Here is a 210,651-nt window from a genome sequence, read left to right as displayed (position 1 = left end):
AATTGTCCAATTAATAGTCTCAAATAATGAGATTTCATCCTTCTTGCTTGCTTGCTGGCCCACTCTCCTCTTTCCATGTTCTTTATGCTTATGGCCTGAAGTTTGAAGAAACTGTCCTTGAGGCCCCAGCTGGAATAGGACTGTTTTGTCTTCATCACCCAGGCACAACGGAAAAGCACACCCAAACAGAACAGAAAAACTTAGAACTTAAGGCAGTCCAAGTTAAATTCGACTGTGTTTAAAACAATCATTTGGGTAATCTAGATCTCAAAGCACTGGTCAGAATAACCAAATTTTAATGCATAATCAGCAAGAGAAGAGCCCTTTCCCCATTCTCAGCTATAAGGAATTCTCAGTTGTGAATACGTGTTGCTTAGAAGTTCATTACTATCAAACCATCTGAATGTTTCAGAAAAAGCCTGTCCAAAAACAAAGATGAAAAAAGCTAGGTTTAAAGTTTAAAGACAGTACTTTATTCATAAGACAGGATAAGGTTTAGTGCTTTTTTAATATAACAAAGCACTATTTTATAGAAAATAAAATAATTAAAGAGCAACCTTGCTTACCTTTCCAATACCACCGTAACTATGTATCATTTAATGAAACAAACCTACATTTCAATCTGTATAAGTAGACCTGATTAAAATAGTCTAATTCTTTTAATATGAGTTTATATTGAAGTCACTAAGCCCACAAGATCTTGCCAGCTGATCTACAGGAACCTGGTTTTTTGTATGTGCAATGTTCTTTAACAAGTTAAGAGGTAAGAACCACTGGATTTGACACACATATCACTAGTAATGCATGTATTTACCATTAATATTCTTAATTTGTCTCAGAGGTCAGGGGAAGAAATCACTTTCTCCTCAATCAGGATCAGAGAGGGAGCCAGAATGAGAATAGCCATGATATATTGTTGAACCGACTGCTGATGGCTGTTTATTGTCAGTATTGCTGATCAGTGTCACTGGCTCACCTGAAAATACTGTAAGATTTCATAAGTGTAATATTAAATACTTCATAGCCAAGAAAACACAAACAAAATGGTATCCTTTTCTACAGCTTTTTCTTACTGAGTCATACAAGATTAATTCCTGTCTTTCATGTAAAATACATAATGTAAAAACGGGAAGAGCTTCTGAGAGGCTTAGAGGCCTAAATGTTAGCAAGGGGCAGAAGACACTTTGGTAGCAAGGCATGCATCCACATTTACTAGGATATATGTAACGTTTATTCCACAAGCACAAGGATTTTTTTGATAAAAAACATTCATAGTATCTAATTACACTTCATAAAATGTGCATTTTATCATCCAGTGTCCTGTTATCAAGATAAAAATACTCTTTTCTGCACATCATATTTCAGTCAATTCCCCCCAATTCTTGAATTTAAAACAAAACAAACAAACCCCAAAAACCCAACAAAACCAAAAACAAACAAGAAAACCCCACCTGGTTCTGTCCTTCTTAGAGAGCTGCAATCATCAGATAACTTTTAATCTTCAAAACTACAGTTGTATTTCAGAAGAATTACACTAATGCAATTTACATCCCATCTTTGGTAAGAAACAATTCAGCTAGCAATTTTTGTTTGAAAATTACTTATGTGATTTACTGTAGAGTACAGTGTAATGTATGTTGAGCTGACCTGCTTGTTTTAAGTTTTACACTGGGCAATTCAAGCTTCTGAATTTCTTTTTTTCATGGAGTCTCAAAAAACCTTTGCAGAGACAGTGCACCAAGTGAAATCCCTGGTATTCTTTCTTTTGTTTCATCCCCCAAAAGAAAGACCCCAGTAGCAAAGTATTCATTCATGTGCAAAGCCGAGATTCTGGGGCAGAGCAAGAGCAAAGGTTACCCCTGTACCCTCCCCCAAGCCTATTCAGAAAGAATCCCAATTCTCACCTCTGAAAGTCAGAAATACTATCTGGAGACAGAGAAAGAGAATGGCCCAGTGACAGCTTTTGGAGGATGAGAAACAGAAATACCCTGTGTCTAGACTTCAAATAGAAAGGACAGGCTATACCCACAGGTGATGGTTAAAAATAATACTTCAGAAGAAGTATGAGCCAATGCTAAGGGAATAAGCAACCAAGCAGTGGAGAAAATGGCTGTAAAATATATTTATACAAAGTATATTACATTTTTGTAAATTTATCAAAAGATAGTTTGGCCTTAAAATTTGTACCAGCTGTAGTGAAGATGGGTTCTTGCATGAATTTAAACCGAGTTATGCAGATCCTTAAATTATGAAAAAAATAATGCTTAATTACACCTCTCTTGCAGTCCCACTCGATCTGCTACAAAACACTAATGATATATGATACAGCATGAAACTAAACTTCCATTTCTGCACTATTCAAGCACTAGCTGGCATGAGAAGTAGGCAAACCTTAAAGACCTGCTTTTAAAGACAGCAGAAAAAAATTCACCATAGATAACTGCAGGTGGGATATCTCTGTTTGTGCTCTTTATGTGTTTACCTGAATTTTCTTATAAATACAATGTTAAGTTGGCTAAATAGTCAAAGTTTATACAGATTAGTGTGTGAAGAGTTGTGTAAAGTGTATAGTTAGATCTATGGAGAAAACTTCCATTGTTCGTGCAATAATTTATAGAGAAGTTTATTCTATTTATTGCCAGATAGCTTAATCTGTGGGTGAAATTGTGTACATGCAATTGTGAATGCAATGAGCTAAAAATAAATGTCCAAAATTTTCACCAAAGCTTGTGGATTTCTTTACTCCATTTGCTTTGAGTACTATTCCGACTGAGAAATCTCTTGATACACTATTAATTTAAAAATTTAAAAAATAATACACACAGAAGTTATTACCATTGATTGAGATTCAGGCATGGTGGGCATACAGAGAGGGGCTGGTGGTGGATTGTTTTGTGCTTTTTTGTTTTGTTTTGTATAAAAAAAACACTGAAGTGAGAAGTTAATATTCCAAGAACTCAGAAGGTAGATGCAAGAATCAGTGTGAATCCATTTCAGAGTTTTCAGTGATGACCAGATAGAAGATGAGGCCTCTTTTGATCTGGGCTTATCATGTAAGTATGTGTATATACAAACACATGCTCAAGTTGCTCTTCCTTTGCCCCCAAGCATCTGTGAATGATCCCACACTATCATCTTCATACCTCTGAATGGTTTTACAGTTATTTCATGCTAGAATGCCAAACTGATAGCATAGACAGTACAAGTCTCTTTAATCATAATATTAGGCATCTTGAAAGCTTTTGAGAAAAATTGAATCTTATCCTTTTGCAGTATAACTTGCATATTGATGTTAATAATCCGCTAATGGCTATAGCAGGAACAGAAGTATGCCAAATCCAGTTCATATTTCAATTCAGGGATTGTGCCCAGAATATAAGCCCATAGCTAAGAAAGGTAATATTCTGACTCCTTAGACTCAAAATTTTGTTTGTGATTTTAATGCACGGTTGAGTTTTCACTAAATGTGAAAAAGATACTTGTTATGTTGGAAAACTTACATTGCGAGTTTTGATCTTTTCTTTCAAGTCCTTTAGTTTTAACTTTAGACTGTAGCTGTATCCTTTTACCAAATATCAGACAAAGACATATGCAAGACTGAGTGTATTTCAAAAATATTTAGAAGAATAACAAGATATTCATAGCACTAATTATTATGAAGGTGTTAAATAAATCTCAAGCATCAGGGTATTTGCTCTTTCTCCCAAACTTCATATAAATGTCAGGGGTCTTTGAGAGGTTCATTTGACAAATAGCTGTGGTCACTACTAGAGGATCAGTAACTGTTCTTTTCTACAAATTCTTTTGGTAACTGCTCTCTCATGGGAGATCAGTGGTCTCACAGCAGAGCAGCTAAATACAAGATATGTATGCCTGAGTTGCCCCAGTGTGAAAGTCAAGGGATTCTTTTCTATATGTGTGAATGCCAGTGGATCACAGTGGGAACTAGTGGGAAGTGGTACGTGGTTTTAAGCTATTCCTCTTAGATTTGTACTGAAGGAGCTGAGGATTGCTTTTGACATATAACCAACTGCTGGGTCATACCAAAAGATTTATCTGGCCCTGGAGTTTGACTCCAAGAGCACCTACAAGGAAATACTTGAGTTAACTGGGCAAAAAATGGGACAAGAAAATATGGCAATTCTGCTTTCTGTTCACCAATCTGCAGTATCTAATAATTTCCAGGTTAGACACACAGATGAGGGTCAGAGCACTTACTACTGCACAGACTAGATTTATGCAAAACCAGCCAACCCTAAATAACTCGCAAAAGTTAAATGCTGGACTTTTTGAAGAGGCTTTAATAAACTCCTTCAAAGCAGAACACTATTTTCCATAAACACAAGATGTTAGTGATAATCCTGTAAAAAGTGACCAATGAAGTTACTTGTGAGGTAAGAGGAAAGAAACACATTTACTAACCACATTAATGTAACACCTTACAGCATTCAAAATAACATTTTGCATTTTTGAGTGATGCTGAAAAGTTAAAAGGAGAGAGGTGAATACTGGGATTTTTTCAATTCTTCCTCAAACCATTGTCTTAATAGCATGTATGAAAGATATTTCCATTTATAAACTATTGCAAGATAGTGTGATAGAAAGAATGCCAGAAAACCACCTTAGTTAGACAAAGTTGCAATCTGCATCCAAAGCAGTAATGCACAGTAAGCTCCAGAATCTTTAATAAATCTTTTCCACCTATACAGTCCAGGAATATGGAAAGTCCAGTTTTTTCCATTCAAAATAAATCTGTGCTCATTGCATGATCCAGTTTTACAATCTTTGACATTGGTGTATGTGTCCACATTTTTATATAAAGCGTAACAAGAAAAGGGGGATCACCACATGGTTCAGCAGGTACTATATGCGCAGTCTGTGATGTTCATCAGTGCTCTCCTTCAATTCAGAAACTTAACAAGTCACTCAGACACCTGAGACCAAGATGCGTAATTCTGCACTAGGAGTGTCATTCCTGGAGCTGAGTGCCAGACTGCAAAATGGTGCAGCGTTCTGCATGGTAGTTGCCAGGTCTTCCTGTGAGTTAATTCCAGATTTTTTATTCTAAAACTAAAATAACTGAATTCTTATGTATTTCCTAAGATTTTCTGCACAGCTTTTTTATGTTTCTGTGTACACTAATCTTTGAGGAATACTATTTGCCAATTTTTTTCATAGATATTTTCCACATACACATTTTCCACATATTGTATAATTTGTCTCAGCTTTGTACTCTCTAAGTCTTACAGATTGTTCAGATCTTATGAACAACTTTCTCTGGAAATAGGAAAATAGCAAAATGAGAATACACAGAAAAACTATAATACATATAGCTGGGAAATGTTTCCTTTAAACATGCCTACTGACCTAATCTTTCTGGTATCTCTCTCTTGACTTGGAAAGCTGGAAATGGACAAAGCAGGAAAAGCTCTGAAAAAACCCAACCTCTTCATCTGATTAATGTTTTTTTTTTTTTGGGTTTACTGTTGTTCTTGTGTGGAACTTTATTGGCTTTTTTTCTTTATTTTCTATGTTAATCTTAAAGAGGATAGCATCTGTTTCGTCTTATTTGCCCGCAAAATTTGATGTGATCCATTCTGCTATAAGACTTCCCTAATCAATTTGATGAGTCTTTGAGAGATTCCTCATCTCAGGTTTAATACATGCTTAATCTTACCCTTCTCACTGTACAGTGTTGTTCTCACTGCATTCATATTCTCTGATGTCTCTGCCCTGTTTCATCTGTATCCACCAGGGAGGAAACTGGCTTGGACATTACAGAGGCTGTCAAACTGACAAGAAATTTTCTCGTTTTGTTTCTAAATCTCAAACTAAAATAATCGTGTAGTCCAGGTTCACAGGGTCTTGCAGACATGAGGGGACTTGTGTGAGGATAAGCCCCACATCAGCATAACACACAGAGTTGTTTGTGGGGGTCCTGCCTTTGTAAGCTCTTCTTATTTAAATGAAGACATTCTTGGCAATATTGCATTGCTGGGCAGAAGTAGCCTCAAAGCCCTACTTGAAGCCAAATGCATCACTGTGAATTTTGTTTTAGAGGACCACCAAGAACAGCTCAATGCAAAAGGGATGCATTTTCCAACCGAAAGTACACTTTGATATGCATTCTCCCTCTGAAATGCAATGTAGCAGGCACAGTTCAACATGCATAGCCTGGGGTCATTTCTAGAGATGCTGTTAGATCGCCTCCTGCAAGGGGAGATTTGTAAGCAGTCTGAATTCAGACTATTTACACTGAAAAGTCAGTGAAAGATACTGGATCTCAATAGCACAATTGCCTTTAAGTATCCCTAGAATCTTTTATTTCAGGGGACTAAAAATGAAGCCCTTATGCACATCAAAAACTTTTCTCCTTACAAGCACAGAAAGTATAGCGCATATAAATGCAAGTTTATCATCACTACTTTTTCAACTCTATGGTCAATTGAAATGTTTTAATTATATACAGTATTCAAATTTTACAGTATTTATGGAATTCATATATTGAACCTAATTTTAATATATAATTCTTAAAAAGGTTTAGTCTCTCCACAAACACTGCTGGAATATTTCTAAAAAAGATAGGCTACAGTATTCAGATCTTCACTGATCAGGGGAAACTACATGGAAAAAAACCCCACCCAAACCAAAACAAACACATTGTCAAGCATATACATCCAAATGTTCAGGTATCAAAAAGCTCATATTACAGAAACACTGTTAACTTCTATATTCACTTCAGTAAAAAGTAAGATTTCTGGTATTAACCCCAAATACCTCCAAATACATCTCACAATTTCTAAATTCAGGTTCAATATTAATATATATTTAAACAAAAGAGAGTGCTTCCCAATCTTAAAAGCTGTCAGCTAACATACTAAAGGGCTAATGGTCAGCAAACACAAAGAAACTGGTAAGACAGAGTAATATGCTTTGTGCTCAATAAGTTTGTAATTCTGCTCAGAGCTTCTGAGACACAGTTGCCCAAACGGTTTATACATAGTACTAGAATTCAGAGTAAAACTCTAACTATTCCTTCTAGAAAGAATTCTAATTGCAGCAAAGAAATATTTATACTAAGAATCTGTGTACTACTTCCTGTACAAGTTTCTTTTCTAAAAAGTTGCAGTTTATAAAAAACGTATATACATGGATATTATTTGGGGCAAGGACATTAAAATAAGTCACCAAATGAGCTCACTATTTTCATCTGAATGACGTTCACTGAAATATTGTTTCATACAATAAAGCAAAACAGGTAAGTCAAACTGTAATAGTTGTTTTGTCAGAAATTCTAATCACAGACAGGAATTTTTAAAGATGAGCCAAAGCTTTTCCTGATAATAGACCAGTTTTGACTGGTATATATACACCAGTGGGCTTAGGCAAGAAAACGTAGTTGTCTGGAACAAGGAATAAATAACTTGTTGGTCTGAGCAAGTAGCTGAGTTTTGAGAAGTCTATATATCTTTGCTTTGCTTTGCTGGATTTAGAGCAGGGAGTTGAATCCATGCGAGGACCCTAACCAGACAGCGATAAGCTGTCTTTCTTTTTAGCTTGATGAGTATTTATTCAGCTATACACAATGGAGCAGATCCAACTACGAAGAGGCCAGTCTTTAACACCAGAATAGTCCCCAGCTCAGCCGTCAGACAGCAACGTGAACATTCCTGAGTCTGATCCAGGCAGAGTCTGATTTGAAGGCAAGTCTCCCAAATCCCCCGAGGATACCATAGCCATGAGGCAATTGGCTGTGATGTGCGTCTGTCTGTTCAAAAGGTTATTTGGTTCTGATGCTGAATATGTAAAAGGAGTCTCTTCACAGTCTGTCCTTTCAATAGGATAGACTGTCCCAGTACTCAGTATGTACTACTGAGTTCGCAGAAAAGATTGAGCGGAACCTGTCACGGTGCCTGTCCATGAAGATAGGTGATGTGACTCAGGTACACCTGGCTGCATCTGAACAGGTCGTGCTCCGTGGCTTTTCCATGCGAACATCGCATACAATGATTTGCTGCAGGAGAAGGAACTATGGGAATACTAACAAAAAATACTCTTGTCAATGTTAGAAATAGCTACTTTAATGAAGTAGACGAACCCAGACGTACCCACCAAAGCGGCAACTGCTCATGCACGTACAGGATGAAGAAGAAGAGGAGCGGAACTGTCTCGGTGCCGCCAGCATCCCTGCACACCCCGGGCGCTCCCCCCGCTCGCCGACGCAGGATGGCGCCCTCCGTATGAGCAATTAACCTGGGGGGAGCAGGTTGGACATGCATTTCCAGAATAAAGCGTTTCTTTCTGGATGACCCCTATTCCCAAGGAGCATTGATTTTATAGCTCCGGTTTTCAATGCAGTGACACGTTCCAGTACTCCCCTAACCATTGTTACATTAATTTGCCCGGTGACGGTAAAAGGATCCCTCAAGTAAGTGTTCACTGGGCTGTTTCAGAATGAGTGGTGACAAAGGCGACTAACTATCTAGGACGTTGCGCTTATTTTGTTAGAGCTGCAGTTAAAAGAAATTCCACATACTTGTATATAAAATGTAATTTAACTATAGTAGTAGTCCTTCATGTTCAAATGTAATTACGCAGAATTTATTTGAAACGATGAATGCCAGCCACGGCTCTGATTTCACTATCTCAACAGGGCACAAAGCCGGCCCCATCTGAGTCCTGCTGGCTGTTTGACTTTGCAGGCCGATCCTGCTCTTTTGATGCTCGGGGAAGTCCTGGAGTAGCCGTGCTCTTGGACCTTTCTCCACAATCATTTCACTGTCCAGCCAGATACCAGAGTCACCAGAAGGTGCAATTACACCTACTACCTCCGGCTGGGGAGGAAAACCCGCATCCGCACCATTTGGGAAACAGTTAGCAGAAGCTTGAAACATTAGAATCTAGGTTGGGATTTTTTTTTTTCTTTCTTTTTTTCGGCAATCGGAAATGAACTTGGTAGTTAGAGGGCGAGTGGGAGTTTCAGCCCGCTCCCCCCGTGTGACCCTGTCGCCGGCACCGCTGGCTTCCCGGAGCAGGGGCGATCGGCAGGCCGCCAGCTGCCCGCTCCATGAGCACCTTCCTGCCCGGCCGGGGGGGGAGGCGATGCTGCCGCCCCCGGCCCAGCCCCGACCCCCGCCTGGCTCCCCGCCGCAAATGAAACTGAAAGCGCTGAGCGGGCAGGGCCGGGACCCCCGGCATCGGCGCGATGCTGGCCCGGCTGCGCTGGCCGCGCGGGCTTCACACAACCGCCTGCCCTCCGCTGGAAACGGCGTTCAAGAGGTTTCCTTTTACTAACGCCCGTAAAGGGGCGCGGGACGAGCAGGGCGATGGCAGCGGGGGGCTGCCCCACTTCGCCGCCCACCGGAAGCACCCGTGCCCGACGCCACCGCCGGCACCCCGTGGCTGCGACCGCGGCTCCCCCGAGCGGGCCTGGCCGGGCTCCCCTCAGGCGGCTCCGGGCGAGGGTCCCACAGCCCCCCCGCCGCCCGCGCCCGCGCCCGCGCCCCCGGCTGCGCCCCTGCCCCCCCGCCGCCACGTGACGGGCGCGCATGCGCGGCGGCCCGGGGCACATCTGCAGGCTGACGTCAGCGGGCCCCGCGCCGTCCCCCGGGCGAGGCTGCCAAGGCTCCCCGCTGCCGCCGCGCTCGGCTTGGCCCGGCGCCGGCAGCCAGAGGAGGAGGTCTGGGGCTACTTCAACCAAACTTTCCTGAGTCCTTCCTGCTCTGCCTGCCTCCCCTCTGCTCCCCCTCTCTTTCCCCCCTTTCTGTCTCCCGGTCCCCCCTCCCCCCCCAACTCAGATGATATTCACATGGTATTTTGCACAGAGGAGGCTGCTCAAGAGGAGGGCACCCACCCCCACCCCAATATAAGCCTGTTTTTCCCTCCTTCCTCCTCTCCCCCCCTTTTTTTGTTGGAAAGACAAAATGTGCAGGGTGATAGCTTGGGTGAATTGATGGCATCCTTCCTCCTGCCAAGCCAACCCGTTTTCTAAAAACCCCTTTAGGAAGGCTAGAGAATTTTATTCTGTTGGAGAGTATAACCCTGATGGTTGCTTGCACAGAGGGGAAAAGCAGAGAGGAATACGGGAATCGTCCTGTGCAATCTCTATTGTTTGAAACTTACTTTATATCAGAAATTGAAGATGAAAACGGTAAGGAAGATTTCACGCTATTCAATGAAACTTTTTGCTTTTCTTGTGTCCCGAATAATGGTGCGTGTAGGGCTTTGGGGAGCGGGGGGAGATTTATATTGCATTAGGCGAGGTGCATTTGGAGTAATTTCAGAGAAACCTTGAGATGGGGGAAGGGGGTGCGAGGTTTTTCCAACCGATAAGAGAGGTGATTGATGAAGTACCATCTCGAATAGTGCACTTCTTAAAAGATTTTTTTTATACTTTGAGTACTAAGTCGTTGGTAGAAGCAGAAAAGGAAAAACAAAACCAAACCAAAACCAAACAACAGATGAAAACCAAAGCAGCCCCCAAGCCCCAGCGACAACCCAGGGCTATTCCGGATTGCTGCTGAGCTGAGGAAGCTCCGCTCTCGGCCGTGCCGTGTCCGGCGGTGTCCGCTGCCGCGGTCAGACAAGTGCACACTTTGTACCGGGGCTTGGAGGGTCGGCGCGGCCGCCGTCCCGCAGCGATGCTGGCGGGGATGTCGGGCTCTCGCTGGGCTCATCAGGAAAATGGAAGCGTGTGGTTTTGATTTGCTTCGAGCCGCTTGGGATTTGCCAGACTCTTAACCCCACGGACTCGTGTTTGTCGGTGTATGTCTGTCTCCGCAGTCGCCCAGGGTTCAAAGGGACTTTGTTTGGTGGGAGGAGGTAAGTGGGCTCTCGCTCCCTGGCGATGCGTGTGCGGATTTTGTCTTCGCTACTTTCTTTCATTGTTGTACGAGAGAGAAGGGAGAGAGAGGGAAAGAGTCAGACTCTTGTTTTTATTTGGGCTGCCGGTGCAACGCGTTTGGGCCAAATGCCAAGTGTCTGGGTCACACGCGTTTTATCCAAATAGATTCAGCGCTGCTGTCTGGAAATGGGCTGCTGAAAGTTAACTTTAGGATCAGCTCCACCACAGCAACCAGACTCTTCCCTTCAGCCTCTCTAGGGAGGACGGATTTTTTTTTTCCCTTCTGAATTTTTTTTGAGGGATGTGTGTCTGGTGACTTCCAATTTCTCCAGTACCAGTGTTTTTAACTCTCTGTATGTAGACGTGTACAGAAAATGTGCGAGTGTGTACGTGTTTAACTGTGTGTGTAGCCATGCATTTTCCTAGCCTGTTGACTTTTTCTTTCTCTGGGGGGTGGTGGGTGTTGATTTTTCGGTAGATGCAGTGACAGCTGGCTCTTCGGCACGGCTGGCGGGGGGGTTCATACGGTGGCAGCCCCATCGCACGCCGGGGCCCGCACAGCAGTAATTTCACTCCTCACGCCTCGGCTTCTGGTTAATTCCCGCGGAGGAGGGTTCGATCTTTTCCCTTTGTACGTGTCCCTATCCCCGACACTCCCGGCCCCCCTTCCTTTTCACCGAGCTCTTCCCGGCGCGGTCTGCGCGTCGCAGTTCTCGCCTGGGGAAGCTCCCGGGGGCACGGATAATCCCCGGCTTTTGAAGCCCTGCGAAGCTTTTCACGGCCAGCCGCGATACCTGTAATTGAATTTGTGTGATTGATGCCCGTCCCCCGCCCCGTCCCCTCCCGCCGCCCTCCCCATTTCCTTAGCAACCGCTCGTAGTGCCGGGCGGGCGCACGGCCGCCCCTGCCCGGCCTCCCCGCGGGCTCCCGCCGCCCTCACGCCCGGCCGTCGAGGGCGGGAAGGCAGCGGGGGCCGAGCCGCCGGCCCGGGGGCGGGGAGGACAGCCCCCTGTCCCGCCCGCCGGAGCCGCGGGTCGCTTTCGCGACCGTCGCTCTCCTCGACCCCGCCCCGAGGCATAGCAGCGGTCTGGGCGGTGTGGTGCCTGCCGTGTGTTTCCTGGCACCTCGGCTGCTAACGGGAAAGCTCGGCACTGCCGCCGCCGAGCGCTCCGAAGCCCGTCGATTCTGCGGTGGATGCCCTTGGTGTGGCGGTTATCTTGGGACGTCGGTATCGGATGCTTCCGTGTCCTAAAACTTGAGCTACCTTCAGGTTAAGCGATGCCTTAGTTACTTAAGGCACCTTTGTTTAGATGGAGGCTCCCATGGTGACTGCCCTGACTCACCTCCTCGTAGTCCACTTTATCACAGAATCATATGGGTTGAAGAGGATCTCTGATGTCTAAGGTCTTTGCCTTTGTTCCGGCTTTCCTCAAACACCTCTAGGCATCGTGGCCACCACCTTTCTCAGCATCCCATTCCAATGTCTAATCACCCTTTCTGTGGAGAAATTCTTCCAACCTAAACTACCCCTGTTCCACCTTGACGCTGTGTCTCCTGTCACTTGTTGCCTGGGAGAAGAGACCGACCTCCACCTGGTTACACTTTCAGACAGTTCTAGAGTCTCGATAAGGTCTCCCCTGAGCCACCTTTTCTCCAAGCTAAACACCCCCAGGTCCCTCAGCTGCCTCTCATAAGACTTGGGTTCCTATAACTGAGGCCTTTTTGTGTCCTTACAGAGTGTCGCTGGGTGGGAACCTCCTGACACCGGTGACAGGACTGCCACACTTGCCATTAGTGCCTTCACCGACGTGCAGCTGTTTTTTTATTGGCATCAAGAAACATCTTGCACTATTCCTCTCCTGTTTGGCAGAGCTCATACAGTTAGACGGGACTTGTGGTTTAAGGTGGTGGTTGAGGACATGGATCCACACCTATGTTTGCCAGTGGGTGAACATGTAGTTCACACATGACACACTAGAAGTTTCTTATTGTGAGCTTAGTGTTGACCAAATTTTGCATCTTAACAACAACCTACAGTGAAAATAGGCTGCTAAAGAATGTAGAAATAAAACAAAAAGGGTATAGAGTCTGTCCAGACTTTGAGGTTCCTACCAGATGCCATACTTAGAGTATTTTATCTTGAAGTTATCTGAGTGCTTTATCATTCACATCCATTACCAGTCTTTAATTGGAAACATTAATATAACTTCATATGGTCAGCTTGTATCCGTGGTCAAGCTGGCAATAAATATATTTGAAGAAGAGGTTAAAAATTCTGCTAAAACTTTGAGTAAGCTTGATATGAAAGAAGATTGGTCTTGTGTGAAGCTTGGAATGAGGGAGACCACTTCAGAGACCTCTGCAAGAACACTAGACATGAGTGATTGCTTGACATTGTTGAGCAATATATGGTTATGGTCCATCATATGGGCCATTTATAGGTAAATAATAATTAATGGTACTAAATAATGGGTGCTGTTAATTTATGTCCAGTATTCTGAGCTATCTTGCTCCTTTGGTATTGCAGCTTCAGGAGATCTTAATGTTAGGATAACTTATTATCAGCCTAGCAGGCTGAACATGAGCTCCCTGTTAGGATATTTTGGCTAAGTAGAAGCTGTAAGGCAATATTACCTCTATATATGGTGGTAACAAGCCATTACTGGACTACAGTGCCCAGTCTGGTGTCTGCAGATGAAAAGGGATGCTGATGAATTGGAAACGGTTCAGAGAAAAACTGCAGAAGTATTCAGTCATCTGGAAACTGGATTATACAGAATGAAATAAACCAAATAGTTTGAGCTGCTTATCAGGAAGTGTGCAGAGGTGCTTGTATCAGGTTATAACTATGCATACAACGAAAAGAAGCCAGCTCATTAGCAAACAGGGATAAAGCAAGATTCAGTGACAAGAATTTAAAACAATACATTCTTAGATTAGAAGTAAGGTACATTACTTACTGTAATAATGTAGCTGAAAGAGTGTGGGGTTAATTATGTATCTTCAAAACTTGCAAAATTCCAAGAACTGTATTAGCTAGGAAATGAAGGCTCTACATAGCAATGCAAACACAGTTTTCTTATTAATATCATTTGAGGCTTTGCCGCATGTGAGTGGCATCACAAAATCTTTATGCTTCTCCAGGAAAAAATACTACTAAGCACAAAGCATGTTTGCAAAGTATCTTTTAGTCACTTTACAAACCTGATTAAATCTTGGGTGCTGTCTTAAAAGATTTATAAAGGTCAGATTAACCTCATTTGCACATTAGTAATTAGATGGATTTCAAATTGGCTAAGGTGTTATTTAAATATTTATTGTAATGTTGGTAAATAGGATTTGGGTGATGTTGACTTTTTCTTCAGACTTTTATGTTACAGCTCTTTATAAAACCTTCATAAGTAATCCATTTGCTGCAGCTGTATTACCTGTCTGAATGAATGTTGTAAATCAATCCCAGAATTTTAGAAAGGCAGATTTATCTGGTGCATGTGTAAGTGACTCTGTATGCTTGTGGAAATTGGTTTTTAAACAAGCTTCCCTTTTTAGGTGTTCTGTTTCTCCATTGTCTGCTTCAACAGAGTTTGTGCACAGGTGTGCTGTGAGTGTTTAAGTGGACTGATGAGTACCAGCTGATACAACACATAGTTTGGTATCCCGTAATACTGGATTGTTAGTTGACTGCATGGATCTTCCATTTACAGTAATTTCACAACTATAACGCGCACCCTTTTGACTAAAATTTTCCCTAGAACCTGGAAGTGCGCCTTACAGTCCGGTGCACCTTATCTGATGGACAAAGTTCAAAAAATTTGCCTACCCGGAAGTGAGAGCTGCGAGCCACGGGGGGAGCCGGCAGGGGCATGGCTGCCAGGTGGAGGTGGGGCGGAGCAGTGGCGGGCACGCCCCGGCCCTGTGGAGGCGGAGCCGGCCCTCCAGAGGCACTCCCTGGCCCCGTGGAGGCGGAGCCGCCCCTACACAGGCACCCCCCGGCCCCATGCAGGCAGCATGGCCCCTACACAGGCACTCCCCGGCCCCATGGAGGCAGAGCCGCCCCTACACAGGCACCCCTGGCCCCGTGCAGGCGGAGCCGCCCCTCCAGAGGCACCCCCCGGCCGTGTGCAGGCAGGATGGCTCCTACACAGGCACGCCCTGGCCCCGTGGAGGCAACACAGAGGGGCGACGGTCATAGCCCGGCCCCGGAGAGTCAGCACGGAGGGGTGGCGGCCATAGCCCGGCCCCGGAGAGTCAGCACGGAGGGGTGGCGGCCATGCTTCGGCCCCACCGGATACAGGCGGGCCTGGGAGCCCGCGGCACCGCCCCTGCCGGGTACAGGCGGGCCCCGGGGCCAATGGCTGCCGGCTTGAGGCGGAGCCTCGGCCAGCAACCGCGCAGAGGGAGCTGGGGTCGGAGCCTCGCTGCAAAAAAAAAGTGCGCCCCATAGTCCGGTGCGCCTTATCTGATCTACAAAGTTGCAAATTTTGCCGACTCCCGGGGGGTGCGCCTTATAGTCCGGTGCGCCTTATGGTCATGAAATTACTGTAATCCCTGGCTGCACCTAGAGCTGCTTTTTACTATTGTTGCAAGTGTTCTAAGTGGAAAAAAAAAAGACAACAAATATTTGAAATATTGGAATGTATATGACTAATAGCTTTAGATACTGAAATTTGTTCTTTAGTATTCTAACATGCAGCATTCCCATTTAAGTGAATGGGAATTCTGCCTGCATAAGCAGAACCCTGGCCTGAGTAATAACAAAATACATGCTTCAGAAAGATCAGATAACTGTACCCTGGATTCCTTCCCACGTTCTTCCTTTATCTACCAATATATTGGGATGTGTTATTAACAGTTGAAATCAATGAGTGCATAGCACTGATTATAGATGGAAAGTCTGAATCAAATATTTGAGCTACAAGAAACACTAAATAGGTGTAAGAATTCACAAAAATAACGTAAAGTTGTTAAGTGCATCCTAAGTTGTATGCATCTGCTTTCCAAGGTTAACGGTAACTCTTTTCCTGTTTTCTTTCTTTTGTAACCTTGGATGTGACCATAAAACTGATACTATTATTTCAAAATATTGCCCTGTGTAGTTCACTATCATGGCTTAGTATTTTGCAGCATAGATCTGTTTAAATAGAAAGAATTTGCTTTGACTCATATTCTTCTGTTTTTCAGGAAAAGAAATGGAGCAAGTTCAGTAACTATCCAATCTAACATCTGTCTCATATCTTAAGGAATCTTACAAAAACTTGCTTTGAATTGAGAAAATGACTGCAGCTGTAGAAGAAAGTACCTGTCCAGAAAGTGGAACATCCTATAGTTAATTTGAAAGTAGTATAAAATAAATGTACCTGTTATGGTGCGATTCTGGAGTGAAGTTAACTTTATAGCACACAGGTAGCTCTCCAAGGAGAAAGAAAAAAGAACTTTCTGTTTTTTCTAAATTATGGAAATTTTTTGGAAGACGTGGACATGGATTTTGAGCCTAGTCATGGTTTCATCGGAATTTCACAGTAACAACAGGCTTTCATACAGTTCTCAAGGTAGGGATCTGATCTCTGTAGCTGGCAAGAAGCATGTATTTTTGCATTGTATTTGTTGTGTAATATTTTCTAAACCATGTTTATATAATTCATGAGCTCATCTGGGCTCTGCTCAGTGTTATCATGATTAATTATCATACAGATTATATTTCCTTGTTCTAATTTCTCTGTCTAGTTTTAACTGGAGGAAAGCCTTGCAAATTAAATCTCATAAAACATACTTGATAATATTTGAGAAACTTGCCATGATAAAATTAACATGCTTTTAGACTATGAAGTAAGAACCTTATCTTGTTTTTACAGTATAATCCTTTTCACTACTACTGTTTGTACTCTTGCAACTGGATTTTATAGTTTTTGTCTTTGAATGGTATCACTGGGAAAACTGCCCTTCTTAAGTTAGCCCAAATTATTTACATATTTTTTGCTAAATAGGAAAAGATAAGTATTAAAAAACTTCCATAATTCCAGTGATAAACAAATTAACAGGAAATCAAACATATTTTCTTGACTTACAAAGAAATAAACTAATATTTTATTTTGTTTTGTAAAATGCTGCATAGTGCATTTACCTGAAGGTGACTTTTATTCATGAGAGTGATGAAATTTACCCAAAAATGGTCTATGTTTATGCTACTACTTGTTGTTTCCTGTTATATTTTCTTCTCTTCTATGCCCACTCCCTGGACTGTCTTACCTTGTGATTGATTACAAAGAGGAATTCCTGTCTTACCTTGAACACTACCAACTAACAATACCAATAAGGGTTGATCAAAATGGAGCCTTCCTCAGCTTTACTGTGAAAAGTCCTAAACCCTCAAGAAGGAGGAGGAGCACGGACCCTTATGACCAAGAACTGGCAGCATCTAAATTATTTTTTAAACTTTCTGCCTATGGCAAGCACTTTCATTTAAACCTGACTCTCAACACAGATTTGGTGTCCAGACATTTTACAGTAGAGTACTGGGGGAAAGATGGACCGCAATGGAAGCATGATTTCTTAGACCACTGTCATTACACAGGATATTTGCAAGACCAATACAGTACAACTAAAGTGGCCTTAAGCAACTGCAATGGTCTGGTAAGTCCATATTACATGTTATACTGTAATAGTGTGCTTATTCCTTTTAAAATAGAAGAAAATTAAATTGGCATATCTTTCAGTTTTTTGAGTCCCTGTGGGAAGCGAGTAGACAGGGAAGCAAACCCCTGAGCCTGATCTAGGTCCTGGAGAAAAGTAGGTGTCAGTTTTTAAAGCTTAATATAAATACTGAGACTCAGTTCTGTAGTCTTCTAGAAGGCAACCTCTTTAGTGTTTATAGTGTCTGTGCTAGAGTTGCAGGATTAAGTCTGTGCTGAGATCTTTACAGTTATAAGATCCTTCCAAGCTCGAGGAGCAGGGAGGAGGAAACTGTGGATCCTCAAGAATACTGAATTTCTACAGAGAGATGATTGGACTGAACACCCACTGTCTTTGAATATTTGAGTTAAAAACTAAGTAAAGAAAAGAAGAGAAATTGCTTGGTATAGACATTTTCATGCTATAAATTCAAAACATGAAGAGAAAAATCTTTAGGAAGTAACAGCATCAGAAAGTAATTATATAATTTTTTAACCAGAAAATTACAAATCGTAAACTTTTGCATTTAGAAGTAGAGTTAGAAGTTCTTAGCTGATTTATTCTCATCTCTTCTCTTACTGGTGATCTTTTGATCATTTGACAGTAGTACATGCATGGAAAAAGAAATTAGAAAATGAAGACAAAGAAGTTGAAAAAACAGACTATTGAATAACAAAATACTGAAATAGAAAGACATGACTATGAAACATTAAATCAAGAACCAGTGTTTTCTCTAGTGAAAATATACATATATATTATGGTTTCTCACTCTGTTTTGTATTATGGTAGGATACTGGTCTATCTTCTTTTAGGAATAGAAAGATCTAATTGCTAAGTTTTAAAAAAGATTACACAGACTTACTTGCTAAACAAATTCTCCTTTGAATAATGCCTCTTGGGATGTTACTTTCAAAAAAAAGCTGTTTCAGAACTAGATAGGTTGCGTTACATCCACCTACTTGTGATGTGCCTGATACAGTATAGTTTAACATTTCAGAGTATTCCTGAGGAAAAATACTTAATGGGGGTTTCCAGTGCTAAGTGAACACTTTCAAAAAAAATGGGGCTAAAATGATGTTGCATTGAGTATGGTATTACAGTTTAGTTCATGTAGACTTATAGCAGATAGGTCTGAATTTAGTACAATTTTCACTTTGATTGCAGTTTTCATGTAATAGCTTTTTAATTTTTTAATTTTTAATTTTTTTTCCCCAGGCTTCAAAGCTAATACGCTCCATCTTTGCTTGAGTTCTTTTCAGCTAAAAATATGGTGGAGACAAAGTCCCTCCTTTCAGGACTCATTTCTTTAAAAGAGGCTGCGTGCTTCTCTATGCTTATTGCTGCATGCTAAATGATGCACAGATGAGTTGGTCCCCTTGGGTTCTGCTGTAAGTGCCATGGTGATCCCATTTCAGCTCCTCTTTGACCATGGCTAAGGGAGTGAGACAGGAACTCCTGCCCTTGCCCTAGCTGACTCTTGCTTTTGTTTTTTTTCACGTTAGAAGAATAAAAGTGGGATGAAGCGCAAAAAAGCTTGTATTTTCTTATTGGCTTTGCCCATCTGTTGCTACTTATGGCACTTATTTTCTTCTAAAAAGCATGGAAGATGTCATGAGGAAGCAGAATATTTTTTTTTTCTTCTGTGCCCAACACCCTGAGGTGACATTTAGCATGTTTTCCCTTTGACCTCAGGCTGTCCATTTTGCTGGAGTGAAGCTTGCTGTGGTTCTAGGTGTTAGTATGTTAGCTTTGTAAGTTAACTTTGATGTAGAGTGCTTCTTTGTTAAATCACTAGTGGCTGTGGTTGTCAGTTCTTATGTGTGCCTTTCAGGTGTTAAGGCAGCCTTTATCTAGTCTTTGGGCACACAAGACTTTCTTCATGGTCATGCCTCTTTACTCAGGACTTCACGTATCAGGTGTGCTCAGCATCTCTTAGGAAGATTTGGTCACAAGCATGTGAGGCTCCTGTGTTGCTCCAGAAACATCAGAAGGTGACACATGGCTCTGTCTCAGAGGCGTGAATCCTGCAGATGGTGCAGCAGTAGTCTTGACTTGATACCATCCTCTACTGTACAGAAACTCATCTGTCATCCAATGTTGGCAGTGCCTTTGAGAGCACAGTTGTATGGGAGTTACCACTCCACTCAGATAAATGCATCACAAAGTTATTTTCAAATGATGATTCCTACTAATGGATGTTTTGTTATACAGCTGCTGTTTACAACATGTTTAATAAAGCAATTGGCGGTGAATATTGAAGATAATATTACTTATTTTACAGTTAGCGGTAGCTAGGAATGGGTCGTACTTAAGGCAATTCGTTGTATTTGATTGCTGGTCTGTAAGTGACTGCCAGTTATATTCTAATAGTCCTTGATTAACATCTGTATTAAAACCAGTCATTTTGAGTTTAACTCTGAAATAGGCAATAATTAATATTTAAGAGTGAATATTGCTCACTAACAAAATATGTGCAGCATATGTACTCCAGTTGTCCTGTAGGTTTCACTTTAGCAAATAGTTCAAATTTCTTCCCCTTATTGAATATCTTGATTTATTCTTATTAGTTATTCAGAGTGGCTATGTGAGAACGTGATTTAAATAACACATGTTGTATGACTTTGAAGAACATTTATATTTGAGATAAATGTAAAGAGGCCTTTCTCTCAATTTCACTATAATAAAAGTGACAAGCAGTCAGTTTCTTGTTTCAGCCTTTCCCTCTATATTTCTCATTACCAAGTGCCCTAGAATTACAGGCTGCTACTTACTGAAGTTTCAGTCCAGCAGCTTCCATCTGCTGGGTCCTGATCATGCTATAAATTGTCTGAAGTTGTGAAGAAAGCTGTATAATCCATTGAGCATTCACGTGAGGAAATTGAAGGCCTTGTCTGCAGGCTTGCTGGCTTCCAAACTCATGTTTACTGTGGTGCATGCTACACTTGTGAAAGGATTGCAGGTTTGGCTGTATCATGAAAGAACCTACAATGAGCAGCGTTTTAGGACCTTTGGATGTTGGGTACAAGGCAACCAGATGGAGGCATTTTCTAAGCTATTTCATACTGAAACGAAGAAAGTAGTAAATGGTGGTAGACTAGCTGAAGAGAGAAGAAATTCACCTCAGGGTAATGGAGTTTGGCTGTCTCTGAGAGGAGCAAATATCAGAGAAATTCTGGAGCCTTCAGTAATGGAATCAAAACACAAACTTTTTGTATTCTGACTCACTTTTGTTCTCTGCTGGGTGTCAAAGCTCTTAACTGAGCACTCAAACAAGTTTTGTATGGTAGCAAATTTTGTAATTTTGGGCTGAAAAGGTCGGTAGTAGGAACTGTTTTGAGGCTACTGTGGTCCCAAGTAAATGGTTAATGTAAAACATGCAGTTTTTCCATACATGTGAAGTTCATGCATTGTGTAATGTTTGTGCTGGACAGCACAGTTATCCCATCCAAACAGAAATGATAAAGCAAGCACAGGTATGTGACTATGGCTTAGGAGCATGAGCTTGCTTTTTCTGTGGGGAATTATCTGGAAGACTTAATGTTTGCTTCATGTATTCCTAAACACATATATTTATAAATTATTAATATTTTTCTTAAGAGTTAACTCTTTTGAAAGCCAATTTTACTCCAAAGAATGCATCTACTTGTATAGATCATAATTTACATATACTGTGGTATTTTTGACTGTATGTAAAATTATTTTATATCAGTGTCTTTGGGGCTGTCATTGATGCTCATATGTTTTTGCAGTATGACATTAGTATTCAGAAAATTAAATACAAGCTGTCCCTATGCTAGTTTTAGGGTTTTAAGTTTTTATTACATTCCATGATGTGCTGTCTCAGGCCAGATCACTATTTATTTAATCTTCAACAGCACAGTCAGTTAATGCAATCTTTTTCCTCAGTCATAAAATCATGGTGAATAGCCAGCTGTTGACATACTGAACAACACTGACTCGTTTTCAGAAGTTTCCATTACTAGTACTTTATATTAAAAATGGATAAAGCATAAAGCCTAAAAAGATTCAAGGTATGGAAAAATTGTGAAACTATAGTGGTGTGTGGAAAAGGCATGTGCTTACTTGTCCCCCATAATTCAGTTTGCTTTTGCAGCTGATGGATGTCCCCCATCTGAAGGAGGTTAAGGCCCTGGCTGGACAGCCTGACAGAAAAAGATTCTTTTTCACAAATTCAGGGGAACTCCATGTGGACTCACAGATTTGTCTGAGCATGTCAAACTGCTGGAACCAGACCTTGTATATGTTAGCATGAGTTGGCAGTCTGTAGTGGGATTGGATAACACAGGACCTCAAACAATCTGTTTTAGATAATAATCTTGGGAATGTTCCTTGTAGTAACATACTTGGTGCATTCAGCTTGTTTCTTATATCCATGGTATTATAGCAAAACCTTTTCTGGTCATTCTTATGTCTTAATGATATTTCTGATGCTTTGGAGCAGAAGTTTAATTTATGAACTGTTAAAATACAATAGCAACACTTAAAAAGAAAATTAATTAATTTTAATGCTTTAAATGTGCATTATTTCAAACTCCTTGTCCAACTGAAGTTTTTTTTTCCTCAAATAGTGGATTATAAATCAAAGCTGGTGTTTAGAAATGTTGGTTTGGATATGGAGTATACTTCCCACTATGTATTAATCAGGCATTGCTGAATACATAAACAATGCAAGTATCTCTATCTGCATGGATTTTTGAAACTTAGAATATATGCTGGCCATCACCAAAGTACTTTTTAGTTGCAGAATTTAAAGTGCTTCTTAAAAATCAGGGATTTTACTGTTGAATCACTGTGATTCAACAAGATTTCTTGCATCAATTTAACACTGGAAGAGCTATTTTGTTTGCAAGCAAAAACACTGTTAGGCTTAAAATGGTATACCTATGCCAGGCTTATGGGAAGGGCATATGTATGGTCAGTGTGTTTCCAGTGCTTATTGAATCACTTGTCTGACTGCAGCAACTGACCACATGTATGTTTTCACTACCTGCTTGTAGATCTGTGTTAAAATTTATTTGCAGTTCCTTAACTAAAGATCTTATTTAATTAAAATGAATTTTCTAAACACCATAGCATTTGGGCAAATGAAATCAGATATCAGCTAGGCCTTGGAAAAAGTAGTGATGCTCTCCCTACTGTTTCACTGCTGGTACCTGAAGGAAATGTGACCATTGTTTCCAGATATTCTATAGTTTTTTGTAGGAGAAAATATGCAATTTGTATAGAGAATTAGTGCTGCAATTAAGTTTTAGGGTGCATGAGTTGACTTAGTTCCACTGAGGTAATCTCACCACTTATAATTATCAGTTTCAGCATCTGATACAATTACGTCATTCATGCTTAGACTTGCAAACATGGCTGGACTTGAGTACAGGCATGAAGGATGTATGCTCTGGAGAAATTTGAGTTAGGACCCACTCTGTCTCAGAGACAGTGCCACAGATTGGATGGTACTCTGTCTCCTCAGGCTTGGCATGAGGCAGACAGCCTGATGGTGTTGGCCAAAATCACTCTGCAGGACTTTCTTCCTGTGGGAACATAATACCAGAGCTTACAATGGCTCAGGATTCACTTGAACCCAGATGTCGGACATGCAGACTGGATGCAGTCCAAATTGTCAAGGTTCTTTCTGCACATCTGGCAAACTCAGTTACAATTGGTTTATATTTTCAATACTATTTAAGCAGCAGTATACCAGTAAATTATTTATTTTCTAGTAAAATCTTAGACTTCAAGTAACAAGAAGGCATTATAAGAGAAATTTGATATTGGCATCTTCCAGGTGAATTTAGATCCTGATATTACCTTATGAGTTAAAAATTGAGTTAGTAATGAAAAATACCACTGAAGAGGAACACTTATTTTTGCATTCACAAGTAAGGAATGAGTAATTAAAAGCTGCGGTCTGTTCATATATGTATTTTCACAATTTATAATAGAGTTCTATTTGGAAAACACTTGTTTCTGATGTATTACATAGGATCCTTTGTTTTGTAAGTTTTATATTGTTGTTTCAGAAGTGAGGAACAGTAGGCATTTTATGTACAAAACAGTAGCAGGATGACAGCTTTGATCAAGAGTACAAAGAAAGCTCTGATCTTTGGAAACAACTTTATGATTTTTAGAGCAGATATGGAGCAAGTGGTCTTATGGGTGATCATAGAGGTGTTAAAACCAGATTCATGTGTAGTATTTGTTTTACAGATAAAGATATGGTAGAAATTTGTGATTCATCAAGTCAGGATATGAATGTAGAAGTTCCCGCTTCCAGGCTTCTCTATGTAGAAAGTTTATACATTCAGAATTTTCCACATATGATATCAGAATTTTTTATTTAGCAGTCATTGGTGTAGAAGTCTGTCAGGGCTTATGCCCCCATATTTCTTTATCTGGAAGGATCCAAAACCTTGATTTTCTGCTAAAGTTCCATTTTAATTGCTGAAGGTTCAGGAAATTGCATAGTTGGCCTGAAATCTCCCCTTTCTTCCATAAACCACTTCCTGTTTGGAAGAAGCTGAGTTCACAAATGTTAAAGTTATGAGAATAGAATATCTACTATTCTGCACTGTAGTATGAGGAAAAAAATGTTAATTTGTTGTGGAGAATGAGGTCTAATGTGGAGTCTGAAATAACTTATTTGCTAGATTGGTGGCAAGAGTTTTTATGGAATAAATGCTTTGTAGACAGTGTAACAAGTTAATATAAATAATTTAATTTCTATTAAATAGCTCAGATTTAGGATTGTGTCTGGATGTAAAATAAAAAGGGTTTCTTTGAATATTTATTCTAAAATTAATCTTTCCTAGTGTTTGTCTTTGATGAAGTATTTGACTTTAAGCATCTAACAGTGTGGCATCACAGGGGGATATTGGACTTGACATTAGAGCTAGGCCATTTTGGCTTGGTGTAATTTTTAATGGATATGACTCATGTAGTTTCAGAACATCCCTGTGAAGAAATTATTTACAATATTCTGAGAATGCCTCTTGCTTTTTTAACTGCATCTACCAAGAAAAAAGTGAAAATTCCTTACAAATAGGACAATGATAGTTTTATTTTCTCTCACTGTTTTGTTTATAGGTACTTACCCTGCTCATACTAAAATCAGCAGGGGAGAGTTGGCTCATGCACTGTTTTGTGTGTTAGCTTCTAGCTGTGGATTTCTTCAGAGAGAATGTATTTTAAAGTTAAGTTTTGTGATAGTAGTTCCATATTGTCTATTGTAAGCTTTTGTTTTCTTATTTGCTTCTTTAAGCATGGAGTCATTGCTACAGAAGAGGATGAGTATTTTATTGAGCCTTTAAGAAATATAACAGAAGATTCTAGTAACTATAGTTACAAGAATGGTCATCCTCATGTTATATACAAAAAATCTACCATGCACCAGCAACACCTCTATGATCACAGTCACTGTGGAGTCTCAGGTAAACAAGAATGAGTGTCATTCCTTTTAAAAAATTATAACTTGAGATGTATTTTAAGATCTTGCTTGTTTCACATTTAAGACATAGGGGAGAAGGTAGCTATGAGAATCCTCCTTTTGGCTGATGTAATGTCTTGCTGAAAAGTAGTTTTGATTTTTCTTCTTTTTTTCAGATTCAGATTGAGAATATAGTGTATTTCAAAAACTAAGACAGCAGGAGTAAGTCTTGTTTTATGCCTATGTTGTGTACAGTGGTAGAAATGAGAACAGGCTTCCTCAAAATGTGAATAAATGTACTTCATATCCCAACAGGAAAGCATGCTTGAATGACTACATATTACAGCTCAATGTTTAGTATGTGTTCCATCTCATTTGAAGAAACTTGATATGCAATAAATGTGTCAGCATTATGATTATCAATACATTTGGAGCTGAGTCCACATCTTTCTTGTTTATGGAGGTTTACAGTGTTTTGGTACTGTTTTTTCATCCAGTTGGTTGACATTATTCCATTATAGTAAGATATGTGATTTACATGTGCCTTATGGGCAGGATTATATAGTTTTGATTGAGAGTTATTTTCTTTGTAAAGTAGTTTTAACTTCTACAGATACACATTCCAAGTACTCTGACATAACCCTTGATTAAATAGAAAACTAACTTGAAGACAGTGTGGAGTAAATCTGACAATTTCTTTTAGAGCACAAAAGTAATTTTTTAACATGCTAGAAAAATGTTCTAACCTTGTTAATTGTTTATGTTTCAGTCATAACTTATTCTTTAAAGTTTAGGCAGTTGTATTCTGTGAGATTCAGTGCATGGGGCAGACTGACAATAACTAATCTTAAAATAAAATAATATCACTGTTCATTGATGTAATTTATTTTAGCTTCTTTTGGAGTTTGTAATGTTTAGTGGCACCAGCTGTCTGAGCTTACAGTACAGATTGTCTGCAAGATCCCATTCTTGGGAGATAGCTTTTTCTTGAGTGTTTCACTTAATTGTGTTTATGGAATTACTATGAAAAAAGACTTAATGTATGTAACTTCTGTTTTAGTTTGAGAGCATTATTCAGTAGATGTGCTTCTAATATTGCAAAAGTCCCTTAAATGTTACTGCCTGCTAACTGATTGTAAAATAAGGGTACTAGTATATTTTCATTTTGCTGGGAGAGCTGTCACTTAAGCCTCTTGAAATAAGTGGAAGGTTTTGAAATGTAGGAACATGCAATTTTTACCATTGTTATATCCCTACAAAAAGAAAGCATATTGGCTTCTGTTGGATCTTGTCTTCTACAGTAATGCTTAGAAGCCATTCTCCTCCAAGCCGTGAAGCAGAGGCAGCTGCTTTTGTCAGGTTGTGTTCAGTTATCCTGGTGGTATCTGTCACATGGGTCACAGGTTGATTAGAGCTATACATCTTGCATGCATTTTTTTGTAAAATATAGTATAATATTTAGCATTTATTACTTTGTATAATTTATGGTGCCTTTGTTTTGGAAGCTCCTGTGCACTCCCTGAGCTTTCATAGCCCAAAGTTCTTAATTATTGAAGTACTAAAGCACTGCTTTTTACAAGCCTGAGATTATTATGATGCTCATTCATCTCAGTTTCTCCTTTTCCTATTGTTCTGTATACTATTTCCACTCCATTAAAATGTCTAAAAAAATTTACAGTAATTTCACAATTATAAGCCGCACCATTTTGACTAAAATTTTGGTCTGAACCCAAAGTGCGGCTTATAATCAGGTGCGGCTTATATATGGACAAAGAACGAAAAGTTGCTGTTTTAGTTTGGGGGACAGGTGTCTGTTGAGAAAGGCAGGAACTTCTCTTAGAAATGGAGAATGTAAACCCTCCAACCCTCCCTCCAAATTATTATAATTTTGAAATCAAGAGGCTTTCAGGCAAAAATATGGGAATTAGGAATAACAGTTCTTTTCTAGGGAAATTAAAATAGAAATACAGTACTACAAAGAAACAAACTCCAAACCCTGACAAAGTCAGAGTACAACCTGATACCCCGTCAGGCAGGGTGTTGGTAGCAGTCCCATTAAATGGTGGCTGCATCCTCCTGCAGTGACAGATGTGGTTCAGTTGAAGCAGTGCTCCTGCAGAAGGTGCAGTTTCCCTCTGGAGGTCCAGTGGTGATGTGGAGAAATCCAGTTTTCCTCTGGAGTCCAGTGGAGAAAGCGGCTCCCTTAGTGTCCCAAAACCTGTGTTTTTATCTTGGTAAGAAATGTTGGACTCTTCCCCCAGGCTGGAGCAACTTCCAGTGGGATGCAGTAATTTTATCAGTCACACAGTGGGACTCAATGGCCATTAGCAGAAAATGTCTTGCTGGAGGAAGGATGGGTTGTGAAAAGATAAAGAACAATGCCCCGCCTGGTTTCAATGGATGCCCCATTAACAGAATATCTGCCATTGAGATAAGGATCACTGCCCCCACCCTCGACAGATGGTGATAGAATAGATAGCTTTTAGCACACTCTGTATTGTAATGTGCGGCTTATAATCAGGTGCAGCTTATGTATGGACAAAGAATGAAAAGTTGCTGAAACCCAGAAGTGCGGCTTATGCTCAGTGCGGCTTATAATCGTGAAATTACTGTACTCTCTGCCAAGACTGCCAGGTCTTGGTTTTCCAGATGACATTCTGTTTTACCCTCATGGGTACTAAAGCCTTTTAGATTCATTTTCTGAACACTGTTGCAGCTTTATCTTAAAGGGAAATGGCATACAAAACATCCTGAAATACTTGGGGAAAAAAAAGCTAAAATATGAAGTTAAGTATTAATTTTCAGTTTTGCAGCTTTCACGCCCAAGTATTAAAGCCAGGTATTCAGTGATGTTTAGGAGATTTGACTGGTTTTGGAAGTTTTGAACGATTCAATTTTGTGTTTAAAAATGCAATTGTAACAAGGCTGTAACTACCTTTTGGTAGTATATGATTTATTTTGTCTGGAGACTGATTTTAACTTTACCTTCAGAACAGTTTTCCTAGTGTTATATGAGGGAGGAATCTGCTTGAGTAACTGTGCCACTATTCATTGTTTGTCAAGTTTCCCCTACTGTAACCTAGTTTATTTTGTACCTGTTCTCCATCAGGGAAATGGTCATTATTTTGAAGTGTTGACAGAGCCAAGGAAGGTGTAGTTTCTGACCTTTCTGAGAAAAATTACAATAATAGAATAGAAAGCAGAGTACAGAATTTGGTGAAAGTTTGATCAAAATTGACTGAAATGATTAGGTGATGGGCTACTTCATAAAGGGTAGAATTATGGTAGCTAATAGAAGAGGAGAATTGGAGAGGCATGGAGAATCAGATGAGAGCACAGGATAGATTTCACTTATTTAAATTAAATTTTAAGCATTTTAACCTAAAACATTCAAAATATAAAATGTTGAATTTGTGTTTCATGTATGTATTGTCACTAATTAATTATGTTTAATTAAATACAGCTCAAATCGCTAAGACCTTGATAAGAAATTTTCCACTGCCAAATTCCTATTACTTCAATGGGATTTGAGACCACTGGATTATCTTGCAAAATGCTATATTTGGATAGGATTGAGAAACAAAAAACCCGACATATGAAAGCTGCGGAGTGGCAGTTTATTTCTGAATATCTCTACTATTTTTTGATTTATATGTAGTGATGCCACTCTTGTCAGACTTCACAGTTGGTATATTCTAAATCAAAATAAAAGCTTGCAAGGTGCATGAAATACTGGTGCTAAAATATTTAGAAAAAATTAGCTCAATGTTTCCCTTTGTAAAAATGTCATCAGGTAACATAATAAGTTTGATATTGAATTTTGAGATATTTTTCTATTTGTACCTCTTTCTCTCTGCCTTGACCACCACCCAGTATCAATTTCACACTTTTACAATGATTATTTTGGGGTCAATTAAAGTAGTTTTCCATGTTGGTTTTTTTTTTTCTTTATTTTTCCTTTTTATTTTTGCCTTTTTTTTACTCCTTTATAACTATGTTCAATATTAATGGAATTTCATTTTTTCTTTTATAATTTATTAATATGGTGAAAGAATGATGTAAGTTACCACATAACTATTTTCATTAAATAAATTTATTTATTGATATATTTTAGCATTTAAATAATTTAGTCACCATTATTTAGTGGTTTTTTTAGGGAAAAGTAGCATAAATATTGATACATCCTGGGGCACAAGGACTTTTTGCAGCTTTGTCATTACTTTGAGATCAGCTGAAGCCTAAGCTTCTCATAAGAAAATGAGTAATGGTTGTTCTTGTGGAGTCTTCTGAGAGCTTTGTGTGAAAGACAGTATGAAACTTACTTCAAAATAATCTTTTCTCCTCTAAAAGTTTTATGCTTGAAATCACAAGTTTTTAAATGTTTAGAATAATTTGAATTTTAAGGGAATTAATGAATTAATGTGGAAGCAGTACTGCCTTTCTAGCACTCCAAGAGCATCAGAAACTATCAGCATTTGTTATTTGAAAAAGAATGAATTTTTAGAAAATTTAGTACAGTAGCTGTCAGAGAAAATTGCAGACATTCCTAAGATACTGTTAAAGTGAGATGAAAATCTTTGAACAATTCAAGCATCTTTAAATTTTGTCCTATAGAGGTGAAAAACAGGAGAAATTTTGGTAGTCATTATAGAATCCAAACCAAGCTTTGGATTATACTCTGTACAGGTTTTTTTTAGAATGGATTATACCCATTGCAGAATGAGGACAATTTTGTTACTGGTGTTTTTATAACTACCAGGTTTATTTAAATTTTTTGACTTTTCTACAATATGCGCCTTTTAGAGCCAATACTGTAGCCTCAAAAATTATGGAGCACTGCAACAGTGAGACTGTTGAAACTTTGTATTCCTGGTTTTGACCTACATACATTCTTTGTGGTGTAGTTTTTTTCTTTGAAATCAATGTGATTAGCTGACTTGCATAAAGCATTGTTTTTTTAATGGGAGCTACTCTTCTCTACATCCTTAGCTGACCTTGTTTTAGTAAAAGTAATGATGCATCCCAGAAATTTCTCACTTGAACAGTCCTGTTCAGACAGCTATACAGTATTTATTAATGTCCTTGTGCTCATCTGGAAATACCAAGAATAACTTAGATATTTTGAAATCCTGCTTAGATAAAACCAGACAAACAATATACTTTGCTAAACTTTAGCTTGAGATCTGTATTGGCTCTTGTGGAAAAGGGATATGTGATACACACTAAAAAGCCCAAAAATCGAATCCATCCTTACCTTCCTTTGTAGGGAAGGATGGATTTGATTTTGGCCTGAGGACAGGAATTAGAATTCAACATCATCTTGTAATGTTTGTTTTTCCAATAATTACAGCTCTTTGGATTCTTAATAATTTATCTCTTGTACACAAGAAATATTTTTCTATATTTTTACCTGAAAGAAAAACAAAAATCAACATATTTGAACTGAAATTTGTGTTGAAATAAGTACAGCAATTATCCTACATCAGGCCATTTTAAATGTTCTATTAAAGCTAATTCACAAGGTAGATAAAATATAATCTGATAACTTTCTGAAGAGAAAATTGATTCATTTTACACATGTTGGCGTAATTACCTGAAAATTGCAGACTTTTGCAGGAGATAAAAAACTTTTGAACATGTTTACTTCCTTCGTAAATTTTTATAACTTTTACGTTAATTTTGAATTTTTGGTTTCTAGTATTTTTTTCCCAGATGTTACAGCTGTCATATTCTTATTCTTAAAATTCTAATGTGTTCTTGTGGTTAATTGTAACTAATCTTTTCTAGTAACATAGATGTGCGCGATCAGATTTATTAAGAGAAGATTGTTGATTTATCATCCTAATGAAAATTTAAGGAGAATTGAGATTAATGGAGCCCAAAGCTGACTTTTCATTATACAAGTTATTTAAAAATAATTTAGAAAATAAATAATTTTTCTTCGCCTCAAGAAAGACCTCTTTGTTAGAAAGATGAAGATGGTGATCTCAACATAAACCACCTGCATTTGAATGAGTTTTACTGGTGACTCCCTCTCAAGTATTTAATTGTTTTGGTTCCTAGAAGACCTCACAAGAAGCGGCAAACCTTGGTGGATGAATGATGCATCTGCTTTTCCGGCTTCACTTCCAGTCAATGGCACATTAAGTAGTCATAGTCGACAGAAGAGATCTGTGAGCCTTGAACGGTTTGTGGAAACGCTGGTAGTAGCAGACAAAATGATGGTGGGATACCATGGTCGCAAAGACATTGAACACTACATTTTGAGTGTAATGAATATTGTAAGTTTCATCCTTCTCTGTGTTCATATCAATAAGTGTGTACTGAAATGATAATAGACCTGTCAAGTGCTTTTTATTGCCATGAATAATGCTTTAATATATCTACTAGCTTGCAGGAATGAGTAGTTTAAATACTGAAAATCTTAGCATTTTGGAAAAAATGCAGTACTTTTTCTGTCAAGAAGTATGCTGTGATCACTTAAATTGTGGTCTTTAAATTTGAATTCAAATGATTGCATTCAGATTAGTTATATTCTACTTATGTCGACACTCTAAATGCTCATTGTGCTGGGTAAATTATGAAACAAGGTATAAAAATTACAATTGAAAAGTGTGACTCAAAAGGGGTTTTTTTAATGAATGGTCATTTTTTTGGTCAAAAATTAACTTGTATTTAGGTGACAATGATATGGATTATTATTATTGAACTACATGAGGATTTTGGGTTAATTTTTAGCCATTTAGGAAGCAGGTAGTGTTTCTTGTCTGACTTTGTGCCTTTTCTTATTTTCTGGAGGTCAGGTTGCCAAACTTTATCGTGATTCCAGTCTAGGAAACGTTGTGAATATTATAGTGACACGTTTGATTGTCCTCACTGAAGATCAGGTAAGAGCTGTTGTGCTAAGCTTTGTACCTGTGAAATACAAATTACATTATTGTATAATATAGAGTTATTTAATTATAACTTGAAGTGGCTGCCTCTGAGTACAAAACATATAATGTAATTTTTCACTACTTTAATCAAGATGAAGCAGTTCAAAGGATTATTCCTCGCCTATCATCTCAAAGATATGTATTCTTACTTCAGGTGACTATTATTACACCTTCGGGAATGTCAGTTTTATTTTTAGATCTGTATTTTGATTTTTTTTTCTGTATTGACAAAATTATTGTTAAAGTTGGAGCAGAAAGAATAGTGGTTCAGTAATACACAGCTGAACTTGGGGTCACATTTTACAGAAATAAAATATGACAAGAAGATTTTATTCCTAGAAACCACTGCTTCTAATTATAGTCCCATTTTAGTTTTCAAAAGGCTTAACAACTGACCTTAGTAATCCTTAGTAATTTGTTTGGAACATTTCTGGTATGCATGTTGTATTGCAGCCAAACTTGGAGATAAACCACCATGCAGACAAGTCCCTCGATAGCTTCTGTAAGTGGCAGAAATCCATTCTCTCCCACCAAAGTGATGGAAACACCATTCCAGAAAATGGGATTGCCCACCATGATAATGCGGTTCTTATTACTAGGTATGGTCATTATAAGTATTGTGTTTATTTTATTTCTTGTAGCTTTCTTGTTCTTAGCATATATATGTCTAGACTAGTTGCAAAGTAATATGTTTGGTAGGCAGCCTTAAAAGGAGGAGGCTTAATAGATGGCTTGTCTTAAATATATCAAATTATTAAAGTTTGATTAAGATTAAAGATTAAGAATTTGGAAAAGTAAGATCTGCAAATCACTTGCTTCTGCTGTTATTTTCACTTCATAATTGCCAATACAAAGTATTACAGTAGAAAAGATGGATCCTATTGAACGTTTTAAACTTTAATAATTGGAAAGAATTCATAAGATTGCAGAGAACAAAACAGAATGAAAATGTTTTGTTAACCATGTAAAGTATTTTTGTAAGAATTTTAAGACAGAACTTCAACTGCTGTAGTAGTATTTCTCTAAAAACAAGTTCCTGCAGATTCCAGCAATATGAGACACTGCTTTGTAGCTGGTTTGATTTATTATGCTTAATTAAGATGAGAACTGACAATTTTAATTGGTAGTTTCAAAGCTTGCATATGTGCCCATTTGTTTGCTTCTATTTCATTGTTACTGTGATAAATTCAACATAATCTGCACTGTAATCTTGTGATCCTTGTAAAAGCATTCATGTCCATCCCTTTGTAGTTTGGGGTAGGCAGCTGTACTGAGATAAGTCTCACTGTTGTTTAAGGACACTATTTATTTATTTATTTATTTATTTATTTATTTATTTATTTATTTATGTTTATATAGTTAGTTAGTTATTAAGTAGCAGCAAGTGCAGCAGCTCTAATTTGGATTAGGATTTTTTATTATGATTTCTGCTTTCCAGGACAAATTCTGTACTGCTCTGCATGTAACCTATTTTGGAATAATTGCATTCACTGCAGAAAAATTGAAATAGTGATTAAAATAATGCATCTTTTGTTTGATTTTGCATAAAATTTTTGGAAGTTGCTTTATTTTTTTTCCCTCCAAACAGTGGTGTTTTTCCTTGGTTTTGTTTTGCATAATGAACACATCTTCCTATTTTTGAGAGGAAATAGAAGCTAGTAAATCACTTGCATGTATTTTGTATTAATATTTCAGATACAATTGTTATGTATGATCTTAACTACTACATAGTAAAAATCAGTGATAAAATGCTAGTGTGACTCAGTTTTTAGATTTCAAGAAGTGTAAAAAAAAGATTAGCTCTAATACAAATAAGTTGAATTAAATAGAAAATAAAATAGTTTCATTCTAAGGTCTTAATTTTTCACAAAATCTTTTGTTTATGATCAATTTTGAGCATATAAGTAATTCCTTCGCTAGGTTTTTTGAAGCAGAATTTGTGTTTACAGTTTTGCTACATATGAAACTAATTGGTATAGTTTAGACAAGTGAAAAAGTGTAATCCATGGGTGGTATAATTGTGTCAGTTGAAGCTCCTCAATATATATAAATTGTATTGGCTACTCTGTATTTTTACTGCTATTGCTTTGTAACCTGACACTTTGTTGGTGTTTTTCTGGCACTACAAATCACAGTTTTCTTTCGCAGCTGTGCTTTAATGTGTTGTATTACTTATATTCTCTACTGGCTTCCCTGATGTGCTTGGATGTTCCAGTGGGATGTTCCTGGTATAGTTCTGAATAGTTCTGTGTTTCCAGACAAAAGCTTAAGCCAGTGTTAACTTGCAGGCCTCTAACTGTAAAAGGAGCAAGTTTTGAGAGAACATAAGTAATACCTATTCAAAATTACATTTTTTCATCAAAAACCAATAAATACTGAGGATTATTTTTTATTCTTCATTATGGGGACTATAGTTATCTAAGTATGTAGCACCTGAATGCTGCCTTTTAAAAGGGATGTAAGAATTTGATACCTTCCTAGTTTTCTTCCAAGAAGTTTACACCTCTAAGAATATACCTGTATTTTAAATCAACAGAGTGCCTCAGTCTTGTGTCTGTAGCCTAATAATACCTACCTTTATAAAGTTGAGTTATATAAGCTTTCACAATAAAATACTTCTAGTAATTTATTTATATAATAATTGTAATTCCTTAAAAATAATCACAAGGGCTGCACTAATCAATTTGAGTGGATAAATCAAACTTTTACTGAAACTGCTAGCTATCTTGGCTGTTTATAATAAAATGAATCAGCTTATGAAGAATAGATAGGGAGATTGGGTTTTTTGGGCTGGAATGAATAAAGAGAAAATTATATTCATATAAACATGGAAATCCACTAACTTCAATAATGCTAAATGAATTACTGAAATATTGATATACTTGTTTTCCTTCTGTTTTTCTTTCATTTGATGAACCAGACATAAGGCATTATATGTGAAAGAGAAGGATATAGCTATGGTTCTTTAAACTCATAATGTGCTGGAGAGGTCTTTAATAACCATGTCTATACAAAGGAATTTGAGCCTATACTACCAAACATTTTTAGCCACTCCAATAGTATTTTGAAAGCAGTTTCCTGAATCTGTCCCACGGATGCTGCTCTGCTTTGTACGCAGTAATTACATTTTTATTGACTTTGACACTGGAATCAATTTTTGCTCATTGTTTGTACTTCTATTTTATGGAAAGTAGGAAAGTTTCAGTTCAGCATTATGAATAGTTTTGTGTTGATTAAAACCAGATTTTTCAGTAAGTAATTTGATGTATTTGAAAATATTACCAAGTCCTAGCTAAGCATTTAAGTTTGCAACTACAACAGTCTTTATCTGAAATGTGGGGAAAAAGCTTTAAGAAAACGAATCATTATCTTCAACCGTGTAAATGAAGACAGCACTTAAGCTTTTCTGTGCTATCCCTTCTATTGCTTTTAAAGATGGCATGGTCTGATCTGGGAAAAACAGTATTAAGGCTGCACGTTCTTTAGGGATGTCTGCTTGACCAATGCAGACAGATTTGTGTCCTAAACAAGCTGTATGTTAAAGCCAGGTAGCTTCGCTGGGGTGGAGGTACGTCAAACTGGTCTCTAAAGTCCCATGGAGGCGTTGCCATGCCTACTAAGCCACCAGTCTTTGGACAAGAGCCTGCCTGTGTTTGGTGTGCCTGGTCATGGTCCTGCAGCCACCCTGCAGTCTGCTGACTGGGGAGGGAATTGCAGAACGCTTCTTGTTTGCTAGTTAAAAATACACAGGCCAGAGACTGGCCTAAGTAAGACCTTATATTGTGTATCACCTACATTTTTTGTCCTGTAAGATAATATATTTAAATCTCAGACTTCAATGTTTTATCCTGAAATTGTCCAAGTTGGGTTCTTGGAAACAGGTGAATTTTAAATATTAAGCAGACAGACTTGAACTATGAGGTTGATTATTGGTGTAATGCTGTTAAGACGATGTCACCATTTTTGTGAAGATTTTAGATAAACCTAGTGAAACCTTAAAATTATTTTATACTATGAAATAATAAAAATGGAGAAAAACTTGTATGGATGTCTAATCTCAAATTCTTTGATTAAAAAAGAGCTCTTGCATTTGGTTCCTGTATTCCTGCATCATTATGTGATAACCATGCTTTTTAGCACAATGTCAGCTTTTCAGATAATTAATTTTAAAAGCCGGTGTACAGCTATTATTTTATTTTTATTTATATTTTTAAACCAAGCTCCCCTTCCGTTTCAATCAGTTGTTTCCTTCTCTTGATCTAAAATATCATGAAGTAGGCTTAAGAACATCTTTAACTGTACATTATGAACAGAACTACTCGTTTTCCTGTGCACCTGTACAGAATAGTAAGGGCCAGAAGGTTGGATTCTAGGTTACACTTTGTATGAGGATTGAGAAGGTACAAAATGTTTTAAAATGCCTTTTGTTTTTCCTTTATACTGGAAGTGTTCTCTAGTGCTACATTTCTGTATAGCTCAAGAGGGTTAGTTTGATTTGTCCAGGTACTAAATAGTTGTTTATCCAAAGGCTGAGTCTTTAAACATTGCAGCAAATAGTGTTTTGCTGTTGATATGGAAGATCACTTTGCCTCCTGGTGTTAGTAGATCAAGTAAAAAAGCATACCAGACTGGGCATAGAAAGGAAGGTTTCAGGGGGAAGTCGAGGTGCTATAAAGGGACAGAATCTGGTCTGTGAGATGCAATTGTTTTAAACTTCCCAAAAAATACACCTCAACTTTCAGGTGGCACTGATAAGAGTAAAATTGCCCTGTATTACATATGGGATTTTTTTTCCTATCTTTATGGGTCTTAAGTGGGTTTGTATATGTTAATATTGTGAGACAGTGAATGAGCTCTCTTAATAGACACTTGTATTTTTGCTGGGTACCACTATAGTTGTAACAAGTAGGTGTATTGCTAAGCAGTGTGATATGGCTGCTTTAGCATTAACACCAGTATTAGTATGCAGCATTTCTCTAGCAACACTATTGAAGCCCATATGGGAGGTGTTAGCATTGTTACATGGTGGATTTTTCGAGTCTTTGAAGGAGAACTGGTTTGTGTTTATTGTATATGCATAAAATTAATTTCACAATGCTTCAGTCAATTGCTTCCTCATTCATGTGCCCTTATGGGTAAAGGGACACTTTTATTTGAGATACATCCAATGTGCAGACCAGTGCTGTCAGTTTTTCTTAGGGCACAGAAAGTATATTTAAATAACAGCAGTTCTAGACTCCTGTAATTCTTGCGGTTCATCATCTAAGAACAGAAATGTTTCTGACATTGCTGTAGATACTCAAAAGGAACAAAACATTTCTTGTTTCATTTTGCATACCTGTGTAGAGCTGACCACAATCATGCCTTTAATTCTTTAATGACATGAAGAGTTTTTGGCTGCCAGGGATGGTTTTGTAGTTGCATTGTCCAGATAGCAGTCCTAAAAGGAAATCTGCTTAATGGATACTCTTGCCCTTTTGCATGTCAGTTGCCTATGGATTAATAATGTATTTTTATTCTGTAATAGTAGCATTCCCCCATCAGGTTCTGTAATAGTTAAGGCATTTGGTAGCAAGGTAAGGCCAACCAACCAGGACTCAGCACATTCCTTTACTCCTCCAGGTCCAAGATTGTTATGCTTCTTGTCTGAGACATTTTCAACTGTTTTTCCAGGATTCTTAAGTTGTTGCAAGATTCCTCTTTTGTACAAGGCACTCTTATCCAGCTCTGTGAGCACAATTTCCTAGCTTTGTCCAGTAAGTCTATAGATCCAAAGCATTTCTGTTCTCGTGAAGCCTTGTCTCAGATCTTCATCCTGTGGCTAGTTTCTCTGTTAGTAAGAAGAGCTCAAATTTCAAGCAGTAATTCTGTGTGTTGCTTCTTACTTACTTGACTCTGAAATCCATTGAGTGGTTTTCACCCTTGTTTTTTGTGTGGTGTTTTAGCTTGTTCTACTAGAGTTCCTTGAGATGAATTTAGGCCCCTGAGAGGAGACTGTGTTTTCTTACTTAATTTTTGTACAAAAATCATGACAGTGTCCATTGACTTAGTTTTCTTGTGACCACATGTGTAAGATTGAAGGAGAAGGATATGTGTCTGTCTCTGCAGATATATAAAATGTAAGGGGCCAGCTTTCCAAATAATAGCACTAAATTCCCACTTACCTTTGTTTTCAGGGAATCGAAGGGATCTTAGAGTTATGGTGTTTCACATATGAATGTTTATTCCAAGGTTTCTATACAGGGCGTATTCCTTACACTCCTTGTTAGAGATCTGCTTTTGACCACTTGAATCAGTCATGTTGCTAGATATGGCACCAGTGTCATAGCTTTTATATTCTTACTTCTGTGTCAAAAACATGCTGAGGGTCTTTGCTATCTCTGCTAAGTCATATTCTTTAGAATGATGACCCTAAGACTGATAAAAAAGAAATTATGACTGAGACATGTAGCACAACAACAGTGAGCCATTACAGAAATATATGATCTGTGTGTAGATGATTCACTTTAGATAAACCTGGGTCTAGAGCCATGTTCCAAGATTGCAAGTACTGTGCATTCTGTGGGAGGGGAAACCTATTCAAAGATCTCAGTGAAGAATTCTCTGTTACTCATTTTTTGTCTTTTTGAGAGGTGAGAGTCTGTAGGCTGTGACATGACAGAAATCAGTAATAAAACAGGCAATAGAAGAAAGTAGGAAGTAGTTGGAAATTAATAAAATCCCTTATGTATATTATGTAATTCCCCTTTCTGTGAGAGTTATAAACTGTGGTGGGTGGGTTTTTTTATTCCCCCACCTCATGTTAGCCGAAAAACTTTGGAAATATTGTTCAGGTGTTCACTCTTGGCTGAGAATTTTTTTGTGAGTGCTCTTTGGTTGGTTGGTTGGATTTTTTTGAGGGGTAGATTATGGTAAATTATATCTTTAAACTTTTTTGCTAGATTTTGTAGCTGAAGGGAATCAAATAGACTCTGTGGGATTTGAAAGAACTCATGTGGAGCAATAAAGTAGCTAGAATGTGAATCTGAAAAACTGCTTATTGCATGGCAAATGTCAACCAGCAGGTTATTTGCAGCTAATTAACAAGTACAAGGTGTGAGTGGAATGTTTTCTAATTAATAAAATGGCTGTTGTGTTTAATTTCTGATGCCATTAGTTGACTCAGTGTACAGCTGGTTACTTACAAGATGCATATACTAATTTAGTTTATAAAATTTTAGTCTGTGAGGGTGAAAAGATGGAAAAGGTATAAGGGGTACCCAGAGTTTTGCCTAATCCATTCCAGATGGACAAAATGTGTTCAAAATGTGCTTTATTTATTTAGCAAATCCAGAAGAGTGACCAATGTCATGGAGTTAAGCTTAGATTTTAATACCGTGACTTGAAGTCTGAAAGCTCTTTACTTTTAAACTTCTTTCTGGTCATTGTTAGATTGATTAAAAAATAAATGGTACTGAATAAAAATAATGTACTCCTATATCAACTGAAATAGGAGAGACAGAAATTTTGGGCGTAATCACACAAATTTATCTTAAGATGTGCTCACTGAGGGGAACTGGTTGCAGACCTGGCAATTTTCTGAATTAGAAAACTTGAGAATATCTACCAGCACATAGGATGAGCAATGAAACTTTTGGTAATTAAATGTATCAGAATAATATCAAAGTACATATGCTGTTGATAGTAATGGTATATGTTGATGTCTTCTGTAGTTTAGAAATAAATTCTTCCATTTGAACACTAGACTATCTACGGAAAGGAAAAAAAAAACAGCGAAAAATACTTTTTATGCTCTTTCCCCAACCCCCTTTTTTTCTCCAGGCAGTCACCTTCTGAGTTGCACAAAGGGTCATAAAACTATTCAAATTATAGTTTTTCCAGGAAATGTTTGGTGGTAATAGTTTGGAATATCTGCTAGAACACTCAGTTACTGCTTGGCCAGATATCTGACAAAGGGCTTTCTAGCAGTTTAAATTGTTTATTTTGCTTTTTTCGTTTTGTTTTTAGTAAAGTACATGCACTTCTTTGAAAATTTCTCATTTTTAAGTTTTCTTAGTAGTCTAAGTAGAATACTTACTTTCTATGTTTTTCCATTCTATTAGGAATGTTATTATTTTCATAACCTACAATGACTGGCAGAATAATGCATTTGCCAGTGAGTATTTTTTTTTCTCATTCTTACCAATCCAGAAAAACATACTAGGCCAGTTTATTCTCTGGATTTTCATCAATATCGGATTTTGTTTGTGATCTGTTGCATAAATTCTGTCTCTTGCTGCACATGAATATATATATGTACTACAACTTCATGTTTTCTTCACATTTTAAATGAGTCTGGACTATTCAGTTCAACTTTACAGCTACCTTTTACTAGATTGGTTATGTATAAGAGTACATTAAAATGTGGTTTTAATTAGGAAACTGGTTGTAAATTAATTCTTTTAGTAGCAACATCATATCTATTTAATTTTAATATTCACTATTCTCTAGTTTCGCATAATTTACACCAGTCTTTCTAATGAAGGGCATAATTCTTTGTTTTGAGGTCAGTTGCAGCATGCCCATTATTTCAGTAGGATCTAGGTAAGATTTCAATTTGAGCTTTTGGCTATTTCATTTTAATTATGCAAATAGTGGAGTAAAACCTGAACTGAGCACTATCAGTTCCATGCTGCTTAAAACTTTCTGAAAAATGCAGTGGAATAATGAAGTAATGTTCATGACTGTCTCAACCTTTCTAAAATTAGGTATGGTATTTTCTCTGAAGAGTTACACATTTCTGTATTAAATTCATGGCTTTTATAAATTTCCTAATTAATTTTGAAGTATATTCAATGTGTTAAGTGTACTTTCCAAAGTGATTAGAACTACTTTCAGTTATTTTCTTCCTCCCTGCTTGCTTGTTCTCAGTGAATTTACAGCAAAGAAGTGACACTTCAAGGGAAGTGTCTGGGAATTTTCTAGTCAAAGACCAGGTGTGAATAAGCAGAAGCAGAGGATATTGCAAAATCGTCTCAAGTAAAGAAATAAATTGTACTTAATGTCTGCAGTTTTAACTCTTCTGTTTTACTTTCATCATATATGATGAAAAATAACTTCAATAGCTATTAAAATTCCGACAGAAGTAGATGGTGGAAGTAAAGATCTACAGTTAAAATCCCATACTTCAATATTTTGTAATTGCTATGCTGGACTAACCACATATGCAGGGCTAGTTGGTACTGAAGCTAATATTTGAAATCAGATTTGCTAAACAAGAGATAAATTTTTTCTTTAAACTCATATAAAGTCAAACTCTTTTGTTTTCAACTTAAATACAAATATTTTAATAAATGAGAAATTTGATAGAGAAAATAAGAAACCACATTCATTTACATATGGTATATTCACAATTCAATTACTGCCTGTGTTGCATTCCCAATTACGGTAATTTCATGACTATAAGGCGCACCGGAGTATAAGGTGCACTTCTGGGTGTCGGAAAATTTCCAAACTTTGTCCATATATAAGGCGCACTGACCTATAAGGCGCACATCCCTCCCCCCCGCCCCCAGCAAGGATCTGCACGCAACAAAGTAACGAATTAGTAACAGAAACGCATGATTGCGGGGTTTACTGGCTTGGCCCTAGCCCTGCTCGTCACTGCTGCTGGGGAGTGGCCCCTCTCGCTGCTCCCGTTGGGGAGCAGCCCCGGCCCCACTCGGGGCTGGATGGGCCTCGGCTCGGCTTTGGGGGCTGCTGCGGGCTCTCACTTCCAGGTTGGCAAATTTCCGAACTTTGTCCATATGTAAGGCACTCTGGGATATAAGGCACACTTCTGGGTTCGGAGCAAAATTTTAGTCAAAGGGTGTGCCTTATAAGCGTGAAATTACTGTATATGTGAATATGCATTCCCAGTTACTTCCTTAACTTGCATTTCTGCTTTTCTAAAGATACATGTTTTACGGTCATTAATGTATGAAGTAGGTGTAAGACACATTATACAGTTTTTGTTATATAAAGTTAACTCTGGAAAATATGGAGATGACACAGAGAAATAACTGAAATTCTGGTCAAACCATTTATTTTGTCACAGCCTGTGAAAGACCAGTGGTCTGGCAAACTGTAAAGAATTAAATGTGCAATTGTAAACACATTTAATGTCTAGCAAGTCTTGTGTAGATTTACTCTTTCATACACTATATTGCAGTTTCTCCTACCATTACTTTTTTTCCTGTTCTCTTTTACTGTTGCCTCATTGACCTATTATGAGTAGGTGAAATCGTGGTAGTGGGAGTATTCTGAGTGGGAATATACTCCACAATTTCTAGAGGGATTTTATACTTTAATTCTTACTTATTTCTAGACTTGTAAATCTCTGAACTTCTGATTTAGCTTTTCCTAGCTATATCTTCTTATCCATTTAATACAGACCAGAAATAGCAATATTATGAACACTGTGAAGAAAAAGATCTTTTCTAATACTGCATAATCAAATGTCATTCTTACTAGTCGTTCACTAAACATCCAAACATGCACTTAATGCAAAATTCTAGATACTCCTAATTTAGACTATTAATATACACTGTATGTATATACTATATGTATATATAAAATACACTATATGTATTTCCAATCTATATTGAAGCAATCCATGACATCTCGTCTCCTGTGGACTGATGAGGTCTATGTGTCAGAGAGCATCTTCAGTCACAGACCTGCCAAGAAGAGAGCTGGTGAAGAGAGCTTTAGGTGAAAATTGCTGGAGGAAACAAAACTCAATTCATTCCACTCCTACCAGTTTGATCCCAGGGCCAGCAAGAGATGCCCAGAGCTTGGAAACAGACCAGAGGTCAGCAGGAGAACACATGAAGAACAGCACAAATGAATTCCAGCTGCTCAAACCAGTAAGCTGGCTTCATCCTTCATCAAGGACTCATTTTGAGTGCCTCTGTGCTAATGCATGTAGCATGATGAATAAACAAAATGGAAACCTGCGCATGCCTGCAGGGCTATGGTATTATCCGTGTCAAAAAGATGTTGTGGGATGACTGCTATGATTGAGTGTTGGAATGGAGAGATAGGCCATTTAAAAAAGACAGAGGAGACAAGCGGAGGGTGTTGCCTTCTATGTCAGTGACCAGTTGGAGTGCACGGAGCTCTGCCTGATGATCGAAGGAAAGCCATCTATGAGGTTACAGATTAGGATTAAAAGGAGGGCAGATGACATTTATAAAGAGGGTCTGAACAGGAAGACCAAGTGGATGAGTCCCTCTATAGACAGACAGAAGCAGCCTTATGTTCCCAAGCACTGGTCTTCATGGCAACTTCAGCCATTCAGAGAGCTGTTGAAGGGACAACACAGTGGTAGAGTACTGTGTGATAAAGACGTGCACAGGGAAGAGAGGCCCAAGAAATCTGATTAATATTCAAGGCTTATCTCCTCTAGGTCAGAAGCGATGCATCCTAGCAAAGAGGAAGTCAGGCAGAAGTGCCAGGAGGCCTTCAAAGATGAGCAAGGAGTTTCTGGACAAATTCAGACACAAAAACATAAGCCAGCTGAAGATGGAAGCACGGAAAAGTAGCCTGGGAGGAATACAGAGAGATTGTGTGAGCGGGCAGGGGTCAGATTCGGAAAGCTAAAGCTCTGATAGAATTAAGCTTGCTGAGGGCTGTCAAGGGCAACAAGAGAAATTTCTCTCAGTATGTCAATGATAAAAGGAAGACTAGGGAAAATGTGGGTCCTCTCCAGGAGGAAGCAGGAGACTTGGTTACCTGGGACTATGGAGAAGGCCAAAGTAGAAAATGACTTTTTTTCTGTCTTCACTGACAAATCCTCCAGCCACACTGCCTGAATTGCAGAAGGCAAAGGCAGGAACTGGAAGAATGTACAATCACTGGTTGTAGCTAAAGATCAGATTTGAGACCATCTAAGGAACCTGAAGTTCATGAGTCCATGGGACCTACTGGGATCTATCCAGCTGTCCTGAGGGAACTGGTGGAAGCCACTGTTCATTGTTTTTTTGAAACCAAGACAGTCCAGGGAAGTTCCCAGTGACTGAAAAGGGAAAACATAACTCCCATTTTTAAAAAAGGAAAAAAAAGCCTCTCTGGAGAACTACAGGCTAGTCAGTCTCACCTCTGGGCTCAGCAAGATCATTGATCGAATGCTCCTGGAAACTATGCTGGGGTACATTTAAAATAAGGAGGTCATTCGTGACCGCCAGCATGACTTCACCAAGGGCAAATTGTGCCAGACCAATTTGGTGGCCTTGTGTTATACTCGACTGAGTTATTGTTTTGAAGGATAAGGGAAGAGTGAGTGATGTCATCTACTTGGACTTCTGTAAAGCATTTGATATTGTCCCACATGGCATCCTCACCACTAAACTGGGGAGAGATGGATTTGATGGATGGACTACCCAGTGGATAGGGAATTGTCTGGGTGGTTGCCCTCAAAGAGATGACCAGAACAGCTCTGTAAATATGTGGAGTTCAGTGACAAGTGGCATTCCTCAGGGGTCAATACTGGGACTGGCACATTTTACCTTCTCTGTTGACAACATGGACAGTGGGATCAAGGGCACCCTCAGCAAGTTCACTGACATCAGCAGGCTGTTGGGGCAGTCAGCACACTGGAGGAAAGGGATGGGATCCAGAGGGACCTGGACAGGCTTGAGAGCTGGGCCAGTGCAAACCTCATGGGGTCAACAAAAAAAGTATAAGATCCTACACGTGGGTCAGGGGTCATCCCAAACATGGATACAGGCTGAATGGAGAATGGATTGAGAGCAGCCATGCTAAAGGGGTCTTGGGGGGATCAGCAGATGAGAAGCTGGACATAACCTGTCTATGTGCATTTGAAGCCCAGAAAGTCAATTTTTTCCTGGGCTACATCCAAAGGAGGCAAGGCAAGGATGTGATTCTCCCCCTCTATCTCATGAGACCCCACCTGCAATCCTGTGTCCAGCTCTGGGACCCCCAGCATAAGAAGGATGTGTACCATTTGGATTAGGTCCAGAGGAAGGCCACAAAGGAAATCACAGGGCTGGAGCACCATTAGGCTGAGGGATCTGGAGCTGTTTAGTTTGGAGAAGACAAGGCTCAGGGGGACCTCATGGCCTTCTACAACTTCATGAAAGGAGGTTGTAATGGGATGGGGGCCAATCTCTTCTGCCAATCACAAGTAAAAGGACAAGAGGAAGTGGTCTCAAATTGTGCCAGAGAAGGTTCAGATTAGATATTATTTTTTATTAGACAATATTTTTTTCACCATGGGTGTGGAATAAGTGTTAGGATAAGTTGCCCAGGGAGGTAGTTAGAGTCACCATTTCTGAAAGTGTTATCAGTGCAACACTTAGGGATATAGTTTAGAGGTGACAGTGGTTGAGCTGGGTTGGTGGTTGAACAGCTGATCTTGAAGATCTCTTTCAGCCTTGATTATTCTGAGATTCTCCAAACTGAAAGAGGGTAGGTACAGGAATGAGTGCCCTGGCAGCCAGCAGGGCCAGCTGTGTCCTGGGGACATCAGGCACAGCATCGCCAGCCAGGCAAGCAAGGGCGGGGGTTGTCTATCTCTGCTCTGCACTGGGGCAGCCTCACCTCGAGTACTGGGTGCACTTTCAGGTGCTACAGTATAAGAAAGGTAAGAAACTATTAGAGAGAATCTAAAGGAATGCTACAAAGATGGTGAAGGATATAGAGGAAAAGCCATATGAGAAGCAGCTGAGGTCAATTGGTCGGGAGAAGACTGAGAGGACACTCATCATGGTCTACAGCTTCCTCACAGGGCTAAAGAGAGGGGCTGATACTGATTTCTTCTCTCTAATGATTAGTGACAGGGCCTGAAAATTGGCATTAAAGAGAAGGTTTAGACTGGGTATTAGAAAAGGTTTCTTCACCCAGAGAGTGGTTGGGCACTGGAATAGGCTCCCCAGAGAAGTAGTCACAGCATCACGTCTGCCAGAGTTCAGGAAGTGCTCTTGGGCACATGGTGTGATGTGCCCAAGTCCTGTGCAGAGCCTGAAGTTGGTCTCAATGATCCTTATAGGTCCTTCAACTCATGGTATTTTATGATTCTATGATTTAGATTAGTTTTTAGAAAGAAGTTTTTCACTGTGTGGGTAGTGAGGCACTGCTACGTGTTCCTCAGCAAAGCTGTGAATGCCTTATACCTGAAAGTGTTCAAGGCTTTGAGCATCTGGTCCAGTGGAAGGTGTTCCTGGTGATAGCAGGGGTGTTGGAGCCAGGTAATTTGTAAGGTCTGAGGTTCTGTGAACACTATGGAGACAGCTCAAAGTTGTATGTGCATTGCCAAGGCTTACCACCATTGACACATGTAGTAATAATACCCCAAGCTAATACATTTAATCAACAATTTGAATTTATTATTTAAAAACATATGCACATGTATCTTCTTTAATGAATGATCACTTTATTAAGAGGCAACAGTTATATTCGAGCAATTTAGAATGGTTTCTTGAGTCAAAGTGTTTCTCAATAGTGATGGGTATTCTAGTATTTGATGGTTTGGCAGAATTGTGCATAGATACTTTGTACTGAATGTTTCATGTACTTTTGTTCTGTTGCATTTTGTAATTATTTTATATCAAGAGAGAAGTGGATTTAAGTTATAAATGCTGTTGAGCTATATTTGGAACACCGGTCACAATCAGTTTCAACTATTACAAATAGGAAATACTACTTTATATGAAAAGTTCTTTCACGCTCAAGAAGCTTTTTAGGTTTTGCATATTAAGAATAAACTTGAGGTCTTATGTAAGTGGAACAAATACTAAAAGAAGTAGGGTATGTTTTATTTTAAAACTTATTTTCATACATAGTTTGGATGGTAAATTCTAACAATGTGGTAATTAACAAAAGAAAATATTAGACCTAGTGCAGGCAACCCTTGTCAACTCAAACTGCCATGAGGGTGTTTCTTATTATTTGATTTGCCAAGTTGACCCAACAATCACTCATTTTTCAGCACATATTGCATTAGTAACTTTCTCATTCTGGTTTATGTGAGAATTGTTTCTCTTGCTCTCTGGTTTGTGGACCTAACCCTTAAACCATGATTAAAAATGATTTTGATTTTGCAAACCTGATTTGTATCTTCAGAGTAATTAGTGAAGTATGCTGTACTTGCTTTTGTATACAAGGTAAGTAATCTGCAAAGACCAGTCTTAACTAGCTAAAAATCAAAGAATTTTTTTGTCACCTTTGCCACTCTCTTTTCTCATTTACTTTCATCATAGCTGGTGAAAGTATTCTTTAATTTTAACTAGAATTCTTTCTGTACCTTATCTATTTATTCTGTTTTTCTCTATTTTTTTCTCTGTTTTGAACTAGATTATCACTGTACACCCCTTCAAACTGAAATATGCTTATCTTAATAGTTTATGGAAGCTTTTACTTGAAACTTTGTCAGGCAAGTACTGAATAGATAAAGTATTTTAGTGTGGAAGGGTGTAGTGGTGAACTTGCTTTCTTTCAGAGAGAGGAGAGATATTTATTTTCAGTATGTATTTTCTTACCTGAAGATTAAAAATTCCTTTAATAATATTTATACCACAGTATGATTTTTTTGTGGTAGCACAGTGCATTCTAGTTGGAGAAAAATCATTATTTGTTACATGCAGCAGTTTTATTGCAATAAATTTGATACATCTGTTTATCTGTAATGGATAAATTGCAATTGTTTTGACCATTAGAAGAATCAAAAATATATTAAAACATTCAACTGTTAGAGACACACAGATGCAGTATGGCTGCTTTGGCTGTAAAAGAAGATTTTAATCTTCCTCAGCCTCATCCAAAATGCCTTTCTGCCACCAGAATAATATATAATTATATAATTATAAAACATAATTCTATCATCCTTTTGACCTCTATAAATTGAACTTCTCTTTAAGGGTTTCTATTAGTGAGTTATCAGGAAGAGTATTTACTATGGCTGCAGTCCTGTGTTTTGATCTAAACTCTAATACTTGTGCCAAGTGCCTTAAATAATAACTTGGCTCTGCACAACTATATATATCTAAAAACTAACTCTATGTGATATATCATATTGAAGGATTTAGGCCGTTTAGAGGGCAGAGTACTTTCTTCTTGCTTATAGGTGATAACAACTAGATTTAGTGTAACGAAGGGAGGGGCAGGAACAAAAGAACATTTTGTGTGTGTCCATGTGTGGGGAGTGACACCAAAATCACTTTTTCCTTCCACACTTCAAAGGCAACAAAACCTCGCAGATTCCTCAGCCTGAATCACCAGAGTGTCACTCTTTAAACAAAATGTAATACTTAGGACTTCTTTTACGATGTCATAGTGTTATTTTTAAAAACACATTTGTCCCGACTTCATGGGTTTTTTCCTCTGCCATGCTGATGTTGTGACTTGAGTTCAAGTTATATGACTTCCGTCGAATGAGGAAAGAGAATAAAAATGTTAATGATATTTGATTTAAGCCTGCAAAATTATTTCTGCTGTTTCAGTGATGATATTTCACTGTGCCTTCTTTTGTTAGAGGTCATTATTACTGACCTACTTGTATCTTGCTAGTATTATACCATAAGCTCTTCCCCCATGCTAGAGATTCAGATGTATCCTTTCCTCCCTCATTGTGTGTTTAAGAGAGTCTTCTCGCATACAAATCTTAAATCACTTGTTCCCCAAGTGCCTGATGCAGCTGTATAAAAGTATTTTCTGTGAGGTAGTCTGGAGCAGTGTTTTGTGGGACTGGTGATACAGATGTATTTTAGTGTCCTGTTTCTAAAATCACCTCATCTGTAGGAGTAGAATTGCTCTATTGTTAAACAGTTGTTTGGAATCATATACCCATAGCAGTGTAAAATAAATGTGTACTCTGGAAACTTTTTTTAAGGTCTAGAGACAATAGGTACATAATAAAAACTCTCAAAACTGAAGGGTTCATCAAGGTCCTTTGGCTAAGAGTTTAGTTCCTGTGCTACTCTGTAGTCTTGTGGAAGATTTGGCAGTGAGAAGTCACGTTCAACTGGGACAAATTTTTCTGATTTAAAATTATTTTCATTTCCATAGGGTATTTCATTAAGGAATTTCAACCTTTCTGTTGTTAGATCACTGTCTTCAACTTTGGAAATCCTGGTGTCCCTTGATTCCACAGAGTTGGAAATAGGCAGTCTGTGAAGTTTGTTCAGAGCCTCAGAGGAAAAATTTTTTTATATTAAGTAAGATAATGTACAGTCCTCAGTGTTTGAACCTCCTTCATAAGAGTGCATGAATTTTGCATTTTAGAGACACTGATAAATATATTTGATTTTTGTAAATGACAAGCATATGATGGAAATTTTCAGTGTGTATTCTCAGAGACAAAACACTTGGGTAATCAGTGTAAGTGGAGCTGTTTCCCCAAGTTGTCTTTCAGCTTTACTGTTTCAGTGTGTGTAGTTTCTTCTAGCTCATGATAAAATACTTTGGTTCTGGAATTTATGTATTCTGTCGAATACTTCTGGGTAAACTGCCGTGTAAGATGCTATATTAAAAACAGAATAAAAATTAAAGAGAAGAGTATAATAAAGAAAAAATTTGTGTATGGTAACACAACATCAAAGATACATATATATATATGTGTAAATGGCAGTTTAGTGCAGTATTGTGAATAAAGGGGATTATAAAGACAAAAATGAGAAAAGGTCATGACTATCTCATACATTTGATGCAATTTCATACATTACCCCTTCTCCTATCACAACAAGCTCTTGTAAAATTCTCTCTCCAGCTTTCTTGTGAACTCCCATTATTACTGGAGGGTTGCAGTAAGGTACTCCCAAAGCCTTTTTTTCTCTCATACTGTCCTCCAGGAGAGGTGTTCCATCCCTCTGATCACCTTGGTGTCCCTCCTCTGGACTCTCCCCAGCAGGTCCATGTCATCCCTGTGCTGGGACCCCAGAGCTGGTGCAGCACTGCAGGTGGGGTCTCAGCAGAGCAGAGTAGAGGGGCAGAATCCCCTCCCTGCCCTGCTGCCCACACTGCTCTGGGTGCAGCCCAGCACACGTTTGGCTTTCTGGGCTGGGAGTGCCAAGGCTGGGTCATGTCCACAGCACCCCCAAATGCTTCTCAGGGCTACTCAATTCATTCTTCACCTAGCCTCTATTTGTGCTTGTCATTGGCCTAACCTACATGTCTAAGACCTTCCCCACTCATTAATAGCAGTCTGTCTCCTTTCCTTTTAATTGCCCTAGGTTGAGACAGGCCATTTTCTCTTCCAAAAGGGCAAACCTCCCTCCTCTTAGCTATGCATTTGTTGTAATGTCTTTTGCTTAATTGGTGTGAAAAATTTCACTTATATATGACTAAACTTACTAAAACCAAACAAATTTCTTTACTGCTACTTGCCTTTATAGCTGAAAGATCTGGAATAACAGTAATTTGGATAAAATTACCAAATGGATAGTGGTCTGCTAAAGAAGATCTTGCCGTACATTTCAGAACTTGTTCTACCATGCTTGCTGTGGTAGCTCTGCTGAAAAATATTTCCACGTCTGTCATATATCGCAAAACAAGGACTGGGGTAGCAATGTGCTTCCCACTGTAAATAAAATGCAAGTTCGTGACCAGCTGAAGAAACTGAACGTACATAAATCTATAGGACTTGATGACATGCTCCTCAGAGTCCTGAGAGAGTTGGCCAGTTGTGCCAGTCAGGTGAAGTACCTGGTGAGTAGAAAAAGGTCCCCGTTGACCAGTGTATTGCCCTTTCACAATGGAGTGACTACATGAGTGGATAAGAGCTACAGATGTAATTTATCTGGACCCTTACATAGTCCCTTACAACATCCTTCTCACTAAATTGGAGAGAGATGGATTTGAAGGGTATACTGTTCAATGGATAAGGAATTGGTTGGATGATCATATCTAGAGGGGAGTGATCAATGGCTCAGAGATACACAGTTTCTATTGCCCTGGATCCCAGAAACAGTCTCCAGAAACGAAGTGCTGAAGTCTTCTAGAGCAAAGATGATGTGTATTGACAGCATTATGAGAAGGAAGCAAAATTACTACTGGTATCTACTGTTCATCAGAATTTACGTTGATGCAACATGTTCTCCCATCCTGCTTTCTACATCCTAAGTCTTCACAACCTTGATTTGAAAATTGGGGAAAATTGTTGGAGTGTGTGGAGCATAGGAAATCATACCAAATCAGTACAAACCAGAAAGAGAATGGTTGCCTGTCAATATTAGGGCAAAAAATGAATTCAGTAGTCATACTGGTAGTAGTATTTTTATGAAAAATGTGCATTTGGATAAAGTATCTTGAAGAGCTCTGTTTGTTGGTAAGTAACATAATTTATGTAATTCCCTAAAATATCTTACACTTTTTCAACTGTCACTTTGCCCTTAATACGTCACAGCATATATCGTTGTTAGGAATTATGTCAGTTTTATATGCTGAAATCAAGCTGAGAAATTCTTGTTTTTCTGTACTATACACTCCCTGAACAGTACATGAGACATATTTTTATAGTTGCTCTCAACCCAAAATCTTGATGATCTGCTACTCCATGCATCTATTTTTTTCCAAATAGTTACCAAGCAATTTCCTGTTACATTTGGTGAGGTTAAATCCAAGAATGCCAACTCATGATTGCTTCATATTTCAAATACAGCTTTTTAAAGGAAAATTTAGAAACATGGTCAGATTTCTGAAGTTTTACTTTCCACAGATGAAATTTTTTGAATTTTTTTGGAATAGCCATCATAAAGCTGTGGTTTATTATACTTGAGTAAATTACCATCTGTATGCATTTGAATGTGTTTTCCCATTAAGATAGTAAAACACAATTGAGGCGAGCTATTTGAAAAATGAAATGAGGGAGGTGAAAAAGTGGTAGTTGAACATTATACAAGTATTGTAATAGTCTTCATGCAGATTTTAAGTTTGGCAGGGGTCCTAGTAAGACAGTTTGCTATTGTTTTACTATGCTCTGTTGGAGAACAAAATTTAAGATATACCTATGTCCTATACTTTGACAGTGCAGTTTGTGTTCCATTTCTAGTACCTTTCACTGACCAGATTTCAGGTGTGTATTGTATACTTAGCAAATACATAAAGCACAGGAGGAATTGGTTCACTAACATCCAAAACTAACCACTTGCATTACACAGTCTAAGTTAAAGAATTTGAAATCTGTACACAAACAATATTTTGCTATACTTGGCAAAGAGTGAGAAACGGAATACACTAAGAGATTATGCACTTTTCTTTGACTACTGCATATGTTTCTAGAAGTAATTAGTTTTGCTGAAAAGTATGCTTCAGGTTGATTATCAACAAGTTTATTAACCCAAGGGTCAAATAAATTAAAAATATTTTTTAAACTGGTTCTTTATGTTTTTATTTTTTATTATTTTGTCCTCCAACATATTTATACTCAACACCAGAATCTTATATGAAGGGAAAAAAAAAGGCATGAAGATCTTTTTCAGATGTCACTTTGAGTATCTTCATGTTTCTGTGTCCAAATATGTTTTTTTTTAGTGAGGCAGAATATTCAGAAAGTGAAGTCTTTACTTGGAAACTAAAGATGCTAGGCTATTTAGATATAGAGGCCTTAGAAACTATTCAGATGTATTTTAAGTATGAGTATCAATTCAGCTAAAACACTAGCCTGCTAAGAACATGGGACCACCATCATATAAATTGGGGTAATATTTCAAAAGAGAAAGCTTAGATTTTCGGTATAAGATGGAAGGCATTGCTTTTGAAACTCCTTTTCTGTTTCACAACAAAAATAGGATTTGCTGGTTGTATTATAATTAAGTTATTGCCTCAGTAGATGGCACTCTTCCCTCTGAGTCACCAAGGTGCCTAGGTCATCTGTATTTAGAGTTCTCTTTTTTTTTAGATACAGTATGGAATTGATCCTGACTTCCACTGCTTATTAGAACATGGGTGTCGATTGTCATATTCTGACAAAATTTCTGTTTAACTATTACATTCTTGCTTGTCTCAGTCTTTGCTATGGCTGCTTAAGTGAACTGCTGTATGTGTTAGTATTAAAATACTTGTTATGCTCCCCCATACATACATTACTCTACCCTTCACTACTCAGCTTGCACCTAACAGGGCCTGATTGTCGAATATTTAGTCACCTAATCTTACGATTTTGGTAGAGTTGTGTTCATGTCAAGGTGAAAATTCTCTGTGTGAAACTTGCACATATAAAGTTGTGTTGATAGACTGCACTCATTGTATCCAAACAGGATCTCTTACCAGGTTCTTATTTGCTAAAAGATCTGATTGTGCCACTACAGGCATAAATGCAAATAACCTTTAAATCCTTTTAAATATTAAGTACTTAATATTTAAATACATGCTTCTCACAAGCATGTTATCGAAATTAATTTGAAATTTGAATTTTACTGCCAGTGTGCTTGGGTCATATAAAGTTACAGTCTTATAATTTTGACTGTTAGTACCTTTGTCCATGCCATGCCACAGATTCTGTGTCCCCTGAACCGGTGGGAACAAGAGCTGGGCTTCACTATCTCTTCATTAGTCTTAGTACTTATGCCAAAGACGCTGTACTTTTATACCTTCTACACTATGTGCTTTTTCTTTTAGCCCTTTGTATAGTAGATTAGGGTAGTCTGGATTCTTCTGGTTTTGTGCAGCCTGGTCATTGAAAAACAATATCCACACATTCTTCATACTTTTTCCCTACTTTCCACAGTAAGACAATTTAGCAAGTTACAGAGGGAAATAAGAACCAGGTTTAGAAATATGGCGGTATTGCAACGCTGCTCATTCTGTTTTATGACACAGATTTGAAGGCATTTCATTTGACACGTTCAAAGACTTTTGGTTTGTGGGGTGTTTGTTTTTTTTTTTTTTTTTTTTTCTTTTTTTCCTTCCTCATTTGTCTTTCATTGTTTGTTTAGTTTGGTTTGGTTTTGGTTTAGGTTGGTTTTTTTTTTGAGGGGACAGTTAAATCAGGAAAGACAATCTTAAGCTTTTTATAGTATTCAGTGAGAGCTTCCACAAAACAGAAAAGAATGCTATATACTTATCTTTTATAATTATGCTTAAGATGCTTCTTCTGCTGTTCCTCATGGATTTAGTTTCTCTCTTTAATTAGAATATTTATTTTTTCTTTGTAATCTGGTAAACTGAAAAGATAAATCCTCTTCAGCCTCCCAAACAGAAATCACAACTGAGGTGTACTCCTCCAATGTTTTGTGATGTTTTGTTCCTGTTACGTGTGATATATTCTCAACCAGCAATCTATGGCTGGTTTAGTAAAAGCCATCTACTATCTGCCCCTGGTACTGGTTATATGGTGATAAGCACTGAGGAGTAGATTCTCCCAGAATGAAATTTCTTTTGGAGGTGACTTTGAAAGCAGAATCATTATTTGGTGGCCTTTCCTACTTTAATACTCTTTTAATGTACTATCAGTCTCAACTTGCATTTTTCTCCAGATCAGATGGTAGACTATCTTTATCTCTCTAGAATTTTAGATTAGATTTAGATTTTTAGACATGATTACATTTTTAGATTCTAGGTTTCTAGATTCCTGCCTGCCTACCCCCTGTCAAAGAAGTCTTCACTTGACCTGAAATAGTTAATTACCTGGTTTTTCTGCCCAAGACCTTCATGGGCAAAGAGATTATCCTGAATATTTCCCTCAGCTTAAGTCCACAGTAATTCTGAATCAGTACCTTCATGAGTTTTCAGTTTGACAGTTTACTGTTAGTCTGCAGTCTACACATGTGCACTTTTTTTTTTCCTTTTTTAAACTGAGCAGTCATTTTGTCTTTCATAATTTTGGAATTGAAAGGTTTTTATTATCTCAGAACATAGTTGTCATTCAGGACAATTCTCTGTTTAGATAATTATTATATTTATATGTATAATATATGTATTAATATAAATTTTTCTCGAAGTAGAAGAGGATATGTGTCTGTATTACAGAAGTTACTACAATGACTGACATTGTTTTTAGCAATCAAACTGCATGAATCTATTAAGGATCTTTGAGTCTTGTGTTAGTTTTGGAGGGATGCTGTGAAAACACTCTGGCATTACAGGTACTAAAACAGGTCTGTGGATAAATGGAGAAATGTTTTTCCCTTGTAAAATGAAGTTATTATTAGTTCTCAGAAATGAGAGATTTAACTAAAAATACTTAAATATCTGGAAACAAAAACCCATGGAAATATTGCATTGTGTCAAGTCAAATACTTAATTTTTCCCTGTTTTCTATTCTGACCCCTGCTACTGCCCCCACCCTCCCGCCAAAAAAAGTGATTTTCAAAAAAATGAGATAATTTCTGATCTTTTGTTGTTTTAAAAAATTGAAAATGTTGTCAGTAACATATCTTAGCAGTGAGGTGTAATCTTGGTAGTTTGGAATTTGTGTGATCTTACTAGTTACTCACGAATGATGAAATTTTTGGAACTCTTAGTAATGGCTTTCGATTCGGTATAAGACTAACTGGAGTGTCAAATCCTGGTCAGTCTAATGGAGTGGGAAGAATATTCAGATAATTTAACTAAAATATCTTTTCATATGTTTGTATTCTTTCTGAATTGGAGACACAGTTCCTAAATAACTTACAGTTTTACATGTTTTGGAGTTTTAAGTACATGTTGACCAACATGGCTTTTCTGGGAGATTCCTAGATCTGCACAGAGTAACACTCATGCCAGGGAAACATAAGAATCTGTGTAATAGTTAAACATATAAGCAACTTACTAGGAAGTATTAACAAGAGAATAGAAGTTAGCTTGATCCACAAAGCTGACTGTTTCACTGTCAAGAAGCTGAGAGTTAATGCAGTTATGATCTTGGAGGACAAGATGCCTTAAGGTCAGAGAAGGAAGGATAGAAACTGCCAAAATTAATTTTTTCTTTTCCGTATGTCCAGTTACAAAACCTTGTTTTAAAATTAGCTTTGTACTGAATTGCAGAAGGAATGACCATCCAATACTGCTGTTTGAATCAAATTGCTGCTACACATATTTGTAATATTATGTTAGGACATCAGGTGTAAATTATTAAAGTTAATATTTTTGTTATTGCTGAACATTTTGTTCAGGTTGTGTTATGAAAACTGTAGAACTTGTATTTTTGGGAGCTGATAATAACATTCAGCTTCCAAACGTATGGGATTCTTTTTCAGACCTTTTAAGATGCCTCTTTGGATAGCACTGAGGTTGCATTTGGATTGCCTTCACACTACTTCAGCCAGACCCATGTAAATCTCTCATTTATTACTCTCAGCAGCTTGAAAAAGGGAGTGCTAAGTGATTGGATAAATAGGCAGGAAGAGGTACAGGCAGTTCCTTAGCTTGCACATTAATTCAGCTGTAATGAAAGGTATTTGCTTATATTGTTATTTTAGGACAGTTAGTTCTGCTTAGAAATTGCAAGGTCATAAGTAATGCTGACAAATGCTCATTGTCCAGATTCTTTCAGAAGAAATTTCTACCCTATGAGCTCTTTCAACCACCTGCCAAAGCAGAGTGAAATATGTTATGCAATTCTGAACAGTGTGTTTGGAATCAGTAAAGAACAAGAAATTGTACTTCAAATGCTAGCAAAACCAAGGAATTTTTCAGATGTGTAAAATGCAATCTGTTAGGCCATGAAAGTGTTTATGAGTTTTTGACCAAGACTGGTTTTGGAGCAATTCCATTTCAGTCACATTTTGGGTATGATTGTTAATTATTTAGTGGTTAAAAAAAAGAGCATAAAACAATAGCAATAATATGAAATGCACTTGGTCAGGAGAATATTTTTGTCATGCTTTGCAACTCTATTTTTTGTTATGTCTTGAGTCAATTAAGCAGATTGTTTGACAGTCCAAAAAATGTTGTTCCTGTATGTGTCCCTTCCTAAAAGTGCCACATAATAAGTAGTATGGTGCTGTTCTAGAGGTAGTAACCTCACTGAAACACGTGGGTGTTCTTTATAGTCTGTGCACTACTGAACTTGCCATTTCTCCCTGTATTGCTGGAAGGAAACTCTTTTCCTGCACATTCTCTTAAGTAGCTCAATAACTTAAATAGATTTATGCATCTTAATTTTATAAAAATTTTTAATTAATAAAAATAACATTTTAATTCAGTTTTTATGCTTTAGGCTTTTACAAGTTAGAATCATAGAATAATAGAATCATTAAGGTTCGAAAAGACATTTAAGATTATCAAGTCCAACTGTCAACCCAGCATCACCACCAATGAACCATATTTTCAGGAGTCATATTCACATGTTTTTTGAACACTTCCAGAGATGGTGATTCCACCACTTCCCTCAGCAGCTGTTTTGGTGCTTTACAACCCTTTATGTGAAAAAATGTTTCCAAATATGTAATCCAAACCTCCCCTGGCACAATTTAAGGTCATTTCCCCTCAGCATGTCACTTGCTGCCTGGAAGAAGAGGCTGACCCTCACCTTTCTACAGCCTCCATGAGGCACTTGTAGAGAGTGCTAAGGTCACTCCTGAGCCTCCTTTTCTCCAGGACAAACACCCCCAGCTCCCTCAGCTGCTCCTCTCAGGAATGGTGCTCCAGACCCTGCCCCAGCTCCATTGCCCTTCTCTGGACTCACTCCAGCCCCTCAGTGTCTTTCTTGCACTGAGGGCCCAGAACTGGACACAGCACTCGAGGTGTGGCCTCAGCAGTGCCCAGGACAGGGGGACAATCCCTGCCCTGCTCCTGCTGGCCACACTATTGCTGATCCAGGCCAGGATGCCATTGGCCTTCTTGGCCACCTGGGCACACCCTGGCTCATGTTCAGCTGCTGTCACCAGCACCCCCAGATCCTTTACAGCCACTTTGTCCCAGCCTGTGGCCCTGCCTGGGGTTGTTGTGACCCAAGGGCAGGAACCAGCACTGGGCCTTGTTGGACCTCACACCATTGGCCTTGGGGCATGATCCAGCCTGACCAGATCCCTCTGCAGATCCTTCCTGCCCTCCAGCAGATCAATAACCCACACAGCTTGGTGTGGTCTGTGAACTTGCAAAGGTTGATACACATAAAATTGATAAAGATGTTAAACAGGATTGGCCCCAACAAGTCCTGAGGGTGCACCACATGTTTTTTCCCAGGTTCTTCCAAGCAAAAGTGGGAATTTGATTAGAGTATTTGCATTTGTAAATGACTTGTATTTATTAAATAAAGCCATACTTGAGAATAATAGAAACACTAAAATAACTTACATTGAACAAATGAAAACCAGACTAATTTATAAAACAAAAATTGCAATTACTTAATTAAAATCAAATAGTGGTAGTTCCTACATGCTATCCAACCTCTATTAAAGCATTGTTGCTTTAATAAACTTCTAAATTGATCCATCCTTTTCTATAAATTTGGTGAGTAGTTAAGTGTTCTAGTTCAATAACTTTATAAATGAAACTAATAATGAAAAATAATAATTTGTGACCTTAATACAGTGAAATTCTCCCCATTTCTTTAGCCACAATTGAAAGAAATATTTTCTTGGATGTGACTTTTGCTTGTTTGTAGATCTTATGATATTTACCTGGCATTATTTATAATGGTTTAGCTACATTAATTTCTAATTTACTGAGGGAAAAAGAAATAAAGCATGCTTATTTTTCTTTCAGCTTGAACTTCCTGGATTTCTTACAGTTAGTGTTTTAGACTGTTGTGTTGACATCACAGAAGAGAATGTGCTTTATAGAACAATGGCAGGTGTTTAAAACTTCATAGTCAACTAATTGGGTAATGAAGTTCAAGAGGTTTCATGTGTAGTTGTTAGGAAGATGTAGAATTGTTCCAACTCAGAGTGGAATGGAGAGGGAGTCTCTTTCCCCACTTTTCCGTACTGATAAAAAATTTAATACCATACCATAACTGTGGTTCTAATTATGCTTTTGTTTTGAATAATGTAATTTACATGTAATTTACTTTCCAATGAATATTCTGAAGAGTTGTATTAGAATGTAATATTTATTTTTTTCATTATTATTAGTTAAATATTTTTAGATAACACCTACTTAGAATCTGTCCGAAAGGGACTTCTGTAGATCTTCAGTCCAATGTTACCCCCTAAGCAGGGTGAGTTATGAGATCAAACTAGGTTTCACAAGACTTTACCCAGGCAAATCTTGCAATACCTTTTTGGGCAGACCACTTTACTACTTGACTGCCCTCATGGGGATAAAGGTTCTCCTTAGAGCCAGCCAAAATTTCTGTTCGGCATTTAAAATTTTATAAAACTCATGGGAATAATTATTTTAATAGTCTCATGGCAATATGCAGTATGTGGTAAAAAATAACATAGTTGTTCAGGTCAATTTTAATATGAAGGAGTATATTGTCAATTAAAGAAATTAATGGAACTTTTCTTTCATAACATCTGTAGGGGGAACCAAACTAGTTTTAGAAATATAACTAAGCATTTTCAGAACAGACAAGTAACTGAATGCTTTGTGGGCTTAATAAATTTAATGAAGAAGAATTTAGTAACTTGTTTTCCCACTTCAAGATAGGTTGGCTTTGAAAGACCAGTTTACAAAGTGAAGGCTTGAATAATGTATGGAAGGTTTAAACCCAAGGAATCACTGAGAAATTCCTTTTGACAATCATGTAGTTTAAATATGGATTTAACATATTTGGCTTAGGTTGAAGAGCTCTGACATGTGCATCCCTTTGCAAGATAGATTATGGATTCTGAAGCCCATTTTCTTTCCTAGTTAATTCTGTGATTTTTTTTTTTTTTTTTTTTTTTTTTTGTTAGCAGAAATAAAATAAATTGCGCCAGCTTCACTCTTACATTCTTCAAGGTAAGAGAAAGTAGGGATGTATGCCTACAGACAGCCTGGATAGATACAGTTGACTAATCATAACTCGTATACAGTACGAGTAATGTGGTTTATGAGGAGCCACTGCTGCAAAGTCAGTTAATGTTCTCATGGCATTCAGCCATTCATTCACAGCAGTTAGTTGCTGTTGTCATTAAAATGATTAGTAAAAAATAAGTTTGACAGAAAATTATAATAGATGCTACACAAACTTTTTTTGTCTTTGATAGAGCTAATATTTCTTCCTGGCTTATATTACATGAAAAGAAGATGAAACAAAGATTTGCATGCAATTCTGAATTGTATGTCTTTTGATTTTCACACAGACACCCTTCGAAGATCCATGTGAAGTGCATGTATTCCATTTGCCAGCCCCTTTTAAAAAACAGAAAATCAAATTAAGTTCCTTCTTGTGTTAACATGACAGGTTTATGTGCTCTAACAAATTCGGACAAGATCTCTGACATATTTTTCTTCTTGTAAACTTGTGTATTTCTTCTAAACTGATCCTCTTTGTTAGAACAGTCTTTGCTTTGCCACCATTTCACTCTATGTATTTCTTTTCCTTTCAGATCAGAAGCAGACCACAGAATATGATAGCTTCAAACTTTGTTAGCTGTATTTTGCATGTCATCTGGAAAACTACCACAGATGTCCAGCACTTGATTGGCATTGTATTGTTCTTTAAGCAATCAGATCCAATTGTTTGCTATCATTTTTTGAGGAGGAGATACCCTTTATTGTAGCTTATTGTAACACATGCTTATAGAAAAAAGCACTAAACTTGCAAAATATGTTGCTGTGAGTCTGCTCTTAAGACAAACAATTTTTTAATTCTAGTCAGGGTTAAAAATAATTTGGGAATGACTGTCTTTGGTTTTGACCTTTAGAGGAAGTCAGCAAATAAACTTCATTGCATTGACTGAAGAAGGTTCTAATTACTGCATCAAGCTACTGAAATTTATCTCTTTGTGTAAATATAACTTTATGATTCTTTAATTGAGCTCAAGCACGGAGTGTACTGTTCTTATTATTTTCAGGAAAAATATGTTGTGACAGTATATGTGTAAGAGTTTAAATCTTTTGTCAAAAATTTTGTACAAATACCAACCAGAAGTAGCAAAAAACAACCACGGTTATTCCTGTTATTGGATAATATTATTATTTTTCTGAAAACATTTGGGCTATATGTCAAGCATACATTGTTAATCCAGGAAATTAAATATATTAAAAATTATTGGGAAAAGAATAAAGGATCTTATTATGCTGTTGATTAAACTGGGCATGGTATGCCTAGGTCTTGAAAAGTTTGTATCTGACAGTCTGGCCTTCTCATCTCAAAAGGTTTTTGGAGAATTGGAGAAGAGAAGCAAGGATAACTATTACAAGGTTGTATTGAGGACACAAATGAGGAAAAAATCATTCATACCATCTTTCACCACAAGAACTTGACTCTGTCTAGAAAATATAGAAGAAGAAAGTCTCAAAACCAGGAGAAGGGAGGCAACTATTTTTAATGCAAGGTTTAGCTAATGTTGAAACTTCTTGGCAAATCACTTTATGGAAGCTGGACATATATATAGGTTGAAAGGTTGGCTAGGCATGTTCACAGAAGAAAAATCCATTGAAAGTAATAAATACACAGAAGCACATCTGTCTCAAAAATTCTGAGCCAAAAATAGTTGGGAGAGTACTAGTATAATTGACATTTTATGCCTGCAGTGGTGTTATTCTTTCTTGGGCCTTCTCTTAGTTCGTTGTGAAGGCTGGGTATTGGGATAGTGGAATCTGTGGTCTGGCCCCTGTTGCAGTTCTTATGTTCTTCTGTACCAGGTGTGGTCTGTCATCCTAATGAACTGCTATTCCTTGCAGCCAATGCTTAGCCTTCTATGCCTTATGCAGTGTGAGTAAGGGTAAATAAAGTAGACATTTTGTGTACAAAGATATGTGATCTTCCCAAAGATTATAAACTAACTGTTTACAATATTCAGAAATTTAGAAAAAAAGGCCTACCTATAGTAAAATCCTAGAAAGAAATCATAGAAAAACTTATAAATGTATGTGCAATATGTTATTGCTCTAACTTAACTAATTTATTTTTGTACAACAGAGCTAAAACTTGGTTAGTAATCATAGCTGTTAGCTGTGTTTCCCTTCTGCCAGAGGTCTAGACTAGTTGCTTCCTATTTTCTGCTGTGTGGCAGGATGCCCCCAACCACACCTCTGTAATTAGTTTTGCTAGCTTTCCTTTTCCCCAGACTTGGTTGCATTAGTACAGTCTAAAAAAAACATTGCCCCACAAGCTCCTTGAGCTGTTCAGTGTCAAACAGCTTTGAAAAAAAAGCTTTATGTGTTAGTTGCTGGACTTATCCTGAATGTACCGATAAAGAAATTATTAGCAGTGTACTTAGAGCAGATATGTAGAAATTTCTGATTTATTCTCTAGCTCAGGTTGAACTAGCTACATCTGTGTAACTCCCTCTAAATTTTGACTCAATACTGAGAATAATAAAAGTTTCAAAGACTTTTGAGTTTCAGAATACAACAAATCAAGTATTATCGACACACTGGTGATAGTGCCAGAATAAGTTGTCCCAGAATGTTATTGAAATCACTGCTGGTGCATAGGTAGGTGTCTCTACATTTCTGATGCACTTGCATAATATCTTTTGTGTGGATCAAGAGTTATCCTAAGTGTCTAAACAGCACTAATAATACTACTGATTATGATAATATTGCAACTGCTATTCTATTGTTACATTGCTGAAGTTGATGACTACAAATGACAGCTTTAATTTTTTTTTCCAGAGCTGTGTTTATTTTTACTTTTTTGACTTCATTTGCAGTTTAGAGAAAGTAGTATGGAAGTGTTTAATTTACAGTGCAATTATTTAAAAGTTTTATATAAATCAGGAGAACTAGAACTTACAGCAGGAATAGTTTTTCTGGCTGTAACTCAGAATTTATCCACTCAAGCTAAGTATCAGAACAAAGTCCAATAGAGCAGACTTTGGTTGTCTGTGGCAACATTAAAGACACAGAAAACTAATAATAGAAAAAGCTATTTCTGATGAGTGATGTGTAATATGTATGTTATTCTTTTCCTTCCTCAATTTAAATAGCTCTTTTTGGTTTGAGGTTTTTGAGGAAGGAACCAAATAAGACATGTTCTTTATTTTAGGGCAGAATGCTGTTGTGGTATACCACTTTCTGCAAGGCAAAGGATGTGCTGAAGTAAAGCTTTTAGAAAGACATCAAAAATACTGTGTAATAGAGAGTATTGCTGTTGGTAACCTATGCAAAGCTAATGAATGGCCAAATTATTATAGGCATTATTTAACTCCATTGCAATTGTCTAGTATTAGTGACATCCAGTTCAATAGCATTAGTGACATTGTCTGCATTTGCAAAATGAGCACTTTTTGAATATAGCCAAGTACATGCATAAAAAAAAAGTACAAGTACAAGCTAGTCACTGGGTTTTTCCTTTTTTTTTTGTAATTTTCCATACTTTAGAAAGAGGAGTTGGAGTCGTCAGATAGCTTGAAGCTTTTGATCAATTTAAGAGAAAACTAAGATTTCAGTCTGATCTGGCAGCAGTTCAGTTTATGGTCATAGGTGTTGGAACTAGATTAATTTAATTTTCCACAATAGGTACCTTTTTACTTGGTCTTTTACATTTATTCAAAAGTAACCTATAACATCTATGATTGGGTGCATAGATAAATCATGTTGCATAGCATGAAGAATAAAAGGTAAAAAAGCGTAACTCTAATGAACTTCTTAGGTTTATTGTTGAGCGAGGGTGTGCGAGAAAGATAATCCTTATGTAAAGAGCGAGATCTTAAAACCTATAACAATTAAAAAGTGAGTATCAAAAGGTATAATTTGCTTTAAAAGTGAAAAATAAACCCTTGCTTTCAGAGATAATGTCTGGAAATATTCCCTAAAAAATGAAATATTAATAATTTTTAGTATTTAACTTTGTTTACTCTTAGTCAGGAGAGAATCAGTTCTTAGACTTCATTTTATTTTCTGACAACCTTTTCAAACAGAGTAACTGACAAATCATCTAGTATTATATATATGAAGTATGTGTTCACCTATCTGAAACTTATAAAGAGCTTCATGTCCAGTCATACATATTTGTTGGTTTTGCCTAGCCTGAATTTTTTTTTTTTTTTAATTTTTTTAATTACATTTAAATTCCATCCATCCTGGTAGATTTTTCCTCAGGGATTTACTGTGACTGTGTTTTGGTTTCCTAAACTCTTTTCCATTAAAAAAAATAGTCCTTCAAAAGCCTTGGTTATTTATGTCAATATCTATCTTAAATATTACTCATGCTTATTGGTAGCTTTCAGAGTAATTTTGGAGTAGTTTGATGTATGTGTAAGTAAACAGCTGGTCTTTCATACTGATTTTGAACAGTTTGCTCTTCTAATAAGAGGTTTCGTGCTTTACTCACTTTACTTAAATAAAACATAGCATGGGTTATTCTTGTTGATTAATGAAATTCTTTAAAGTGTATCTAATACTAGTATTCATGTACATTTCCAATCCTGTAACAGGTATATTTCTATCTCAGTGTTAATTTGATGCAAATAGTCCCTTCTGGCACACTGGACATTTACAGTAATGTAATAATAGTTTTTTACAGAGACTCTTTTCAGTTAATGGGCCAATTTGTATAATGAGACTGGTAGAAAGGCCAATGTTATCCTTGAATTTATAAATACACATTAACTTGTAAGGAGAAAGAATTCATTTTGCCTTTGTATGTACTACTGTTAATGCCACTGTTGAATAACTTTTTAAAGTCTAATACACACATTTGAGAAATTTTAAAAAGCCTGTGAGGTTTCGAAGGGAAGGAGCTTTACTGAAAAAGTGGGACTCAACTTTGCTGATAAAAGCATAACTGTATCTCCCGAAAGACACTGAAACAATTTGGTTTCTTCAGAATAAAGAGGAATCAACAAAGGGCTGAAGACAATAAAAGAAAAATCAGTTAAATTATAGATGCAATCTCTGTCTCTGAAGCACCCTAAGCCACAGAGCTGGGGACTTCTATGGGGGAAGGTATCAGTATGAGCTGTCCTGTTTTCTTTGCAAACACTCACAAATGACTGCTGTGGAAGGAAAGGCAGATAATTGGATAACTTAGGACAGTTGTTCTCAAATTATGCTCTAAGCAATTCTTAACATGAGACTGAATAGCTTTTAAGAAGTATTTTTAAACTTCTCTAGTGTCTAGAATAATTTACTTGTAATTTTATGCTAAGGGTGGATGGAAGAACAATTGATGCTTTCTTATAATCAAATCTGTGAATTAGTATGCCTCTTTGTTATTTGTTTATATTTTTAATGTAGGAATACATTTGCTATCATAGAACTCTGTGTGAGCTACATAGTTGCACAACTGCATACACCAGGCCTGAAAATTGACAGTTTGCAGGGATCAGGAAGAATCTTCTTTCTGGGTAGTGTTCCAGGAGACAAATGGCTGTATTCCCCTAAGGTGCCTCTGGGATTGGCTATAGCTGCAGATAATTTACCTGACAAGTTTGAGCAGTGCTTACAGTATTCTCAGAGAATTTGTCTTTCTTATCTGTTTGACTTAAGTGTCCTACTCAAATAATCAGGATCTTGCCAGTCATCAGATTTGCAAAGGAAATGGATTTTTCTTCAGGTTAGAGTTACAGATAAGAGAGACTTGAAGAGATAGTCTGTAGCTTACATCTATACTAATACATTAAATAAACATGCCAGCGGCTTTTTTATTGCACTGAGTACCACTGGCACAGATCTTGTTTACACACTATTAAGCTGGCTTCTCGAAAACGGATTAGTTTTGTATGTTTTGCCTTTTAATAATCATGGCCATCTCCACAACTTTTCATGGGAGTTCTTTGAGATTAGTTCTTCTCATAGTCAAATCTATGCAAGAAGTGTTTCTTAGAAAATGTTATAGAGTTATAAAACAGCTTGATAATGCAGATAGTAGAATTTCAGTGTCTAATGTGATCCCTTTCACTTTTTAATATAGTGTGCAAGTATATTTTAGCATGATGCCTCTATATCCCACCAAAAAGGACTAGAAAATTTTCTTTTTACGGTCTCCCTGTATGGTGCAGTAACTCTTGCTGTTTGATCCACAGCATAAGAGGAGTGTTTTGCTGCTCTAATCCTTGATCATGCTGTTGAACAGACAATGGTCTGTCTGTGCAGTTTCCTTCTGGCTGTTGTGTCAGTCAGAGTTGTCAGTGACAGTTGTGCATTCATCATGCATTTCCTGTCTGCCTGCTGCAGCTCTTCAGCAGCCACACAGGAATGCCTAGCACTCCCAGACCTCCTCCCCATCTGCCTCATGAAGAGACTTCTGATTTCTTCAGGGCAGACATGGCCATGTAATCAACCATCTCCCCTCCTACCTCTTTTCCATTCTGCTTCCCCAGCATGGTCACATTTCAGGGGCATTACACCCACTTTATTAGGAATTATGTGATCTTCTTTTTTGGCTTGGGTGGGCACAGATTTTTCTTGGTTGTCTCAAAATGATCTGGCTACCATCTTATCCCAAGTTATTTACCTATGTAACTGTGTTCTTTCATTCAACTTTTGTGTGGTGTCCATCTTACACCTTCTGTCAGTGAATTGAATCAACGTTTTTGCAGTTGTCATTATTGTGGCTGTTGTCATAATCTTTGATGGTTGGTTGAGATAATTGTTGGCTTGAGAATCTCTCTTTTGGTCTCTTTAGCTCCTGAAGTATTTACTGGACTCCTGGTGATCAAACTGCACCTTAGTATTGCTTTTTTGTGTGTGGCCTTTTTGTTTTGTTTGTTTGTGGGTTGCCTTTTTTTTTTTCCCCATAGCAATTAGACCTATCTAATCTCATGGGAAGTCATGATGATTTGCATTTTCAGGAGTTTCTTGGTGGCTTAAAATTACTATCTGTCAAGTATTGCATCTCTAGTCTTCCTCATTTTGAACCCAAAATCTGAAAACTAAATGGATTCCTTGAAGGTTCAAAATAATTTAAAAGAAGTGGTGTCAAAACAAAAAAAAAGTCGAGGTAGTCTGATTTTAAATCATATAAAAAAGAAGATGATGGAAGCAAGCAGTTTGGTTCATGAGAATGCAGTGAGCTTTCAGACAAATCACAAACAGAAATCATTAATACGAAAGCAATAAAATGAAAAAGTGGAGCTGGAAGATGATGTAGATAAAGTAAGTCACTGAAATTGGATACTGAAAATTTTTTCAAAAGTTCAAAATTTTTTTTCCTGGTATACTGTAGCCTAGGATGTATATCCTTGAAGGAAACTAGTCATTGTGTATAAAATCTGAATATTTAGTGATAACATGTATAGAACATATTACTACCCAGGTATGTTCTTGCAAAATAATTGGTATATTGGAAAATAAAGTTATCTTTTCCTTAGTTTTATTATCTAATTTAGGTTTCATTATCATCATAACTAACTTGTGCGTGATGAAGAACATACACTTCCCAGCAGAAACTGAAGAATACTGTGGTTTTTGTTTTTCAAAAATATAACCTAGATAAAGAACTTAATTAAGATACAGTAATTTCACAAATACAAGCCGCACCAATTTGACTAAGATTTTGCTCCTAAACTGGAAATGCGGCTAATACTCAGGAGCGGCTAATATATGAATAATTTTCTGACATTTACTACCTCAGAAGTGCCAGCCAGAGTGCCGAGCCGAGCAGCTGCAAAGCCGGCATTTCGCAATTGTTACAAATTGTTACTCTGTTGCACCGTGGGTGGAGCCTGGCACCCTACAGGCAGCATGGGAGGCGGGGAGAGAGGAGGGAGAGCTCTCTCCTTCCCTCCTCTGCCGCAACCCGGGGGAGAGATGGAGGGGCCCTGCGCCGCCATTGCCGCGGCTCGGGGAGAGAGACGGGGTGCTCCGTCCCCGCCTGCTGCCGCTGCCGTGGGAGCGAGGGGGGCTCCGTCCCTGCCTGCCACCGCGGGGCAGCACTGGGCCGTGGTGACTGAGCCCAGTGGCAGCAGCAACTGGCCCCCAGCGGCCCCGCTGAGCGGCAGCGCCGGGTTGGTCCACCTGGCCCCATCGGCAGCCCCAAGCGGGCCGAGCCTGCACAGCCTTAGTTGAGCCAGTAAACCCCGCCCTGCCACTGTTCTGCTACTATTTGGCAATTTTTTTGCACGTGGGTCCTCGCTGCGAACGACAGAGCGGCTTATACTCAGGTGCGGCTTATTTATGGACAAAAAGCAAAATATTTGCCAACACCCAGAGATGCGGCTTATACTCAGTGCGGCTTGTATTTGTGAATTTACTGTAATTCTCTCCTGTCACAGTTCTTTGAGAAACTGAACCGTATTCTCAAACATCCATTTCATCTAAGGATGTATGTCTTTAATTATTTTTCCATATTAGCATTGGATATTAAAAAGCAGAAGACCTGTGTATTTCAGAAATATTTTTCCATTCAGTTCTCAACTACATTCTAAAGAATTTGGTCAGCGTTTTCTCACTAAGAAAGACTTAGCTGTCTGCTTTCTCTGAGGAGCAAATTGTGCTTAAACTTCAATAGGATTGGGTTCAGACACTGTCCTGAACACAGAAATAAAAAGCCTAGTTCCTTGATTATGTAAAAGGCAGGAAATGTTCAATAAAAATCCTTCTTTTCCACTGACACTGATGACACAGCTGAATCTGTGTCATCTTGAAACTTAGGGACATTTCAATGATTATATTTCAAGAGAAATAAGAATCTTTTTTTACAAGAATGTTGTCTATAAGAATGCTGATTTGGTTACCTTCCCCTCCTCCAGACAGCAAATGGGAAATCAGTGCACATTTGAACCACCTTGATGAAATTAGTGAACAAGAACATTTAAGTTCAAAATTATAGCTTAATCCCACAAACTGCTCCACACTCAGTACCCTTTAAAAATCAAAGGAATTCCATGTGGTCACAGCAGTCTGCATGCATAGAGAGTTTACTGGAATTGTTCCAAATTTTAAGCTTTGTTATTTTGTCCATGGATTTGGCTGGTAGACAGACCATAACTCTTTTAGCAGTGAAAGGTATATATCTTGTGATCAGACTCCTATGGGATAGCAGTCCTTACAGTATTTTTAACAGAAAATGTCTGGTGGCCTGAAATTAGTAACTATTTGGGTTTAAAATTAAAGCATAAAGATAGTATCTTTTCAGATTTTTTCTCACTTGCCTTTCTAAAGAGTAGAAATTATTTTGAAGCATAGTATGCTTAAGAAATCAAGGAAATCAGTACAAATCCTTGAAAATCAGTAGCATTGTGGGAGTGTCTGTTATCACTATTATATATATAATCACAATATAGGATTGCATATTCAAAATATGAAGGTATAATTAATGAATTGACTGCTGCATGACCACTGGTATTTTAAAAGCTATGCCACAGAAAATGTTTCAATTTCATCACTAGCTCCAGATATTTACGTATTAACTATACTAAAACTTACTAGTTTCTGTATTTTAAAGACTGTATCTACAACTAAAGTTTTTGTCTAAAAATTGTTTTTAGCTTTTAGCAGAAATGTTTTTCATTTTAGTTTGTTAACACATATTCTGAAGATACACTACAATTCTGGAAGGATAATGAGAAGGACATATAATGACATTTCATAAGATGTTTTTTAAAAAATGGTGTAACAATTAAGAGTTCAGTTTTAAAAATTAGAATCAAAGTCTTAAGTAGTACAACTTGCACTTAATATTGTTTAGTTGACAAGTGTGAGACCATGGGAAGCTTCCAATTATGTTGAATAAGTAAAACTTAGGGTTTGAGAATCAGTAGCAGTCTATAGCCATGCTACTGTAACTTCATAACAGAATGGTAGACTTCTTTATGGAGCTGGTGATTACAAAGATCCACTTTAACCATTTTTTTCTTGCTGGCAGGTGTCCCACTGGCCTGGGGCCAGCGGCTGTGAGTGTACTGCAGCTTGTGGTTTACACCAGAGCGCAGAAAATGCCGACACCAGCTGGCTGCACATAATTAAACTGATTGCGGTCTGTCAACTTGGACTGTGATACAGATATGTGATAAATATACAAAGTATCTTACAAAACGTGATTCACTGACATACTTTATCTACTTTTTTTTTCTTAACAGATATGATATCTGCACTTATAAAAACAAGCCTTGTGGAACACTGGGTAAGATTATAAAGAGAAATTTCAGCTCATATTTGCTGTTTCCTTGGTTTATACCTAGGTATTGGTATATTTACTGATTAGATCTTTTAAAGTTTGTACCTTCAAAATTTTGCAGTTTTATAAATATGAAAAAACAAAAATAATCTAGGTGGATTTTGGCTTTGATACATTGCTGGAAGGTTGAATTATGTGAGCTGGTGCTGTGTATTTCATCTCTGATAGCTGTAGTTCTGATAAAACCTAGCAGATGACTCAATTTTACTTCTTAAAGAAGAGAACTTGCTGTTTATTTCCATTTCCCGGTATCCATAATCTGGTTAAAAAAACAGAAGTAGAAGTCCTCAGGAAGGTTATAAACAACCCCCATAAACCTTACAAAAGAAATGTACTTTGAGGTTTACACTTCTGCTGTGTTGTACACAGTGAGTACAGCTTCATATTTTTCTTTTCACAGACTTACAAAAAAATAGCACAGTGATAGAAAATAGAATAACATTGAAACAACTTAAAACAGTGCTTTGATAATGGAGAAGTGCACATGAGAACCTTAGATTAAGGATGGAGAGCTGTTGTTCTCTTCATACCTAAATACATCACCAGAAGTTATTTACAACAATAAATAAGTATGGATGACCTATAATTATAGGTTGTTGCCTTCAATGGTGTTTTAATATATAAAGGGAACATTATTCAAAAACTAATATAACATTTACTTGGATTTTTTTTCCAGTTTGCATCCTTTCATAAGCCTCTTTCTTGCAAGTGATTAAAGACAAAATTCTAATTCAGCTAGTTCATATTATTAATACTTTCCTTGGTCAGAGTTCATGATTGTATTTGCTTTGTCTTTCCCTGTATTACTGTATGCTTGATAGCCTTAATCCATGTTAATTTTTTTCTGTAAGTCTGTCGCAAATCAGCACAATGCTTCTGGCACTGGAGTATAGTTTACATGAGGAAAAGTACCAGAATTTTGCCTGCTATAAATACAAAAAACCCCTAGAGCATGCTTTAGTAAAAGGCAAATCATGCTGATGAATTTCTAAATGTAGTTGATTTTATTTGACATTGGAGATGATGAAACTGAAGAGATAATGTCTGAGAAGTGGCTTTGCAAGTGTTAAATAAAGATTGAAAGAGAATGTATTCATGCATGAAATGCTTGATATTTTTATGTGATACTTTTAACACAGATCATTAGTGTAGTAGTTCTTTATCAGATTTCGGCATAAAGGCAAATTCTGCTTCACTTGAATCTGGTGTAACAGAGGCCATATTTGGCAAGATTTTATTAAACAAAAAGTTTAATTAAAAAAAAATTAAAAATAAGAGTCACATTTGATATCAGTTCCAACTTATTGTTATACGGGTTTTGGCAACAAAACCATGACAATTTTTCTGCAGTATAGGCATTGAATTGGAGAATAGACAAGGCTCTATAGTCCTCTTTTGCAAGGCATTTGATATGCTTAAGTCACACTGACATCCAATAACTAAAGTTAATAATATATTTAAAGAGTTTGTGAAAAAAACTCACTGAGAGGTCTCAGAAGGTCAAAAGAAACCTGAATAATTGGTATTCTAGGAAGAAACAGAAATAAAAGGTTTAATGTGGTATAAACATCTGTGTCCTATTTCAGACACCTGAAACAGGGAAACTTTCATGTAACCTCTTAGAAAAGATAGACCTCAGACATCTTTGCAGAGTCTCTGTGGCTCCAGTGAAGGACAAGTCCTTTTAAACACTGACTGAATTCTTAACTTGATCTCTGTCACTTTCTGCAAGCACGCTGTGGAGTTACATTACTCTGGTCTTCTAATTTGCTGAAGCAAGTCCTCAGTTGTAAGACCTGAAGATGGAGATGACTTTATCATTTAAATATGGTGCACTTTGCAGGGGAAAATGATAGTTTATAAATATGTATTGCCATGCTATCTTCAGAATTTCTTCAATTAGAACAGCATGGGTGAACTGTAATTATTGCATTTTTTTCAGGTTCCACACTGCAAACCCTCCAGACACATGTTGCCAGCTTTTGGCCATGTCAATTTGGCTATCAGAGTAGCCACATTTTGCTCTGTCCAAACTACATTTGTTTGGGAGAAAATGTGGAACACATACCCTCCAAATGGTCCATATGTGCTTACAGGAGACCTGAGATCTCTCATGGGGTGTGTTCTCATTAAACCCCTGCAGTATTTTTTTCTCTTCAGGAAGCTTTGAGCCACGTGTGTAGTGATGTTCAGTCTACAGTATTCAAGTAGTCCAGAATGGCCAAACCAGCACACAAAGATATGTGGAGAGTTTCAACATCAGTGCTTCATTGCGCTGATCCACTCCTATGGCTTCAAATTAATTGCTAATGTGGACACAGCAGGAAGCACTTATCATGTTTTGACTTCCTTGCTGTTAGCCGAAACAGAATAATTTGAGGTCCTTGCTCATATAAATTTTTTGTAAAAAGTTTGCTTTCTCTCTTTCCCACTCCCTGTTCCATTCCCCTCATCTCTCAACCAAAGTTAAACTTTTTCAAATTTTTTTTTGTTTTGTTATTTTTGGGGTTGTTTGGATTTTTTTTTTTTTTGTTGTCATTTTTCTGGGTTTTTTTTGTAATGTAGTTATCTGAGCAGGTAACTTCCTTAAAGAAAGGAAGTTCTAGGGGAGAAATATGTTAAATAAACCTGATGTTCAAAGCTTTCTCTAATGGCACTAAATTTTGACTTCAGTATGTTCTGTAATAATCTATTGCTGAAAAAGATACAGAAGAGCCATAGTCGGTAAATGCCAGTGGTGTTCTCTCTCTGAAGAAAGTTTTTAAAAGCCATTGTAACACAATAAGTTTTTAATGCCAGAAGATGATGGGTGATAAATGGAAAAGACTTCCATGGTTAAATGTGTGCTTGTTATTATCGTCTCCTCTCTCTTCACTGATGCATTCAGTTTTGTTTTTTTAATTTTTTAAACATACCATGTGAGGTTTTTCATAGCTAAAAAAGTTGCTTGTATGTTTTTATGAACCCACTAAACTTAAACAGATTTCTTTAGAAAAATAATGTGGATACATTTTGCTTTCTTCAGGCACAAGAATGTTAAAATAGAAATGCTTTCTTGAATTCCCTCTCCTGGCTCAAGTTACTAGGTGGTCCCAAGTTACCAGAAGTAAAATTTATAAATCTAACCCCTAGTCTAGACATTTTCCAGCACTGACTGCAGTTCAAAAAATATTAATGTCTAGCCGGCAAAGTGAAATTTCCCCCAGTGATTTTGCAAATGACTAGAAAGTTAACCTTTTGCCAACTGCTCCTTCTGTGCATAGAACTTATTAAAAAGAATCCAGGCATTTATAACTAGGGCTTTTAAGACTGAAACACCTTGGCATGACCCTTTGTGTCTCCTTCTGTTTATTCAGGCTTGGCCTCTGTGGCTGGAATGTGTGAGCCTGAAAGGAGCTGCAGCATTAATGAAGACATTGGCCTAGGTTCAGCTTTTACCATTGCACATGAGATTGGTCACAAGTGAGTGAGTTTAAAATAAGAATATGTTTTAATTTATCACCTTTTTAATATTAGTTAATAATCTATATAATTTTTTTTTCCTGCATTATCTCTATTCTGGTGTTTCATGTTTCTGTATATGGTATTCATGAGTGGCATTACATTTTATTTAGTATATATTACCAGGGGGTTTAAATTTAGAACTGAAGACTCATTGTATACCCTTTGATTTCAGATTCCAGTTAAATCTGTCCTTCTGAGACTTGACTCACAACCTTCCAACTCTGTTTCATATTTTTAGGTATTTGGCCTTGAAAATATTTTCTCCCCCATTACTTTTTTTCTGTCTTTCTTTATGAAAGAGAAGTGCTTAAAAGGTATTTTTTTCATTCTTTTTTATTTTATCTTTAATTCAAACTATTATCATTGAACATTGATTCTCTTGTCAATATTCACATGCTTTAAGTCCTCTTTCACTCAAGCATGATCTAAATAAAACAGGCATAGAGCACTCAGCATCGCTTGTTACATTTAAAGTATCAGCCTATAGTTTTAAAGAGTATGTTGTTATGACACTGATAAAATCTGAGTAGTGTTTGGTCGAAAAATATTTCAGGCCTTCTGTCAAAAGACAGCATTGTTAGTACATTGTGATGGCTCTAAAAAGACTGGGCACCTTCTTTTATCAAGAGGTTTCCTCTCTTATGGATTGACTGATACAGAGTTATGGATGATATGCTTTTCTACTCAATAGCTGATGGAACTGTCAAAAATTCCAGTGTGGACTGAAATGAAAGCTAGAAATCTGCTGATCAAAAAGAAGGGGCTGCAAGTAAACAATTATTTTTAGCCCATCTATTATGTTAGACAATCACTGGGAAACTATGCTCTCATTTATATTATGTATGAAAAATCCCTTACATATCTAGTGTAGATGAATTTTAGAATTAAAAGCAATTGTATAAGATCTAAATAATAACAATAACAACAACAACAACAACAATAATAATAATAGTTTTAAAATACATGTAATAACTTCACTGATTTATCTTCCTTCCTGCCTGCCTTCCTTCCTTCCTGCCTTCCTCTCTGCCTTCATCCCTCCCTGCCTCCTTGAAGAAAGAGCTCCTTCAATCACTAAATATTAATATTTCTCAAATTCCTGTAAAAAACATTTTGTATTGCATAGGTGACCTTGTTGCAAAATTTGTCATATGTATAAGAAAACCCCCAATCCTCCAATACAGTATTTTCATTCTAATTCCTATGTTATACATCTGCATATTCATGGAATCACAGAGTTTCTAAGGTTGGAAGGGACCTCTGGATATCATCTCATTCAAACCCCTGCACACAGCAGGTGACACAGAAATATGTCCAGGTGGATTTTGAATGTTTCATGAGAGGGAGACTCCATGATCTCCCTGGGCAGCCTGCTCCAGTGCTGTGCCACCTTCAATGTACAGAAGTTCTTCCTCATCTTGAGTGGAACTTCTTGTGTTTTAGTTTTTGGCTATTGCTCCTTATCCTGTTCCTGGGCACTGGAAAGAGTCTGGCACCATCTACTTGGCATCTCCATTTGAGATATTTGTATATGCTTTATACGTATTCTATATACAAAATTATTTAATATATGCAGCAATTTGCTCATGCAAAGAATGGCATGATGACCAGAATTTATTTGAAGCCCCTAGACTGGTTAGAATCTGAAAAAAAACCATACAGTGATAGCATATATCTTTTAATCATAGAAATGTTTTTACCATCAGTGTTCTCTGTGTTTGATATCTTTTGACTTCTTATACATAAGGACTTTTGAAACTCTGAAATCTCAGTTCTTTGTGGCTTTTAATTAATTCTTGAGATGGCATGATATGTCAAATGCTGATTTGATAAGATGCAGAAATCCTATTCCTTTAGCTTTTATACAATTTTTTTTTTAAACTGCGCAGTTATTAAAGAAAGTTGCACTGCAAGTTTGGTTATAAGAATTAGCATATGATCTGGATACCATCACTAAAGCCTGGGAAGAATATCTGGGAAAAAAATCTTCAAGATTTATATTTTGTGGTAGCCACAGGATCACCTGCCCTTATACCCATGCAGTGACTGAATGCCTCTACAACTATGTCAGAGTTGTTATTTTCTCTCAATCTCCTAGTTTCCAGAACGTACTAGACATTATTTGCTTATGTGAGTAAAAGAATTGTTTCCGAGAGGCTTGTAAACATTTTTCTTTGGCTATACCTCTTTTCAGACTTAAAATAGGAAATTGACTTCACTGTTTACTGAAAATTAGAGGCATTTAAAGGACATATCTACATCAAATATATAACATACAACAAAAAAGTGCTCAATTACACAGAATCACAGAATGAATCAGGTTGGAAGGGATCACGGTTGGTCATCTGGTCCAACCTCCCTGCTCAAGCAGGGTCATCCCAGAGCACAAGGCTCTGGTTGTGTCCTCGTGGTGCTTGAGTATCTCCCTTGAGGGAGACTCCACACCCTCTCTGGGCAATCTGTTCCAGTGTGTGGTCACCTGCACAGTAAAAATTCTTCCTTATATTCAGGGGGAACTTCCTGGGCATCAGTTTCTGTCCTATCGCTCAGTATCTCTGAGAAGAGCCTGGCTTGATACCTCCCCTTCACCTCCTCTTGGTACCTCCCCTTCATGTACTTAAGGCACCGATGAGGTCCCCTCTCAGTTGTCTCTTCTCATGGTTGAATGGGTGGGCACAACTCCCTCTCCCTCTTTCCTCATAAAAGAGATGCTCCAGTCCTGTGATTATCTTCACACCCCTCCACTGGACCCACTCCAGCAGCTCCATGTCTCTCTTGTCCTGAGGAGCCCAGAACTGGACACAGCACTCCAGGTGAGGCCTCACCAGGGCTGAATACAGGGGTAGGATCACCTTCCTTCACCTGCTGCTCTTTCAAATACCACCCCCACTGGATCCCATTGGATTTCTTGGCCACCAGGACTGCTGCTGGCTCATGGACAGCTTGTCCACACCAGGACCCCCAGGTCCTTCTCTGCAGAGCTGCTCCCCAGCAGGTCAGCCCCAGGCTGTGCTGGTCCCTGGGGTTGTTCCCCACCAGGTGCAGGACCCTGCCCTTGCCTTTGCTGAGTGTCACAGGGTTCTTCTTGTCCATCTCACCAACCTGCCCTTCTGAAGGGCTGCACAGCACTCTGGGGTGTTGGCCATTCCTCCCAGCTCTGTGTCCTCAGTGAATGTGCTGAGCAGGCATCTGCCCCTCCATCCAAGTGATAGGTGAATATACACATAAAAAATGTACAAGTGGTGAGGTACAAGTGGTGAGGAACAGAAAAAAAAAATTCAATGGTATATATGACTGAACATTACAATCACAATCATATTATCAGTCTCTTAAGTTTTCAAGGATAAATGCTTTTGGATAGCCTTGTCGTTAAATTAGAATGGGAAAAGTGCACTTTGAAAGATCATGTGTTTATTAATTGTATAGTTACTATGGAGTACTGAGTTTTTAAAAAACTTCTGAACTGATGATCAAAATTCTTTAGTGGTTAAAAGAGTAAAATTATGATAATACATACTTTTTGATAGATTATCCACAGTTTCTCCAAAATTCAATTTTTAAGCTTCCCTGATGGAAGTGTGGCTCAACTTGTTGTTAATATTTTACTGAATTATAGAGTGATGAAAAGGCATTAGATCCTTCAGTCTGAATTCCTGTATATCACAGTGCAATAAATTTAACTCATTTAACATTGTGTTGGTCCAAATTAGTTCTGTTTGGTTGAAGAATACCAGGAAAGTACTTCTTGAAACCTTAAAGGAACTGGTAGTCTGATTATAACAGTCAGTCATACTTTCTGTTAAATAGCAACAGTTTTAAAAATTTATTTTTTTTTGCTTCCATTCCTTACCACTTGTTGTGTTTATATGTATATAACCCAGTTTTGGTGCTGCTCTGCTGTGTGCAGTTCAGACTCATAACCAAGATGGTGGTGATGAAGATGGTGGTACACAGTGATTGTTTCTTTCTTGAGGGCATAAAAAATGGAAAAACGAACATTTTATGATTGTTTCTCTCTAGCCATGATTCAGAGAACAGTCTTTTATTACTTTTAGTACTTTTGTGAATTAGATAAATTTCAGAGTTGGCCCTTTAGACTTCTAAGTAATTTCTCTAGAAAACTGAATTTTGGTGTTTGACATACAGAATGTCTGCTTTCCTGTCATTATATATTTCACACCAAAGATGCTTAAGATTTCTGGAAAGCAAAAATCACAAACAGTGACTTGTGCCAGGAGTAACAATTGAGTGTGCATTCCCTAAATTGTCAAGCAAAGTTTGCCTTTTTCTTCTTGGTGAAGACAAGAACTCTTTGCAAGTCTGATCATGCTTTTACCTCAGACAAGTTGAATGGTGTAAGCTCCAGTACCATTTTCTGTTCTCCAGCCGGCTGAGTTAGGTGGCTCTCTGCTCTGTGCTTTTACATTTGGATATATTCTAAAATGTTTAGCTTGTCCCATGGATGCTGTACTAAGCATGCTTAGTTGAACTGGTAAGGAATTCCAAATTCCTCTGGAAGAGGGATGTCGGTAAAAGAAAATTATTTTACCTTTCATTGTTAAATTTTGTAGAGGAGTTAGCTGAGATTTGGAAAGTGAAAAACAGAGTGAAAAAGAATAACTAGAATAAAAATGGATAAACAGAGGAAATGTCAAAACAGGAAGATAGTGGACTAGTGTAGGACAGAAAGTTGCCCATAGAACTTGGAGTAAGAAAAGAATTTACTAATGACAGACAACCATTGAGGGCTGTGTGAAAGAAGCTGGTAGATAAGATTGGTGGCTAAAATAGTTTCTGAAAAGTCAGAATTGTCTTGACTTATAGATGACTTAATGAATTTAAATTTGACAGCTTCACAGTCATATCTTGATTAAAAAAAGATGTGAGAAATAATAAGAAAATATACAGTAATTTCACGACTGTAAGGCACACCCTTCTGACTAAAATTTTGATGGAAACCCGGAAGTGTGCCTTGTAGTCCAGTGTGCCTTATATATGGACAAAGTTTGGAAATGTGCCGACACCTGGAAGTGCACCTTATAATCCGGTGCACCTTATAGTCGTGAAATTACTGTAGTCCAGCTGATTAAATTGTATTCAGGATAAAGAAAAGTGATCGTTTCAAGCATGCATTTAGTTCTAAATTAGTTCATACAGCTAAAGTGTACCTGCAATTCTGGCATTTTTCAAAGTCTCTTTTCAGCCTGTATGCAAAATGAAAAATATTATAAATACCTCTCCTTTTATATGAGAAGGATGGCCTTCAGGGCTGGAGTAAAACTTGTAATCTGATGGTATTTTCAGAAGATACTTGTCTTTACCTCATTCTTCAATGACCAGTGAGCTTCATGTTTGAGCAGTGCATTGGGTTTGTGTGGCCAGGTTTTAGTAGCAGGCAGGCTACAGGGGTTTTTTTGTGGGAAGCTGCCAGAAGCTTCCTCCGTGTCCCACAGAGCTGATGCCAAGAGGCTCCAGGATGGAGTGACCGTGGTAGGACAGTGGGCCATCAGTGACAGTGGTAAGGCTTCTGGGATAACTTGTTTTAGAAAGCAGGTAGAAAATTTCTATACAACAACAGCCAGATAAGATGAGTGAGAGTACGTGAGGTGAACAACTCTGCAGACACCAAGGTCAGTGAGAAGGCACCAGAGCTGAGGTTCCCCTGCAGCCCATGGTGCAGATCATGGTGAGGCAGCTGTGCATCTGCAGCCTGTGGAGGAACACAGGGAAGCAGAAATCTACCTGCAGCCCATGGAGAGCACCATGTTGGAGCAGGTGAATGCCTGAAGGGAGGCTGTGACCTCATGGGTGGCCTGTGCTGGAGCAGGGGGGTCCTGGTAGGTCCTGTGGCCCTGTGGAGAGAGGAGCCCATGCTGGATCAGGTTTGCTGGTCCCCTGTGACCCCATGAGGGACCCACACAGGAGCAGGCTGTGCCTGAAGGACAGGACCCTGGAGCAGTTCATGAGGAACTGCAGCCCATGGGAAGAACTCATGCTGAGGAATGCTGGAGAAGGCAGCAGTGTAGGCAAAAGCAGTAGCAGTGATGTGTAATGATGGTAACCCCCATTCTCCATTCAGGAGTAAATCTGGGCCTTGAAAGAAGAGGTGGATGGCAGAAAAGCTGTTTCAAGATTTGGTTTTTATTTTTCATACTCCTACTCTTACTTGATCGATAATGAAATTAAGCTGATTTTGGCAAGTTGAATCTATTTTGCTCATGATGGTAATTGTTGAGTGGTCTCTTCCATTCTGTATTTGAACCCACAAACCTTTCCTGGTATTTTCTCTGTCCTGTTCAGCTGAGGAAGAGAGGGGCAGGCACCTGGCATTTAGCCAGGGTCTACTCACCACAGTCAGTCAAAACTCAGCTGCATTACAGGACCTGAGTTTCAATGAGAGATTTTCTAGAAGAAGTGCACATAATGTCTTTTTGATACAACTAGAGAAAGAAAATACTCCAGTCTGAGGTAATAGACACACATACACCAAACTTTACAATAGTTTTTCCAAAACTGGTTGAAACACAGCTACGATGGATTGTACTAACATCACCTCCTGTCAGCTCCCCAGGTGACGCATGATGATGATGAAGTCTTCCATCTTTAACTGTAGCAATCTCTCTCAAATCTATAGGGTGTGAACACCTTAACAGCAATCAGAGGACATTAAACTTACTCCTGCTATATGTCTAGGAGTGATGGAGTTCAAATGGCTTGAATTTTTAGGGACAGTTTAACTATCTTTTTTAGTTTAAAAACCTCAAACCAAACCAAAAAGAAACCCAACAAAATGAAATTAAACAAAGTCAAACCAACCAAAGAAACAAAAACTCAACAAAACAAAACCAACACAAACCTTCACCAAAATGTGTCCACAAGCCACTTCAGACCATACAGAACTATTTCTAACACTCTCATTCCCCACCCTCCATCTCCTACCCTTGTCTTTTTTTTGCTAAAGGAACACTGTTTTAGGCCTGCTTTTATAATATTGCAGGTTTTAAAAAGTTTTCTTTGGGACTTCAGTTTTAGTGACATGCTTATAAAATAAAATATCATAAACAAATGGCAAAACCCCCCAATTGCGTGACATAGTTATATTTAAAATATGAAAAACGTCTGTCTCTACATATCTGAAATACTATTTAAAGTTCAGAATTTGCAATACTAAAATAATTTTTCTAACATCAAAACATTTTTATTAAGGAAACTGAACATAATAACACTTCACAGATCTTAACAAAAGTGCAAGAAGAATAAATGGGGATGAAGTGGAAGGTTATCACAACCTTCAGGGCATCTTGAATTTCCCAAGCAAATCTGAGCTCAGAAGTTTGCTTCCTGTTTGGTGCCATTCCTTTCCACTCTGACCTACAGTGTAAAGACTTGATGCATTTGCACTGTTGGCTTTGCGTAGCACACAAGCCTTATTTGACATTAATGTTGTGCTTTGAAGGCTGGATAGATATGGCAGTGTAATCCAGGAGAAGTTTGTGCACTACTTTTCTGCTTTTCTGTAACAGTCCTGCAAAAGTCTGTCGTTTCCCCATAAGAAAGTTCAGGTTTCTGAATAAAATGCATTGGTTTCTTAGGAACTGCTGTGCTTTTAAGAGCCTCATATGTTATTTAATACTAAATTATGCTCATTTATAATAATTGTTTTTGATGGGATGTTTGGTTGTCATCAATAACTGAGAGAAGAACAATATTTAGGAAGTAAAAAGGAAAAATTAGGATAGAAGAGTGCTAAAATTACGCTGAATTTCATGGCAGATATGCTCTTTATAAAGCTTCTGTTATTAAATTACAGTAATTTCATGTGTATAAGGCTCACCCTTTTGACTAAAATTTTGGTCCGAACCCGGAAGTGCACCTTGTACCCAGAGCACCTTATATACGGACAAAGTTGGTAAATTTGCCAACCCGGAAGTGTGAGCCGGCAGCAGCCCCGAGCTGAGCCGAGCCGAGCCTGCCCAGCCCCAATCGGCAGTGCCGGCCCTGAGCCGAGCTAGTAAACCCTGTGGTCGCGTGATTCCGTTACTGATTCGTTACTTTGTTGCACGCGGATCCTTGCTTAAAAAAAAGTGTGCCTTACACTCCGGTGCACCTTATACTCATGAAATTACTGTAGTTTGTTTCCCAAGTTTTCAGGGAACTAACGTGTTACACCCAAGTTTAAAATTCTGCATTACTTCAAAATAAAACATTAGGGATACTCCCTAAACTGCAGAATGATGTGCAAATGCAGGAAATCAGTAGTTAAGGTTAAAACATGGAAGTAGAAAGTGAAGTATCTAATTAACCTTGACTCCTCCCTTGAGAAATATGCAATGTTAGGTAGGTTCAATACCTGCTATCAATGTTTGGAATCCTAAATTAAAAGAAATTGATTTTTCAAGACAATACTTTTCAATTATTTATTCCTTCATTTGTAGTGTCATTTAACAGTAAATTTTAATTTTCATACCGTTATATAGCTAGAACCAATACTTTTATAACATTGGCTAAAATTATATGGAGGGCTACATAGAAAGAGAAGTCTTTTAAGAGACAGTATGGGAAAAATAATTACAAAAGAAAAAGTGCATACTTTTATTACTGAGAAAACATAAAGTGTGATGATTGTAAGGTCTCCAAAATTTACCATAACCTTATAAAAATTGATAAATATTTCACTGTTAGTAGATATGAGAATAATTAATAAAATTATCATGTATGTCTATACAGAAATTGTGCTTTGTTCCATGTAGCTCATAGCTCCGATATTGTAGGAAAAAAACCTTATTCTTTTATAGTAGTTTATGTTCAGATTCACCCACTTTTTGCTAAACAAAGGAATGTTGAAACATGGTAGGTTTCCCTTTCTTCCATTGTGTATTTTCTACTGACACTAAGAAAAGACTTATTTAAAGCTATGTTTGCAGATGTAGGGAAGCTACAAGTTTAAATTTTTCAGTGTATGCTTAAATAGACATTCCAAACTATATGAAATACATATATAGATTTAAATTACACTTTTAAAGCCATTATGAGAATAAGTACAATACACTGGCAAAATTAATTAATACAAATTTTATGAAAACTTTGGTGTCTAATATAATAAACTAAGTTTCTCCAAGTAAATTATTCACTATTTGGGTCTTCTGTCAAGTACAAGAATACTTGTTCTAGCCTGCCCACACTGTGGCAGAGATTTACTTTTAGAAACTTTTAAAGTATTCTTCACGGATTCACTTTATTACCCTTCTCTACCCTCTACTTGATTCTCCAAAATTTTTGCTCAGTGTGTCTAACAGGCCGAGACATTGGAGGAAATACTTGCAATGTACCTACTGTCAAGATACTTACTTAAAATAGCCCGTTTCACTCTTTGCATGTATGTTCATCTCCTAGTACAGATAGTTAGCATCATAAAACTTCTAATGGAAAAGAAGTTCCAGTACTTGACTTTACAGTCTCTTGCTTGAGTTCCTGTGCCTTTTTTTCCTCACCTGACTCACAATTCTGTCTCTGCACACTTCTTCCTAATGCTCTTAAACAAGTGGCAGAGTAATATATAAATACACTGTTTTTATAAAAAATGGGTCAAATTCATGTAACTCATGAGTTAGTAAGAAACAAAAACCTCTGACATTCTCGATTGTATTTAGAAAAATGAAACATTAGCAATCTGTGCTTTTCTGAATGCTCCAAACCCTAAGAAAGCTAGGAAATTTTTTGATATGGAGATAATTAGTACTTCAGCTGGATAGCAGAGATGAATGGTTGAGAAATAGCATTTCACCTGAGTATCACTTTTAAGATAACTTCAGGGCTAATAAAGTACATGGTATAAAAAATAAATCTCAGTAAAGAGTATGGAAATGAATTCAGTTTGGTGTGGATCTACTTTCTCTGAATCCAAAGTGTCTGGGTAGTAAATAAGAATGGAAGTGTTCTGGCTGTCTCACAAAAATGACTGCTGTCATTTCATATCTGTCAGCAGTAAGTGTTGGCAGCCATAGCCATCATTGTTTGAAACTACCAAACATAACAGTAACCAAATGAAACTGTAAGGACCTGCAATGCTGGTTTTTTGCAAGATAAAGAAAGGGTAGACAACAAGTTTATATTCACATCCTTCGCTCTTCTTATACTCCAGGGTCTCTGCTTATCTACTGCCCTTTTATTCAATGCAGCTGACACTAGTTATCTCCCCTGTGATCTTTGGGGTTGGATCGTAAGTTGAATGTGTATTACAAATAATTCCCTCAGATAATTTTTTCAGATATAAGGAAAAACAGATTGCCAAAGGAAAAAAACCTGTTCAGTTACAGATGTTAGAAAGTGAAACAGGCAGTGAGCACTACTAGGATATGCTGCCTTATAATTTTTTAAGCGTACAGAATAGAGGAAATTTGCAGGAGGATTTCAACTGTAATTTTAAAGTTCTTAAGTGTTTCTGCTTTGCACAATTCTTTAATGTAAAGCAAGTCCTCTCTTGGGAAATGACAAACCATAATGCCTGAAAGCACAAGAGCTGCTGCGCTAAACATCCTTCCTTGAGATGGCAGATGGAAAGATAACTTCATAGAACAACTTCTGTGTCAGCTGAGGAGATTTCAGTCTCTGCTCACCCATCTGGCTGTTCTTGTAAAGACAAAATTATATTGGTACAGTAATTTCACAATTATAAGCCACACCTGATTATAAGCTGCACTTCCGGGTGTCGGCAATTTTTCATTCTTTGGCCGCACTGGATTATAAGCTGCACTTTCGTTTGCAGCGAGGACCCGCGTGCAACGAAGTAACGAATTAGTAACAATTGTGCGATCATGGGGTTTACTGGCAGGTGCTCAATTTGCACATATTTTTCACGGATCGGGGTAGCCTTTAAATGCAGTCTAAAAACTAAAAAAAATACAGAGAAAAATCACTCACTTTGATTAAACCTGCTGGCTCCACTCTCACCCAGGTGAGGGGAGGGCGTGGCCCAGTGGGGTGAGGGCAGCGGGGCCGAGCGGGCTGGGGACCTGCTGTCCCGGGCTGTCAGAGGCAGTGCGGGCTGCAGGCGGGAAAGTTTCCTGGCAAGCGGTGGAGCCCCTCTGAGCGCTGCGCCAGCCTGCCCTGGTGCTGGGTGGGCCCCGCTGCTTGCCAGCTGGCCTGGTGCTCTGCTCTGGGTGCTGTGTGGCAGCGGGCAGGAGCGTGGAGCCCAGGCCCGCCGGTGTCGGGGGCTGTAAGCCTGGCAGAGCCCCCGGAGGGGCCCCGCGGGCGGAGGTGCCGCTGCCCGACCACTGCCCTGGGCGTGGCGCAGCAGCGGGCAGGAGTGTGGAGCCCAGGCCCGCCGGTGTCCGTGGCTGCGCCGTGTGTGTGGGGGGAGTGCGGCGCTGTGTCGGGGGCTGTGAGCCCCTTGGAGCTGCAGTGGGCCAGGTCGAGGGGACTCGGCATGCCCACAGAGCTGCACGGCCCTGGGCGCAGGCTGGGCAGGGACGCGGCGGGTGGTGCGAGGGATGACGGGGTTGGCAGGGCTCCGCGGCTGCCAGGGCTTTGCAGCTCTCATGGCTCACACTTCCAGGTTGGCAAAATTCATAGCTTTGTCCATATATTGGCCACTCCTGAGTGTAAGCTGCACTTCCAGGTTCAGACCAAAATTTTAGTCAAAAGGGTGCAGCTTATATTCATGAAATTACTGTAATTTTAGGGAGGCTTTTAAAGCCAATGAAAGGAATACAGTCTGTGTGCTTAGTGAGTTTGAAATAGGTAAGCAAATTATAACAGTGGCTCCACAAAGAATATTTTATGTTCCTTAATTTCTTCTCTACCTTTCCATGCCAATCCAATTGCAAACATGCTTTTGTAAAGACCTAGTTGTAATATAATGATGGCCAAATATGACCAGCATGTTCTGATGGAAATAAAACTGGTAATTTGGTCAGAAATGTATTTCCATCTGCAATCCTGCCCACAGGATGGCAAATTACTGGACTGTAATGGCATGCTGCCACTACCATCTTTGGAAATGATGACAGTAGTTGTAAAACCCTTCTGCAAACATCAGAAAAAGTTACCTCCACCTCATGATCACATTCCTCCTAAATTCAGAAGCAAGGACAAGTAGAAAAGCCTTCTTGGAAAGGAATAGTTGATTTAGTTGAATGAATATTTATGAAGTATACCATTGGCTCATGGAAAGGCATTGATTGAGTTCCCATGTGCATCAAAAATTATGGCTTCCATTCACAGACATGCTTTTTATCAGGCACGTAACTTCCACTGTCACCAACATTATCTTTTTCACAGGGAGGGCAGGTAGAAGGAAAGTTATTAAACCATGAAGTTTGTTGTTTTACTTATACACCCAAAAGATTTCATCTCCCAGTGAACTGAAGTCTATACATTTTTTAACAAATGGAATACACTAACTATAAATAAGCTGAATGTAAGAATCATTCAACTCATTTCTATAAAGGAGAAATTTATGGATATTATTAGAAAAATAAGGTTTTCTGTTTTCAGAAATGGTACAGAGACATTTCAAAAAGGAATGTTTCTGTATGAAATACCCCAAATGCTAGGAAATAATTGGCACTGAGAACAGGTAAATAAAGCACGGTTTTCATTGTAAAATTCTGGTTCAGTTTGTTGCACAGCACATCTAAGATCTTTCATCTCCTAATATGAATCGATATTAATAAAATCATAAGAATAAACACTGGTCTGAAAGGTTCACTGCATTACATGCATTGCTTGGATGAGTTGATTAAAGCTGTATTTTTTATAAGCAGCAGTCATTCTTTATTTGATTACAGTAATTTCACGACTATAAGGCACACCCTTTTGACTAAAATTTTGATGGAAACCTGGAGGTGTGCCTTATAATCCAGTGCACCTTATATATAGACAAAGCTGGGAAATTTGCCAACCCGAAGTGCGAGCCATGAGCCGAACCGTGAGGGGGGAGGTGGCCCCATGGCAGCGCTGAGCCACAAGTCACGACTCTGCCGCGGGAGCTAAGCTGTCCCAGCTGGCGCCAGGGGTGGGTGGGAGTGCTGGGGCCCATGGCACAGGGAGGGCGCCTGGGGCTGCGTTTAAAGGCTACGCCAATCTGTGAAAAATGTTTGCAAATTGAGCACCTAATTCATTACTTTGTTGCATGCGATGCGGCTCCTTGCTGCAAAAAAAAGTGCACCTTATAGTCCAGTGTACCTTATATATGGACAATGTTCGGAAATTTGCCAACACTCAGAAGTGCGCCTTATAATCCGGTGTGCCTTATAGTAATGAAATTACTGTATATAGTAGTCTGAGGTGTCAGTCACACCTTTATAAAACAGTATATGACTCCTGCATTTGTGAGATATATCACAAACTGAGTCAAACACATATTACAGAATATGCATTCCATGGAGACATTTCCCACAGGCAAGTCAGCCATGCTTTTTTATGACAAAGTCTTCCTGATCCTGTAGGAATCATCCATCAACATTCACTGATGGTTTTTTTTTTGAAAGGAATGGTTGCCAACACCTTCCACTTGTTGGTTGTTATGATCATCTGAAGAGGTGAAATAGTACTCGGTGTATTCAGGGTAACATTAAAGTCTTGGGGTTTTATAACACATTCTAAAACAGTATGTTCAGATTAATATAACACAACTGCCACTGCTTTCAGTGAAGAAAGTGGCATGAGTGGTATTATCAGCTGATAAATCAGTTTCTTATCTACTACTTTTTGTATGCTCTTGCAGTGAGTCCTAAATGTTACAGAAAATCAACACGAAGTGCCTCAACACATTTGTGTTCCTGAAAGATGAGTAAGAAATCACAGAGTCAGTCCTTTTAGCATACAGAAGACTCCAAAGACAGACCTCTCTGATTCTGTGAAGTTCAGAATCTCAGTTTTAGCATTGTTTTGATTACATCTCTGTCTCATTATCAGGGAAGTTCCTGTGTCTCTCCCTATCTGCCACTCTGATTTCTTAAGCCCTCAAGAAGGAGTAAACTTGATCAAAGCTTAATATTTTAAAAAAATAAGAAGTGATGGAACAAAATTTTCTCCACAAATGATTGAATGGAAATAATCGAAGCCTAAGAAAGTGGAGTTTTAGAAATGTGTATACTGTTAAGAAATATTTTCAGGTGCCTCATTTGTGTTACATCCATAAGATATACATTGTTCATTGTTCTAAACTAAGACAGTCAGCAATAAATCTCTTGAAATAGATTGCCTGTGAATTTACTACTAGTTTTAATTTAATGGTTATGTTGATGATCTATAGCTCAAAGGGTTTCTAAGACATAAGGATTCTTTAGGATATTTTTTTACTAAGGCCATATCATCTTCCTTGAAAGTTAATTTCTTTCCTGAAAATCCCTTTTGGCCAAGTTGCATCCAGAGGTTTCTTACTGTATTTTCTGCTGGTTTTTAATTGTCTTCATTTTGACAATGCAAAGCTCCAACAAAAGGGCTCCAGGTCCCTCTGTGAGTAGAAACAGAGAGGGAGTGTGTGTACAGGATGGTCTTAGCAATTGCAAAATCATGTTCTGCTTGAATTATCATTGGTTGCACTGTCCCTCTATATAGTGCCTCTATAGTATTGTCACAGCAACAGCACCTATTCTTTGTCAATTTTTACTAATCCAAGAGTCTGCACTATAATAAATATTCCATATCCAGGTACCATACCAAATAAAGGTGTAAGTACTCTGTATTTGTCTTGCAAGAATACTGTTATGTTTTCTTTAAAAGCTTTAGAAAACAAATAAAAGGATTTTATATAAAAAAAAAATTAAAAATCCATAGAAAGAAAGAAGGTTATGTTATTGTGCTGTATTATGATATCTGAATAAATTGAACAGAACTTAACTGAGTCTCTACTTAGGAGTTCTCCTGCACTGTGTTCTTTTAGGTCCAACGTGGCTGCTTTAAAGGTGACAGTATGTTTTAAGCGATATATGATGCCATAGAAAAGTAATGGGCTATTTCTCTCCTACTCTTTTGAGCAGTTTTGGTATGAATCATGATGGAATTGGAAATTCCTGTGGGACCAAAGGTCATGAAGCAGCAAAGTTAATGGCAGCTCATATTACAGCAAACACCAATCCTTTTTCCTGGTCAGCTTGCAGTCGGGATTACATCACCAGCTTTTTAGAGTAAGTAATCTCTCAAGAAAAATGAGTTTTCAAAAAATTGACATATTTTGGGATCAGTTGTAGAGATATAGAGACCTGTTCTGATGGTTTATATTTTTATAATTAATAGACAGAAATATAGGGAGTAATTTAAAACTCTTTTTCTGTAGAGGATTATTTCAATGTAATGACAAAAGCTTCTTTTGCTCCGTTCACCACCTTAACAGTTCTCTATTGTTTTTAATATGCTCGAAAGATTCTGAAGTGCTGATCATACCTCATTACTTAATTAATCTGAGAGTGGGAAATAAAGGAGGGCAGATTTTGTCCATTTATCATGTTTTGTAAGCATACATAATTTGAGGGAATCTAATGAAGGGAAGATGGTTATAGCCCTGTTCCTTTTACATTTAATTATTCAGATGTTTTTCATGCAATTTTGTGGGTTTTTACCTATCAATGCTGTTTGGTACCATTGGCAGGAATATCAAGATTATAGAAGGGGATGGCATAGATGTTTATATTAATACCTTAAAATTCTGATAACCTCTACTTCTATGGTGATTTTCATCCAGAAGTAGTTTACTACCTGAAATTTCACTACGAAAAAAATCAGTCAAAATATGTTATCCACAAAAACGTACTCATATCAATATATACACTGGTATAGATGATTCATAATGAAGCCTTGTATGTGTTTCAACTTTTGAAGACAAGTACATAAACCCATGAGTTCACTGAGAACAGATTCTTAACAGATTTGTTCAGATGCTGAAAGATGGGCTTTATTGAGGGCGAATAATAGTTCATTGGCAGATTCAGTGTCATTAGTACAATCATTCCCTTAAGAAATACAGATTGTTCAGTAATTCAGACACTTACTATATTTTAAGAGAGGGCTTAATTGTCCAGTCATGAGGCATTCGCATCTTCTTTTCTTTTAGGGAAACTTCTTTCAGAATAAGATGCTGCCTTCTGTATATTTTCTGAAGGGAATCATCTAGACCAAAACCTTTAGGTAGCTTCCCACATGATGTAGAGAATCACTGACTTGGGCTGTCAAGCTGCTTGAGCTTCTGTAGAGTCAGTGGGCAGAGAGACACATTTAATGTTGGTGCTATTCAGAGGAAGAAACCTTCTCATCAGTTACTGTAATGGGTTTAAGGCATTTTGTGTCACACCTCTGAACTGCACCCCCATGCAGTTTAATGTACTGGTGTATCTAAGATGACTGTCTAAACCAAACTATTAAATGAATAAATCATCCTTACCATATAGATGTGTGTGATACGGGTTTCTAAAAGTATAATTTCATTTGCTAAGGGGATATATATATATATATATACTAAAAATATATACATAGTTATTTCATTTTATAATTACCAATTACTTATGTTAATTCAATGCTGTTCCCATTAGTAGTCTTTCTAGTATGTCATTGCAGCTTAGTTTTAACTACAAAAAAGAACATGGCTTTCATATCTCTTCTAAGATTATTTCACAGCTTTGTAGTTCTGACTGTAAGCTTATTGTTCAGGTATTTCCTTGTAGTATTCGGGAGCTTGTTCTTCTTGTTACACTTCTGCTGTTCTCTGTTGCTGCTCTTCTCCAAAAAACTCCATTTTGATCCCCTAATTGTCCGGACAATCTGTTGATGAGGACATAATTCAACATGAGGTGGAGAAATTATTTCTAATTTATGGATTTAGGAAAGGAACATGACAAAATTCAATGACTTGTGTTATTCCGCAGATATAATAGAGCTGGGTGTTTTTTCATGTGCTCATGCACAGTTTCAATAGCATGATGTATGCAGTGGTCTTTCAAATTTTTACTGCCAGTTAAAAAACATTTTTATCTTGAGCCCTTTTATACTGGGGTTTTTTATTGATTTAGTTTATTATTTACTCTTAGTATCTCTATTATTCTTTTCCATTCCCTATGTTTGATTTATGTTTAAGTTTAATTTTGAAGCCTGTGGGATGGCGGTGAAACTGCAGCTATATTAACATAAAGCCAGAAGTACTCTGTTGATTCTGTTTCCATAGTTCTAAACTCCTCAGGTTTTTTTGAGATACTTCTCTATCACTGCCAGTGTTTGCAACTCTACTTGAATTACTACCATCTATGAATTTAACAAAAAAAAAATTATTGAAGATATTAAGTGATATTTGAACTAGAAAAAAACAAAAATCTATGCATAGCAGATTCAATTACAAATTCTTTTTATACTATTTCAGGTGTATTTTTGTAACCTTGAATGGAGATGTTATTTTTTTCCAAAGCCACCTTGGAAACACATGTTCCACATCACAACTTTTTGTAGATTTTCCAGTTATATAGAATACTGTGTTAAATACTGTACTAAGAGTCAAATATAACTTTTCTTTCCTCTACTAATCCTGGAATCTGTTTACAAAATTTTGAGATTTCTCAAACATGATCTGTTCATTATAAATTTATGCTTCTTATTGTTTGTGGATCTAATATCCTATGAATGAATTGGTAATTTTTTTCCTTAAAATATTTGATTTATTATTTCATAAGGTAGAGTAGCTGTAAAATGGTACTTTGTTTCTTCAATTTCTGGTTTCCTCACTAGCTTTTATGCCATCTCAATGGCAACAGGCAGCTGCTAGAGTAACACAAATACCTGCAGGATACCTGTCAGAACCCAAAATCACTTTTTATCCATTCACACCTTTCCTTAAGGCAGAACAGCTCTAAAAGCAAGTATGTTTCAGTTGCAAGTAGTAAGCAGTTAGCAAGAAGCAAAATTAAAAATAGCAAGTTTCATGTGCCATTGTATCTATGACTGCTTTTAGAAGAGCAGGAGTCTGCATCCTGACAGGAAAAGTGATTTTTTTTTTTTCCTAATATTTCTTCATGACTGAGCAACAGGTGAGAAAAACACTGATTTAGAGCTTTAGAGGCCAAACTTTTTTGGAACTCATTTCGCTGTGTGTAACAAGACAGGTGGGACGTGAGGGTATTAAGTGCAGATAACCCAAGCAGAAACCTGGTCTGTGAGACCTTTTAGATTTATATCTTTGGACTTTTGCATGTGTTTGGGCCAGGCTTCGTGGTACCACTTTAATGCAGCTGGAATTAATTTTGATAGAATTTCATTAAATGTTCACAGTATTTTATGGTAGGGAAGATTAATGTGGATTTACTAGTTTAATGGCTCAGGTCACCTCTTGCTACAGCAGTTTTGCAATGTGGAGTAACCATGAAGTACTACTGGGAGGGTATCAGTTCAGACAGGCAGTAGTTGGGAAAGCAAATTCTTTTGCAGGAGTGCTGGAAAGAGGATAGAAAGAGGATGAATATGGCTCAAAGGATGACACCAACACAAAGCAAAATTGTGTAATGTTAATAGGTCTACTAAAATAGGTCTCAGCAAGGGTGAACAACCAGCGCAGATACTGCAATGGCCAAAGGAAATTTTTTTTTCTGGAGAGAACATTCCTTGAAGCTCATAATAGCTGTTGTCTATCAAGCTTTTAGGTAGAGTGAAAGACACATAATTGAGTTTATCAGCTGAATTGTTCATAAGTGCTTGGCAATGGCTTTAATTTCACTAACCTTATATGGAACTAATTACAGTAATACTGACAGAGAATTGAGGGCTTGGAGGGCAGTCTCAGGGGGCAGAGATTTCTGTGAGATGAGTAGAAACCTGTAATATCTGTTCATAGGAGAAAAGAACCAAGCCTAAAATTTTAGTGACTGAAAAACAATTAGTGTGAATTTCATTCTATGCAGCATGTGTGTGTATACATAGAAATTCTATGTTTTGTTATAAAGAAAACTGGCTGATTTCTGGAATCATAGCTTATTTTTCTTGTCAGTAACAGGAAAGGAGTTAAAAGAAGCAAGATGGTCAGATCTGTCTTTCAAAGGCAGGATTGTATTTTGAAGATAGAGGAGAACCAAGAATCTTAAATTATTTCAGTAAGATCTATCTCAGAAAATTCTTGGAGACACTCTATGATTGCCATACAGCATGATTTAGATCTTAGACTACAGCTTTCTAACCCTGGAAGGGAGCCTATCTATCTTGGTTCAAGCAAGCCCATGCAGATAATATAGAAACAAACAAACAAAAATCATTCAGTGTTCTGGTCCAGATATCATCTGCCCTAGAATCTTAAATATACAAGTGGATATGCATGGTAAATATAGGATACATCTATATACACCTCATATATTACCTGTGGCACACTGGCCAGTATGGCCAGTCTCATACTCCAGAAATGTAAAGTAACTTCTGAAAAAAAGTATAAACCAAGATTAGTTTGGAAAGAACACATAAATCATATCAAAATTTAGTATCTCTTTCCACAAATCAGTGGAGAAAATTTGCATTCAGTATTATGTTTTGATCTTCACTTTGAATTATAATTCGCTTATTTTCTTTAAATTATACTATGATTTAAATTCATTTCTGGTAACATGGAATTAAAGAACATGTGCCCTCATTTACTATACATTTCTGAAACTTTGAAAGTCTTATGTTTTACTTAAAAGGCTGCTTAATTGAAAAAAAGATCTAGAAGTTTCTGTAATTATGGGATGGCAATATGGCTTGAGTGTTGACTTAGCAAGTATTACTCTTTGTCTATCTTTTGATTTATTAAAATATAATGAAATTGTAAAAGGCAGAATCAGCAGCAGATTTCCATTAACTTATTTGTAGAATATCTGACGAAATAAATGATTGGTCCAGTAGTTTATACATTAGTATCCCGTGAACTCTTAAAACCAGATTTTGGTAGGAGGATGGTTTTGATAGATAAACCAAAAGATTTTTCTTAGTATGGCTTCTGGATAATTATGACAATGAATAAAATAACACTTTGAAATGCAGGGAAGTGTGGGGGTTAGTATGCATTAAAGAAACAGCAAATTTCTACCTCCAAGCAAAAGGAAAAGAGTGTGATAAAAATATTGTGCAAAATTACAAAATCTTTTGTATGAAATAATATTAAGACAGGCCCAACCTTGGCATAAAAGAATGTAAAGAAGTAGATTTTATCAGGAGAGTGAGGGATAAATCTGAATTTCCCTAACATTCAAGGAAGTTTTTATTTGGCTTCATTTTAATTTTAAGCACACCAAATCCAAACCACAGTTCTGTTATTTATGTCCAGATTATAAAAATACTTATGCTTAGATCTGTAGACTACTGAGCACTGTACAAAGTTCACCCATTCATGTCAAGTAAAGGAGCTTCTGTAACTTTTTGTACAGAACTATAACCTGGTGTTTTTAAAAAGTCAGTTTTTACTTATAAATATGAAGCAAGGATTTTGTTAGGAGCCAGATGTATTGGCATGTAAATAATTAATGGTATGTTTATGTAAAAACGATCTGAGTTTTTGTTTATAGTTTTTACTATTGCTTTTTTCATATTTTATGGCTAATTTGGTGTCAAATAAAACTTATTCTATCAGTGTACTTATGTATATGTTTAGCTATAACAGATATAACAGATATTCACAAATATTTATAATATATTTAATTTGTGATCATTAAGTGTCGCTTACATTATAGTCCACATCATTATTATGAATGAGGCCACTGTAATAAATTCAAAACCACTTTTTAGAGCCAGCATTCTGGGATATTTTCTTCAGCCATTGAGGGAGTTGGGTTATACTGTGTAAGGAGGGGTATTAGGAAATAGATACTGTAATAGGAACATAAACCCTGAGAGATCTAAATCTGTAGTTTTTGCTTTTTCTCTTTATTGGTCTTGGATACAACTGTGATATCTGTGCTGGGGTGGTGATCCTGAGTTTTTTGTTGCTCAGTCTGTAAAGATTTAGAAACATTTAATCCCTGGCTGATGTTAATTTGGTTGAGCAGTTAGTGATAGCAGTCTGAAATGTTAAGCTTTCCTAGAATGTTCTAGTATCCTTGTTATCCTTTCAAAGAGAAGAGCAATATGTTGTCCTGTGATATTAAAATACAAAAAAAAATGTTTAAATTATATTGTAGAATGTTTTACAATGATCTCTGGAGACACTACACTGGAATACTGGGTTGAAATGACATCAAGCTTAGCTATTTTATAATTGAAACAAGTCCCAGTATGTCCCATAAAACTTCACAAAATAATCCTAAAGTTAGGAAAATGAGAAAATCTTTGAATACTAGTAGTACCTTGTAGAGTAATAGAATGTAATGGTCAGTTCGAGATAGTTTTATTTCTGTTGCAGACATTAAAGATTTATCCACCCCATGTTCAAAAATGCAAGTGCTCTGCAGGGATAACCTATAGAATTTTGGACTTGGTGTACATGCTTCCTATATAAGATAAAATCACAAAGCAAAAAAGCAATTGTGTGTAGGAATTTTCTAAAATTGTGGATATGAAGTTATTTGGGGCATTCTTTCCTATCCTTTTTTACAACTACACTTTTATATGCTTGACTGATAATAACTATTAGATGTTTGTTTATAAAGTTCTCCAAAACTATTAATCTTCTTGGACCCTTTTGGTTCATTGCCCTAGATTTAGCATACATTATTTTTTCAAGTATCTGGGTTTTGCTCTGATGCAACAAAGAAAGAGAGAACAGGGACATGCACACTAGAGTATTGGACCGTTCCCAAGTCCTGTAAAAGTTTTCTGGAAAGGTTAAATGGTCCTCAGCCTGTAGTCATCTTTTGCACAGATTTGGTCAGACCTTTCATTACCAATGGAAAGTCTCTGGTTTTATTAATTGTTTGTAAAGATCATGCCATTTTTTTTCCAGGATACATCAGTTCCTGCAATACAGTATCAGGGATCAGTTTTGCTCAACTGGTTGAGATAAATAATAGAAGAGAAGCAGAAGGGAAGACACAAATAAATTTTCAGTCTGGATATTGTGATACAATGTAGCTAGTAAAAGAACGAATTCTCAGTAGTAATTTTCTCACTTAATTACTCCAACAATATTTCATTATGGTGCAAATCTGGTAATTATAGCGGAAGAGTCTTTTTTTTTTTGTATTCAGTACAAGGATTTTTGACTTGCTTTTCTGCCACTGTATGTCTTGTAGAGCAGGTATAGATTTTAATTTAGCAAATTTAAAGATTTAGAATGGGTTCTGTAATTTAATTTGAGCAGGGGTAGATATGACTGTGGAGAGAAGTCTCTGAAAGTAATGAGTTTTTTTAAATGCTGTGCCCTTGGCTGTCTGTTTACAAGATCACAGTTTACAGTCATCTTGTAAACTCTGCAATATTGCAACCTATGGAAATGTTCCCATCATACAGCAATACTAGCTCAAGCTGGTGCCAAATTCTAAACTTCTCACTGCTTGTTTAAGGAAAGATTCTAGCTGCAGTTTAGTACAGACATTGCAGAAAAATCAGCTTCTATGTCAGGTCTTTCAATACTGGACATGCACTCCTCATACATGCAAAATACAGCACTGAAATATTAGAAAAGATTGAAGGCTATTTTCCTAACCTCTGCTGCTAGAAAAGATATATACTTGCAGTAATTACATGAGATAGAGGGGAAAGTACACCACTTTTTTTTAATGCCAGAACCACACAGTTGATACTTTAAAAGTAGATTTCAGCTGAGTGGATGCATGAGTGTGGTGTGTATGCATGCATGCAGGTGAATCACACCAAATTCCTTGGAATTTGTCATCAAATACTGTGTTTTTTTCAGTATTTACCTGGTTCTTGCATTAGTTGCTATTTGCCACCTTCTGAAGTGGTTGGCAGAGGTTTGTTTTTTCATTTTTCCAAAGGATCTTTTGTAGTATTTTGAAGACTTCATCAAAATAGAGTTAAAATGAGAACATAATGTGTCATTAAAGGACGCTTTTTTGCTCTTTTTCGATCTGCAGATGAAAAGTATAGAAAATTGGAGATCTCCAAAAAACAGTGTAGAACATTCACTTCTGAAATTACGTTCCTTTGGCAAGGTGCATGGAAAAGATTTGGAAAAAAACAGAACATAAGTGCTGGCAAAATTGGTAGGAATGTCGGAAAAAAATTTTAAGTGTTGCCATAAGAATTCTTTGAAAATCCTCACTTATTCACATGTGAAATGAAAGTAAAAAAGCATCTGTCTTCTTTTATGCACGCTGACCCAATAAAACTGAATAATTGTATTTAGAAAAATACAAAGTTTTCTAAACAGAACTCAGTCTGGTTTTGGCTTTCTTTGTTATTTATTCCAATACACTGAAATATTGTGGTTGAATATGGGCATATCTTGGAAAAAAACCATCAACCACTGAACAAAACAGTGAATATAAAAAGAAGAAAATATTGAAGTTTGCAAAGATGATCCTTTTGGTTCCAGCATGATTTTTTAGGGCTAAATAGTAATCCAATAAAAAAGATCTTGGACCCATAAAAATTTGTTCACTCACTCTAGTATAGGTAAATTTGAAGTTCCTGCAGAAGTTTTACCTCTGTAACCATTTCTTCACTGGAATGAAAGAAAAGCTTGCATGTTACAACATTTTGTAATGTTGAAACTTGAATATGTTTTAGTTTTACATAAACCAGTTGAGCTGTTCCTATCTATAAGATTATACTTAGCTGTTTGAAGGATCAGAAGAGTAATTTCAAAATGTAAACCAAATTTCTTGGATGTGCTTAATTTGTTTATTTTTCATTCTATTACTAAATGTAGCTGCTCTTCAGTGAAAACAATAGGAATCCTAAACCAAAAATGAAAATCAGTCTTGTGTGGCTCAGAAATTATCACACTTTTAAAAGGATGACATATAAAATTATTTCACCATCTAAAATAAGCATTTTTAAAAAGAATAATAATGAAAAATTATTTTAATTTCCTAATTCCCTCTAAATATTTTCTCTTGTATTTCTTAAATATGGGTGTACTTTCTTACTGTCTGTTTATTGAAATCGTATTTGTTTCACACCCAGCACTGTTAAAAGTAAGAACTAGATACATTATATCATTACTGTGATTTACAGTCAGTAGAATTCCTAATTGATTTGGTCCTTTATGTTGAACAGTTCGGGCCGTGGTACTTGCCTTGATAATGAGCCTCCCAAGCGTGACTTTCTTTATCCAGCTGTGGCCCCAGGTCAGGTGTATGATGCTGATGAACAGTGTCGCTTCCAGTATGGAGCAACATCCCGCCAATGTAAATATGGGGTAAGAAGTCTTAATCCTTATGCTGAGTGTTCTGCTTAGTCATTTGTGTATATTCCTTTACAGCATAAATCTTTAGTTAGTTGTAGTAGTGGGTTACAGATTTCCAGTAGCATGTCCAGTGCCATCATTTGTAAGCAAAGGGTTAATTTTACTCCTTATGCTGCAGCTTTTGCTTGAGCCCTTTGCGTGTGCTGTATACTAAATGTGGGTGACAGTGAGCCGGGTAAGCTGTTCTTTAATTGTAGGAGAAAAAAGAGCCCAGAACACTCGAGCCCAATCCTTGTCAACTGTAATAGAGAATTTTCCCTGATTTCTGGTAATTGAGATCAGGTTTATGTTGTATTAATCTTGAAACATAAAGTCTGTTTTTTTGGCTATAACCTTTCAATATAAAACTACATTTTGAAGTTTCTTTTGTACTTTTATTGTTTTATCAGATCTGATTTTATTTTCTTGTTTGTTTGTTTGTTTGTTTGTTTGTTCTTCCCTTGGCATTGAGTCTATTACATCTCACATTATTCAGATGTCTATTTTGAAAGATGAATTATGGTTCTGGGAACAGATGAACATGAATCTAAGTAGCTGGATAGAATACTGAGTAGCAAAGTACTAGCAAATATTTGGCTGCAAGTACCAGTGTGCAATAATTAAAGTAAATAAATTTACAGTAGAAATAAAAACCTTCACATGTAGGTCATTGTGTTACAAATATTTACTTTAAATCTTCCAGCCAGAAGTATGCAGTTAACGGATGCATTCTGCTATGCTTGTTATGAAATAATCAGCTGAGACCACACTAAGTAAGCATTCAGAACATATGATTTAAAAGTAGATAGTTTTAATAATTTTAAATTTTTAGATTATTCAGACAAAATAATGAAATAAAACAAAAAATTCCATTTTTAATATCTCTGGGGTGATAAATACAGTATTACTCTTGGGATGCGTCTTTGGCAGATTGCATTTTGGAAAGGATCTAAGAGCTGTGTAGCTGGCTAACTAGCTCTGAGTCTTCTGATACCTCATCAAGCCTCTTTTGGCCTTTTTTGTTCCTCTTTGGATTCTCACTTCCCATCACTATTTTTTAATGGCTCTATTTCCTGTCTCTTCATCTAAGTCATACAATTTTTTATTTTTCTTTTTTTGTTACAAATTTTCACCAGAATCTTTAATTGCCGACTAGGGAAATCTGCAGGTATTTAATCTATGATTCATAGCACAGTCTTTGGAGACATACTGCATTTTAAATTAAGCTGGAAAGTTCATAATGTGCAAAACCTGTCTTTTCCACATATATGTAGGTTTTTTAAAACACTGTTAAACTGTGTAACCATTGTTGTGATGATCATGCTGCACAGTACATTTTCTTTCTTACACCAGTTTCTAAACCTTGGAAGTCGTGGAGATATGTAGGTTATCTTTGCTTTTTGCCTTCTGCTTTCTTTTTTTACAAAGGTTTTTTCTTTGGGATTCACTTAGAGTTACTGAAAAGATGTTTACAGTTAATTGAGGCAACGTCTTCATGAAGTGAAGCTATGTCTTTATTAGCACACCTCTGAATTAATATACGATGAGGTGTTCCATCAGTGTGCCATCAATGTGAACATAACTTCCCAGTGTCTCAGCAAATAACCACCCTATTTTTCATCATAGGACTCAAACTACATATATTAATAAACAAGTTACTGTAGAAGTCTGGTAATATCCATTCTAAGAAATAACATGCATTTAAAATAGTGTATACATTTAAAAATATTATCTGCCATGGCCATAATGCTCTGCAAATGTGATCATGATGATCATTATTTTAGAGTTTTGACGTAATGATTTTGAAGCAGGGGGGAAACAGCCTTTGGGAGATTATAATGCAGATGAAAATAGCCTACTTTAAAAAGATTTATTTATATACGAAAGGATTTCAGGACTGAAGGTTAAAACTAGATCTAAATCCCAGGACAAGCTAAATGGAATACTCTGCTCAACTCTCTTATTATCAAAAGTAAACAGTCAGTGCTTTGGGTACTTCTTTTCAGTGTACTGTTCAAAGAAGATGTCATTAATAGTTTATGGATCTCTTTCGAACAGACATATGTGCCACTATGATGGAAGAACATAGCAAAACCCACCTACAGTAATTTCACGATTATAAGCCGCACCATTTTGACTAAAATTTTGGTCCGAACCCGGAAGTGCGGCTTATAATCAGGTGCGGCTTATATACGGACAAAGAACAAAAAGTTGCTGTTTTAGTTTGGAGGACAGGTATCTGCTGAGAAAGGCAGGAGCTTCTCTTTGAAATGGAGAATGTAAACTCCCTCCCTCCAAATTATTATAATTTTGAAATCAAGGGGCTTTCAGGCAAAAAAATGGGAATTAGGAATAACAGTTCTTTTCTAGGGAAGTTAAAATAGAAATACAATACTACAAAGGAACAAACCCCAAACTCTGACAAAGTCAGAGTACAACCTGACACCCTGTCAGGCAGGGTGTTGGTAGCAGTCCCATTAAATGTGGCTGCAGTCCTCTTGCAGTGACAGATGTGATTCAGTTGAAGCAGTGCTCTTGCAGAAGGTGCAGTTTCCCTCTAAAGGTCCAGTGATAATGTGGAGAAATACGGTTTTTCCTTTGGAGTGGAGTGGAGAAAGGGGCTACCTTAGTGTCCCAAAACTTCTGTTTTTATCTTGGTAAGAAATGTTGGGCTCTTCCCCCTGGCTGGAGCAACTTCCAATGGGATGCAGTAATTTTATCAGTCACACAGTGGGACTCAATGGGCCATTAGCAGAAAATGACTCTCTGGAGGAAGGATGGGTTGTGAAAAGATAAAGAACAATGCCCTGCCTGGTTTCAATGGATGGCCCATTAGCAGATATCTCCTGTAGAGATAAGGATCACTGCCCCCACCCTCAACAGACGGTGATAGAACAGATACCTTTTATCACACGCTGTATTGTAACATGTGGCTTATAATCAGGTGCGGCATGTATATGGACAAAGAACGAAAAGTTGCCGACATCTGGAAGTGCGGCTTATAATTAGGTGCAGCTTATAATCATGAAATTACTGTAATTACAGTAAATGTAGTTCACATACTAGCTTCTTTCAAGTATTTTTAAGCCCTTTTTATTTCAAGCGTCTAGTAAAAATATGTGTAGAGCAGGTTTTCCAATAGGGAGTTCTGTGACCCAAAAGGTAATAAATTCAAATTGCTTGCATTTTTCTCTTGCTTATGTTCTTTACTGATTTTTACTGGTAAGCCATGACAAGAGAAAGAGTTGAACTCTCAAATCAAAATACATGCAGGCAGAAAATCTGCTGTGGCCTGTAATGAACCTGTTGATATAACTGGTGTTTTAAAAATAAATTTTAAAATCTTCACATTCTTTCTACTTAGAAGTTCTGCCATAATCTTTTAACCTTTAGAAAAAGTACCTCTTTCAACCATGTAGCTTAAATTTTAATGTTTTTCTTGCCTTTTCTCCCATATTTCCTCATTTGCTCCCTCTGGATGTGAAGTTAAACTGTTGCTTTAAATCATAGATCCTGTCCTAATTCTGCAGTGAATTTTTGACAGTTAAAGTTGGAACTGTTCTTACTTAGGAATGTGAAGTTAAATACATGGAGAGGTGTTTGACCAATTAAAATATCAGAGCTCAATTACAGTAATTTCACGACCATAAGGTGCACCAGACTATAAGATGCAACCCCCAGGAGTCGGCAAATTCCGCAACTTTGTGGATCATATAAGGTTCACCAGACTAAAAGGTGCACTTGTTTTTTTTCAGGGAGGAGCCGTGCGGCGCACAACAGCGTAACAAATTACTGGCAGGTGCTCTATTTGCAAGCATTTTTAAAAGATCGGTGTAACCTTTAAACGCAGCCCCAGGCGCCCTCCCCGTGCAGCGGGCCCCGGCACTCCTGCCCTCCCCCAGCGCCGTCTGGCATGGCTCATGGCTCCTACCGTGCGGCTGCGCCACTTCTCCCCGCTTTGCCGCAGCTGCGCTGCTTGTTGCCGCTTTGCCGCAGCTGCCACTGCTTTGCCGCAGCCGCAGGGGCTGCACCGCCGCCGCTTTGCAGTGGCCACCTGGGCTGCACCACCACTGCTCCGATGCCGCTGCCGAGCGGGCTCTGCTCGGGGCTGTTGCGGGCTCGCACTTCTCGTTCCCCCTGCGCCCAGGCCGGGGCCACCTGGCTTCTCGTTTCCCCCGGGCCGGGGCCAGCACCGCCCGGCTTCTCGTTCCCCCTGTGCCTGGAATGGTGCCGTCCAGCTTCTTGTTCCACCTGGGTCATGGCCGGCACTGGCTCCCTTCCTCCTCTTGCAGCTCTTGCCAGCCGTGGCCGCCCGCTCCCGCCCCCCCGTCGCGACTCAGCGCTCCCGCAGCACCGCCCCCGCATTGCGGCTTACACTTCTGATTTGGCAAATTTCGCAACTTTGTCCATTATATAAGGCACACCGGACTATAAGGCGCACTTCCAGGTTCAGTGGAAAAATTTAGTCAAAAGGGTGCGCCTTATAGACGTGAAATTACTGTACTAAAGGGACTTCAAGTTTCTGCTTCTGTGTGTGTTTGTTTACTGACAAGGGGACAATCTGGCATAAATGGAACTTTTCAGTAGTTTTGGTGCTACTTTGAGGAATACTCAGAATTACACTGTTTAGTTACATTTGGACAGAGCTCTTCTAGCAAAAGCATTGCAGCTATTGGTCAGATTTCTCTGTGTTATTTAGCGCATTAAGTGAGATAAGAAGTCAAGCTGATGCCTTAGTTGTTTGAGCTGAAAAAAATAAAACTATATTTTAACAACTAGAGAGTGATCCTTCTAGTGTTACGTGTGCATTGTTCTTTATACTATACTATACTACACTACACTGCTAGTCTATGTACTATACGGTATCCCTTCTGATACAGGGAAACATTTACACAATTTAGATGACAAAATGGGTATTTTGAATAAAAAAGGGAAAGGCAATGTGTCAAGCTATTTAAAATATTTCATTTTTAGGGTACATTTTCACATAGGAGAATGTTAAATTTCTGGTTTACAGTGAGCCAAATTCTAATGGTGGAAAACCAGGTAACTTACTGGATTCACTGCAGTGGAACATTTTGAGGTTGTTAGAAACAGTGGTAGTTCCTCTTCAGTAACTGCTGGATATCCTACATCTTCTAGGCTGATGCAGTGTGGATTTCCTTCTACTGATTATCAGATGTATCTCAATTCTCTGGTTTTTTGGTATTTTAGTTCCACTGATCGTTCAGAACCTCCTTTAGTCTTTTGGTTTAGGTGATTGTAAGGGGAGCTTTTTCATTGACTTCTGATCTCCTTATCCTTTGAGCATCTGCCTAGTAACAGTTGGCTGTTGGCTGCGTCTGGGTTAACTCAAGAATGAATTGCAGACTTGACTTTTAATTTCTCTGCTTTATGAGTTTAAATAATACCTGGAAAATGCCTGAATGTAACTTACCAATTTTGTGGTTCAAAATAATGCTTTGCTTTAGAGCCAATCCCTACATTTTTAGGACAGAGGCTAAAACCTCAGACATTTTAAAAGCAGTTAATACTTTATGCATATGGTTGGTGTTGCTGTGTTGCATTTTACGATCTGTGAAGCTGCTGGCTGCTAGCAGCAAGGTTTCAGAGATAGTAGCTTACAATTATTTGGTATAATTTTTTTGCATTTTATGCTTTTCCACCAGTGTTGGTCAGCTGACTTTAAAATCCAGGAGAGTAAACACGTTACTATATACCTATAGTTCTACAGTACTTCCACTAGGGCAAGAAGCCTGAATTGGAATTGACTCTTGTAATTGGGTGATAAAAATTTTAACATTCACGAATTAAACTCACTTTTCTCATGAAGTATGGATGTGGTTTACTCCAGTTAAATGAAGAGCAGTAGCATTGAGCTTGATATTGGAGTTTTATGGGACTATAGAAGCAGAAGCAAATTCTGAAAGCTGGTGGTCTTTCACAAGGAAAGGCAGAGAAGCTACTGTTGTATCTTTACACCAAAACTACTGTTTGCATTTTGTTCCCTCACTGTTGATACTATGCCTAGACTCATGCATTGAGTTGAATTTGGGCATAATAATAACAACTTACTGTAAAGTGCCATTTTTGACCCCATCTTCAAATATTACACCATAACCAAGTTGCTTTATTCTTAGCTGAGCATATCTAGTTTCATCAGATGGATTTATATTGCATTGCTCACAAACTGGTGTTAAAAGTACGTGTAAGCAAAGAGAGAAATTTAAGATACTGGCATCATACTCTGTCATTTTTATCAATTTTTTTTTTTTGTGTGTGTATAGGCCTTTGGCATTACAAATGATTAGAGTTTCAAGCTTTTCCTATATAAGAACTTACAGGATTGCGTTGTAATTAAATTAATTTTGTTCCCTCTTTTTTTCTAAGTTTATGATACGTATAGCCAGGAGAAGTCTCAGAACCTTTTCTCTTTCTTGAACCTAAAGCAGTTCTGCATCCTTTTTCTAACAAGTTCCTACGGTCCCCATTTTTATTTCCTTAGGTCTTCAACCCCCCCTCCTTTTTCCTTCCTTTTTGTCTTTGTTTTTCTCTTTCCTTCTCTCAGTGACACAAATGTCAGCACCAATGTGCCTGCATCTTATGAATGCTGTAAAGAAAGTGCAAGGAGAAGCTGGTGATCAGAGCAGGAGAGGTGCATTAGATGAGCATAGAAGCAATAATGAATGAGATTCCAGATAACAGAATGTTGTTTGGATAAAAATGGATAAGTTGCATGGGTTAGAAAGAAAAAATAGTACTTGGAGGTGATTGACCTTACAGGGGTTCCTTTAGTTTCCCTAAGGTTCACATAAGCAACCAGTATTTATGAAAGAATGTTGGCAACAAAATACAAAGGTGGTACTTAATTTTTGTATTCTATTCTGCATTCTTTCAGTAGTGAAGCACTAAAATGGTAGCTTTTGGGTGCTTATCTGAACAAAACTTTATGAACTTGTGAAGTTCACGTACTAATTAGGGTCTTGTAGTTTTAGTTGAGTTGTCATCTTCATTTCACCAATGAGCCTGAAAATACTCTGTTGATGATTTTCAGGTCTGAATTGCAATTCAAGCTGACTATTTTTATGCTCTCTTTTAGCAAATGCTCATCAAGAGGTGCAGCCTATTATAAATTTATCATGCTGAAGTAACAGACAAACCTAATTAAGTTTTTTAAAATTTTATGACAAAAGGTGAACCTCCTAAATTATTATAATTTAATATGCCTTGTGAATTTATTTCCCGTCCTTTTTTTAAAAATATTAATTTTATGGGCTGAACTGCTAACATTTCTTGAAAGTTTTCATGAGTTTTGAAAACAAGAACAGCACATCAATTTGATCTTTGCTCATACTACTGAGTTTTCATTGTGCTGTATTGTAACAATTTACTATGATTATTATATAGGATGCTTAGATGTTACATAATTTGAAATGCCTAAATGTAACTCTGCATGATGCAACAGAAAAAGGCTCCATCATTTATAATACTTAGGCAAAAAGAAGGTAATTTGATTTGCTGTGTTTTTTTCTCTAGATGGGTTCAGCTTTGTTTAATTTACTGCAAATACAAGCACGCGAATTCCAAAGTGAAGTCATGGAACCCTAAGATACACCGTTACAGGTTGTCATCTATCTTGTCTTGATCGTGTGAAAGGCCTCAACTTCAATTTATGTTTCCTGGATTTTTGAAACTTTTCCCTTGTTTGCTTTACAAGTTAGTAGTTACTATATCCAGACATTTGGAGACTGACTTTAAAGTCATATATTAATTTTCAGATTATGCTTCTTTCCCTTAGTTTCATTAAATTAAGCAAACAAATACAATGTTGGCAAAATATACATTATATCCATCCTTTTCTGTGGAAGAAAAGACTACTCTAAAAGGGTCACCTGTTGGTGGGTGGGTGTGGGTGGGTCAGTGTGCATGCTTGTGTGTGTGAGTGAGTGAAAAAAAACCAGCATACTTTCTATTAGTGATTTTGGGCCTGACTTTTTCAGGGTAGTTTCTCTTATGTTTTTAAGCCTGGCTTATTAAAAACTGTTGGTTAGGGATGTTACAGATAGTGGTGGTAGTAAGGAAATAGCTCCAGTCAATAACTAAAGTAGTAGCAGTTATAGGGTTCATGGGCTTGAGGTGGAGAAGAGAAAGCTTTATGAACCTTAGTCAGAACTTCTTTGTTTAACTTTCCAAGGCCTGCTGAAAATGAAGACATAGCCATAGGAGTACCTGGTATTATTCCATTTTCATTTAATGAAATAACAGCACAGATAGACTTTTAAACTTTTTTTAGGTATCTTGTTTGTTTTGAAATTACTATTAATGTTATTTTTTATTTCATGTACAGGGTGATGGAGAGTATACTTCACATTCTATGTTTTCTTTTAAATGCACTGTAGTGGGGAAAAACAAACAATATCTTAGATTTGGCTATATTTAAAAGACATTACAAAAACCCTTTCATAACTGGGGGTTAATATAAATTACGTCTATGAATTGATACATTGTGTTATTTTTGTGAATCTTTGGTGCTTTGGATAGTTTTTCTTTGAGGAAATATTGTGTTCATTTTAGAATATTGTATATCTGTCTCAAACAGAACTCCTTTCTGACTTAAGTAGAGATTTCTGCACACACATTAATAGCATTAAAAAGCCCATAGTAATTTTTACACTATCATTTTGTCTTTTGGGATTTACTGAGGTAAATTCCTGTTGAGATTATGGTCTGAAAAAACGACTATCAGACTATGTCTGTAATAATATCTAGTTTTGACATATTGCTTCTCAAAACAACTGAGGAGTAGATATTTTTCTCATTTTGTGAAGTAGGGAGGTGAGTTGACCTGCTTGTTATCTTCCTACAAACAGATGAATGACTAAAATAGTTTTGGAATGCTATATTCATTAATTCACACTGTTGAATTAAAATGTCAGGCTGGAATTAGATCAGTGAATTAGAATAGTCCAATGCACCAGAGAAGCCTGAATATACAGAAAGAATCCTATTGAAAGGAAGCTGTGAAATGTGCTAACTTTTAGAGACAAATGGCAAAGACATATTAATTACTTCCCCTTATATGATAATATATAGGAAGTACACTAGTGTAGGCATATCAGAAGTGGGATTCTGCATGGAAACTCTGGAGCAAAAACCAGAATTTTGGATTAAAATCATCCTGAAACATAGATATTTTAAAACTCCGGGCAACTATCCAGACCTGATTTTTTCCCTTTGTCCATATTGGATGTTCAAAATCTTTGTTTCTTAGTACAATTGAATATTTTGCTTTTCAGAACATAGAAACAAACTCCATGAAGTCAGAACAGCTGTTAACTTAGACATTTGAACTTGGTCAGATCTAAAATAAACAGAAAGTCACAAGTAGAATTATCAGCCTGATGCTTTTTAATTTGACAATGTAAACCAACATAAAGCATGAGCGAGGAAATCACACCAATTTTGTTCAACAAAATGAGGAAGTAAATTAAAGGTTAAAGTAAATAAGGCAGGATTATAACAGGAGGACCTCATACTGTGCCTGAAAAGAGTCCATTTTAGGTTTTCACTTTGAAATCCGTACTATATTGAAGTTTGGATTATTGGTTGATTTAGATGGGAAATTAATTTAGTGTTGAATTTTAGCACCTTAGTTGCTGTGAAATTTGTAGTCGAGTTGTATTTTTGAAGAGGCTTTGTGGTCTATCTTCTATTACTTTGTTTTATTTTAGTCAGTATATTTATTTATGTGTATCTTAATTTGAAAATGTTTCAGCTGAGTGAGAAAAAATTTTGTTCATAGTTTTAGGTTAAGTAAGTATATATACTGTTTGCATTTCTTTCTTGAAAAAAAACCCAAAACACCAATTTGAAAAGTTCTGCATTGGCTCCAGACAGATTTTTACAAGCGGCAGTGTATCTCCCAAAACAGGCTTAATAGTTTAAAGTTTTCATAGAGCCAGACACTAAACCGGATGAATTGACTTAGGCCTAATTTTCAAAAATTGGATGGAAACTCCAGGAACCACCGATCAATCAGTCCATATAATTTCAAACCATTCCTGTAGTCTATTTTAAAATGGTTTATAGAGAAGATACCTTGCTTCTGCCAGTCATGAAACTAAATACACTGTACTAACATCTCTGCAAGAATGTCTCCAGCTGATTTTAAACATTTAAAATAATTTTGCATTTTTCAAGAAAAGATTCTACTGTTGAACTGTTGCTGCAGCAGCTAGAGAGTAATGTATAAATGAATCAATTTTTATATGCAGTGCAATGCAAGAAACATGAATCTCAGGGTAAAACATAACAGTTGAGCCTGTTGATGTGTACAGAACACATCATATAGGGTGTATACGTGCCAGATACTTATTCATTACCTCAGAAAAACAATGAACCTAGAGGGGAGTGAGCTGTAACTTTAATTCATTCATGCTGTCTCTTCCTTTTTCTTTTTCTTTCAAGTTTCACAATAGAATCTATAAAAGGATTTTTTGGTAGGGTAGTATTTCAACCAGCAGTTAAATAAAATGAAACAGTGAGGATTATCATAAGATTGTTTTAAAGATCTTGTTCTACTCCAAATTTAAAAAAATACTTTAAAATATCAAATACGTGTAAGAAAGTTGTGAATTCTTGCAGATCCCAAAGTAATACAGCAAAGATTATTACTCTAAAAGCAAACACCTTCTGATTCTTTTGTGTGTACACAGCTGAATCCAAGGGCATCTGATGCAACTGTGAAGATTTACAGTGTTCGCTCAATTCTGGATTATGCCCATATTACGAATTTCAACCCTTTGCTAGTTTTAACCATTTATCCCAAATATCAGCGGAACTGGCTTAATTTAAATTAATAAATGGGAAAACTTAATGAGAAAATATGGTAGGAATAAAAAGATTATTTGAAAATCTCAGTTAGTTTAAAACTGACAGCATAGGGAAATAGGATAGGCTAAATCATTTATGAAAGAGCAGCTGCAAATCTAAAAAGCCTAAGGAAATATTTTAGTACATTGGTTAGTTCTAACTGCACATGCAGTACATTAACAAGTGTTGCAGAAGAGAAATGCAGCTAGTCTGAGCTCAAAACTTTCTTTTTATGTAGAGGAAGGAAAAGTAATTGTTGCTATTTGATATCTCAAAATTATTGGTAATTTTGGTAATTTTGAGGCAGATAGCAGCCTTTATGGAGACTCTACAGCTCATTTGAAGACTACTTCTATAGTAACACTAAAATACACTAAGCCCAGTCTTAGCATAAATCAAGAAAAAAAGTAATTATAAAATATTACTTGCATGGCAAGAGTGAAAAAGTATTATTGTCTAGTTTTGAGGCTTCAAAAAAATTTTTGTTTTGTTTTTGGGTTTTTTTTGTTTGTTTGTTTGTTTGTTTTTGTTTTTAGTTTTAGGTTTTTTTGGCAGAATATTATTAGGCAAAATTTTAAGGCTTCAAAATTGCTGCTATCACAACCATCTTTAGATTTCGCTCTCCAGACCATGTCTTAATTGTCTCTGTTCAAAACAAATTTGTGTATACATGTGTGTATGACGACTGGAAGAAATTTTAGGCTTTTATTCTGATCAACTTGCTTCTGCCCTCTTTCCTAGGAAGTGTGTAGAGAGCTCTGGTGCCTCAGCAAAAGTAACCGCTGTGTTACCAACAGCATTCCAGCAGCAGAAGGTACTCTGTGCCAAACAGGGAGCATTGAAAAGGGGGTGAGTACAAACAATTTATTGTTAGAAGAAGCAGTTTATTGCTCAAAGACTACAAGAAGAAAGAACTAGAAAATGAAAATATTTCACAGCAATTATAACAGTTCAAACAAAAACTTAGTTTACCATAGTACATGTGCATCATAATGGAAAGTGTCCTACATAATTTTTTCATCGTTATTTTATATATGTAATTTAATAAAATATTTATCCTCTCTACAAAACTCTAGAGCCTGGATCAAAAATCAACCACAAAACACGTTCCATTTACTCTATATTTTTTGAGTAATTTTTTTGTAAAAATTCTTTTGGTTTTATCTTTATTTGATTTCATACCATTCTTCCATTCAGGATTATTACAACTTTAGGTTTGCCGCAGACTTTGAAAATGTGCAACACAAATCTAGTGCCTGAACTATGTCATTTTGTTAGAAGGGAAAAGAATTTTATTTTTTTCCCATATAAGCCAAATTATACAAGTATATAGAAAAAATGATGGCTCCATAAAAGGGTTTTATAAAAGCCTGTATTTTCCAGTGACCTTTCTATTTTGACTTTGAGTTATTCTTTCACTATTCAGTTATGCTTGTGTAACTGTTTAGCTTTATGGACTTTGATGTACAGTCAGATAAGCTCTTTTATGTAACAGAAAAGTACAGAAAGTCAGTGTTACAATAGATACATTTAGGATTACAATATCTGTCTGAATATGAGATTTTTGATTTTAAAACCATCTCTGTGTATCAGTAGTTTCAGACAAGAATGTTAGAAGACTGTTTCTCAGTTGCAAGGCAAAATCTATACAGATCTTCAAGAGGAGAGAAAAAGTATTTTAATTGATTTAAAAGATATGTACTGGGTAGGAAAAACTGCATTCTACGTACCTTTTTCAAAGACAGTATGTTTTATGCAGGTTTGTAAAAAGTGAAGAGAGCTTGTTACATTAAACTATTTCCAGTATCTGTGAGAGTGGCTGCATCTGTTCATGAGATTCAGTGATCCAGATTGGATTTTTTTCTGAACATGTATTCTCACTCTGACTTCTGTCATGCTAGGTTTCAACAAAGATAACAGTGCATTTTGACTTGCAATCTGATGCTTAAACCACAAGAATGAAAGATTTTGGGCAACTGTCACAGTTTATTAATGCGTGTTGACGGCTTCATTCAGGGCCCATGACCTGGTGTCGTTCTGATGGCTTTTCAATGCTGGATTTGGAAATATTGGTAAACCATGTTAAATGAATTTATTCAACCGGTCATTTAAAAAATAGAGTAAATAGAGTTAGCGAATAAAAACAGAGAGACTTTCACATAGTACTAAAAATGTTACCTTATATTAGGGTAATAGACAATGCTCTTAAATCAACAGTCTAAGTTTACTTTGGAACCATCCTTCTTTTTGATGACAAAGACTAATTTACCTCAATTTATGTTTTTTAAACCATGAGACTACAAATTGAGCTCCTTTTAGACGCTGTTGATCTATTCCCTTGTCAAGAGGTTTAAATCAGTTTGCTCTCTACCAAACTTCTTTTTCCAGTCACCAGTATCTTGTTCCATTGCTAGATTTTAGAGGGAAATGCGAGAATCCATGCCATTTTACAAAGATAAACCTGTTAACGAAAGATGCCTTTTAACAGCAGATAATTGTGTTTATAAACTGTAGCCACAAAGCTTCCTGTGAATTACAGTAATTTTACGACTATAAAGTGCACTGGATTATAAGGTGGACTTCTGGGTGTTGACAAATTTCCAAACTTTGTCCGTATATAAGGCACACCGGACTATAAGGCACACCCTTTTTTTTTCTTCTTTTTTTTTTTTTTTAAAGTGAGGATCCATGTGCAACAAAGAAACCAGTAAGTAATGGAATCGTGTGAGCCGCGTGAGCCCCGTTGAGCCGCACGGCTTGTCTCACTGCTCATCTGGTGGCTCACACTTCCGGGTTGTCAGCAAATTTCTGAATTTTATCCATATATAAGGCGCACCGGATTATATGGCACACTTCCAGGCTTCGATCGGAATTTTAGGCTTTAAAGTGCGCCTTATAGTCGTGAAATTACTGTAATAGTTACTGGTAGCAATAAACCAGAAATCATGAGCTCTTTCCAAATATATAATTTCCTTTCCCAAAGAGTAATGTGAAATAAATAGGTTATTGCACTGTAACACCTTCTTATTATTATTATTATTGCTGTTGTTATTATTATTATTGTTATTGTTATTATTGTTATTATTATTATTGTTATTATTATTATTATTGCTGTATTTGTACTCATTTGCAGTCATGCCTAAAGGCTTCAACCAAGATAAGCTCTGTTTTGATGGATTGTGTCCAAATATATAATAAATGAAATTTCCAGCTCTAAAAGCCTAACAAGATCTCAGAGTATCGTATTTAGATATTTATGTATTATGTGTAACGAAAAACTCAAAGCATAATTTGATGCAATATATATTAATATTTTATTTGCAGAATGTGTAGGGATTTCTACAATTAAAATAGTATAACTTTCTATAATAAAACCTTTTTTCAACTGTTTTTATAAACCTGCCAAGATTTTAACCCTTTGGGTTGAAACTTTCCATGGTAGATATCTGCTTACAGCTAAAGGTTTTCAAAGTGTTTTCCATAAGACTTATCCGGCTATTTTCTGCATATAGGGAAAGAGAATAAAATGGTTTCTTGTTACATCTGTTCTGTTTTGAAACTTTAACATGTTCATGGTTTGGTGAAGGGTTTTACATATCACCTGGGTTCAAAAAGGGACACTTTCCCTAATTTGTAATAAGAAGTTAAAATATGCATAAAGTTTCTCTCTGGTATTCCCAGAGATGTATTTTTAAAGGCAAATTAACTGACAGGTTTTAAAAAATACACTGATGAAGAAACTGTGCTTATAAAACAGTAAGACAAAACTGATAGGAACACTTTTGTCATGTTTTAATTTAAAGTAATAAAAATGGTGACCCTTTCTGTAGATCATAGATTACATCCATGCTATGGTTGTAAAAGAGGGGCAAACATGCAAAAAATAAAAACACAGTCCTGAAAGGATAGTTTACCTTGCTACATTGTGGAATGATTTAACTTCTCATTGGACATTCACATAAGATAAATGTAAGCTATTATTGAATATTATGCTTTCTTGCAAAATAACTGCAGAATCAATTATTCAAAATTAGTAGTTAAAATTTAAATTTATGCTAATGTTTTTCTTTCTCATACAAAATAGGAAATCAATTTTTCCCAATATTAGAGTACTGGCTGTGTGATTTTTCTAAAATCATACTGTTATAAATGTTAATTCCATAAAGCAGCTAGTACTCGTAAAAGTGCCACCATATCATACTTTATTTTCATTTGTTAGTTCCTTAGGAAAAATTTCAGAGTGCTTTTATTCTCAGAGGATTTGCATATTTGATATGTATTTGAATGCGTGACTGTTTTCTTTCTGCTGACATAATGGAAAATTATTCTTTCAATGTTAGAAAAGAATTAATACTTCAGATCTGAACCTTCCATGAAGAACTACTCTTTTAAAATAGCTGTCATCTCCTCTTCTTTCTTCATATGGTGATTATTCAACAGATCTAACCTCATTTATAGCAAATTAGGTCATTCATGGAAGGTAATACATTTCTGAAGTCCCATTGGAAATAATGAAGATTTTTGACATTTTTAATTACTCTGACAGAGATTCTATGCATCAGTGGCTTCTAGTGAAAGATAAATTTTTACTAGAAAATTAAGAAGAGACACAGAGGTGTACTCTGAAGTTAAGACTGAGACTTCCAGTCGTGCTTTACAAGGGACAGGGATAGGTCTGTCTGTCCATGTCTTCTGTGCATGTCTCAGTGAGTCAAATTCATATGGCACAGAAGATGCCTGTATTTCTTTTTGGAAAGGGGCAATAACACAGAAATTCAAGGGAGTTTAAAAACAGCAGTTGTTCAGCTTTTGGAAGGGAAATTGCAAATAAAGGTTATGATAGACCTGAGCCCATGCTCTGCTAAGCTTGTAATTGGTCCTCACCTAAGCCTGCAATAGTAGGAAAGGGTATCTAATTGAGCTACCTCAAATTCTCAGTGATACAGTAGACACCAAAATGTAATCAAAATATGGGCTTCAGGATTATTTCTGAATGGTTTAGGAAAGGTCTCTGAGTAACTAAATTATAAACTGGTTTTAGTATTAATAATTTGGGCAATTTGTCTGTCATTTTATATTTCTGATTAAAGTAATAATATTGCAAGGTTTAAATGTTTGCTTGAATGAAGTACAAGTGTCCATTCTGCCCCAAACAAGTGGCCAATTATTTTTATAAAATGATTTTCTGTACCATGTCTTATGCTTCTGCCCTACTTTTATTATGTCTGTAGTGTTAGTGATTGAAATACTGCAACAAATTCTTCCTTCATTGTCCATTCAATTTTCTTTTGTAAAAAAAAAATACTTTCTTAAAAATACTATCAGGGGAATTTTTCATTTTCTCTAATGAAGCCTCTACATGGATCTTCAGTGGAGGGTCTTTTGCCAAACTGGGCTTGGAAATGAATCTTAGTGTTTAAAAGAATGTAAGCAACTTGTAGTTCCTTAATTGTGAAACATCAAGGAAGATGATGAAATAAAAAATACTTCTGGTGTGTGTTAGGGACCTATAATTCAGGACTGAGTAGAGACATTTAACAAACCACACACACCCTCACCAATGTCTAAACATGGCTAGAAAAAGTAAAATACTAGTCTTGTTATCTATACAGGGAATGCTAATGCCTATAATTGGTCATTGTCTGACCCTTATATTTTTCTGTCTTGATAACTCTGTCAACCTCCAAGCTAATTTTGTGTTTCTTTTGTGAAATCTTTCAGTGGTGTTATCAGGGAGAGTGTGTACCTTTTGGCACTTGGCCCCAGAGCATAGATGGGGGTTGGGGTCCGTGGTCAATATGGGGAGAGTGCAGCAGGACCTGCGGGGGAGGCGTCTCCTCGTCTATAAGACACTGTGACAGTCCAGCGTAAGTAGCTAAAGTAAGCCGGAGCCAACAAAAAAACACATTTGGAAATTATTCAGAACTGTGGTTTCACTTGTTATCTATAAAAATGTTTTGCTAGTTTGCCAACATTTGTTTTCAAAACAGCAGACAGAAATGCTTAAACAGGAGTTCACTAGACTTTAAAATTTTTAATGTATCTTATGTAAAGATAGCTGAATTTATATTTAACAGTAACCAGAATGGTTTTATTTATCTGACTTACTGTTCATCAAAATATATTTAAATTACACCTTAGAGAAGTTTCTTTCAGCATATTTCCTTTAATGCTTGACTCAGATATAAAAAAACAATTGCCAGTTACTTATTAAAAAAATAAACCCCAAACCCAACACACTATTTCCAAGTTTTTCAATATAACTCCTTACACAAAAGCCATGAGTAGAAATATTACATTGCATACTACATATATACATACATATATATATACATATATGTTTATATATATATATATATATATGTATCTGTGCTGCCTTGTCCAACACTTCACTTGTGACTTCCTACTGATTTTTAAAACAATTCAGCATCTTTATTCCTTGCCACTACTCTCTCTTGGTCTATTTGTCCTCTCTGAAGAGGGGCCAGCTTCTCCACCACAGCTTGATCTGTTGTATATATCTGTAATTGTCTTACAATCTGTCAGTTTTCCAATGTCCTGAGCACTGTTCCAGAGAAATTCTGTCAGGTAAGTGCTCCTCTCTCTGTCACTATCTCTTCTCAAATGAGGAATGCTTATTTCTATTGCTGTTCTTTGCTGAATGGATCGCTCCTCTTTTCTGTTTTGGCTTTTACCTGTTCTGATTACCTCACTACAGCTATAGGTCTTTGCAGGACAGATTTATTACTCCCTGCTCTCTTCTTGTCATTTCTCATAGTCACTATCTCTGTCACCACTATTAGTTTTAAGACCACTTTTTCTCAAAGTAAGTTGTGTTTTCTTTCATGAAAATTCATTCTGTGTCTTTTGTCACTCCTTTTCTTGTCTTCTGCTCTCTGTTCACTTAGATTATTTATTTCTTATATCTGTTTTCCAAGCCAGTCTGTCCACCAGCTTTCCACTGCTCTCTGCAAGACAGATACCATAACGTCGTATCACTGCTACTTAAGGTGGCCTGTTTGTTCCCTATTATTAGCAATAACTACCTTATCTGGCGTAATCACTACTTACTCAATGGATTCAAGAGCAGAAATTATCTGTATGCATCAATAACATGTCAAACATTTCCTGGTTAAGTACTGTAATGTGAGAAGTAGTATAGATTTTTTTTTAGTTTATTTTTTATTATGAAAGTATTTTTTCTTACTGCTTTTAAGTTGCAAGCCAAAGAGCTGATGTGTGATTAATCTTCACACACATCTATGGAAGATAGATAGTGTTCTTGAACAGTTTGGGAATTTAACAGCCAATTATTTATGCTAATAGAAATCTGCTTACTGTGGAGTTTCCTCAGATGTAATACTGATTAATTCAAATCAGAGTCCAATTTCTGAACTAGAATATACAGTCTTTGCTGGTTCCAAGTATAAAACCAGTCTTTGTTGGTTTTCAGGTAAGATGAGATGATTGAAAGAAAAAAGTCTCACCTAAGTTGTTTACATGTTTCTCATTTTAATTTTTTAAAGCAAGCAAATAATTAAAACCAACTTTTTTTTTTTATCATGTTCAAAATACAATTAAACTGTACTGTTTGGAACTCATGCATGAGTTAATATTGTGAGAGATGATTTTTCAAGTACCCAGTAATATTTTGTGTGATGCAAGTCAAAGATACAATTCTTATCAAAATCTCATCTTAAAATTTCAACATATTTTATTTTTATTATCTCTTGAACTTGTATTAAGAATGCATTACTGAATCTCATGCAGTTGTGTGTATATCCTAACATATAAACATGTTTTTCCAGGCCTTCAGGTGGAGGCAAATATTGTCTTGGAGAAAGGAAACGTTATCGCTCCTGTAATACTGATGTAAGTAATTTTTGTTCCACTGTGATCAACTTGACTGGTTTACGTTTTAGCAGCAGTGGATGCATTTTTTCACCAGTTCACAAAGTGTATGGATTCTGTGTTTAACTGCCAAAGAGTCCCAAAAGGCTCATCTATATTGCAGACCCTGTGTGTTCTAGTAAATGTTAGGATTCTATCTCGATGTGGTGTCTAACTAGTGCCTTTGCATTAAGGCCTGGAGTGAGTTCCACTTGAGCTTCCAAAGTAAACGTGAACAAGGATCATTCCACATCAGAACAAAAAGCTGTCTAGTCCACTGTCTTATCTTCCAGCAGTGGTCTATAACAGGTTTTTAGGGAATAAATTATGCACTTTTGACAGGCGAGGGATGATTTTCTAATGGTTTACCTTGTGAGCTTCCAAAAGTTGTGTGTCCAAAGAATGCGGGAACTCATGTCATATCTGTACCACATCAACTGCCACAGGTTAAAATATCCTCCATGAACTTACTTTTAAGCCCTCTTTCACTTTTTATACATTGATAATGTTCACTGCTTATGTGTTACAAAATCCCCTTGCACACTCTGTGCAAATGTATTCAACCATTTTAGAGCTGAGCCCATTGGACAGGGACCTGAAGGGGTGGGACACAGTATAAATGTGTAAGGTCAAATTATGAAACTCAATTACAAATTCTAGTAACTTAAAATTAAAACCAGGAAAAAATATATATCAATAAAGAATTTCAATAATAATTTTCCTAGTCAAATTGCAGGTCAGTAGCACTGCAAACATAAAAAGGCTTTCCTACAATTTCAGCTTTAAATTCATGTTAATTTTCATCTTAAATCAAGGAAGTTTGTAACATTGAGAGAGTCTATAGCTAAAGATATTGTTTCACCTCTTTATCTTTTGATATATTCAGGAAAATAGAATAGTTATGTACCAATTCTTTAAAAAAAATTTGCATTTATGATCATTATTAATTATTGTAATTTTTGTCACTGTGAATTTCTCTTGGGAGGCTAATGTTAGGCAATATTAGAATTTTCCAAATTAAAAATTATTTTCTTACTGTTGATCACAGTTGCCCCATTCACACAGCCAAGAAGTGGCCACAGTGTAGTAAGAAAAACTGAAGTTCAGATGCTGGTCCCATAGGAACTGTGAAACTCTTCCAGTAATCCAACCTTCCAAATCCAGCGCATCATTCTGGAACCTTGACTCTGTTATTTTTTTTTCTGTAGATGTGTATCTTTGCACTTCTCTGTGTTGGTACAATTTTAATTTGAATGGGTCTGGTTTATCAGATGATGCTCTGCAATAAAATTACCATTCTCTTTACTTTCACTCAGGTGTCTTTTTGTAATGTGACGATTTCATAAACAGGAAATATTTTTGTAGTTGTGGGTCACAAATGAAAATACTGAGTTACATCAGACATCTTTCTAATTCTTATGGCTGACAGGAAATCCACTTTGAAATTTGGCAACTGAATGATGACTGCTTACTGAAATCTGTCAGTCAATACTTGTCACATATGCCTTATTGAACTATTACAACATTTTCCTCAATGTTGCCTACAACTAAGCTAAGTGACTTACCAAAATCTAAGAACGTTTCATTATTCTTTTAATTGGGAATTGTAATAAGTTTTAGTTGATAAAACTTATACAAAAATACTGATTTGTATTATTATTTATCCTTCTTTTAAACCTGTATCAGTCCAGTACCTTCCAACTTTTCTATTTATTTGGGATTGATAAGAGGAAAATAATAATCTAGAGGATTCTATTAATCCTCTTCAGATAATGGTCTTTTTACATTAGCACTGTTACAGTTTGTACAGTGTGAGATTTGTTAAAAAACACACAGGGGCACACAGCAGCCCGCCTCCTTTAACTATGAAGACTCTTGCGAAGTATTTGTCCGGGCATTATTATTTCAAATGTTGCACTTGTCTCCAATCTGCCACAGTAACTAGTATATAAAAAATTTTACATAATATGTAATCCTGTTCCTTCACAAATATACCATTTTTAATGCTTTTTTATTAATAAGAATGATGCCATATCTACTTAGACATTCAATGGAAATGTTGCTATGATTTGTTTTATTTTTATTGTATTAAATTTCTAATTGTCTCTTTTCAATCAGCTTATTCTTAGTTGTTTTTGCTTCCCTTATTCTTTATTTATTTATTACAGAGAGGAAGTTTTCAGAGTCAGAGGAGAAACACTCAGAAGGTCTCTGCGGAGGCCATTCAGGCTATTCCCTGGCACAAAGATAAAATAATTCTCAATAAACCATTCTTAACTGATGGTTAGGCACCTGACCTGTTTTGAAGTAGCTCCAGTCCAGGAAATAACATCAGGATTTTTCAATATCCTTACAGTCACTACAATTTTTGTAAAATACAACGTATGTTTTTTGATCTTTAAGATTCCTACTTACTCTTTCCCCAGTAGGATGATAACTGGTATTATTTCCTAGACTGGAACCTTTCCTGTGTTTACAGATTACTATCACGCCTGTTCTTAGTTTTGAGTACAGCAGACTATCTCCTTTTTGGCAACCACTGGGATCCCAGTAGCACACATCTTGAAGTATGGTGCACAAACCACTGCACTAGCTGAGGCCTGTCAGAGAGAACACTAATTTCAAACTTAGTTTGTCACCGTACCGATGGGATTCTGTTCATTCATTTTACTATTTTGTTATTTTTTCTTATGGTAGTGACAATGTTCATTTAGTCCAAGTTGATTCATTATGTCCAAAACTCTTTCTTAAAGGCACTGTTTAGGAGGTCACTCAGTCAGCTGTGCTTTCACAGCTAATTGTTCATGCCCAAGCATAGTAATTTGTATCCATGCAAACCACTGCAACAATCTACTGAAATGTTAAAAAATTACAGCACTCTATTCTGAAATACTGGTTTCCTACCTATCCTCGTATTTCAATCATTAATTTCGACAAGGTATTGGAAAGGGAGCTTTGGATTTCATTGTCTAGGCCAGAAAAACAACTCAACTTTGCCTGATTGCAAACTGAGGCCAGGCAGTTTGGAAATGCCATTCTAACAGTTTGTGATCCCTTTTCTTAGGATTTTTTTTTATATGTTTTTCCAGTGTGGGAACATCTTGGTACTTACAGAAGTCTAAATTTACAGTCTTAATGGTTTATGGTTCTACGTCACTAAGAATCAGAGACATTAGTAGGTTTTGTTTCAGGATTCATGTTAGTTCTTAGTGTTTGACAGTTTTAATGGGATGGTATGTTGATTAATCTAAGTGTTAAGAGCATGCAAATATGTTTTTGTTTTTATGAATAATACGCTGTTTGTACATTTTTTCTGCTGAAGTTTCTTTTGCAGTGTGAATATTCATTGCCCGTCTGTAACTTTAAACATAGCCCTGCCTAAAGTGCATACTGTTCATAATCTCATTTTGACTTAAATTTTCTTGCAGACATGGGTTAATTGTCTTCTTTTTTTTTAACCATTTTAATCCTTTGGAAACAGTGCACACACTCCTACTAGACTTATTTCTTGTCAAGCACTTCCAAAGCCATATATGACTTCTTAATTCAAAAGGCATCGCTAATGGAAACATTGAGATCACCAGAAAATAGCATCAGCTAATAAGTTCTGGAAACGTAAGGGTGGTAGAAAGAACACACTCATCAGAAAATTTTTTTCTACCACCAATCACATTATCTCTAACAAAAATTACGTATTTTTCCAACAAAGTGTTTTTGTTTAAAAACAATTGCAAAATTCTAGTAGAATTGCAAGAAACATAATTTCTCAGTTATAGTAACTAATTGATTTAAAATATTTATAAGGATGCAAATCATAAATTGACATGTACCTCTAAAATTGTAAAAGTGTCTTTTTTATATATTTGATGAAAAACACGGTTTGCTTACAAATTCTGAAAATGTTTTACGTATATATGTGTGTATACATACTTCTAGAAGTTTATATTTTTTCAGTCCTTCCGCTTAACAGAATGTTGGGATTTGGGGAGGGGGGTATTCCTTCATTATTCATACATTCAAAGATGTTTTTTGTTGCTTTCACAATTTTAATATTTTCAAGTATTTTTTTCCTGAAATTAGCTCATGTGAGGAGCCATGTTTTTTAATAGAATCTGGGTTTGAACTGTCATTCTCCTGGCTTGTTTCTCATCTCTGAGAAGGTATAGACCTTTGTTAATAGGAAACAAGTTCAGTTGCTAAATCTGCCTGACCCCAAAGTCCAAGATGAGCAGGTCGTGTGTCAGTATTGGTTCAACAATTTGTTTACAGTTTTTAGAATCAAAACATCTTCTCAGGACTCTCTTCAGACATGATTTTAAGTTCTCATATGCTTGCTGGATTCTTACCTCACAATTTGCAGTCTCATAAAAGAGCTTTTGGAGACATAAGCAGTCTTTAGCTTGACAAGAGTTATCCACTCTGTAATTGCATGAAAAAAGTGAAATTTCTTACTCAATAAAGAAAAACAGTTATTGCATGTTTACTTTAGGAACACATACACATAGAGATAGTGTCAAAGAGAAGACATTTTGTAAATGCATTTTGTGGTTTACCTTGTAGTAATTTTTGCCTTTCTATGCCTAGAATTTTTATAGGTTGGAAGGGTCCTCAAGGACTATCTGGTCCAATACTTCTCTGCAAAAACATGGTCTGGACAAGATGGCCCAGCACCCTCTTCAGCTGAATCTTGAAAGTATCCACTGGTTGGGAAATTACCACTGTTCTAAGGAAATTATTCCAATGGCCAATTGCTCTCATTGAAAAAAGTTTCTCTTCTGTGTTCAATCAGAATCTGCCCAGGAATTACTTGCACTCATTACATCTCCTCTATGTTACTCTTTGTAAAAGAGAGAACCTCAATCTTCTCTGTAGCCACCCTTCAAATACTGTAACATAGGGATAAGGCCTCGCCTAGGCCTTCCTTTCCCAAGGCTGACCAAACCCATTCCCTCAGCCATTCCTCACATGCCAGGCTTCCCAGCCCTGTGCTTTGCCTCTGTGCTCTACTCCGGACCCTCCCCAGCCTGTCCACACCTGTGCTGTGCACCAGGGGCCAAAACTGAACGCAGGATTTATTCCAGTGGAGCCTGACAAGCAGTGTGTGGGGTGGGGAAAGGACTTCATCTCTGCTGCTGAAGCCCTTGTCTGAGCCAGCCAGGATCTGCTCCCTTTCTGTGCTGCAGGAGCACTCAGGTCACTCAGATGGAGCTGAGCCCACCGGGAGCGCCCAGCCCCTTCTCTGGACCTGCTCCCCAGCTGGGGAGATCCCAGCCTGTGCTGCACTCCTGCACTGTGCTTTCCCAGCTGCAAAATCCTATACTTCCTCACAAAGTTTGCTACTATGGCAAAATTTCACCAGGATACACTTCATCCCACCTTCTAGATCACTTTGGAAAATAAACAATGCTGGGCCCGGTACCAGTCCCTGGGGACCCCCCTTGTGCCAGGCTGTCAGTTTGAAGAGAAGGGATTGACCTGGGTCAGCCAGGTGCCCCCACCCTACAGACCCCTTGTCCAGGCCATAACACAACAGCTTCTCCAGGAGGAGGCTGAGAGAAGCAATCCTGAGAGCCTTGGAGAAATCTGGCCCAGCAGTGTCCACCAGTCACCCAAGAGTAACCAAGCAGGTTACTGTGTTGTAGAAGGCAGCTGGGTTTGTCAAGCACAGTTTTGATTGCATTTCTAGAGATCGTAGCCTTTAGTTTTACCTCCTGTCAGATACTGGTGAGATACTAAAAAAAGATAGGAAAATTAGGCAGCAAGACTACATCTCAGAGACCAAATAGTGAGAATATTTTTTTGAACATAAAAAAGAAAATTTTGGTCCTTTTTTATTGACCTACATACTTTATTATTTTGTCCTAGTATAACTATTTAGATAAAGGATTTCATTGTGAAGGTGATTTGTTTAACTTGTAAGGAGAATTCAGTGCAATTAAAATACCAGTTGTGTAGATCAGGGTCAGAGCAAATGGGACTGAAGAAGTGTGAAGTGACTACTACTGGAGAGATTCAGGCTCTAGCTTTTGTAAAGACTGATCCTTCCACACCTTGAAGAATGTGCTGCAAATAGGCAAATTTGATTTGGGTTACGATTACAAACACTCTATAACTAATTATTTTAAAAATTTATGTAGTTATTTTGAATTCCCATTGTTATTATCTGAAGGATTATTGAATTAAAATAGTTGCACTACTTTCTTCTTACCAGCTAGTGCATTGTATTGAAAAACGTATTTTGAATTAGAAGGAGGTGATAAAGTAATAGAGAAAATTATAAATACAAATGCTGTCTAATGTTCACTGTTTTAATTTTATTGATTCAGAATAGCAGGGAAAAAAAAAAAACAACTCCTGAATCATATGGCAATGGGCTGGCTATTATGATATCTTCATTTATGTATGAGAATCATAACTGTTATGTTTATATATGCATTGTGTGATAAATTTTTAGCATCTGTGTTAATAGATGCTAAAACTTGAACTCCATTTCACTTAAATACATTTCAGATTCCTGCGAAGTGCTAACTGGCTTAGGTGCACAGGAGGACAAGTAAAATTCCATAAAATGGACTTTCCTCTTGCTCAAAAAGTAGTAATATTTATTAACACCTCTGGTGTCTGTCAAAAAAACTTTTCTTTTTCACTCTAAACAGGATTTTATTATGTGTTTTAAATATTTTCTCATGGAGCTTGCAATTTCAGTAGGTACTTAAACATTGATAACAGTGTTTAATGAGATGAGATTATACTGAAGATTACTTTGAATCTGCTGATGAAAAATGTTATATACAGCAAAGAATTCTATTTCTCCTTTATTCTTTCTAAGATTAATTTTACTTAACTCTACCCTCAATCCAAGTAAAAAAGTTACTTCATGGCTTTGTAATTGTTAATGAAAAGCAATGAAAAGCTAAATGAAAATTTTTATTTCTTGACACATGGAGGCTGGTAATCAGAGCCAGACATGCTATCTATTCTCTTTCTCACTCTTAAAAAAAATACTTTTGTCAAGGCTACAAGTCAGCAGGAGTGATATAGTTCTCTAGAAAATTTTTTTTCATGTTGTCTTAATAACGTGTCTCAGTACAGCTGCTTAGTACAGCGTAATTGAACCTACATCTCTAACCAATTTTTTTTTCCAGCTGTTTTTAATGTGTTTATAAGAAGGTAGCTGATGGATTGATTATGACGCGTAGTTTGACAGGATTCTGATTTTCCAGTTTTATGGAAACTGTTATGTAACACTTACCTTTCATTAAATTACTTCAGCTATTTCATACCAGCCTAAGATTGCAAATAGACACTTCAACGGCAAAGTAATAAAATAAATTTCAGAGTTAGAGCCACAAGGCAAAACCTTCTGATCACTTGTATGATTGTGTTTACAGTATAAGCATCTAAACATTTCCTTTCATGTTTATATTTGTAATAAATTAACTGGTTTGTGTAATTTTTTAGCCGTGTCCTTCAGGGGCTCGTGATTTTAGAGAGAAGCAATGCGCGGATTTTGACAATATGCCTTTCCGGGGAAAGTATTATAACTGGAAACCCTACACTGGAGGTAAGGGTTAGCATTACAAAACCATTATCATATTTGAAGATTTCAAAATTATATAAATGTTTTACAGAGAGTAATGTTTGTGAATATAACGTTTTGACTAAAATAGCATGAGCTAAGATTTTAAAGCTTGCACTTTCGCCAGTTGCTGCAAGTATTAATGAAGAGAAAAAATTCTTTATTCTAGTAGATTTTATTTTGTTGTGAAGGGGAGTCAGCATCATTGTAGAGACTCCACTTGAAAAATATGGAGGTGTTCTCCACCTGCACCTATACTAGAATTAGATATTCCGTAGGTGATCTGCAAGTGCCTCATGCTACAGTGATGAGTTTAGTACTAAGTGATGTCACAATGCGTAAAAGCATTTATAAGTGTCTCTAAAGACTACTTCAATAATTGCATTATTAATAATATCATAATTTAATATTTTTTTTCCTGTTCTAAAGCTGGATGGTATAACTTGCGGGTTTTTTACCTTACTGACTTGAATAAAATGATTTACCAATGATTTTTAGCTTAACAGCTAAATGATTTTACAAAGAAATTTTTAGAATAAAAGCCTAAGAAAGGTCCTCATGATCCTGTGATGCGAGCTATAATGTAATTCAATTGGACTGAATTCTCAACTGAAATTTTCTGATCTTGGTTTTGATATACTTTCAGCACTACATTTTGTTGCTACTCTTGCTTTTCAAATAGTGCAGTACCATTGTTTTAAATTGTTCAGTAACCATTAGGATTGTACCAGCATAGCGGCATCATTATGGACCCAGCCAACCTTGTAATATCTTACTGTATGAAATAATCTTTTTTGCAAAAGACACGAGTCAAGTAAAGAAATTGTTAAGGGGAAGTTAAATAAAGTGTGTATCTTGTCTATGTAAATTGCAGGAGTTTATGTATAGTGTTTTTAACTAAACCTTAACTTTTTAAGGTTTCTGTTATTTTTTTTCCCTTTCATTTAATTTTGTTGTCCAGGTGGGGTTAAACCATGTGCATTAAACTGCTTGGCTGAAGGGTATAATTTTTACACTGAACGTGCTCCTGCAGTAATAGATGGGACTCAGTGCAATACTGATTCACTGGATATCTGTATCAATGGAGAATGCAAGGTACAAATGTTTTATAAAGTGCTTATGGATTACTTTGTTGTGTCTGCTGTCACCTGTATTTATTTATAGTACTTGTATATTACACGAAAAGGAGTGTTGACAGGTCAAATTTTTAATGAAAGTGTAAGATTGAGACAAAAAGTTTAAAAAGGTATTGCATAAAATATACAAATAACTTGAATTTCCGCAACTTCTTGCAGATGTTAGTAGAATCAACCATTTTATCTTTTTTTCTTGCTTTATGGTTGCTGTTGAAGAGTTGATGGAAATGGCAACAGGAGATGAACAGGTTCCTTGCACTCTTCCAGGGCCTGTTCCATTATTTCAGTTAGAACATCACTGTGGTTGAAAAACACTAAATGTGAACATATTAATCTGTTTAAATAGTTCATCCCATTGCAAAAAATTCATTCTGTTAATGTAACTGAAACAGAAAGTCATCACTATTGCCCTATGGTTCAAGGAAAAAATGAGTAATGATGTAAGTATTAGGTATTTACTAAAAATGGCTAAATAAGATTCCTATAGAACTGCATTACAAGAATTTTAATAGGATTTGGGTTCTGTGCCATATTTTTGGTTATTAACATTCCACTGCTTCCTCAGTTTAGCAAAGCATTTTATTAAGTACAAGTACTTAGGTCTAGATATTTAAAAAGTTCTGCTGACTCTAAAAATTATTTGATTTCAACAAAACCAGTGACATAACCAAAGCTTAACTTAGTTCGTAAGTGCTTTGCTAAATGGAGGGCTAAAGATGTACAGTAATTTCACGACCATAAGGCACACCGGACTATAAGGCGCACCCCCCCGGGAGCCCGCACATTTCACAACTTTGTAGATCAGATAAGGCGCACTGGACTATAAGGCGCACCTTTTTTTTGCTGCGAAGATCCGTGCCGCGCACAACAAAGTAATGAATTAGTAATGGAGTCCTGCGATCGTGGAGTTTACTGGCAGGTGCTCAAATTGGAAACATTTTAACAGATTGGTGTAGCCTTTAAACGCAGTCCCAAGCACACTCCCCGTGTGCGGGGCCAGGCACTCCCAGCCGTCCCCAGCGCTGGCTGCCGAGGCGGGGCTCGGGGTGGTGGTGGTTCGGAGTGGCTCTGGGCCGTGGCGGGGGCCGACCACGCTGTCTACGGGGCTGGAGTGGCGGCAGTTGGCACTGCTTACGGGGGCGCGGTGGCGCTGCTTATGGGGCTGGTGGCACTTTTTACGGGGCCGAGGTGGCGGCGGTGGCTGGTGCCACTTTCGGGGCCGCTGCGGCACCGCTTACGGGGCCAGCGGCGCTGTTTACAGGCTGCAACGGCGGCGGCGGGTGGCGCTGCTTTTGGGGCTGCTGTGGCGCTGCTTACGGGGCCAGTGGCGCTGTTTATGGGGCTGAGGTGGCGGCTGCAGCCGGCAACTGCTTATGGGGCCAGCGGCACTGTTTATGGGCTGCAGTGGCGGCGGCGGCAGGCGCTGCTTTCGGGACCGCTGTGGCGCCGCTTACGGGGCTGGCGGCACTGTTTTCGGTGCTTCCCCGCAACACTTTCTCTCTGCTTTTCAGTGCTTTTTCGCAGCGATTTCCCGCAGTGCTTTCTCACTGCTTTTCGGCGCTTTCTTGCGGCGCTTTCCCGCGGCGCTTTCTTGCTGCTTCTCGGCACTTTCTCGCAGTGCTTTCCCGCGGCGCTTTCTTGGCGCTTTCTCGTGGTGCTTTCTTGCCACTTTTCGACACTTTCCCGCAGAGCTCTCTCGCCGCTTTTTGGTGCTTTGCCGTGGCGCTTTCCCATGGCGCTTTCTTGCCGCTTTATGACGCTTTCCAGCAGCGCTTTCTCAGCGCTTTCTCATGGCACTTTCTCACCACTTTTCAACGCTTTCTCGCCGCGCTTTCCCACGGCACTTTCTTGCTGCTTTTCGGCGCTTTCCCGTGGCGCTTTCTTGCCGCTTTTTGGCACTTTCCTGTGGTGCTTTCTCGCCATTTCTCGGTGCTTTCTCGCCGCGCTTTCCCGCGGCGCTTTCTCGCCGCTTTTCGACGTTTTCTCATGGTGCTTTCTCCCCGCTTCTTGGTGCTTTCCTGCGGCACTTATTCGCCGCTTTTAGGTGCTTTTCCACAGCGCTTTTCCGCGGCGCTTCCCCGCGGCCGCGTGGCTTGCCCCTGCTTCTCCCCGGCCAGTGACCACACCGGTTCCTGGTTTCCCCCGCCCAGCATCCGCAGTTCCTGACTCCCCCTGCACGGCCGCAGCTCCCGGCTCAGCTCACAGATCGCACTTCTGGGTTCGCAATTTTCTGAACTTTGCACATCAGATAAGGCGCACCGGACTATAAGGCGCACTTCCGGGTTCGGGGGGAAATTTTAGTCAAAAGGGTGCGCCTTATAGTTGTGAAATTACTGTATGTTTATTGATTAACATAGTGAGATCAAAAGCTTTTGCCATGTTGTAGTAAATTAATGGAAAGAATCTCAAGTTGAGAATGAACTGTGAAGAAAGCTGGGTGTCTGTCATCTTAGTGAATCGGTAAGTTGAAATGTAAATAGTTAAAATACTAATATTTTGTCAGTTATTGGAAGTATTTTAACTTTTCTTATGATGTCTGTATTAGCACTTTACAAGATGGCAAATAACAGTGCTGGAGAGGAAAGAAAGACAGCTAAACAGTTATGTTGTTGCCTTCTTTGTATGAATCCTGGTAAAATACTGGCAAGCTGCAGTCTTTCTGTTTGCAACCTACTTGTTTCATCCTAATTTTTTCTTTTCCCAAAGGTTCTGTCTTTATTTTCATTTATTTTAATTTTTTTTCATATAATACAGCACACAATTCAGCTTTTCACTGTGTTTCATTCAGCATTTATTCTTACTGTGAAGTCATTTACACTCTGCATTCATACTTGTAAAAATTGCAAGTTTCCCCTGCAGCATGTGAAATATAGTCTATGAAGCTGTAATGCCTTAAGAATACTACTTATGGTGTTTAAATGTTTAAGGATCACAAAACAAATATTTACCTTAGAAAAGCAATATAGATAGCATGAAGCTGTTGTAATATCCAATAACAACATCACTAATCATTTATTGATAAGTATAATAATTATATTATCTGCAAAACACTGTGAAATCCCTTCCTAAAAGTTACAGTAGAAATGCAAGGTTCTTATTAATCAAGATTTGATAACAACCAAAATGTGAATTCTTGTCCTTTTTAATCTCTGTTAAAGTGAAAACCCACTCAAAGCATTGGTTATCAACAACAGATAAAATCTGAACTGAATACCTCTAACTTGAGAGAAACACTTCAATGAAGCTTCAAAAATAATCGTGCGTGACCATCATCCTGTTAAAATATTTGCTCTTATCTGTTCTCAGCATGTAGGTTGTGATAATATTTTGGGGTCTGATGCTAAGGAAGATAGATGCCGTGTTTGTGGAGGAGATGGGAGTACGTGTGAAGCCATTGAAGGTTTCTTCAATGATTCACTGCCTAGAGGAGGTATGTACATATATGTCCATTCTGTTGCACAATGCTTTTAGATTACTCTTTAACAAATACCAGTGCTGCCTTCATTCCCAGCTTGGCATTGTTGCTGGTCATTCACTTTGACTCTGCCTGCCTGTTGTTTCCTTTTTTTCTGTATTAGTGTGGATTTATCCTAAATACAACAATGTGCTTAATTACTGAATGCTTAGTTCTGTTCGTGAAGTTTTTTCTATTATTTAATTATGGTGGTATATTAAAAGTCATGTTGCATAATATTTTACTGTGTATGGTAGAATCTGATAGTCATGCATGGATTTTAGAATAGCAAGAATACAGAAAAGTGTCAGAAGTTCATAATATGAAGAATACAGGAAATATATATAGGCTATTATTTTTTAGCTCAAAAAATATTAATCTTGTAGTCTTAGTGTTACCAGATTTTTTACTCCATAATTCAGGAAAACGAGTCATGCACTGCAGTCAGTTCCATCCAGTGGGGGACCAGTAGGATCATAGGGATCAGAACACTTGACTTTCTGTCAAGGAGGAGAGGTTGAGAGAACTGGACTTACTCAGTCTGGAGAATCCCCTGGTTTATGGGGATGTGGTATGAGCCCTCCAACACTATGAGGAAGTCATGGAGGAAACAGAGCTCTGCATTGGTGGGTATACATGGTGGGAGACAAGACAGTAGCTATAAACTGATAGAAGAAAGGTGACTAACCAAATGGAAGAAAAAACTATTTCCTCAGAAGGACAGTCTAGCAGTGGATCAGATTTCCCAGACAGGTTGTAGTTTCCATCTTTGGAGTTTTTGATGACCCAGCAGGATAAAGCTCGGAGTAATTCAGTCTGATCTCTTAGATGTGCCTACTTGTAGCATGAAGTTGAGCAAAATGATTGACTGAAGTCCTCTAACACTTGAATTATCTTATGATCCTAAAGACATTTAAAATATTAATTATTTAAGATACATTGTTGGAAATACTTTATTAGCACTTAAAAAAAGGAATTCCTGAATACTTAAGTTCTTGCTACTAGTTAAAAAATTTTGTATGAAGTTTAAAGAGTTTTCCTTTGTATCAGTTGAAGTAAAATGTTCAAGTACATTTGAATCCCATATCTCATTACTAATTTTTAGTTATAAGTAATTCATTAATGGTTAGTTTCATTACTTAAAATGGATGAAAGCAAAAAAAGCAAATAAAATTTATCTTTTTATTACAGGATATATGGAAGTGATTCAAATTCCAAGAGGTTCTGTGCACATTGAAATAAGAGAAGTGGCAATGTCAAAAAACTACATTGGTAAGGGAATTCTTTGTACAGCAGACAGCAATTAAAATGTCAGGGTTTATATGGTGATTTGAAGGTACAATTTTTGATTTTGCCAAACCTTACACACAGTAGAAGCAGCAGAGGGAATAGTTAGTAGTTAATACAGCTACAGAAATTTCACGACCATAAGGCGCACCGGACTATAAGGCGCACCCCCAGGGAGTCGGCAAATATTGCAACTTTGTAGGTCATATAAGGCGCACTTTTTTTTTGCTGCGAAGATCCTCCGTGCTGTGCGCAACAAAGTAACTAATTAGTAATGGAATCCCACAATCGTGGTGTTTACTGACAAGTGCTCAATTTGCAAACATTTTTCACAGATTGGTGTAGCCTTTAAACGCAGCCCCAAGCCCAGCTGGCGAGGCAGGCTCGGGGTGGCCATGGTTCGTGGCTGCCACGGTTCAGGGCGGCCTTGGCTCACACCTTGGGGTTGCTGCGGTTCAGGGCAGGTCAGGACCGTCTGCAGCTCAGGGTGGCGCAGCGCTGCCCTCTCCCTCTCTCCCTCTGTGGGGGCTGCCCCCTCCCTCTCTCCATGTGCGGCTGCCACTGGCCGGGGGCTGGGTGGTCTCTCTCAGCCTGCGCGGCCGCCAGGGGCTGGGACGAGGGGCTGCCCGCTCCCTCGCTCCTTGTGTGGCCACTGCTGGCTGGACGCTGCCTACTCCCTGTCTCCCTGTGCGGCTGCCGCTGGCTGGGGGCTGGCCGCTCCTGCCCCCTCTCACGGCGTGGCACTCCCGTGGCACTGCCCCACCTCGTGGCTTGGCTCACGGCTTGCACTTTTTTTTTGCAGCGAGGAGCTGAGCTGCGTGCAACAAAGTAACAAATTACTGGCAATTTGCAAACATTTTTCACAGACTGGCGTAGCCTTTAAACACAGCCCCAGGTGCCCTCCCCATGCTGCGGGCCCCCACACTCCCGCCCACCCCCGCACTGGCTGGCGCGGCTTGCAGCTCCTGGCTACCACTGCGCAGTCGCGGGTCCTGGCTTCCCCTGCCCGGCGGCCGCAGCTGCTGCGGACCACAGGCACTCCCACCCGGCACTGGCTGGCACAGCTTGGCCTCTTCTTCCCCCTGCGCCCGGGCCAGGGCCGGCGCTGCCCGGCTTCTTGTTCCTCCCGTGCCCGGTGCCACCCGGCTTCTTCTTTCCCCCGTGCTGGGGCCAGGGCCAGCAGCAGCTCCCTCCCTCCCTCCTTGTGCAGCTCCTGCTGGCTGTGGCCACCCACTCCCGCCCCCCCTCGCAACTCGGCGCTCCCGCAGCACCGCCCCCCATTGTGGCTCGTACTTCCGGTTTGGCAAGTTTCACAACTTTGTACATTGTATAAGGTGCAACGGACTATAAGGTGCAGTTCTGGGTTCGGGGGAAAATTTTAGTCAAAAGGGTGTGCCTTATAGTCGTGAAATTACTGTACTTTGTAATCAGACAGTATTTAGTTAGGATGTATTCTCTTCAATGGAGTTATTGAAATACACCACGCATTTCATCCTTGTCCATTCAGTGCAAAATCATGGCAACTTCACTATGGTTAAAGTGTTAGACTTGAACTGAAGCAAACGAGCAAACAATGCTCAATATGAGGAAATAAAATACTCGGTAACAAGGAAACAAAACTCAAGCTTGTGTCCCACTGTCAAGTAGTGTCTTCCATCCGGAAAGTCTCTTGGGGGACTAAACGGTTTTAAAATACAATTTTATTTTATCAGCAGCATAATTACTTAAACACTAACAATTCTGTCTCTTTACTTCCAGAGAATTTAACATATCAATTACAGTGTTGCTGCATTGTAGATACTAGAAACCATTCCTGGTTTGTAGGCAAGAAAATTAGGTGCAGAAAAACTATGTGATAATTTAAAGCATTCAGAAAGCCTACTATAAAGCATAGAATTAAATTCAGATTCCCAGATTCTTACTCATTTCTCTAGAAACTGCTAAGTGTGCTGTTTTTTCATCTTGATTTTTACAAATCTGACTTAGTTCAACTCAAGGCAATGTGCATTGCTGAAAGTTTATATACCTTGGTTTGCATAGCCATCAGTTCACAGTGGTACAAAAACACCAATTTCTTAGTCAGAAACAGATTACAGACCTGATTAGCTGTACAGCAAAATAAGGAATTAACACTAGCAAAAGCTATTACTTGTTTAAGCTGTAAAGCAGCTGCTGAGGCTACTTCTTTCATTTTGCTGTGTGTACGTGGCAAATAACACAAACATGTTGGAAAGGATTGTGGCATCTGTGGGTGTAAATTAGGCAATTATCTTCATCAGAACATATATTCCTAAGTTGATTATATTTTACAGCTGCCTGCCCCCACCCTCCTGTAATTCAGCAGATAGTCAACCTCCCTCCATTCTGCAAGATTAATAACAATACCAGCAACTGAGTGGTTACTATTCTTTCAATATCATGCTCCCCAAGGCCCCTCCCCCATGTCAAAATATACCACGTGTAAATTTGCTTCTGTATCCTGTGTTGAGGTTTCAAGCAGAGGTGGTGCGAGGGAGTTGTGCTATGTAGCCTGTCATGATAGTTTTCTGCCAAGAGATCTTTAACGTACAGCTGAAAAAGAGAACAAAAATACTGCTACAATTGATTGTTATTCCTCTCTAAGCATAGAGCAGAGATATCTGGAGAAGCATTTTGATTGGCACCATCTGAAAAAAGTAAGCAAAAAATGCAAATTTTTTCATTTAAATAGAAAATACATACAAAATCATTAATATTTAATCTGGCCACAGATCTAAAACTGAAAAGTGGTATATAAAGACTTTTAAAATATGCTTATCACAATTTCAGGGGATTCCTGGGCTTTCAAGCTGTCTCCTCTCTACCTTGTTACATGCTACAGAGCCCTGACGACAAAATGCGGTCTTCCTCTCCTTTACTAGTTTCTTGTGTTTCCAGCTTTCTAAAGGGCCATTACATCCATTATGGCTTATGGGGTATTTCATTCAGTGAGTGTGAACCGGATCTATTTCAGAATAACCATTTCTGAGGAAAGGAAGGCTTTGATTTGTCTGCTCCCTTAAAGGAACTAGTCAAACAGACTTGGTAGCTAAAATGATTGTTAAAATACATAACCCAAAATATTGTTTTATGGCTGTTTCTTTAGTGGAACATTCTGTTGTTCCAGGACAGGTTTTTGTGTGGCCACACCACAAATGAGATTAGAGAACTGGTTCTGCCTAAAAAGAAACATTTACGCACATTATTACATGTTATCTTACGTGCAGTGCTACTAAATACATGATCACAGTCTAAGAAATTAATTTAGCCATTAAAGTATACTAAATATTCTCAGTTTTGTAGTAGTTAATCTGTGCTAGTTGGAACATCCCAGCTTCTTGTGGAGGCTTGGGCTAGATGTCCTTTAAAACTCCTTTCCCACCCAGGCAGTTCTAACAAATAAACCCCTATGACACAGTCCACTGGAGCCCAGGCTAGCTCTTTGGAGGCACACCGGCACCCTGTCAGGTGTGGGGAACTACCCCAGGGTGACACTTCTTGGAGGCAGAACCTTAAGAGCTGTGGCCACGTCTAGGGTTGGCTAAAGGAGTGCTCTCTGTTTCTGAGGCTCCAAAGGAACTATTGAGGTTGGGGAATTCAGGGACAAAGAGCCCCAACCCTCCCTGTGCTCAGGATTAAATACGGGGACGAATCAGGGGGTGGGTACAAACAATTGACCAATAAGGGATCCTTAGGGGAGGAGTGGAGGGCCGGGTCTTAGAGGGTTACAACCAACGAGGGCACCAGGGGCAGGAGAAAGGGTCACAGGGGCCAATGGGGCATCGAGTAATAGGGGATTTCCAAAGGGGTGGAACAACTAGGGATTGGCACAGGGTTAGACTGACAAGGAAGGTGCTGGAACAAGGCGGCGGTTACAGTGATGGACAAGGGGCGGGGAATGCCAAATTACGTAGTTTCAGGGTTGGATACAGCTTAGGGACAAACCAACTCGGAAAAACATAGAGTTACATAGGAGCATACCATTATAACAACAAACTGAATACAGTAAACATGTGTGGCAACACCCCTCGTCCTCTGTCATTGTCACACTGCCTCCTTTATTCATACTAAGGCTTTCAAACTAGCTCACAGGACATATCCCATAATTCTGTAAACTAGAATGCAGTTCCTTTGAAATACATGACCTCGAGTTTGGAGTCCAGTTAGACAGTTCAGTTAGCTCAGTTAGCCCCAGTCCTCTCTCACCTTGATCTGGTAGATCATTTTTATCACCAGTATCACTGCTAGTCATGTGACAAAATTGGTCAAAAACCATTTCTGAAGCTGCACAAATAGTACGATATTTTAACTGATTTCTCCAACAGATAACCCAGCAGCAACAAAACTGTCTGTGTTCAGAGCTGCAGAAAAAAACCTGCATATTTAGTAGCAGTGTTAGCTTGATCCAGGGTGACACCTGGCTTTATATTCCTCTTATGCTTTCTTTGGGCTTCCTGCATTTCAAGTTCTCATAAATTAATTGATTATGCACATCAACTTTCTGTCTCATATGCTACTAGCATTTCAGCATTGCATAATTATTGTCATGTAATTACTGGGCTGCTGTTCAATAACTGACATTAGGTGGCTGTACTTAAAGAATGAAAATGCTGTTTTCTTTGGCAGTCAGGTAAAAAAATTAACTGCTTTGCTTCTGGATGTATATTAGTTTAAGCATATATATAGCATATGTTAATTTTCAGACCTTGTGGTGCTGATGAAAATGGTTACTAATTTCTGCTGAATATTATTGTCACCAGTAGAACAGTACTGTGCCTCTCACTATCTCCTGCTCACATAAATGCTCTGTGATCTGTTTTAGACAACTTAGGCATCATTGAGGCATTTTCCCTAACTGTTTAAGGTAAACCAACTGTCCACACACACACAGTTGAGAGTAAAATGTCAGATAACTGAAGTTGTCTTGCTCCTTAGCATTAGGAGGTGAAGTTTCCCTTTATCCAGTAATATTAGTTATTTGTCTCATTGAAAAATGACATGCTCTTTGATTATGGGCGTCCAACCATCATTCTTCCTTTAAAAACACTATCTATTTTAAATAAATAAATAAACAAATAAAATATGTAAAACTTATAATCTCCACCTTAAATCAAGAAGTCAATATTTAATTAACTGAATATTCACTTTAAGATACAATGTCAGTTTCATATTTAGGAACTTAGTGTAATAGTATTAAAAAAATATCAAATTCAAATCCCTGAATAATATGTTCTTGCCCATCCTAGTGTTTGGTTAGCTATGAAATTTCTGTTTTACCTACAGTAATTTCATGTTTCAAGGCTGTAAATTAAGAAGGCTAAAATATCTTACCTTAAGTATCTCCGATTAAGTAGCTAATATTTCAGTTTGTAGTAGAAATATCTTATATTTGTGCTTTAATAAGGCAAAAATGAAGTAGTGAACATAGGCAACAGAACAACAGCTGTCTTGTACCACATGTCAAACTCAATGTCCCTTCTCTTTTTTTCCTCTGTCTATGATACTTATCCCATGTTCCAACTTCTTAATCTAAAGATGAGGTTGATTACTGATTATACATTTCAGATATGTGTGTGTCTCATGTAGTTCAGAATACATTGCACATAGAGTCAGTTTTAAAGTTGAAAATACATTGCAAGTTGTATGAGGCATTCTGGTTCATTTCATGCAGCATCTGCTTGTTGAAACCTGCAAAATAATCTGCACATTGAAGATTATTTCAGAGGCAAAATTGTTGATTTACATGAGGGATGTTTTCACCAGGGCTAAAGAAAAGGCTTTATATTGCTTGAAAAACAGTGATATACAGCTGAAGCTCACATACTTCTAACAGATTAGTGATTAATTTACAATGGCTTCTCCATTATAAATGCTGCTTCCAATTTTTAGGTGGCTTGTATTTTTTTTTAAGCTTTAAAATCTGAAGAGGATGACTACTATATTAATGGTGCCTGGACTATTGACTGGCCAAGAAAGTTTGATGTTGCTGGAACGGCTTTTCATTACAAGAGGCCAACAGATGAACCAGAGTCTTTGGAAGCACTGGGCCCTACTTCAGAAAACCTCATAGTCATGGTAAAGTTATAATTACTATGTTTCTTAAATTTGAAATATGTATTTGTGTTCTGAGAAAAGACAATGCCATGAATGAAATTGGAATAGGTTGAGTTTACAGCTTGTGTAACTGGGACTTTGTGTGAGTGTTTTAACACGTTTCCTACATTTCAAAACTGATTGGTAAATATTGTGATGAAATGGGTTTTGGGAAGGACGAACATTTAACAGAAAAGTTTTACAGATATACAGAAGGTTCTATAGAAATGAAACCAGGTTTTGATATATAAAAGGTGCTTTTAATGCCGATTGTGGCTGAAACAGCTGAGAGAACAAAGGTTTAGTTGAGTTGGAAGGAGTTTTATAACTGAAGTTCAAAGACTAAGTGGCCTTCAAACAAAAGGTTAAGTCTTCTTCAAATAAGGCATGTTTTCTACCAAGCAAAAAAGCATAGGCAGACAGAAAGATGTTTTTTGCCAAAGCTGGAAGAACTTTCCACTCCAAAACAAGTCTCAAGGTTTAATAGGTAACTACTAACTCAGATAACTGACCAGTCATTAACATAATATGGTAATTTTAGCAGTTTTGATAGGTTATATGTAAATGTAAAAGGTAACGTGGATGATGCTGATTGGTTGTTATGTAATAAGATGCACAGCAGAGAAAGAGATATAATGTTTTGTAACATGAATAGAATGAGGCTTCAGGACACACAGCTTGCCTATAGCCAGCAGCTATAGTCCCATCCATGACCCACAACTGCTGTAACCTCGTCTGTGCAATAAGCAGCATCTTAAGAGCCATCTGAAGTCTCCATCTCTCTGGCTCTTACAAATGCGGAAGGAAAAAAGTCACAAAAGAATCAGGAAATGTCACAGAAAATGAACTACATCTCTGTATATGTGGTTCACAGTAATGGTAGCTAAAATTGTGGATGGGCCATGTATCATATCTCTGTATACTGCTGCCACTTGCCAGTCTCTGACAGTTCTGTGTACTTCAGTAGTTTTAAGCCTGGCCTATGTGTGACATTTATATATAACCTTACCACAGAATGAATATAATGGTATTACCCATGTTAAAGTATGTTACTGTGGTATACATTGCTCTAAAAAGATTTTATCAAGTATGAGAATGTAACAGAAGATATGACTAGGATCCTGATGCCGTCTCTGACAACAGGAAATAGTGAGCCTGCTGTGCCACTACTATGTTGAAGTGGAGTATGAGAACAAGCTGATATTTATCCAGTGTATTCTGTCAGATGCCAGATTTGCAGTTCAGTGATTGCTTGAACCAGATAGGACATTTTTTTGTAGAGAATAAATGTTCCGTAATTGCATCCACATTTTAGACAGCATTTTCAAACATTTGAATAATCTTATTTTCTGTAGCTATACATAAACTATACATAAACAGTCCATACAGAATAAGTTACAGAATTATAGAACCTTCTTTCATTCAGTCTGTGTCACTGACTTTCTTTCTGAAAGTTCTCTGCTCTTTTGCCATGTGAATGTAGGCAGATGTGCCTATGCAGAATGTAAGACGAAGTAGAAATGGATGAAAAGTAGCTCTAAGGTGAGTTAGATTGCTGCATCTAACTTGGTTTTGTGTTATTAGCAATAAAAAAGAAAGGTTTATTAGAGAGTCAAAGGCTAGTGTTGGACAGGTAATATGTAGAAGTGCAGTTCAATAGTGAGGATAGACAAAAACGCATGCTGCCTGCAGTGGTGTGGCTGCAGCAAGAGTTTTATTATTCTTTTTAAGGAATCACACGTGTGATTCCACCAAGCTTATGCTGTTGGCTGCTGCATTAGGGGAAAACAGTGGCCTCAGCAGCTGTCTGTTGGTGTTACTATTATTACTAGAAGTAATGTACTATACTGTAGTCACTAGAAATGCTAACAGGGGAAGAAATAGGTTCAAAACTATGTGGATTGTACTCATCACTTCAGTTAGAGACTGTGGCATGTTTCTACAGTAATGTGCTTTTCCAGCTTTGACCTCCCATTATTGATCAGCTCGCAAGTTATTTTCCATGAAGACTTTACAGTAATTTCACGACCATAAGGCACACCGGACTATAAGGCAGACCCCCCAGGAGCTGGCAAATTTCGCAACTTTGTAGATCATATAAGGTGCACCGGACTATAAGGCGCACTCTTTTCTTGCAGGGAGGATCCGTGCTGTGTGCAACAAAGTAACGAAGTAGTAAGGCCTCCCTGCCCACACTGCTCCTGGCACTTGGGGCCACCCTCTGCCTCCCTGCCAGCGCTGCTCCCACCCCCCTCTTCTCTGCCAGCGCTGCTCCAGCCCCCCGCCTCTCTGCCAGCGCTGCTCCCGCCCCCCTCTTCTCTGACAGCGTTGCTCCAGCCCTCCACCTCTCTGCCGGCGCTGCTCCAGCCCCCCTCCTCTCTGGCAGCGCTGCTCCAACCCTCCACCTCTCTGCCAGCACTGCTCCAGCCCCCCTCCTCTCTGCCAGCACTGCTCCAGCCCCCCTCCTCTCTGCCAGCGCTACTCTCGCCCTCTGCCTCTCTGCCAGTGCTGCTCTCGCCCTCCGCCTCTCTGCTAACACTACTTCAGCTGCCATGCTGTTCCCCCTCGCGACTCTGTGGTGCCGCCGTGCTCTTCCCCCTTGCGGCTCCAGGGAGCCACCATGCTGTTCCCTCGCTCGGCTCGACACTCCTGCCTTGCCATTCCCCATCACGGCTCCGTTGTGCCACCATGCTGTTCCCCCTCACGGCTCCACCCTGCCGCCTGTTCCTCGCTTAGCTTGGCGCTCCCACCGTGCCACTTGTCCCCTGTGGCTTGGTGCTGCCCCCATGCCGTTCCCCCTTGCTGCTCCGCGGTGTGGTGGTGCTGGCTCCCCCTCGTGGCACGGGGCTCCCGTGGCGCCGGGGCTGCGGTGGCTGGGGGGAGGGGCGTGGCTCACGGCAGCTCGTGGTGGCTCAGAGCGCCCAGAGCTCGTGGCGGCTTAGAGCACCCTGGGCTCACGGCGGCTCAGAATGCCCTTGGCTCGCAGCAGCTCATGGCGGCTCAGAGCGCCCACGGCTCGCAGCGGCTCGCAGTGGCACGGAGCGCCATCAGCTCACAGTGGCTCAGAGCGCCCGTGGCTCACGGTGGCTCACGGCGGCTCGGAGCACCCTTGGCTCGCAACAGCTCATGGCGGCTCGGAGCGCCCTCGGCTCGCGGCAGCTCATGACGGTTCGGAGTGCCCTCGGCTCACAGCGGCTCAAAGCACCCGCGGCTCACAGCAGCTCACTGCGACTCGGAGCACCCATGGCTCGTGGTAGCTCAGAGCGCCCTCGGCTCACAGCAGCTCAGAGCGCTGGCGGCTCATGGCGGCTCGTGGCGGCTCGGAGCACCCGGGGCTCACGGTGGCTCACGGAGGCTCAAAGCACCCCTGGCTTGTGGCAGCTCACGGCAACTCAGAGCGTCCTTGGCTCGCGGTGGCAGGGAGCGCCCAGGTCTCACGGCTTCTGATGCAACCCGCTCCCTCCCTCCCTGCACTGCCCTGGCGCTCCAGGTGCCTTGTGCTGTTCCAGGAGCCCTGTGCCCCCCCGGGCTTTTCCTCAGTGCTGCTGCTGCCCCGATGCCGGCGGGCTCGCGCTGCACCGCCGCTGCCCCGATGCCACTGGCTTTCTCCCCTGGCCTGGGCTGCACCACCACCGCCAGCTTTCCCCCCGCGCCGGCGCTGCCCCCATGCCACTGGGCTCGCCCCAGCGCAGCGCTGCCCCGATACCGCCGCCAGGCGGGCTCTGCTCAGCTTGGGACTGTTGCGGACTCGCACTTCCGGTTTGGCAAATTTTCGAACTTTGTCCATCAGATAAGGCGCACCGGACTATAAGGTGCACTTCCAGGTTCGGGGAAAAATTTTAATCAAAAGGGTGTGCCTTATAGTCGTGAAATTACTGTAATTTTATAAAAATGGGCAAAATTTATAAAATTTATGAAACTAGCAAAATTATGAAATTTTGTCAGGAATAAGGAATTGACAGAAATATTGAAGTAATGTTAGGGGAGAAAAAAAAATAAAGGCTCATCTTGGACAATAATATTTTTCTTTTGTATATGTTTTAAAAGTCATTACAGACTTTTTTTGAGAATATCTAAAAAGAGCTACCATGACTTCCTTTATTACTTTCTTCCCATTCAAGAGAACATAAGTCATGCCTAGAATAAATGTCACTGTGTTTGCCTTCTTCTTGCTTACTTTAATGGTATAACCAGTTGTTTTCAACTACAGATTCTGCTGCAGGAACAGAATTTGGGGATAAAATATAAATTCAATGTTCCGATCTCTCGCACTGGCAGCGGAGACAATGAGGTTGGCTTTGCATGGAATCATCTGCCTTGGTCAGAGTGTTCTGCCACTTGTGCAGGAGGTAAGACTCCAGTCAAGCTACAGGGTAAACTGAATTTCAAGATGCACTTCACTGTATAATTGTCTAGGTGACTAATTGAAAACGTTTCTTTCAGGTATGCTTCAGATCTTAATGAATATTTATTTTAATCACAGTGTTTTCACAGTTGTTTTCAAGTACCTTTAATATGTTCAGATCTTTTTGTTAAATACAGTGTATCTTGGCACAGTGTCTCTCTCCTGATACTTCTGAGACTCCCTTGAAGCTGGTATGTTTGTTTTTCCCAGAGGCTTTGTTGACAAAGGAAGCAGAAGTTTTAAGTAAGGAGATTAAAAGTGAGAAGGCAAAATAGGCATCTGTACATAAAGAGATGTGTCTTTGTGTGTTTGTAGGTGTGCTTCACACAATCCTAGTCAGCCCTCCTATCCTCCAGCCACCAAAACTTAGGATGCACAAAGGCAGCTCCTCTGTAGAACATGATACCAATTGGATTTTACTTGCCAGCCCGTAGCAGTATCTGAGAATTGTTGCCCTTGGGCAGCAGTGGGGGATTTGTAGGTTGTCCCATGCGGTTCATCATGGGTGGCTTTTGCCGACAACTTACTATATTCCTAATCCTCCCTCTAGTGGTCACCAATGCAATTCTTTACCTCTGGCTGGGAGAGCAGGACAGTTGGCTTCCTTCAAAGCCAACACCATTGCTGCTGCAAGAACTGGTGAGTAGAAGTGCTGTGTGAACAGTATCTTTCTTCTCTCTGGAGACTGAATGAATCATCTACCTTACATACCTCTGTTCCAGAAGATATGAGAGAGTGCTTTAAATACGTCTCAGAATTTCAGTTTCTACGACACTGTGGACAGCCCTTATCAAGAAGAAGACACCATCTTTTTTAAAGAACCTTTGGACTTGTTGCTTTCTCCTTTTTTTCTCTCTATGGGAGGTATTCATCATGACTTACCTTTCTGCTGGAAGCTGCTATGGCTGTTACTAGTTGTATGCAGTTTAAATACAGCCTAGCCATACAAAATGCACAAAGAATAGCATAAATTCTTTTCTGTGGCACTAGAGAAAACCTTAAAACAAAATAGAGAAGGATGCCAACTTTCTCCAATATTTTTATTAATTTGTTGGATTTCTGGGTGACAGATTGATTTTTAAGTACAGTTTTAATAATAGTAAGTGTGGCAGAAAGAAAACATTTTAAAGGAGAAGTATAAAGAAGAGAAGTACCTAGCTCATGGGGAAAGTAAGTTCCACTTATCAGAGCCTTAAAGGTATTGTCAGGTCCTGATTTTTGTGATGGTAATGAGCTAATGACCTTTCTGAAGTCCTGGGAAAACTCCCATTGATTTAGGTAGAGACAAGATTTTAGCCATGGATAGTCTGTCATGAAGGTCATTGCCATTTCACACATTTGACAAAATACAGTGGAAAAAATAATTGCCTCTGAAGGAGTAGGCACTTTCTGAGATTAAAAAATTTGGATGTAATGAATTAGATTTCAAGGGATGATTTGTGAATTCCTAGAAGTGGCCGTATTTATTAATTTAAACTCAGAGGAGGTGGAGGAGAGATTTTCTTTGGTAGCTTATGGTGGTCAAACCAGGTATTTTCTCTCCTTCAGCTTAATAAAAGAATATATTGTGGTCACTTATTTTCACTGAGTACTGTACTCATAAACATATAGTTAATTGAAGTTATAATCATGCTAAAAACATGTATCTGCTTTCTCCATGAGATAACCTGCTTTTTTGCTCAGTTTATAAAACACTTTTCACCATATGCCAAAAGAAGACACAATTCTAAAGAGAAGCTGAGCCAGGAAAAAAGAAAAGGGAGACAAAGTTTGAAGAGACAGGGACTTTAACTGGAAAATTTAGCTAATATAAATATTCTATTAAATAGAGAGTAATTGACCAGAGGCTATTTTAACAGGCTACCTTATGTCCACTCAACGCTGCTTAAGTTTAATTCTTTCTAAATCAGTTTATCTGTATCTGCATTGCTTAATGACTTAGTGATTTAAGGATTTCTTAATACCTTAGTGACTCTTAAAACAAACGGCTATTAATTGATGCAGTAACCAAAGTGAACTTGAGCATATGTGCTGAGTGTCATGAAGCAGAGAATAAAGACCTTGTGGCAGTGCAAAGTTAAAATAGTTTTGGAGTACTGTATATTGCAGAAGTGTCTGATTTTTTGTGCTGTTTCTTCTTCATAGTATTTTGAGAGCAATCCACTACATTCAGCTCTTCCTAGACCTGCTAGTATGCCTTATCTTGGAGAAAGGTGACTAGAGTAGTCAGGAATCAAGGAACAAGCTAAGAGTAAGCTGGGAGAAACCTACAGTATTTGACTGAATAGTAACATGCTGTCTTTTCCACTGGATATCTATATTATGTTCATCTCTGCTGTGCTGAGAAGTTACATCAGAACAATAAAACTTCAGTTTTCCAAACAGGACCTCTCTTCTAGAGCCTGTGTTGACTTTGAAGAACAGGAAGAGCACAGTAAGTGGAATCATAGGAAGGAGAAGAAAGGTTTCCCATTTATAGCAGTTAGTAAAGTGCCAGAGCTCTGGATTCCATTCCTGCCTCCTTTTGTATCTTTCTCATGGTATTGAGCAACTAAAAGCATATATTACACTCTTACTTGCTGATTATGAGTTCATTATTTTATGTGTAACCCTCTGGAATTTCTGACCTCTGAAGCATTCAAGGAAATTTCATCATCTCATTTGAAAACTCATCCAGGCATTTTAAATCAATGGGCTCTTCACAGTTGCTATTATACTTCCTGTCCCCCTATTCTCAATAGAATTATCTGGGAGGTAAGTTAGAGTTCGTGAAAGAAACAGTTACATGTTTAGATTGCCTCTAAAAGGCAGAAAAAAACCTTATAATAGAGGCAGCCTTGTCTGTAGTGACCATGAGATCGTAGAGTTCTGTATTGAAGTAAGAGCTAGCAGGATGGCAAGAAAGATTGTAAGCATGGATTTCAGCAGAGCTAACTTGAACCTCATTCGAGGTCTTTTTAGAAGAATCCCGTGGTAACAGGCCCTGCAGGGAAGAGGGGTCCAGAAGGGTGGATTGATGCTTAAGGATTACTTACTCCAGGCTTAGGAACGATGCATCACAATGAGAAGGAAATTGGGCCAATGGGGCAAGAGACCTCTGTGGATGGATGGATGGATGGATGGATGGATGGATGGATGGATGGATGGATGGATGGATGGATGGATGAAAGTAACTGTCATTACTCAAGTATAAGCAAGAAATACACAGGAGATGGAAGCAGGTTCAGGCCACCTGGATTAAATATAGAGAGGTGGTTAGGGTAAATTCAAATGAGGCTGTGGAGGCCAGTGCCTAACTAGACTTAAACTTGGTTAAGGAAGGTTGTCAAGTATAATAAAAAGGGTTTTTTTCAAATACATCAATAACAACAGAAAAAAGAAAAAAAAAAGATAATATCGGCTCATTATTAAATTAAATCTTACCAGTAAGAGAGGTAGATGAAAGGGCAAAGTTACTGAGTGCCTTTGCATCAGCCTTCACTGACAAGACTGGGCCTCGGGGGTCCCTGACTGAGGAGATCAGAGTGAAGGAATGTTGGAAGACATTTCCTTAGTGAAGGAGGATTTGGTCTGAAACAACTGGATAGACCTACTCAAGTCCATGGCCCCTGATGGATGGATCCAGTAGTGCTGAGAAAGCTGGTGCACACCATAACAAGGCTGCTCATGATCACCTTTGAAAGGTCATGAAGATCAGGAGAGATGCTGAGGACTGCAAGAAAGAAAATGCCACCCCACTTTTCAAAATAGGCAAGAAATAGGACCCAGGGCCTACAGGCCATCAGCCTCATCTTGATCCCTGGGAAGGTGATGGAGCACATCATTTTGGAGGCCGTTTCTGTCCATATGGAAGACAAGAAGGTCATCAGGAATAGTCAGAATGGGTTCACTTAAGTAATCAGGTGTTTGTATTTCACAATGAAAGAGCACCTGGATGGATGAGGGGACAGCTGGTATTGTCTACCTCAACTTTAGCAAGGCTTTGGATACTGTCACAACATCCTCATAGACAAACTCAGGAGGTGTGGACTGGATGAACAGCCAGTGAGGTGGATGGCAGGTCCCAGAGGGTCATAATCGGTGGCAAAGGGTCCAGTTAGAGGCCAGGCACAGGTGGTGTCAGTGGTGTCACCTAAGGTTCAGTACTGGGCCTATTTTATTTAACTTATTCATCAGTGACTTGAAGGGCAGATGCCTGCTCAGCACATTCACTGAGGACGCAGAGCTGAGAGGAATTGCCAACACCCCAGAGTGCTGTGCAGTCCTTCAGAAGGACCTGGGCAGGTTGGTGAGATGGACAATGAAGAACCATCTGAATGAAATTCAGGGTCCTGCACTTGGGGAGGAACAACCCCAGGCACTGGCACAGCCTGGGGCTGACCTGCTGGGGAGCAGCTCTGCAGAGAAGGACCTGGGGGTCCTGGTGGACAACAAGCTGTCCATGAGCCAGCAGCGTGTCCTGGTGGCCAAGAAATCCAGTGGGATCCAGGGTGGCATTTGGAGGAGCGTTGCCAGCAGGGGAAGGAAGGTGATCCTACTCTACAGGTACTCAGCCCTGGTGAGGCGTCACCTGGAGTGCTGTGTCCAGTTTTGGGCTCTTCCAGTCAAGAGAGACATGGAGCTGCTGGAGGATGCTGCCAAAAGGATGGATAAAGGCTCTTCTCAATGGTGCCAACCAGTGGAACAAGAGGCAATGGAACAAGAGGCAGAAACTGATGCCCAGGAAGTTCCACCTGGCATGAGGAAGAACTTCTTTCCTGTGCAGGTGACCATGCACTGGAACAGATTGCCCAGAGAGGCTATGGAGTCTCCCTCACTGCAGATATTCAAGAACTGCCTGGATACAATCGTGTGCAGTGTGCTTCAGGATTACCCTGCTTGAGCATGGAATTTGGGCCAGATGACCCTCTGTGGTCCCTTCCAACCTGACCCATTCTATGAGAGATTGTAAACTGTGTATTTTGTAGTTTCACTTATGTTAAAGGAGAAAAGTACACATAGTTTTTATACCACTGACCTTGATCCTTTCTGTACAGGGAATCAAGAAGAAACCAAATCTTTAAAGTCTGAGATCTATTTTGATGGTTTCAATTCTTTTTTCCTAAAAAGAGGTTCTTCAGATTTACCATATAGTTAAAAAGGCTTGTTTGATGACAGACAGCTTTATTTATCTAGGATTCCTGTGCTCGTATGTAGGATGAGAATATAATTTCATTGATTTTTAATATCAGTATTTTTCTTAGTCTTGAGGATCCAGAATTGCAGCTCTTCTTTTTGTACACTGGAACCTATATATTCTGTATTGAAAAATTTTCCTTTACAATACAAATTTATAGTATCTGAACTAGTTCTTTTTTTTTCTGGGATTATTATGTAAGACTAATCTGCATGTATTCTTCAAATTAATTCCCTTTTTTCCTGAAAGTACTCTAATAACTCTTCTAAGGCAAAGGTTTTCAGAATAAAAGTGTGTTATTATCTCATATAGGTATGTCTTTATAGCCAGTGGCAAACTTGGACAAGACTATATGAAAGCAATGCCAGAGAATACTGGAATGTACAATGCTAAGTTATCTATAGAGAGTGGACTGGGAAAGAAGAGAACACAGGAAAATCAGAAAAAAATTAATGGCTACAACAAAAGATTGTCTTTAAGGACCTGAATATTATTTAATGAGAAACACAAAATGAAAGATATGTAGAAATAGAAACTGAAGCAATGCAATGAATTCTGGAAAGTGAAAGAAAAGGACAGTTTTATCACTTGTAGATAACAGAACTATGGTTTATTAACTCTTGGGCACGTCTTTCCTGATACCTTGTAACTTTCCAAGAGCAAGTGTATTACAGTAAATTCACGAATACAAGCCGCACTGAGTATAAGCCGCATCTCTGGGTGTTGGCAAATATTTCGGTTTTTGTCCATAGATAAGCCGCACACAAATATAAGCCGCTCTGTCGTTCGCAGCGAGGACCCGCGTGCAATTAGTAACAGAACCGCGGGAGGGCGGGGTTTACTGGCTGAGCTAAGGCTGTGCAGGCTCAGCCCGCTAGGGGCCGCTGACGGGGCCAGGTGGCCCAGCCCGGTGCTGCCGCTCGGGGCCACCCGCCGCTGCCACTGGGCTCGGTCACCCCGGGTCGGCGCTGCCCCGTGGTGGCAGGCAGGGACGGAGCTTCCCCCGCTCCTACGGCAGTGGCGGCGGGCGGGGACGGAGCTTTCCCGCGCCCGTGGTGCTGGTGGCGGGCGCGGACAAAGCACCCCGCCTCCTCCCCGAGCCGCGGCAATGGCGGCGCGCGCTTCCCACCCCCCCCGAGCCGCGGCAATGGCGGCGCGGGGCTCCCGCCGGCTCCCCGAGACGCGGCAATGGCGGCGCGCACTTCCCCCCCCCTCCCCGGGCCGCGGCAATGGCTGCGCAGGGCTCCCATCGGCTCCCGGAGCCGCGGCAATGGCGGCGCCCCCCCCCCACGTCGGCTCCCTGGGCCGCGGCAATGGCGGCGCGGCCCCCCCACGTCGGCTCCCCGGGCCGCGGCAATGGCGGCGCGGCCCCCCCGAGCCGCGGCAGTGGCGGCGCTTCCCCCCCGTCGGCTCCCCGGGCCGCGACAATGGCGGCGCGGCCCCCCCGCGTCTTCCCCGGGCCGCGGCAATGGCGGCGCCCCCCCCCCCCCCCCGTCGGCTCCCGGGGCCGCGGCAATGGCAGCACCCCTACCCCATCGGCTCCCCGGGCCGCGGCAATGGTGGCGCCCCCCCCCCCATCGGCTCCCCGAGACGCGGCAATGGCGGCACGCACTTCCCCCCCCCTCCCCGGGCCGTGGCAATGGCTGCGCAGGGCTCCCGTCGGCTCCCGGAGCCGCGGCAATGGCAGCACCCCCCCCCACGTCGGCTCCCCGGGCCGCGGCAATGGCGGCGCGGCCCCCCCACGTCGGCTCCCCGGGCCGCGGCAATGGCGGCGCCCCCCCCCCGCCCTCCACTGGGTTGCAGCAGAGGAGGAAAGAGAGCTCTCCCGCCTCTCTCCCCGCCCCCCCCCGTGCTGCCTGCAGGGAGCCAGGGCAACATGGTAACACTGTAACAATTGCGAAATGCCGGCTTTTACTGGCCGGTGCTTGGCTCGGCACTCTGGCTGGCACGTCTGGGGTTGTAAATGTCAGAAAATTATTAATATATTAGCCGCACCCGACTATTAGCCGCACTTCCGGGTTTCCACCAAAATTTTTGTCAAATTGCTGCGGCTTGTATTCGTGAAATTACTGTACTCTGTTCAGATCCACAAGTATTCTTTATGAGGCAGTGAACTTGCGGTATTATTTTAAAAATCTAGCAAAGCAAAGAAGTAATTCCCCATGGGTTTTTTATATGTTATGCATTTAAAAATAACTGCCTGCTCCCTTTTAAATTTCTTTCATGCTTAATTATGGCAAAAAATGACAGCATTTATTATCTGGAATTTGCCAGTAGTCCTAAGAATTGGTTAGGATTTCATTCATTCTATTAGAGTTCATCTCCAGATGGATTAAATGTCTTAGATATTAATGGTTTTTTTTATAAATTAGTTAGCATGCTATTACTATCATAAGTAAATTGATTGCTGTTCAGTTTTCTTTGCTGCTCATAACCCATCTCAAGTGATACCTACTATGTTTTTCTTTCATGCCCTCAGATTAATTATGAATATCTCTAGGCAAATAAAATGTACTTTTCCTCATCAAAGAAAATATTAGTTTGACTCTGAGAAGAACATCTTATGATCTGATGAGTGAGCTCAGAAAGTATGTCTGGGTTAACCAGCATGCACCAGTTTTAGTGATGCAAGATTCACTATGTATTGGTACTGGCATCTTTATAATAAACTGTTGCAATCACAAGCCACAATTTTTGGAATTGCTTTTAAAAATAGATACAGCATTTACATGCCTGCAATTTTAATTCAAGAATAAAATGTGCTCCTTGTAATTTAAAATTTGGCTGCTGAAAGTCATGCAGACTATTTGTGAATTGAAATCTGCAAAGCATTTCAGTTCTCTGAAGATTATGGTCACTAAACCACTGGAGTTTTGTTTTCTATTAGGATTGCATTGACCAGTCATGAGGAGATTTTATGTCTTTTATTATAAACTAAAAATCTGTAGATTTGAAAGCAGAGTGTTTCTGTTTAACTGCTTGTAATTTCCCCCCACCCCGAGTTTAAATGAACATGTTTATCTGTGCTTTTTGGATTACTTTTAAAAGAGAACATATACTCAGGGAAGAGTACATAATTTAAAAATTTTTCAATACAGGCGTAACCAAGTTGTAGTTATTGTCTGGATAAAACCAGCACTTCTAGCTTTTTCCATATATTTTTCTTGTCTTAAAAGTTATTATCTGTCTTCTTTTTTCTCTGAAATTTTTAATAAACAACATTATAATTAGACAGGAATTATGTAAATGTTATATACTGTGTGACAAGATGCTGCAGAATTTAAAAAAATGTATTTGTGTATCTCCTGGCATCAGTTAAAGATTCTTCACTTTAAGTGAATAGGGTGAATATTGTCTTATAGGTGATATGCTATCTAAACATTATTCAGTAAATAACACACTTGCAATTTTTTTTAAAACTGAACACACTGATGCTTTGTGATCATAGAACTTAGGAATATTTTCTTATTACAAAATTCCTCAAAAATGAATTTGTTAGAAGTGCCAATTTTTAGCCAAATTCTAGAAGGAAATGTGTCTGATGCCAGTAGAAAATGCATTAAAAATATAAAATTAACATCAATACTGTTTGATAAGTACAGTAATTTCACAAGTATAAGGTGCACCAGAGTATAAGGCACACTTCTGAGGGTTGGCAAATTTCCAAACTTTGTCCATATATAAGGTGCACTGGCATATAAGGATCTGTGCGCAACAGAGCAATGAATTAGTAGTGGAATCACGCAATTACGGGGTTTACTGGCTCAGTTCAGGGCCGGGCGGGCTCGGTCCCGCTCGGCGCTGCTGCCAGGGCCAGGCTGGCTGGGCTCGGCTCAGGGCTGCTGTGGGCTCGCACTTCTGGGTTGGCAAATTTCCGAATTTTGTCCATATATAAGGCACTCCGGGGTATAAGGCGCACTTCCGGGTTTGGACCAAAATTTTAGTCAAAAGGGTGCACCTTATACATGTGAAATTACTGTACATTTGTGAGAATGTCATTTATTGTTAGAATGTTTAATTCTGAAATGTGTCTAAATTCTTTTTAACCAAATATGTTCGAGGAAAATATCATTATGAAGGTCACATTCAACCTATTCAACCAAGAGAATTAAGGCAGTTTGTGACAGTTTGAGAAAGGATAAATGATTAGTCAGAACTGAACATAAATTGTATATCAGCTAGCAGTGCCATGTTACTAGTATTGCTGATTGTCTAAAGCTGTTAAATACTATTTCTTATTGTGGTTAAATATGAGTAGAAAATTGCTAAGAGTATTCCTACTTAGGTTGTCGGGTCTGATTCAAATTACTGTCATATGTTGGCAGTTTTTGCATTGATTATAAAATTCAAAGTGAATCCTGTCACAACTTCTTGTGTATTTAGATTTTTCACTTATTTTTTAAGAGCCAAAGGAGGATATTATTTCCTCCTACAAGGGAACGCTGAGAGAATTTGATTTGTTCAGGCTGGAAAAGAGAGGCTTAGTTGTGACCTAATTGCAGGCATCTGGTATCCAAAGGGAGCCTACAAAAAAGATGGAAAGGGACTCTTTTCTAAGAGCATGTAGTGACAGGACAAATGGGAGTGGCTGCAAACTGAAAGAAAGCAGATTTAGATTAGATATTAGGAAAGAATTCTTCACTGTGAGGGTGGTCAGGCGCAGGAACAAGTTGCCCAGTGAAGCTGTGGATGCCCCAGTCCTGATTAGTGTTGAAGGCCAGGCTGGATGGTTCTTTGAGCAACGTGGTGTAGTGGAAGGGTCCCTGCCCATAGCCAGGGTTTTGGAACTCTTATGATCTTCCAACCAAATCCGTGATTCTATGCTTGTCTTAAACTGAAGAGGTGGCTGTAAAGTTGGCAGATATTTGAAGCCAGCAGGTTTTAACCCCCATTTAATTGTATGCATTTCACATGTTGGAATAAGTTAAATAATTGCTTCTCTTTTGAAGAAAGGTACAGGACTTTTTGTATTACAAAGAATGCCATTATTTCAGTTTTATGACTATGCATGTTCAATAAAAACTGCACGTGAATTGCAAATACACATTTTTTTAATGCTGATGTCTTATGGCATGTTTTTAAGTGAGGAGGAGGGCTTGCAACAATACACTGTCATTATATCAGTGTTTCTTTACTGCTTTTTTAAAGAAAGCAAACAGAAAATATGCTTAATAAACTACCTTACAGTTTTGCCTTGGCAGTGATGTACCATATTTTGTGAATAATGATCAATTCTAAATTACCCTGTTGATGGTTAACAATGAAAGAGGAACTGGAAGTGCCAGGCAAAATGAGTATCAACAGAGACAAACTGCCTCTTTCAGAGTGAATTATAGTTCTATTATTTCATTGAAAAAAATTTGTAGGATAATGTATGAAAATGCAATATTGTTTCCCAGTATTGCTGGTTTGTTTTAAACCAGAGCACATAAACAATAATTCTGCATTGAAGTGTGACCACATTCTATTTGGTGGTGTTTTCTTTGGAAATTTTAGTGCTTTTACTAGGAGAGGATGGCAGACAGATAATGGATTTTGTGCTATATATAAATAAAAACAAACTTCTAGTAAATCTATAAATATATTCCCTTTGTTTTAGAAAACAAGAGAATCTTGAATTCCTCTCAGAGTGGGGTAGCCTAAAATTGAAAAAAAATTTAAAAATCATTGTGGCTAGGGGGCATTCAGACAATTTAAATTCTCACTGCTGTAGACTTTGTCCAAATAAAGTGAGATGGTAGAATTAATAATCAGTAGGTGAAATACAATTATACTCAAAAAGTAGAAGAGCAAGAATGATTAATTAATGGTCTTTTATTTCATCCCAAGGTGTCCAGAAACAAGAGGTGGTGTGTAAAAGGCTGGATGACAGCTCCATTGTACAAAACAATTACTGTGACCCTGACAGTAAGCCTCCAGAAAACCAAAGAGCCTGCAACACTGAGCCTTGCCCACCTGAGTAAGTCATTAATCACTTAAGATGGACATCTGTTTTGCATAGAAAAAAAAGTCTTCATAATCTGCAATTAATCCTGCTAACCAAACATATTTGAAATTCTCATCTAGTATTCATATTCTGTCTTATCAGAAAGGGTATTTGGGTTTGATTTTTAGTTACTTGTTCCTCTAAAAGTAGCTCTGAAAAAATGCATTGAGGAGCTCTGATTTGACTGAAGAACAACAGTGATGTTTGAACTACATCAAACATTGTCAGTAAAAAGATACTACCAAAACAGCTTCTTAGGATCTGAGTATCATATGCAGTGAGTAGTGCACAGAGTAGAACTGGGGACCATTCTTAAGGCAACAATGATAAAAGAATGCTGGGGTGAGACTTAACTTTACCCTAGTTATTAATATTGCATCTGAAATGTTTGCCACAATTGAAAGGATGGTATGTTAATATTTGTGTTGAAGTGTTCACGTGAGAAGTGACAAATATAGAAACGTCTAAGCAGACCAAATCATTACCTGGTAATAGTTTTGTCAAACTTTTTCTCCAGCATATTCAGTGTTGTACAGTAATGCTGTGTGCCTTTAGGATTAGGTGCTTAGATTCTGTTTAGATTTTTTTTTTAAGATAGCTCTATGCTGTATATTGGTAATTAAAAACCCAGCAGCTCATTTGATCAAAAATGAGGTTTGGCAAGAGCATATAGCATAGCTTAATCTTATTACAAACTTATTTAGAAATAGTTGTGATATTTTGTACTAGAAAATTATATCAGCTTGTGAACAACAGCTTTTCTTATGCTTTGAGACAAATAAGACTTGTGGAAAAGGTGGAACAGATGCAACAGTGTGTTGATTCCCAAGCTCTGGTTAGTTTGACTTTGGTGATAATCTCTAACTGTATTCCAACTGGGTATGAAGATCACTAAAACTGATTAAAAACAGATACTGCACAATACTGTGGTCACCTGTAAATGCCTCTTACAAACTGCTAAATTGTACCATGAAGGACACTGTGAGGAATAAGATTACTATGCATTAAAATCTCAGCAGGTCAATGAAGTCAGTCTCTTCAGCTGGAGTATCAGCTGCTTCTCTGGCATGGTGCCTGGTTGCCCGATGGCAGAGCAGTGTCTCTTGCACTTCATCCCGCTGTGTTATGTAACACTCAGCCAAGTGAAGTCACTGCACTGCTGGGTCACAGACAGGCCTAAATTAGGTTGAAATCATTGTCCCCACACTCTATGCGCAAATATATGTTTATCCTGGAAGCATACACATTTGTCCTCTGTTTGGTAACACTGTTTGGCATGGCTCTAAGTGCACCAGCTATGTGCACCTGAGGGCAGGACTTGAAAAGCTGTCATGTTTGATCAGTTCCTTTTTACCTAGCACATTACAATGCCTTCCTTTGTGTGGCTTAACTGTTAACAAATTAGCATTTTAAAAAGCAAAGTTATTCCAAAGTAGTTTAATTTTGGGGGTCTTTTTGGTTTTTTGTTTGTTTTGAGTTTTTTGTTTGTTTGGTTGGTTGGTTTTGTTTGTTTTGTTTTGTTTTGGTTTGGTTTGGTTTGGTTTTTTCCACTGACTCTACTTAAAAGACCCCCACTAACTAACAAAAGCCAGTGGGGTTTTGTGGGAAAGTGGGAAGCTTTTCGATTCCCCATCCAGTGCAACAGGGACATTGATGAACATGGTGAAAGTCAGGACATCAATATTTACAAAATAGATAGAGTGTATTAATTAGCATCTACTTCAACATGTCAGAGCAATTCAACCCATATTTACCTCCATTCTGATGTTCCGCACAGAGTGAATTCAAAGTACCAAACTAAGGAAAGGTTCTCAATTCCTGATTCTGTAAGTAGTCCAGTAGAAGGCTGTTCAAATAACAGATCATTATCCAAAGAAGTTTGACTGTTTTGACAGTAAGTTTTATCATGCAGTAAGACTGAGTGTTTACATGGACTGGCCAAATATTTCCCCTTTTAATTAGCACAATTCTACTCTTCTTATGCTGTATACCAAAAGCAATGAAAATTATACTCTTTCTGACTGAATGCCAGTTGCATTATATTTGATGTTTTTGAACAGAAGACTATGCTTGTTTTCAATACTTTGTTTTTACAATAAGTAACTCTTACATTTCAGATTTCAAGAAAATTCTCTTATAGTTCCGTGAATTATGAATAGTGCTGTCTTGTCATACAGTATAAATATTAATGGTATCTGAGAGAAAAGTCACTTGAGCAAAACACAGTGCCAATTAAAAATTAACACTGCAACCTCTTGAAAGATCTGAGGACCTTCAGATTCTCCTTATTGTGGTAAAAGCATAAGATTTTTTGATGAAGAACCACAAATTAATTTCCTTTTACTGGGAAAGTAACAACAATATGGCATAATTATTTCCATCTGTGTGTTGATCTAGTTTAATGTTAGGATATATTACACATAATGTAATAAAAGAGGATAGCAGCACTTTTTATTTGATAGCAGCTTGAGAAAATGGCAGATCTTACAAGGCAGCTCCAGGCATACCTCCAGGAACATCCACAGTGACTGACATGCCTGGCATTTTTGGCATGTTGGCAACATGTGATGGCATACTAGAGTTCAGCTTCATCCTTTGCAAGGATGACTCCGGCGAGTATCTAATCAATATATTAAATACTGAAGACCAAATATGCTCTTCGCTACAAAGAGATATTTCCATTTAATTGAGCTACATTAACCACTCATAATATATATAATATATAACATTACAACCAGATTAATAGCTGCTTTAATCTCTGCAGTAGCACAAAACGATCTCATATTATTTACAATTCTTGGTTTCTACTATGTACGCAGAAGGACTCAGAAATTCCCTCTACCACCTATCTACAATTCTTTAAACTTTAAACGAGTTTGTTGAGATGATTGTGTTTTATGAGTGTTATTAGTGTTTGCTTCAGTTTAAAAAATGCGAGCATTTTACATTTCAGTATAGCCTTTTATTTAAAAGTTGATGAATGTCTCAATCAGATGAGAATTAACTCTAGAAAATCCTAATTTTGAGATCAAATTATTTTATTGCGATGATGCTAAGGAGGAAAACATCTTGGCTTTTAGCTTGTGATGTAACTTTCAGCAATGGGTCCCACACATTTCCAGTTGCAAACCACTTTCACAGAAATAATTTCAGGTAAGTCCAGTACAAACCTACATAAATAGCTTCAGTTAATCAGGCTCAAACACTCCTTTCTAACTACTATAGGCTAGAATGGAAATTGCTGCTCTAGAAAAATTCAAAGTAGTGTTATTATTGGAAGATATGATTGCAGTGAGGCGTAAATTAAAATATTTAGCAAAAAGATCCATAAATTTCTACTTTATTTCACCATGAATGTGTGTATTGTCAAAAATTACTTCAGTTTAGTGATTGAAACTATTTGCATTTTTGATTTGTGCAATTATCAACTCTGTTAGTGAAATGTATTGACTGAGTCTCCTAACTGGGTTTTCACACAGATGGTTTATAGGGGATTGGTCAGAGTGCAGTAAGACCTGTGATGGAGGAATGCGTTCACGGACAGTTCTCTGCATCAGAAAGATTGGGCCCTCTGAGGAGGAGACGCTGGATGCTGCCAACTGCTTAACACACCGGCCTATTGAAAAAGAACCCTGCAACAATCAGTCCTGCCCCCCACAGTGGGTTGCTCTGGACTGGTCAGAGGTAAGGAAATTTCCCTGTGTTAGCTCACTGGTAATAGTGGAGGCAGGACCACTGACTGCTGAATATTAGTACATTTTCTGTGAGGACTTGCTAAATAAAGGATTAGTAAGAAAATTTTACAGAGGAGGTTTCACCTCTGCCTAATTGTTTTGTTTCCTGCCTCTTATGAAAATGCTCATAATCTACAGTGTGTCACTGTATCCTAAATTAGCTCCTTCTCTCCTGAAGATACCACATTCTGGTTACTCAAAGTAATTTTACACTCTGTTATCATATCCAGGCTTTTATGCAGCAAGAGCATGTAATAATTTTGAGCAAAATCATTCTAATATAGATTCAAATTCTGCTAAACTTCTGGTAGTGATAATTAATCAGGACTGTGAAAAAGTGCCGAGTTTCTTTCTGGTATGAATTTTATTTGTGTGGCTTGGCAGACTGTCTTGACTGATGATACCATTTTCACATAATGAGAAAAGTTGCTTGTTTTTATTCTGTTCATGGTTTCTAGAAATAAAATATAATACATAGAAGTCCCTATAGTAATACAAATTTAAACATTTTTTATATGTGTGTTTATATGAATTTCTGACAGAAGCATGAGAAGGAAAACAAGAGTAAATTTAAAAAATGAAGAGTTGAATACTCTTCCCATTGAAAACAATGGCAAACCTTGCTAATTTTCTCTGGAATGCAAGTTACGAAGTTTTCTTTTCATACTTAAAACAATGCATAATACATATAAAACAATTATAGAATTGTTTTATCAGCTTATGCATTTTTAACAATCAATAAAATTACACATTTTAAAAAATTTTCAGTGATTATTAACATGAAATTATTTTGGTCAGAGAAGCAAAAACATTTTGTTAACTTACTGGTTAGATGAAGTCCTTAGGAGAATTTAAATGTAGTTTTATCAAATTGAGATGAAAACTAAGGATGTCTTTCCCACTGCAATTTAGTCATTCTTAGGTAATGCCATAAGATTTTTCTCACTTTACTATAGCTGAGCTTTGGCAGAATTAACCTACCCACTCTAAATTTCCCCTTCTATATTTTTTAGGACAATTATAAAAAATATTCTAAGGATTTGTTGGGAAGGACCTTATCAGACAAGCATATATAATTGGACTTCATGACTTCCACAGAGGGAGTCAGAAATTCTAGAAGCATGTAGTAATGGAAGATCATTTTTCCTCATTTGATTGATCTGGATATTTTGTTTTCATTTTCTTTGGAAATGTAGGATCTTTATGTTAAATTTTAGTCATGTTTTTTATTTTTAGCCATTTGGTATTACTGAAGACAACCTATTTCCTTATTTCACTTCCGTTTCTGGGATTTAGTAGAATTTAGTAGAATTTTTACTATTACTCCACGGAAAGGTGTATAGCAATGTTGTTTTATTCTGGTACCAGTAGCTGGAAGGTGTTTCTCAGATGGCATCTTACACATGGATTAAAGATTGTATCTTCAAGCAGTACTAGAAGGAAGATGATCCTAAACTCAAAATATGGTCCTCAGAGTGCTGCTTGTTTGCTGACATACTCTAAAGGTTATGAAACCACATTGGGTTTTGTCATTTTGACAAAGTCATTTCAACATTGGCACTTTTATGTTTGTTTTGACAGACTGGTGTGATTTTTAGACACTCAGCTGGGAGGGAGCACATAGTTCTACTTCCTACTTAAAAAGTCATACATTTTGCATGAAATACATGTGAGAGAAAGTACTCATAATACTCCTTGGAGCCCAACTGATCAGTCATGATCATGACATTGAAGGCCTCACATATTAACTCTCATTGGGTTTTGGTCTCTGTTTATCATTAGTATTATTTGTGTAATTCTACCAGAGATCTTCTCTTACTTCCCCTCTTCGTCTAGTTTTCTAGTAGGCAGTGTGCACAAGATTTGAAGTCCCTTCAGTATAGGAACATTTGAAACTGTTTATTCCATATCAAAATTCTGAACACTGAACTACTGTTCAGATAAAGAGGCTGTACCTTGGTAGAAAAAGATTGACTAGGGTAGGAAAAAAGAGGTTACATTTTAAGGAAAGTGATTATATATCCATTTTATATTCTGGATTATGAAATCCAAATGCAAGAGTCGTCTTTTTGCAGCCCAGCTTAAGATCCTAAATCCAAGTGGAGATAACATTTGGAATAATCCTGTTCATTCCTTATGGACTAGCTTAGGTGCCTCCTTCTGGAGATTTTCTTCTTGTTCTGAAGTGTATGTAGATATGGATATAAAGTTGTACATGTTCATAGGGTACATCCTTATGCAATACTTGGAACTTCTTTAAAATTTCTATAAATTACTCAAAGATGCTTCAGGATTAGGCATGAAACAATTAAGCTTTTTACTCAAGTATTTTCTTTTAAAGAATCTTAGGAGGATTTTTTTTCCCCCCTAGCGATATAGTGAGTAGTTTTGGATGTGTGGAATGCTCTTTGGTATGTGACCTCTTGAATATTGCTCCAGTTCCACATAATGTTGTTCCCAAATAATGTTTTGTCTCTACATATTAAAAGGATTTCCAGTCTTGAACAGGTTAGCATAATCTGCATGTAATCTGCATCAGATAGTTTGTGCTGTCAGGAACTGAATCTGATCCAAATACTGCAGATATAGGTTAACATGCCAATAGAGGATTCTAAAATTGTGCTCACAGTATCTCATGTTAAAAAGAGACTGATTTGGGAAAGGGCTTGAGTTTTAATTTTGTTAGTGCTTGTGTCTTCCTCATTATGCAGCTGAGCTTCTGCGTGTGACTTGGTCAGTAGCAAAAAGGAAAGAGAAAGGCACTATGAGGAAAAATGGTGATCATCAGGCTTGCTTCTTTTCAAGTTGCTGTTTTATTGTCTGCTTGCTGTCAGAATTGCACAACAGTGATAAAAGGAGGGAAAACTGTGAAATCAGAATTAAAATTCGAATAGGAAAGGAGAGGAAAGCATGCACTGTCAGAGAGGGTACCATATTTTGATATATCTGAATGATGTGGTCTCTATGAAGTCAAGTATCGCATTTATCTTTCCTTTTGTATATTGGGGAAAAATGTGGTTTTTCCCTGTGAATAAAGTGAAATGGATAAGGACTGTACTAAGGTGATGCTAAGAACAGAAAGTCTTATTTTTAGTTATTGATATACTCAAATTTGTTTCATAATAGTATTACACGTGGCAGACCTTTCTACTTTGCAGCAGTGTTTTTCTTAAACCTGGCATAAATACTAACACTGTAGTCTAAATATAAACAGCAAAGAAAATCTAAAACTCAGACAAGCTTATACCTAATAAGACAATCTTCAGTCAGCTTGTTTGTGTTTCTAAAGATTTTAAAATTATTATTACTCTGTTGTGACTATAATTGAATTTTAAGTTCATAAATATATTGTCCTGCTTTACAGATAGCATTTCTGAGAGTTTTATTGGTGTATTACTGAGATGTAAATTATTGATTTACATGAACTTTTTTTTTTCAGTGCACACCAAAGTGTGGCCCAGGATTCAAACACAGAATTGTTCTGTGCAAAAGCAGTGATCTCTTAAAAACCTTTCCAGCTGCGCAATGCCAAGATGAAAGCAAGCCACCAGTGCGCATCCGCTGCAGTTTGGGCCGATGTCCCCCTCCTCGCTGGGTTGCTGGAGACTGGGGACAGGTGAGACAGTTCATGCAAGTCTTTATTGCTGTTAGTCTCACACATTAGCACCTTTTGGACTAAGGTGTCCCTGGAGATAAGAGATGGTTCCTATGGCTGAGGAAAACAAAAAGATTCTCCCCTTTTGTGTGTGTGTGTATATATATATGTATCTATGTATATCTGTCTCTGAAAAAATCACACTTTGAGATCAATATAATTTTTTAGATAAGGTGCATTGAGTTATATACAGGAAGCCAAATTACTCCAGAACAGGCTGATTAATGCTGCCATTATGAAGTGCTTCTAAATATGACTTACTATGTTTCCTTCTTTCTTTATGGTTTTTCATCTCATTAGTGATCAATGGCCTGCTTTTAGAATATTAAATAAATGAATAATTTTCTTTTTGCTGAGCCATTTTCCTCCAGTAAAAATGAAACATTTTAGTTTAATTAACTAGTGGAAAATGATTTGTGATATTACAGTCTAGTTGGCTTTTTAAATGGTGGTTCTTCAGATGCACTTTTATATTTAACTAATATTGTACTATAACTATTTAGTTACATAAATTAAAAATGTTTTGAAACAGCATAAGTCTATGTGTTTAAAAGATGTTTATTTTTCCCTTAAAAATAGTACTGTAGGAGATTTGAATTCTTGTTATTTTTCTTTATTCTAAAGTGTCGGTATGATATATGAAATAGAAAAAATGATATTCTTATATCTCAAATCTGAACTGTTCAGGGAGTCAATATTGCATTGCATTTTCTTTTCTTTGAAAGACAAGTACTCACATGTGTTGAAGAAATTCTGGAATATTTTATGATAATTCTTTTCTCACTTAATCAAACCTCTTCAGATGACTGTCTTCTTTAAAACTTGTGGATGTGAAGTGTTTCTCATTGCTTCCTGCTGCTTTATTTTATGTTTAGAAATTGGAAGCAGGGTCTTACATTTTTTTCTTCTTCTTTAGTGTTCTGCACAGTGTGGTCTTGGGCAACAGATGAGAACAGTACAGTGTCTCTCATATACTGGACAAGCATCCAGTGAGTGTTCAGAAACTCTCAGACCTCCATCAATGCAGCAGTGTGAAAGTAAATGTGACAGCACTCCCATTTCTAACACAGAGGGTAAGTCTGCCATCCTAATGTAGTTTATTCTGAAAAGAGTGAAGTGACATAGTCAGCATTACTGCATTGCTAAAAGTCTATATGACATCATCTCTCACGCTGTGAATGACTTTTTAAAAATTATTTTCTGATTAGTTATTGTAGTTCTATGGTAAAGTCAATGAAAATCTAAATACACACTGTTTAAAAAAATGCCCTGAAAAATATATAGCCTAAGTCATGGACAAAATACTATAGTTTGTATCGCTGATTTTCTAATCTCTTTATTGGTTCAAAGGAAATGTTCATAATAGCAGGGAGAGGATGATACACTTTTCATCCACTGATCTTCTCCCTGCCTAATCAGTGTTAAACACAACAATGTAGTGACAAGAAAGAGTAAATTCCACGTTCATTGGAAAACTGGGATCATAGATGTCATGCTAGTCATTCTTGCAAGAACAAGTCTGTTCTCTACACTTTGACATCCTTTAAGTTTCTTCTAGCTAACTTCTTTTTTTTTTATTTATAATGCCTATTCAAAATAATTAACTAACTTAATCATAACATATTTTTGGTGGAGGCTATATGAGATAATATTGTGAAAATAAATGCATTCACATTTATTAAATACTTTGGATCTGAATTTGTAAATGATCTAGGCCAAACTCCTAGGAAATGCTGACTTCAAAGTAGACTTGGAGTGCTAGGCAGTAAAAAATATGTTTCCTCATTGATTATAAAATTTAGAATAGTTGCTCATAAGTTCCATTTTGTGTGGAGGGAGAAAAGGAATAGAAAGTTCTCCAAACTATCAAGAAATTACAGCAAAAGCAGTCCTTCTAAAACACTTATTCCCTAAATTTTTATATTCCCTAAATTTTGAGTACTTGACTGCAATATTGCTAGCACTTCTGCTTTTAACATAACTAATGTCCATGCAGTATATAATTGAGTATTTTTGACACAGAATCTCCTAGTACACTGGAGTTTACTGTCCTATTTATGTGGAATAAATGCTCTGATTAAAATTTTTTAAAGGCGGGTTTGTCCTGCAGTCTACCCAGGTTTGGTGGTCATTCAATGCCTACTCTATCCATCAATGTCCATGCCACAGATTCAAAATTATTATGAAAGTCTGGCAAATAGATATGTCTGTGATGAAATGGGAGCATACTAAAGTAAATACACTGACAGTTCAGTGTATGAGCGCTGTAATTCACTATTCTTAGTAAATTTTTAATTTTAAGTAGAGGCTTATCATCTAATGATGTCATTTGAAAACATCTTCATACCAGGATTTTTCTTGGTTATTTTAATTTGCATTATTTCTCTTTAGTTCTCTCAAGAAATCTTTAAGCGATAATTATTAATCTAGGAAACTTTCTGCCTTTTAAATCTCAAAGGCTACATGATATTTTATTTCCAAACACAGATGTTGACTTCAGTCCAAATCAGGAATGTAATAAATTAATTATAAGTATATAAGTATATATTATATATATAAGTATAATAATTCAGTCCCAGTCTCCTCTTAATTTCCAGATGACAAGGTCATACTGTTATTTATAGTAATTACCCTGGTAATTCTCCAGTATTACCAGAAAATATGCTAATCTCTTATAGAAGAATGCAAGCGAGAGTTTTCTGTGTGTGATCTCTGTACACTGGGTGGCCTGAACTTCTCTGCAGTAGACCTGTGCAGTGAGTCTGTTGGTAATTGTGTTTTTAGGGACCCACACCTTCACTGGAGAATTTTTGGGATTCACAAATAGAAAATGTTGGAAAACACTTGTACTGTATTCCAGATGGTTGTCAGTTCTTTGGCCTTTGGCTCCTTTCTGACAGTCACCCAGGATCATTAGCACAGTTAGAATGAATCAAAGAGAAAAAGATATAGCACAGTACCTTCTGAAGGATACAGTTCCCAACATATTGCCTCTTAGTGTCCCATTTTTGTTTATGTGCCACAATGGAGGTATTTATCTCAAAATTCATGTAACAGTTTAAAATGCTTAGATCTTTTCAGTAGATTGTTTTGCAATCTGTGAAAGACTAAGGTTGCCCTATCTCAAAATTAGGCAAAAATTCCATCTTCAAGGTACTTTTTTCAATACTTGTAGAAGTATTTCTTAAATATATATTTTCTAATTGATACATTTTTTACAACTGCTCTTAAATAGTGAATATGAGAAGCACAAACAGAATTTGCAGAATAATGTGTGCGTTTGACACCTTTTCTGCTTTAAAAAACTCTCCTTAGACACAAGATGAGCTGATATCTCTCTGTTCAGTAAAGTATCAGCCTTTAAACAGAAGGGCTTATCTTTTTCACCATCCTAGAGATGATGGAAAGATTTCAAGAGCTAACCAATCCTGAAGAACGCAATTTTTGGAAAAGTAGTGTTTTCTGGGAGAAATTTTACAGCTCTGATATTTCGTCATGAATGTATTATTGAGTGGGGTGTACTGTGCCTCTGTGCTTGCTTCTGTCACTCAGCAGGTACAGTGGGATGTGATCTGACTATCAGTATTTGGGTTTCAAGGAAGGAGTCAGGGGTCCCAGAGGGAGGGTTTGTCCACGTGTGTGTGTGTGTAGCAGAGCATACTTGCCCATACATGAGGACTTTGTCTATATGCCACTCATAGCACTGCCTCATTGCTTTGGGTTCCATTGTGGGGCAAAAGCAACTTCAGCAGCAGCACACTGGTTTGTGCTGGTCAGGTTATCTAGTCAGATTATCTGGGCTATCTCTTCCTGTTTCAAACCCCAGAAAACCTGATTCCCTTTGCTTGCTGAATGCCTATGCTCACAGACTATGGAGCTGTTCAACAATTTCTTAGCAATTTAATTTTGCTACCCAAAGATAAATTCATACAGGGTTTTGAGGAAGCTTGAGCCACTCTACAGTATAATGATCATATTGATAAAACTTGGAAAAGTTTTCTTTGGAAAAGTATGGCTGTTCACATAAAATAAGGGTCAAAACTTTTGGAATACAAAATTACTAAAAGAAAGTTACACTGAATCGTATCATATTTTACATGTGCTTTAGCTCTGGGGTTTTCAAAATTTCATTAGTGATTTAGAATATTGTACATGTGGTTTTGATGGGCTGCCGCTGATGAGGGTAATGTTACATTTTCTGCTATGAACTACAAGCATCATCTACCACACCAATTGAAATATATTCAGAATTATTCTATTCTCTTAAAAATATGCATGTATGCTGTATCTAGACTGCTAAGCCCATCTAAAACTTTACCTGAAAAACTGTTTTGTCAATTTGTATGTAATTTCAGTTTTTCTTGTGTTTTATATGATATGTCTTTGCAATTTCTTTGTCTGGAGGCACAGTGACAATTTGTCATTTTTTAAAATGTAAAATTATAGTTAATATCATGATATCTCCTGATCTAGCCACAAAATTCAGCAATGCAGAGTTTGTAAATGTAGCTTACTGAAAGTTACTAACTTGTTACTAGAAACAAAAGGAACTCTGCTAAACCTTCTCCATTCAACCACAGTCCTATGAATAATAGGCTACTTCATCAGCCACCGTATTTATTTCAAAACTGATTTTTAGAACAGAAGTTGTGAGAAATTTTCAGAATATTCTCTCATTGCTGTCCAAGTAGCATCAGCTGAACAGGGGCCAGTTTTACTCAAGAGAAAACTTGAGTTTTAAGTTTAAGTTTTTAATTTTTAAGTTTTTAATTTAAGTTAACTTGAGTTTAACTTAAAAGAAACATGAAAAAAGATGATTCAAAATCCTCCTTTTAGCAAAAATGAAATTAGTGGCTTTACTTGTATTTAACTAAACACAGTGTGTTTTGGGGTTATTTTTGGGACTGAGTGAACATTTTATGTCTTGTTAGATCAAGTGAACCTTTTTATTTTTCACTTCATTTATAATGCACCATCTGTCTCTCTTATATTCCCAGTCTTCACAAACATGAGGACCTGAAATATTTCTGGAAGAGACTTGACCTCTTTTGTGAGGAGTTTTTGAAAGTCAGTTAAATACAGTGACCATGTGTGGCTGCTGGTAGAGAAATATATGTTTCAGCCAGCTACCCACAATGTCTTTTCTCCTGTCACTCAATTATATTTCCATTAAGAATTAAAAAATTAGAAAAGCAGTATATAAAAAATCACGTAGGTGGAGTGAAAGAATTGCAATGAAAGTGCTATATCTGTGTTAATGAAATGAAAGTTTAAATAATTTCCTAACTGCTCCTTGCTTAGCTAAAGCATGCATATTACCATTATCAGAAATAATGCTCAGACCTGTAAGTTCAGCCTTATTAATACTTTCCTAGGTTAAAGTACTAAAAATTCTCATCTACATTCAATTTACTACTACAGTATGCTTACAAGTGTTAATCTACTATCTAACGAATCTACTATCTACTAATCTAACACCCCGTCCCAGAGCAAGAATAATGTACTAGGAGATTATATGGAGACTGATGAGCTGCAGAACCTGAGTGTATCACTGAGTTCTCAGATGTAGGTCTTTCTCCAGCTGTATCAGGATAAGAACTGAGTAGGGACCAGAGTATCCCATTCCCCATTCCCGCTTTCTTTCTACAGATGCAAAAAATGAGCCAGAGAAGAACTACAGCTCCTGTAATGTACCCACAAAGTCACTTTATATGCAGTTTGTTTGGGATGCAAAAGAATGAAACGTTCCTGCATGGGGTTCAGTTCTGTTCTCCTTTCCTGGGAAAGCTACCTGCCAGCACAACAGGGCAACTGAGGCAGTAAGCCCAGCATATCGGGAAAACACAACTTTGGAAAAAAATGCTTTTATGTCTATTACAGACATAAAAATAGCTTTCCTTCTAGCATAAAATAAATTGTGGATGTGTGGAACCAAGCCTAAAGTATAATCCACCATTCAGTTTGGTCACTGAACTCACCCTGTTGGTACCATTATTCATAACACTTGTGTAATTTTCTCCATTCCTGTTAGCTGCAATGCTCATTCTGATATAAGGATTCTTACAAATGCACAGGTGTGGTGTTAAATAGTGTGAATCATGATAATGATAACTTCTCATGGATGAATGAAATAATGTAAAAAAACCCTCTCACATTTTCTAACTGTGTGAAATGATCACTTATTCCAATAAATGATAATTTTTCCAAGGCACAGACTGCGCACTTCTAAATTTCTTACAGCCCTGCAAACATTTTTATGGCTTTTAAAATTTGCAGTATTGCACACACTAGACTGTACTAGAAAGAGTAGTTACAAAGAAAGCGAGGTGGATGTAGAGAGTAGCATGTTAAGCATCAAATTTTCTTTGTACTGTAATCTGTATTTCTGATGTTTTTTCTCTTTAATGTTCTTAATTATTAGAGTGCAAAGATGTGAACAAAGTGGCATATTGCCCACTGGTGCTGAAGTTCAAGTTCTGTAGTCGAGCATACTTCAGACAGATGTGCTGCAAGACCTGTCAAGGACACTGACCCACAGGAAGCAGAAGAATGTGCCTTGTTATTATCATTGTGGAAGAGTGTCCATCGAAGAGAGCCACACAGCGGAATGAGATTGACGTCCTTGCAAATGCATTACCCTGTGGAAAACATAACCACTGGTCAGCCCCAGCTGACAGGATTTCAATATTATTTTAACTTCTGTGAAGTGGATTTATTAATCCAAAGTGCTGGACACAGTATGAGGGGATCCCAAATTTGAAAGATTCACACAACACACATAGAATAGCTTACTGTGGAACATTTGTGTTCTTTTGACTAAATCAAATAGTCTGTTTACATCCTTGGACCATTAAAATAACTTTTATTATGGACTTAGCAATGACACTGAATCCATTTCTATTTAAAACTGTTTAAAATGTAGTTCTTATGAGTAGGTCTACTATGGAAGTAAAGAAGAATCAAAATAAAAAGTTAAGTCATAGCTTAAAAATCTTAACTATTTTATCTCTTGACACAGCACCACAATTTAAATTATAAAATGAGCTTGGAAATGTTATTTAAGGAGCAGAAATTTTTTTAGAAAAAGAAGTATTTTTCCTTCATTCCGCCTATTTCCCTTTGGAGTAATCCATATTTCCTGAACACTGCTGTGAGCCATATATAAAACTATACTAAATAGAACAACCACGAGGGACTTAGTTTTAAGAGGTGCAACAGTTATTGCAGTAGTGCACGAAATACAAGTGTGCTATGAAACAAAATGAAATCTTCATTGCAGGTTTATAGCCATTTTACCATTGTACAAGTGAAGCAGATTTCCACTGAAAGGAACATATTTCAGTATCATGGGGGAGGCAGACTCCAGCAGTGGTGAAGACTGGATTGCCAGTGCCTTCACAACTACCATAAAAGTTGTTTAGGACTTACACTTTGACTCTAGCTCACTTTTGTTTACAACACCAGCCACAAAGAAGAAACAACTTTGTGGGCTTCTAGATCTGGTTTATGTATTAGCTTTGATTCTCCAAAACTGAGGAATTTGAATGCAAAAGATAAGCATACTGTGTAATAGCAACAATCCTTTGCAAAGCTGAAAGTCAAAATGGATTCCAGATGTTCCCTCCTTTGATGCCATAGCAAAGGTATTGTTTATGAGAAGGAATATGTAAATGTTCTGTTCAGGAGACTGCATCTGAGTGGCAAAGATTGCAACCAAAGAGTGAGTGAGTCATGGAGGTATCTAGGTTCTGTTCAAATGAGAAGTCAAAAGTGTGCTTGAGCCGGTTGGACTGTCAGGAGTAAGGCACACTGGAAAAGGGGTGGCTGTAGTGAATTCTGGCCCCCTTTACCTATATGGCCAGGTACCTATGTAAAGCTGCACCATATTTAAACCAAGGGGAAGCTTTCAGCAGAACAAAGTCATGCCTCTAAATTACAAGCCAGATGCCTTAACTCTTCGCGCTGCCATGCTCCACTTATTCACATTACCTTATTTTTAATATTCACCAAATACTTTGCATTTTTAAGAGTGAAATTAAACTTTTTAGGCAAGTAACAATCAGGAATATAACATTAAAAAGTTAATTGTTATGCTCCTCTTCCCCTTCACTTTTCAGTAACAGACTCAATAAGGAGATGAGGGAAGTAGGTATTTCTTTATAATATTATATTGTACTTGAACATTTTCTTTTTGCAACAGGTACTTCATGAATGTGATTTTGTGTCCAACTATGATTCCTTTGTTGTAAAGCAGTTAAAATTATGTGAACAATAATGTGTTACAAATTCTAACTCAAATAGCACTTTTTAAAAAAAGGTAATCTTTTCAGTGAAAAATAATTTCAAAATAGAGATTGAAGTGTACCAATGTATTTTACCAATAACAAACCAAATATATTGCACACTACTTACTAATGTGAATTAGCATGGAACAATAGATATTGTTAAGAGGACTCATGCTATGAAATCCCCCCAACATATTGACAATCTGTCAAGGAGTTTTGTGTAGCCACATGTCTGTACTCATGACCATCAAATTCCTGTCATCTGCTACCTCTTGCCAGTATTTACTCTTCTGTACGCTTGTGACCAGTGGAATTAATTTTCACTTGGCTTGCATGTATTCACATATGCTTGTTGTCTGTTACTCTCATCACCATGTAAACAGCTCCTGTTAAAACTGACACCAGTAGATCAAAAACATCCCAATTTTTGGGAGTTGCACATAGAGATTAAGGGCAGTATGTAGTCCTTGTCTGTTAAGTGAATTGACTTCCTATATCCTTTTGATAGAATGCCTTGGTGCTAACATGCCCTGGTTAGATCAGAAGTATGATGAAAGGGTAAGGGGTTGTTACAATATTCCCTAAGTAAGAGGCCTCTTTGTATCAAGGTCCTGTTTTCTCCAGGGCATGATTTTGTTTATCAGCTAATGTGTCATTTCAGCTATTGAGAAAAGGGTTTTCTCTGTATTGAAAAGAAACCTTTTTTTTTACCTCACTTAGGACATGAAAATTGTAAGGAATGTTTCCAAAGACACATTTTGCTCTCTTACTGGTGCTAGAACACCGGGGATTCTGATGTTTACTCTGCAATATAACGGCACTGAGGTTGGAATTTAAAGAGCTGCCTGGAGCAATGTTGAATTGTATTGTTAAAGGGAACAAAACACAGAATGTATATGGATTTACAAACTAAGCAACACTACAGACTAAGACTGAAATATGAAACCTTATTCAAATAAAAATGATTGGTTTCAACAGCACAGTTCATTGCTGCTGCTACACTGTAGCCATCTATATAATCTTAAGCTAAATAGTGATATATTCCTAAATAGTGACAAAAGGAGTCTTTGTGCAGGCTATAATTATGACAGACCTAGAATCAAATAGTACAATACAAGATGCAGAAACCTGGTGCCAGTACTTCCACTGAGCAATACTATCGGCTGATAAAGATCAAAACAGAAATAAAAATCTAAGATTAATCCTTCAAGGTGTATACATCCAAAATAGTCCATTTCGTTAGGAACTTTATAAAGGAGTGAATGTCACATAGATATCCTTAATAATACAGACTGAAATTACCTTTGTATTATTGTGATTAGTTGCTTATTATTTTATACTCAGTATTAATGTGGTACACTGTTACTTTATTATTATTATTTTTGCTTTTGTAAATTATATTCTAATTTATTGTCATGTTTCTTAACACTTGTTCTACATTCATTCTCCTGCTTGTAATAAAAACAAAAATATTGTAACACTTGATGCAGTGAAATTCCACACCAGGCACAGATTTGTTTTTAACATAGATAATTTAGTAAAATAAAAGTGCGGCTTTTAAGATTGATATCCATGGTACACTTGTCTCTTCCCTGACTTACAGTTACTAGAATTCTGTATGCTTATTGTTTGTTTCATCCAATGCATCAAAATATATATAAGGTGTCTTCTTTGAAGTAACATCTCTGTTATGCTAGAATCCTGTCCTGGGCAGCAATAATATTTGTCATATATAAACAAATAAGGAAATAACAAAAAGGAAAAGTCAAGAATATGGTCATGTACGTTATTAAGTAATATTTTAGCCTAAGCAGTAATGTAGATCAAGAATTAATGGCAGCAAAAATATTCTGTACTTCTTGGAGTTATTTCATTTACAGACAGTCAATAATAACAATAAAATGTCCTTCTTGCATTGAGCATTTAAGGTTTTATCTGAAGTTTATCTGAAGCCATGGTCTTTTTAAATATAAAGAATATAGTGATTTCAGTAGACTTGATGCTTGGGTAACTGTTGATGAGAAGTGCTTCGTTTCTTACCTAGCACAGTATAATTAACTTACTATGGAAATCTCTGATCAAGTCCTATGAAATAATTCTTATTTCTGAATTAAAATCTAGTTTCTGGTTTAATAAACATAAACACTCTACTCTTGTGAATAAGATGTTAAAGAAAGTACAGAGAACCTTAAATGTATTGATGAGGTGTTTATTGATTTTGATTATTCTTTGTTATTCTATTTACAAATAAGGATGCAAAAACCAATTTCTTTTTAAAAAAATATGGGTATTTCTATCTGTGCTTGATCACAAAATTTTACTGCCCTTCAGATCAGAAGTTAAAGATGGAGAAGTTTTAGTAAATAACACAGTTTAGTGACAGTTTTCTCTGTCATTGTAAAGCTGTTGACTTTCCTCCCATACATTCACACTGTAAGTTTCCCATTATTGTTCAGTTCATAGTGTTGTTTTTTTCCCACTGGAATAGTTGTGTTTTGTATTATAATGACAGACTGAGAACACTGAAATGGATGTGTTTCTCCCTCCTTTTCTCCTGCTACCTTAAAACTGACATAACCCACGATGACTGTAGAATTCCTGACACAAAAAAATTCCCTCCAGTCTTTTTTAAATGCGTTTTTTTCATCAGAATTTCATTCTGGGGCCAATCCTATTATAATTCTCTGTTACTCTTTTTAATTTTATTTCTTGAGGAAAAGAGCACCATTTTTACTCGAGATACTGGTTTTCCTTTCCCTGACTTCCCTTTTTGTACCCCAAAACTGCTCCTTCTAGAATATACTTACTGTTCTATCTGAAGCTCTCTGTTGTACAAGAAGCATTTCTACATATCCTCTGTAGAATTCTGAACAGGCTTTGATTACTCTCCTGACTTCTTTATTATTTTTTTACTGTTACTCCAACTAACACTTGTGATTCATCTGGATCCTCTTCTGCAGAGGTTTAGTGCAATGGACTGTGAGCCTCCTCATCTGGAGGCAGTCAGTCATCAGTCCAAGAATCTTGTAGAAGGCCATTACTAAGCTGAGGCTGTCATTCTGCAAGAAGTGACACCCTATCTGGCTGTTTTCCCTTCCCCACAAACAACGACTAGGTGGAAAGGATGGATGACTGCTTCTGTGTGGTCCCTCCAATCTTCATTCTAGACAGAATGGTGTAAGAGCATTTCCATGCAGTAATCAGAATGAAATCCCAAACAGATTTATAAGGGCTCAGTCAGCCACAGTACAAGGTTCATTACAGAACTAGTGAATTGGTCATTTCCCAAGTGTATTTGGTTCAGCTAAAGTGGAAGTTCATGTCCAGTTTAGGAAAATGAGCCACTCAAAATGTGGGGTGGTGTACATTTAAGGATATTGCACGCCTTAGTGGGGTGGTGTATGTTTGAGGATAATGCATCCTTTAAACTGGCATGCCACCTAAGCACCACATGTCATTTATTTTGTTCTGTTTCTGCACAGGACTGACATTTTCATTAAGCTGGACAGCCTACAGGACCCAGTTTATGTTCAGAGGTCATATAGCTGCCAGTCAGAAAATTATTGAAGTCTATCCTGGAGAGGTTATATGTATTTCTGCATTAAGGATTGGAAGATTAAATTTCTACAAACAGGAAGGCCTTTTCAGAGAAGATCTATCAAGATCAGTAAGTAATTTAGTACTTTAGTACTAAACTTTAGTAATCCTGTTTGAAATAAATTAATCAGATCACAGCTTGAGATAGAAAAGGAAGTGTTTTGGAAGCTAGAAGTGAAGACTCAGCCAGTAAGTGCTCCAGGCTTCAGTTGCTATGACCACACAGAGAGATCAGATTTGGCCTGGCTGATAAGGAATAAGCTGTGGATTTTGGAAATTAGATTTCTTCATCTGCATCAAGACAAGTGTATTTGTTTATTCATCACCCCAGCCCCACCTTGACATCAAAGTCTACAAATGTGCACACTCTTGCAGTGTTTATAACACAACAAAATTATCACTCACATTGTTTGAAAAACCTGTCTTGCAATATGATCTATCTTTTGCGATGAAGATCAATCTTCTGTGTAGAATCTACCTACCCTTAGAAGCAATGCTGAGTAATGTTTCTGCGTCACATTTCATCTTCAAATTACCTGTTAGGTAACATTTCTGGTGTGGGAATATCTTCCAATTATATCTCTATGAAAAGACCAAGACCCACCATAGGGATTTCAGAAGACATACTTCAGTTGAGAATTAATTTTAAGTTGTTATTGTCGCATTTGTTCTGAGGTCAACTATGTTTTATTAGGCAAATAATTTACAGAAGTGCAGTGTGCTTGTTAGGGTCACTGCCTTCTAACGTCTTTGAACACTGACCAGAAATAGGGGCATGACCTTGTGCATGAATGACAATGTGTAGTTGAAACGTTTACAGTCCATTTCCAGGACATTCTCTTTCATTCCTCAGACTCCAGTCTTCAGAATCCACACACTGGTACAGGATGTCTCTTCCCTCCATCATCTCCTCCCCCTGGTGGCTGTTTCTCCTCTTACTGCTTTAACACATCCGTGCATCCCATATACAGCAGTACTGCTGTTTTTGATCAGATATTTTAATGTGAATGTTTTTGAGAGTTTTCATATCCCTAATTTAACACAGTTATTTGTTAAAAATACTCGTTGTATGGTGGTTTTGTGAATTGTTTATTGAAGTGTAAAACCAAATATAAAATCTAAGAATTGCAAGAAAAAAGATCTAGAAACACATTAATTATTTTTAAAATAGTAGTCCAAGTAAAAATAATATTTATTTTTTTTTTCTACTGCAGGAATTAGAAGTTAGAGTACCTCAAGGTACTTTTTTCCTATTACCAAAAAAACTGAGTTAGAAGTGAATACAAACAGGGAGAACCAAGCCTCTCTTAGACTCAGATTGTCTTTCACATGTAGCCTTTGTATTGAAATGCATTATCAAAACAAGACCTTCTGCAGCAAAAAGGAATCTCAAACATCTCATTTGGCCTTTCTGGCTCAAAGTCTCCTTAGAAGTTTATTTACCTAAGATAAGGTTACATTGTTGAAACTATCCTGTCGATTAGCAATAACATTTGACTTCATATGTACTATTCTTCAAAAGCATTTTGTCAAGGCTAGGGCTTGTAACTGATTTTCTAGAGAGGAGGGAAGGTATGATGGCTATAATTACATATATCAATTCACTATATCTTGCTCATAGTTCTTGTGAAATAAAGTGCAGAATGGCCTATTTAATTAAAAGAGGAAAAATATTAAACTGCATTTTATACTAGCTTCAAGAAGAAAACACAAGGTAAAAATATTCCAATTTGATTTTCAGTGAGGTTTAAGAAGCAGGCTCAGCACTAGTTGCTCACTGCACTGTAAAATGTTTGTAAAGCTGAAGACAAGTGATCTGAAATCTATTTCCATGTAGAGTTTGGGATTTTTAAACTCTGTTATCCTAATCCATCTAGGAAAGGTCTCAAGCACTAAGACGAACACCTTTCTGTAAAGCATCCCCCCAGATCTGCAGATTTGCTATGCTGGTCTTTTCCCACTTCTTGCAGTTGTGTGATCACAAATTGCAATGAGAGAAAGACTAAGAGTGATGGGTTTGTGGCCTTGGTCTCACGGCTGTGGATGTGTCCCCTCAATCCCTGTCTCCTCTAGCTGCAAAACTGCCATGTTTCCCCCCACAGTGCGAGCAAAACAGATTTCTGGCATCACAGGCTTGCCGCCTGCTCATCTGCAGTATGGGCAGATGCTCTTGAAAGCCTCAGTGGACGAATGTGGCATCGGGTATCACAGGTGCCTTGGACAGGCACTGCATAAAATTGGTTCCTGGGGACTGTGGCCTTTCTATCCCCTGGCTTTCATGGTGGGGACAGGGTTGCAGAGCATCTTTCTGATCTGGCCAGCAGCCAGCTCTTGGTCTGCACCAGCAGATGTACCTCAGCCCTTTGTTGTGGCTCAGCTGTGGCTTGTGGCTGCTCAGAGCTGCAGCCAGGATGGATGCTGGAATGCTGGAATGTGCAATTCTGTTATAGCAGCAGGCAAGCCCTGGTGTCATGGTGTGGAGAGCTGCTGAGCACTGAGCTGTGGCTGGTCTCCTCTATGAGTGCCTGGCACCCAAGGGGAGGCTGAGAGCTGGGCATGGTTCGTGGCTTTGGTTCAGGGAGCCCTGAGTCTGGGGAGCAGTGCTTGGGCCAGGCTGAGCAGCAACCTCTGCACAGCCTCCAGCTCACCACAGCCACCCCCTCAGCTGGAGAGGGGAAGGGACTGCCACAGCGAGCAGCTGCAACAGCTCCAAAGGGAGAAAGAAGACTCTGCATGGGAACAGGATGGCTTGAGCTGGAAGGCAGAAGGCCCATGCCAGTGGTTTTGAGGGAGCTATACTGGGGCTGCTGATTTTGGGAAAGCTGTGGAAGGGCCATGGGGTAGGAAGAAAGAGTGGGGCCATGAGACAGAGCTGGGGGTGTGTGAGGAGCTGAGGAAATCTCAGCAAGGGGATTTTTGGGGCAAGAGTTAGGTGAATAGGTCAAGACCACAGGTCCCAGACAGAGGTACCCCTACAGAGGAGAGGACGCAGCTTTTGTGGGTAGATGGAATGCAAGAAACTCACAGAAACACCTTGAGCTCAGAGACATCACTTGCAGAAGGTCAGTCACCAAGGTGGACAATAGAGAGCCCTTGCAGAGCCTGCAGAGATAGGGAGACTCTTGGTCAGTTTAACCCCTTTGGCAAACACCTCAAATGTTATACATACTATTAACAAAAGAAGTATGAGTCTCTCAGTGACTTGCAACAGTGAGCAGAACTCTATACCAGTTTGGATAACCTGTTTTAATCGCCCATGCTGTATTTAGCAGATGAGTGAATTGAAAATGATCACAAAAAGTAGCAGTTGCAAAAATCATGTAAATTTGTCTGCCACAAAGACAACTGCATTCTTGAATGCCAGATGCTCACTGGGTCCTGAGTAATTCTGCTGAACTGATGAACAAATGCTTACAGGGTGTGTTGACTCTCAGCTGGTAATCAAGATAGTGAAGGACTGCCAAGAGGTATGTTGCTCATTAGAAGTATGACACTTACAGCCTTCAAAACAATGAACCTTGAATCTCCTTTGAAAACAAAGGAGAGAAGTAACATGTTTTGGTAACTTAGGACTGAAATTTTGATCATTCCTCTGTGGCTTAGGAAACTTGATTACAAAAGCAGTGACCTTGCATAGGGTGTCCAGAGTTGTGCAATAGAGTCTTGTGGTTACATGTGAAGTCTCAGCTTGATTTTGCTTGTGTTTTCCTTATTATACCATGTATATCATTCAACAATATGTGTACATCTTTGTTTTGATTAAATTCAGGCTGGTTTTGGAGGTGTGGCCCATTATTACCTGGATATAATGTATAGAAGTTTGGAAAGGGTTGGACAGACACCAGCCCTACTGTGCAAAAACCTTGAGCCAGGATTCAGAAAAAAATCATGCAACTGTCTGTGAGAAGAAACCACCAAACCAAAATCAAACTTCTGAGTTACAATTCTCTTATTAGCCTTTTTCTAAAGTCTTATGGTTTGCTTGTTTCATATTTTCCTGCTCTGTATACTGAGGAAAGCCAGAACATTACTTTCTAAGGGGCAGAACAAAGGTGGGAGACTCAATGGCTAGATTTATGCAACTAAACTGTCCTTCAGTAGAAAACACAAATATTTTAACACGTTGTAATACTACAAGAGCTAACTGATTAAGAACTAAATACTCAATTACACTTCTAAGAAGTGCCTCAGTGAAGGCAACTTTTGCAAAACTTTAAGCTTTCACTCCCATTTTACAAAAATAATGACCTGACTTAGGAAAATACTGCTTCCTTCTGGGTCATTCTAAGGGATTGTCCTCCAGCTGGAAACTCTCAGAATACAGGGCAAAGTACTGATGTTCTCTTTGTGATCTGCTAGGAAGGAGAAGGCTGCAATACCAGCTATGTACTAATTAGCTATGTACTACATCAGCATCAATCCAACTTAAATAACTTCTTTCAAGAAGATGCCCAGTGAACCTGAGCTTGTGGTCTGCTGAAGGATTCCTCAGAAGGTACACAAGCAGTGTTGTCTTCATCCTACAATCTTGCTGTGCCAGAGAAGGTGAATCTGGCCCAAAGTCAGAAAACTGATCATTCATAACCAGGTTTGAGTGGACATACACAAAAGCAGTGCCTTTGGCTTCCATTTGGGCTGATTTTCCCCCCCCCACAAATATTTTCTGGAAGGAAAGATAGAAAAAGTGGCTAACTTTGTCTTGGTAATACAATACCAAAAGACAGTAGATCATAATATATTAATCTTCCTCAAGGTCTCATTCTTAATCAAGGCCTCTGTTAATTATGTCATCAAGATTTGCCCAACTGAGACTGTAGATACATCTGCTATAAATAGTTGCAGAGCGGCTTGAGGCCGACATAGCATTGTTCCAAACCAATTTTTAAGCCGAAAAACGTACTTTTTATTAAAAGGTTGAGAAACAGTGGATTCCTGTGCATCAGTAAATGTAATGAGTAAAGTATGTAGAACTAATTATAGTAGAGCGTTTATTACAAAGCAACTGTTTAAAATATTGAGAAAAAAAGAGCAGTAAATCACACAGACACAATTTAAAATCGTTTCTAGTAAATAAGCATGGAAAAAACCCCTCAAGCTAAAACATCTTTTGCTGTTTAGAGGCAGATAATCCATTCTTAGTCCAGTGCACAAATTTGATTTACAGTGAGTTTCAAAATATTTATCTTCTTTTTAGGGTTTCCATCACTGTCTAAGCCAATAGCCTGCTGTGTTTGAAAATGTCTGGGCAGTAATTATAATTGTTTTTAAAGCTATTTTGGAAAATAGTGAGCTTTTCTGTATTTTGTAGATTTAAGGAATGCAATTATCAACATTGTATATATAATCCAAGTGACCTGCTGGCTTCAGAAGCTCAGACCCATAGAAAAAAATTAACAACAGCAAAATGTTTGTTTAATTTTTGTTCTGTAGTTGGTCAGTGCTAGGTGAATTATGTTATAGCCAGTTTGGCAATAATATGATTAAATAACAATTCCATATAAGTACATAACAGTGTTGAAGTAAACATACAAGGAAAAGAATGATTTTTCTCGGTGGATAATCTGACCCATTTTCATATGTCAGTATTTGATGAAGTACTGTGCTGATATGATGGTATCTGGGTACTCCTGTGAGTCATCCAAAACTATTTGTTAACAGTTAGATCTGAAAACTCAACACAAGGTAATACATCTTAGAAACTTGTACATAAATAAGTTAGATAAAGAACTGAGTTTTCTTTAGTGTTGTTCATTATAAACTGATAGAGATCTTTCCCAAACGATTTTGTCTCCTATTTCTTCTATTTAAAAAGAAAGCTGCATTAGTTTCCAGACTGAATATCCTTTTCTGATAGGCATCTGTTGAAGAAGTTCTAGGGTGAGGAGATTTGAAGAATATGCTGGAATTTCAACTTCAATTAAAAAAAAAAAAATGCAGCACAAGCAGCATTTCAGACAGAACTAAAATTACAAGTCAGTCTCTAAAAGCTGTTAGCAGTCTTCTTTAAAAATAAATATCCACTAGGAAAAACACTCACAAAAAATTCTTTGGAGAAACAACTTTGAAATAAAATTTTTCACCATGACCCCTATACTGCATAGCTAATATGCAATTGCAGTTTATTGACAGCACAAAAGTATTACAACCAGTTAGGGTCTCATTTCAGTTAAGCCTCACTCTGTTCTTTATTGTACCTTGACACATTTAACAGAAATCAGTTAATGCTTCAGAAAGTTCACCAACATTCCCAAGATCATGTGCAAATGAGATATCCAAGCATGAAGTTATCTTTTCACTGATAGTTGCATAAGTTTTGCATCTCTCTTATACATGACTCTGGGAAGTTCCAGCTGTATTGGATTCTGCCTTGTCACAGGTATATTTTTCTGTTAAATTTTTGTTAAAGTCTTTTGGAAAGCAGCTTGGGAATGACTTTATGACAAAATTACTGCAAACTGGCAGTAATATTTAAGCCTCAAAATCTATAAGCACTTCATTCCATTTGTACCTGGAACCAAGTGCCAAATTATACATTGCATGTTTCTACATTTATTTAAAAATCCTCCTCTTTTTGGATTAGTTACAAGTTTCCTGTTGTTTATCAAGAACCAGTGCAGTGTCACAAGATGCATTTACACTGCTTTCTGGTCAGCACAGAATAAAAAAATATTTTTACAAATATCTGTTAACAGAACTACTCAGAGTGAGCTCATTTAAAATGCTCACTTGCCTATCCTGGACTTTGTGCTACCTGATATTTCACAAGGTCAAATCAATGCGTTTAGACTGAGTCACAAGCTTGTTCCTATATCTGGATAGGGTTATTTTCCTCTCTTTGTCATGTTCACTCCCGGATCTTGCCTTCTCCCTAAGAAAAAACAAATCTCAACTCTGATGAACCTTCAGAATGTCTCTGTCAATACTGAGCTCATTTTTCTGTTCTGTGTAACCGGCAGCAGATCCTCTTTTAAATTTATTAAGAACTTGCTCTAGGCAAAGCCATAATTCTTACTCTTGTACTGTGTTCCTGACATATAGAAGCCAGCAGAGACAGACACACAGAGTGATATCACAGCAAAGAGGGAATGCTAAACTGATGCATGGATGAAATTGACTGGAAGACTTTTGGAGCAAAACTGCTGTTTGTTTTTAATGGACGTCTAGATACTAATTTTGCATGACTAAGCCAAAAAGCATATGGAAGTGAACTGATAATACATGTGAGGTGCAGTCACATGTTTACGTAATTTACAAACCCTCCAGGTCTGTTACTCCAATAGTCTCTGATGTGTTACTGCCTGGTTTGGTTCTGTCATTGCAGCTGTCTAAAAGGCCATACACAGATAGACTGTATACAAACAGTCAAGTACTTACACATTGCAAATCAGAGACTCCAAAAGTCTTGTGGAACAGAAGTAGAACATCAGTCATACTCCAGCTGGGCATCGGAAATAGAGATAGGTTTCAAAATGTTAGGAAACCATTTGTGAACCTTTTGCTGAGAGTTTTGAGAAACCATTTGTCCAAGGTAACCTCAGGCACTTTCTAAAACTGATAAAAGTAGCTGTCAGGCTGTAAACTGGGTTTATTCACACTCCTCCATTTCCTCTCGAAACTGCCTTTGGGTGCTTGTCCCTGTCGGAAGGCTTCCAAGGGGGAGTTTACAGAAGGTTGTTGATGTGTTCTTTGATGTTTCCTTTGAGGTTTGGAAGGGTGTTTCTGGCATTGCTATTGGAGCAATTCTGTCTGAAGGAAGGCTAAACTCTTGATTATGTTCCTGTGACTTGAGGTTTGAACATACAGTTCTAGTGAATAGGAAGTTTCTCCCAAAACTTTTCAAGAGGTCTTTGTGGTGCTATCGTGAGCTGATTTCTTGAAGTGATAAAGCGGTCCATACAGATGCCTGTATTTCACCGGGAATGCCTGGTCTGGAGCTGGGAAAAGCAGCAAACCCATTTAGGTAACGGGGATTTGTGTAGAGCAAGTTATTACATTTAGTCAATTCTAGAGATTCTGTTTTGCTAAATAAAGTTGTATGAGAACAATTAGGAAGATATAAAGGCAGATCCCAGAGTGGCCATGGTGTTGCAGAGTCCTGTAATATATGCTTTCTCTATTTATATCTATGTATTTCATAGTTTTAATATTATGTATATGACTGTAATAGTTAATCTCTTACCCTGTGGGACATTCAACAAAAGGTAAGATATGCAGGATTGTTGCCATTTGTAATCCCTTTTGAAGGTTAGAAGAAAAAGTTATCTATCATTGATGGAAATTAACACTTTTCCCCTACCAAGTTAATTGTTTTTTAGATCTCTGCTTAAAACAAATAGACTTGATCTGATCCTGTAGTACTGGGGACCCATAATGGCCTGTCAGTTCTGCCACTGTCAGAACTTCAGTGCTGCCAAGCTCTGAGCAAATAACTCCTTTGGGAATACAATGACTTAGAGCTTCAGTGACTTCAGGTAGTTAATGCAGTTTTGCTGATGTTTCTTGCAGGATGATAAGGGAGGTCACATCACTGATATGAGAGGCAGCAAGCATTTGGTACCTGATAATTAGGTGGAAATCCACCTTTCAGAGGTTGTAGATCATGCAGACATTCATGCAGACATTAGAGCAGGAATAAATAGAGATTTGATCTGACTAACCAGGTCTGATGATCCTTTCAGAAGATAAAGTCATTCTGACTGAGTCTTTGCTTTGAAATCAAGCAGTGCTCTTGATATGTGCACATTAAGAGGAAATTCTAATGGTCTTAACTCTGTTAGTCTAGGAGAGTTAGATCTGCATTTGTGTGATTAGCTGTTTTGAGCCTGTTAGGATAGAAAGAGAATCAGAAACTCTACTAATACTCTGCTTTCACATATATACTATTTTTTTAAAGAGCTGATAATAAACTGAAGGAGCAATAGCTTAAATGTTGCCAGGTTTAGTCACAGTCCTATTCTCAGTGTTCAAAGAATTACAGATGCTGCAAGCCCAGGTGGTAAAAAAACTGTAAAATGTCCAAAGTTTCTGTCTTGCTGGGCTGCTGATCACTCGAGGAACAGGTATTATAAAAGAGAAATCTAGTAATCATAATAAAAAGACATTGTTAATGGTCAAACTTATGCTATGTTAGTTTGAAAAGCGCAATTACGGTTCCCTTTTCCTTATCTCAGAGAATTTTAGACCAAAGGCAGTAAAGTGAGATTCCCCTCCTCGCATGTTTATAATGTGTTCATTGGCTTCTCTATTAAGATGAAGCCAAAAATCCTTTCAGTGTTATATTTACTGAATTTATAGTGTGTGACTGAACTCTGTCTTATTCTTATTTTAAAAGCAGTAGAAGTTGAAGCCCCTACTGTTTGTGCCAGAACTTGTGAGATTTAAAAAAAAATTAAACACTTGGCTCTAATTAGACTCTCTGTGTCCAAGTGAGGTTTCACTTGAAATCCACAGTCAAAATGTATACTTAGCCTATCTAATGCTACTTATCATCACATATCTGTCACTTGCTATGTGATATTGAAACAGGCAGAAGCTTTCTGAAAAGATCAAGCTAAGCCTAAGACAAGTCCAGGAAAAACACAACTCAGAGTGTGTTCAAAAATAAGTCTTTTAAGATCAGTTGTACAAGGAAGAAGTACAGTAATTTCACAACTATAAGGCGCACCCTTTTGATTAAAATTTTCCCCCGAACCCTGAAGTGCACCTTATAGTCCGTTGCGCCTTATATGATGTACAAAGTTGCGACATTTGCCACCCCGGAAGTATGAGCCGTGAGCCGTGGGGGGAGCCGGTAGTGCCATGGCAGCTGGGTGGAGGTGGGCCCGGGGGCCCATGGCTGCCAGGTGAAGGTGGGCCCAGGGGCCAATGGCTGCCAGGTTGACATGGGGCCTCGGCCAGCAACAATGCGGAGGGAGCTGGGGGCGGAACCTCGCTGCAAAAAAAAAGTGCGCTCTATAGTCCGGTGTGCCTTACATGATCTACAAAGTTGCGAATTTTGCCGACTCCCAGGGGGTGCACTTTATAGTTCAGTGTGCCTTATGGTCGTGAAATTAGTGTAGTATGAGAGACAAAAAAGAAAGGTGCAAAACCACATGTAGCTTTTTTTAAAGTACTGCTTTATCTTCACTTTGCATCCTGTTTTCCCACAGTGCTTTTATAATTGTCAGCATCATTAGAGTTCGAGAGTGTTAGGATAAATGGCAAGCTTAAGCTGTAGTTAGTAATTTTCTAGTTATCCTACAATTGAATAGCATCCTTAAAAATTAATTTTTTTCCCAAATTCTTTGCCTATTTCTTTGTTTCTAAATCAAAGTATTAGGCTATGTGACAAAACATGCACAAAGGAGCTCAGAAGAGACCATAGCTGGATGAGGAGGCTGCCAAGCCCATCAGAGGGGTTGGCAGCTCACTCAATGCCCATTTGCACACAAGAAGCCAAATCAAGGGCTTCTGAGGACTGAACACATTGTCTGGTCCCTCTCGAAAAATAGAAAAATTAAGTGGAAGGGGAGGACCTTGTATGCAAGGAGTAGTCTCACAAGGTGTTTGATACAACTTTCCATGATCAGATATGGAAGACTGAAAAACAAGACATTCCTGGACCATTCTTTATGAAAGGAATATCTTCAGTCTTAATAAGCTTCTGCTAATTTTTTAGTTTAAATTGGAAATAGAATTTTTATTTCAGAGCAGTGAAAAACTAGACAAAGGTGTGTCTTCAACTGCAGTCTCATAAAAACGTGGCTCCCTTGCAAGATGAGATCTGTTTGAATGTGATTCTTGGGAACAGATCCATCAGGCCTCCACCTAAATGGTTACAGAGCTATCAAGTGTTCTGCTTCAGTGTTCCATCTATGAGCCTGTAATTGGGTTTTATACTGCCTTTCATCAACTGCTGTGGCCTTGGTAGTGAGCTAGCAAGAAACATGTCACAAAAATTTAGGTGGGATTTAATTTCTGTAAATCTGGGCTAGCCTTGTGTCTTTTTATCTTTGACTTCTAGTTTGGGGAAAACAAGCTGTGCAGATATGCTAAGGAAAAGTACCAGGAGGTACCAGTATTATTACTCAACTTGTGGACAAGAGACTGAAATTTGATCAAATTATTTAGATTTTATTTCTCTTTACCTTTCAGTACATATACACAGATACTATTTTGCACATTTTGTTTACACACTACTATAACATACTACATTGTATAATAAAACAAGGCATATTTTGGAACTGGACATATGTAAATGATCTATCTACCATATATTTTAGAACTGTTCTGCATAAGTTAAATCAGAAGCGTTGCTGATGTTGCCAACATGGAGAACATGTTGGAGCATGTTCCAACATTTAAGGAGCATTTATTGAAACACAGTTTTTTACATTCATAATCAGCAATTTCATCTACTTGTTTACAATGTTTCCTTCTTAAACCCCGAGGAAGGTAGACAAGCCACTGTCGGACACAGACGTGAAGTTTTTTGAGGAAGGGGAGGGAAGAAAAACAGAGTTCATTACAATCCTATTAGCCAGATATTTACCTTCTTGAACTGACATCTAAAGATAAAACACAGTCCTGTGATTAAAAGCAACTGTCAAAGCATGCAAAATTAAGAGATTAAGAACCATACCTTAGCCAAAAATCCTTTGTACTAGTTTCTTATACCAACAAAATTGAAGAACTAATCTGTACTTCAACCTAAGTAAACAATCAATCTGATCATCCCCCAGCCTGTATTGATACTGGGGGTTGCCCCAACCTAGGTGAAAAACCTTGGATTTGGTCTTGTTGGACTTCCTGAGGTTCATGGGGACCCACTTCTCCAGGCTGTACAGGTCCCTCTGGATGACATCCCATCACTCAGGTGTTTCAGTCACACCACTCAGCTTGGTGTCGTCTGCAAACTTGCTGAGACTGCACTTGGTCTCTTCATTTATGTCATTAATGAAGATATCAACAGTAGTGGTCCTATTACAGACTCCTTGGGGACACCAGTCATCACTGATCTTCATTTGGACTGTTGACCCATATCCTCTGCAGGTCACCATCTGGCCTGTCCATCCAACCGTCCATCCATCAAATCTATTTCTATCCAATTTAGAGAGAGAAACAGTGGCAAGATGAGGCTGAGAGGTCAGTAGTTCCCAGGATCCCAATCACCTTTTTAAAAAATATATGCAGTATTTCCCATTATCCACTGGGGAATCCAGCAATAAAAAAATCAAGAAAGGTGTGGAGCGTAAAATAAGAAGGAGAAGAAACCAAACAGCTAATTTTAAGATTAATCCATGCAGGAAACCCACAATTTGTCTGTGAAGAGGAGAAAAATCACAATCTAATTTTTCAGTGTTTTGCAAGGATTTTGGATCATAGTAGGCTGAAGCCTTGAGGTCAAACTAGTATCAGCTGAAGGCAGTTTATAACAAAGGAAGAGCAAAAAATAATAAAATCTTTATTTGATCTTGTAATTAATTGTCAGCTTTTGTAATAAAGATGTCTCTATCTTACAGACCACAAAGAAAGACTATACTTGCTGTACTGAGAAATGAGCTGTAATATAAATGGGTGAAGTCCTTCTATTTGACATTAATTTTCTAAATTTTAAAAAATTTTAAAGATTTGTCCTGTGAAACCTTAGAAAATAAACAGACCTATAACTATTATTTCCTTCATGTGAGCTATTTCATTAATGAAGTTCTAATGATGGAAAGATGTAAATGTTGTGATAGGTATTTAAAACAAAGAAGACCCTATTAGATATTTTAGAGATTCAAAAGCTTTGCACAAAATAAGAGAAAATGGCCTCTATCTCATCTTCCTCTATATGCTAATGACAGTATAAAAATAATAAATTATAAAAATAATAACATCTAAAAATAGTAATGTGATAATAATAATAATTCCACAGAATTGCTGATGTTTTTCTGCTTTTGAAATTGAACAATTATAGTTAGGATGACAGTGCTAACAAAAAAACTGTTTGAAATTCTGGATTCTGTTGTTAAAAAACCTCAGCATTTTTAAACAGGTCCTTAATGAACTATATAGGAGTTTTGCACGTAGAGCCAAATGCATTCTGTCGCTTCTTCTACATTCTGCTACTTCTAATACTTCAAGTGTTGATGAAATAACAAGGAAATCAACATACAAACCTGACCATATTTCCTGTACTTTTAAAGATTATGCTAATTGCTTTATTAACTTTCTGATTGTTATGGAAATTGACACAATGGTATCTAAGCATTCTCAAATTATAATTTGAGAATAATATATTTTTATATATTTATTGAGAATAATAATATTTTCAAAACACTTTAAACAGGTTAATAGGTCTCGTATTTCACAATTTAATAGATCAGAACTTAGTCTTGCAATTCAATGCTATAGCCCCACTTGGGTGTCCAGTTTCCAATGTCTTGGAATTATTTTTTCTGGTTTTTTTTTGTTTCTTTCTTTCTTTCTTGTCTCACATGTAGCATTGTATGGCATTATATAGCATTTACTAAAATTAAAAGTGTTATGCAGAGACAGGTCCAGAGAAAAATGCTCCAGATTATCACTTATCAACTTTGACTATGAAACCAGACACTTCTTTCTGCAGTTCTGGCTTTGTTCAAATATTTCTCCCAGTGTTTTTGGCCAAGCAGAGTGCTTTCAGAATACAGCCTTTTGTACTTCATGTGCAGCCTTGATTCACCCTCCAAGTCTCAAACATACAGAATATGGGGCAGAGGTCATTAATGAAAAATTGTTTTGTGATCATTGAAGTATGCAACATAACATCATGGACAGATGAAGGGAGGGAGTATTGCAGACTCATAGGGAGTGTCCTGAGGTTCAGGCTCTCCCTGCTGAAATGCTGTTACTTCCCTCAGTTTTAGGAATTGCCACGTTCACAGGAAAGGAATGTGGTGGTGTTTAGTCTCTTAGACTGGAATCAACATTTACACAAGAAAATGTTAGACAAGTAAGTAAATAGCTATTTACCCAACCTCAGGATTAACTCCATAGTTACAACATTAACTTAGATGAACTCCTGAAGGATTTTTTCCTTTCATTTAGTGAAGACTTTCATACTTCACATCAGTCCTCCCAAGTTCCATCTTGGATATAAAATGATACATGTCATACTGAACTTAACCGTGAGGTTTGCTCAGATTCAGCTGCCTCTCTTACTAATACAAGAACAATCAGAATTGCATGTCATTTGTGCTTGTGGCTTGTTCACAACCCCTAACTTGGGCAAGGTTCAGGCTCCCAAAAGTGAACAGAAATTTTAATGATTGTCCTGCTGCGAAAATATATGCATTGTTGTGAAAGAAATGTTGGACCGATGGTTTGGGATTTGGTTCTAAGCTTGTGTAAAATTGCTTTGTGAACTGAAACCTATTTTTCAAATTGGCAAACTGAGAATTTCAAAAGCATGCAGAAACTATTGCTAGTTCTTTTACAGAAAATATTACTAGCCTTGGCTTCAAGAAGTTCCTTTGTAAAAGACTGATATTCTTTCAACTCCCTTCCCTGTTAGATCTGACCTTACCATACATAAACAGGTAACTGAATTAATGTTACATAAGCAGGTCTTAATATCATATCTTTGTTATTCTTGAGTGATTGATTTTGAAAATCATACTGCTTTCTCCAAGGTGCTTTTTTCATTCAAAATAGACTGAAATTATCAGCTTATCAAAGCAAGCACTTTGAAGTAAGTAAGCAATTGCCAGCAATAATAGGTTGCTGTCCTCTATGTGGATTGTGGATGTTTTGACAGTGGTTTTCATAAATCTAGAATAAGGAAGTATAAAATGAGCATTTTCATTAAGATCATGGAGTTTTAAGCTCTCTGGTGTTTTTCTCTATACTTTTTTTCCTAAGAAACAACTAGATCATTTTGACTGGCACATTAAGTATGGCCTGCTTGCCTGCAGAGGCTGCTCCTCCCAAGATCTCAGATTTCATTACTGTCTTACAAAACCTTACAAATTGTGTGTCTTTACCTCTTACAGACAGGGAAATAAAATAAAAGTTAGTCTTTTGTTACTAGCATTAGCATAAATTCTAGGGGAAAGAAGCTATAGAGCTCAATCTTGGGCTTAATCTTGCTATTTAATATATTGCAGGTGGGCATCCTTGGGGTTTTTTTGTAGTTAAACAGTAAAAAAGTTTAAAAATGCAGGATTTAAATGTGCTAACTGCTGAGTGGAGTTTATCATTTGAGACTGAATAGTGTGCTAAATGCACAGTATGGCTTTTCATTCAGAGCTGGCACATGTCCTGCTGGCTGTTTGGGTGGAATTTTCATGTGCCTGCCTGCAAAATGCCATGTAAACAAAGTACTATGGGGGGAATTTCCAAGAATACGTAATGGGTAGATGCACAAGAGCATGTTGTATTAGAGTAATGGGATATCTCCCTTAGTGGCACATACCTTCACCCCTTCTTTAAGGTATTCTATAGCTTGATGTTTAGGGAGAAATGTATGAGAAAAAGCATAGGTGAGGTATGGATTCTAAGCTCAGGACAGACATAAGTACATGCACCCAGTCTCCATGTCCTGGATGCTGGTTGTTGTTGTGGAGCAGAAAAAACGACATGAGCAGCAGGGCTGATTTGTTAAAACTTGGGCAGCAACAAACTTGAAGCTGATCACACAGCATGAATCAAGTCCAAGAAGATGAAACATTGCATCCTGTTCATGTATGCAGTGTAACCACAGCATGCTCAGTTCATGAGGCAAGCACAGTAACATGTAACTGAAAACCATTAAGTGGAGCATCTTACCACTTTGAAAAGTATAAGTATATGGGCTTGAAACTAATAAAGGTCTTTGTATTAACACAGCAGAATCTGTTCCTTATTCTACCATCAGGTCATAATCACAGAGTAGGAGATAATGATGATATTGCCTTTGCGTCTTGTCTGGAAATACATGTGGTCTGAGTGCATATACCCACCAGTGAGAAGAAGTCAACACCTGTATTCTGCAATTAAGGATTAACCTAGCCCACCCCTGCTTAATGCAGCTAAAGTGGTATGCATTTAGGTACATACCTAAATCTAAGTTAGTTTCTTAGTAACTTTGGTTATTTACAGGTAGGGAGGCCTAAGGAACAAGATTTTCACGGGCATCTAAACGGATACAAGTCTTGAACCTCCTTATGAGCTTAATATATTGACTTCCCCTGTCCTGATAGTAACCAAAAAATACCTGTCATTGTTCAGCTGAAAGTCTGCCTTAAAACATTTTCCTGTACTTATGCTAATTAAGTATGATTATAAATTTTTTTAAAATCCTTTTTAAAGTATTTGTGAGCTGAATATTCTTGCAAAACTTATGCTGCATTTAAATAATATCAGAAAGTGTTTTAAGAGGTACAAGTCCTGAGGATAAGCACTGATTTTGGTGGTTTTTGACTAGCTAGAATATAGTAACTGGGTGTTTGGGGTTTTTAATTATCTTCCAAGTTTCTCGTAGTGTCTCTTCCCTCTGGGGTAAGCTATGACCTTTGGAAGTTTGGAAAGGAACAAAAATATTTGATGCATGTTTATGCAAAACAGCTCAATGAATAGCTGAAGGAGATAGCTCTATAAAAGTGGCATGATTTATAAAGCACAAGGTCAGCTTGGAGTTTTTAAGCCTTAAGAAATGGATGATTATAGTGCATCATATGTAATCAGAGATAGCATAGTTTGCATCTGAAACTGCTTTTTCAACCTTTGTACTCTGTGAAATTGATTGCCCAGAGACCCCTGAGGCTATCCAAGATGATATGACCTGACCTGCTAAAATTAAGAATAAAAATATAAGGTAAAGACAAAAAACCCCCCAAAACCACCCACCAACCAAATAAAACAAAAACAACCAATACGAAAACCAAAAAGTAGTCTAGCAGAGAAAGTGTGTCAAAAGTTGAGCTAAAAGCTATTCTAACTATGTTGAGTCAAAAAACATCACAACTCTAATTTGTTTTTGATCTTATTGCATATAACTAGCGAATGTCCGTACGGCTGTGTAGCACTTGTAACATCAGTTATGTTACAGTAATTTCACAACTATGAGGTGCATCCTTTTGACTAAAATTTTCCCCCGAAACTGGAAGTGCACCTTATAGTCCGGTGTGCCTTATATAATGGACAAAGTTGTGAAATTTTCCAACCTGGAAGTGGGAGCTGCGAGCAGGGGCGGCACCGCGGGAGCGCCGAGCCGCGTGAGGGGGCAGGGAGCCGGCGGCCCCAGCCCAGCTGGAGGGAGGCAGGGGGGCAGGGATCTGGCAGCCCTAGCCCAGCAGGAGCAGGGATGGGAGACAGGGAGCCGGTGGCCCCAGCCCGGCTGGAGTGGGGTGGGGGGGTAGGGAGCTGGCAGCCCTGGCCCAGCAGGAGCAGCGCGGGGCAGCAGGAGCGGTGCATGGGGAGGGAGGCGGGAGGCCCCGGCCGCCGCGCAAAGAGGGAGGGATCTGGTGGCCACCCTGAGCCAACTTGGAAGTGTGAGCTGAGGCCGCGCCATGGCAGCCCTGAGCCACCCCAGACTGCAGGCAGCCCCTGTTACTATTTCGTTACTTTGTTGCATGGGGCACAACGCCTCGCCGCAAAAAAAAAGTGCACCTTATAGTCCGGTGTGCCTTATATAGTGTACAAAGTTGTGAAATTTGTCGACTACCGGAGGTGCGCCTCATAGTCCAGTGCACCTTATGGTTGTGAAATTGCTGTAATTAATTTGTTCACTCAATGTCTACAAAGGCTGTAAGAAAATGGTAGGAATAAAGAGATGAAAGACAGTTCATAGGTTCTCAGCTTCGAGCAAGGTTAAATATGTACTTTAGAATACACAGATATTAAATGGCAGATGATAACAATTCAGAATGGTGCTACCTAGAGCCTGCCTTATAAAATATTAGAGAGGTTAAGATGGCTATTTTAATTGTTTCTCTTCTCAAAATTTTTACGTTTAAAAATGTCTATTGTATTAAACTTCCACCATTGCTCTTGCCCATTTGCCCTGACTTTCCTAACTCAATGCACTTAATATTTTTTTTTTCCAAATGTGCTTTTGTTATCCTATGGTAACTACAGTTCTGAATTTGTGTGTTAATTGGTGTGACCTTGTATGAAACTCTTGCTGTGGTACTGGTACACAAATTTAGTAGACAAATACTTGAAGCGTTTTTTAGAAGACAAAAAAAAGTCGTTCCAGATTCCAATTCAGTGGTGCTCATATAGGCTTTTGTTTTGTTGCACAGTAAATCTTACATTGCTTATGGTTTTCTTTTCCTCAGTGAATCCAGCTCTTTCTCATCACTACTGTTATCAAGGGCCAGGCTACACAGTGCTTTGATTAACCTGGTATGGAGGGCAGCATCCCTGTCAGAACCATAGAACCCTCCTGACTTTTAAGGTCCCATCCAACCCAAACCACTCTATGGTTCTATGAAGTACATACAGTAATTTCACGAATACAAGCCGCACTGTTTTGACCAAAATTTTGCTCCCATACTGGGAATGCGGTTAATATTCAGGTGCGGCCAATATGTGAATAATTTTCTGACATTTTCAACCCTGGGAGTGCAAACCAAGTCAGTGCAAACTGCAAAGTCGAGCTCCTACCAGTAAAGCCCTGCATTTATGCGGTTGTTACAAATTGATACTCTGCTGCTCAGTGGGTGGAGCTGCTCCGTGCAGGCAGCACAGGGGGTGGGGAAGGCGGGGCAGCTCTCTCCTGCTTGTCCCCAAGGCTCGGAGGAAGCAGGGGGAGCTCTCTGCGGCTAGCCCCGCAGCTCGGGGAAAGCAGGGGCAGCTCTCTCCTGCTTGTCCCCGCGGCTCGGGGGAAGGAGGGCAGCTCTCTCCTGCCTGTCCTGGTGGCTCGGGGGAAGGCAGGCAGCTCTCTCCGCTTGGCCCCGCGCCTTGGCTCCTGTCCCCGCGTGCCGCTGCCGCAGGAGCAGGCAGGCTACATCCCCGGCTCCCATGGCCGCCGCAGGTGCCGGCGGGCTCTGTGCCCCCCCTGCCGCCATGGGGCAACGCCGGGCCGGGGTGACCGAGCCCAGCGGTGGCGGTGGCCGGCCCTGAGCGGGCCCACCGAGCGGCAGCGCCGAGCTGGGCCACCCAGCCCTGTCGGCAGCCCCGAGCCCTCATGGCCCGAGCCGAGCCAGTAAACCCCGCCCTGCCGCGGTTCTGTTACTAATTGGCAACTTTATTGCACGCGGGTCCTCGCTGCGAACACAGAGCGGCTTATACTCGGGTGCGGCTTATTTATGGACAAAAAACAAAAAGTTTGCTAACACCCAGCGATGTGGCTTATACTCAGTGCGGCTTGTATTTGTGAATTTACTGTATTTTAAGCTCTTCATGGTTTTCTGAGGATCATAAATGTTATCTAATAACAAGAAGCTGACATGGTGATTAGGGCAGTTAAAAGTGCCACTTAATGAACTAAATATCTCACTGAAACCAAAAATAGTGATATTTCTTTAATTGTTGCCTACTGATGAAATGTGCCAGTCTGTTAACAGAGCTTCCCACAGAAACTCTTTCCTCCTCTAGAAAAGAAAAATTGTGTGACAAACTCTGGACAAGAGTGGGCACAGGCTTGCTGATAAGATGGGTGAAGGCCTTTATTTAAGTGTAAAGGCTGTTTTCTGGCTGTGCTTCATCCTGTGATTATGGTTTCGCTTTTTTAAGCTTCATCTTGTTCATACTTCTGTTTTGAAAAAATATCTTCCATGGTTGTGTGGTACTTTTCTCCACCCGTAATGTGAAGTGGTACGAGAGAAGGTCTTTAAAGAAGTTAGCAGACTAATTGACTACCTAAATCTCAGCTCCATGTGCCAAATCACATTAAGAAATTTGGTGTTTGGAGTATTTTTAAATCTGGCAGCTCAAATTTTGTACTCAAGCGTCTAAGTGCACAAATAGAGAACTGTAAGCACATATTTCTTACCTCCTGATGATAGATGTTCTTCAATTACTGAGGTTGGTAAATTGTAATAAATAGAAAGTACAAATTAAAAATACAAACTAATGTCCTCAGGAGTAAAGTAACAGTGTAATTTAGAGGAATTAATTTGGTGGACTGCTCTGGGAGAGAAAGGGAAGAGATTGCACATGTCCACTTACTGCTTTTAATCTATCAACCTTAAAGAAATGTGTCTAATTTTTATCCCTTTTATCTCACTTTGACCATGTAAATTGTGGTGTCTGCATTTATAAAAGTGCTTACTTATTAAAGACACTTCTGAAAGTGTCCTTTCAACATTGAGTTGTGACTCATATGTCTTTCAGTTGTGTTCTGCAGCTGCTCTGTAATTTCTGAGCACTATTAGTGTGTCTTCATGGCTTGTAGCATTTTTGAAATTTCTCTTAAGTGGCCAGATATATCTGGTAGGTTATTCGATTAACTTCTGCTTCTGTGAGGTTGGAGCCTGCCACTAGAGTGAACATATTCATGCTGTACTGACTGATGCAGCTGTCGGTGATAGGTGCTTTATCAGGATGAACTGCTCTCTTCAACTAAAAATGCCCCATGACAATCAACAGGAACACAGATATGGGATATCTCCTTGCCTTAAACACAGATAAATGGCCTTTACTGCCTGTCCCCATTTCTACTGTTAGGTGATCAACAGTAAAGGTGAACAGATAATCCAAAGAAATAAAAAACAAGTTTTGCAAACATGAATTCTCTGTCTTCCCTTTCTCCTCATTATTTCCATATCTTGTATCAGATAAAGATTTCCATCACTTGTATCAGTGTCAGATACATTTTTTATATTTTCTAGTGAGACTTTTCTATATCACTGAGTCTACAGCTCAATGCGTTTGTTCTCTGTCACCTTGCTTCCTCTATTGAATGTGGTAATTGCATCAATTCTTTCTCCAGCCCTTTTGTAATACCCTACTCCCAGTAACCTGTCATAAATCTTTTCTATAAGGTTTACAGTTCTCTCTTCCGCTGGGTATTTAAGTCATCTGGGTCTAGTGCTTTGTTGGCTTTCAGGAGTTCTAATTGCCTTCTTATCTGTTTTATGATGAGGGTAAATCTTTTCAACAATTCATTTCCCCAAGCCTAAGAAAACATACCTCAGTCCCTAGAATGCTTTCTTCTTCCTTTTTGTGTAGACTGTCAAGAAAAAAAAAGTACACCTGCAACATATTGACCATCTATCACTAGTTTCCTTCTTTGATCAGCTAGTGTTCCTCCTGTATAATTTCTTTTTATTTTGATGGCATGCTTGTTTTCACGGGTTTTTTTTTGTTGTTGTTGTCTTGGTTTGATTTGGTTTTGTATTGCTTTGTTTTCTGTTTGTGTGCTTGGTTGTTTAGGAGGTATTTTATGCATTTCTTTTTTTTTTTTTTCTGGTTGTTGTTTGTTTGTGGTGGCTTCTTTTGGTTTTTTGGTTTTTTGTGGTTTTTTTTTTTGCTTTATTTTTTTGCTATCCTTTCTTAGTAATTTCTCCACTTGGAACTGTCTTAATAATAATAATAATAAATATGTTATAATTATTGGGTTTCATCCCGTATGTCTTATCCATTGCTTCTCTGGGAAACATGAATTTCTGAAAATCCACTCTCTTTTTCTCTTGTTGATTCTGCTTCCTTTTTTCCCAGAATTTTATGGTTTTTTATGTTTATGATGCATGTTTTTAGCAAAATGGCACAAAAAGCAGTGTTCACATAACTAAATGTTGATCTATAAAATTTTACATATAGTTATTTCAGTAACTCTAAATACGTATTTCCTTGCCAAGTGATTCAAATCTCTTTTTACTGATTGCCTAGAACTAAAATCCAAAAAGCCTATTGGTCCTGTCACTACCCAAAGAAACAGCCACACTGCTTTGCAATTTTCAAAGCTCTCACTGCATGTTCTAAAGTTGGTGTGTGAGGTTTTGTTTGTTTGCAGTTGTTTTTTGCGTGTGTCCTAACACCTTAGTGTGGGAGGGGGAATGGAGTGAATATTAGCTGAGTGTAAATGTCTGAATCCAAAGGCATTCCACAGGAGACTGGGAAATGTGAAATCAATCTAAACAATTGGGTCCTATTTCAGCATACGAAAATGAAAAATGTAAAAGCAATGTAACATGATGAAAAAGTATGTAAAGTAATGTAAAAGTAGGAATTGTAAAGGTTTAGTTATAATTGTCCTTTTGCTCTATCAAATGATCAAATTATAATCTGCCATTTGCAGATGAATCAAAGTTATTAGATTTACAGCTACATTCAGTAACACATTCCTTTTCATAAATGTTTAGCATCTAGATTTATTTATTGCTTTTTAATTTTATTAAATTTATTTTATTATTACATTTATTTATTGTTATTCCAGCCTCTATTGCTATTTTTTGGATAAAAGTGTATAGTTCAGGAGATTACAGTAAATTCACGAATACAAGCTGCACGGAATATAAGCCGCACTGCTGGTGTGTTGGCAACATTGTTGCCTTTGTTAATAGATAAGCCGCACCCGGAATATTAGCCGCACTTTAGTTCGCAGCGAACTTTCACAAAGTCGTCATTTAGTAACACAATCACGGATTGCCAGGGTTTACTGGCTTACTGCCGAGCTCGGAAACGTTGTTTCCAAGTGAAAAAAGACACAGACGATAGCTGCGGCACCGTTCCCTACAAGTTTTATTTACAAGCCGAAAAAGACACGAACAATAGTGTGGTCATTTTGCGAGCATTCCCAACGGATCCGTGTTGCCTTTAAACAGCCGCTGAGCCACGCGGGTGGGCAGCCAAGCACTGAGCGGAGCCACATCTGCGCGCCGGCACGGCCACCCGCTCAGCCCCGCGGGCGAGCGGCCGAGGTCCCCGAACTCAGCTCTTTCCCCGTCACACGCATAGGCGCGAATGCGCCTGTCCTGTGAGCTCAGCGAGCGCCGCCCCCACCCGCTCAGCCGCACGCCCCCTCCTCCGCGTGAGCCCAGCTACCCAAGCAGCCGCACAAGGGCGGCCAACCGTGCAGCCGCAGAAAACTGAAAACACTTAAAAAAATACAGAAAAATATCACACTTTTATTAAACTTTTAAACAGTTTCATTTTTCATTCATCAGCCGCTTCATCAGCAGCTTCATCTTCCGTGAAACCGTCGAAGTCTTCGTCCTCCGTATCGGAAACCAGCAGTTGGGCAATGGTGGGATCCAGCGAACGTGAGGCGGTTTCGCCTGCACCTTCACCATCAGAGTTATCACTTTCGGTACTCCCAATGGCATTGCTGGTCAGTCCAGGAATGATGTCGGCTTTGGCGAACCCCCGGCTGATAGTTCGGGTAGTTACTTTACCCCAGGCATCCAGTATCCACTGGCACACTGTAGCGTAACTTGCCCTGCGCAGCCTCCCGGTGTTGGTATAGGAGTGTTCGCCTTCCATCATCCACTCTTCCCACAGAGATCACACTTTAGCCTTGAAGGAACGAATAATACCTATGTCCAGCGGCTGCAGTTCTTTGGTCAAGCCACCCGGTATTACAGCAAGCTTCGTCTTCTTTATTCTCACGATTTCTTTTACGGTTTCCGTCGTATGGGCACGCATGGAATCCAAAATTAGCAGTCCCGGTAACTGATTAAAGAACCTATGCAATGTGCCACCGTAAACTTCCGTTAGCCAAATATTCATTGCTTTTTCATCCATCCAGCCTTTTGAATTAACATGAACCTTTATTCCCTTTGGAAATCTGTCTTTAGGGAGGGTTTTTCTTTTAAAAATGACCATGGGGTGTAATTTCTGCCCAGCTAGCGAAACGCCGAGGACGACCGTGAACGATGTCTTTTCATTCCCCGTGGTTCTTACCGGCACCGTCGGTGTTCCGGTGTGCTCCACGGTCCTCGTCAGCGGCATATCGAATGTGAGGGGTACTTCGTCCATGTTAATAATACAATGTGGCTGTATACTATGTTCAGAGATCTTGTTTTTGCAGTAACTCCGGAACCTGGCTACCTTTTCTTTGTAGTCCGCCGGCAACCGCTGACACACCGTGGTCCGTGTATGGACAGAGAGCTTCTGTCGCCTCATAAAGCGGAAGCACCAAGACGCTCCTGCTTGAAATTCTTCTATATGCAATTGCTTTGCAATTGCTTTGGCTTGTATCCGAATGGCAACAGTAGATACACTTCGGCCAGCTGCCCTTCGCTCAGAAATCCACTGATAAAGTCTTTCTTCCAGCTCTGGCCATTGTGCTCTGCGGCCACGGAAACTTTTCTTTGTCTTCCTTGCGAGACGAAGTTCGTCCTCTTGCTTTCTCCACCTACGTACCATGCATTCATTAACGTGGAACGCTCTAGCTGCAGGTCTATTCCCAAGTTCTTTTGCATAGCTAATCGCTTTCACTTTAAACTCCGCGTCATACGCTACTCTCTTCTCCGCAGCCATGCCGAGGGAAGAAGTCGCCGAGGGGAGAACGAGCCGAGAAGAGAACACGCTGAGGGCAGAGCACGCCGAAAAAGAATGAGGCGCGGGAACTCATCCTGCTAAATACCCCCCCGTCCCCCAGTAATGCCGTCATCCACAGGCAGACAATAAGCTGTTCTCTGATTGGTTCATCGTCGGAACACCGGGAAACCATGGATTTCAGACAGTTTTGGCTCGGGACTGGACCAGCATGATACTAGGTAAGGGCAGATATCACATTTTTGTCCATAGATTAGCCGCACCGGAATATTGGCCGCATTTCCGGGTTTCCACCAAAATTTTAGTATTCTTGCTGCGGCTTGTATTCGTGAAATTACTGTACATATTAGTCTGGGAGAGACTGGGTGAAGTCACTGCACATGGTTCCTGCACATGGAGGGAAGGAGTAGCTACTTGTTGAAAGAACTTGCAGAAGCACCAAGAGACAGGAAGTAATGCCTTCTTTGTTGTTTGTTGTTGTTTTGTTCACAAGTACTTCTCCCTTCCCCAAAGGGGTAATGTCTTATTTACATCATTCTGAAGACTGTGATACCGAATGAGTTTCACTGATCTGGAGAGAATGCCTATTATTTTCATTTGAGATACCTAGTTTAAAAAGAAGAACTTTGAGTTCTGACAGATTTGTTGTACTTCTATAATAAGTTCTGTGTTAAAGGCGCATCTGTTACTTCTTATATATTGATAATGGTCTTTATTTATGTTCTGTGTCCTTTTTAAGTCATCTTCCATTTCCCACATCCACTAGGGAAGCTGTAGAGGTCCTTTATTTTGGATGGATAGTGAAGGATTTTAAATGATCCCTGAAAAGGGGACCTTTCTCTCAGTGTTTATGACTAAGCTGTACCTAATCTGAACTCATAAAACCAGATCTTATCACTTGTTAGCTGGGAGAAGGGACTGAGCCCACCCTTCTACACCGTCCTTTCAGGCAGGTGTAGGGTGTGCTAAGGTCTCCCCTGAGCCCCCTTTTCTTCAGGATAAACACCCCCAGCTCCCTCAGCTGCTCCTCTCAGGAATGGTGCTCCAGACCCTACCCCAGCTCTGTTGCCCTTCTCTGGACTCACTCCAGCCCCGCAGTGTCTTTCTTGCACTGAGGGCCCAGAACTGGACACAGCACTTGAGGTGTGGCCTCAGCAGTGCCCAGGACAGGGGGACAATCCCTGCCCTGCTCCTGCTGGCCACACTATTGCTGATCCAGGCCAGGATGCCATTGGCCTTCTTGGCCACCTGGGCACTCCCTGGCTCATGTTCAGCTGCTGGCACCAGCACTCCCAGGTCCTTTCCAGCCACTCTGTCCCAGCCTGTGGCACTGCCTGGGGTTGTTGTGACCCAAGGGCAGGACCCAGCACTGGCCTTGTTGAACCTCACACCATTGGCCTCAGCCATGATCCAGCCTGACCAGATCCCTCTGCAGAGCCTCCCTGCCCTCCAGCAGATCAGCAACCCACACAGCTTGGTGTCATGCATGAACTTAACTGAGAGTGCACCTGACCATGGATAAAGGTGTTAGTGCTGGTTCCAGTACTGAGCTCTGCCTAACACCAGCTTTGACTGGCCACCAGCTGCAGGTTACTCCATTTACCACCACCCTTGGGACCCAGCCCTCCAGGCAGTTTTTAGCCCATGAGCTGTGCGCCTGTTCAAGCCACGAGCAGCTGGTTTCTCCAGGGGAATGAGGTGGGAGACTGTGTCAAAGGCTTTAGTAAAATCCAAGCAGATATCCACAGGCTTTTCTCATCCACTGTGTCACACTGTCATAGAAAGACATCAGGTTTCTCAAGCATGACCTGCATTTCACAAAACCATGCCGGCTGGGCCTGATCCCGTGGTTATCTGGCATGAGCTGCATGATCACACTCAAGATAATCTGCTCCATAACCTTCCCTGGCACTGAGGTCAGACTGACAAGCCTGTAATTCCCTGCATCTGCCTTCCAGCCACTCTTGTATATTGGCATCATACTTGCTAATTTTCAGTCAGCTGGAAACTCCATGGTTCACCAGACTAACGGTAAATGATTGAAAGTGGACAAAAGAAGAAATAGAATAAACCTATTTAAACCTATTTGAAAATAAGGAAGACCAAGGAGAAAGGAACTTTAGAGAAACTCTAAAAAGGTAAAAGGAGAGAGAAAAAATGAGAGAGAAATGGGGCTGGGTAATATATTTGAGTTTTATCCCCTCATAATTTTTCCTATTCTTGTGCTACACATAATGCTAAAGACCTTTTTTGCTATAAAGAAGTCCAGTAATGACTCCAGAATAGAGAGCATGATGAAATTTATTTTGAAAGAATGACTACAACTTATTTCACACAGTAATCTTCTTTTTTATAATTTCATGGAGTAATTAAGTTTGCAGGCTAAGAATGAAATTATTTCCTCCCTGACTCCTTGGGGAGGGGAGCTGACTTTCCATTCAACAGTTTCTAAGAAGATGGACAGAAAGAATAACTTCTCTACAGCAACAATATATTTTTTTAGCTGTAAGGTTGATTTATATGAAAACAGCTTGAATGAGATCTTAGTTGGATTTTGCTATCCCATTAGCTTTTAAATTTGTTTTTATTTTATAAAATATACTTTTCTTTCTCTTTAGAGAGAAAACATTTGTATGCCTTACCTTGCAATTTATAATTAATTTTTGTGCAATACTGAGTACTAACTCTGATCTTGACACAATATGTTGATTGTGGTGAAGGAGCAAAAGTTGTCATCAGCCCAGACACTTTTCTTTTAGCAACTTCCAAAGATATATGATGATACCCTTCAGATTGTTCATGAATGAAGAAAATCCATCTGAATCTATTTTAATGATATTTGTATTCAATCTATTTTGTGCATCAAATGGATTTAGAATCATAGAATCACAGAATGGTTTGTATTGAAATCACCTTCTTCCAACCTATCTGCTATGGTCAGGGACACCTTCTCCTAGGCCGGGTGGCTCAGATCCCCAATAAGCCTGGCCTTGAACATCTCCAGGGATGGGGTATACACCACTTCTCTGGGCAACCTGTTCCAGTGCCTCACAACCCTCACAGTAAAGAATTTCTTACCCTCCTTAGTTTGTCCTGTCACTACATGCCCTTTTAAGAAGGTGCCTCTCCTTCTTCCTTGTAGGCTCCCTGCAGGTACTAGAAGATGATACAAGTTCTCCATGCACCCTTTTCTTCTCCAAGGGGAACAACCCCGACTCCCTCAGTGTGTCTTCATAGATCCTGTGATTGTCCTTCATTGTCCTTAGTGGCTCTCCCTCAGACACTTTTCTACAAGTCTATGCCCTTCCTACACTGGGTTTCCCAGAGATGGAGAAAAATTGGTATGGGGTTCAGTAGGACCAAGTGCTGGGTCCTGCACTTGGGTCACAACAATGTCATTTGCTTCAGAAAAATATTCCCAGAATTCTGTGAAAAATAAAACTAAAAAATAAAACTACCTCTAAACATCACATAATGCATGATGATATTACTTCTTTTTTCTTTTTTTCCTTTTTTCCTTTTTCATTTTTTTCTTTTTTCATTTTTCTTTTTTCTTTTTTCTTTTTTTTTCTTTTTCTTTTTTATTTTCTTCTTTTTTCCTCTCAAGTACTTCAGAATGGCTTTTAGGTCTCTAGCTAGTGTAAAATCAAAATCTTGAGTCTGAGAGCTGCTCTTGAAATACCAGGTCAGTACTCAATACCTAAAACTTCCCCTTGCTCTACCTGCATGTAAAATGCAATCAGGGTCAAAGTACTAAGCAGGGATATGCCCTGTTGGATTTTAGGGGAATGAAGTGCTGTCTTCAAGCAATTAAGTTTTGTTAGTGAGCATGGGCCAGTGTAGCAAGAGATTGCAGCTATATTATTTTGGAGGTGAGTTAAACTGCTTTCAAATAGCATTGTCCCTGTTTGTCTTCTGCCTCCCTAAAGCCTAAGAGAAATTTGGCATGGGTGCTGTGGAAAAATACTTGTAAAGAGAAAAATGTCATATTAGTAAAAACCATGCAATAAGATGGAAGGTTTAATACATGCTTTTCCGTTTGGTCTTCTTCCAAGACAGATTTTGGCCAAAAAATGAAACCCCAAAACAAACAGAGCTTCTTGGTAACAGTAACTTTTAATATCAAGTAAGTAAAAACAAGTTAGGTAAAAGAGAAGCAACTGTTTTGGTGCAACCAAAGTATAAAGAAGTAGTGCTCTTTACCTCTGACACCTTGTGTTTTGCTTTAACAAGAAAACAATTGTTTTTCAATGGACAGCATCACAGCATAAAAGAAGTGCAAGCAGACAGAGGAGATGTTAGCCCTGTGTCTGCAGCAGCATGCAGGTGTTTACAGCTAAGACAGACTGAGCTTCTGCAATGTGCTTCTCAGCCCAGACTGCTGCACTTGGAAATGGCTCTGTTTTGCCTGACAGGTTCTAAGTTCTGCTTGGTAGGGGAGAGGCTGAGCAATACAGTATGCATCCAGTTCAACCTTGATGTAGGATTGCTTTCACTTGGTTATGTAAAGATGAATATTTAATCTTTCTCTTTAGACCTGAAAAGACTTTTTTTGAGTGAATCTTACAGTAAAAGGTTTCAGTCTTGTTTGTCATGCTAAAAATCTTCTCATTAAAAAAAAATGAGACTGGTGTGTCTTTTGCAGGACATGTATCTCTGACTGTTGTTTGGCCAGCTGTTTCTTATTGTCCGGGAAAGAAAAATTTGGAGTCCTAAGGCACAAGCTACTCTTATAATAGCCACATCTGTTCTGATTAGGTAATGCCCACTGAAAAAGACTTGTTGAAGAAATGCAGAAGTGTTCATTTATTCAGATGATATCATATTTGGGTCTGAGGAAAGCAGTGGCTCTGTTCAAGAAGTGTCTCATTTAAGAAGGGTCAAAATTTTGAGGGTGGGAAGGGATAGAACCCTCAACAGCAGAGCATGAAGACTATATTGATACCAAGGAGTAATTACATTATATGTCCAGTATCTTTCAGGAAACATCTGTCACTTTTTTCATGTGTAATTGTTGCTCTACTAATTCCCAGGATTAAAGCAGTGTATGGAAACCCTATTTCTCTAAACTTTACTGGTATAACAGCAAGGACATGGAAAGGCAGTTGATTCCCTGTTCAACAGACTTTTCAACACAATTGGTATTATGTTCTTTAGATTTTGTTTAATGAACTAGCAGATCCCATTCACCAAAACATGCCATTTTACTCTGAGAAGATGGCCACATCAAGTTATTTAAAGTCTCACTAATGTGCAGAGAAAGGTGCAAGAATCAAGGGCTAGTTATAGCAAAGACTGCACTACACAGGACAAATATATTTGGACCTGAATAGTTACAACAATTCAGATAGATGTGTTCTGATTATGTGTCCAATATTTCAAACAATAGAAGAGGAGAGATTCACCATTAGCCTGACCACTGACTAAATAGATTCTGTTTTCACGTGCAAGGTTGGGGGTCTTTTTAGAAAACATCCCATTATCTCACCCTAAGTGCAGTTGGCTTTCATAAACGCAAAATGCTGTTTTACATTCACAGTCACCACTAAGTATTTCACACGCTTAGCATCTCCCTTATCTTCCTTCTCTGTAGCCTGTGGGGTTCCTTTCAGTGGCAGTACACTTGACTAAATTGTAAAAAAAACATGTGAAATCTGTCTAAGAACAATGTCTGAAGGCATTTCTCTTCTTTTGTGCAGACATGGCAGATCAGTTACCAAATGACAGATGAGTACAGTTGTTCTGACACTTTAATTATTTTCCTTTTCACTTTCTACATTGGTAAGAGGAATTATAACTATTCATATGAGGACTTACAGGAAATGAAATTGTTTTAATTACTATGTATATATGACACAATTTGCCATGTCAACACAAGGAAGAAGCCTCTACAGATTCCTTTTTTTCAGAAGGAGCTCCATAACCTTGGTAACATGAAAAGATTAAGAAAGTTCAGGAGTGTTTTCCTCCTTCACATCATTCTGTTCAGACCCAGAGCTGAATTTTTATTCATTTTCACACTTTCATCCAGACAACATAAAGGACTTGAGGTTTGAGGTATACTAATTCTTGCTGTTTGCAGTCAGGCATTATATTGCTACTGTTCATGACACACCTGGGGAACAGAAATGCCTGTAACTCATTGGATAACCAGGCTTTAAGCTTCAACTCTGTGTTAGCTTGTTTCATTGCTGCTGGATTTAGACAAGTATGAAAAGCATTTCTTATCTTACATAGTCTATATAATATTAAGGATAAATTGCATCTCAAAACATATTTTCCTTCCAAGGAGTAGATTTTTTCCCTCCCTCATGTAATTCTTCAGAACATAATGAAATTGACCTTAGTTTTAAGAGTATAAATTTACTTTTATTGCCAGATTGAAGTCTAGTGTAGGGTAAGAGGATTTGCATATAGCTTCACCTGTCTCATATGACATTCTGATAAGCAATCTGTGAAGTATTGAGTTGGTGAAACTACAGCTAGAAGGCCTTCCAAGCATGTTTGGGAACAAGACAAATTCATAATGATTGCAACTATTTGGTAAAACGCACCAAACCAACAGAATGCAGTTCAATATGAATGAATACCAAACACAACTACTGAGAATAGTCAATTGCTACAATTAAAAAAAACCAAAACAAACCTCAACCTGCTACTCAGTAGGTTAATAGTGAAGAATTTGAGATTTATAGAGTTTCAAAGCTGAACATCATTAAAAAAACCTGTGCAAATGGAGGAGAAAGCAAAGCCCATGCTTGGATGTGCAGATAGAGGTGTTATGTGTTAAGATTCATTCCTCTTTTCTTAGCTCGAATAAGGCTTTGGTGAGACAGCTGTTTCCAGCTTTCTTTAGGTAACACAGGTGAAGAAAAATGTAGCTGGGAGAAAAGCCAGAGAAGATTAGTAGCAATGATTTAGAGATACACAAAACATGACTGTTAGGGAGAGAACTAAAATTTTGGGGTTGTTTATTCTAGAGGAGAAAAAGGACATGATAAATCTTTCCATATATGAAATATTTCTGCAGAGTGGAAAAGGTTATTCATTCAGACTGGTACAAGAAGTCATGGGTTGTGTTACAGCAAGAGAGATTCAGGTAAGATTTTAGGAAAATATTTCTGAAGACAAGAACAGTCATGCACTGGACAAAAAAAATGTGTGGAGTATTGAAGGAGGGAGGTTAGACAAACTTCTCTCTTAAATTATGGAAGTATTTCTGATTATGAGCTGTCTGTTCTAACTTGAAATGATGTTTAGTGGCTAGGATATTATTATTTGGAAACTCAGTAGAAATAAGATGCCACATGCAAGCAGAGAGTCAAAAAAGCATGAAAAGGAATTTTGGGGAATATTTTTGGGGAATATTTTTTTCAAATGTAGCTCCGTTAGGTCTTGATGTCTTTGGTACTAAACATTTATGAGAGGTTCACTGCTGTCAAAGGATTCTAGATGTTGTTTGGTCCTGTGTGGTCTTTGTCCATAGCATCCTGTTTTCATTTATACATTATAGCCTGTTTTCTCCCTTCCTAATGTTGCCTGTGTTTCCGAAGTGCAATAATTAGTGTGCAATAGTGCACAATAATTAGTTCACTAAATTGTGAGTAAATAGCATCTCAGCCTCCAAACTCTCTTTTTAGGTGCATTCATACTATTTATAAAAGTGTACTTTAGGTATTTATGTAGAAATCAATAGATAAATTGAGGCACTGAATCTTTCTTCGTGTGAGTTATCTTTGGACTTGCCCTCTAACCAATAGCTTAACATATTTTTCTTCTAAAACTACTTTCCACACAGGGTGTCCAGAAGCCAAACGCTGTCCATAGCTGTGTGATCCAGTATTGGCTTACTCGAATGGCTCTGAATGCTTGTGGCTTTCTGTGGTCACAAGGGGCAACTACTGCAAAAGCCATGTTGTGGAAATAGCTAACACTGTCACTATGGAAGTTCTTTACTTGCTTCTCCCCCTCCTGCCTGGAACCTGAACTAAACCTGTGGTCTGACAACTGAAAGACCAACTTATATTTGTGAAATACAGATCAGACCAAAATGTCAAAAAGGCCAGAACAGAAAGAGCAACACTCCACCATCTGCTGCCAGTCTCAGTAATGTTGCTGCTTTGCTTACCCTGCTGTAATTTTTATCATACGCTAAAAAGTCACAGATTTCTACATATTTTGCTGCTGTCAGAAAGCATGGACTTAACTGGCACTTTAACAGAGGAAGAAAGGCAGCTAGTCCACAGTTCTGTAGGGTAAATAAACATTAATTTTCCATATTGAAAGCAGAACTATTACAGAATATTATGCAGTGGTCAGTGTACCATGGTTGCCCGGCTAAGATCCTTATACAGATGCAGTACTTTTCCAGCTCTTTCCTCAGTCCTTGGGGTCTCCTATTGTGCTTCAATTCCTCCAAATCGTAATTACACTTTCCTAATGAATCTGATGCACTGAGATTGTTTGGGTGTCAGCTGATTTGCACATGCTACAATGTTGTGGTGTATGTGGTAGTGCTCATCTGGTGTGGATTTTTTAATCTTAGCAATTTCCACAGTGATTTTAGTCAGCAACAACAAGAAGTTTCAGCCCCTAAAGAATTAGACTTTGCCAGAAAAACCTGCAAATTGACTAGAAGTAAAGTCAGTGAATGAAAATCGCTCTCCAAGAACTGAGCTTGAGAAGAAAGAAACATGCTTGTATTCCTCTAATTGCCTTCAGGAACACTTGGTCCTGGTACTAATTACTTTGGCTTTGAAGGCTGTATTGTCTTCACCTTAGTATTTTAAAAAAGCTTTTTATTGGAGTTCTGTCATTACTCTCCTATCCATTCTGAGACTGCAGCTGAGAATGTGCTATCCTGTCTGCTTGTGAAGTCATATGCCTGTGTTACAAAGTCCCTTTTGAAAAATACCTTTTTTGTTTTTTTAATATCCAGGTAGCTACTGAATTCACATCTATTTCTCACTTGTGCATTCATATTTCTGGTTAAACTGAGGAATTCCAAAAATAATACCAGAGAGGAAAACTCAAAAGCTCACGGCTTTTGTGGCTTTTTTCACTGAGGCCAGTTTTAGCCCAGGTTGCCAATGATCAGTCTGTACACTTTAGTTCTATATTGTATACTTAAGCTGTGTGTGCAACAAATGATGTTTTCTTAGCCTCTCCATACAGCCTATTAAACAGTGGTTGGAACACTTCCATCTGTAAAGCAAAACCTTTGGCATAAATAATATTGTCATTTGGATAGGCTAGACATACTTTTGCAAAGTGACCTTGTAAAAATATTGTCTGAGGTATGACTGAGTTTAAATTATATGACAGTGAGGTAGTATATTTTGGTCTCTCTGGTATATGAGGTCTCATCTTGTAGCAGTGAAACCACCTGAAATTAAACAAAAACCAGTAATGTGCATCAGATTTAGAAGCTGAAGAAAGCTGGTCCGAGGGTTTTTGGTTTTTTTTAAATTTATTTGCAAACTTTTATGCAAATTATTTGTTTGGCAAAGGTGAACATTGCTTTCTGTGGTTTTCCTCTCTGATGATAATTGTCTTTGTAAAATAAAATTACAGTAATTTCACGACTATAAGGCGCACCCTTTTGACTAAAAATTTCCCCCAAACCCGGAAGCGCACCTTATAGTCCAGTGCCCCTTATATAATGTTCAAAGTTCAGAAATTTGCCTACCCAGAAGTGAGAGCTGCGAGCCGCAGGGGGAGCCGGCAGGGCCACGGATGCCAGGCGGAGGCGGGGCGGAGCGACGGCGGGCACGCCCTGGCCCCGTGGAGGCGGGACGGCCCCTCCACAGGCATGCCCCGGCCCTATGGAGGGGGCACAGAGGGGCGGCGGCCACAGCCCGGCCCTGGTGAGGTGGCACGGAGAAGCGGCGGGCATGCCCTGGCCCTGCCGGGTACAGGCAGGCCTGGGGGCCCGAGGCACCGTTCCTGCCGGGTCCAGGTGGGCCCAGGGGCCAATGGCGGCCAGGTTGAGGCGGGGTCTCATCCAGCAACTGCGCGGGTGGAGCTGGGGGCGGAGCCTCGCTGCAAAAAAAAATTGTGCCGTATAGTCCGGTGCACCTTATATGATCTACAAAGCTGCGAATTTTGCCGACTCCCCAGGGGTGCGCCTTATAGTCCAGTGTGCCTTATGGTCGTGAAATTACTGTATATGAAACACTATGAGGAAAATCTTTTCACTACATTTTAAATATAAGTAAATCTGGAATAGTTGGGTCAGAATTATTTGTTACTCCCCCATTTACAGCCCTTTCAAATGCTTATTTTCATTTGGGATAACTTGGTTTTTTGGGTGCTCTAGATAAAAACATCTTGCACAAGATGCACAAGATGCATGTTTCTGTTTCCCCTTAAGGATCAATCATCTCAAAAACTCTCTTCCTAATCTGCAGGGCAGGCTTAGGTATTATAGTTAAAGACCCCATTTACCAGCTCATGGCCCTGGATCGTTATCCAGATGTTCATACTTACTATACCATCTTGCCAAGTCTGCTTGAACACTTAGGGCCAACTCATGCTCTGACATTTGAAATAATTTGTGTGTTTAATGTGTAAATTCTTTGGTTTGTGTATTCTGTAAATGTAAGGGAGAGCATACTGTAGCTGTAATGGAAATCTTTTTTTTTAAATGACTGACCACATACTGGAGGTTATTTTCTGAAGTTCCAGAGAAATAACTTTTTAGATAGAAGGATAACTTTTTAGATAGAAGGATGCAATACTTTATTATACAGGTCGGACCATGCTTCCCAAGATTGTAGAGTCTCTTTTTTCAAGCAGGTGAAGGAAGTATCCTTTGAATGCAATGTTGTAATAAAATCTGTTTGACTCAGAAGTTACTTCTGAAGAAGAACATATGTGATTTTGGAACCAAGTTTCAATAGTGGCTGCAAAAATGTGATCTTTCAGACTGTGTTCAACATAAAGAGGTTCAGCTTTCAATGCTTTTTCGATGCCAAATAAAGCTGCCAAAACTAAAGGCTATCCTAGGGCTATTCTGTAACTGTGCCCTTTTACTATTACAAGCAAATCACAAAGGGCAAGTGTGCAGCTTAAATAACTTCATGAATATTGGACTGGACTTTCAAGGGTGTAATACCCATTGACACAGAAATATGACTATCATATCATGCTTTGTTCCTAAGCCAGTGCATTTCATAAATTAGAAATAGGAACCATAGTAAAAAATTCATATCAGGACTTGTTTTCTCTTCCATGTGATCATCTAGGTCATGAAGTGTAGATTTCCCACCTACCTTCCCTATAATGAATTTTTTTTATTATTTAGATTTGGTAAATCAGTCTTGAAAATGCAATTTTTTTCTGATGTGTTGAGGTTTAGGATTTTTTTTTTCCCCAGAAGGTGCTGTCTTGCTGAGTGTAGTCTTCTTTCATGTTTGTGAATATAGAGCTGTTAAGGCAGGGTCCTTGTGCTTTTTTTAAAACAGTGCTTTAAGAGTAGAAGATTATTAGTAGCAAACAATTTGTGTTTTAAAAAAAGGCCTTAATACTTTTTCACCAAAAAAGTAGCTTTCAGGATTTTTGTACTGCTTTGGAGTAATTGCAGACAACAATTGTAGGTTACAATCAGCAGATACTCATTCTGTGGCCAGATTGGGTACAATGCTAGTTTGGTATGTGTTTCAGGAATAATAATTTTAAAAGATATACAGAGAAAGTGTTTAAAACAAAAAAGAAGTATAAATTTAAATTTTAAGCCGACGCTCTGAAGCTCATGGCTTCATGTTTTTTTGCATTTGTAGTATGTACAGAATCTACACAGGCACATAATAAAATAAAATGCAGCTCCAGCTTTTGTATGTGACTTGACTGGTGGTTTACAGATTCTCCAGCTCAGCACCAGGAAGCCAGGAGACATACAGAGGAGAGGACAGTGGGACAGAGGCTAGCTATAAATGCAAAAGCTATCAAAAGGTTGAGGAGGGGGGAGGAGATAAATTCTTTCTCTGGCCCTTAGTAATAGAGGCTGACAGGGAAGGCATGATGATGAGAGAAGTGGTGTTGAAGTCTGTGGAGGCAGAAACCAATTCTTATGTGTCTATGTGAGATGCACAAGAAAGACCTGCGCAAGTGTAGGTTTTTAAACACACTGTGACTTATAAATGAAACTTGTGAGCAGGTTCTTAAAAAACCAAAAGAAGTGAAAAATCAAATGGAAAACCCCATGGGGGTTGGATACTGATAGGTAAGCGATGGACACTGAAGTGGAAGTGAAATCTTGCCAAGTACTGCGAAAATGAATTCAGAGGAATATTTTGTTGTGACAGCAGCTGAGGTGCACAGACCTCTGGCAGGCTGTGTGCCACCTGCCTTGGGTGCCTTGCAGACCAGAACTTATTCATCAGAGAGACCCCCTGTGGGTACAAGGTGTCTGTCAGTTTGCATAAGGAATTTGTGACTATCAAGTTGGAATGTGACACATCTGCTCAGGATAACCCGAAGAATCACCTTATGGCACTCGCAAACTTCTGGTACTTCCTATACACACCTAGGGCAGGAATGTGCTATCAAGGGACGATCTGATACATTCAAAAACTTCTCAGTTTATATTCTCTATGCTGTACGTATGTCATCAGGAACTTTATATATAGAGCCACTGTATGATCAGCTCATTTTTTGTTACAGAGAAAGATTAAGCAAATACCTACATATTTTACTGAAAATACACAGGTAAGAAGTCCCCGTATCTTGTAACAGCCCAAGTATGTCATCATTTAAGTAATGACAGATGCATATGTCCCTGCCAGAATGAGGCAGAGTCTGGAGCTATCCTTTCTGTCTGAGGCTAGTTTTTATGTTGCCAAAACATAATTGTGTCTTTTGCAAACTTGATGTCCTCTAGACAAAAGCAGACAGCTTTGCTGTGTAGTTATTTTAACCATTATAGTTCAGACACTCTTCTGCTGGGGAAAGGAGACAGTATGGGAAAAACCTCTTCCCAAACCTGCTCAGGCTGGAAGCCAGCAGCTCAGGGAAAGCTACGTAATGTGGCATTGCAGACTACACCCCTAGCAGCCTAGGCATAGTGGCTATTTGACAGAAATAAATCAGGCTCTGTTGTACTTCAGGGTTTTTTTAGCTCCAAAGTAAAAAGGGCACATTGTACTCACTGTTGGCATCACTGACAGCTTTGAGGCAAGCCTTTAAGCTCTTCTCGAGGATCTTGCTATTTCCAGATGTAGCCTAGAAGGACCTTATCTACTCAAAATCCAGCTGGTTTGGAAATGAAAATGTTGACTTTACCAACATAATGCTATCTGCAAGGATGAAAAGCTGTTCCCTCAACCCTTCTTTTTAGTTAGGAAAGCCACATTCACTCTTAGAAAACAAATAGCTCCATTAATGCTTATAATAAAAGAAAGACAGGGGTGACTGGAAGGACCATGTCACAGAACGTCTGTCAACACTGGCCCACTGCATTGGTAGCAAAGCTGATGTATTGAAATAACAGGTTAGCTGCCATTAAATATTAGTATGCCTTTGCTAGAGCTAATTTTGAGTTAGATTTTAAACACTGACTTGTCTACAGAAATTATTACATATCAGCATTGTGGTTTGCATCTTCAAGCTGTGCAATCTGTGCTCATAATTAACATTTTTAGGAAGTAAAGTGTCACAAGCAACTGTTAAGACAGTGCTTTTGTATTGGTAGTGCATAGACAAATGCTCCTAGCGGTATGTTACAACTATGTAGAGATTATGCTCATGTTTAGACCTGCAGGTGAGGTGGTGGCCATAAGGGTGGAACATGGGAGATGCTTAACAAAGATTTAAGAAAATATAATCAGTCAAAAATCTCATTACCATAGAACAAATTCTTTCTTCAGCCACAAAACCAACTGTTTCTTCAGTTTTCAGCCACTAACCTAGCTCAATATGACAGTTTCACAGAGACACTTGCCCACAATGTATTCCCCACTTGATTTTCAGTATTGACAAATAAAAGGTGTAACTCTGGGCAGACGCATTGCACAGTCTATAAAGAACACTGCAATGCTGTACCACTCAACACTTCAACTAATTACAGCAATGGCAGATGATGACTGAAATAGGTTGGAGTTAAACTGATTCTGCTAGCCTGGCAGTATGGGAAACAGGCAGGATTGTCACTGGCAGATTGGGAGTTACCTGTGACACTGAAAACTGCTTGTTTCAGACACTCTTAGGTGTTGACTTTACCTGTACTTTGGACATAAGCTTTTCTTAACTTTGCTCCAAACATCACCTACATGAAATACAGAACTACTTTTGCTTCAGTGAAATAAATAAAATTTAGACAACTTAGCCCATTTTTAAGTGACTACCAGTTGACTAGTTGTGATAACCTGACTTTCGTGGCACACTTACCAAGAAAATGTCAACACAGTTACTCTCTTGTTCTTCTGAGGCTACCACTCCCGTGTATGCAAGGTCCAGACCTCTTCCAAATGAGCAGTCCTAACCCCCAAGTTAGTGCTCTAGTGCTTAAAACTGTGAATCATCTAACACAGATTACTTTGAGCTGTTTCAGGTAGTCAGCAAAAATATTAATCTTAGAAGAGGTTTAGACAACTTGTCCATTTATTGACTCATGCATCCTACTTTAGCTTGGAGGAAAAAGATGTAATTAGAACATTTTTTAATTCCAGGGGCAGCAACTGTCCTGTAATTGATGCTCAAGGTTCTTTTCAGATCTAGCGCTCACTTCTCCCCACGTTCATGACCATCCTTTTCCCCCCTCCTACCTCCACCAGAATGGGGGTTTGATATGCTCATTTCTCATAATGACTGATTTAACATTTTCTCCACAAACAAAGCAATGAATAGAGGTAACAGCATGTGACATCAAATGTTCTTCACTTTGCCAGCAGCAGCCTGAAATGACTTAATGATTTAAAAGCTTTGACTCACTAGTTTGTGAATGGTCATGCTAAGGAATGTAACCCCTCTTAACTTCTTTACACCATGGCACAGCATAATTCACTCAGTCTAAGAGGAGGATAACGACAGCTTTATACAGGATCTCACTTCACACCTCCAAGTTTTCTCCTTATCTCAAAGGTTGCACTGTGCATTAAAGGAATAGAGTGTATTAATGTAACCTCTGACATTTGGGCCATATTAACCCACCAATTCAGGTTTATGTATCTCACACCTCAAACCCTATCAAGAAATTTGGCAGTGGCAGCTTGATAAGGACACCATACCTTACTCAACTTGTTCTAAAAACAACATCAGCAAAAACACTGCTCTGGTGGCACTTTTTAATGACCTTGTTCACTCTTCTTTAACTATTGGCCATTTGGGCAATTCATGCTCCTGTGCCAGCAGAGCTGCTGCAAAGAAGCAGTAATGAAAACT

The 210,651-nt window shown here is 38.3% G+C and overlaps 1 protein-coding gene across 1 annotated transcript; it reads left to right on the top strand.

The window, feature by feature from the left end:
* The first annotated feature begins 9,620 nt into the window (after positions 1-9,620).
* ADAMTS6 (ADAM metallopeptidase with thrombospondin type 1 motif 6) lies at positions 9,621-169,241 on the top strand. The gene is made up of 24 exons (XM_033086026.2): positions 9,621-10,150; positions 17,109-17,473; positions 24,789-24,957; positions 31,017-31,234; positions 31,757-31,840; positions 32,342-32,487; positions 69,850-69,893; positions 73,304-73,409; positions 88,436-88,582; positions 97,569-97,710; positions 109,351-109,458; positions 114,331-114,476; positions 116,418-116,481; positions 123,961-124,063; positions 125,040-125,173; positions 128,521-128,644; positions 129,860-129,940; positions 135,885-136,048; positions 140,277-140,415; positions 151,477-151,606; positions 155,113-155,317; positions 158,807-158,983; positions 159,939-160,095; positions 165,444-169,241. Exons 1-24 carry the CDS (start codon positions 10,045-10,047, stop codon positions 165,551-165,553), a joined length of 3,369 nt encoding a protein of 1,122 aa, XP_032941917.1. The 5' UTR covers positions 9,621-10,044; the 3' UTR covers positions 165,554-169,241.
* The last annotated feature ends 41,410 nt before the right edge of the window (positions 169,242-210,651 follow it).

Source organism: Catharus ustulatus, chromosome Z (genome assembly GCF_009819885.2).
Source record: "Catharus ustulatus isolate bCatUst1 chromosome Z, bCatUst1.pri.v2, whole genome shotgun sequence".
NCBI classification, from domain to species: domain Eukaryota; kingdom Metazoa; phylum Chordata; class Aves; order Passeriformes; family Turdidae; genus Catharus; species Catharus ustulatus.
This window is presented reverse-complemented; position numbering and strand designations above follow the sequence as displayed.

What these genes read in the sequence shown, in the direction of transcription:
- ADAMTS6 (XM_033086026.2), top strand. Translation starts at nt 10,045, where the DNA reads ATGGTTGCTTGCACAGAGGGGAAAAGCAGAGAGGAATACGGGAATCGT. An exon ending in ATCGCTCCTGTAATACTGAT is followed by an intron (nt 116,482 to 123,960) that starts GTAAGTAATTTT and finishes GTAATTTTTTAG; the next exon opens with CCGTGTCCTTCAGGGGCTCG. An exon ending in CTGGAAACCCTACACTGGAG is followed by an intron (nt 124,064 to 125,039) that starts GTAAGGGTTAGC and finishes TTTGTTGTCCAG; the next exon opens with GTGGGGTTAAACCATGTGCA.